Source organism: Erithacus rubecula (genome assembly GCF_903797595.1).
Source record: "Erithacus rubecula genome assembly, chromosome: 3".
NCBI lineage: Eukaryota > Metazoa > Chordata > Aves > Passeriformes > Muscicapidae > Erithacus > Erithacus rubecula.
The window spans coordinates 84479488-84767845 of NC_136689.1; the positions used below are offsets into that span (position 1 = coordinate 84479488).

Genomic DNA, 288358 nt, shown 5'->3' on the forward strand with positions numbered 1-288358 from the left:
GGTGAGTTGTTAAGCACTAATCTGTATCTAGACCCCAAATCCTTCATAGCTCTGGGTCGAGTGGATCTGTGGTTTGGTTTGCTCCTTTCAGAAATGCAAAATTTATCTTCCTTCCTGTGCTGAAGGCACCCAGCTAATACACACTGGAGTCACCTGCAACCCAACAGATTTTGCATGTCCTTGTGTTTATGTGCTTATGCTCCCAAGTGACTGGTGTGAGGAACTGCAGCAATTTGCTGCTTAGCCCTGAAGAGCAGCACCTCAGCTGCAGGGCAGAACTGCAGTGTGCTCCTCACAGACAGCCATGGCATTCATTGATAGCGTGATGTGAGTTACTGTGGATGATCAGGGGGCCACAGATACCTCTGCAGTGTCATCTCTGAGTCTCCTCTGGTGCTGGCTGTGAATGACATGCAGGAAGAAGGTAGATGGAGACCCTGGAGAACCAGCCTTTACAAAGCCGATGGATTAGGAAAAGCCACATGGTTCTCACTGGCACAGTAGATGACACCTAGTATGTCTTTCCTATTTCAGAAACTTTTTTTTATTTTTAGGGCAATCTTTATACGATAAGCTTGCATGGCCTTGCACTTTTTAATAAATGTTATAAATAGGAGTTCTGGTTTTGTTTTCTTTTTTTAACAATGCCTGTGTTTTTGCCAGCAAGTCTCTGAAGTTTTCTGTTTGCTATTGCTGCTGACATTTCATCTCATCAGATCAGGAGCCTGTGTCTGTGTAGTGGTATAACCAAAGTACATATAACTTGTGAACTTCCAGGACTGCTTCTTTCTCCAATTTTAGCTGTCTCATACTTTTTGTTTTCCTTTTATCCTTCTCTCAATTCCCCATGTCACTTAATGTGAACTTTTTTCTTCTTTGAAATCACAGTATCACAGAATTGGTAGGGTTTGAAGGGACCTCTGGAGAGTATCCAGTCCAACCCCCCTGCTAAGGCAGGGTCACCTAAAACAGGTTACACAGGAATGTGTCCAGGTGATTTTTGAATGTCTTCAAAGAGGGAGACTCCATGATCTCCCTGGGCAGCCTGTTCCAGTGCTCTGCCAACTCAATGCAAAGCAGTTCTTCCTCGGTTTGAGGTTGGGTTTTAGTTTATGGCCATTGTTCCTCACCCTGTCACTGGATATCACCAAAAATGTCTGGTACCATCCTCTTGGCACCTGCTTTTGAGATATTTATATGTATTACTGAGATCCCTTCTCAGTCTTCTCTTGTCCAGACTAAATATTCCCAGCTCCCTCAGTCTCTCCTTGTAAGAAAGATTCTCCAGACTTCAAATCATCTTTGTGGCCTCCACTGGACCCTCTCCAGCTCCTCCTGGTCTTCCTTGTGCTGAGGAGCCCAGAGCTGGACACAGCACCCCAGATGTGGCCTCACTAGGGCTGAGCAGAGGGCCAGGATCACCTCCCTCCACCTGCTGGCCACACTCTGCCCAAAGCACCCCAGGATCCCACTGGCCCTCCTGGCCACCAGGGCACTGCTGGCTCACTGTCAGCTTGTCACCCACCAAGACTCCCAGGTCCTCCCCCACAGAGCTGCTCTCCAGTCTGTCTGACCCCAGCCTGTGCTGGGACTTGGGGTTTTTCCTCCCCAGGTGCAGGACCCTGCACTGGCCCTTGTTGAACCTCACTGGGTTTCTCTTCACCCAACTCTCCAGCCTATGGAGGTCCTGAATGGCAGCTCAGCCTTCAGGTGTATCAGCCACTCCCCCAATTTTGCACCATCAGCAAACATGCTCAGGGTATGTTCTATCCCTGTGTTCAGGTCATCCATAAACAACTTGAATAAGGCTGGAGCCCATATTGATTGCTGGGAAACATCACTACACACCTCCAGCTGGATTCTGCTGGTCATGACCCTCTGAGGTCTGCATTCAGTCAGAGCTTGCCTATAAAATAATCTAAGCAAGTTTAGAAGAGACAAGCTACAAAAGGCGTAACCAGCACTTCTTTTCCTTGCATTTGAGAGAGGAGAACAGAGCCTATTTTCAATTTCTTCAAAGGATGATACCACTTGTTGCTTCTTTTATGCTTTTGCAGGTTTCAGAATATCTGGGGATTGATTACCACTGATCACGAAAAAGGACAGGGTATTAAGAAGGATGTGTGGAGCTATGTGGTTTCCCTTTTTTTATTGTTCACTATCACATTTTCAGTATCCTGCTGCAATATGGCTTTTTCTGGCTGATGCACAGACACTGTTAAGTACAGTTCCACTTCACAGCCTAAATTCCTTACTAAAGATGAATACAAAGTGCAGCTATATCTGGGATTTCAATTACTATTGTGGAGAAATCTCCTGTTGACACAAAAACTAAAGAGAAGCTCCCTGTGTCTAAAAAAATAAAAAAGCTTTGCATCTTCCTTGAACAGCTGGAATAATAGAAGCTTTCAAAATACTCCATGGCCTGTCATTTATTTGTAAGCCTCATCTGGGTCTGTGTTTCAAACACAGTTGGTGTATCTCCTCCTACTCTACACTGCAGACTCCCAGAACTGCAGCTATTGGAAAGGGGGAAGTGTGCTGACAGAATATGGAGCAGAGGCATTTCAATTGCTTAAACATGGGCTTCTATTGCGTTTTTAGATGGTACAGTGCATCTTGGATAGAGATGGGACTATCCATCTATCACGGCTAGCAGGACAAAACTCAAACCTCACAGGAGACTCCCCACGTCTGGGGAAAGAGCTGAGGACCAGGTGGTTTGTAATACCTAAAATGATGCAGGATCTGTGTGGAGAATAGGGCCAAGCCTTGTAGTCTGCACTATACTCAACTACTTGTTTATTTCTAAAACCTACTTCCAATGTAAGAAGTAGGCAGTGTTTTCTGTGTTACCCAAAGTATGTTTGTTTCCAGTAATTTTGTTTCAGAAGCAGGTCTGTCATTTTGGGCTTGGACTTACAGATGTTTGAAACATCAGCACCTAACCCTAAGTTACTTGCCCTGATCCCTGTAGTCCACATATCCTATCTGTGCTCCTACAAAGACAGGCACTGTCAGCTGCTTGAGACCAGAAGGAAGAATTGTTGACTGAAACTACCACCAAATGTGGGAGAGGGAATTTGGTTAGACTAGACACTCACTTCAGGAAGTTTGATATTAAATTAAAGGTATCTTCCAAATTGAGCAAAACAAATATTACAAATAAGCCCTTCTGTGATGCATTTTCATCCTGAACCCTGGTGTTTCCACAAGTTCCAGCAGAAGTCTCACAACTCAAAGGAAATCAAGCCCTCTCCTTACAGTTTGGGAAAGTCCAAAGTTCTTTGCCTTGCTAAATTCATTATTACCACTAATAGCAAACTTAAATACAACAATATAAAACCTTCCAGCCCATTAGTTAAGGAAAATGCACTCACATCTATACAAACTCAAATAACACAATTCTGTCTCTGCAAGTGTTGATTAGACCTTGAAAGAGGAAAATAAAATAGATCTTGGATTCCTGGAATGATATGAAGTGCTTAATTTAAAAAAAACCTCATCTATAAACTGCAAGTTTACTTTTTATTTCTTGATCTGCAAATTACTTTTGGTGAGCAACAATGAAGGCTATTTATTTAAAATTGGCATTCCAGCAAGCTTCTTATGATTTTAAGGTTTTCCAGACTATTAGAAGGCGACCAAGATATATGGAGGGTTGGGGGCCTTTTAGGCTTCCATGTTTTTCTTTATTTACCAGTAGAGAAAGTGAAATTGTGAGAAGGGGTCCTGAACAACATGGGCTACTTTGAGAAGAGACACAGGGCTCAGATTCACAGTTAAACTCTATTGAATTAATTAATTAGTTTTGCATCTGTTTGTTCCAGGGCTGGGAGGCACATCCAGCTGGGCAAAGTGGCTCAGCTCACACACAGGTGCCATCTGAATGCATATTTAAAGTCTCAGCCTCCCTGTATTGTGAGAAGCTGTGGGAATCAGCCAGATTCCTCATTAGCTCTGAAAGTGGCTCCTGGCATTCCAGTGTGGTGAGATACCTTGCATTACCCTTGACTCTTTAGGCATTTTACTTGAAAAAGGGTTGCGGTTTTACACCTGTGAAGAGACCTGGTTTATAATGAACTCGCCTGCCACCAATTATGATCCTGACACAGAACTTCAATGCCTGTAGGAGCCCCAGAATGCTTTTAAGCCCATCTTTAAGCTATGAGAAAAGAAGATAGAGCACCACTGAAAGATGTTGGTCTGTTAAGTATTTCTCAGAGAAAGTCAGTAAATAAAAATGACCCAAGTGAATATTCCAGATAATAATTTCTTAAATAAGAATAACAAGGAATTAAGATGACATGATCATTCATAATGCACCATTTTTCAAAGAAAAGAATAGAAATCATTTGCCAAATATATCCCATTTCATGCAATGGATAAAATTCACACCTATACAGTATAGTACAAGAATTTCCTATAGAAGTGACTTTGGCCCATCAGTGTGATCAAGGCTTTGGGTCACTCCTATAAGTATATTGTTATTTATATTTTTCTCCAACCCTCTTTTTTCTCATATTAGTCTGCTGAAAGTTTCCATTTGAGTGATCCAGATGCTTCCATTTGCAGTAAGAGGTAGGATTAAAGATAGCATGTGTAACAAAGAGGCATTCACCTGTCTGTGAAAACTCACCTGTACAAAAAGCCAGCACATAACTTATAACAGCTGCACTTCTGTAGACTCCAGCTCCATAGTGGAAACTCTCAGCCATGGACAGGGAGATCTAATGGAAAACAGAGTATTCCCAAAACAGTGGGAAATACTCTGTGGCAGATGAAACACCATTCACTTCAGTAGCTTCATAAATGTAGGTAGAGAAGTAAACATGAACAACTCAGAGGCAGAAGCACTTCCCAATGCCAGATTATTTGTAAGAGAGGGTATTTTTATAGTACCTATCAAGGGAATTTGGCAGGATACAACACTGAACATGGCTCAGTCACTTAGTTACCTGCCTAGCCTAACCATCTGGTCAGCTTTGTAATTTGTACGTCACTAACTCTAGTCATGCAACTTCTATGCTAGGATGCAGAAGAAGAGAAGAAAATACCTTGGTGTCCACAAACTAATGGATGTGCCTCAGCTATATTTGGATTTAGTAGACAGAAGCTCAGTATGCTAATCCTTCTCTAACCCCTTTCATTAATAATAAAAATAATCATTCCCTGGGGTAAATATTTACCCAAGACCCCTATGCCCTATTCCCCTGCACTTCCTAGATGAGTACATCCTAATATTAGCCTTATTGTATCATAGATTTACCCCATACAGTCATTTATTTCTGAGGTAAATCTTCTTTAAAAACCACCATACTTAAATGCTGATGGTCAGGAGCAGATTCTCGCAAGCAATTTCCACTCAAAGAGCACCCATCTACACAACTACAAATTTTCACAAAAATTACCCAGACATAGAATCTGGTTCTCACTTTTCTCTGCAGCAGGAATTCTAGGATGTATGTCAAAGTAACTAAATCGGAGGAGACACAAAGTTGCTAACAGATTATACATTAAAACTTTTTTCTAAATTTCCAGCAATAAACTCTTTCCAAAAAGGTCCTCTCAGAGAAATGGGTATGCCATTTACTTAATATAATTATCTCAGAGTAGGTCTTGATTTGCTATCTTGATAAATACTATATTGGCAAAAGCACCCTAAGAACTAGCACACAGAACCATGATACTTTACAGGAAGCTATTGCTTATAATGCAGACCTTTAAGGAAAAAAAAAGAATAGATCTACCATGTGCAAATGCATTGTAATGTGGAATCAATGGAATAAATGTACCCAGGAATACCAAACATAAAAACTGGGTAAGTCTGTGTAATTTCTAAAAATAATTTTTGGTGATATCAATTATATTTGATGGCAATGCTAAGCAGATAAGCAGCTATGTCAAAATTATCCTCCTTCATGTATTTTTAAACACATATAATCTTCCCTACTATAATAAGTATTTAGACACAAGGTATGGCACTGTCCCAATAAGACTTCACTGTGCATCAGCTGTGCTACCAAGTAAACAGGGATGTGGGCCTGAAGCCACCTGATAGCAGGCACTTACCTTTGTGCCAGACACACAGAAAACATCTCCCCTAGCTGGTGTTCATACTGTGTCATTTTCTCTCCACCCCATTATGTTTCCTGTGTCAGCTTTCAGCAGGTCCTTCCTAAATCCCACCCTTGCCACAGGCAGACCAGATTATTCCGCCTCCCCATGCAGTTCTGAGAAATCCAATTCCTCCTAGCTCAGAGGCAGTGGTGCTGAAAAGCTGGCAGTGAGACAAGAGTAGAACATGAAGGATGGACCAGGCTGGCAAATGGTGTCAGGTATAAGACTTAAATGAGAAGGGACCCAGTAAATAAACCCCTTGGATATTCATTTATGTTAACCTTGGCCAGCAACCAGGCATCCACCCAGAGACTCTCTTGTTCCTCCTTCTCAGCAGGGTCAGGGGAGAAAAAAATTATGAAAATACTACGAGGTTGAGGTAAAGACACAGAGATTGCTTACCAGCTGCCATCACAGGCAAAGAAACCTAGGTATAATTAGGCTAATTTATTGCCAATTAAAATAGATTTCGGCAGTGAGAAACAAAGAAAAAAAAGAGAACTATTCTTTCTCCCTGGCCACACCCTGCTTTTTTTCCTAGACTCAGCTTCCCTCCCTCATACCTGATTCCTCATCATCCACCCAAGCAGTGCAGAGTTGAGCTGTCCATGATGAGTCCAACACTGGCTGATGGGCTCAGCAGAGTGTGGGTCCAGTGCAGACATGGCTGTGTCCAGCACAGAGCAGTCACTGGCTGCTTCTTTCACTGTGTTTTTCAGAAGGTTTTGAACAGATAATAGGCCCATCTGTGCTGGTAACACCCTGCTCACTCCACCCAATACACACTGCTACTGGTTTTACTTCACGTTATCAGCAGCTGAAATCCAGCTTAACAAAGTGGTCGGTGGAAAGAGGTAGGGCATTGTATTGCATGGTTCTCACACATTATTCTGTCCTTATGGAGAATATCAGCTTATTTTCCCTTGCTGACCTTCACTGCCATTAGCACCCATAATGCAAAACAGCCACTCAGTTCCCTCATGCACATAACTCAGCTTAAAAAGAGTTTAGGAACTCGTCATCTTCTTTTTGATTAAACTTACCATGCCTTTGCAATGAGACCTGTCATTACCATTACTGTTCCCTGGCACAGAACCCAAAGTGCCATTTGCAAAGATAGCTGTGTCTCAGTCAAGGCACGGTGGAGCCAGAAAACAACACAAAATGACACTTACATAGTGCTGAATTTGAGTTTATTACGTGCAACATATGCAGAATCCCCTTGAGTCCTGGAAGATGGAGTCCTCCTAAATCCCTTCTGATTTGGTGCCTCTGCCTCCAAGAGCAAATACAAATAACTATTACTTCTTAAATGAAGCAGATGATAATTTCTTGGCTTTAGGGATCTTGAAAAACATACCCTAGCTTTCCCAGTGGAATATCTGCACTGGTTTATTTTTCATTAAATGAATACTAAAATAGTGATTTATATTTACAGCATCTGACTATGTAAATTTTTTTAATAAACATGAATTGAGTAGGAAAGTGACTCCTATTATGTACAGGTTTGCATTGTTGCAGAGCTTTCCCTCTAAGGATTGCATGCCTGTTTCACTTGCAATCTCTATAGCTTATCCCTGGGGACCTTCCCCCTGTGTAAACCTGAAGGAGGTTGGAGGCTTGGCTGGATTACTGTTGAGGCACATGGGCAAATGTAGTTAGGACTATGCCTGGATGATTTTGATTTATAAAACTAGGTTGGAAATATTCATCTCTCTCTGGAGGAGTGAACAGCAGCTTGTCACTGCTTTTAACATCCCCCTTTCTGCGTAGGGGTAAATACATTACATTGGATGTTGCAAGGTGAGCATTTAAAGTGGAGAAATATATTTTGTTCCTTTATAACATGTGCATATCCTTATTCTTGGGTCAGCTCCTGGGACAATGTTACTTAATTCTAGTGAAATATGTTTTCATGTTTTTTCCTTTCAGCTGCATCCTTCTCCACAGCTCATGTTCACAAGTACTCCTGGTTTGTAGACTTTAGAAGTCTGTGTACCTTATGCACTGTGAGTTTCCTCTGTCCTGGTGCTGTGGCTCTGGGCTGTAATCAAACAGTGCAACATGGGGAGAGGATCTCACTTCCAGAGACAATGGCTCCTGATTCCAGCTAAACCACCCTGTGAAGGCAGTGCAGAGAAAGCATCACTCCAGGCCTGCCTGCAGATACCCTCTAGCTTTCAGACAATGGCCCATGCAGAAGGAGACCATCTCCTGCCTTCAGAAAGGTACACTTTCTACCATTCACACTGTGCTATCTCTCCTCTTCTTGCAATTCCCTCCAACAAAGATGGCTGTAAAAAACCCACAGCTGCCCTTCTACTGATGAAATTTTACTAATTTGTTGTCCTTCCTTGCTTTATTGATGGTGATTATAAGGACTCATTTGCCACAGCATTGATATTAGAGATATCTTTTCATGAAGAGAAGGAACTGCTTATTTGAGTCTTTTTATTTTTATTGGCCTGCCTAAACCAGCAAACTTGTTGTTATAAAGCTTTTATGTAGATTATTACTAACAACATCAGCATATTAATTATTCCTCTGTGAGTTCCTAAAATGTTAATTCACTGCATACTGCTAATTAAAGAGGGCACAGCTATGAAACTATGCAGAGACTACAGTATCCAACAGAGTTTTCTGTTACCTGACAAATAAATCAGCTTTCATTACTTTTTTTTATACTGAACTGAAAGGAATGCCTGCCTTGACTCACCAACACATAGTGGCATGCCACAAATAGCTTGGCATCCTCAGGCTTGCTTCTAGTTTTGCCCAATAAATGTAGATTCCAGGATATCACTATATGCTCTTGTTTCACTCTTTGTAATAATGGCTTGGAATCAGGGAAGCAGGGATTATTATCCAGTTACACTGTTTGGGGTGTGGATTGGACCATTAGCAATCATGGACAAACAATTTGACTTAGATTTAACTTGTGGGTCACGTTGCATCCCAGTGCACCGGTCTCCAACTCAAAAGCCAGTTTCAGTTTAAGGTATGTTTGTGCTTAAGACTCTAATTTCATTTACAAATGCTTTCTCAGTGAACTTGGGAAAAAAAACCACTACTGCCACGCTGCAGTGAGCTGGCATTGCTTTTACCTTCCTGTTGAGTATGTGTCTCAATGTCCAGCAGAACTAAGAATAATTGCTGGTTCATACTTCAGAAAAGGGAAATTTCCACAGTATGGAACTTGCATGTCCCTAAGTAATGTTTTAAGGTCTGTGCTGGTCAGAGGGTAAATATCTCACCTGAGGAGAGCCCCGGGCTCAGGTCTGAAACTCAGAGGTGCACATATAGCACAGTGTTCAGAGACACCTACTTCTGATCTGATTCCCTTTTTTGTCTAATTATTATGAGAGATTGATTCATGTGAATGCATCTCCTTAAGATTTGCTGATTTACCACTCCATGTAGCCAGCTAATTTACCAAGCTAGCAAATTTAATGAAGAAAACCCCAAACTGCTGTGAGTCTTTTCTGTAAGAGATTGCAGGAGATGGAAAGTTTGGTTACCAGCTCCATGTAGCAGAAGCTTGCACTGCATAACTTCTCACTCAAAATCTCAAAGCCTATTTAATCAGAATGCAGAGGCAGGTGGATGTTAAAAGCTCTCTAAAGCCTGCTTTATCTCAAAAGATGGACTGATTAGGTTGAAAAATATCTTTCATGGAAGGAAAGAAAGAAGATAAATTGGTCACGATAAGAGAATGTCCCTGTAGACTTGTACAGCTGAAGTCTGTAGAACAGAACTGAACAAGCCCCTTGGCTTCCTGATCTTGGACAGATACAATTTTTCATGGAATCATATGGTCTTTTAGATTGGAAACAACATTTAAATTAGTGAGTTCAACCACAAATCAAGCATGTGACTCTAAACTATATCTCTCAGTGCCATATCTACATGTGTGTTACATACGTCAGGGATATTTACTCAATCTCTTCCCTGGGCAGCCTGTGCCAAAGCTTGGAAACCCTTTCAATGTAGAAATTTTTCCCTAATAATCAATTTAAACTTTTCCTGGCACAACTTGAGGCCATTTTCTCTCCTCCTGTCACTTGGTACCTGGGAGAAGAGACCAAACCCCATCTCCCTACAACCTCCTTTCACGTAGTTTTAGGGATCCTTCCTGGGCTTTCTTTTCTCCAGATAAAACAATCCCAGCTCCCTCAGGTGCTCCTCATCAGACTTGTGCTCCAGACCCTTCTCCAGCTTCATTGCCCTTCTCTGGACACACTAACCCAGAACTGAGCACAGGATTCCAAATGCAGCCTCTGAATACACTACTGAGTACAAGGGCATAAGTGCCCTGGTCCTGCTGGCCATCCTGTTTTTGATACAGGCCAGGATGCCATTGGCCTTCTTGGCCACCTGGGCACACACTGGCCCATGCTCAGCTCCTGTCAACCAGCACCCCCTGGTCCTTTTCCTCTGGGCAGCTTTCCAGCCACTGTGTCCCCAGTCTGTGGCACTGCCTGGGTTTATTGTGACCCAAGGGCAGGACCCAGAAGCATTCACCTTGTTGGACCTCACACCACTGGCCTCATTCCATCGACCCAGCCTGCCCAGATCCCTCTGCAGATCCTTCTGCACTCCAGCAGATCAACACTCCTGCCCATCTTGGTGCTGCCTGCAAACTGCCTGAGGGTGCACTCCCCTCATCCAGATCATGGGCAAAGGTGCTAAAGAGGGTCCTATACTGAGTCCTAGGGAGTGGGTGAGACCCACTGATGTCTCACCATCCACCAGCACTCTCTGGTCCTCAAGACAAATTTTAACCCAATGAATAGTGCACCTGTTCAAGCCGTGGACAGCCAGTTTCTCCAGGAAAATGCAGTGAGAAAGGGTGTCAAAGGCCTTAACAAAGTACAGGCAAACAACATCCATAATCTTTCCCTCATCACTAAGTAGATCACCTTATCACAGAAGAAGACCAGCTTGGTCAAGCAGGACCTGCCTTTCACAAATCCTTGTGGGCTGGACCTCATCCCCTGGTTGTCTTGCATGTACCACATGATGACACCCAGGATTATCTGCTCCATGACCTTCCCCAGCTGATAGGCTTGGAACCCCCTGAATTCTGCTTTGAACCTCCTCGTGGAAGGCTGTCCCATTTTCTCACATCCTGTCACCTGGGATCTCCCTGATCAGCCAGGACTGCTGGTGAGTGATGGACAGTGGCTCAGTGAGCACATCTGCCAGTCCCTCCATGCTGTCAGGGGGATCCCATCCAGCCCCACAGACTGGTCCTGTCCTAGTCTCATGACAGGTAACTGATCATTTCTCCTTGGATTAGGCTTCATTCTGCTCTCCATTCATCTCCCAGCTCAGGGGGCTGTGTATCCAGAGAACAATGGCCTTACTATTGAAGATGGAGGCAAAAAATGCATAATGTACCTAAGCCTTTTCCTCAGCTTTTGTCACTTGTTTCCTCCCACATGCAAATTTTTCTTACTTTCCCTTTTTTTACTCAAGGTAATGTAAAGATGTATTTAGATTTGCTGCTAAAGAACTCTGGGATCCTCCAATGAAGAGTGCTGTAAAAAGTTCAAGGCACTGTCAGACTGGGAATTATCTAAATCACAGAGAATTAACTAAAGAAGATAAAGCTATTAATGTTCCATAACCCAGTTGTTTCAAGGGAAACGTGGAGAGATAAGTATTAATGGAGTTTTTTAGAAGATAGAAAACTGAAGAAATGAAATAGTGATAATATGTCTTTTGTCCATTAAATAAGAAAAATAGTGTATCCAGAAAAAATAGAATCCGTTTTTCTTAGACATAAAGCTACAACAATTACAGAAAATAAATCCTATATGCACATTGTTCTCTCATAATTCCTAATAGGACTTGAAAGCATAGTTTGAAATTCTGTATTTTTGGTAAAGATACAATGATCTTTGCAAATTCATGGCACTGTTACATATTTGGTGGGAGGATCCTCAGACTCAATATCATGAGAATATGGCTTTGGCATACAGCTTTGCTTTGCACAAGGAATATTGCTTCCATTGGTCAAACAATGATGGTTTGATGACAGCAGTGGAAAAAACAAGACATGCACACATAGCTCACTTGAAATTTCAGTTGGCTGGCATACACAACTCTACCAAAAGAACAGAGGACTTGGTGAACAGAATAATATCTGAGCTAATCTGTCAAATAACAGTGATTTTTATAAATCACCACAACAACAGTGTAGGTCCCAACTCCCTTAGGAGTACATTTCCAGCAGAAAAACTATGTAGAACAAATAAAGCAAGCAGAACCCTCACATCTCCATTACTGCTGCACCTGCTAAAGCAAAAACAGTCCAATTTTAAAAAGCCTGTCTAATAAAGTGCTGGCTCACTTTAAATCAGTGTTAATATCCAAGTCATCTTTTGGCTGCAGTCAGTATTTTACTGGCATCACAGAGATATACCTTTCCCACATAACCCTTACAGTCTGAAGTGATGTAGAGAATCCTTATTAACACCTTATGGGCAAGATAATGGCAGTTCTTTGTTTAAGCCATTTATCTGAATACTACATTCCACTTCTTATGAGGGGATTTAGCCCCAAAGCTGCCTGAGCGCCTCTGTTTATCAATTCCAATATGTTTAATTAAAATAAAATATAAAAAACCAACAAACTATTGTATCTCTTCTCATGAATACAACTGGTTTTAAGATCATAGCCAAAGGATATCTTTTGAGTCAAAGCTGTGTGTAATGATCCTGCTGAATTTCATAAACCTCCCTGGCTTTAATGGTTCTGCCAGAGTACCCTTATTTAGCAGCTATGAAAGTCTAAGGGAGAGGTACTTATTGGGAAGCAAAGTTTGTTTTTGGCTCTGTTCAGCTGTAGTGAGCCCTTGCCTCAGCATAGCCAAATTGGTCTCTGCATGTCAGCCCCTCTCTGCCTGCTGGCACTGACACTGCTGTGCTCCTTAGTGCTGCTGCAGTTTTGCTGCTCATCCTCCTCCTCCTCCTCTCCCTAGAGCGCATGGAAGGCAGGAACACAGAGACTGTAACAGAGGAGATGTAGAATTGCAAATGCCGCTAAACCAGGTTGTAAAAGGCACAGAGCAACCAAAATCCAACTTAAGCATGACACAGAATACAGGTCCTAGAGCATTTTTGAGCCTGTTCCCTTCTCTGCATAAGAAATTTCACCAAGCAACCAATTCACAGTGGCTTCGGGAGTAGCTTAGATGGTAAACTGCCTGCTCAAGACAAAGGAGAAGCTGAATGAATTGTTGTCACAGTTAACACTAATAACTAGCATTTGTAATAGCCTGACAGTACATTTAGGGCCCTAGATTACCCTCTGGAGGTATCACACCAGGCTGCCAACACCAAACTTGCTGGCTGCACCTTGGCTTGGCCACAATCCCTGAGTAAGATGACTGTGTATAAGGAGATGACTGTACCTCTGGGATGCCTGGTGTGCTCCTGATCCTTGTCTGTTCATATATGATGTAATCTGCTTTTTGGCCCTGCTCCCTGTGCTCCAGCTTGGGGAAAAAGCAGCTAGAAGGGTTTTCCTTCTTGCCTTCTGATGTCTGAATACAAGGTCTAAAGGCAAGCCATTCCCACAAGGCAGGTTGGAGTTGTTCTTCCTGCTACCCTCTGTCCCAGAATGTGGATGTGTCACTTGGAAAACAGTCCAACCCTTGGAGCAGGTCTTTTCTGGAACCACACATGGAGGGAGAATAGCCTCAACACTTGCAGAATTAGATTTTTTTTAATAATAAGTGAGACTATGTTAAATTCTGGAATGGAGTTGGGGAATCTGTTGACAAAGAGACAAAACTGACACAAGAAGAAAGATATAGCTAATGTATTCATAATGCAAGACTTAGCTATCTCTCCTGGGACAAAATGAACATGAAACTTCCCAAAGCAAAAGAAAGAAGCCAATTTGCATAGTAAGAATATGAAGAGCTAAGTGTGCACTAGTGTGTCATACACTTTCAGGGCTTTGGTTGAAATGTGGCATGCTGTTGTCATTGGAAGTTGCCAATTTCAAGTTCTTTATGAAAGAAAAGAGTAAAATAAGTGGCAATTAAAGAGATATATACAGGGACTTTTTTTTTTTTCCTGTCTAAAATCCTCAGCTTGCAGACAAACTTCCTGCAGTGACATGTGCCCATTCCAGGCCTCACTTTTGCTCCAGGCTGGGAGTAACTTGGCCACAGATCAAGCGATTAAGTGCACTTTCATTAATTCAGGGCTGAGCTGCCATGCCATCACTTCCAACCTTGTCCTCTGACACAGAAAAATTTCCCCCTCCCCACATGCCCTGGGTAGCACAAAGAAATTCTGCTTGGCACCAGGGAGGATTCATAAAATTAGAGTCCATGTTCAATAAGCACAATGGAGTGGAAATGGCCTAGGTATATTAGTAACACTGCCAGTATAGAACTCGTGGAGAACAGCAGCTTTATCACTTTGAAGCAAACAGAAAAATGTGTCATTAGTGGAAAGGTCATCATGTTGTCTGCAGAGTGAGGAATGTGACAAGTCAAACAGCTTAGCATTTTGAGAATGGGGCTCAGGAGATGATGTGTCTGGCATCCAACAGTGTTGTTGTTGCTGCCTGTAGTTCTCACTGTGGTGCTGGCATCACTGCTCCCCCTTTTCCAAAGATGGCACCACATGAGAGGCTTGGAGAAGACAGTGGGTGACCAGGATAACACACCTGGGTGAGACACCTATGAGATGACAGGCTAGCACAGCACATTGCACAGCAAAGGGTCTGTTGCTGTGGTACTCAGTAAGGACATCAGCAAGAGCTTACCTCAGCTGCTCTGGATGTGCTAATAGGCCCTTATGCCCACAAAATTCCACTTAGATCTACATTAGATCACTTCATTGCAAATTTCAATTCCAGCTGGGGACTCAAGCATGTAAATTGCTGCAAATGGGTAATGCAGAGACATTCTCCACAGGTCCACCTACATCATGTGTTGATGGTAAGTTGGCCATGAGCCAGCAGTGCCCTGGCAGCCAGGAGGGCCAGCCCTGTCCTGGGGGCATCAGGCACAGCATCACAGCCAGGCAAGGGAGGGGATTGTCCTGATCTGCTCTGAGCTGGGGCAGCCTCACCTCCAGTGCTGGGGGCAGCTCTGGGTGCCACAATATAAAAAAATGACATTAAACTATTAGAGAGCATCCAAAGGAGGGCAACGAAGATGGTGAAGGGCCTTGAGGGGAAACCATGTGAGGAGTAGCTGAACTTGGTCTGTTCAGCCTGGAGGAGCAGACTCATTGAAGTTACAACTTCCTCATGAGGGAAAGAGGAAGGGCAGGCACTGATCTCTTCTCTGTGTTGATCAGTGACAGGACCCAAGGGAATGGCCTGAAGTTGGGTCAGGGGAGGTTTAGGTTGAGTATCAGAAAAGAGTTCTTCACTCAGAGGGTGGCTAGGCACTGGAACAGGCTCCCCAAGGGAATGGTCGCAGCACCAGCCTGACAGAGTTTGGAAAGAGTTGGACAATGCTCTCAGGCACAGGGTGTGATTCTTGGAGGGGTCCTTTGCAAGGCCAGAAGCTGGACTCAACAATCCTGGTAAGTTCCTTCCAACTGAGTATATTCTATGATTCCATAATCTTTTCCATGTATATAAAATGGACCCTTCTGATCTGGGAGGATTTTGCACATTATTTGTGTGAGCACTCACGACTACAGCAGAGATCAGAACAAGTCAAAGAAGAGTCACTTTCTCATATGTGATTCAGTTTTCCTCAGGTTCTTCTCATTTTCATAAAATATCCTTTAGAATTCTAATTTCTCTTCCATTCTAAGGAATCAAACTAAATACTTCATAGCTTATGATACTCTGTGGTTTGTTCAAACCACTTGCTGTGACAAAAATAGGGATTTTTTTTCAATGGGTTTCTTTTGTCATTGTTGAAACTGACACCTTTAAATAGTGGGTACACCAAAACGTAAGTCCTAAAGTAACTCCTCTGATAATATCATTTGCAGTGTGGGTCAAACATCTCCCAGCTCTAGCCCATCTCTCCTGCTTGTCTGCATGATTACCCTTAGAACCTCCAGGACCACCTTATTTTCAGCATGGAGGGCACCAAAATACCCTGCCTTGTCACCATACAGGTTTATTGACAAATTAGAAAATTGCAAAATATGTTATGGAGATCAGTGAATACATTTATTTCATGTATCCCATTTCTTCTCTCCTAGCCAGTCCCACATAGACTGTTCTCTCTGGAAATTATACTGCAGTGAGGGCCACTGTGCAATGCATCTGATGTCCTGATAGTGCACACTCTCATTAGGCAAATCCCAAGGATAACTCAGAAGCTAATGAGAATGGTTACAGATGCATTAACAAGGTCACTGATAAGAATATAGTCACAAATCACCTAATTAGGGAGGAGAAAAATCCAGACAAGCTCTTTTATATTTCTGTTGTACAAGTGACTCTGCAGCCAGCTGCTAGCTATTGCTCCTTTCCCCTACCTGTACAGATGGCTGCCAAAATACTTCTCCCAAGCCTGGAGGCCTGAGAAAAGAGGAAGGAGCAGAGAGTCCTCCTGAACTGTGGCATTTTGATCCAGTATGGAAAAACTAATTTGGGATTCTGAGAGTATCTCTTCAGGCCTGCTTCTTTTGTACCTGAAGGGCTGCTCACCTCCCCCTACTCCTCTGCCGAGTCAGTCTCATTCTTCACTCTTTTTTGTGTCAAAGGAATGCAAGCCCCACAGAAATCAAGACAATTATTAATCAGTTTTTCATAAAATTGAACCTCAGTGTAAGAGAATTAGGGTCAGTGAAAATAATTTCTGGCCCCATTAGGAAATTTTGATTTCTCTGGATTCTCTTTGCTTGGCTAGAACCAGGACAGAAAAACAGGCACACTGGTATTCCCACAAGACAGAATAAAGTCACATTCAAATCTGTTTAAATGAGTAGGATGGAACCTAACACTGACATAATACTGTCATTTTACAGGAAATATAAAGTTGACATAATCCATTCTGATTTAATCCAACGCTCTATGAGGTCAAAATAAAACCCACATTAACAACATGAAAACAAAATGTTTCAATTTAACCAAGAGTTTTTAACTTAACTGAATCAGTTGAATCATCACCTTTTGAAATTAAAAAAAGAAGCTTTTATAAAAGTTTTAATGTTACAAAGAAATGCAAAACAACAAAATATCCTTCATCTGCAGCTGTGCTCTTACTACTACCTTACTGTTAATGAGATTTATTCTACTCCTAATAATGAGAATTTACCTGTTAAAGTATAAAATACTATAACTTGATTCTATGATGGGCTTATAACACAAGTAATTTCTAAAATTGAGATAATGTATTCTATATATAATTCCAATAATATATATGTACAAATATAAAATACTATAAGTAGAGAACACACATATTTATAATAGACCAAAATTCTTACATATACTTACATATACTGGCTGTGTATATATAAAAGCAGAATATATATGCTGACTCTAGGAAAGACAAAGCCTTGAAAGCAGAGATATCATACAACCACAACATGGCCTTAAGATAGAAATTTATTCCTCTCTCTATTAGTTCACTAAATACTGCTCACTCTTGCTCAATACAGCAGATTTCTCCACTATTCCCCACTTAGTGAGGCAACTTCATTCTCTGCTGGCACTTTCAAGGTTACTCTCTGCCTGAACAAATGATACCCATGCTGTTTTTTCCTGACTTCGACAGAAATCATCTTGTCCTTCATGATCTGTGTGCAAATGTGTGAGCTCTAATAAATAACAGCACTGCTCATTCAGACAGCGTCCTTCACAGGAGCACTTTCCAATCCAGCTAAATTAACAACAACATCAAACAAAACCCTTGCCAACTGGGATATAAAAGCTAAACCATACACTGACTGCCTGAATAAGGAAAGAAATCAAGGTAAGGAATAAATGTGGCAAATTTATTCATACATTTCTGAAAAAAAAGAGAATAAGTGGAGATCTTTTGCAGCCTGGTAGAAAACTGCATGGGGAGCCAGGCTGGAATACTATCTTTTTTTGGGTGCCCTGGCTCGGGTCCCCCTACCCACATAGCCCCACATGAGGACTTCTTGGTGGCAGGGAGTTTCCCTAAGGGAAGAGAGGTTAGCTCATTCTCTGAGTAGTCAGGGAAGCACAGATACTGTCCTGAAATATTAAGATAAGTCTTGCTCTCAGGCAACTTTTAAGCTCTGCCTAGAAGGCAGGGAGGGGAAAGGAGCAGGGACAATGTCCAGAGCAGGTGCATAAGAAGCCAGCTGCTGAGTCTGCTCAGGTCCTCAAGAGTGGACTGGCAAAACTTTCTACTCCAGCTGTAAAGTGACTGGGTGGGTGCTCAGCTTGGTATGGGCACCCCAGAAGCTCAAGCAGACAAGAGCTTTCAGCAGCTCCTCCATATTTAAAGTCTGACTCTGCTGCTGGCTGCACCAGAGCTTTAAAACAACAGGGAATGGAAGTTAAAAGCTACCAAGAAATTATCAATTCAATGTTTACTTCAGAGCCAAAGTTCCAACTGAAATCAAAAGAAATCAGTAGTCTAAGAAGAAATCTGGGTGTTTTCCATTTTCAAAGATCTCTATGCCTCTTGGATAAGCAGTGCATTTAAACTGCCAAGTACAGTAGTTAGCTGGAAAAACTGTAGAGCCAAAGATTACCTTTAGAGAAATGCCAAGTGCCACAGGTAGTGCTGCTCAAAGCTGCAGTGGGTCGGTGAAGTCTCAGCAGCCAGAGCAAACATTTTGGTGATAAATGAATAAACAAGGCAGCCAGCACAAGACCCTGACTGAAACCCATCAAAAGGAAGTACTCAAAGGGGAACACGAATAAACAGCACCTTGAGAAAGCACAAAGCATAAAATAACAAACCACAGACAATCCCGAGTGCTAGTCTTGAATGTCCCTCTCTCCATTCCCACTGACATAAAAAAATGATACAGGATTTAAAAGCCATAAAAAACACGTTCCAAACCTGTGACCCAGCTTTTCCAGCCACTGTCCCAGCCAAAGCAGCAGCTGCTGGGCAAGGGCAGGCACCCTTAGGGGCAGGGAGGGGAGGGCAGGGGGGATGGAGGAGGCAGCTGGAGGGGCCCTGCCATTTTCAGGGAATATATCAGCAGCAGCTTGCTTGGCAGACTCTAAGACACCAGGCATATGCATACACAATTCTGCATGTGATTATTTCTAGTTCAAATTAAAAGATGAAATGAAGTAGGGAGTTCATCAGTGCAGAACAAGACAAAGAGTGAGCAATCATGCCTGACAGCCACAGGTTTGTGGAAACATCATGAACTGCTGCTCCGAGCTGCTTGCGGAGGTTGGCGCCCACGTCCCTTCCTTGCTACCATGCAGCTCCCATCTGATTAATTCCTGGATGCCCCATCTATGCTCTGCAGTTTTAAAGAAAACTGAAGCATATTTAGAGGATGGAGTTTCACTGATTTTGTTAAAAGGCCAAACATTATCTTTTGAGGTTTGGAAAAAGCATCATTGTATGTTAGAAAATTCAGACTCTGATCTCTGTTCTTTCCCCTCATGAAAGTTAGTGTAGGTGCTTCCTATAGGGGCTGCAAAATCAAAGTTTTTGCCTGGTTTTAGAATACAGATGTCTAAGCCAAACAAAAAGTCTTCATGGTGCTTTCTTGGTTTTTTTTTTTTGGTTCTCTTTTGCTTTTCTTTTTTAGCATAGACATTTTAAACAATATTACCTGTAAGACCGACATAAATAAGACCTCTCTCTTGCACTTGGCATGCAGTAGAAATTATAGATTCTGATTTAATCTGTTTGTCCAACTTGCTTGATTCTAGCTAATCAAGTAGAAAAAAAACCAGTAATAATAAGTTGCATCTAGAGATTCAGTCCTTCCAGTTTACTATCTTCTCTCTTCCTAAAACAGTCACTTATTTATTCCAAAAGATACCTTAAAGTTAGAAGGAAAATATATTAATTTCTCCTGGATCTGAAGAAAATATACATTGACAAACCCTTTGCCAGCAGGGACAAATTCATATTGCACATTAACCCTAGGCCTTCAAAACACTGTTTAAAAAAGGGGATGTAATGTTCTTCATGTGTGAAAAACACCCTATTCTTCAAGCTGAATCACATTTCTTTTCACAGGCAGGTCAATATTTTATCTTGATTTGCCATATTTAGTGTTCCCAGAATGAAAGTGGGTAAAATAGAAAAATCTCCTAATTGTCACAGATTCTGTGCAAAGCCACAATGGCTGTATGTCACCTTGAAAAGCAGCTTATCCAGTACAAGAGACCTGCGTTCACAAATTAATGTAAATTATGTGAAAGCACCAAGGAGTGGAACACAGGGCTATTATTCGCTGAAATGAGTCACTCACAGTATTGCTGCTGGAGTAGAGCTCAGAAAAAAATCCCTACTCTTCAAAATCCCAGCTTTGGTTTCATTTTACAAAGTACTGTAATTCCATTTTCTAATGAAAGTAGATTTGGCCTTCAATTCATTGTCTCACCATATTAAAAATTGATCAAACACAATTTAAATTAATATTTTAGTCCTTTTTTCCCCCATGGCCTTTCCTTTCTGAAGGTAACTGCACTCGGGTGCCCCTCACAGCAGCAGCATCCTGCAGGCACTGGCCTGTCATTGGATATGCTGGGAACCAGGGAAAAAGCAGCCTTGAAGCCTTGAGTTTCTCAGGCTCCACAAGGACATGAAGTTGTAACAATGATTAAACACCTGCAGGGTGCGTGGGAGCTGTGTGAGTGTCTCGTGATATTTTGCAGAAAATATGTTTTCAAAGAGGTGTTGCCTTCTTGGACCAATGAGTCTTTTGTATTTTGTTTTCCACGTACTACCATATAAAGTGTAGTGTTTCTTTGAATAAAGCTCTCTCTTCTCTTCTGCTTCTCCATTGCACGAGGAGCTATGTTGCATTACTCTTTTCGCCTCTCACCTATAGCATAAAATGCCAGGCTGACCCATGCAGGCTTTGGGAGCAGGGAGATGTGCTGGCAGAGCTCCTGCTGGCTGAGAGGGCTGTGGGAAGGGCCCCACACCCATTCTGTAATTAATTCTGTGCCAGAACATGTGTGGGCCTGTCCTGATGTCACCTTGCCTGGCGGGTACGGCTTGCTGTGAGCTCCCTGCCCTGAGGAATGCGCGGTTCCCAGCCCACAAGGCTTTGGGCTAGCCCCGGTGCATGACAAAATGGGTATCCAGATAAGCTCAGCCTGGAGTTGCCCAGCATTTCACAGGGCTCTGTCTGCTGAGCACCAAGCTCAACATTCTCCCAAGTTCCAGCCAGTCAGGTTGCAACCAAGTCTTCTTGCGTCCAACCCTATACTAACTCCACATGGTACATATATTTCCTCCCACCAGATGAATTTTGTCTTTTTCCCTGAATTATAAACAGTGGGAGAATGCTCTGGTCACACTAAAGTTATGCTTTGCAGATGTTCTGTTATTCATGTTCCACTGTCACCTATCAAAATTGAAATGTCTCGGAGCTCCATGACGGTATACAGCACTCAGAGGCTGCCAGCAGTTTTCTTCACTCTTCTCTTTAGAAATTCATTAACAGCTGGTGGAGTCCCACCTTGAGTATTGTGTTCTTTGGGCCCCTCACTGCAAAAAGGACATGGATGTGCTGGTCTGTGTCCAGAGAAGGGCAAGGAAGCTGGTGAAGGGTCTGGAGCACAGCCCTGTGAGAAGCAGCTGTTGGAACTGGGGTTGTTTATCCTGGAGACAAGGAGGCTCAGGGGAAACTGCATTGCCCTCTCTAATCACCTAAAAGGAGCTGGTGAGGTGGGCTCAGGCTTTTCTGTCACGTCTCAAGCGGAAGGATGAGAGGAAATGGCCTTCAGTTGTGTCACAGATTAGATATTAATAAAAGAAATATTCACTGAAAGGGCAGTCAGGCACCTGGGAGATGGTGGAGTCACTGTCACTGGAACAGAGGAGGCGTCTGGATGTGGCACTTGGAGACACGATTTAGGGGTGATTGTGGTGGCGTGGGGTTCACAGCTGGACAAGGTGATCTTGAAGGTTTCTTCCACCCTTGATGATTCTGTGAAAGACACACTCTTTTCTTTCAAGTTGAACACGGAATTTAACTGCAAATGAGACAGAGTTTATTAAGCATGTCTTGTCATACTCTTGTAAAAAACCCCCAAGTTCCATATCAGCAAAAATTTAAAGTTTATCCAGACTTGTAGCTTCCGCCCTCAACAAGAAACACCTCCGTGTTGGTCTCACTCTTAAATGCCTCTACCCTTACTTAAGGATTCATATCCTAAGGCTATTCACTGCCTCTTCATGGAGTAGCTATAGATCATCCTCTGACTTTATCTCCTTTTTTTTTTTTATCCAGAGCAGACCTTGCCTCTGCTCTTGCACTTGGACATGTCAGTTCTGGGTAAACAGGCTTTTTTTTTTTTTTGTTAATTCTTACCAAATTCCCAGTGTTTTTGTGCCTCCCCAGACCTTCCTTTTGGCCCTCCCTTTTTAATTTCTGTGTTATTTTATTTAATTTTAACTTTATATGATTCAGCCATGAAAAAGAATTTTACAGTATTATCCATAAGATAGATATTTCACAAAATAAAAAGCTGAAATGCATTTCTCAGGAAACAAAAAAAAAAAAAAATGTTCGAAGATGGTATGGTCTCTATTTAAGTTATTTGCCATTTTTAAAATGCTTTTTCCTCTGCTGCAAAAACTTCACCCACTCTTGTATTCCAGCCCACGGCCACTGTGAATAGTTTGGAGCACCCACACACATGTTCAACTTCCACAGGTCTAATCACAGAGTCCTTTTCACAGCAATTTGCAGATAAACATAGATGGAAAAAAATAATGAAAATTTGAAAATCAAGGTCAATTCAAAGTCCTGAAAATTTCCAGTTGGTTCTGCAGAAGTTGAGTCAGGCTCAACCATGACACAAGCACTGTCATAGGAATATCGTGCTGTACCTGCCTCCCTGCCAACAGCTGATGGGACTTTCCAGTCTTTGATCTTTGTGCACAAATCCCTCTGATATTCCTGCAAACAGCTGATATCCATGAGTCCAGGCTTGTTATTTCTTTTTTATACCCTAAACTCTCTTATCTTTTTACCAATGAATGTAGTTTCACACAAATCAGCTTAAAAAGTAATGGCAGCCACTCTTGCACAGTGGGAGGAGAAATGAAAGATAAGATCATTTTTCTTCTATCTGTCTTTATAATGACCATGAAAAAAAGCCTCTGAAATTAGTTGAATGAATCTTGGCACTTCTTTCTTGGCTGAGATCATAATTTCATGGTTAATTATTCTGTATCTAAATTCTCTCTGGTTTCAGCTTCCATGAACTTCTATTACTTTTGCAATATTTTTGGTTATCAAAAGTCTCAGTTTCTGTTTACCAAGGCAGCAATACCCACACTCAGGACAATGGCTTGGCTTGACTTTGGACTGTCTAAGTTCAGGATTTCTTTTAAGCCCACAAGACATCAGGTGGGGTTAGTTACATACCTTTTTTTTTCTAGTTGCACTGTAGCTATTGAGCAGCATTATTGCAGGAACCAATGAATTTTTGTTTTTCTTACTTTCTTGTACAGTAACTTAAAATTAAAATCTGAGAAACAAGTTTGGGAAGTATCTGCATCCTCTTTGTCCATCACACTGCCAGCTGGGCTTTGCCCTTCCTGAAAATACCTTTTTCTCCTCTATTGATGGGAGATCCAAGTTCAAAATCTTGTGCAAAACAGAATTAAATACTTGGTCTGGGAATGCGAAAGTGTGGGGTTTTCCCTTTAAGTACTTCAGGTATGTATTATTTGCAGTAATTTTTTTTAGTAAAAAGTGCCTAGTAGACCTGTGATTTTAAGCTGTGTGTCTATAAAACATTGCAAGGAGAAACTTATATTTCAATGTGAGTACTAATGAATAGATGTCAAAACCCACTTGCACAACAGCTAATACAAATGCTCCCCACCCCAGACTGATTTTGCTTTTATCAAATTCCGGTTCAATGAAGAAGGAATAAAATTTTAAAGTCCAGTAATTTTTCCCCTTGTCTCATTCAGAAGTGCTTTTTCTCCTTGGCATTACTATTGACTGTGTTGTTTCAATGGGGAAAAAACAATTGTCAGCATGGAGACAATACTACTGAGTAGCTGGGACAGGATCTTGCTCTTGAGTGTTGCTCAGGAAGGTCTCTTACAGTTTCAGGTGGGTTCAGTTCCTGGCTGAATGTGGACCTGGCTGCAGACCTGTGTGACCACAGGCACTCCTTGATCTTCAGGTGGCTTTCCCACAGCTGCTGTCCTACAGCTTTTTCTGCGTTCACAAAGAGCACAGATCAGCAATCACAGACCGATGTCCCCCCAGCTGAGGCAGCTCCCATTTATCCTTGACTTTGGAGGGAGCCGAGGGCACTCCATGCACTGCAGGTTCAGAGAGTTAATGAGCTTTCTGCATGATTTACAAGAGAATATGTTTATCAGCACTTGACACTGTCCCTGCCGCGCACACTCCGGCAAGCATTTGTGTAAGAACTCCTTGGCCGCTCGTCAGGCGCCAGCAGAGATTGTTTTGACAACACAGCTATTCAGGATGATTCCCCCAAATGGAAACATTTCACAGCAAAGTTATTCATGCTCTGAGTGAGATTTCTGAGCACAACCAGCACGCCCAGTGGCTGCTACTTGAACCACTAAGAAGCTGCTCCCTGACTGACAGTAAATGAGTAACTGGGGTCTTAGTGTGGCACTGCAGCAGGGCGGGGTTGAGAACCAAAGCTTGGAATTTTCCTCTTAGATGAGTTTTCTAACCACTGGGGAGCTGGATAAGAAATATTTTCATTTTTTTGGAGTTTTCAGGTTTCTAGGCAGAACAGAAAATACCTTGAAACTAATAACAATTTTTGTCATGGGATAAGGTAACCTTTTTTTGTCCAGTCTCTGCATCAGAAAACTGCTCTTCAGGTGATAAGGAAACATACTACATGGCTAATATGACTGTGAGAAACACAGCCCAAGACTGATATCCTAGCCTAGGAGCACAAATATTAGAGTGTCCAGGAGACCAAACAAACTCATGCTGGGACACGTTGATGTGCTGCCTGAGGGTGCACCTTCTCACCTTGCAACTCCTCTGTCTACCATTCTCTGAACAAGCTGCTTCTTGTTTCTTTCAATGTGAAAATAGTATTTTTTTAAAGTAATATGGTAGACAATATGGCACTTTATAATCATAGGCATCTTCAGAGTGCAAATAGACATCAACAGCTCTGTGCTCCACACCGAGGAGCAGACAGACTTCAAGAGGAGAGAGCCAGTTAGAAATAGTTATAATAACAGTAAAGAAGCCATAAATGGAAACAGTTATGGAAACTGAAGGCTTCTAACTATTAAAATGGCAAAATTCTGAAGCAGTTCTGCAGAGATACTCAGACTAGAGAAAAATTAAGTAAATTAACAAAAAAAAGCCCAGCCTAACAAACTAATGTTAGGCAACCAAACTTCATAAAGTTAACAAACCATAGTTCTTAGTACCACAGAGCTCATCCTCTTGTTGGGTATATCAACCTGTTTTGGCCAACCTGCTTTACTGTCCATGGAAACAAGCAAAATCCTAGTTATTTCACAATATTATTCACTTTTCACTGATTTCCTTCTTTTTACTATAAGCAATAGGAATGGATAAATAAGTATTGCTGGCATCAGATACAAGGATGGTGTTAAAAGTCAAGGTATGTTGGGGACCTCGCTGGAGAAGACTCATTTACGCTCTTTTGATATGGAGTGAAATGTTCCCAGTGCAGGAAAGCAATTCCCCAAGGATGGCCATGCAGGAGACCTTGCCAAGGCAGATGCAAATGAGCAGTTTAGGGGTTTGCAGTGTTCTCCTAACCAGAGAGTAACTTGAGGAATACCTACACAGCAAGACAGATGCAAAAAAAAGCCTTGCCATTGGTACTATTCATGACCCTTGGGAGACAGGAAATACCATGTAGCAGGGAATGGTCTGCAATCCATAAATTTTCCTGTGTATAGGGTTCCTATGTTCAGGGTTGGAGCAGTGCTAAACTGGATGGTGGGAACAGAGCTGGAGAAGAGGTTGTTTTCAGTGCTGCAGAGTATCTGAGAGAATGCCGGCTTGCTGAGTTGCTCAGCTAGTTCTTACAAACAGGAATTATTTTCCCATGTGCACAGATTTCAGGCTCTTCTTTTCTTTCCTCATGAATACACAGATGTACATATCATCATTGAAAGGCAGCCAAGGAATGTGAGGTGAGAAAAATACAGCTGATAACTTTAGGGTCTCTTCCCTTACTCTGTCAGAGGAAAAACTCAGCCAAGAAAGGGAACTGATAAAGCTTTGAGACAGGCTAATTCATTCAGACCATCAAAAAGCGAAGAGATACACACACAGCCCCATTCATCCTGGTGCCCTTGCTGTACATTAATAAGAGATGTATTCACCCTTTCAGGGGCTCCCAGTGCATCCTTTCATTTTGGACAGTGCCTCATTCACCTTCTCCTGAAGTGCTTCTTTCCAGTAACATCAATCCAGGAGGCCATTAGCCCTGCATGCTTGATAATTTCCAATTAAAACAGCAACATCTGCATTGTATAGGAGGAAAAAATGCTGGAAGACTAAGGAGGCCAATTTCTAAGTTTAGCTATCAGAGGTGAATGTAACCTAATTTAAATGTGATGAAATTAGACCATTTGCCCTAATTTTCATGCATTTAGCATTATCTCAAGAATACTGATGAGGATAGAATGAACACCTGAGAGCAGCTAGCAGGCAGCATGGTCACTGTGCTGCATCACATTCAAGATTTGATTTCAGATGGTAAAATGGAGTTATAAAAATGAGGGATAGAGGTAGGCTATCTGGCTCTCCAGCTTGTTTGGGAATGGGAGAATGCCAGCATCCTCCCTTCAAAATCACACTGAATTCTTCTTTTGCTTCTGCTAGCCTGCTCTGCCTGTGTATTGAAATAAACTCAATACTGTTTATTCTTTTAGGGGAGAGGGTTGCTCATTGAGACGTGCTGGTGGGAAAATTGGGATGGAGGGGATTGTTTGCTTGCATTTTACTTTTTGATTAAATGGAGGTAGGAAGAGGAAAGCATTGGTCCTTGAGTCAGTCCATAAGTAGCAAAGACACTACTACTTCCATCTATTGGTAGAAAAGTTAAAATTATTTTACTTACTTTCCAAAGACAGGAATTACAAGAATTTCTAGTGCCATCTATGAGTGAACACAGAGAATTGCCAGTACTCCTATGCCTTGTTTTAAACACACATGCACACACACACAGATTTATAAAATACAGAAATGCACATCACCCATGTTGCCATCTCTAAGTCCACACAAGATCTTTGTGAATAAAATAATTTTGCAGCTATTCAATACACACACTTGAATAAATCCAGCTGGACTTAGCAAAAATTTAAAACTCATCCCCAAAATCTAAGGTACCATCCTAACCAGATGACATTCAATCTCTCACCACAATGCACAGTTCTTAAAGAAAAGCCTAAAGGAGATACCTGAACTCAAGTCTCTAAACTTCATAAATTGCAGCAGTCCAGGGTCAAAATCTGCATTTGACCCATCCCACACTAAAAAGAAACATCTTCCCACCACCCTTGCTGTAGTTCAGTGTTTTTAAAATACATCCTAAATAAAAAACAGCTGAAAACGGCAAAATTCAAAATCCAGTTGTTGTCCTCCACTCACCCCTGAAAAGACAAGCATGATCCACCTGGAATTCCCCCCTGGATCTTACTGGGAAGTAATTTAAAACCTCAGAATGATAATTATCTTTTTCTGATACTCTATAGGTTGAATTTAAAATGCTTTTGAATACTCATCATTAGAGATTGTCAGAAGCAGGGATGTGGGAAATCACATACTGTAATATTTCTTTTTTGGATGCTCCCAGATGGATCAATTTCAAAAAGTGCAACTTATGCCTGGGAGAGACTTTCTATTTTATTTCTCCTCACTCACATCTCAGTCTATTTCCTGGGATTTTTCTCTCCAAAGAGGACAAAGAGAAAGTGGCAATCCATAAAATAAAGAATGGTTATATAGGATTCCATAAGAGAACAACATTAAGAAAAGGACTACAACATATCTTGAAAAACATATTACTTTCCCCTGGGGAAAAATTTAGGAGTTCACATTAAGGAAATATTCATTTGCAGAACCTTCTTAACACAAATTTGCAACATAAAGTATTATAAAGGCTGTCATAAAAAGTGAATCACCAGGAAAATATTTCCTGGTATATTTTTTACTACTGTAAAATAAAACACAGCAGAGCCCCTCACCAAGCAGATTAGCTCAGCACCAGCACTGCCTCTCAGCTCTCTGCAGGGATGTGCCTCCTGCAGCAGCACAGGCAGTGTGGACATTTCCACTGCAAGTTTTCACATCCACATTGCCTTAGGTCAAGTGAATGCAGCCACCTGGGCCAAGTGGTGTCCTGGGTTTTCATATGGAAATAGACAGCGTCTCATTACACTGTGGAGAGATGCACACAGGTAAAAATTGCAATGTTTGCTCTGGTTATGAAGTTATTTTTAGTTTTAGGGGAATGTTCAAAGAAAAACCTTGTGGAGTAGACACAATTTCTACATTAAACAGCACAGAAAATGTATTATTTGTTTTGTGCTTCCTTTGGTTTCTTTCAAAAGCAGAGGTCAAAGGAGATTTTCATTAGCTGGGGACTGGCATTTTCTTGATATCAGGTTCATGGTAAAAATACAGCTAAATATGGATTACCAAAGGAGCACTTAAACCAAAAACGTGCCCCAGAAACAGAATCCCAGCAAGAAACATATATAATTGTGCACTTCTTATCCCTGGGAGGCATCAATTGAAAATGTGAGGGGAATAGAGGGGGATGTTACATCCATTGTATTTTCACCTAAGTATTTTCCTCTGAATAAGAACATTTTATGTTAGTTTAAAAATGACACCTAATTTATAGTAGACCTGACTGACCTAGGGACCATTTTCCAGAATCAAGCACAAGTGAGATAAAAACACCAGAATCTTTCAAGTTAATACATTTTAGTCCAAATAATGTGAATGTACAAAAACATAAAAAGAGATACATTAGCTTTTCAGTAACCAAATGCCAGAAAATTACTAAGAAGGGCAATGAACAGCAGAGTCCTTGACTGACACCCTTGCTGCAAAGCAGGTGTAACTTAGTAAGTTTGTAAGTGTTTTACATGGGGTTCTGGCATGAAACTATGAAACACACTCTGTACTGCTCTGATCTCTCCCTTGTCCTTACAATCCTTCAATTTCTGTGATGTATGTATGTTTCCAGACTGTGTGCACCTGGATTTTGTCTTTATTCCATCACGTGGAAGATCAGTTAGGAAAGCATGCAAGTGCTCCTGTCATTGGGCTTTCCACCCACACCCTAAGGCATAAAGTTCTTCTAACAAATCCATGTGTGTCAGTAATTAAAATATAACTGCAGATAAGTATTTAACCTACATGGATACACTATTGCATGCCTCATCTTTCTCTAAGCCATTTATTACAAGACAGCAAAATTTTGATTTCTTTACCTAGGATTTATCTATTTTTGCACCTCAGGAATCTGTGTAGATACACAGTGAGAAGCAATGGCACAACTGCTTGTAAATTTTTATGTTTATGCAATTTCAGCACATTACCAAGCAAAAATTATTAGTAGGTTTTTAACAAAGGTCCTTTATCTGATCTGGTTGCCTGAGGAATTACCTTTCTTTCATAAGATACCACCATGAAAAAGACACGGTCTGGTTCCTCAAGTGGAAGAGAACAAGAGGAGCTTCAATTTCCTAAAGCACATTACTAGCCTAACTTTTATTTTTCTAAATGTTGATAAGACTTCCTTATGGTTTAGTTTTTCAGGGATTTTTTTGGATGGCGTTTGGTTTGGATTTTTGTTTTATTTTCCTTTGGTGTAGGGATTTTTTTGGGGAAGAAGAAAGGATGCACTTACCTTGGTATATTAACAGAAATTTGGCTATGTGGCAATTTCATGTTCTAGATATATACAGCTATTTTTGTGCATGTTAAACTGCATAATTAAAACTAATGAGAAAATAGTTAATTAAACAAAAAAAGCAACAAACATATTTGAAAAAAGCCAGGAAAGACTTTCAGAAAATACATTTTCAGGCACTGGGCAGTGGCTACCGTGCACATTTCTTCATGGGAACTGAGCCCAGAAAAAGCCCTTTGGTTTTGCCCTTGAAAGTAGAGCATCAAGGGAAAAAAAATTCAATTAACTAGAAAGAGCAAAGACAAGTTTTTAGAAAATTCTTCTGAGAGTTATGAAAATAGATCATTATTTTTCTCTTCTTTATTACTACACACTGTCTGCATTGATGTAGACTTATAACAAAATTGACCAGAAACACAAATCTCTATTAAAAGAAACCAGAAATACAGTGCAAATCAAATTAGCACCTTTTGACAAAAACAAAGACATTAGGGGACCAGTTTGTTCTGGCTTTCTCAATAAAAATATATTAGTCCTCTAATTATCACCTGGGCATAACATTTTTAAACATAAATTGTGAAAATGCATCCAAAAAGTAATGAAATCACCCCCAAACTTCACAGGGCAGGTTTTCATACAAAAGGCCCTCTTTGGAGTCAAACTGGTGAGCTTTTTTCCCCACTTCATTTTAAAATAAAAAAGTCCAACCAAACAAAAAGAGGACACAAGAGAATTATTTTTCCCACAATTTTTTAAATTTAGATATCAATTTTATCCCCCTTTCCATTCAAGGTCCTTGCTCAGCTCTACTTTTGACCTTTTATTTTTAAAACAAAGAGAGAAATAGGAGAAGAACTTGAAAATTCATGCAAAATAAGGCTACCTAATTTACGAAGGCAAACATTCATATTTAGAATCCTGGGATTGACCAGCATACCAATTTGTTCCTGACATTGAAGTTAGAATGTGAAGGAAGGGTACCTCTCCCACTTGCTGAGATTCAAGTGTGTCATACTCTGCACACATCCTTTCCTGCTTGGGCTGAGAAGGGTGAGTCAATGTCTCTCCCTAGAGAGCCTCCAACCACCATTATAGAGGTAGTAGTTTTGTTAATTCCATCATGAGGGTTTGCCTTCAGCCACTAATGATGGCAGGATGAATCGTTCCTTTCATATTTTAGGAAATCCACTTTACTTACCCTCAATGGAGTCAGGTTTGGTGGGGAAGTTTGACCAATCTGTATCAATTTCTCCCCAGTTTCATATCCTTGGCTGGTTTGGCTCAGTGCAGAGCACTTCAGCTGGCTGCTGCTCTTGGCATGGGACAATAACCTGGTAAGTCACTGGTGCCTGGGCAAAGCACCTGCTGGTTCTGCCATGGCATTTCCCTGGCCCAAAGCAGTTTGTGTGCCAAGGGCTGGAATACAGCAGTGGGTACTCACCAGAGTACAGCTCCCTGCCATGCTTGTGCCATGAAAATCCCTAAAAGCTGAGGTGCCTACACTCATCTATCAATGGACTCATGACAGAAATGGATGAAATAAAAGCCTGATGGTATAAATCAGAATAATCTTATTATTTTCACCAACATAGAGTTAACAATCATTTGCACTAGTTGCAAAGCTGGCATCTCATGTGCAATGGATGACACAACAAAGCTGATGAGGAGGAAGAATAGATATGTCCTCCCACTTCTTAATGAAGAAACTCCATGCATTAAAATGCTCAACAGACAGAGGTGACTCTTAAGAAGTCAGCATGCATCATGTTCAAAGATCTCAGATATTCTGCTGGTAGGTGATAATTTTATTTTATCTTCGGCTGTCAGTGTTAGTCAATTGTAATGCTAAGTAAGGTTGCATCACTTGCTTTCTTCAACTGTAAGGAATGGGATGTTTTACTCAGGTCTGAGAAAATTTTTGCTGCAAGCTCTCCAGTAATTCTCAAGGTACACTTTGAATTTGAAAAGATTTTCTACATCTAAGGACTAGGAGTGCGTTGCTCTTTGAAACAGGTTTGATTTATTCCCATGGCTGGTGCAGCTGAAAGAACAGAACCACCAGCAAATAACTAAACTTGCTACAACAAATTGAGCAAATCCAGCTCAATTTATTGTATATTAAAAGTTTGCTAGTTGTTTTCTCCCTGCCAACATATTCCAAACAGTTAGACAAAAGTTTTCAGGAAATAAGTCTCTTTACAGATAGTAAAGCACATAGAAGTTGGAGTAGGATCTGTCTGCCATGAATATCATCTCCAAGGGCTATGAGAGCTGATTTTAGGAGATGTCTGGCACTCCTGCAACAGAAAATAATGCTGGGATGACTTCTTGGAGTCACCCTCCTCAAATGTTTCCTTTCCTTTACTGTGACAAAACAGACAGCAAAACATTTCATTTCAGCAACTTCTGGCTTCAGCACTGCTTTCTCAGCAGGATGTGAAGACAAGATAAAAAAGACAGCAGTAACTTTGCCTGTAGATGGGTCAGAGAAAATTTTCATGGCAACAACTTTCTTTTCATCCATAAGATGAAGTTCAATGACTGCAGCACAGTCAGGTCCAAAGCTATTACACATATAAACAGTTCAGATATTAATAGCCAGCAGAGATAATCTGTGGATTTTTATTCCTTTTGTGGTTTGTTTGGGGTTTTTTTGGGGTATTTTTTAGTTGCTTCTGGGGAAGTTTTTTGGTGTTCTTTTGTGGAGGTTTTTTGTTGCTTTTTTGGAGAGGGTCGCTTGTTTGTTTTGTTTGTGGTTTTTGTTTTTGTTTTGTTTGGTTTTATTTTCTTTTACTTACTTTATACATGGGATTTAGCTGAAAAAGGATCTGCAAATGTGTCTTTGCAGATACATGACACTGGTTAGGCTCCTGCTCCAAGTACAGTACATTCTTCCTCTGATTTAATCCTCATGAGGGGCAGCAAAATAAAATCTAATATTTAGACTTGTTAAGACCTGCCACCATCTTTTCCTGGCCCATCCAGAAAAATCAGGGTACCAGCACTGCACTGCACTGCACTGCAGTAACACAGAACAACACAGGACTGGCCCAGCCTTTCCCAAAGCAGCAAATGTAGATCAAATAACTTAACAGAAAATCCACGTTTCAACAGAGGTAAGTTTCAGAAAACAAGCCTCAGATTAGATAAGCAAATGCCCAGCTCCCAATAGCTGAGGGTGAGCAAATCAGAGACCCAGGGGTTGAGCACTTGCTGAAACCAGGGTGCAGCTGTGCCCACACTGCAATGGAAACCTGCAGAGCAGAGAGCTGGCACGGGTGGGTGAGTCTGGGCAGCCCTGCTGAACAGCCCAAGGACAGAGGGGTTTTTGATGGGTGGGGTAGAGGGCTGAGCAATGCCTGCCTCCTGCCAGCCCCTGGCAGGCAGCTTGCAGTGATCCCCCAAACCCCAGGGCCACTTCAGCATCCAGACATCAGCTGCTGGGTTTTTTTTTCAGGACATCTGTAGTGTAGGTGCCCTGAGCCCAGGATCTCACATTCAAAGTGTAGATTGGGCAGACTGCCCACTGCTTTCTGCCTGTTCTGAGCCCTCTGAGGATAGCTGGCTGCATCAGAAGGGCACACAGATCATTTCCACCAGGCCAACTGTGAGCAAATACGTGTGTTTGGGAAGGGATTTCAGATACAACGCTGCAGCAAGGATGACCTTGCCTGCTGTGCTGTCCAACATGTGGGACCAATCTCTGAAGGGCCCATCTGTGAAAGTGGCAGCCTGTGCCAACCTCCTCCATGCCACAGCAGAGCCATTGTGAGGCTGGCCATTAGTTCAGGACAACATTCACACACATTTTGCTTCAATCAGGAAGGGTATTTAATTAGTACCAAACTGCTTTGTAACAATAATTTGTACAGGACCGACCTACCTGCACTGAAAGGGGTCTAGGAATGTGGAGATAAAGCTGAAAGGTCTCTTCTCAAAAACACAGTATCTGAAGAATAACAGAAGTGTATTTCTGGATCTGTGAAGTGGAGGTCATAGGCTGAAGTGTTTTCCATCTGCAAAGCATATTTTCCATCTTCTTAGCCCACCAAAGAGGAGCCTTTTTTCATACCTGTATCCAAACACAAACAATCGAGTTTGGGAATTTTTACCTGAATGGATAGACATGTTGCCAGTATCTTCCCTACATTATTAAAGGCCAAGAAAATTGCTCCTTATTCATTTCTAGATGTAGATAGGAAGCATAGTTCTGTCAGTGAACTCATTGCCAAAAGAATAATTCCTTGTATTACACGACTATCTTGTAGATATCTCTGCTACAATCCTTTGCTATGTTTAATTAGGCATTCATAGCTAGTTCAAAAACTGTAGTAAGCTCCACAGTTACTAATTAATCAATATAAACAAACTGCTGTGCCTTGAGTCCCTTAAGAGGAACAGAGGGAAAGAGACAGCAGCTATTTTTGCATCACAGTGACTCAGGGGTACTGCTCTACGTGCTGAGCAGTTTGCATTTTCCAGGGAGCATCCACACCTTTTCATTTCAACAGTAAACTCCAGAGAAGTGCCCCTTCAGTTGAGCACACACTCCACAAATTTCTCACATAAACCTGAGAGGATATTTAAGAGTCATACACCTAAAATGTGCCTTGAATACTTGAAAAGGAGAGGTTTTGATGTGTGTCAAAACACGAACTGTTCAGCCAGGAATTGTCAAAGTGAGAGCTTAAATCTCACAAGGTTAACACTTCAACCTGCAAAAAGAAACACTAAAAGAAACTTGAAGACCACCTGTAATGTGGGAAAAAACCCTCTGAGACTGCGGACAAACTGCAGTGGCTCAAGGAAAAGAGACATATTTGAAGAAAAGGCTTCATGTGTCAGGAAGAGAATAAATTTGGACAGTAGAGGGACAACAACACTTTACTTCTGTGTCTTCCCAAATTTTGAGAAATTACACAGGGGAGGTGAGCAGCAGGGACAGGGCTGGAGACACACACCTGTGTGGTAGATCTCTGCTGAGGAGGCCCCTGGAGGAACTGCAGCCCATGAAGGGTCCACAACAGGATGAGGATCAGCAGAAAAAAAACCTGCTCTGCACCAGCCCAACCTCATGGGTCACCTGTCACTCACTCAAAGGGACAGGGAGGGATTGAGTACAACATGCAGGGAAGTAGGGACCAGGAAAGGTGGAGGAGAGCTGTTGGACTGAATATCAGTGTGGGGAAAGGGGAAGAAAGACATTTCCCTTAGGGTTTGCTTTCCTGATCATCCCTTTATTTTCCCCCTCAATAGCCAAATAGTTGTTAGAAGTTCCTGTTAATTGGAAACAAATTGAATTAAATTAAATTTAAATCCCTGAGTCAAGACTGCTTTTCTTGTGATGAGAGGTCTTAATTGGCCCGGCATTTTCACACAGGTCTGGGCTGCTTTTTTCCTTTTTTCTCTTTTTTTTTTCTTTTTTTCCAATCACCACAATGATAGGGGACAGGGATGCTCAACATTCAACACGTGATGCCTATGGCAGGGGCCTGCAGGGCAATGAAAATGTTGGCATTTCCTGGCTATCACTTCTGAGGACATTTCTCAAACATTTCCCTGCTACAGCCCAGACTGAGCTGAGGACAAGTGGCAAGAGCAGCTGTGCTCTGGCCTATTTCTGAAAACAGAGTGTGAAGGGAGGCTACCACCCTTGTGACTTCATCCAGCCTTGGGCTGGGAACAAACTGGGACTTACCTGTGCATAAACACCAGCTGTTCTGACTGCACCCCCGCACCTACTGTGTGTGTATTTGGGAAATCCAGCCCCTCATGAGCCTTGCAGCCACAGCTGGAGGCTGGTGCATGTACAGCAGCAAGACCCACGGGGAGCAGCACTGCTGGGAAGCTGCAAGTGGCAAACCAGCCATCAGCCACAGGGTGAGCCCCAAAGGAACTTCTGCCTCCTGAGAGGGACTCTACAGCTTTTGGTTCACACAGGAAACACTGTCCTCTCCCATCCATAAATCATGGTAGCTCAGGAGAAACTAATGCCTGCATAACAAAAGGATTACAGAGTGTTCCTTAGGAGGTCAGAAGAGTCCAGAGCGTTTCAATCAGCTCTTTGATATTTGCAATCTAGGCAAAGTCCCAGGTCACTGGTTTAAGGATTAGAAAAAATAGCAGAAATATTTCTTAAACTGGTTTTGAAATCTGCAAATGTCTTATGCAACAGGAAGACCAGGCTCCAGGAACAAGGCAGTGCCAGCAGCCTGCTCAGCAGCACAGGAGATGGTGTCCTCTCAATAAATATTTGCATTTTTTGGGTGGGACTAGGGTTCATGGATACAGAAGATAACAGAGCTGTGTGATGCCTTCACAGTTCGACATCAATACCTAAACACTGGCTTAAAAATGAAGCTGTGTTGGTCTCAAATAAACATTACATGAGTGCTTAAAATAAAAGCAGACATGAACACTCTGAGCTCCAGAAACAGTTCTCCACTTCTTGAAATTGAGTTCCATTTCCAAGATTTGCTGGTGACACTGAACTATTTTGGGTGCATTCCAGAGGAAACTGGAGATAGGTGGAAAACCAGACAAAATGTTGTCACATTGAAGGAATGCAATTTGAACTATTTCCAAGTTATACTAGGTACTGAATTGAGTACATCAATTGAGATGAGACACCACTGTATTTTAATAAAGAATTTAGTACCAATCTCTGGACAATCTGGCAGAGACAAAAACAAACAAACAAACAAATCCAAAAGGAAACAAAATGTTAGAGAAGATAGAAAGGCTTTCAACTAGTTCATCAGACAAGTGAGCTAGTATCTAGCTAATAACTCAAATTCTGTTTATCTTCTTTTGAGCAATATAGCTAAGGCAGTATTTGAAAGTATCACAGGATAAGTGTGTGAGTTCCATAAGAAGTTGGGATGATATAAACCACCTTTTTAAATAGGCTACTTCAGAACATGTGGCTCTAAGTGCTGACCATATAAAAGAAAAGCCTTGCTTGGGAGTCTTAGCTGTCAGCACACAATGTAAGATCTTTAAAGAAATCAAATTATATATATATGAGTAGTTGCAGCAAACTTTACACCCCCACCCAGCAAAGCACCAAAATGCAGTTCTCTCTGCCTTCAGAGAAATGTAAAACATCAATGCTGCCTCAAAAATTTCTAATGCTAAGCTGTGCCATACTCAGAGGGATGTTCAGAGGAAGAGATGTGGGAAAGGTGCTTTTAGAGAGAAATTTACTTGGTAATATGTCACCCACAAAGGTAATGGCCTTAGGGGGATTAAGAAATAGGGAAGGCTCAACTATCTGCCTTGTATAGTCATAGTCCTTGGGTCATCAGGGATATGGCAAAGGCTTTCAGGGAGGACCCCTCTTCAGGATGGGCTCCATTTAACATCTGCATGAGTGACAGAAAAGATGAATAACATATTAGTGACATTTACAGATGCTGATTAATTATAAAATGAAGCAAAGGCTAATATGCAGCTGAAAGGCAATAAGAAAATAGTGAGGCATACACATAGAGTCAACATACACACACATTTATATGAGTGCACACATCAGCTTCCAAACATAGTGAGGGAAATTATTTTCTGAATTACTGTTTTATTGACATTGGACTCACTCTGTTGAATGGCTGAATGAAAACACTTCTCCATCAAATGCAACCATCTAATAATATCTTTTACTGCTGTGGGCAATACTGTCGATCTAGATCTTTGCTTCCACTGAGGAGATTTCAACCAGATTCCTGATAATTTTTTCTTCCTATCTTCTGTTTTATCTTTTGTATATCTGTGTTGTAAAAGCAGGAAGTGAAAGCATTTCAGGCGAAGTCCAAAAGGGAAAGGGTAAAAGTGCAAATGAAAACCTGTTAATTTTTACCTGAGAAATCAAAACTTTGGTTGTGATATGTCCTGGACATGACCTTGTAATGAGAGGAGGAAGCAAAAGGGGTGTGATTCCTGCAGGTGATCAGAGCTTGCAGGGACTGTTGGAGCTGGGTCTCTTTGCCAGACAAACACACCCAATGCCTTCAAGCTCTTTCCCTCTGACTGGATTCCAGATGGGGCTGCACACTGGATGGATAGCAGGGAAACAGCAGCCAAGGCCTGAACATCTTCCCAGCTGCTCAAGGCTGGCAGGATGGTTCTTTTCTTTGCAATTACTCTGTGACCTGTCAAAGAAAAGTTTTTCATTTTTCACTTCTGAGCCCCAGGAGTCAGGGTCACTCACAGCCAGTGCAAGGTCAAACCACTGAACTATTGCTCCTTTTCCATTTTTTTCTTTTCTCTAGGAAAACCTTTTCACAAACTGCTTTAAAATCCTGGCTTTGATTAGCTCTGCCAGGTACATCTGGCCTGCACAAGGATGAGGATGTGAGGTGACAGGGTCACCTGCAAGCAGCAGGGAGAAGTATCAGGAACATTGATTGCTGTGTATTCCCCCTGGCCACACATTTTACACTCTGATACACTGGGCCAGGGAGGCCTCAGTAAGCTGAAAACATCTCACAGGTTTGAGTGGGGGGTAGATTTTTGGCTCTTGAATATTGAGGCTAACTGTGTTTAGGGCTGGAGGCTTTTTTCCATTTTCACATACACCAATTTGAGAAGAGGCTCTTCAGGAAAAGTCAGCAACCCTCACGTACACACATATGTCCAGAATGGATTGGACAAGTCACTTCAAAGGGTTCATTTTCTATTAATCTCTCTGCTTATAAACCCAGCCATGTATTCTAGGTTAGAACTGCCTGGTGAAGTCATGTTCCAGTTTACTTGGAGCAAACTAATCACTCAGTCCTGCTAGGGCTGGGGCAGAAGCTCCTGACACCATAAGTGCTGCTGACCTCCAGCTTCTCCCCTGTTCCTCAGCTGTGGCTGCTCCCCCATTACAACTCTGTAAAGGGAAATGTAGAAGAAAAAGATTCAACTCTGCAATAGCCAGGTGACAAAGGCAGCTGATGTGTCCAGGGCAGCAGGTCAGATGGGCTGTGAATGAATGATGCTGGTTTTGCTGGTGTGGTCAACCAGAGTCATTTGGGGTGGCCCACAGCACATCCTTCCCTACACCACAGCTCTACTGGGCTATAAATGCAAAGAGCCTGCAATTTCCCTGGCATAATTGCCACAGAAGAACCTCTTGGCCAAATGAAGTAATTCAGACTTTTATGAAATGGCATGTACAGCTTAACAAGAAAGTCTGACAATTTGACTACAGGAAGTAGAAGAAGAAAAAAGTGTGACTTTGTTAGCCTATTTTCAAGGTGTCACAGCAACAGAAAGACATCAGCATGACACTCTTGTAACTCCTTGGGTGTCAAATCAAGGTTCTTTCAGAAGGCAACATAAAAGCACAAACCAGCCTCCATTAGCAAGGAGAGCTTTGATAGTGTCTGTGTCTCTCAAATAGTTTCAGATCTGGCAGGCAAAATTCCCAATAGGGGTAAGTGCAGGAAAGCTTTTGTGTGTATCCATATTGAAGGCTTGACCTCTCTGGCTGCTGGTGAAGGAACAGACACAAGGTGAATGGATGGGCTGGAGCTTTGGGGAAACCACCTCAGCCAAGAGGAGCCACAGCTCTCCATTCCTGCCCATCTACCCTCCCCTGTCCAGGAGGTTCCCAGTCCAGGCACTGCTGGCTGCTGACCCAGCTGCTTTCTTGGGGTTGTCATGCACACCTGCAGCAGAGCAGGACATCCCTCAGCCCTTCCAGCAGCAACCACAGCACAGCATCTCACTGCAGGGCTGCTGTGCTGCTGGGGCAGAATAACAGCTGCCTGCTCCACAAGAAAGGAAACTGTGTTTGGTGAATAGATTTAAACCCAAGTGCTCAAGCCCAAGCCCAGCAGCTCAGATGTGTCACAGGAATTCATGCTTCACTCTCCTCTGCACAGGCCACGGTGCAGTGCAGGCTCTCCTGGTGCAGCCAGTTTCACTGTGGCAGCTGCAGCATTGCAGAACTTACCTGTGCCCAAATGCTTTCGTTTTGTCTTGCCACATAAACAACAGCAGTCCGGGAGAGACTCTGCTTTGACCACTGGAAAAACAGCAGTGATGTTTGTGAATAAAACCACTGAATTTTTAACACTGTCAAAATCCTTGTCTGCTGTGGAGTTTATAGGTCTTAACCACTGCTTGAACTCTGTATGGACCTGGGAGATGCACAGGACCCCAGCACTGTGGTGATTCCCTACCTCTCATAGTTGTGACTTGCCACATTTCCATCTTTCTTTCTGCAGGGATGATTACAACCCATGCACCTCATTTGCATTAGTCCCATCAGGCTGTGTGGAGCTTACTCAGCTAAATATCAAATCCAGCTCTTGCAGTTCTGCTTACCTAGAAGAAATAAAGCTGAATGAATTGAGGAAAACGTAATCAGCTTATGTTGTTCTGATACAAAGTACTTGAAGCTGATTTGGGATCACGTCTCTGGGTTACTACATTGGTATTCAGAATATTGTGAATGTTGGGTATTGGGTGCCCCAGTAAAACCCTTAATAGGAGAAGCTGGGAAACTGAAAGGATAAGTTATCACATCTTTCTAGGACCAAAACCCAGATTTAAAAAAAAAAATTCTCTTTAAAGATTTACTAGTGGAGATTTTGTTCTAAGTAACAGAAAATGTCTCATCAAACATAATACTCCTCTGCAAATATTAGTGTAACAAAGCAAAGAGAGCACAGAGTGAAACTGCTCATTTTTTGAGATTCTGCCTTCTTGTGAAGCAAGAGACTGAAGACTGACTGTTTAATTTCAATTTCCCCATATTTAAAAGCATGTTCAAATAAAGCCCAGGACACATATATATCTTTGCACTTACAAATCCGTACAAGTTATGTGCAATTGTGACATACATAATATGCTATTATTTGTACTGAGGGTCATAGAAAAAAGGAGTGTGAGAGCCAGCACAAGGACAGCTGAATGAATTTCCATCAACCCCCTTGATAATGATGTGATAAGCTGTTATCAGGGCTTCCTCCTGTTGCCAAAGAAAGCCCCATGACCCGCCAGAGCAGCAGAAACCCCTGGCAGAGCCCCTGCCAGGTCTCAGCACAGGCTCTGCAAGTCCTTGGTCGTGCTTGGTGAAGGCAGCTTGCACATGAAGCGTGGGCTTCATCAGATGATCACTGAAGCCAAATTTGCTCCTTGGAAAACATGCACACATTCCCACGGTCCCAGGAAACAGTGGGCTGCCAAACAGATTGCCTTGGCTGACCTGGCCCAGCTTTTTCCTAGCAGAAAATACACACTGAACATCTCTGAGGCCAATTTGCCAACTTCTGCAAAGGTGAAAACTTCATGGTCTGCACCCATTTAAGTCATTGAACAGGCCCATAACTGGCCTGCCACAAATGCTGAGGGTGAGCAGCCAAGATGATTTTACCCACCTGTATTCCTGCAAGAGGCAACCACAATGCCCAGCTAAGCAGCTCATGTGGGAGTTCCACAAGAAACCAGTGAATCTGCTCAGTGTTTTAACTCTGCTGTCTCAAGGCCTTTTCTTGCTTCCTTGGGCATGAATCCTATCACACTCAGTTTTATGACCCAAGACCTGAAGTACATCTGGCTGCTGGGGAATTGATAGGAGAAATAAAGGGCTTTCCTAGCAGCATGGCTAAGTGCCAAGCTCTTCATGCAAAGCTTCAGTGTGCTAACCACACTGCCCTTATAGGCACAGTGAAATCAGGCAGCAAAAAGCAATAATAAAGTGGGTATATGGTTTGCCAGATAGACTTTGAAAAAAGGGAAGAAAGTATAAAAGCACCTGAGTTTGGTCACAATTTGGTACAATGTGGCAGCCTCCCTTTCCAGAGAAGGTATTATCTTGAGGTTTGGGAGGTGGGCTCTAGTGCAGGCTCTTTCACAACTCCCATGATTGGTTTCCTCTCCCTAGAAACAGCATCAGTTCATCCAGACCAAGTGCTCTATTTGAGCCAAGACCCCTGAGGCCAGTTTCTGATGGGGACCCCAGAGTGCTGGGAGCACAGGCACCAGCTTGTCTTTCTTGGTTCCTCCTCATCTGCAGGAAGAGGTTGGTGATTAGGCTGGGATCTGCCATGGTCCTTGCTGTGCCTTGTCACTGGGGATATCACTAGGTGGCCCTGTTAGCTTGTCTCTTTCTAATGAGCAAGATTTTAATCTTCAAAGAAATATTTATACTGTTAGGGACTGGAGCCTTTAAATACTTTTCTCTTTTTATTTTTTTTAATAAAGTATTCTTATTTTGAAAGAAATCATTATATGATTGTGAGAGCTTGCTGGGAGGCTTATTCCCTGCACTTTGACAGAAACCCTTCAAAACCACAACTCTGGGCTCAAAGGAATGAACTTTCTTTCAGAGGAGATTTCCTTGTACACTATTTGAGATGACTTTTGCTCTAAAGTTATAAATGTATATAAATAAAAGATTATGGGCTTTGAGCAGCTGATAATCTGGTCTGCTTCAGTAGAAAGGTACACCAGAGGTTTGCTACCGTTTGCCTCAGTGCCAGGAGGAAAAGGACAAGTTTGGGTTTTTTCCCAAGTAGAAAGGCTCACACATCTGCAAGGACCCTTAACATTTACCTGGGACTCTACAAGGACAAAGTATCAGGTTTTCAATCCTGTAATGTGTTACTTGTCCTCTCAAAGGTTATTTGTACTTCTGTGAGAGGCCATTGCAACACTCAGCTTTTCATTGCAATCCTTTACAATTAGAAAACTAGGAGTGTTTATACAGTGAGGCTTGTAAGCACTTGTACAGCTGCAGCATGAAGGCATCTTGGGAGTGAAAGAGTTTGCAACTACACAAAAAAATTCCACAGTCACATTTCACAGCACTGAGGATCTGGACCAAGCTCTGTGTTTCATTTCTTGTACAGATGCTTGGCTACTCAGCATTGCAAATTTTAAGGAGAGCACAGAGTATCAGCACGTTGTGTTGAACTTCTTTTGGGTCTGCTGGGAGAAGGGAGTCATAAAAGGTTAGAAAAGAAGAAATCATTAGTGCCTGGGAGAAATAATGGGAGCAGATGACCTGCTGTGGGGAAAGAGTGATGCAAGCTCTCAAAAGTTATTTTTGAGTTATTGATGAGATATTTCCTGCAAGCAGCCACCTCTGCTACCAATGAGTGGTTGGTGCTCCACCAGTTAAGGAAAGCCCAAAGACCAGTTTTGCTCTTCAGCACCAAGCTGACCTTGCAGTCTGAACATTTGATAAATTCAAGATTGTGCAGGCTCCAAAAGACCAGCTGCCACCACAAAAGTCATGGAGATGGGAAAAAAACAATGAGCAAAGAAGCCCACACCTCTTCAATTTATTCACCAAACTAAACACAGTGAATCTTCATCCCCAGCAAGGTGTCAGTGAAGAGAGGGGAAGGAATTGCATGTTTGTCCAGCTAGCACATTATAGCCAGAAAAACTGTGCATTTTAAAATGCTCACTGTCTTTACACAGGATGAGAAAGCTCCACTAGCATCAAGTCATGAACCCACCAGTGACATGTGCCAATGTCAGTGGAGGGAAACCTGTCCTGGATACTGCAGAAATGATGGTGAGTGCTCTCTGTATACCAAAACAGCATCAGCCCCAGTGAGAGAACAAAGCTCAGGTTCTCAAAGCAGAAGATTTCTGTTCTGAACATCCTGACTAGCAAAAACATGAAAGGTCTGGCTTAGGACTCAAAAAGACCCCTCCTCTTTTTTGAAGCCATTTGACTTCCACAGTGCTGGGATTTCTCTGGGAATTTGCTGGCAGGCTGTTAGGAAGACTCGTGCCACATGTAAGATTAGGCAGCCTCTGGGATCCCTTCCTTTCCTAAGGACACAGCTTCCAGCCAAGAAGAGATTTGAGATGAATCCATGACCACCTTGCTGATTAGAGCTGGCCATTTGCAGGGCCTTCCAGGGGTTATTTTCTTGTTCTAGCCTTGCACTTGAATAAACTGAGCCATCACATTAAGTGGCTGGGACCATACAACACCTGTAGATGACCTGACCTGTCTGAGAATCCCCTTTGTTTACTCATTGTTGCAAAGAAGGTTCTGCAATTAGAAATGGCAAGGCAATTTGGCACAACAAGAGGCATTTCCCACTTAGAAATTCTCTAATTTTTCCTAATTAATCCCATGATTACATGGGATCTCATGATTAAGTGGTGTGTCCAGTCATACACAGTCATATGTGGGATGGTGACAGTTTTCTCCCAAGCACTACAGAAGCCAGCAGGTTTATAGCTGCAAGCTCTAGAGAGTGGTGGCAGAGAGAGACCTTTCAGCCACTGTTCTTAAACTTCAGCACGTGTCCCCTGCTACGTGCCAAAATGTTACACGCAGCAGAAAGAGAAATTAAAGGATACTTATGGCAGGAAAACCTCCCAGAGAAGAGGTTTCTGCTGTCTGCATCCCTTTCTTCAACAATGGCACCTCTCATCCCAAAAATAAATTATCCACATATTTCTAAGCACTGAGGCAAGCAACAAGGGCTTTTTACATCTCTCCCAGCCTTGCCTTCTCCATATAACAGTTGTTTTCAATTACAGCCTGTTTCCATCAGCATCTCTTACTCTCCCTGCTTGCAGGAGACAAGTTAGATACTGGCTTTGTATTTTCACCTTAGCTGTTCTCTGGGCTGTGGAGGAGGAAAGGGAAAGAAAGAGAAAGTGAATGCAAGTGAATATCAAGAACCTGCCTTAGATAAAATATTCAGATCTTACAGTGAATAATACATGGGAATGGAAAACATTTTTCCAGCTAAGTGCAAGCCCACTGCACTGTAACAGAGACCGTACCAACTTGGCTAGCAACATCTTACAGAGGACCAAAGGAGGCAAAAAATTTGGCATAGCTTCTGTTATTAACTACATTCCCCTTCAACAATGCAGTAGCAGAAGAGGCACAGGCCATGCACACACACACACAGACACACACAAACACACACTCATTCTTCACACTTCTGCTCCAGCAGCATGGGTGCTGTGCTCACGTGCAGCAAAAAAAAAAATAACTTGGTCAGAGGTTTCAGCTGGAGGCTGGGCTGCTGTGTGCTGCTGGGCTCTCCCCAGGAGGATGAGTAGAGGTTTTTTGCAGCTGCCATATCTCCACCACCCTGCACTCCTGTGTGCCCCCTCCGCTCTGCTGGTGGCCATGGCAACATCCCAGCGCTGCCTGCCAGCTCTTCCCTCCTCTCCGACTGCCTCCGCTCCGGGAATCCATCCTCGTGAGCAGCAAACCTGTGTTCTCCACACTTAGAGGCTTTCAAACCTGTGACCATTCCCAGCAGGGTGCTGACATTCCCCGGGTGCCAGTGGCCCCCTCATGCCCCTGCCCATCCCACCACTGACTGCTGCCAAGGAGCTTCCCAGGAGTAACACTGCTCACAGCAGGCTCAAAGCTGGATTTCCCTGCTGGCAGCATTCCATGGCACCCTCTGGAGCCACTTCTGCCCTTCTCAAAGGGGATGAGCCTGGCCTTGCTGCAGCTCTGTCTGGGGAACTGGCCCAGAGTGTCTTGCCTCTCCTCTCTTTGTTCCTCTCTCACCAGAGGGTTGGCTGGATGAAATTCTGGCAAGTCCCTTTATAAGAGCTGCTGAATCAACCTGGGCACCAGGGTAAATGTCATCCCACTCCACTGGATGGGAAAACGCACATCTAAGGATATACTGTAACCTGGGCTGCCTGAGCATCCATTTCATGGATGCCACACTGCTGTGGGAGCTGCTCATCTCCCTGCTCTGACAAGTTGCAGATGTTTCCTTCAGTGTTATTTTAGTTTCAGGCACAAAGTGCACAGAGGCTGGAAAATAAGTAGCCCTAAGGGATTTTGTGAACCCCTCATCTGCTGCCTCAGGCACTGTGTACACCTGGAAACCAGGGAAAGCAAAGCGGGAAGTAGAGGGAACACAGAGGCAACCATTCCCACTCACAGGCTCTGGGGAACAACTCAGCACTTGTATAAATGCAGGGACAAGGGCCTACACTGCTCAGCAGCCAATTCAGGTAATGGCCATGCCAGGCTGAAAATGCTGCTCTGGATCAGCTCTATTCACAGCATTCCTCTTTCCAATGCCTGCTTGCACAAGTGTTCCAACAGGCTTAGCTTTCAAAGTACTTATTGCTGTTTAAAAAACAAAAAAATCCCACAGACTGTCTCTAAGGCTTACAGAAGCATACACACAGCTAGAAGGAAAGATTTTGTTTACTTTTTAAGCCCTTCACTGCTTCAAGACATAATTGATTTATGCAAGGAGATAAAAATGTTACTTATTGCAGGCCAGCATATTTCCAGACAGAACTAATCATCATTAGCCTTTCTGATTACTGAGTGAACAACCTGCTTAAGTATTGATCATAAATCTATGATATCGCTTGGGTTCATTCTAACTTTGCACATTAATGTCAGCTGCTGTGAGATGCAAATACAATAGATTCATTTTCCAATTGCTTGTCAGAATATTGTACATGCAGTATCCCAGGCTCAGATATTGTATTCTTCCCCTGAGGTCTAAGAAACAAGAATTTCAAGAGGACAGCAAATGAATTTCTAGCCTGAGGGAAAATGTTTGATGAAAAAAGTCACATTGTTACAGTTTTCATGGAAAATGAGATGAAAGAGGGGTTGAAAAAAAATAATACTGGAGTGGTTTAGCTGTAAGTGCCACTGAGGGCCTGGTAAGAGCTGTACCTTGTCATTTTTTAGACCAGTCTCTTTTGCACACTAGAGCTCCCACAAAGCATTCCTCACTGGGTATAAGGTAGGAGGAAGACTACTGCTCTCTGTGGGCAATGTCAGGAAGGAGAACCTGCCTGGTAAAAGTTAAAATATAATTCAGAAAGCATTAGGATATCTGGATTGACTAAAAATCATTATTTTTATTGGAAGTATTCTTTCTCATGGTGAGAAGTTCTTTACTCCTGTCAATAGCTAACACTTTCCACAACAACTGTGAAAGCCCAATTTATCAAAGAGAAATGCCGATGGAAATCATTGGGGTCAGCTTTCAGAATACCACCTTGCACTTTGAAAACAGCAAGCAAAGTAATCTTCCTGTTTTATCCATCAGGAATGGATGGCAGACAGTCCAGGTGGACTGGGCAGCAAGTGGGGTTTAGTGCACAGAGCTGCTGCTCAGCTCTTGGCTTCATCCCATTTGAGGGAAAAGATGCATTGGGGCATTAAACAGTCACTGCATGCATCACCACATTGAGCCCTTGGAAGTGAGGCATGGTGACTACAGAAATCCATCTGTATTGCTCTTGGATTCATTGTGAGTAGTAAACTAATGTGCAAAACCCCCTTCCACCCCAACTACACACCACATATAAAGTCCAAGCAGGCCTAAAGTGCCAAGAGATTTCATAGGAGTCCCTGGTGAGGCAGGATGCAGCTGAGGAAACCTGCTTCTCCAGCCTCCTAATTGCCTTGATCCATTTTCAAGGAAGAGGATAAAATGTCACAATGACATATTTTACTTGAGCTAATCAATGCTGTGGGCTGCAAAGCAAAAGAAAACAGCCCCATTAATTCACAATAACCTTCTTCTGAAACCTTTTGGGAATTTATGCTTAGCTACTGCTAAGCAGAGGAGGTTAAATAACCAAAATGCAGAACCATTTGCTTTGCTTCTCAGCTCTGATGGGCAGCCTTCAGAGCAGGCACAGCTACCAGTTAAATGCTGTGGTAGGATCCAGACCAGGCACAGCAGTTCCCTGAGGCTTCTCTGCCAGCTGCATTGCCAGTGCTGGCATCAGCCACTGCCTGGCTTCCCCCTCTGTGCCCAGGGAGCAGCAGACGTGGTCCCAGGAGCAAGGGAGCCTCCTGGGAGTCTGCACTGAGCTAAAGCTGGAGCAGTGCTGGGGCTCAGCACAGCTGGAAGGCTGAGGGGGTGAGCAGGACATGTCAAGCCCTTTGCTGTGTGCTTCCTCAGAGACCTGCACGAGTGAACCAGGTCAGAGCTCTGGCTTTGAGCTGTTTTTGTTAGTTTGCTTTGACTGCTTTTGTTAAATATGAAGAGGTTAGGGTATTCAGGGAGGATGCCCTGTCCCTTCTTTCCCAAAACTGTGCTCTTTTCCTGATACAACAATGCTTTCCCTGGCTCACTGCCACACTCCCATCCCTTTCTATCAGGCTCCCTCTGTGCTCCATGTCATGTTTGCACTGAGAGTGCAAAGAAAGCCAACAGCTTTCCTAGGATTAACTTTCAGCAAAAATTGCTACTCTTTTTAGCAAAACTTAATAACTTACTAGTACTACTTAGTACTTAGTTTATTTTAAAAATAAAAACACTGTGGAAAGCTTCCCTTTAACAAGCAAAGAGACCAGTTGTGAAGGAGTTAAAGCAAATGATTTCAAAGCAATTGGAATATCAAAAGCTTGATAGGTGATACCTGTGGATGGGCTATTATGTAATAAGTTTATAGCTGTTTAGAAAGGGCAAGCAAGAGTAAAATAATTAGTCCGGTATGTCAATGAATAATTTCCGAAAATATATATGTATTGTTTTTAGTCTGACAGGACACAGGATAAATTTAGCAGTCTCTACTTAGTAAGGAAAATGAAAGAAGCAGCCTGGGACACATGAGAGGTCTGCTACAAGCAGCATTAGGTAGAGAGTTTGAATTTATTTTCTTTTTTTAAAAAAAGTCATTAGCTGAAGACTTTGGTAACCTTTTTCCTTCCCAATACAAAGTTATGAAATAGACAAGTGATCGAAGAGCTTCATTGGGATACGATGGGAATGATTTTCTGCAAAGTTAAAGGGAAGAGGGGGGTTCGGAGGATGGGTGGCTCTCTGAAGAAACAGTATTAACAGCACACACATGCTCTGCCAGTGCGGAGGAAGCATAGCAGGAGAGCAACTTGGCTCTGCTAGGAGCTATGAAACAGCCTGAAACTTGAGAAGAATAGAAAAATAGGACATAGGGGAAGTTATTCAGGAGAAGCATGACAGAAGAGCATGAATTTATAAGGGTAAAATCAAAGGCCAAAGACACAGAGCAGGCCCGGAGAACAGCAATATTACCAGGAAAGTATGTAAATTAATGCATTAGCAAGACAATAGAGATCACTTCTCAGTGGGAAGGGAGCAGCTAGCCCTGAGGAATGGAGCAAAGCATTCTACTTTGCACTGAAAAAGGACAGCAACACCCAGGGAAAGGGTAAAAGAACCGAGATGATACCAGAAGAGAACATGCCATAGAGTACTCTGAACATGTACTCTGAAAAGGTAGAAAATGCCTGACAGCTTGTTTGACTGGTTAGACATGAGGAAATGTACCCAGATTGCTCATCAGCCTATGGGAGAACATGTCAAAATGACCACAAATTTTTGTTGCGCTCTTGAAGAAAAAAATGGATAATGGGAAACAGAAGAGTAAAATGGTCCTTAAAAAAATTATTTAATTGTCCAGTGATACCAGTGATAACAGAGCATGTGGCTTCAATTGCAATTCCTATAAAAGCACTGGAACAAATTATCTAATTATATGTGAACATGCAGTAAGCAAACATGTTACAAGCAACCAACATCACCAACTCATTAATAAAACCCACATCGAATCAATCTAGTTTTTCACACCTTGCCATACCACAATATAAAATCTCAGAGAGGCTTGTGGGCTTGGTTTGGAAATTTTTTTGTGAACCCCTTCCCATCATTTTGGGTTTGAGCTGTTTTTGTTTTTTCCCACATCCAGCTAGATTTGGAAAGAAAAAATAATTGGTCACTGAAACAGAGGGACCTCGGGGGAGTTTGGTAATACAGGAGCTTGATAATGTGCCATGAAATGGGATCTCTTTAAATGTTTCTCTTTATTTCTATATTTTACAGTCACTGCTTTGTATGTCTGGCTATTCAGATCACTGGTGCTGGCTCCCCACCATGATACAGGTGCTACCAAGTATTTCTTTAAGGAGCACAGTAGGAATAAGGATTGGAGGGAAATCTGGTGTTCACAAACACCAGATGAATGTAAATACGCATTTCTGTGTGCACATGAAAGCATACTGCAGTGGCATCCAGAGCTGTTTTAAAAATAATTATGTGCATTAGTCATGGGGTTGAGCAAGGAAAGGTTTCATAAAGGCAGAGTTGTCAGCCTCCATCCACACACAGCTGAGTGTGGGGAGGTGCAGGCAGAGACCAAATATGTGAAACTGGCTGATAATTACCTTACACAGTCAGCAGGAAAAATTAAGCTGTGAAAACCATACAATACATGAATTTTTGCTACAACAAATTTTCACCACACATGGAGAGGGGAGGGGTCTCTGAGGATGGGGCACAGCATGTCAGCCCCTGGGGCAGGGGGTGGTAAAGAGATTCTCAGTGCTGCAGCTGCCTGAGGATGGACATGTAGGCATAGGGAAGTTCTGGTGAGAGGCATGAGATAGAGATTTCAGGGATCCACAGGAGAAACCTAGTGGGTGGCTGCAGGCTTTTCCATGTGAGGCAATGAGGGCAGCTTCCAGACCATGGTACCAGGCTGGGCAGGCAGGGTATGAGGGGCAGCTGACTGAACAGGGCTGAAATAAGTGATAACAGAAGACAGGAACACCTGGAAGTTGTGCACTGTGGTTCAGAAATCTGGGTACTTGAAAGCCATCAAGACACAAAAAATCATTGGTTAGATTCCTCTCCTCCTTGGGTTACCTTGGGTGAATACACATCATCTAAATAAACCACTGACAAAACCCAACAAACTAGCATCAACCTTCCAATTGTTCCAATCCAAATAATTAAGAGAAAACTAATCAACCTTTTAAACAAAAACTCTAAATTTTCTCCTTTTCCTTTAGCAACCTCCTACAACACATGAACATAACTAGTGGCTGCATTGCAGACACCATCTGTTCCAGCACAACAGCAACTCACCCACTTCTACCCACTCAGCATGACCAGAATTTAGCAGTGCATGCTGCATGTGCAGGGGAGGCACATGTGTTGTAAGTGGTGGAGGAGAGCAAACTAGGATAAGGAAGGGACAATCACTGCTAGGGGGGAGCAGAGTGCAGCTCTGCAATGAAACCTTTTTGAGAGGATAGTGAGTTAGCCACACTTGAGAAGGATGGGAAATTCATCCTGGGATAACCAAATGCTTCACCATCTTGTAAGCTGCCTAGTACTGATGAAGCCATCCAAACCTATTGCTTCCTTGCCATTAGCAAAGTCAGCAATCCAATTATTTTTAGTGTGAAAATCCTCTAGTGCTGTGCTCCACAGAGTATTTTCCACAAGTATGGCATCCCATGGAATACAGGTAAATCATTCTGGGAATTCTGGCATCAGCCCTGGAGTGGGCAGAGGACCACAACTTGGCCTTCAAATTCTCTTTTCTCATCCAATAGTTTTGCTCTGTGGCCATGAGATTCTGCATGTAAGCTTGGGAGAAAGATACAAATAAGTGCATCTCACAGGAAGGACTGTAAAACCAACTTTACTTGGCAACAAGACACTTACAGTACCTGGTCTGTGGGGAGCTAAACAAAAATGTTTCCTCTCCTGATGAACTTCAGTTCTTGCTACTTGCCCCACAGCCCCCAACTGGCAACGCACAACATCTACCAAGACCTTTTTCTGAAAGAATTTTAAACAATTTCCACAATCCCATCAAGGAGCAATTTCTGTGAAGCCACAGGAGCCCATTGAGAACAAGGTAGCATCCAGGGTTTCAATTCTCTTGCAGAAAGGGCTCTGTGCTGTGGGCTTCCTCTCAAGGCATGTTGCCAGTGCTGTACTTCCAGTTTCTATGACTTTATGCTCTCTTGCTTGCTGTACTTGGATAATCCAGGTTCCAAGCAGTATCATTCCCTTTGCATTGGGGTAGTTCCATCAGTTCACACAGCCAAACTTTGGCTCTTCAAAAATCTGCTGAAATTTTATCTGCCTTGTTTCTGTCATTGAGCAGTTATCAAAGAAGTAATTTCTTCCCATATTTAACCCTTTAACAGATGTCACACCCCTGTTTCCTTATATACCATTGCTTGGTTGACTGTGCATGTATAAACTGTTTTGTGTCTCCTCTGAACTAACCTGAAGCTCATTGGAAGTGGGATTGCATTTGATAATTATCAGGTCAGCATCAAACACCCTAACTGCACCAGATTACAAACTTTAATAATTGGCTTGATTAGGGCAAAAGGCATGATATGTAAACCAGTGCTTGAATATATACTGAATGTAATCATTGCTACATAAAGTATTTTATTTTCCTTATTGCCTGACATCTAAACTCCCTGAAATACCAGGAAATCACTTTCCTAAGTCATTACCCTTAAAAAAAATCCTCAATCTACATAACCTTGTAATGACAAAAGAGTAAACAGTTTACACAGATTGCAGTAAAGCAAGCAAGATTCAGTGTAACTTGAAATAGTAAATTATGCATGTATTACAAGGATCTACAAAAGCAAAATTGCATGCATATAAATAATAAAACCAGCATATTTACATATTTTTTTCAATAGTTTGAATCAAGTTTTTTTACTTCAGGACAAAAACTACTGTAGCATGCCAGAAAAAAGCCACTCCATATTTATAAATATTATTTCTATTACCTGTATGGCCAGCTTCATTTTAGACTGACTCTTTTTAATACTGTTTAGGGCTGAGATGTCAAACTGAGTGTAAGTGTTCTCTGCTCATTTTTGGAGCTAGTTTTGCTATTCACTTAAATGTTCTCTCATTCTATATATGTCCTCACATACACATCTATCTCTCTCTATACACCCCCTTCCTATCCTGTCTTGATAAAGGGATAATATTTGAAAGCAATGCCATTTAAACAAATCTTTAGGACTCCTGTAAGAGCACTTGCCCAGATGGAGTTTCTTAGCTGAGGAGTTTTAAGCCATGCCAGCTCTGAGCAGTTACTGCCACAGAGAGTGAAGTTGAATAAGAGAGGCCAAACAGGAAAAAAACAGCATGACCAGCATCATGCAATGAGAGAACAGATGACTCTGTAGGAGTGAAGAAACCTTCCCACTCCAAAGGGAGCTCAGACTGGCTGTGGCACTCCCTGCCACAGGGACTGAAGATGGAGAGCCTGTTTCTCTTAGTAAAAATCCAAGGGGGATGAGGAGGAGGGAGAAGCGTAGGAAGCTCCTTGAAAATGGTTATCCTTCAGTCTTCAGCACATCTAATAACTCTTGGGTTCTGTAGGTTTCCTGCATAATGTTCAGTCCTAACTTTCCTTCTGCTGGAAGTTCTACTTCTCCTCAGTTGCTGCTTTACTTACCAAAGTAGGGGAATTATCCACTGTGTTGTGTAAGTTATGTAAGAAAGAGTTCCTACAGATGTGGTGGCATTTTCCCAGCTGAGACACCTTGAGACATTTGTTCATGTGCTGACATCTCCTTTGACAGAGCAGGTAGTTATTGAGGTAGCAGAGGTGCAATACCACAATACTGAAAGCTGTTCTCATGGAGGACAAGACAACGTCCTCTATTCAAAATGCAAGTGTCATCAGCAGTGCAATGTGAGATTTTCTTGTAATAGTGTTTCTAAAACTGAAAAAAAATGAAGCCCACAACAAAACAAAAAAGTCCCCAAACAAAAAAACACCACAAAACAAATGAAAAATGAACCCAGCAACACAGATGAAAATAACACAGCCCTTACTCTTCTTAAAAAAAAAAAAAAGAAAAAAAAAAAAAAGTTAACACTCACAACCAGTCAGGAAGGAGCAACAAGCAACTTCATAGGCAAAATGGATTTCAGTTTTTGGCACATTACCTGAATGCTGGAGTCACTGCATCATTTTAGGATAAGTATTATACATAAGCAAATTGGCCCTATTTGAAAGCAGCAAGCTTATATTGCCTTGGAATCTGTACAATTGAATGCAAAGCTTAAGAGCTACATTTCCATGGCATTTGTATGAACATGCACGAAGCAGAGTTAACCAGATCAGAGATGAGGACTATCATGCTGAAAAAGGACAAACCACTTAGCAAGGAGTAACAGTATTTAAATGAGAATTTATCAGGTCTAAAAGAACAGGGCTGACACAGAAAGCTCTGAAGGCCAAAATTACACTTAAGCAGGAACGAACCCATCAGCAATCAGCATTCCTATTGCCACAGCACTCTGAGTTATATCAAAGTATACAGTGAGAGTTTTCACACACCTTTCCATCCTGTTATTACCATCTTACACCCCAGTTCACACCATCATTTGTGTCAGTGCAACCTGACTGTCCCTGAGCAATTAACCCTTGGGCTTGAGAGACAGCTAGTACTGAGGAAACCTTTTCCTCTCAGTGTCAATTAACTAATTTCTAAAACTAGCTGATGCATAGATGAGCTAAAAGGCTCCTGCTATAAATGATGTTGCATCTTTTGCAGGTGGGTGCTAAACTCAATGAAACAGAAGTAAATCAGAACACCTTTGCTTTAAAATAGTGTTGCAGGAGGTATTTGAGCCCCCCAGTGTCAGGCCACAGAAGGGTACATGAGTATACAGAGGAGTCTGGCCTTTTATCAGGCTCCAGCAGAATATTGGTGCCCCTCGTTCCTGAATATGGACCTAGGAATCTGAACTGGCTCTGAACCCAGAGACCAGCAGCAATTACCCCAAATCACTTTCAGTTATTTTCACAGGGTTCATTTTAACAAATTGTGAACTTTGAATTTTGCCACTCAAAATGAAGAAACAAGTTTTCTGAGCAGATTGGCTTTTGCACATGCCACATACACATATTTATTTTTTAGTACATGAAACCCAGTTTAATTACATTGTACTAGGACTGCCAAAAAAACCACAACTTCATCCCAGATCAACATGAATTCAGATATTAATAATTTTTATTATATTAGCTAAAATATTTTACTTCAAGTACTACAAGGAAGATAAACTAAATTGCTTATTTCAATGCTTGGAAATGTTTATATCACTGAACTAGGGCAAGAAAAAGCTAGACATGAAAATAATACATATATTGGGGAATGCCATTTGACATTTATATTCCCAGTTTTTACAAATTCAAGCAAGACTGTTAAAAGGGAGGTTCTCTTACCTCTGACTGCTCCTCAGGGGTCTTTTGGGTTACATGAAGGCACTCCTTCCATACTCCTGGCTCCCTGGTGGAGCACCTCCCTCTGCTGCAGGGTAACAGTACCATAAGGATTTTAAAGGATTGCCTTGTACAAAAGAATGGAACATCTTCATGTACAAAAAACAGGTGTAACACTCAGCAAGTTAAAGCCCTCCTCTCCCCTCCAGCAGTCAGCTACGATACAGCTACACACTTGGAGTTTATTTCGGCCTTATCTCCTCCAAAAGGCTCTTCTTGCATCCTATCTTGCTATCAAGCTGTGAAGATACCAGTACATCTTTCAATAAACTGCTTCACTTGGATTTCCAGAAAAACTTCAACCTGATAGCTTTCTATGTACCTATAAGAGATTCCAGCTTGCACACATATCCTGCCTTCGAGCTGTCCAGAAGGTTGGCTTTGGCCTTGTGCTCCCTTTCACTGAGATTTTATTGAATTCATAACTTCATCATGAAGGGTTATTGGCCTCAAGCTTAAAAAGACTAATCAGTAGGCAGAGCCACGCCTTGTAAACAGCAAAAAGTGCTGGCTAACAACCATCCCAGTTCTTAACAAAATCTCAAACATATTTTCAGGTCAATGCTCTATCCATCTGTTACAGTTTCATTCAATGTGTTCTCTATTTTGAACTTGCATTTTAATATGCATGTAAACAGAAATAATTCAAGAACAGCATCAGTGGGCTCTGGTTTTTTGTGAAAACGTGATAAGCACCATGGGGCAACAGACTGTGTGGAAGATCACTCAGACATGCCTGGTTAGTACCCTGAGAACACATGAAATCCCAAAACGAAGCCCAGGCTGCAGATTTCATACACAGCAGCAAAAAAGAAAATCTGCACTCAAACTGTTATGTGGCCTTGCATGACATGACTGCAAATGTTTATTCTCCTAATTAACCAAGACAATTCTCTTTCATAAAACTTGTTGCAAGTGAAATATTCCTAAGAATTTGGGCACTTTGGTTTGGTTTCTTTTTTTTACAATGGTGTATAGACCAGGCATCTCCCATACAAGCTTGATTGCTTAGATAAAATTCAAGCTGCATCCATGTGTCATTTCTTAGGTGATTCCTTTACTATCAAAAAGGTCTGTAACTTTTAAATGCAATTCTTATTTTCTTTTTGAATAAGTCACAGTAAAACCATACAGCCAAAAATGCTTTATTTCATCATCAGCCATATAACCAATAAGCATAAAATGGTGGCTATATTTTTGTTCAAAATAGTTCCAAACCCCAAGAAACCTCTACTGAAAATGTTAACCAGTCCTTTATTCCTATAAAAATAAAAAAGAAAAATTATACATTCAAGAGGTGTCTACACTTTTAAACAATAAATTAAACTTTGCAATATCAACATCAATTTACATTTCAAATGATTGAAAATAAAAGTACAGCATAGGATACAAAATAATCTCTTTCCTTACCTTCCAAATACATCAACAACATTCTTTTATTTCTTTAATGCACTGGCACCTAAGATCTTAGAAGAAACTACAGTGCTACAGGAAAAGGAAAAAAAAATTAAAAAAACCTCATAGCCAGGGTCCCTAAATTGATATTACCTTCTAAGATTTTGCTGACAAAAATGCTAACTGAACTTATATGAAAATACAATCTTAGTGACTAGAATTGTGCAGTCTTCTTCAAAACTTGCAAAAAACCCAAACAACTTTGGCTTTCCCAACTGCTATGCAATTTATTCCAGTATTATAAACATGTTTCCATATCAGTTGTAATCAAGGTCGGTTCAACCATTTGTGAGAATGAATGGCAGGCAGGTTTTTAAAGCTTTTATAGGACTGTCCCCATTATATTCCTTGTATCTCTCTATTAAGGCTACACAATGAAGTGTGAAAAATCTAAATAAATTATGTTTAGTGCTCACTGCACAGGTCACTGGAATGCAAGCAGATATTTGTCATTTATTTTGCAAAACCTGGATTAGAAATAGATCTACATTTGAGCGTATATGCTAATTCCCCACCCAATTTCCACAGACAGTAATTTAATTCCTGCTTAACCTCAAGTTTTCAATAACATAAGCAAAGCTCTGAATCAGAAGGGCACTGATCAGGACTAACTCAAGTGCTGCCACGCTCACCTGCTGCTTAACTGAAGCAAATGAAGCCCACTGCAATTAACATTGCTGAGCTTTTTTTTTTTTTTTTTTTTCTTTTTGAATGGAGTGCTTCAGTATTCTTGCAAACTCATAGAGATATACCCACTCTCACTTTGAACTAGACAGATAATCAAGTACAACCTCACTAAGATCAATGTAGGCTATGGATTCATCGTGCAGGATTTCAGCATCTTTCCCTAAGGAAGGCAGCACTTTTTCCTTACTCCTGAAACAGGATTGTAACCAACCATCTGCAAGATAGTGGATAAATAATCAGGCATTTGGGCTGATGATGCACTTTCTGTGCTTTACTGGCCATACTGCACACTAGCTGAGAGCAAATTTACTTTATGATTAGGTAAGCTGCACCCACAGCTAAAAAGGTACTTCTAGCAGCTAACCTTCATATCTTTGCAGAAAATCTTTTTTTCCCCCTTCTTCCTTTTAAAAGGTATGTTTTGTACAGAATTTGGTAAATAGTCATTCCTTACTTGAAGATTCAGGTTTTAACTTCTTTGGTTTTTTTAAAACATAAATTCTAGCGTGGTGCAAGATGACTTACTGATGCTTGGGAGAGCAAGTTCAAAGTACTATTTGCAAAATGTTTATTCTGCAAAAGGCTGATAGAAATATAATGGTACTCTGGCTTAAGTTGGTAACTTAATGTTAGATAAGGAGTTTAATAGCCCTAATAAAGCATCTGCTTCCTCTTAAGCATGCAGGGCAACATCACAAATTATCCAGCCACATGCAGGTTTCATTTATGTCTCAGAAAAAGACATCAAATTAAAACAGCCAATATAGTTTTTAAGAGGAAAATATTTCAGAGGTTTTGTTAATGTTACTAAAGAGCACAAACCAGTAGATGAGGAAAATGTTCCATTTAAAATTATATTGTAGGTGGGTTTGACAAAAATTAAATCCCATGGCCAGCAGTATGGCTCTTCAGTAAAGAAACTGTTCCAAGAGAAAAGATGTGTTTAAAACACAGAAGAGTTTTAAAGTAAAAAGGGAGGGGGGGGGGAAATAATGTATTTATCTGTGTTTACTTTATCTGTTAAAAGCATTTTCATGCTCACAAGGTTTGATTTTTTTTTTCTTTTAATATTTAAGTTAAACCCAGGTTTTATCTGCCCCAAAGAAAACATTTCTTACATGCTTTTCCATACATCTTTATGATTTCTGTCACTGCTAGCATCAATTTAAATGCCTCAGAAAGCAGATCAGTTGAGACTGAACACCACACTGACCCTTCATCAGGTGAAAAAACCCACCAACCCACCCCTTCTCAAGCAACAGCAACATCACTTTGCCTGAGACAAAGCCAGCTTCACACCTAGAGGAAACCCCAAAGTGGTTTTATAAGGCAAAACAATGACATTTCAGGAAATAAAATCATGAAAGCCAAGTAAACAGAAGTTAAACAGTTAACAGTAAACTGAAGTGTTTCACTAATGTCTGTTAAAATAAATGCTTTAACATTTTAAATAGAATTTTAATTAAAGGTTAACCTGCAGTTAAGCCCAAAAGAAAGCACAAAGACTACTCTTATCCAAGTAGTCTGCAAGCAGTTGTTCCCTCTTGAGATGAATTTGTCTTAAAAAAATAAATAAAGGACAATATTTCCTGGTCTCTGACAGACTATACAATTTGTTTTTTTCCATAATATTATTGATCCTCAACATTTGCTCTTTATATGAGTGGTAAGAATGCTACTGTCACATAGTTAGCCTGAGCTGAAAAACAATTAAATGTATTGATATTATGTGGTACTTCTTCCTTTTGATTCAGAGAAACATACTTTTTTCTTTAGAATGACAGGCTTAAGTGATTGTATGCTACTCTTTGGAGCTCATACAGTATTAAAGTACACTAAAATTAAATCATATTGCATTAGACTGGTGTATTTAAACTGTTAATGTAAACTATGGTAAAAACAGCCATTTGTGATGGCTGAGCATTATCAGTGCCAGGACTTAAATGCTAGAAACAATGAACACAATATTTAATGAAAACTTCGCCTTCTATATAGCTTCAACTAATAAATGCTTTTAGCTAAGTAGATTGCAGTGATTGCAGTTTACTAATCAAAATACAAACATTTCCCAGCACATGTTCTCTGGAAAGGCTGAAAGAGTAAAATAAACTTGCAGTTAAATGCTACATTTCAGGATAGAAAAATAAAGCCATTATCAGTGAAATATCTATATTTAAATTATAATTGACTGAATGTAAACCAGGTGCATCTATTTTCAACATTTATGCATTTAATCTGACACAAGAACACTGTCTACAGGAAATAGTTTTTTTGTAAAAATGTATCATACTGTGCTTGTAATAAAGCAAATGCCAAGTTCATTATATAGTTCAGAACTATAGTTCTTTTAAAATACATATATATTAACTAAGTAGGCATAGTAGAGAATATGAGGGGAAAAAGGAAAACCAGCAGTTAGAAAACTGGGTGTATGTGAAGACTTATTGCTGAATTCATGGGTACATTTTGACTGCATATAATTTAGTATCAACACCTAAAAGACAGGATAGTTAAAAGCAAACCCCTGAATTACTTACTTTTTGTTTGTTTGTTTGTTTGTTTTTTGCAAAACACCACCACTATTAAAGGTTTGGTAGTATTTTAATGATTTGTATTTCATACATCTGGTTACACAAAAGGCATTAATGGTTTAGGGCACTGTGTTCCTTATTTTTAATAAATAGCAAGACCTGTCCCTTTCACCTCTATCTCAGAAGTGTTTCCCTGTGAGATCTCTGAAGACATGCTTAATAGGCAGTTTAGTTACTTCCATATCCAATACAAAGCCAGTAAGTTAAAATTTGTTTCATTCGGTAGAAATGAATGTTTGTGTATTTCACAGTGATGAAAATGTCAAGGGTTTATTGCTCCCTCTTCATCCACCACCACACCAGACATTTTGAATACTTATTTTCATGACGATGCCAGCACAGGAGAAATTGAGGGTAAAATGTTTATGAAGGTTATACAGAAACTTATCTTCACAGCATTTTCTACCATTTGCCAATTGCTTGACAATTAAAAACTCACAAGTTTTGACTCCCACCGACCCCCCCCCCAAATCGATCAATTAAATCTATGTCTTTGTGATTTCTTAATTTTTGTGGGAACAAAAGCTGGTGTTAAGATGTTTTCATAATTATGCTTTCATTGCAAGATCAGATCTAAGGCATACTTCATTCAGTGCAAAGTCATCACACATTACAGAGAGAAGACAAAACCCCTTCAATTCTCCCCTATGGGCCCTACAGGTACATGTGCAAAACCCAGCAAGACTGAAATAAAGATGGACACAATATACAATATACTTGTGTAGCTAATATTTCCTCTAAGGTATTATAAAAAAAAAAAAAAAAAAAAAAAAAGAACAAACAAAAAACTTATAGAGATTACTATTTATATAGCTTTGAATATTCTCTCTGTAGCCAGCAATTTCAAACAAGTTATTAAAATCCAAGAGCTTCCCAATGGTATTACCAAACCCACCCAAGTTTACCAGAATAAGAGCAGCATTTCTTGTCACAATATGACAGTCATCATTTAAATGCACACATACTAACCCAAGTCTATACCATGTATCTTGAGACTGGAGTTATACAGGAAATACATTTACAGTGCTTTGGTAAGTACATATTAAACACGAAAAAACATAAATAGCAATTGGAATATAGGAATAACCTTGAACACAAAGAAACAGTGAGTACGTCCATGAAAGACACAGATGTCACAAAGATGCTCTAAATATTTTGTTACAATTTATTTTCTTGCCTTTTTTCATTTCTTGACAAACTATTAAATATAAGTCATGCCAACTGCAAGGGATGACTCTGAGACCTGGGCACAGGAAAACTTAAAAAACAAAATTTAAAAAAAAAAGAGATGTTGTAACAGACAGGCACACATGTAACAAAGCTTCCCAAGTAATATGTGCATGTCCACTATCATTTTACATTTGGATTCACAGATTGAGTTACCTGATGCAATTTAGCAAGGTAAGAGTGAGTAAGGCAGTCTCTTGCCTTCTAATCTATGCCCAATCAAGCAAGATGACAATGATCCAAAATATATATCAGAAAACTCCAGTCAAAGTGAAATTTGGAATGCAGTATGTAAGAATGAGCACAAACCTATTCAACCTAACCAGGCCAAGAAGATTTCCATGTTGCCAATTACTCTGCACATCTCAAATAAAACTCTTTTGATCAATAAATAGTAACCAGGTATCTTCTGCAGCTAGAGATAAAAATGTAATCTTGGAGAAAGGATCAAGCCTATAAAAGACAAGTCAGCAATTTAGCTCATCCTACATGTACTTTCTAGTTATCTCCTGGGGGAAAAAACCATAATTTTCCAGTAACGTGAGAGACGCGTATTGTACGGCTGTGATAGTTTCTATAATGAAACTACAGCTATAAATGATAATATCCATAATACAAACCATAATTCTAAAATACATCTGAATATGTGTGTGCATATATATCTCTCTGAAAAAAAAAAAATCTAATTTTATCTTTTATACATATAAACATCCTGGCTAATATGCCCCATAAAAATTTTTCCCTATTTAGGACTAATTTTTTAAATAACAGAGTTTTAAACAGTCCCTTAGAATATTTTTTAAACACTATTAAAAAATTAATAACTATCTCAGGTTAATCAAAAAGCACACACAAAATAATTTAACATTATACAAATGTGGTTATACTGTTCAGAAAGTCCAATTCTCCCATCTGAAATGAAATAGAGACCAGTGTACCTTAGGGTGAATTATTCATCAGTGTACAAATTCATTCTCTTTTTCCATGTAAATCTTCAGGTGAATTTAACTGCATTTCTGTATAAGCAAGAAACACAGTAAATCTGGAGAACTCTTGCAAAAGGGTTTCACTGGATAAGAGAGCTTTGCTGGAGGGCAGCAAGTCAACCTTTTATCACCATTTGAACACTAGCAACACCTGTGCTTCACACCTTGAAATAGCAGCAACATATTTGATGGGTTCAGTAGTAATTTTTCTTCCAGTATTGGATTACACTACTTTGCATATACAGTAAGTCAAAAGTCTAGTACTTGTGTGCAACATTAATCCACATTTACATCTGAGAACTCATAAATACACATGGAAACAAACATGACAGAGAATTAAACCTCGTTTTAAGTTAAAATGTTTTCAGTCCACATATAGAAACAGCAGTGAAAAGTACAAAGGAGATGGACAGCAGAAACAGAAGAAAAGGGGTGCAGTAACTAAAACTGTAAGAAAGTCACTGTCAAAAGGGCAATAGAAACTAAAATTGATCAACAGAAGATGTAGACTGTACCATCTGCATAAATGCCTAAATGCAGCATTATTTTCACATCACATACAGTAGATGTGATTTCTAAGCAGCATATTATAACAGCTGGCATATCCACTAATAGATTTATGGTAACTGAATACTAAATTTCTCCAGCTCGGTGTACAGTAGTTATGCATTAGCCTTTAAAGCTCTTCATCAGCCTTTTAGTCAAAGTTACAGTTCCATGGATATTTAGTATCCCAATAAGAAAGTTACAAATATTCACCATCAATGAACTTTCATACAATACAAATATATTAAATGCCTTCTTAAGATGAATCATTTCAATAATAGGAGTTTTCTTCCTGCTATTTCAAAGGAAACACAAGGAACATCATAACTTCCAAAGTAAAGGGTGTTTTAAGGCAGTTAAAGATATGTGTTAAGGTTTCCATGATTGTTTATGGTGGTCTATATGAATAAAGCATATTACACACAATTGCTGTCATATATTTATCTATGTGACTTTGTTATACTGTACATGATTTAGCAATCTTCTTGAGAAATTTAAAGTGCCACAGTTCAAATGTGCTCCTCTGTCTTTTCATGGGCTTCTAGTCCATTCTAGTTGCTTCCAGAAACAAGCCCTTGCTTTACTTAAAGAGCAGGTTTTTTAGGTGAAAAAAGAACTCATCCTTCACTGCAATGCTAACTGGAATCCAGTGGTCGAACCAATCCTTCTTTGTAAACACGAAGAATAGCTTCACAAACAAATTTGTATTGACTCTGTGTAGGAAAGAAAACACAAAAACATTTATGGATGTTCAGATAAACTGCTGATTAGACAATATTATTGAAAAGGACTAACAGCTCCATGGCTTCCTTTTTTCCTGAGCAATGACAGGAGAGAAGCTACAAGGATGGGAGGAGAAAATCCCACTCTCCTGTCTGTCTTCACAGCAAACAAAGCTGACATTTACTTTTCCTTGTAGGACAAGCATTAAAAATCACACACCAAGGAAAATACAGTTCCCCAAATTAAAATAATATGTGCTTAATTTTCATGGAATAGGAATTACTTGTAATAACTATGCATTACTTTTGACTAAGTTTAATTTGATATTTACCTTGTCATCTATTTGGGGTGGGCGGTGGGGTTAAGTAGTTATCTGATTATTATGAGCATTCTGAGCTTGCCAATTGTGCAGTTATATATTACTGGGCACATTTAAGTTACATGATCACACTTAAAGCTGCCATATAGCATCTGTATGTGCAACTATCTAGATGAAACCACTTTCTGGTTTTTCCCTGAAACACCTACTACCTACACTACTGCAGGAGTCACTTTATTCTCAAATTTTGATCAGACATCATATCTCCTTTTATAACAGAAGGAGATCAAAACCTTTCAAATTGATATTTTTTAGGATCAGCTGCCAAATTAATTCTTCTCTCACCCAACATTTTGATCTCAATTAAAGTCTTTACAAATCAGAGCTTCGTTTCTGCATTATACTATTATGAAGACTAGCTCTTTCATGACTTTGTAATGTAACTATTTGTTAAAAACAATTAGCCTGTAAACCTCTTTCTAAGAAGTGATGCAAGGAGACATTATCAACAGGACCCGTGCAAAACTAAACATCCAGGTAGCCTGAATAAATTTTTATGACTAACACAATGCTGAGAACATAAGATGATTGAAATTTAAAAGAATTTGCAAAGATCAAAGTACCCTCACTTCTGTGGAAGGACCATTGTCAAAACCCTTAAATGACCCCTTTCCTCCAAAGTTCGATGTTATATATTCAGAGAAGCAAAGCTTCACATTTTTTACATCCCTTTTTCCATCTTTGAAATGTTCTCCCAGCTGCCCTTGTATTGTCAGCTCCCATTAACTCTTCTGGAGCATCCAGAAATATTCTCCCACTATCTCCCAAAGGGCAGGGCTGAAAGATAACATTTGTACTTTGAAGGACCTTAGGTTGCCTTTAGACACCAGCAGTTAGGAATGTTCTTGTCCATAATATAACACAACACATTTTCTTTTGAGTACAGAAAAATTCAAGGAAAACAGGAAGGTGGAAACGAGTTTTCTGCATCTTGATTTTCCTGGCTTTTCTTTCAACCTTTCAGTCAACTTCGCCCACCTTCAATATTACTTTGTTCTTATTTCTTAATTACCATGACTTGTCTCTTCATTGTTATTGTCATTTCCATATTTCTACTGCCTGAACAAGCCAGGTGTGGTATTTAGCCCTCTGTTCAATACTTCTGTTAACTTGTGTGATCAAGTTACTGAACAAATAAAAGAATGAGCACTTCAGCATTGCTTCCTCTGACTCAATCTCTGACTACTTGTTTTCTTTGCTCTTATCTGTTGCATGTATTCTTACTGCTCACTCAGCTAGTAGCTACTTCTATTACATACATCCTAAGCACTATATTCTCCAGTGTTTAGATACCTAATTTCTCTTTATTGGAAGATAATGGTTAATCTTTCTTTTTTATTAATGAAAGGCCATACAATTAACACCAACTTTGTTATAGCTTCATCATTTCGGTTGAAGATTTTTCTGCTGCTCAAGGTAACAAAATTACTGGTCTTTGAGAAACTACAGCATTCACATGATTAACAACAGACACTAAACTGACCAGGTAATAGCTCTGATAGGTCCACTCTTTTTCAGTATGCCCTATGACAACATGCATCTGGCAAATCATATCATCTTAGAATTGGAGCTCACACACAATCCCCACAGGGCAGCTGAACACACCTTAGGCAAGGCTATTGAAACTGAACAGTCCCTTTATTACAACTGAATAATCTCTAATGGCTTCTCCCAGAAACCCAAAGAAGGATATCAAATATGAGCAGGGAGGCTATCCGGAATGCAGGCATTGGAATGTGATAGAGCACCCAGGATAAACTGAAATATTAACATGCAGCTCTCTGGTATTCTGTTTTCTCACAGCTGAGTGCTTGCTTCTGTGTCTCATTTACAGCACAGTATGCCAGTTTTGCTCACTGGCTTTTCAAAACACTATCTGCCTTCTTCAGAAATAACAACTGAATTTAGTTTCCCAGGATTGCTGCTACAGATCATCCCTCTCCTGATTGTGCTGACAGCAAACTGTGTAACACAGCAAGGTAAAGAATCCTATTTTGGATATTCCACACCAGGAGTCTGACTGTAGCTGTATTTATTACTATTCCCTCTATTCTTCAGTTATGTCAAAGTGTGGAGTGAAAGGACAATTCTGGCTGATTTCTGTTGTAACAAAAGGGATTCAGTTTTCTGGCAAGCTAAAGTTTACTTCAGGTTTTTACATCTGATCTTCAAGAAGAGAATAATTTCTAGAATGTTGAAGCTTGAACTTGTTTAGGCAATTTTAGAAACTGAGGGGTGTAGACAGGTGCAACTCCAAAAGTTAACACTCAGCTTCCTTTAACTTGAAGCTAGTGCTCTTCATCTCATGAACACCTTCATCATCAGCTCTGCTTCCACTTCAGCAAGGAACAGGCAGGGCACCCTTCAAACAACTCCCTTGCCAACCACACAGCCCCAATTCTTCCAGAGACTGCACTCCTGCTGCAATGATCACGAGCCACAGCAGCAGGATGGACAAGCTCTGCTCACTGAGCACTCTAATGGTGCACAGGCAGCTGCAGATCCTGACATTTTTATGCCCTCTGATGATCCAAGATTGCCCCCACATCTAGTCACAATGCTAACTCCTGCAGTCATTAACCTGTTAATGAATAGAATTTGTCTTTTAAAGTTAACTTTCTGTGTTCAAATGGATTTGATTTCAGTGCATTTCAGGCATTTTCTTTGTAAAGTGAGACAGAAATGCCGGATTTAACTGTTGGCTTTTCTACTCTAAAGTGGCATTTTGAAAATCCGCTTCCTCCTTTTCAAACCAGGCCACATACACTTTGATTTCACTTTCAACATAATAACTTCCTATAGTGCTCTGTACTAGAATAAAAAGCAAAAATTTATTCTTGCAGAGAATTTAGACAAAGGACCATGAGGAGATGATCAGTACAAGTCTGACTTTGGGCATTCTAATTACTTACAATGTATCAAAATCTCTTCATGGCAAGACAAGAAATATTTTAAAATTAGATAAATACATACCTCATTAGCAAAGCAGCCTTTGCCACCATGCTACATTATGCTAAAGTTATGAAGTTTGAAATGTAATGGCAAGTGAAGATTCATACATAAGATTCATAGATCCTTAAAAAAAATTGGACCTACTCTATAGCTTGACAAGTGCAGTATATATACAGAAATGATACTTCATCACTTACTGATGTTTGCACCATCATAGCTCTCTGGTCTCTCATCTTCCGTACAATATCCAGTGGATAAACAGGTTGGTTCCTTTCAATTAAGCACATGGCTGTTTCCATGGTGACCAACACACCAGTGCGACCGATTCCCGCACTGTGAAATGCAACAGGAAAATAGTCTATAACATTAGGTTTTTGCAATGCACAAAATTCATATCACAGTCTTAATACTAGGACAGCCTTGGAAATTACAGGACACCCTAGTAAAATTCAAAGAGAGTGCAAAGTTTATTGTTATAGCAGCTTCAGTAATATTTTCTTGCAATTACTAAAAATAATTTTTTTAAATATAAATATAACTAAAACCTCATCTAAAGTAAATGCACTTTTAAACAAACTGCTCAAACTGAGCTGTTTTGGTATTTTTGTCCTAAAAAAGGTAAAATCTAAATGACTCCTTTTATGTCATGCACACTTAAACAGCAGGAAAATAATTTTTGCAGTACCATTCAAAATGAGATTACAACAGTGGTAGAGGATAAAAACCTGAGAACTAATTAAGTAGCAGATTATCAGATCTGTGATAATTATGTGACTAAGCCATTTCACCAAAAGGTTGCAGGAGAAAGGGAGACAAAGTAAACTCATCCTTTAGATACAACATCAGTGTTTCTGTCTTCAGCAGTAAATGATCATATTGGAGTTGAACATTTTCATCTAATTCAAGGAATCTCCTGTCTTGCGGACAAATTTGTCACATCAAATGCTTATTCTAGGGCTGAAGCAGATCTATAATCAGAGTTTTAAAACACAAGTACCTGCAGTGAACAAGAACTGGCTCATTCTTTACTCTCTTTGGCCTCATACAGGTCACAAACTCCAAGAAGTCCATGGAGTCATCAGGAACGCCATGATCAGGCCAAGCTACGTACTGGAGATGGGTGACGGTGTGCTGTTGTTCTGTCTAAAATACAGTAAAGTTTTCAAAAAATGGCCACTGTTATAACTCCTGTATCAATGTTTACTACATAAAAGTCATATTTTTTCACAGCAAGTGTTTTCTGCAGATGCAGTAAGAGGTAGATGGTCTAGAAAATGTTTGCAAACTTTCATATTCAGGCATAATAAAGTCGCCAACAACACTTGTTAAATCTGTTTTCTGTTAGAAAACAGTACATATATATATATATTGTTCATACATACATGCTCATTGCACATATGTGAATGACATCTGTAGGATCCACAGGAGGATACTTTTTGTATGGAAGAAATATAATTAGTTAAAAGATTCCATTGTACAAAGAGTTCTTTTTTTTAATCAATTATACATAAAACCCCCCACGTTTTTACAGAAGTTCTTCCAGTTTAGCATTTTGTTAACTTTGATTATGAAATCACTCAATCATCTCTGCATTCAGATTGGACTGAACTGATGCTACAGATGCAACTGACAGTTAGGGTGGGAAGGAAAAGAACTAAAATGCTCGTGAGCTCTGCTGCATGATGCAGCAAGGATCTCAACTTTTTACAAACTGAGACAAGTCTTCATGCTCCTTTACTCCTTCCACACGTTTTGCAATATTTAAGCTGCTACCTGCATTTAATTTATGTCCATTACCAGACTTAACAACTGGCACCCTTGTAAAATAAAACTCCTTTGTGACTGGATTAGTCTATAAAATCTAGCCTTTCCCTAGTGATCCACACAGGAATGTTTTTGCGATGCTAGTGACTTTAAGAGGTTTTTCCCTTTTTCTCTTACGCTCACAACTGCTGAAATATAGGACATGTTCTTTTAAATATCTTCAACTGCTTGTTTTCTTCTCCCACTTGAGGATGTTCCACTCCCAGGGAACAGGCTAGTAGGACACAAAAATGGAATAACTACTACCTATGTACTAAGTAACACCTTAGGGAACACATTTACTCCAGTCAAAACAATTGCAGAAATTTACAATTGCCCACAGGGACAAAAAGAAAAATGACACAGCTCATACTTCGCTTCTTAAAAGCAGAGCCTGGCAATCAACAATTAAAAGGTCCACCATAAGGCCCACATTGAAAACATAATCTAACATTAATGACCAAGCTCACTGTAATACAAATGACATCAGGATCTACCATCCACATCATCAAAAGATGCACAGTGACCAGGATCTCTGCATGAAAAAGCATGCAAGGCCTTGTGCTACCCCGCTTTACTGAGTAGAAAAAGTTGACCTTGATCAAATGACTACCATTCACATTTTTCTGAAATGCCACAGATTTAAAAAAAAAACAAACAAAACCACATCTATAAAATGTCATTAAAAATTCCCCATTGAAAATCTGCACATGCTTCACCAGAACCTCTTCATAAAGGAAATGAGATAAAGAAGCAATTACATGTAACAGTTTGAGCTGATTCTCCTAAGTCAGAGATATTTGAATTACAGTACTGTAGTAAAACAAAGACTTGATTAATGTGAAATTATCCAAGATTGAGCATTCACTTGCCTTCCATGTGCTTCAAGAATTTAAAGCTACACAGCATGGACAAGGCACACCTGAGAAACACTGACAGTGATCTGTAGAAGCAAATAATTATTTTATAAACTCACAACAAAGGAAAGAGCTGACTTAATTTTTACTTATCAGTACTTCAGGCTCAAACAGAGTGAGCTGCATTTGGTTAAATAGCTTAGAGACATTAGGTACAAAAAGTACACTACATAAAACTTATTCAGAGTGAGAATGCACTAAGAACATGCCCTTAGTCCTCAAAGCTGCTGCTTTTGGTATAAGCATCTTCAACAATAACTCTGTTATGTGCCTTAGAGACCCATATAGGTATTTGCTAATTATTCCAGGTATGCCTCAAGCCTCAGTGCAGCCTTCCAATTATTTGTACTTTAACATTATCAGTTTTGATTCTTTTCTTGAGCTCTTCTGAAATGATTAAAAATGCTGAAAGTTGACTATTCTGCCACTTGCTTTCCAAAATGCCCAAATATTTTAAAACACTTTGTTTTATTATTAATTTAAACCTATTGTAAACAGTAAATATATTTGTTTAGGCTTGAATTAGTTTTTCTAAGTCTTAAGTTTTTATGTGTCATGCAGAAAATGTCAAAGCAGGCTCTGATGAAGTCCAGATTTTTAAAGCTATTTTTAGCGGGGTTTTGGGCTTTTTTTAAAACATAATATTTTCAAGTCTAGTGAAAGTCAGTTTTTAAATACAGAAAATGTCAGCCAAACAACACCCCACATGGAAATAACTTACATTAAAAACCATCCCAGTTACCAAAATCTAGCACTTATAGATTAAAAAAATGCTAAAATTGTTGTTACTGGTTCCATAGTTAGCCCTACAGTACATGTTCTGTTAGCAACACTTGTTTTTAAACACTATTCCTTCTCAGATCTTGCCCCTTTATGCAAACCTGATAATGGAAAATAAAAGGTAACTTCTCATATTCAAGATATTATCAAACCACTATTCTCTGCAACTCAGTTTAAGTCTTATACACAGTTTTTTCTTTTAGCACTGAGGTTTTCAATGACAATCATCCTAATGACTGATAAATGTATGATTTTTTTCTTCATAAAAATATGACTTTATTAGTCCTGTTTTATGACTCTTAGAGAAAGTGAGACAGCAACAGCTGCTTATGGTTTGACTGCATTTTTTGCTTAACTTGACCTTGTACACCTTACTATTCCAAAATTATTTAATGGGATCTTTTTTGCATTCATGTGGATTGATTTCAGTGGAATTCATGTATTTGGTATTTCTCCAAACTAGCTTAAAAATTATTCAAAAAAATTAGCCTAAACAACAGACTCCTGCAAGACTTCAGGATTATGTAATTTGCCCAGTTTATCATCAGCCCTTTGGCCAACATTTATGTTCCTCATGGTATTGATCCACATTTACTTTGTAAGGTGCTACAGATGTCTAAGACATCATGTTTGTCTCCAGCTGTTTGTTAAATGTGCTTCTTTACTGTCATTACAGCAAAGCTGTTCAGCAAATAAAATCTCCAGCAAAACTGTGTACTTGTCCCTACTCCTCCCGGGCAAATTCAGAGTATCTAACTGCAGCAGCAGCTTCAATGTGGTTAAGCTAACATCCTAGATTTTGCTCAGAAGCACATAATTTTTTCCAGTCAGTCCACCATTTGCCTGTTTGTTCTGAAGCTTTTTTTTTTTTTTAATAAAAATCCTCAACCAACCCCCCAAACCCCTAAACTTAGTGCTACAGTATAGCTTTAAATCCTGGTCTTGAAAAGAAAAGGTGGGGAATTAAACCTTCCTTCATTTTATGAGACTTCAAAAGGTTACAAATAAATAATTTGAGTGACAAGGACTAAACTTTGGGTACAGCTACAGCACTACTTTTATGAGGTTAATTTTTTCTGTGTTGACATTCAAGCTTGTAACTTATAGAGAATAGTTAAATACAGGATCATTATATTATACCATTATATGACAATACACAATATTGTATATTGTCATATCATAATATTACATTATACATGGCCAAAATACAGAAACAAATATCATGCTGCTCCCTGACTGGGTGGTTTCTCACATCTAGAAACAGAAGTACTGTAAATTCTCTTAACTGAAAAACCTTTAAGTACTGACATCTGACATGTTTATGCCTGCAAAGGAAAACTTAATCACATTAAAACGAATTTGGATGGACTGTCAAGTGAGAGAATATCAAGTTACAAATGTATGAGACTAAAGCATTGGTCATTGCTGTAAGAACATTGATAAAATATTATATTTTCAAAGAGATATTGCCTTTTCCTGGCTTACTACTTACTATTACTACTAGTGATTCTGGTAACAGTAAAATCTACTTAATTACACAGAAGTTTAAAACATTGACTGCAAATTAGCCTTTGGTCAGTATAAGTGATTTCTTACATATCTTATGATAGCATAAACCTTTCATCTTTTTAGAAAATACCTGTGGCCATAGAATTTTGGAAAAGAGATGAAGAAGGGAAACGTATAAGAAACTTTGGTCAACTAAGAACTATAAGGTCAATTTAGAAACAAAAACCGAACTTCAACCCCTACAACTCAGGTTGTGAGAAATCTAGATGTGACCTGAACACAGATTTCACAACACAACATAATATGCTGTGTTTTGCCTTTGCTTTGCTTTCTAACTCTCTAGACATTAGCATGAAAGTATTAGGAGTTATGGAATATAACTATTTTTCATAAATTGAACACATTTCAATTGAGATACATATGGACTTTTTTCTTTTTTAAAATCTGACTAAACACAATGAAAAGGAACTGGTGAGATTCTGCATCTTTTCTCAAAACAACTTTATTATGTTTCACTTCTTTATTAGGTGTTCCAGCTGCATGTACTATTAATGAAGTGACCCACCCATATTTCATCCTTGAAAGAGAAGAATTACTGAGGAAAACACTCTCATAATAAATCAAAGTACTTGAGAAGAGTTAGCAATTGCAAAACTGTTTAAAGAAAAGCAATAAACTTCCTTATGATGCTTATTGCAGTACCTGTACAGCATAATGTATTACAGAACTTCAAAAAATGTATCTTTGAAGAAGCTCTAAAGAAATAATCGTACCATGTTGATCCATATAATATTCACATATTCTATTTTTAAAAATGTGTGTGTGTGTATATAGACACATCATATCCACACACAGAGATACACACTGCCAAACACATAGTCTTTATTTACAAATTTATTCATTTAGCTTGTTTGGGGATAAGTAAAGGCAAGGTGCATTTACCTCAACGTTTGTAATGACCATTTCTCTGACAACATAAGCAATTGTGCAGTCTTCAGAGTGGCACCTGACACGGAAGCAGCCATATTCCATTACATCTGGTGGATCAGGCCAATACTGATGACATTTGGTCTGTAAAGAAAATTAGGCACGTCAAGACTGCTGTATACAAGCCCTTCTATTTCCAGCCTTCCTTCCTATGCTGAGGTTCGGGGAATTCAAGGAGCAGTACAAAATCAATTTTAGTTATCTGGTGAGATTTTTTTCCCCATCCAAATGGAAAAATAGCAGGAAAAAATAGGCTAAATTCTCCATAAACTTTTGCTTCAGTGATTTAGAATAAATATTCAGGTAAACTGGATGCATGATGCTTTGTTTGCTGCTTATGTGTAATTGCTAGAATGACTTCTCAAGGCATAATGTGGGAGAATAAAGATGGATTTATTCTATCTTAAGAAAAGAAGTGCAGGGGTTAAATTTGAAACTAACTTTAGCCATTTAAAAGTAGGTTACAGCAAAGCCACTCTTTTCTTGCAAGTGAAAAATGAAAGGACAAGAGGCAACTGTAAAGAAACAACAAGGGAAATTCTGACTAGATTTTGGCAAAAAAATTCCACAAAGAAGGACAAGCACAGAAATAAGAAGCCTTAATCCATTCTCATATGGAATCTCCACCTGTGAAAATAATTAAAACTTCAATGTGACACTGCAACCTGCAGTTCAAAGTTGTTTTTGCCTGTAACTTTTAAACTGATACAGAGTAGCACAAGCTGAAATTTTTGAAAAGTTGATTATTTTTAATTTTACCTTTAATAGAGCTCAATTTTCAGAGTCCTGAAATCCAAATTATAACCATTATGCCTGAAAGTTTTACTGTGGTAATTTATCTTAACAACTTTGCCCTTCAAATTTAAGCAAAAATAATGTACCCATTTCTGAAAAAAATGAATATTACTGTGGAGAAAAAAAAAAACTTATCATACTTAACATCATCAGAAAGAGAGAGTCTGGAATGTAAAACCTCCAAAGACTAGGAAAACATGTGGCATTTGCCAATGGGGATATTCTTGATAAGAATATACATATTTTTCTATGTCTGAAGTTCATCCACAAACTGGGCAAAGCTAAATAATTTCTGAAAGCAAACAAAACTCATAAAGTGTCTGGTGTGCAAAGGTACCAGCAGGATAATTACAGGCTATCAACAACTGCCTTGAAGATTCCAATTGACCATATGAACTTCAGACTAGTCTGTGTTTCTCCTCAATACAAGGAAATGAATTCACCCATACAATCAAAAGATGAAGCCAGCATTTTTATATCAGGTGATGTTCAATAATGTCTGCTTCCATGAGCAGCTATGTAATGTGACCTTGGTTAGAACTTAATTGTTGTTTCCATCTGAATCCTTATGCTAAATTACTCACCTAAATTACCTAATTAGCTAAAGACCTAAATTACTCACTCTCTTGCTTTCTAAAAACACTAGGTTTTGACTGGGATGCCAGATAAATTTGACAATGTAGGACAGATCACATATGAAATATAGATAAAGGTTACAGTGAAGGCATAAAGGAGTCACCACCTTCTATACCTCTTAAGTATTTCAGCTTCTAAAACTTCTAAACCAATACTTTCCCATTTAATCTAAAAACTTAATCTTTAAAACTACAAAGGACAAATTAAATCAAAATATACCAGATTTTCACTATGCTATTCCAAAATTCATGAAGAGACAGAATTTATCTAAACATAATTAAAAGAATTATCAGAGCAATTCTAGGTAGGAACCTGAAATGTAAATAAAAATGAGCAAGGCAAATTCTGACTACTAGTAAATACCACAATGGCAGACTCCTTTATAGACTCCAAGGTTTGTTCAGCCCACTCAATGCTTCCGGAAATTTGCTGAATCTTTTGGAGGGAAACTGCCACATGAGGCCAATACTCAGGTAGAAAAATGACAGCACATAGTAGTACTTGTCTGATCAGCACAATGGAGTAAATGCAGTGATTTCTGTTTATCAGACAGCTGGTTTGTCTGCAAAGCAGCATAACAAAAAGCAAGTTGAGGACTATCTGCTCTAAGTAATTCAGAAAGCCTGGCCATCAGAAGAAGGATTCAACAAAATAAGTCGGCATCTTTTAGGGTTATTAACCATAACAATGGAAACAAGTTCAAAGGTATGGTACATTTCTTCAGCACACACAGGACCCGGGCACTTACCCGTCCTCGTTCAGTGAGAGTTGTTAACATGACAATCAGTGACAATTTGTGATCCCAGACTACTTGCCAGAAGTGTGCACATGTGTGTGGAAGAGGCCCCTGAGTAGCAATGTACCGGTTCACAATGCCAGCAGAAGGAATTTCCATCTACAGAGGGAAAGAAAAATCCCAAGTTTGTTCTCACTAGTCAAGTACTTTTTAAACTCAGTATTTCATCCAAATGGGAAGTTTTGAGGGAAGATTAAGGCAAAAAGCTAAGTAATAAGACAATCAAGATTACAATTTGTTATGTAAAAAACTTTTAAACAATTTATTTAAAACAGATGTAAAGCACAGATTCTATATTATATTCTTTATGCTGAACTATGAGCAGAAGATCAATAGTGAAAACGTATTTGAAAACTTGAAACTGCAAATATTTCTAAATTTTCTTTAATATTTAGTAAGGAATGGTGGCAGGGTAAAAGCGGTTTACTGCCTGATACCAAACACAGGAAATTAATTGATTCTGATTTAGGTGCTTAGCTTATGTATCTGACAGAAACATATACACATTTCCTCCTCTTTTCCCTGACTCCCAGCCTATACTTAATTGATTAGGGAAATCAAGGCTCTAGTTTATCTTCTGAATCCTTCATAGCATAGCTGGTAGGTGATAAGTGGTTCTAGAGGGAAAAAAACTTGGTTTTACGGAGACCACCTCAGCATTTGAAGTATTTGGGAAAAAAACCCCAATTTTTACTGATTAAAGACTCCACACATACCACAGTGTATCACTACATGGTAGCACCCATTGTGTATTTAGGGTAGTCACCTTTTTTATGTTATGAAATTTTATATCTTTAGCATTTACAAATCTCACCAAATTAAAACAAAATATCCTTATTCCCCAAGAAAGCCAAGTTTTGTCTGCTTTAGTAATATAGAAAGTGTAGGTCTCTGTATGACTTACATTCACATAATTTGCATTAATGTAATCTTCATCTCCTTGCAATATTATCCTTGTGGCATCATCTGCACACATACAAGAAAGAGGGAATAAAATTAGCAATTAAGAGACATACTTCCCCTCTATTATGTTAAAAAAAAACCACAGAGGACTTGCAGAAACACAAACAGCAGAATACAAACATAATAAATTCCCTTTAAGAAAGTAAATTGACCAATTATGACTTCAATTACATAATGAAATCTTTAAACAGCAAATTCAATACAGAAGTTTTAGAAAGTAAAATAGGCAGAAACTGTACTTAAAACTCACAAGGTAGAACATCTTTGTATCTATTCTTGTCCATATTCTGAGGTACCTTTGCACATGTAACAGCCAATCCTGGTTTCTTTCTATAAAGTTGCTGCAAAATAGAATGAAAAATTATAGTATTTTGAGGAATGTGATTATGCTATACACATGCTAATTACATTCACACAAAAATATAAAGACTGGAAAAAATTCAGATTTTCTCTAATGTTTTCCTATCATTCTGTAAAATTCACTTGAGAGGTTTTTGTATTTAATATGATAAGAATTTTTATTATTGATAGCTCATCAGGACAGTAAGAAGAATTTCAAGGAAAACAACCAAAAACTGAAAACATCAAGTAAGCATCATACATATAAACTGTTGCTCTGCAAGTTTGCCTTTCACTTTTAAAACTGCACACCAGAAGCACAACAGTGGTTAAGAGTGGAAGAAAGGAGCATTGAATGGCATCAGAACAAAAAAATAGCTGCAGACTTATTCTCTGGAACCAAATATAATACCAAAAATTTCAGAAAAAAAATTATTCTCTGGACTAAACATATCCATTTCAATCCTGCAAGTACCTAAAAAACCAAAACTTCAATATATCACAATCTCTTAATATGTGACTTCTTTGCTTTTGGGCCAGCTCATATGTTGTAGTCTTTATTTGAAGTAAATGTGGACATATGAAATGGGGTCTATATGATGTGTGTATAACCAAAATTTTGAAGCTGGTGTTAGGTCAATGCTTGGAATCTATGATCTTGAAGGTTTTTTCAAACCCTCATGATTTTTGCTTCTATGCACATCAAACAAGCAAAAAAAAAAGTACAGAGGGGGAAAAAAATAACAACAAAAACCCAAACAAACCCCAATAGCTGTAATTATGTAATTATACAACTATAGCTTTTGAATATTAAATATAAATGAAAGCCCTTACAACTGAGTTATTAATCTGGCTTGCCAGAGCTTTACATCCTTCACTGAACACTTACCAAAGAGCTCATTATATCTTAAATGTATAATGAAGATTTTTGAACATTTATCCATATATAAAATGGAATAAAACAAATAGAAGGCTACACAAATTTATTCTACTGAGATTTGTTGGACCTTAAAACTCTGAATCACAGCTCACTGCACTTTTCAACTTATACAAAATAAACAAGCCATGTAAGAAGAGAAATTGATAATATTTGTAATGGAAAAGCTTCTATGTGTTGTAAGTCAAGTTCCACTTTACTAGAGCCAGGTTACAATTTCTGCCTTTTTTAGGAAGACAAGGAAGAATATTTTTAAGCCAAGTAACCATTCTCGAGCTTCAATGTTGCAAACAGTCATTTGCTATTGACAGACATCTTAAATTCTGATTAAATGGAGGAAGATATTTGGAAAAAACTTGATTATTCACAGTCTAATGTCTAATTATTTACTATTTTACTAAAGGGAATGAAGAGTTTGAGTCATCAAAGCTGATGGGGAGACACTGTCATTGCCTCTGCTTCTAGAGATCACTAAATAATGAACTCAAGGCAAGAAGGCATAGTTTATTAGATTTCAGAAAGCTTTTGCAATTTTACTGTAAAATCCCTTTATAAACAGTGCCATAAAAAAGGATAAAATACAGGCTCAAATATCCTATGAATATCACAATACCATATATCAGAATATCACAAAGGAACAAATATCCTATGAAGTTAATGACAAGAAATTTGTGCACAAATTTACTCAGCAAATTTGATAATTAAGAAAGTATTGAAAGTATTGAAAGGTCAGTTCACATTTTTCAATAGCCAACAGATTTATTTTAATTGCTGCATTGCATCCAGTACTGTGGATTTTGGAAAGCAGGTATGAACTATTGTCTACAATTCCTTAAAACCACGGGAATTTTAATTCTCAGAAATTATAGAAAGAAAGGAAACCTCATAAAAAGAGTGGTTATGCAATAAACAATAGCACAACTCTTCAGCCACTATTTTCCAGCTTTAAAAAAAAAACAAAACAAAACAGTGAAGGAAAAAAAAATCAAAACTATTTCTGTTTTACAAGTTTTCAGTGACAGAAGGGGTTACTCCAGAATTCAATGACAATTTTATGAATTATAATAAACTAGAGTTTATTTAGAGCTACTGTAACAACAGTAAAGCAACCACAAACAGACATACTGCACTCCTTCGCCATTAGAGAAGCAAATGAATTATCCTTTGCAATTTCTTACACTAACAGTGAAGGAACTAATTTAATAAAACATAAAGCATTTTGTTAGTTAGTTTTCTATGACCTTCATTGCAAACACATTAAAGAACATAGGGAAAAAAAAACCCAAACAAACAAAGTAAAAGACTGACCTCTGCCAAAATTCTACTACCCAGTAAAACAACTGCAAAAAATACTAATTTAGTGAACTTTGGGTACTTTATCCAGAAACATATAAATTCAAACACATTTTTCTCAGCAGATGGAATTCTGTGTAATACTTAAAACTCATTCTTCCCTATTCTAAGTAGTGAAGTGTGAAACTGAAGTCAAATTGCTGCTCTTTGAGATAAGATTGAATAGGAACAATGAGATTTGCAACTAATTACAACCCCTCCATTACTCCCTGGTTACAGCTATTGTTCTACACTAACAGCATTACAGAGTCGAGTATGACCCACCTCAAATTGAATAAGGACAGTCCCGCTTTCTAGCCCTCTTCTGAGCTGCTCCATGGACTCCTCCAGTGTATCACCACCATATTCAGAACAGACAGGAAGAATAGATTCTGGCAGAGTGTGGGAATCAGCTTCATCCTCTGATTTGGGCTCCACAAACTGTTTAACTACTGAAAGATGTGTACAAAGTTACAATCCATTACAAAGAGCACTAATGCGTTTTTAACAGATATAAAAATTTACCAGCTTGAAATAACAACACTGTTTGCAAAACCTTAGAAAAGCAAATAGCAACACATCTAATCACATTTCTTTTTGTACTATATTACTGTAGAAACTATGAAGAGTAAAATGTCCCTATGACCTTTCTGAAAGAAAAATCCAAATGCCTGTTTATGAAGGCAAGTAACTTGAATTCCTAGCACAAGGAGGTTTTCTCAACCTTGTCTTACAGAATTGTACTCTCCAACAGCAAAACAATGCAAAAATCCCTTCATCATACTCCTCTGCCATTAGAGAAGACAGAGAACTGTCTTTTGCAATTTCTTATCTTAACGTTGAAGGAACTAACTAAAGTTACAAAGAATTATTATTCCATTTTCTGCAACATTCCTTGCTATTGAAGAACATGACAAACATTAATGAAGTAATCTGAATAGCAGTTCTGTCCCTATGGAATGTATTGTATCACCAGACATGTCCAGCTGTGGTTATTCTCTGCAGCGATGGGAACAGCTCACACCTGCCAAACTTCAGACATTGGGGAGCTGGTTATGTTCATGCCTATAAAAAAATGACTGGTATGGGCCACAGGTTATCTTTAGATAAAAGCAGATTTCTCTTATCTGCAAGTTGGAAAGGGACTAGAAAATTAAAGGAAAACTAAATGCTGCATAAAGAGAGCAGAAAACAAAATTAAGACCCCCATCTGTCTTCTTAGAAACATAAGAAATTTTAAATGAAACCAATGTTACAGAAGTACATATCACTTAGGCTGTTTCATTCCCTCCTGTTTCCTAGTGATGCACAATCTCTTCAGAATTTTTTATCTTCATGCAATCAGAAACTCTGTGTAATTGTGTGTGCTAGTGTCCTACCATGCCTTTAAGGAAAGCAAATAACAAATTAAGAGTTTGACATCATCTGAAAGCTCTTGGGATCTACAGGTGTTTAAATATGGAGCAAGCAAAGCCAATCTAGATGAGTTTCCCATTTTTAAACACACAAGCTTAAGATTCTGCATGTTTTTTCAAAGACTGTCCCTCCTTGCAGGCAGCATCTCTGCAAGCAACCAGCACAAATTTATCCCAGAATTGTCACAAAAGGTCTATAAGAATGAGGTGAGGAGCAGCTTATTTGACTTGCTTCATCACATCATTGTGCAGGGGAACAGCCCATTAATTTTGGTGAAATTGCAGCTGGGGGGAGTTAAAATTATGCTTTATTTACAACAACACCCCACATCCACCAGACAAACTCTTTCAAGGGACTATTTATTCTCATACATTTTTTTGGTCAAAAAAGATGAAGAAATTCTAAATTGCAAGATTCATGGTTGCAGTGCTACAAATCTATATAGTTTAAACTACTTGTACTACTAACTCAAATTTAGTGAGACCTACCTTTTGCACAAATCTATTCCAAGTGCAATGAGAACATGTTTATGCAAACAGAAGAGGGTATACCACCAAGCATAAAAGCAACAGTCTTCAACACATTAGAAGTGAATAAAATTAGCCCAGTTACCTTTCCTCCTGACCAAAAGTGCAAGCTCTCTTGTGTGAGATTCTCTGCTGGCTTTTATGAACATGACCACCTGGTCATGCGTGTGCTCTGAGATATCTCGGCCATTAATTAATACTATCTGATCACCTTCATTCAGCTTTGGAATGCATTTATCAGCCTGTTTCAAGACCAAAGAAACACATTAATGTCATCACAACCAGCTGTGCAAACAGGAACATATCAGGATATTAAGCACATCGTATAAGCAAAGTCTTCACAGTTCTCCTGACAATGTTTCATATTCTGTATCAGAGGTTTTATCAAAGGTTTCAGCTCTAAAGCTCTCATGCTTCAAAGCCTCTCCATGATGATAAGGAACAGTTCAAACAGCATATTGATAGCTTAAACAGGAATTCACATTAATCAAACTGCCATCATCAGATTGGTCTCAAAGATCTGTATTTCAGACTCCAAGTCTCAATGACCACTGAATTTCTGAAGAAAGTTTTGGGGACGTAAGATAATCCAGTTCACTTTTTACACAGTGAATACTAAGAACTCCAAACACAATTTCCCTGAAAATTATTTAAGTAACATGATATTCCACAGGCATGCACTTTTTAAATTTTAAAGAAATTCACACACATTTCATATCTTTGTTGAGTCTTGTTTAGATTTAGATTAACTGTTGGACTCCAGGGTTTGTTTGGCTTTTTTTCTGCCACAGTTCTCAGTATGCTTAGCCCTATGTCCATTAAAGCTATGGCCAGATTATGATGATGATGATGCTACAAAGATGTCCAAGGGACTAGAGCAGCTCTTGCATTAAGGATGGCTCAGAGAGCAGGGAGTATTTAGCCTAGAAAAGAAAAGGCTCAAGAGGATCTTGCAATGTACATAAATACTTATGGGGAAGGCAAAGAGAAGATGAAGCCAAACTCTCAGCAGTGCTCAGTGACAGGATCAGAGGAAAAGGACTCAAATTGAAACACAGGAGGTTCTATTCAAACACCAGGAAACAGTTCCACTGCTGTGGTGACTGTGCACTCCAGCAGGTTGCCCTGATATATTGTGGAGTCTCCCACCTCAGGGAACCCAAAAGCCATATGGATATGGTCCTGGGCAACTGACTCTAGGTGACTCTTGAACAGGGTGGATTGGACAAGAGGACCTCCAGGTCCCTTCCAACCTTCTGTGCTTCTATAATATGAATGTGTAGGATTCTGCAATCTTTGAGTGTCAAGTAATGTAAAAATTTTATCTTCATTCCTATCCTAATCTTTGTTTAGGAAGTCTCCAGCTACACAAAAGTGATATACAAACACTTCATTTCATTTATTGTATGAGGGAGACAGACCTTTACTATTTTTATTTTTTCATAGGTGTCCTTGTATTTCCTTAATAGCCAGCACAGTTTCTCTGAGCTTTATTCATCCAATATTGTTGTATTAACCATTGCTCCACAATATCATTAGGCCTACCAAACAACCATTACCAATCCCTTGTGAACAAGATATTAAAATTAGATCTAATGCTGATTATGCCCTGCACTGATGGCTACTAATATATTGATATTACCAACTAATGAGATGGAAAGGAGAAATGACAATAAAAACAATCAACAAGATGAAAAATGCAGAAAAAAAAATAGAGGCAAGAGTATGAAGAAAAGAAATTGGGAGTCATTTGTACCAGCAAACAAAGCTAAAGAAAAGAAAACTTAAGACCTTAGTGCTACAAACAGACAAAGAAGATGAGAAAGACACAAGAGAAAAGGAAGATACCTGCAAAAGGAAAAAATTCCAGGCAGAAAAGCTAACCAAAATTTAAAGAAGAATAGCTGCCCCCAACTTTTTCCACAGAAATAAGGAGAGAAAATTATGAAGGATAGGGAAAATTGACAATGATTCATAAAAAATGTAAAAAGAGAAAGAATGGGAGTTAGGAACAGCCATGATGTTCTTCAACACTGATTTTACTAGGTATTCACAGCTACTCAAGAACACCCTTGTGATATTTTGTACAATTTAAAAAGGCAAGACTAGAGATTATAACTATGAATGGCTGAATAATTTAATCACTCTTAAACATTATTGAGTTATTCTCTCTGAAATATAAATATTTGAAAAGATAGACAATAAAAAGACCGTATCAGGTCAGTCTAGGAGAGTCAAGATGTCAACAAGAACTTGGAAGGAATGGTTTCTGAGCCCCTATATCTGCCTATAATTTAGATTTCTTGGCTGGCTGCTGTTAGTCTTATTACAGAAGGATACTAATATCTTTGCTCAAACAAACTTTGTAAATCAAATGATATGTTAATGCATCATCTTTCTTATTTGAATCATCTGACTATATAAAATAAATCTCAAAGGAGAATTAATTCTTCCTATGCAAGCGTAATTTATAGATTTTTCAGAGTCTGAGCTTTTCCAGGCAATTTATTAGGTCAAAGACTCTCTGTCCTATTGATACACCTGATATGCCATTTTATGCTAATCACCTATTGCTCCAAGAAGTATACATGCTTTCATGCCATGAAAAGCTCTATTAAATAAAACTATAATTACCTCTTTAGCACCTGAGAGTATTAATACTGTTTGTGAAAAAATATCTGTATAGAACTTTATTTAAAAAAAAACCCAACAAAATCAAACAGATGTAATAGATGGTTGTTCCTTCACTAAAACTACATTGCTGCTTTATTACAGGATTTTTTAAAAAAGGAACTTTAAGATGTGTAAAGGAAAATGCTGCTGTATTTTGAGTAGGTTTGCTTCCTCTCCTCTACAAAAAATGCACATCTTGTTGTAGGAAAGTGGGAAAAAGGTGACTTAAAAACCTGAGAAATAATCTTAGCAAATAATATTAACAAATAGATTTCCTGAAGACAATTTACAGGGTAATGTGTGAATCTAGAGCATGTTAAAATAGCAGAAATGAACCTAAGGCATAACTGAGCTAAAACAATCTCAAAATGCATTCCATAGACTTAAATTTGAACTTTGAAATATCAGCTATATTTCATTAAAAGTAAAGAACAGGGAAGAACTTGTTTATGGAAAACAATATAATCAATGTTAATACAGCTATTCTCTAAAAGTGAGTATATTATTTTCCTCTTGCTATAACATGATATGATTTCCCTACCACTGCTACTGACTATATTATATTGGATAACTGTTTCCAATTTATCTGTGATCCTGGTAACTTGTTAATTTGGTGGTTGACTATGCTAGAGAGATAATTGGTGACTCCTGGCCATGCCTATGACACCAAAGGGAGACACTTCAATGAAGTATTTAAAGTTAGAAGTCCAGTCCTTTTTCAATCCAAGAGAAAAAAATACAAATCAGTAATTTTCAAAAGACCATCTGAATCTGCCAAAGGAAAAGACTGCTTCTGGAGAAACATCTTTCATTCTCTGATTGCAGAATGTACCGATTTGCCCTACACAATTTCAGAATCTCAAAGCACTCTTAAAACATTTCCTAGGTTGATGATGAAAAGTCTTAGGCCAAGACATTGTTTTCAATTCCTTGATGTAAGTTATTATTGTAATTCCTACAATTTTTTTCCCAAGTAATTATTGGAGTTCATAAAGAGGTGCTATGAACTGTGTAAGTCACACCAAAAATCATAAATGTGACAAAAAAATAAACTTCTCGAGCAATCTGTTTCAGCTTGATTTGCATCATGACATTTAGATACCAGTCCTGTGACTGTTTATCAAATTTTAGAAGAGTCAGAAGATTCAGAGTGTATTTTATTTTTAGGACTAATTTCAGTAATATTTCCTAACAAGTCTGCATTGAAATTACTTTATGAGAGTTAGGAAATACAGTTTGTAAAAAGGCAAGTGAAAAGATTTGATGTAATATTTGTCCTCACAAATTTATGCAACAATTATTTAGGAAAAAGTTAAAAAAGACTTTATGTTCCTATTATTATTTCACAATACAACAGAAGAACTCATGACTCTACTGATTCTTATAAACATTTCCCCTAGTCTATAAATATTTCCATAAGCAAAAAGTCTATGGCAAAATAGGAAGAGCAAACATATGCTCCCTCTCTATGCTCCCTCTCTCCTGCCAAGTACTCTCCCATCCTATAAATAATTTTAGCTCTAAGGATTTCCTCAGCCTATTGTGGCTTGCTTAGCCAGTAACAAGATTTTTCCCCCAAGTATTTGTCCTTTCCTGACCGCACACAAAATTATTTTAACCACAGCATCCTTTGTCAAGGAGTTTCACAGGTCTACTACCTTCTACACAACAAATTACTTCACCAAACATGAAGAACCTGACCTTCACAAACTTAATTTAGTAGCCCATATTTCTGCTGGAATTCCTTTTTTCACAGTGCCCTAATCTTGCCGATCCTTACTTCATCTCCCTCAAATAAGCTATTTTTTCTAGGATGCAGGGGCCCAAATTATTTACTTCTTCAGTAAATTATGTTCCTTTTCCCCAGTACTTTCACCTCATCAAACATTTTCCAGTACAGGATGCACTTTTTGAGATGACAGGAGAACACAAATATACTTTCTACTTGTATCTTGTTTGACTAACTTTTCCAGATATTTTAATCTCTGGTTTAGGAAACTACTGGCTAAACTAATTCCTAATGAGAACAGTTTTGCTGCTATCTCATACTGGTTATAGGTGTTCAAATTTCTATGTGTACAGACATTAGAGAGCTGGAAGGAGTAACAATGGAAGGGATTAAAAGTCTCAAGAATTTACTTACAGGTGATCCTGGAGTTATCCTTGATACCACCAGTGGCATTTTCTGATCTACTCCACCCTAGAGGAATGAGAGGAATGTCAAGTAAATAGCAAGCATAAATCCATGATTAAGCATAAGCAGAATTTTAAGTAAGTAATTGCTTATTTTTCTTTTTATATAAAATTTTATGCTGTATCATCATAGACATGGTTGGTAGGACTAAACTTTCATAAGCAAATGGGGAATTAGGGGGTCGGTTAATTATTTAAATAATTAAAAGACAGCTGGTTTACCTTTAGATTAAATCCAAACTTCCCTTCTTCATCTGGTTTGATACGGACCAAAAGTACATCTCCCTCAATTAGGTCATTCTGCAATATATAGAAAAAAGAAAGAAAATGTTCTGATTTTTAGAAGAAAATATCAGCAAATTTAGATGTGCTGAGCGAAAATACTCTATGCAAATCCACCTTTGAAATAGGAAGAGTATATGGTTGTAGGATATGGTACTAAATAGTAAAAATAGCAATGTACATCTCAGCAAAAGTTTTCTGGTTGCTCTATCCTAACATTGTTACTCTCATCTAGCTTTCCTTTCCAACTGATAAATCCTATTAAAGTTTCAACTTGTTGACATAAAAAATTTTGGGGAAACAAAATAATAGATTTGATTCTACTCCAAGAACACTATTTTTCCCTTGACCTTTCTCCTTTAAATAGGTGTATTTTTACACAACACATCCACAAGACAGGAGAATTAAAAGGTGCCAGCAACTAACAGGCATTTTGGAAATAACAGAACTATTCTAACTAATTTTAATTAGTTGTTTTAATGAATGGTAAGCACTCACTTTTAGCCAAAACCCTTCTGAAACAGACCAGGGAAGAATGATCCACTACCATAATGTTATCAGGGAGCAGCTGGTCTCCAGCCAGGTCAGAACTCAAAAGGATGATGTTTAGCCCTCCTTAAGAGATGCCTGGGATAAAGTAGAGTTGTGTCTGCTTTTCAGACATATAGCAACCTGAATTAGCTGATCTTTTCCCTTGAAGGAAACAAGATTTAATCATGTAAGGATTTCTATTCCACTAGGAACTTTCCCTGAAGCTTCTGGAATGCTGGACACTTTGGAAATCAATGTACATGGTAAGCTTGTCTATCACACAACCCTGGATAAATATGAGTAACAACATGAGATGTGTTCTCATTACTGCATAGAATTTGCCCATTCTGAAACACAGCCACCACTTCTGTGCATTCTCAAACCACAGCTCAAAGTCACATTCACTATTAGCTCTGACTTTAAAAGCACACAACTGGACATACCTTATCACAGTAGTACTGACTGGAATCTTCTGTTGAGTTACTTTTTGTAACGTTGTCATACGTTTCTAAGAACTGCTTATCCACCCCTTCCAATGGGTAAGAGCCAGAAATGTTGCCAACTCCATTGGGAGACGGAGTCAAGGCTTTAGGTGAGAGAGGGGTCAGAGAACTCAGCGTCGGATTGTTTCCCAACACATTCCTTTATTTTGAAAGGAGAAATATTACAAAGGTAGTGTTATCCAGATTTTTGAATTAGAAGATTTAAAAAGAGCAAGTTTTAAGAGTTAAAACATTTAACACCACTTCTTAGTGGAAGCACTGGGAAACAGGATTGGAGTGTGATCTAAGCCTATCATTTGATCAGTGGACATCCAGAAAAAATGGACAAAAATTCTGGAATAGCAAAACCATTTTGAGCAAAATATTTGGATGCTAGCAGTGAAAGGCACAGTTGCAGCAGCACAGAAAATCACAGTAACACATGGAAAGGGCTGAACTGCAACAGAAAAGCATTTAAGTTGCCAATTCTATCCATGAAAAATCTTTTGCTGCGATTCCAGTCTCATTCCTAAAAAGCACATTTTTCTTTTTTTAAAGATTCCTCCTTCTAACGAGTGCCATCTCAACCTTATCCTTGTGGGAAAAGGCAGTTTGCAGAAAAGCCAGGATAAATTGTCAGAGTAATAGGAAATGAAGTGACAATGACAGGTTTAATTGCAGTTATTATTTTACTGAGATATAGTTACAGCCACACAAAAGGACCCAGAATTAACTTAGGGTAGAGATTTGGCATTCAAGAACTTGACCATTCAATGATAACAAAAGTCAGTAACTAAAACTCTTAAATCTGGGATTTGGTCAAGTTGCCTGATGATGCTCCAGGACTGCCCAAATGCTCATTTAGCTACATTCCCTCTTATGAAAAGGATGACATGCAGACCTTTCATACAACCAAGCCCCTCCCCTTCTTTAATTGGACCAAACTCATGCTAACTGCTAACTGCTCCATCCTTATACCTAATGTGAAAATAACTGTCTTGGGGAAAGCTCAGGTATAGCAACATCAAATTTTGACAGTGTTTAAGTAGCAGAAGTACACGTGCTACCAAGTAAACCTTGGCATAAAAATCTGTAAATTCAAACATTTATTTCTGCTTTGGTATTTGTAATATATGTGAGTTTTATGAATAATTTCCAGCAGCCATTTCTAGCTGCCAATTAAGAAGTAATTCTACACTCCAAGGAGTGTAGCTTTTAACATACAGGACTTGTACTGCAGTGAACTTTGATATTACAAACTCTTGTTTTTCAGCCTGTGAAAATCTGATCTCAACAAATGCAAACGTCCTGAAAAATGCCATCAAACAAATGTATTCTTGCCATAATACTTCTAACTTTTAGCTAGACTATGCTCACTTGGCAATGGCAATAAGGTGTTTCATACAACATTTGCAGTATTTTCAGTTACTACAGAAAGTGGCACTTTCTGAATGCATTCAAAGTTTCAGAATACTTTGCAGTAGTGAATTACAATTACACTGTCAAAATTCTTGTTTTATCAGATAGCTTCCAAGACTTTTCATCATTCTGGTGAAGTCAATGTTAAGCAAAGAGGAACATCGTGCATGTAAATACATCCTAAACAGTTTTTCAGAACACAGTCCAAAAAACCATTCAATTTACAAGTTGAAATTACAGCCCATGTAATGATTTTTCAAAGTAGAAAAGAAATCGAATATCAGAAAAATATGATTACATACTTCAGTTTCACCTGGCACTATATAAAGAATCACCACATAAAATTACCAGTGGATTTTTGTATCATTAAACTTTAGCAACAGTTCCCAACATTTTTTGTTAATAGCGATGAGAGATCTATTACAACTTAAGACTTTCCAAAGCCTAACCCCAAAACTTACTTTTTTCCACAAATCTTTACAATCTTCATTGATTTATACATTTATTTGTGTCTTTTAATCATACAAAACCAGTGCTTTGAAAAATCTGTTGAAGTTATATATTTCATTATTTATCTTAAATAGATAGGAGAAAGTGTAAAGAAAACTCACTTTGGTGATTCTTGTTCAGATGACCTGGTAAAAAAACAACAAACACAAAAACAACATTAAATGAAAATAAGTTAAATCTTCAAGTAAACAATAACTAAACTCAAATAAAAACAAACAAAAAACCCAAGAACATAAAAAAAATAAAACAAACAAAAAACCAAACCTGCATAAAAGCCAAAAGGTGTGCTCATAATAAATTAAATACTTAACCCTATGGTGAAAGTATAAATCAGATAACTAGGGTGTTTATAAAACACTCAGAAAAAATCTCAGAGCAGCTCTGATCACTCTCACTTTTGATACAAGCCCAATACTGGCAGCACACATCTGCTACTGCAACTCAAACTATGCAGGTGTTTACAAAGACAATTACTTAGCCAGATACATTACATCATTTTAGAAAGTTTTAGGTGTGGATTACAGTGACTACAGATGTCACTGACTGCATTTTGTAAAAGTCAAAATGTAGCAAGATCTTTATGTTGAGGTAGCCAGAAATGAGCACAGGTGGCTTCAGAAGCATGACATTTCCAAAGCTTATTCTCATGATGTGAGAGCAGAGAAGGTGTTGACAGAAAATTTTGAGACAAAGCATAATGAAAGTAGAAGTGGCTACAGCAATGAGGACATCCTAGAATGGAAAAGAAATCAAAATTTGCAGTACACTGCACTTTCCAACGTATTCAATTAACTTCATTAAAAATCACCTGAAACAGCAAGCTAAATGATATGACATAAATTAAAACAATAGCAGTGCTACTAAGACAATTTTTAAAGTAAAAGTTACTTAAAAAGGTGCTTACAAAGCAAAGTTTAAGGCAGATGGGATAACTTTACAAATTCATTTAAGCAGTGACCTAAAATCCTGGAGTAGTATATGTCCATGCTGGGAAAAAATATGTGAAGTATTTCAGTTTGAAAGAAGACTTACTGAATTGCCAAGTTAACAGGCAATTCGTAGTATACAGTTAAATTTTCAACTCATGCTCTCTAAATCATCCTTAATACTAAGAATTACATACTACATTTCACCAAAATGACAGGAAAAATAGCACCAGTATCAGTCTAGTCATAGATTCCTTCTATGTGATTCAACAATATGAAGAAATTCTTCCATGAGAGGCAGAGATGGTAAAGCATGATCCTTGAGGAATTTTTGAGGTTTGAGTTCTGTGTACTTTTAATACTTTTCAAACATCAAGCATTTTCCCCTTTATTGCAGTCATACACAACTTCAGACCCCACTGACATCCATCCCCACTTAGCCACTAATATCTCTGGTTATATTTGTCCACAATCTCTAGAGAATTTTTACCCTCCAAGTGTAAGCAGATTCTATGGGAATGTAAACTCACCTGCTGCCTCACCAGCTCACATCTAAATGGGACAAATACTGAACTTCTACTTTAACTGCTCAGTGAGAAGAGAATGTCATCTTAAAGTTTTGGGATTTTTCCCCTGCCTAGTCACTGACTTTCACCAGTCTTGATAAACTTTTCATATTCAAAAACCCATCTCCTACATTACATTTGATTGCATTGTCCAAATATTTTCAAGTGGAAACAGAGGCAGAGGGACTGTACAATGATATAAGCCTTATTTCCTTAGGAAGTCACACTAAAAATAATTAGTTTCATTAAGCTAAAGGATTTCCTTGTAAAGCAAAGAACAATGAAACTGTACATATTTATGTTTTGTCAAAGCAGACCAACAGCTCTATTACAAAATTCTGTGCAGAATCAAACTTACCTTGAGTTAACTCTTTCAAGAGTCTTAATCAAAAACTAACAGACATAGAATTGTGATAAAAATCAATACAATGACCTAGTTTTAATATATTGTCTCCCCTTTATCTTCCCAAGAGAAAGAGGAAGTTTGAGAAATAAAAAAACAACTTGGGCTTTCATTCATAGACCTTCTGTAAACTTACAGTAAATTTTTCATTATCTCTACCTTTGAAGATGAATGTGGGATGTAAATTCTTAGTACTATTTGATGAAGATTTACTTGTTAAATTATTGCACTTTAATTCAAACACATTAGCTCTAAAAGATTTACTGAAAATTCTGTAACCTATTGAATTAGGAAGAAAGGAGCCCAAATATTTGACTGAGAAAAGTGACCAAATTGAGTGACTAAAAGAATTCATCAGAGACAGTGCAGCTGTGTCTTCCTGAAGTCCTTAGTAGGTCAGTATGCTGAAACTGCAGAATTTTTCACTGTAACACAGTTAAATAGTATTTCTAGTATTTAATTACTCAGCAATATGATAAAATACGTTAAATATTAATAATAGGTGATTTTTTTAGCTACACGGTGTTACACAGTTTACTAAGCCATCTTCCTCATTTCACAACACACAAGGACTGTACTTTAAGTCAAAGAAAGACAACACTCACCACACGAGCCATTCAACTTTTTCATCAAGGAAGAGAGCCCTTCCTTGCAAGGAGATTAAGCTTTCCATTGGTGCAGCAAACAGGTACACTTCAAAACTTCAGGTAATTTCTCTTCCTCACTTCAAAATGTAACTAAAATCATGCCATTTCAATTTTCTTTCAATATGGATTGATCTATTGATAATTGTCTTTTAAATGTAGGTCTTTTCCCTGAAAAGTCAAACTCTCCTATTCTGTCGGAAGGACACAATGGAAAAGCCTTAAGGAAAGAGCCCTCCTCCTCATTTTGGTTTGACCTACCAGGGAATTTTGCTATTCTGAGAACCAAGGATGACAAACTACAGCAGAATAAAACCCCGAGAGAAAAGGGTCAACTGAAACAATAGCACTGTAGCAAAACTCCCCCTTTACAAACAACTGAAGGAAACATCTGTAGGTTTTGCCCTTATGTTGTACTTGAAGTTTTTAAAGCTTCTTTCATTGTAACACCTGCAGGGTGTTACAGGGGAGAGCAAGCATGCCAGCATTTCCATTAGCACCTCTTTTCTGAGGAATCACCATTACAACTGGGTTTTTTATTTGTAAGCAAAATAAGTGGAAGGTATTGCAGCAAAACCTTTCTGCTGCCTTTTAGAGAAATTTATACATAGAATATTCAGCATTTCTGTGAAGAGAATGGCTCTGTAAGGTATCATAAGCTTTTTTGGTACTGCATAATTAAGAAAACAAGTGCAGAAAACTTGAGGACTTCATGGCATACACAAGCATACTCAGTGCTTTCCTATAAATTCCAGTCATTCATATTTGTAAGCTGTTATCATCACCTTTAAAGGGATTGCTTTGTTACTCTGCATTGCCTCTATTGACTGTATTCCAGTTTACTGGCTTGCCATGAAAATTTCATGTGTTTTGATACACAGCAACTGCTTGGATTGCTGCAAGGTTTGCTTTATCACAGATTTGCAATTCAACTTTGAGATTTTCTGTTTGAATGCAAAATTATTGCTTTTTGAACTGGCAAGGAAAGTGTAGTACATATGAATAAGGCTATACATTTAAAAAGAAAATTTTACATCTAAGCAAAATATATACATGCACTATTTTCATGCCTATTTGGGTGGAAAAGCAGGTAAAACTTAGTGCCTATCAGTAATAGCTTTAAAATTCCAATTTGAAACTAATTGAAATATTCCCAGCTTCACTGTCTAGTATTAGGCTGTCTTCCTTGAGAAAGGCTGAAGTACACAAACAAGGACAATAGAATTTTGTGAAATGTAACATATTTTTTAAGAACAAAGAAATTATCATATCTGTGTATGATTAAAAACTAAGGACAAATAACAGTTTAAAATATGTGCACTTTTTCACTTATTTGCAATTTTCTACCAAAAGAATAGCTACCAGGACTTGGCTGGATAAATCTGAAGAGTGGTTTTATCAACACTAAAGCATTAAAAATCTTCCTCACGTGAAAAATCATATTTTAGTTAAATCATTGATGTGTTCCCATAGTACTTTCATCAAAGCTCACTATGCAGCTACAGTTTATTGTCTCTCAAATGCTAAGCTAAAAGAATTGAACAAATGCAGCATCCGTTCAGGAAATCTATTTTCAGTGCAATACCTTCACCAGATGATGCATCACACACACACCAGGAACGTATGTGCACTTCCAGAAATTCATAGCACAGTGCAAGTGAGTTTCCTTTCTGTATATTAGTTCATCATTTCATTTCCTTCCCCTCCAAACATTATTCCATTTGTATCACTAGCAAAAGATAGTTTTACAATGTAAATTGAAATATGTTTATAGCTTTGCAAGCATTTCAGACAAAAGTTTATGAAAGGATATATTGCATTTATAACAAGGAGAATTGTAGACTCAAAATAATTTATGTTGGAAGGAAACCTGAGAGGTGACTTAAACTCTTACTCAAATAATAGACATAAAAGCTAGATGAGGTATTCAGGTACTTGACATGTTGTGTTTTGAGGTTCTCCCCTTTTGGATGATGTGTAAAAAGGCTTAAATAATCAGAATGTAATTTTTTCCCCCTCATTATTTTTTGAGCATTTCCCTAGCCATAACTTGTGTCAAAAACACCTCAGGTTTTTGCTCTTCATCTCCAAGAAGAGTTGACTCTATTTTCTTGATAATCTTCTCTTGGCAGAGCAAGGCAACAATGTGACCAACCCCTCCACCACTCCCCCAGCCTCCCGGTTCTCATGCATCATATACTTGCACCTGTGAATAACCTGCCAGATTTACCTCATCAATCAATGTATGACTCTATATAAACAAACAATCTATATCATCTACCTGTCAGAAAACTTTTCTTGCCGACTGTTACTCTACCTTATCACTTAGAAACATGTTTTACAATTATCTTATTTCTGGTTAAAAAATTTCACAGCTAATCTCTTCTGTTGGGCCAGTAAATCTATTCTAAAAAAGTACCAAAACATTTGCTCCTATGCATTCTGCTGCTCCAAACCAAACAGACATGTTTGGTTTATTTAATTACAAGGTGAACAGGAGAAACTGAGTATAATTCAGATAACAAGATCCTCCACCCAGCTTATCAGGTTACTTTTCTACACCAATAAGCCAATCATTTTTTCTCTTTAGCACTTTGTATACTGTGCTGGTTTTCACTGCTGCAGTAGCTTTCTTTACAGTGTCCAGTATAGGGCTCTGTTTTGGACTTGTGCTGAACACAGGGCTGATAACACAGAGATGATTTTGTTAAAGCTGAGCAGGGCTTACACAGAGCCAAGGCCTTTGCTGCTTTTCATACTGCCATGCAGGTGACCAAAGGGATATTCCAGACCATATGACATCATGATCAGTATATAAAGTGGAAAGAAGAAGAAGGAAGGAGGAGAATTTGGAGTGATGGAGTTTGTCTTCCTCAGTCACCATTACAAGTGATGGGGCTGTGCTCTCCCAGAGATGGCTGAATACCTGCCTGCCCATGGGAAGCTGAAAATTAATTCCTTGTTTGGTTTTGTTCCTGTGCATGGCTTTTGCTTTCCCTCATTAGCTGTCTTTCTCTCAGCCTATGGGTTTTCTAGCTTTTACAATTCTGATTCTCTCTCCCTGGTTCCTTTGGTGGGGGAATAAGTGGCTGCATGGTGCTTGGTTGCTGGCTGGAATTAAACTAATGCAAATTTATATATTCTTCCTGACAAGTACCCTTCCCATTCAGAAAAGTATGTTCAAGAATAGGAGAAAAGGCATTAAGAGGGCAAACAACAGCTATATTAACACTCCAAACTGTTTATTCCATGATATTAAAAAACAATTTAAAATTATTTTAAAAAGCACAAGCTATTAAACCTGAATTTACAAGCTCTTCTCCTATAAAGGAAAGAGGGAACAACTCCTGTACAGGTAACATGACTAAGATTATCCTGAGCTGCCAAAATAAATTACTGTTGGTTTCAGTAATCCTTTGCATGTAACAATTTTTCTTACAGAAACTCAAGGTTACTAACTTTCCTTTAAGGGGCAGGTGCGTGTGCTGGCCACAACTCTGGTCTTCCCACAAAGCCTGATAGAAACCTTAAATCCATGAACAGAGAAAAATGGAGTACACTCCTTTTTCACACTGAATAGTAGAAAACCATGCAGCTCCCCACACCTGGGTTCTTGGAGGTTAAGAGCATTAAATAACACAGTGGTCTTCTGTTTTCATTTCTCATAATTTGTTTTCATTTCTCATTGCCTAGTGAAGGGTGAACATCTGTATCACACCTCATGCACCCAAAGGTGCTTGAGAAAAATGAAAGGAACAATGAAAATAAAGAAAAATTAAAGTCTACAGATCCATAAATAGTACTTGGTTACACTGACTTTAAGTTTTCATGGCAGATCCTGGTATTTCCAGTTCACCAAGTGTTTAAAAAGTGTATTATTGAAACATTTTAAATTAAATTTTAAATTTATACCAAATATTTTAACATAAAGACACCAGCAAAACTGTTATATCCGCTCAAATTTTCACTTATTTACTTGAGGGTGAAGGGCAGGCTAGTTTATTATAAGGAGGGGGTTTTTTTCCCACTTCTTCTAAGAGTTCATCTATGAAGAATCCTACACTTGTTGCATGTTAGTTTTTTTTTTTCAAGCTACTAATGCCAAGAACCAGACCTCGCACTGGGGGTGGCCAGTGCATCCTCTCAGGAGAAAGCTGATAAAAGATCAAGCATGTCAGAGTACACGATTCCAAAACATAACTAGCCTACTGCTCCAGTTAAAACCAAGCTAGATTTGAAGATTACTTCATAAATCAAGCATATTACCAACCTGATAGTGAAACAATGTCACGTTCTATTTTATTTTTCCAGTACCCTTTCTCTTTAAATGACACAGTAGCATAAAGATCAGAGTGGTGTCAGGGAAAGGCAAATCAGCAAGGATGACTTGTTCCTCTACATCTGAGAGTCTCATTCCAAATTTGGCAACTATAGTGGTACCTTTATCAAGACAGACTGCAAACAGCACTAATCTTCAAGCACTACACCAGGCTAGACAAAGAAAAATTGAAGTAAAAAATAATTCTCTGGACAAGTCCATCAGTCTGCCTTTAAAAATAGCTAGCTGTGGCTTAAACCTGTTAGACTGAAATAGAAACATTTTTCTCAAAAACAACATCTTCAGGAGCTCTACTGAGGCTACAGCAGAGGGTCAGGATGAGTTGATGCTAGGTAGCCTTTTGGTATGACACAACTTCAAAAAAAACTTCCCAAATTAAAACAACTTTTCCACAGAGCAAACTTTAGGAATAATAAAGTCTCATAATATAACTCACTTTGTATAGTAAAAGAAAGCATTCATCACTATTCCATAATGTATATCTCAAAGTTTAAGGACATCTGAAGACGTATAATCTCACAGAAAAAGAGAGAAGTTTTCCACTTTGCTTAAGATAATAAGTTTAAAAAGTCATCAGCAACAGTGCTTCAATTAAGAGAATGAAAATCTCTCAAATATCTTCAGGGAAGCCAAGACTATGGAAAGCAAATTCTATTTGAAAAACAGTTATCAAACAATTGCACTTACTAATCAGTATGTTTTATTCCAATGCTGTTCTTGAAATAATTTTTAGAACAAAATAGTAATGGTACCACATGCATATACATGCAGGCATAAACAGAGTGACAGAGTGAGTATAACATGTAGTCATGAAACAGACTGGGTTACCTGTTCTGAACTGGTGAGGCACAGCCATAAGAAAGTGCTGCACAACAGGGAATGTAACATATGAGACTTCAGAAGGCCAAGTATGGGCTCCATGTCTGTGCTAGTGGTAATTTTTCAGTGGCAGTAGCAACCAGCTGAGATGTCCAGCAATAGGGCAACAAAAAGAAAAACTGACAGGGGACACCTTCCTCACAAAGGCTGGAGAGATCTGGGCTAAAGAAAAGTTCTGTTCAAGTCCTCTTCAGCACTGTCTTTTCTGACAGGTTTTGTAAGCAGCAATGATTTGGGATATTTGGCTTAGATAGGCAAACCTATTCATGCCCTGCAAATGAAGTTCTAAATAATGTATGTTAATTTGGGATTAGAGCAATTTTTTGTCTATAATACAGATGCAATAGATAGCTCTAATATTTTCTGCAGACATTAAACTGAAAGAGAAAAATTGCTTCTTTTCACTATGTCTGAGCCCCAAGCAGTTCTTGAATGTGAAAGTACCTTAGATAATTTGGGTAGCAGGAGCAATGAAGCTACACCTAACACTGTACTCACAAGCTTGCCCTGGTTTTTTGTAGTTCACCTGTGTGCATGCTTTGAACTACTTTCCAATTTTCTTTTTTCCAGTCACATCCTGTGGTACACACCTCAAATTTCAGTTAGAAAGCACAGTGTTCACAAAAAGCACATTCTATAAACAATTATTTTGTTCTTAACAAAAAAAGAAATGACAAAATATTATCGACCCTCATTTCCAGCATGTTCATTTAAAGGATTTTAACATCAAACATAGCTCTAGGTGATGACATGTTGATACATTACTATATCTTCAAAGAAGTTGAAGAAATATTAACAATTGCTATGTTTTATGCACTCTAAACTAAGAGCTGTTCCACATAATTTGTTTTCTAAATTGTGTACTATTTCATAGAAAGAAAGCAGAACTTGATTGATTCCTATATGTGAGTAAACAGGGCAAGGAAGAAAATCAATTATTAATAAAATAAATATAACATTGTCAGGAAGGAAAAGAAAATCTGTATAAAGTAATAGTTGCAGGTGCATGTACTTTTGACAGCAGTGGGTGCTTCTACCTTTCTGATACCCAAAGTTCCAAATGTGCCTTGGCAGGATTAGGAAGGTAGCAAGCCTTGTGCATGAGTTTTGTCTGTGATTTGCCTCAAAAACCATTCCATCAGAACAGGTCAGCTTGAACAATAACAAACCACTCATTTTGACAAAAAAAATTAAAAAGAGGGAAGACTACCCATACCCCTGAACTGCTGATGGCAGCTGGAAAATAAGTCAAGAGCTACATCCCATGCTAACTGCAGCTTGCACCGCCTTGCTGCAGAAATAGTAAATGAAATTGATGTTTACTTTACAGAAATCAAACTGTTGCAGAGTTATTATATGAGCTCACAGACATAATAATTCAGTGATTAAATGCCAGTATTTATAGCTGTTTGCCAGCAGCTCTCTAAAAATGTTTCAGATATTTTTCATGCCAAGGCTATTTAGTAGTTATAATTAGCATTAACTAACACCTTTATTAACAGTCCCAGTGGGCTAGGCAGTAAAAAAAGGGGCCCCTAAAGACAACGTGTATTAGCAAGACTCTGGGAAGCTACTCTTGGCTCTCCTCTAATAAAAAAGAAATTAAAAATCAGGGTTTTTATTTTTCATAGTATGTTTCTATTATGTCAGTTCAAATCCACTGAAGACCAACAAGGCAAATATGGGTAGTTGGCTTTGTAAGACTTACCAGTACACTAAAAGGTGTTTTATAGTTAATGTCTAAATATTCCCAATGTGTGGCAAAAGCCCAGGGAAAGCATCCATATTTAACACTGAGAATATGCAAGGAAAACTATTTACTTACAAAAAAGATTTAGCTGATAGGGTAAGATTCCATCCACCAGCATTCATGGAAACAAAGATTTTACTATACATACTTAATTTCACTTTGCATCTTTCAACAAGGGAAGTGAAGTAATAACTACTGTAACACTGCAAAAGGAAAAAAAAACTGGAATGTGGACTAACAAACCTCACTATGGAGAAAAAACACTTTTTTTTTAAATGGCTACTTAGCATTTTACCTCAATTGTTGAAAAAGAAATTATTAATGACTATTTTACTTCACAAAGGTCTAACAGTCAATACAACAAAGCAACATTTTTCTAGTCTTCTTCAAAAACACACAACTTGAATTTACTTAATCAGATTTATGCAGGCACTTTTTCATTTACCTGCAGAGTATCAAACATTATAAACATACCCCAAAACCCGATAATGCATTTGGGATAAGATGTAAGAAGAAAAGCAATGGTTTATATGAGGTAGTAACAGTAAAAATCTCCACAGTAAGTGATATTACTCAGATTCAGCACAGTCACTGGGACTCAGAAAATACATGAATGTGCTATTTTCAAATTTAGAACATCCTTTTTTTCATTGTCTGAGAAAAGGCATAATGGCAGGCTTTTCCACTCCATTCTCAGTAGGTATAAGATAACTGAAAGAGGAAGGAAAGAAAAAAACTACAGGAGAAGAAAAGAATAAGGAAAATAAAAAGTCCCACAATGTACTAGCTGGCAGGACACAATTCACTGGTCACAAAACACAGCATGGCAACACAATTTTCTGTCTACAGCTTCTACCCTCATAATCTCTTCTTATGTCTGCCTCCCAGTATTCCTACTCAGAAAATACTTCTAAAAGTGTATCATCTGCAAACTTACAAACACAGCAAAGACATGGTTTGCTATCTATGACTATTCACAGCATCTAAAGGCCTAGCTTTTATGTACTATCACAGCTTCTTCTGCCATTTGTACTAATAAATATTATTAAGGTTCAGCTCTTTTCCAGACAGAACTATAGAAAAATGAAGTGACAAACTCAAAATACTTAATATACTCAAAAGAATGACAAAATTCAAATATGCATACATGTCAATTTTTCCTTTCTTTTATTGAAAACTCTCTGCTGTAATGTAGTAATATTATTATTATAGAATTTTATGAGAATAGTTTCAATCAGAATTTAAAGCTGTATTTAGTACCTGCACACTGTCACAGAGGCAGGTGGGTCCTATCAGCTTCCATTAAGACATCACTTCTCAAAATATGCCTTGCCTTAAAGTCACTAGGCATCACTGAAAGCCATTTTTCTTTTGCAATGCTACAAAGGAACATGCATTTTAATACACAGCATTCTCCCCTGTTCCAAGCTTTAAAGTAGCTGTTTTCTTTTTGAGACTGAACAAGTAGGGACTTTGTACATAATTTCTGAAACTGGTATTGTGATGATCTGAAGTTATTAGTTGAGTGTAGCCATACATATAATGTAATACATGAGCAAACAAATAATCAGAGTGCACAAAGACAGGTGCTTCAACTCCTGGCAGCAAATCTAGCAGTTGTTAAAAGCACTGCAGAGGAGAACAAACTTGGTCCTCAAGGAATACAGCCAAAAAGCAGACACTGCCTCTAGACAAGCCATCGACAGTTCCTCTGAAGGAGAAAAAGATGGATGACCACCAGCATTATGATGCTCTTGTGTACACTCAAATGCAATACCTCTTTTAACTGACAAGGTTGAGCTGATGATGTGGAATGTGAGTCAACTCTTAAAAGAGTTCACTAAGTCTTTCTTCCCATGAAAAAAGTTTTTGACAGGCAGGACAGGGTTGCAAAAGCTACTAGGAAACAAGATATTGCAGATTTGAACAGACATGCCTTAGTAGTTCTTCTAATTTTACTAACAGCTCAACTACTGTGTACTGTGTTTAGCAATGAAAGGCTGGTTTGCTTTTGACTTGTCATTTTGTGTAATGAAATTTCCAGCATAGCAATTGGTAAAAATAAAGCTTATGCAAACAAAACTGTTTGAACTCATTGTAACATTATAACTGATTGTGACTGCTTACCATTGCAGCTCTTTGGGTTTTCTGTTTGGTGCTTTTAAAAAAAAACAAAATAGGCAATGGATTATTTGCAGAAGTCCTTACCTCCTCCTTGGACTACGGTGCTGAGAGAACTCTGAATCACTGTCCTTTGACGTTGGAGAGCCCTTATATGTGTAAAAAACATCCTCTGTTTCAGTAATATAACTAATCTCGTTCGTAAGGTTATCTACAGATGAGTGCCGTGGCTTGCGGATTTCGTGACGTAGTCTAGGACTCCGCCTTAGAAATACAGAACACAAACACAAGCAGGAAGATTAGAGTGTTTCATGAAACTTTTAAAAGTAAAATTTCTATCCTTTCACAGTTATGATCTGCATCATCATAACAGGCCTATAAGTCTCACTTGAAATAAGCAGTTTTTAAGCATTCTTATGGTATACTAGGCAATCATACACTGCTGGGATCAGTACACTGAACCGATTTGGGGTTTCCTCCCTCTAAAATACAATTTATGTTATTAAAGTTTTAATCACGGGAGATTTCTGGTTGGAAGGGACTCATGGAGGTCATCTAGTCCAATCTCCTGCTCAAAGCACGGTCAATTAAGGCCAGAGTAGGCTGCTTAAGGTTTTATTCACTCATATCTCAAAAAATCTGAAGGATGGAGACCACACAACTTTGCCAGGCAATGACTGTCCACGTAGTGAAGCAGTTTTTCCATTATTTCCTGGCAAAATCTCTTTTGTTTCAACATATACATGCTGCCTCCTCCTCCCATTACGTAGTAGTGAAAAATCCAGCCTCATCCTGTAGAAGGCCTTCTCCTAAGTAATACCAGGCTGTTATTAGCCTACCACCAGATGTTATTAGGCATCTGGGAAACTCCTGCTTATCCAGGCTGAACATGTGCCACTATGTCAGCCTTTCCTAGCAGGGTAGGTGCTCCAGCCTTCTGACTACCTTGGAGCTGGTGGTCTTTGCTGAGCTTGCTCCAGTTTATAAGTGTCTGTCTTGTATTTGCAGACAAAAAGGGTTGCAGCCTTCTAATAAAATCTAGAGAATGCTGAGCCAAAGTGGGCTACCACTTCCACTGCCTGCTATCTACACTTCTGTTAATTCTGCCAAGTTGGACTTCTTTGCTGTCAGGGCATACCAGATGGCTCTAGTACCACTTCTGCCTATAAAGATTACCAGGTTGTTTTCCAGAAAGCTGCACTGCAGACAATGCTGTTACACCAGGACACGATGTTTGTCTCCACTGAATTTCACACATTTACTATTGGCCCAATTCTCCAGATTATTGAGATCACTTTGGAGAACAGCTCTGCCCCCAGGCTTATTGACTTGCCCCCAGTTTGGTGCTATCTGCAAACTTTATGATCAAGCATACCCTTTCCTCCTCCAGGTCATAAAGATGTTGAGCCAGACAGGTCCCAAGAGAGATCCCTGCAGTTATCTACTTTTTAATGTTGTCCAGGTAGAGTGTAACCCATTAACAACTCCCCTCTCAGTCCAGTCATCCAACCATTTTAACATTTTTTTTTTAAACCACCCTGTTGTCCACCCATCCAGAAACATAATGTCTTAATCTGGGTATAAGATTTTGGCAGATGGCATGAAAGCCTTGCTAAAGTTGAGGTAGGTGACACCCACCCTTCTGTTGTCACATAGATTCTCAGAATAAAAATGTTTAAATATGTATGTACACGCTACATAATTATTCTGATCGAGTACATGCAATGAGAAATGGTAGGAGGTTAGAAGGTGTGAAAAAGGCTGAAAATAGATTTACCAATTGGGGGTAACAGGAGGTGATCGAGAAGGAAGACTTTTGGTCTCTAGGTGCTCAACTGATAAGGATCGTCTCATAGATGGGTTCCAAACCATCCCACCTATCACTTTTCTGCAGTACTGGTTGTTTACAGACCTGAAAAGATATAAAACAACTACATGTGAATTATTTTGCATAGAAAACTTAAATGAAATAAAACATGCTTATGAAAGTCAACCTCATAATTTAAAGCATCCCCTGCTACTGCTCCTTACTTATGTGTTTACATTCTCACAGAGGCATTTGCTGTCCCTTATTTGTGACAATAAAAGTGATCACTAATCCCTGCTACATTGCTAATCACGAGCCTGGGTAAAAATAACTTATTCTGAGAATTATTTTTAACCCAATTGTATTTAAGAAGACCGAGGGCAAAACAGGAAATTCAGTATGTCCTACTGGCACTGTACTGAGTGCCTGACAAAACACAGTTCAAATACAGGCAATGTGTTCTGAAGCTGCCCTGTTAATATTCACAAAGGGGTCGCAATTCAGCAAGAGCTACAGTGAGCACAGGACAACTTTACCCCTCTACCTGCTGCCTCATCAACTAAGAGCTACACCAGACATCACTATTGTAGAAGAAAGTCACTTTTGAGTGATGTATTCCTTATAGAGACAATAATTAAAAAAAATACAACGTGAAAATAGGATGTCCAGGTCTGGACTGCTTCTTGTGACAAGAATCCGACAAGAAAAGAGCTGAACCGAGATAAGAACCACAGCTAGAAAAGCAATAAAAGCATCTTAATAGTGAAAATACTCAGCATGAAGAAAATCTTTAAGCAGACTGAAATTCAGACAAACTAAGTCCTATTCATCATTTTACGCAGCATTCCACAAGTCAAGCTGAGAGATAAACTGCTTATCCTTGAGTTTACAGGTCTAGAATTTCTCATGGAAGAAAATTTATTAGTTACAGAGAAAACACCTTCGGCTCATTAAGCCCTGAGCTGTACATGCTGGGATAGCAGGCTATGTAAGGATCTTACTACAGTGCTGACAAAATCTCAATTTTATATAGCAGTCAAAAAAAATAAAAGTGTTAAAGCTGTGGGGATTATGTTAAAATCAAACCCTAAGGATGCTTTGCATTGTACTACTTTTTCTTCATACAAGTAAAAGAAAAAGCAACCCATACATTTTTTTCATATATACTGAAGTATTTCATACATCTTGTTAATGATTTTAAAGGAAATCAATTCCTTCAACTTCTAAATGTACTTTAAAAGCTTCTCAAAGTATAAAAAACAGAAGAAAAATTTAGTATGAAGCATCTACATGATTAAAATCATCTATCCATGTATGTTTTCATGCTTAGAAAACAAAATCCATCAACGTAGGAGAAGCTTTGACTATACTACCCATTTTATTTTTCTAAGACTTTTGAATACAATGACAAGGTATCAGCTACTTAGCTTCTTCAGAAACAGAGTTATTTCAGAGAAGCTTTATGTAGATGGAGCAGAGCAAAAGACTGGAAAAAGAGGATGCATTATAAAAAATTCATTGTGTAGAACTCCACATTAAGCAGCTCTTCGTTTTTACAAATGTCTGCAATGCATTTTCCGACACAGACAACTTGAAGTGCAACATAATTCATGTGATGGAAGCCAGAACCCTAAACCCTAACTCTAATCTTAACCCCCTAATCCTGACTACAAAATCACTTATAGGGCATGTCTCTAGATATTTCATTTAAGGCACAGAAGATTTATAATCTCCTGAACTTCAAGTAGCTGTCCTTCAGATACCAAATATCAGCATATTTCTCAGCAAACATTCTGGAAGACTGCCAAAGCCTTTCTGGAATGGGCTGTACCATCTTGAAATGATTCCTTTCTCCCATCTATTACTGAGGCTATCCTTGATGAAAGCTACAGATACATTTTTAGCTTTTCAACAAGGAATGAGAATGCATCTAGGAGAGGTTATTCAGCATTCAATCCAGAATTTATCTCTCAGAATCTGGGAGATGTGACTCAGTCTGCTCCTTGAAGCAGGCTTACAGGCAATTTATACAACTCAGCAGCCTTATTTAAATGGAATGCCTCTAGTACCTTAAGCTAAGAGAATCCAGAAGGGCACAGTATGTGCAAAGAAGAAATCATACTTAAGTAATGCAACTATTTGAACTAATGCAAAAAATGCTAGGCTATCTGCCTCACACAAGTGTAGAAGAACATAGAACAAGAAAGCCACAAATTCCATAGGAAAACTTATGATAGTTAAGAAGGTAAAACCTGAATGTGGCACCCTTCAAAGATGATGGAAGCTGCAGGAAAAAATTCTTGAGCGCAACTCAGTCTTAAAACCTTCAGGACTGCACAATGTGGTCAGAGGAGCTTTTGTGTTCAAATCTGGTTTTGTGATTTGTTTTGTCTGTGTTTGTTTGATTTATACAACTAAAAATTTTTTCCCTTTCATAAGGGAGAACACAGAATCTCTTTTTTGGCTGTGTAACTTCCACATGAGTTCAGAGGCATCCTTGAAAATGAACATGGAAAATTTTACAACATTCCACAATTATAAACAAGTTGAAAAGTAAAAATTTTAAATATCTGAAATATTACCTCTGAAATTACTTTTTCACAATCCTTTAAATATTTTGAGAAAATAATTTGCTGAGTTCACAGGAATGACTCAAAACTTTTTTAAATTACTGTTGTTCTTATGTAGTTAAGAAATCTTTCATAACAATGGTTACTGAGTTACTTCTTCCTCATGTAGATCCTAAAATTCTAATCCTATAAATAAGGCTAAAGAGGTTATCATTAAGCTAATGGAAGTTATCTCCAGAACTGATTCTCTCCCTGGACATTCCTAAAATTCTAAGTAAGCAATTCAGCAGAGACAATGCCTCAGAGCACTGAAATTGGTTGAAAAACATTTTTCTTAGAAATTCAGACCAACAATGAGAACTGTCCTGTATGCTACAGAATATTAAGAAATTGTTACTGCAGATTATAAATAATATGTTTGGTAAAAGAAATGGAATTATGTTAAACTGGTGCCCTTTGGAACCCATACTGTTTTTTTCCTTAACATTACAAAGGCCCTTTAATGCTTGTGCATATACATCTGTCTGTAGGAGGATCAGGGTTTTGAATCTCTGCAAATTTGAAAGAAATAAAGAACTCCAGGTCCTGACAATCCAACAAACTCTGAGTCCCACTTCCTCAACACCTCCATGAGAGGAAAAACAAGGTCATAACACTCCATAAATGAGTAAATTCTAAAAATGGGGATTTGTAAAATGTTAGACAGTTAGAATACTATTTGTACAACTACTTTTTTCTCATGATCTAGAAACCAGATCATCCAGCTATGATCTAGTACTAGAGGAAAACACGAAATTACACTCCAGCAAAAAACAAGTATTTTATCAGAACTCCTGCTGTTGGACAGGGTTAATTGATTCATTTACAAGCAACACCAGTGCAGTTGGTACCAATTTCTAGAATATCAAAAGAGACATCTGAGTATGAAAAACCGGAAAGCCACCAAAAGCATGAAGCATGTTGATATCATTCAGAAGTTGAAGCTTATCCAGATAAAAGACATAAAAATCAGTCTGATAAATTAAATGTAAAGTTAAATTATAAAGAGAACACACTACAAAAAACTCACAAAAACACACTACCTATTAACAAAAAGAAAACAATAAAATCTTTTCCAAAAATCATGAGAACATGCAGGTTTCTAGAGAGTCTACAGACCACTGAAGGGTCAAAGAACCCCCCAGAATCCAGAGACAATAATGACACAAAACTTCCTTTTTCATTCACTATTAATATGAAATATTTTTCCTATGTTTCATTACAGAATATTTTTGGGGGCTGGGGTAAGTGGATTAGGATATGGTGGATGAGACAATGAAGACACAGGACATGACACCTTTGTAGCCGAATTGCTGGTAAGTGTAATGGAAGCAATCACTGTGACTGATTCTTATCAAAAAAGTCTAAAAGTCCCTAAGACAAAAGAGCAGAGCAAAACCTCCCACTTCCAAAATCCCACAGGATGGCCAAAATAAGGAACTGCAAAGAAATGGAGAAGGACATTGCAACGTCAAGTGACTGGACAATAAACTGGCAGCTTAACTTTAATGACAATAGGGCCCAGTTACTGCACTTAGGGAGGAATAATCCTAGCTTCATATAGGAAAATCACAGGCTCTAAAGAATTACTTCTTGGTAACCAGATCTTAGATAACACTAGGAAAGTACCAGCTCCGTAACTAGAAGAATCCAATGAGACAAATAAAGGATTAAGGTGTCACAACAGGAGTATCTTGAATACCTGAATGGGAAAAAGTTTATCGTCTTTATGTCAGTAAAAAGTGGTTGGTGTGACACACTTCACAAATTGCCCTAACATATTAAACAGAATGTGTACATGATACTAATGGCTGAACATTTCAAAACAAATCTGTTCTGCAAATTCTTTTACTGGATCATTAGCTACATGACATTTTTCCTTTCCAGTGTTCTTACACTTCAGACTGAAGCAGCAAGTTGAAAAAATAGCAGTAAAACATATATCTGAACACCTTTTGAGCAATTATAAAAAAAGTTCTACTGTAAGAACACATTGCAGAAAGTAAAACCACAACCATATAACTTGCCAAATGGTTCATATATAGACAGGAACAAAGCTATGGAGAGGACTGAACCCTGCCACTTAAATGTGAGATACCACGGGCACAAATCCACCCATTCCCATCATAGAGCAAAACATGCTTTCAAACAATACTTACTTTGCTGGATTTCTAGAACCCAGAGTCCAATAATGTGATAATATCTTTTTTTCATGAGGTAGTGACTTCTTTGCATGAAAAAATGTGTGATGCTCTACACAAGATTTCCAAAGATTTTTGCATGCTCTGTAATTTAACATGTTGAAGGCAACAATATGCTCTCTGGATTCATTCTGTAACAGTAGGGAACATCATGTTTCAACACATTCAAGTAGATGAAACAGTAAACAAGGTCATAAAAAAACAATAAAGTTATTTTAATCTGAAACATGAAAAATACATTGTGGCAAGCAAACAAATAAAAAATCAGCAAATAGCAGATTTTGAGCTGGATGATGGTCAAAATACCTCTGCAACTACGTGAAATTCTAAACTGCAAAATGTGCACTTTACAAGTTCATGAAATGTTAATGAACTATTTCAGTGTAGAACAGTAAAGGTTTTGTATATATGAGTATCATGTTAAACCGATCGATATATTTTCAGGCTTCCAGTCAGATTTTCACCTCTTAAGGCAAAAAACAATTCTTTAAAACATTCCATTAAGGGTGCAATGTCAAAAGGAAAAACCCCTTCATTCTTTGAATTTAAACTCTTCATGTAAGGCTTCAATTCAATAATGTTCCTTCAAGTGCCATAAATATGCAAAAAGCCTATTCTTGATGGTCTATCAGAAGAAACTGAAGATGTTAACAGTGATCTTTCTTGGGGGAAAGAAAATAGTTGTGATGGGACTGGAGCTGCTGCTACTGCTGTTGAAATCCACTCCTGCTTGGATGATAATGTGAGGCCACAATGAAGAGGATCACAAGGCAGCAGACTATAAAACTTGTTTGCATCGTGTCTCGATGCAAACTCTTACAAGTAACTTCAGGGCAAAAGTGCCAGTGAAACATGACTGCAACACAATTGTGCCACCAATGATTATGCCAAGAGTTTGTACAAGAGAAAGATGTAGTTAGTTAATCTAGTTATTGATGGAAAGTGGAATGAGAGAGCAAAGCGAAGAGTAGAAATAAAGGTAACAGGAGACCTGAGTCAATCGCCTGCACAGCTCAGCACTTCAATGAAAAAACCGCAAGTTTTCATCACTCATCTTTTCCAGCTCCTCTAAATTATTTTGACATCCCAACACATAATTAGACAGGCAACCTTTTGCTTGTTCACTGCAACAGTCTTGTTGGGAAGAAACTACAAACTATTTTGGCTGGAATAGTCAATCTGTTTTTCTTCTGTTCTTCTTATTTCTAGGTAGCATTTTACAAATGCCACATATCTGAGACCAATCCTGCATTTTGCAAATCACTTCATGTGTAGTTCAGAGAATCCATGGTTTCAGACACGCTTTTAGGAAAAACAGTGAGAGTTTCAAGAGATAAAAAGATTTGCCTCTTGATTTTACATAAGCACTGGAAAACATTTAAATGATTACAATCTTTCTGAAATGTTTTTCTATATCTATTAAGCATTTAAAAAGTATTTTCTTTTCAGGATGTGGGTTTGTTATTTGAGTCTCTTGCATACTGGAACTGATTCACCTTTGTCAGTTCACCACAGTTGCTTCTGAGTAGTTATGCATAATAAAGCAGGAAAGCATGATGAAATCTAAACTCAGAATTTCTTTAAATACATGAAGCATATTATCATAATGATTTAATGGCAAATGAAATTTCTGACATACTCTCTGTTGGTTGAACACCACTTGAAGGGTTTTACTACTCCAGTAAACAAATAAGAAGAAATGTATAGATATTTTTGTTAGCCTGAACCACTGGCTTTTCAATTGCCACAAAAATTATTTCATCCAAACATCTCAATTACACTGAAAATCTATAGTACATGGATAAGGAATTATGTACGTCTAATATTCTGTTTCTTAAATTTAGGTTTGAAAACATTACTGAATTTTGCTTGTTACAAGTGTAACAATCTGTTGTTACAGATTCTTTTCAGAAGCTTTTAAGTAGGCTGAAAGTTTTAACATGGAAAGCTATTTTGAGAGGTTTCATAAAAATTTATTCAATTTCTAGACTAACATAACCTTTTATTAATAACAATATGCCTCACTAACAGGCCACCTTGCAAGTCATGCTGTTAAATCTGTACTTTTTTAAAGGTGAGCAGAGTTCTAGTGGGATCCAAGGATCTAATGCCCATCATACTTCTCAAGTCAAGTTCTAAAAGAATGGCATTTTAATAATTATCAGAAAATGAGGATTAGAGAAAGAAGGCAAAGGGAACAATTCCACATAGCTAAACTGTCTGGCTAATTCAAAATATGGAAGAACTTCTGTATCAGCTGTATGCCTACTCCACTAACAGAAAATCTGAAAATATCTATAGCATAGAGAATAAAGATATATATTTTCGTAAGCAAATGAAGTTGGTTTTAAGCATTAGATAGGCACACTGAAAATAAAAGTTTCAGAAAGGTACAAAATGTTGCCTGTAAACAGCCGAGTTCCTGTTCCTACCTTAAATCCTGCACCCTTCATTAAGCCTATATGTCATGAGCTTCTGTAGCACCAGACATTCACTGATTCATCATTCTTGCTCCCCAGTCCTTATTTGGCTCTTCAGTAGAAACAGAAATACTGCATACTCCTAATCAAGTAGCTAATCAACAGACCAGAGCAGTGGGAGGGTAAAAGAGAAGGTGAGTAGAAGGGAAAGAGTGAGATAAGCTAAGCTGATTTTTCAGAAGAGGCATGTAAGGAAAGAAAAATGGAGCAAAAAAAATAAGGAGAATAAATCAATGAAACATGGCACATCCCAGGGGACTGTAAATTCATTGCCTTTGAAAACTTCTTGTAGATCTTTGTAAAGAATCTACATGTGACATACAAAATATAAAAGAAGTGCTATAACACTCATCTTTAGTCATACCTTATCTATGAATATACAATATCTGCTCTGCTTTCCTCACGTTCTTTCATCTTTTTTACTTTCAGATTCATTTACCTATTTGTTTCTGTATTTCCAAGGAAAAAATTGAACAATTCAAAAACTGACAACAATGCATTGATCTGCCCTCACATACCTCTCAAGCATCCCCCTGTTCTGGTGAAACCCCTAGGACTCCACACCCCTCTCTCTCACTGCACAGCACCAGCAAGCTTTTCCAATAAATGACACTGGAGAACTGCACACTGCATGCCCTAAATTTCAAGCAAAGGGGGCTGACAATGATGGATGCATCCACAGATTTAGCGGCACACCTGGTCTGCTTTTTCATATGTACTGAGAAGGACTAAAAAGGTCATGCAGCTGGCCTTCCTTTTCTTAGTTCTGTAGCTCTAAGCATGACACTGTGTGCATTACCATCATCTCTGTAGGTTATGAAATAAAGAACTACAATCACTTAAGGGAAGCTAAAAGAATCAAAAGCCTTGAACTGTCATCATCTTTCAAATGTTTATCGAACAAATTAAGACTGTTGCTCTCTTCAAAAGTGACACAGGTCTCCAGAGACAAAAATTCTGGTTTTGGTAGCAGTCAAGTCTTTATGCAAAGAACACACATATTTTATGTTAAGTTCACGGATTGCTCTATATTGACATTTTATTCTTTAATATTCCTAAACAGTTGTGGGTACACCCATTTTCAGAGAATTGTAGAATGGTTTGGGTTGGAAGGGACTTAAATTTATTGACTTCCAAGCCCTGTTTTAGTAATCATTCTCAGAGTTCTGTTACTACGGCTATTCTCAAAGACACATTTGGAAACTGCTGCTTGAAAGCCTCTACTTACCTATATTTGAAAATATTTAGATATTTAAATTACTATTTATTTAAAATTACTATTTATCAGTGAATTTCAAATCCTCAAACACAAGTTTTGAAAGTGTTTACACTCACAAGTGAATAGAATGGTTGGTTTATCAACTACTTATTTCTTCATGCAGTGAAATATATATGAACAGACTGTGACATGTCTTCATATAAACAATATATTTAGAAACTTACAGCTAGCAAAAAGACCTTAAGATCCTTTTACATACAGTGTGTAAGGACACACCCTGTGCATGCTACCTGTGTGTGAAAGCATTAGGGCAGTAACACTGTCTCTGGATACTTTGTTTAAAGGTGAATCCTAAAAAATAACATGCACATGTGCAAGAACTCACCAAACTGGGGAAAAAGAAAGACACACAGAAAACAAAAAGGAAGAAAATATTTTCCTTTTGGGCAAAACAAAGGCATCCTAGAAATCTGTGTTCAGCAGACCTTTTAATCTATGTGGGTCAAAAGGAGGTCTTGTAACACAGTTCTTATGAAAATAAGAGCTTGTGTACTACCAGAAAGAACCTTCATGAAGTTTAGGTACAAGTTAATATTTACCTTTTACAAAGTTCTCAAGTGCTGTCTTCAATTGAATTAAAATATTTATACATCTGCTGATCACTAATTTCTGAGAAGGCTTTTTTTCTGTCATATTAAATAATCTATATTTTTTCCAAAAAGATATCTTATTTTTTCCTATTGTGGGAGCACAATAATAATCAGCAATCAAGATTTTCTCCCCCATTAAATAGACTAATATTTGTTCTTCAAAGAGCACAAATCAACCAACAGAAGCCAACTTCTAACAGTAGAAAAATTTTACATTCTTTTTATCAACTACACATAATTTGCCAAGTCCTAAACCCCTCCATGTTACAGCAGGAGGTATGCTATTCCCTTTTCAACCTCATGCTTTTCAGCTGCAAAGCTCTCCTTTTCTCCAGGAGCCTTGCTTTTTTCCTGAGCTCTGAGCCCCATAAGCTGAAGGGACCTCACAAACTCCCCTAGATGGGATAAGCAGTTGCTTAGCAGAATCACTGCATTAAGGAACTCTGCAGGGCAGGGAGAGCAACAAACAAAAGAGCAGCAGATGCTGATGAGAAAAGGGAAATATGCTACATATCAGAGAAAGGATGGAGATCTGCATTTACACAAAGGGAGAAGAAACCTTCGTGGGAAAGATACAGTCCAACAGACTGAAAGTGGAGGGGTGCAGCATCAGAAAAGAAACAAAAAAATGGAAAAGGAGAGGGAATAAGCAGACCAGAATAGCGAGATCAAGTTAACAAAACAGTTTCCAAGGCAAATTACCCCAACAGAGCCTTTTGATCAGCAATTTGTAGGTTACATTCAATATAAAATATTGAATATGTTTCACTTGAGCAAAACAAAATTAGAGGACTACTTACATGTTTTTGCCGTTGCTGTATAAAAAACTTTTTCCTTTTAAAGGAAATTTTTAATATATTCACCCTAAAAGAAAGAAACAGACCATGAAATACCAAACAATGTTTAGACTGATAAAACAATGAAAAATAATATTGCATACAGTGAGCCTGAAAGATTATAGCTGTGAAATATTCAATTAATAATATGCAGCCATCTCCTGTGTTGAGTGGCAAATAGATGTCCTCGTTTAATCTTTAAATAGTTCACAGCAGTTCTCTCCCACCAAATCTATTCTTGCATCAAAAAACTTGATGACATCTTCTACACTAAGCTGCACAAATGTTAAACGTGTCAACTTTTGTATAACTTTTGTCATATGACAACTATGACTAAAGGAATAAAATTTAAGACCCCAATGACATGACAAGGTTGGCCTTAGAACAACTGAAACTTCACAGAGGTTTTGCAGAATTGGTTTCATAATGTGAAAGATATAATGTACTTTTGCTAATCACTAAACAGAATCTCTAGACAAAATCATAATGAGAAGGATTAAAACTGTAAGAATGAGTGCTAATATATTTTTCATTTCATTAACATTGCTATTTATCTTTTTAAATATACACAGTGTGAATACGTGTTTTCTAAGGTAAAGATTACAACTGGAATCGGTGCTCAAGCAACTTTCATTTTAATTTTATGCTGATCACTTTTGCTAAATTAAACAAACTTCTACCTACCCACAAACAAGATTTGTCTAAAATGCCCAAATTTTTTCTGCAATAGTTCTACTTCAGTAACTAGAAACCTGAATTTTTGGACAAAAATCTCTGATCTGTGGTCAGCTGGAATTTATGGATGCCTTAAGGAAACGTATTTAAGATCTGATCAAGTCATATTTGCCTGAAAATAGAATCATGAAAGGGTTTTTTTAAGTTTACTGCTAAAAGTCTCATAATGTTTTCATGAACTGATGCTTCACAGGATATTAGACATCAGTATGAACTATGTTGAAAGTCCTCTCAGTTTGGCACAATTTTTGCATCACTCTCATCAAGTGGAATGGCACAAAACTCATTCCCCACTGCTCATGGGAGAGGCACTTGATTTATAGAGCAACATCCTTCAGGATGCAGGAAGAGTATACTTCCAGTTACTAACAATAATATTCATGGAATTACCTATCCCTCTTCCTGCACAAGAGGTGGAAAACTGTGTGTGCCATTTTCAGAAAATGCTTTTCTCCATCAATTACAGAACTGCAGAGAAACAGGTATTTCAACACCATTCACTGACAGGACAAATTGGTGTGAAATGAATGGAAAGTTGAAAAATCATATCCACCTCTCCTGTTAGGCCAACTCTTAAAATACTTGTGTCACTTGAGTTGCTACCTCAAACATCAGTGATTTGCACTGCTCATCAAAAAGTTCTTGATTCTGAACTACCTGACAAGTCATACAAATTTTCAGTTGTACTTACTGAGCTGCAATTCATTGCATATTAATTCTTTCTTGATTCTAGTGCTACTCTGCCTGAACTAGTACAACTCAAGTTTTGTGCTTCAGATTCTTTCTTACCACATTTATCGACTTAGACTGAACTTCAACAAACAAGTTTTTGGAGTTATTCTCAGCTTACACAGTTGCTGTCATGGTAAGAGCATGTCTTCATGTCAACATGAAGGCAGCAAAAATGCAAGACACAGAAACTAACCTTGTAGACACAGCAAAAAACCTCACACCCTACAACAAAAGGGGAAACAGCATCCCAAAGTACCAAAACTCTCTCAACCCCTCCTCTACACCCTGTTGTTTTGGGTTTTTTTAAATAAATAAAAAAACCCAAATAACAACAAACTGAGGAAAAAAACACCCCAAAAGACAAAAATAAAAAACCCACCAAAAACATGATTCACTACATGATCATATAATCACTTCAAGCCAAAGAAGGGCTTTAAGTCTCTTTATTTTGACACTCTCCTAAATAGAGTAGCCCTCTCGATTCCATTCATTCTTCTTAAAGTACAACTAAGCCTATTTAGTTCAGGCATGAAGAAAACTTTCAATTCTAACATTTTTATTTAAGAATAACTAAAAATCATTTGCAGTGTTATGCCTACAATTTGACTGAGTGTTCACACTTACAAAAATCTACCCAAAAGATCCAAGAGATTAAGGTGTCAAAGGATTTAGACTTAACAAATGCTTGAAGATGCCATACCCAAAAAATATGTTAACAGAATGCAGTTACTATTATTATAACTGGTGGCTCCCCTTCACCAATGCTCTATCTAACCATGGAACATTCACAAATCATTAAATTCCACTGTCTACTTATAAAACCCTCACTGGATGTAGCATTTTAAGAATGATGGATATTTTGGGTCCCATCTTCCTGTCCTTCAAAGGCATCAAAATAGATTTGTCACTCTGTAGGCCAGCCACAGAATCACTAATTTTTGATTAAACTGGCACTCCTGTCCTAGCACTTATTACTAATAGCTGGTAATTGTGACTTGAAGCAAAAAAAAAAAAAAAAAATCATTACTTACTATACTTTGCCACTGAAGAAATGTTCTGTCTGCTATGTAAGATAGCTGTTTTCCAAGTTTTAACTAGCAATGCATTATGTATTCCTGAAGCAGTTTCTCTGAAGTTTTCAAAGCAGTGAAACTGCATACACAAAACAGCATTTAATACCTAACTAGTCGCTGCTGATATAGAAAGCATTTCTGGTTCTGTCATTAATATTTTATTTGAAAAATCAATTTGGAAATTACCACAGAACAGTTAAGCACCCTTGAGAATAATTCTGCAGTGTATAAAATACTGCATTAAATCCAAAGCTATTTTTTAAACCTATCTTGACTTGCATTGCCGCTGACTGATCAGTCAGCTCTTTACGTAGGTTGCTTTGATTGAAAAGCCTCTTTTTGCCAAGGCAGAACTCTCTCACTGCCTCTGTTCCTGAAAACTTTTGGTCCCCTTTGACTACTACCATATGGCATAGTTGTATTGTTGTCATCCACTGCAGAGTATTTTACTTAAATTTTTTGAAAGAGTGCTTTGATGGTGTTTGGTGCCACCTTGAGCTCTAACTTGTTAACAGTGAATGTAATTGCACAGTCCATAGGAAAAACCACTTGATACAAATAGTGTTATATAAAGAGCCTAAATAAATACCACTTCAGACATTACAGAAATGTATCTTGTTTTGAGATATTAAATAAAAGTGAGAATCCATACTACAAATACATCCCAAGCAACTCCACTCTGGTGGCTTTTCAGTTTGCTTGTTTTTTGGGGGGATCAGGGAATGGACATCATTCAGGCACACAGAATTATGATCAACTCATGCAAGATGTCAGAAATAAAATATCAAAAAGCCCCTGTGTAGGGAGCTTTTGCTTTCAAGATGAAAAGAAATTTTTAGAGAGAGAGAGGGAGAAAGTGAGTAGGCAAGCTCAGAACAACTGCATTAGCTGGCAGCTGAAAATATTACTGCCTAAACCTCATAGTTTAGAGTGGGAATTATTTGAACTGAAAAACCTGTGGGTTTTATTTCCCTCAGTTTTTTTTCTGTAAATGAGAATAGGCTTTTGTGAAAAATCTTTTAGCATCTGTGTTTTATTCCTCTGTGCTCTCCAGGAGTAAAAACACAGGAAGTTGCAGATCCTGTCTTATGTGCTATAAACTACCTTTCCCCTCCCTAAAAAGTCATATAGTCACAGATTTTAAAATGTCATTACTCTGTGGTTTTCAGGAACTACCATTATCCATTCATATCTTACTTAGGTCAACTAAGTTGGCAGAACAAGACTGCAGAAGACAGAAAATGTGCCTCCAGCTGGCAGTTTTTAAAACCTGCAGCAGTTCAAAGAAGCTGCAAGGCTGATATATGAAAGAGCAGCACTAAAGGCACAAAGATGAAAGATAAGTGTTTTATGCTTCAGTGTGCATTAGAAATGGAAAAATACAAGTTTTCACTATGCTGTTGTATGAGCACATTATTATTGACATGCATTTATGCAGGATGATTGCAGTATATCCCAGGGAGTTAAAATCCAACTCACAGCAAACAAAAAAGAAAAAAAAAAAAATCCAGAGACTATGCAGTATATTTTCCCATAGAATTTTAATTGAAATGGATTTTGTTGCTTTTCTATAGGAAATAGATGTTAGGTTGTCTTCATAAATGAAAGGATGGAATGAGAGTAGTATTTAAAGAATACAGCCGGGGAGCTTTTTTATTTTTTTTTTCTGCATAATTAAGGGCCAAAAAGCAAGTACAACCCATTGGAATGCATTGTTCTGCCCTGATTAAGAAGACTGTACTAATATACTGAAAAAGTTATCAAAAATTGTTACAAATTCAACAAATAACTCATATATAACATGACAAAGATTGGGAAAAAAATTCTTTCTGATCCAAACCAAAAAACCTTAAGAAAATGCCCAACCTCCATAAAATTTCTAATCCAGGTTATAATTTTTAGTGTGGGGTAACTAATAAAACCCAAAAGCACTTAAAAAATTATAGCTTCTCATGTCATTCATATTAGAGTTCTTGTGCACATTACTTCTTTGCAGAGGTTATTTTCTACAGCACAATCATGCATTCTAATGTTTCATGAATCAGAGAATAATGTGAATGTCTCTTGCCTGCTTGTTAATGTTATATACCCATATTTGATGAGATTTAAAAATGTCTAAATTATATTACCCTACTTTCTGCAAATCTGAATCTCCAAATAACTCATTTTACATTTCAACTCCAAGAAGTATCTTCTTGCTGAATGCCATGTTAAAAAGTTCAGACTCAATTCGGACTGAATTAGGGGCTGAGCTTTCATAGCAATACTGATTGGTTTTGTTTGTTTTTAAAGAGACAACCTATTAGGCATAAAAGCAGCAAATCTCTAAGACCACAAGGTCCTCCTAATCACATACTCAGACCTGTATGTAAATCAACTTGATCAAGATTTTAAACAGTGCAAGGGCTTCAAAAGCCTTAAAAATTTAAAAGCCAAAGCAAGTTTTCATTTTTATCTAGGCACAAGGAAATACCACAATACTCCATAAAGAACAAATATATCTGTAATGTAGGCTTCTTTGGAATAAATATGAAAGCAAATGAAAGTAAGATTGAAAAAACTGTACACATTTCTTTACAATAAAGGAATTTACCAGGGATAGAAGCTTGTACAGATGAGTTTTCTATATACAGCAATTCCACTGGATGCAATTCCAATCATAAGATCTAGATTATGGAGATCCTACAAAAGAAAAATAAAGTAAGAACACAGAATAAGTTTGTGTCATTCACCTTTATCTACTAATGCATTCATTTCCAAGCTTTCTATACCTAAATTGCTACAGTTGAGGAAAAAAAAAAAAAAAAAAAATCAATGACATTTCTGAGTTTCAGTTTTCTCACATCTCTTTCCTTTGATGATATCTATTACATATTCTAAAAACAAGTTGCAATGTTCATTCTACTACCCTGGATGTTCCTTAGGTCTGTATCAAGAGAAAGTCTAGCCTTATTAATTTCAGGAAAGACATTAGGTCAGGTAAATAGTCAGGTAAATGCCACAGAATTTTGGGAACTGAACGAAAATTGCCTGATTATATGTTGTTTTAAAAAGAGAGAGGAAATAAATTCTTACTTTTTTTTGTTCTTACCAAGAAAGACTGCACAGGAGGACACCACAATTTTGCATATGAAAATATGTTGGAGAAATACACGTGCACATGGATATTTCCTACACTAAATGAAATCCATTATTAACTAAACCAAAAGCTGTGCATAAACTTAATACATGCAACTGGAAAAAAACCATAAATTTACAATCCTTTCTAGGTATTGAGTTACTCAAGAGAAAGCACATTCTATCATATAAGCAAATGTCTGAGTTAAAATTAAAAACAAAGAGGTAGAGAGGAAGATGCTGGATGATCATTTTGAAGCCAAACTGTGATATTAAGGAAGCTACAAATCTTGGCTTCCTACTTCTTATGATCAAAACACACTTATGTGTTATTACACAGATTTCTAAACAGAGATAAATGTATACATAAATACACATGCAAGTAGAATCCATTGTATAAAATATCAGGTTTGTCTCAAAAGCAGTTTCAGACTGTTTTTAAAGGACAGCCAATGGTAACAGATTCTCTTAAAGCCTTCAGTAGCACAGTTGCTCCTCTAGATGGTACTCTGGGCTCAATTAACATGTGGCTTTCCTCCATGTCCAATCCCAACTTCTTTATATTAGCAAGGCACAGGAAAATAGAACAGGTAGCATGTGCTCTGACAATACTGTAGAAAGTCTACAATAAATCCTTTAAAAATAGTTGAATAGAAGTGTGATACAGGCACATGAATGAGTGATGTCCAACCTAATTTGCAAAGCATAACACAGGAATCCAGAACTGACATTCCTGTATTTTAATTATTGGGAAGAACACTGAGGTATTCAGGAGATTAATTGCCTATAATTTAGCTGTTTCTACCATGATATGGCCAACCTAAAGCAGGGTAGAAAATTGTATTATTAGCACTTGCAGCTGACTCCAGGCTCCTGCATTAAAAAAATCAATACTGTGGAGAGAAAACAGCTTTAACAGTAAAAGCTGAAAATCTACATGATTAAGCAGAAATAAAGGATTATCTAAAACACTTGATAGAGATTAATTAGGCTAAACTACTCTATTTTCTCCAGAAGCTTTATCAGGACAAAGTTCATTCCTCACACTCCTCTGCACCAGCCCAAATACACTAATCTCCCATGTTATTTGTTGTTATTAATTCTTTTGTGTTGAGCCTAAAAAACATAAAATCAAGAGACTGGAACAGCATAAAGAGAGGGCCTCTTACATGAAATATTATATTGATGTACAGCTATTTCTCTTTCAAAATATCACGCTGTTAAATTGCACAACAAAGAAATAACATACACATATTTAATAAAAAAAAGGTAACATGAAGAAAATAATGAAAAACTTATAAAGATGGAAAAAATGATGCCAGGCATCTAGCTAGTTAAGTACTGATTCATATTTGATTTAATTTACAATTACCATCTTGATTTTTGTAGATATGGAAATAATACTGATTCAAAAAATTTCCTATCTTTGACTCGCTGAGTAAAAATGAAAGATCAGTTAAAGGCCTATTAATTACTGAGCAGATGGGATAGTGGTGCAGAGTGAAAAGGAGATGAGGAATTCAAGAAATATCAATATAGTTTTAAGCTATCGAATTCACTCTCCTGAGTCTCCTAATACTACTGCATATTCAAATATTTTAGCAGTTCAGATTTTTCATCAGAAAAAACAGCAGAAGTGTTTCCAGATGAAAACTGAGCTCAGATTAAAGTTGCATGTTTAGTAAGTTTCTAAAAAGAAAGCTCACACTTATGTTAAATATTTAACTTCCTATCATAAAACAAAGACAAAAAACAAAACAAAAAAAAAAAAAAAACAAAAAAACCCCAGGAAGCTATACATTCATCTGCTTTTCAAGAAACATTATCCAAAAGTATCCCACTGTCAATCACCAATACAGGAGCACCAGCCTCTTTGGGCCATTAGTATTAAAGCCAGGTGTTACCTGGTTCTTCTGCCATGCACAGTAACAAGATCATCAGAATCCACAGAGATAAAGCCTTTCACAGAGACACAGTTTAATTAGCCCCTGCTAAATCTGGTCAAGGCACTGGGGTATGACAAAACTGGAAGGATGATTTAAAAGCAGTACTGAATGGGGAGAGGACATCAGGAGGCACTGTAAACACCCCTGCCAAAGCAGGGGCAGGACACAGCCTCTGTGAAGAAGCAGCTCAAAAACTTCACTGCAAACTTCTTACAGGCCTACAGGAGCTCTCTTGGATGAGAGGTTTACCTTTTGGCATTCAATCCAAACTGACTTGCAACTGCTGTTTTGGAAGTACCAAACTTCAGAGACAACCAACTACACCCCTACTACCAACTCCCCTTCTCAATTTCAGATCATTTACAGCTAGAGGATCTCCTGGTTTAGAAGCTTCTTTTATGTTTCATGGACTCTAGGACTGCCTAACTGCTCCTGATAGCTATTTGCCCTTGGGCATCCATTAAATTAGAAGTCACTCTTACAGTTCAACTGCAGCCTTATGGAAAAAGTTCCTTTACTTAAACCTGTCTCTTTTTGAATAGACTATTACCAAAGGAAAAAATGGAAAATTGTTGGCTATTCACGTTCTCCATGCTGTTCACCTACTACAGAAGGTTTTTCCTTAAAGCATTCACAATTGCTATCCTTCTCAATACTTTTCTTATTCCATTACGTACTCTGAGATAAGGAAGGGAGAAGAAGAATGAAGCTCAGCATCCAAATTATAATGAAACTCAAATTGAACAGTGGCATGATATTTTCTGGTTTGCTTTCTATTTCCTTCCTAGCAGCTTCTAAATGTCTAGATGTCTAGTTCAACTGCTAGAAAAATAGAAGACTTCAAATATTTCACCCTTTAAAAAACTGAATTGCAATAAAACTATTATTTTGAATTGAAACAGTAGCAAGATGGTCTGCAGTGAAATTTCATTTAGGTGAAAATGTCTGAATCCAGTCAATCTTCTCTGCTTGGGACTGGTATGACCACTACTGACATCCTGCATGCAGCCTGCAGCTCAGGAAAGATAGTGGAAATTGGAAGACCTTTCAGAAACAGCATCTCATTAATATTAAGAGACTGGTCACATAGTGGAAGTCTAAGCATTCAAGTTGGTTTATCAAAATACTAAGCTATAACAGAAGTTAAAAGGCAAATATCCAATCAAGTTAAGTGCATATAGTAATCTCAAGTGTAACACTAAGAGCTTCTTCAATAAGTAGTAAGGTGACAATGACTCAATGGATAGAGAGGGTACATATACAAAGTCAGATTCAATAAGATACTTTCCTTTCCTTTCTACTTTTCTCCATCCTTAAAAAAGCATCTACCTTTTGAGCAATGTATTTCATGAATATGAATGTAATTACAGCAGCTTCATACAGAAGCATTTTAGGAATTCCTAGAAATCCAATGCAACAGTCACTCATTTATGGCAGCATAAAGAAAAACAAGAAAATATGCGGAAGGAAGCAAATCACTCTTTCTATTCCTTCCTCATCATTAAAGAAATTTTTCATTATAATTCTCAGTGTCAGGATTATTACCAAAACTCAAAAAAATGTTAAGAAAACTAGGAGTCATCTTTACCTAGGAAATCAATTATCTGCAGTACACTCCCTTTCATTTTTGCACTACAAGCCTTACACGAAAACAATTTACTGTTGCATAGAAACACAAAAGGCAATTTGCACACTAGGATGCAAATAAAAAAGCATTTTGAGGATTCACTTCAGATGAACAATGTAGTAAAAAAATTAAATAGCAGTAGACAGTGAATTACTAGGACATGTTTCTTACCAATGCAAACACTGTACTAAAAGATTTCAAATACATTTTTATTGGTCATCTCTCAAGCTGTTAAATAGTTCTTAGATTTAGCCTGGAATCAGGCTAATTTAAACAACCAAATTTAAATTTAAACAACCAAACAAAAAAACCCACCCCTCTATATTCTTAAAACATAGGAAATTGGTGCTAGAAATTCAGAGAAATTAAACTCTTAAAACACTTGCCAACTAATAGCACTAAACAGAGCATTCATATTCTTTCATGCAAAAACACCTTTTTGAAAGTATTAAGTAAAATACATTGCAGTGACTAAATAGTTTATCTTAAAAAAAAAAAAAAACAAAAACATTGTTACACTTTTGAGGAGCTCTAGTTTATTTGGCTGAAATCCCAGCATCTATGTCACAAAAGTTACTAAAAAATTACCGAGTTCTAATTAAAAATAACACGAGATAAAATCAATACTTAAATATTACATTTTTAATTCCTATTAATGTTAAAAAAGCATATAGATTTACTTTCCAAGGGAAAAATTACAATGTAAACATACTCTACCACTGTGCAATTCCACTCCATAGAAGTCAAGTGTTCTTGCTATATTTATATACCAGGACTCTGCTTCAGATTTCTTGAGGCCACTAAAAGAAGGGAAAAATAATAAATAGGAACCACAGTCAAGTCAAAAATAAAAGACATTATATCATACTTATTTCAAATGCATAAAACCAAAAGAATGCCAAAGTCCAGTGTCTGAGAAATTACCCCACATTAAGTAGTGGGATTATTTCTTTAATGGTGAAGGCCCTGCTAAAGTACCCTCCAAAAAATGAGTGAATTATACATGATTTTACTACCTCAGCCATTCTGGACCAGCTCTTTTTAGAAAAATCTTTGTTATCTGTTATGCTCAAAGGGATGAGGAAACAATTCCCCTATAAAGTCTTACTTTTAAGTAAAAAGTAGTATCTTTAAATATTGTATATTTCACAATCTCTCAGAAAGAAGTCATTTAGAATAAGGATTAGAAGCAGGAATGTAATGATAAAAAAAAGGGAGAAAATAGATTAAAAGTTATGAAACTCACCAAGGAAAAGCCTGAATTTACCTAAAATCTGTAAGTCCTGAAATATTTTTTCATCTGCAGCTAAGACATACAAGCATTTGACCCTCTAGTCTCCAAGAAAGAATCTATAAATACAGGTAAAAACAACTCCTAGCTAGGTGAGTTTCCAAAACAACATGCATAAAACTGCGTTAATCAAATGCAGTTTAGATGCAACTCGCAAAAAGCTGACATAACATTGAATTATGTTAAGAACTCCAGCATCTAATATTTCCAATTAATATCCCTCCTTTTAAGTGCAAAGCCATCAAAATACAATACTCTAAAACAGCCACTCTAGGAAATATTATATCACGCTGCAGAAAACTGAAAGCTACCTTGAACTGGAAGGCCATGGCCAGTGTGCCTTGAGGATGCCATAATATCAGAAAAAAAGAGAGTAAAGATGAAAAAGAGTGCTGTTTGCCACAATTCTGAGCTAAACTGGTTTCTCAGATCTACATGTACACTGATTATTGTCACCTTGATTCTGAAAAACTTTATTTGACCTTACCTCTTTCCCTGTGTCAGAAAATTACAGAAGCAAACTAATGCAAAATGGGCATTTTGTTATGTAAAAGGATGCTGAATATGTTTGCAAGAGTACATTACTGCCATTTTAAATAACTTGATCAAGTACTTTGTTCAGAAGGTCTGCTGAACACAAGATATGCCTGCAAATTTTAATTCTTAATTTGTATATTCCATCTAGACCAGACCAGCCATGCCTTGTGTCTTAAAGAGCCAACAGGTATTTCAGCACAGACATAGGGTTTTTAATTCGTTGTTGTTGCTTCCTCCTACTGAATTAGAGGTGAAAAGAAACCTTCAGGTCCCTAAGAAGATGATAGCTATTCAGTGAGGTAAACAGGCAAGAGGAAACTGGTCTTGATGTTCCGATTTTTATAGCTGTTGATACCCTAGGACTAACAAACCTCATCTGAAATATAAGCACCCTATTTAGTTTCAAATACATCTTTCTCTTCAAACTGGTGGCTGCATCTAAACAAGGACTATGAAAACCTTACCAATTTGGACAATATCTGCATCCTAAGATAGATCTCAGGCTGCTTATGTAAATAAGCAAAACACAGCAGGAAAACCATGTCAGAACCAACTACATAAAGAAAAACCCCTATGGATTTAGGGATGAACACAGAAGGAAAAATTCTGAACTATATCAGTTCAATATGACAATAGCTGCTTTCTTAACAGCTACATACTGAATAGTGTGGCATGGACTTACTCAGGGAATACTTCCTCAGATTTTGAAAAGCAACATAAAATCTAGGTAACAAAAACCTTGAACTGAGTTGCAACACATACACAAAACATAACTTCTCAAGTCTGTATTTCAGCAATTCAAGTATTTTCCTTTGTGGAAGTTTCCAAAGGATAACACTAAAGAATGAAAAAAAGATAGATGTTTATGGGGTCAGCTTTGGAACTGAATCTAAGAATATAAATTTCAAAGCTGTGATAATTTGCAGATAACCTATATGGTTGATAGCTATATTTTTTATTCCAGATTAGCAGAAATCTCATTCCAAAGTAATAATGTTCTCTCAAGAGGTAAAAAAAGTAAACTCTTCTTTTCCATGTTTCCTTCCCAGCATCCCTGGTGAACACCAAAATCATTCTTGTCAAGTATGTTCTTGGCACTGATCTAGTCAAATTCATGTCTGAGACATAAGTATTCTCTACAAATGCCAAAGGAGTATGCAAGAAATACTGCCAGAATAAACAAAAATTTGTCTGCCTCTTCTTGCACTCTGAAGTAATTGGTCTTAAGAGCTAAGTTTCAAAAGAGGTGTCAAAGCAATAAAGGAACATTTTTTCCAGTCCAATCTACTCCATATTTTTATTCAGACCTTCAATTACCAACATCTCTGTTAATTCCAATACAGAAGTTAAACTTCTCAACCGTAAAGGCTTCACCCCACCAAAAGACACAACAAAAGCATTGATATCATTGAAAGGACCCAGGGAAGAAAGAAATCTTTCCAACAGACCCCACCACACATTAGTCTGGACCAATGCTAACTTCTGATATTTCCTCTCCAGAACATAATCAGTTTTATACCTCTTGCTACCACAGCACTAAATACACGAGCTCAACCCAGCCACTGCAAGACTCCAGAAACTTCCCTCAGTGGTCTCCAAGATGACTGCTTCCTAAAGACAAGGAAATTTATTCATTCCTGTTTAAAACTCCCTCTCAAAAAACTACTGAGCCTACTGGAAACTGCAAACAATTTGGAAAGTGTAGAGGCATCAGCTAATGCATGCCTGAACATGAGCTGTTCAGAAAGCAGTCCAGATTAGTATCTCCAACAGAAGGGATGGTTGGAGTTAAGAGTTCAGTGCTTTTTTTCATTTGCTCCATAAATGACAATGTCTGTTCTGTATGGCTAGGGAGCAGACCTGAAGTTCAGAACTACTCACTACACCCACTAGCAATAAAGAAACCAGAGGGAAAAGCAAGAGTATTGAAAGATGAGATGAAAAAGCAGCTGAGGGACATTAGGAAAAGACAAAAATGGAAATATTACAGGGTATAAATCAAAGAAACTAAGAGAGTGGGGAATTAGCTCTGCTGCAGTTAAGATACAGACAGAGAAAACAAGTCTATAGAGATTTGGATTTCATTTGCTCACAGACAATTTCTTGGATTGGTATATTTGCATGCAGCTTGCAAGTATCTGATCAACATCACTAATTCCAAAGCTGAAGTCTTACAAGAGATAAATCAGCAGGGTCAGAAAAAATAATTAGCAGTACACTGACTGAAATAATCTCTTGCAGCCTTTGTATTACACTCGGGAGAGGGGAGCGAAAGCACAAAGTTAATTGAAGTGTTTTATGGTTATGACATTTCTTGGGTTTTTTTTTCCCATATATAGACAAAAAAAATCCATAGAATTTGAAAAAATCATCAAATGTTCTTCATGCAGCAAACCCCTCAAACATCTAGTACAGTTTTCCAGACCATTACCTTTTAAGGGCAATTAATCTACTGTAGGTTATAACTAAAAATTTATTTAAATGCCTCAACACATTAACATTATATACTCTGAATATAATTCATCTAGCACCTCTATGATAAACCCAAGTATTTCATTTAACAGAAGCTATATGAAATACAACTGTCTGTTGTAATAAAACCACTAAGAACTTGAGTCTTCCTTTTGACACTTTTTCCCTTAAAAGCTCAAGAGGTGAGAGAACTAAAAGTTCACATTACCTGTTTTGCTCATGTAGCGTTTCTACTTTGGTAAGAAAATCTTTGTTCTGCTCCGGTATAAAGTTGTAATTTGACAGATATCCTGAACAATGCTTTGCAGCATTATAGTCTCCAAGTTGTGCTGTTAAGAAACAAGAAACACACATACAAAGTTTTCATAGTTAATTGGATTTTTGTTTAAAAGAAATTCCTTCTCATTAAAACACATACACATATGGGAAAATGCAGAAATTACCAATTATTTCCCAACAGACAAGACGTGTTGAATATAGGGAACTGTATATTACCTCAGGAAGGTAAGATTTTTTTCCAACATACACTAACCCTAACTATAGTCTCAGGCACTGAATGACTCAGTACTTTATTTAGTTGCTTGTGTAGCCTGAATTTAGCATCATAACCTGTAATAGCAGCAGACAGACATCATGTGCCGTGTCAACACAGACGTGCTGCACTACAATATCAGAGAACACCAAACTGCTTCAGTAAGAGATGGCAAATGAAACCAATTTGACACATTAACTTAACTAGAACATAACAGAAGTCTTCAACAAGATCTTTCACTTAGAAAGCATCCACTCTTCACAAATTCAGGTGGAAACTGCTCTACTAGCAACTCTGGCAGAATTTCAGCTGTCAATTACTTAACAGAACATGTGAAATAACTGATTGACACATAATATTACCAAACTGCAGCAAAAAGTAAATAACTATAACTTGTACCAATCTTCTTTTTCATAAGGAGTATGGAATAGTGATTATAAAGTCTGAAAGTTTCCCAGAAGTTATTGGTATGATTTGCAAATTAACACAAAATAAGGTAATTGATAGGCTGCAAACAATTGAGCATCGAAAGCTCCTCAAATAAATCAAAGTTCAAGAGCACACTTTTAGGATATACCATCAATAATATTAACACTATTTTACAGAATTTTTTTTAAAAAAGTACAAAATATATATTTACATGATTCAAGTTGAGGGGCATGAGAGGCACATCAGAAATAACTTACACATAGTAATTATACAGAATCTATAATGCAGGGGATAACTAATATTTGGTACTTAACATATATTCAAACTGCATGATTTATATGGCCCAGAAAACAGAACTGCAATGACACAAGACAATTCCCAGGGAAATGCAGTCAAAAGCTAATATAGTTGCACACCTAATTGTTTGCATCAGAGATATTTAAATTAAAAAATGGAATGATAAAGAGTAACTAATTTACTTTGAATGCAGATGATCTAGCATACTTAGTTCTTTCTTTTTAAAGGTAGCCCAAACTTTAAATTAATTAGCAAATGGCAAGCAAAGGACTAAATGTTTACCATGACAGCCAAAACGCATATTTGAACATTACTATAAAATTTATCTGAAGAAGAACAAAAAATAAGAATACAAAAAAACAAACCAAAACCAAAAAAGCCCAAACCAACCAAGACAGAAGATGCAAAAGTATCATACGAAATTGAAATGATTTTTAGGAATATCTATATATTGAAAAAGTCTGAGCCTGGCAATGCTAAGTCTACAGTAACAACAATAAAAGTGAAAATTTTGAATTTTTAGAACTAAGTAGTATGTCAATAACAGTATGAAATAAAACCCACAATTTCACAATTGCAGTAGTTGATTGAGGATCCTTTCCCTTACTAGTCAATAACACAACCCATCTTTTCTATGAATCTACATCTTACAGGTTTGTTGCAGCCAGTTTGAATTCCAGTCATGCCAATGGGAAAAGACCAGATTGCCAGGAATAAGATATTATAGTTTTCTACTTCAATTTTGTTTGCTATAGGAAAAGATATTTTTACTATAATGTTACCTTCTCTAAAGGGGACAACTGTTATTCCTTCATACATTATGAGGTAGAGTCTTCTTCCTACTCTTTAAAATAGGCTACTCTTTTTTTGCCCCTTTTGCTACTAGCTACCTGAGGCCATGCCAACCAGGGGAGCAGTTTAGCTTCTCCAACTCCCTAGCCAGCTGTTACAGTAGAAGAGAAACATCTTGCAAGACTAATGATCTTGTGTAAGATTTAATTATCCAAGTAGGAAAAAAGTTAGGGCATATCAAGACATCAGCAAGAATAATAACCCACAATGCTTCTATCTCTTTATTGTATTTCTCCAGAAGAGAGCAGAAGGACATGAAATACAAAATACCTGTTCCTAATCTGAGTTTCTCCTGACATAGCTCCTGCTCTGATCATGAGTCAGCAGATACTAAGTCAATGAAGATAGAGTATAAAAATAATATTTTAACCTTTCTCCATTCTAGACCTCTGTTGCTCTTTAATTTATTATAACTGGCAAACAATATAGCACACAGTAAGAAAAAGTAGATATAAGGATGAGTCAAAAAAATAAACAAACTCCTGACATTTGAACATCAAAAATATTGTATTTTAGAGTTATATGTCTAATATGAAAAGCTTTAAAGAAAGGAATGTGATGGACCATTCATTTAGAAGGCCATATTCAGTAAGAAGAGGATATTTATTTTTTGATTTCTTGTAAAAGAAGAGTTCAATAGTAAAGTAGCCATGTCAACATGCCAAGACACTAGCTCTACAAACTTCCAATAAAATAAGAGCTTATAAGTGCTTGAAACACTTGAGATCATATATGTTTACAGAGCATAGGATCTGTCTATGCCTTATTGAAGGCTAAACAAGCCTTCATATATATTCTAGATACTTTTGAAAAAAGTAATTTGTTCAGATGTCTTTTAAGGAGCAGATGACATTGTTCTCCAATTCTAGAGACTGTGCTTGTAAATAATAATAATTTTTAAAATTGCATACAAAGTAATAGCACCAGAACTTATTTCTGCTCACAGGCATTTTAAATAACTTCAGATACAAGAAAGCAAATATATTAATGACTCCTTGGCTAACCATGATGAGAAATCAGTTATAGATCATATGGAAAAGCTGACCCAAAGGAATGCCTACAAAAGCTAACTTTTTTGCAATTTTAATATTTTATGTCACATGAATAAAGCACAAAAGTGAATTGAGTTGCCTGCTTTAAAAAAAAATGGTTAACTACATATAAAGATCAAGTTTACGGGGAAGAGTCTTGCATATAAATTGTAAAAATCCTCAGGTATAAAATTGAAGTCCAGGAGTAAAACATAGTTAGGATCACATGACTGGCCTTCAAATCAGGACAGCAATTACGACACATTCTTGACATGAGGGTGAAATGTAGTGTTAAAGGCTAATGATTAATCTATCTTCATATGAATACAGAGGTACAAAAATAAAAGATACTTAATCTACACAGTTTAATCAGTTTAGAAATTTTAAGCAATTGCTTCTTGGGACAAAAAGAGAACAGAAGAAAGATGAACTTCATAAACATATGAACAACATAAACTGTTTCTCAACAGCAACTACAAATTATTCAAGCATTAAAATTTTTCTGGAATCAGAAAACAATCAGCAAGAGCAGAAGAACCACCATAAAAATGTAGACACTTATTAATGAGACTAAAAAGGTACATTGGAATGAGCAAAATGACACCATGTTGAAAATGGTTTCCAGAAAGAAATTCCTAAAAGGACCAAAATCCTCAGAAGTGAATGTTGAGAGAAGGAAAGGTGTTTCAACAAATGGAACCTGTATCCAAATAAGGATGCAAACATGAACACTATCCTGCTCAGTCCCTAAGCAATTGTGATGTGCCTACAGGACAAGTAGAACTAGCTATCATGTGAGTTAAAACTAATTTGTTTTGTAAAAGGAAATAATGCTTCACACTCAAGAGCCCTTACAAAATGTTCAGCCTAGGCATGACTGTAAATAGCTGCTTATGACCACTTACAACAGCTGGCCATTTTGTGGTAAGACAGAATGAGAAATTAGGCATTAATAAAAACAAAGGAACATTTGTGGAGGGAAAAAAAAAAAAGAAAACTATGCATGCACAATGGTAGTCTCCAAGTTATTTACCACTCCAGAATGAAAAATGAGCCAGTCATTGTAATGCCTTTTATTAAAGGAACTAAAAAACAAAAATCAGCAGCTCAAAACCCAAACACAGTTAAACAATGGCACAAAAAATAGTCACAAAGAAAAGGAAGAAACAAATTAGAAACTATAAAGTATACTGAGTTGCTGCTTCTGCATCTCAAATACATCATGTACTTCAGAAACCATATAGACACAATCAAAAAACTATTGAGGAAAGAAAAGTGTAATTCACAGTACAGACTATTTATTTGGAGGAAGTATTGGGATAAAAGACTTAAAGGAATAATTACCAGTACTGCCAAACATTGTGAGACTTTGCAAAACTAATGCATCTGATCCTCTACCATATATGTTGTTTCTCATCATTCACCATTACTCATTTGAAAATCACAAAGTCATTTAAGTTGGACAAGACCTCTAAGATCACTGAGTCCAAGTCTAAACCCAGCACTGCCAAGCCCACCATTAAAACATATCCCTCTGTGCCACATCTACACATATTTTTAAATACCTCCTGGGATGGGGACTCCACCACTTCCCTGGACAGCCTCTTCCAAAGCCTGACAACCCTTCTAGTGGAGAAATTTTTCCTAATACAGAACCTTCTCTGGTGCAACTCGAGGCTGTTACCATGAGTGCAGTACTGTATTACATGAACCTTTACCTTTGTCCGAATACTCTTCTTTCCCTCTTTTTAGTTATGCTACGCAAAAATAATTAATAGGTTCATCCAACTTAAAACTACAAAAGAATAGTATCAAGTCTATGAGGCATTGCAGAAAGTCAGCTCCTTCAGCTACAGCACTGGCCAGTATCCCAGTCTGGGGTCCTCCACTCTGGAGATTGTTTTGAGGTGCTACAGTTCAAAAAATTATTTATGGCTTAATGGAAGACCATTATAAAAACAATATTTGAAGCAATGATCTCCTCAAGTGGCCTCTGTATCACCTAACACAACTGTAAAATATAATTAAGGAAAACCAGTCCAAAAGAGCTGGGAAGTTGCTGTATATAAACAATCAAGACACTCTTAGAAGATTCATTGTACAGAGATGCTAGCAAGTTCAGGAGCTGCAATCTAGAATTCAGTGAACCATATGGAAGAAAATAAGAATATATTTCAATTAATCTCCCCAAGCTGATTCTTGTATTGGGAGTTTCACCACCATCACACAATAACACTGGCACTGCTGATGGCAGGTACTGTAAGATATGATAAAAGGTACCTCTGACTGAACAGCACTGATGCAGGCTTCAGAAGAACAGATGTGACATGCATACAATCCTCACACTACCCAATTTACTAGTAAGTAAATTCAAACACTGAAAATTCAGCTCAAAGTTCTCTATATTAATCCTGTCTGATTTTGGTTCTAAGGCACAAGGGCTAAAGATGCACTGGAAAGAAGCAGAAACCTGGCTGATCTGTAAGCAAATCTCTCAACTCACATGAGCACTATTTCACTTCAAGAAAGCATGGGTGGGGAGCACACACAGGAAAAATCCCCAAATGCTAACTAAGAAAAGAGAGAGGTCTCCATAAACTAGTAAGTTTGAGGGGTCAACCTAATTTCTATGAAGTGAGGCAAAATTAAGACAAGTTAGATAAGTCAGGCCTCATTGTGGAGGTGCCATTGCTGTTTCTCTAAGTCTTACAGCCCACTTCTACCTCTGGGATATCAATCTTCTGATATTCCTAAAATTCTAACTCTCTTATTTCCAGTTCCTGTGAGACTTTCACACTAAATTCAGCTTTCCTTTACTCCTCATCATTACCAGCCTTCCTTCCCTTAGAAGAGGTTAAAGTCCATTTCAATCCCTAGCAACCAGTCAACCCCTTTCTGAACAAAGTCTCAAAGACAGACAGCAGTGTACTAGAGATGATTCCTGGTTCCAAAAGCAGGGCTGAGAGGAGCAGTACCACAGGAGAAAAGAGCAACTGATGCTCAGGAAAAAACAAGCTTAGAAGCATTCATAACATCTTCATTGGTTTTATTGCTATGTTTCAGATTCAAGTCCCTATGCAATGGATTTATTAACACAAGAGCGTATTCTCACAAAACCCATGGGATTTCTTACATACCAACAGCTGGGCACTTAAACAATGGCCTGGAAATGGCAATTTGCTACATGAAGTAATAGAAAACAAGTGATGCTAGATCAGCTTTGTGACATTTGAAATTTAAAAAAGGAATAGTCATACTGTATAGGTTTCCTTATTTGGTTTTATAGATGGTACAACATTCCCATTTTACACTAGTAAAAACACATGATTTATCATTCAGATTTTTCAGTATGAGTGTCTTCAAAATGATGAAATTATTTGAAATGCACCTTAACAAGTTCTTCTTAAAAAAAATTAAACATTCACTGACTGTTTTGTCACAAAGCACATTCCTGATAATACAGTAACAACTTATTCTTGAAGTGTCTGAACTATGTTCGTAATCAGGTTCAGTCACATGTTATTCAGAAACAGCATTCACACCCACTTGCATTCCCCTGTAACTTAGCCCCATCAGGCAGTGCAGGGTGTGCTGCAGCAGGGCAGAGGGACACGTCAGAGCTTTATTTCAGACCAAATGCCTGCTCAAAGAGCACTACAGAGAAGTAGCACCCCAGCAGCACAGAAACTTGCAAAACTCAGACAAAGCTTATGGAGGCCAACCAGACAGCAAGTACATGGAAAACTTTAAGAAGCAAGAGCAGAATATCAAACACCAGACTTCAGACACTGTGAAAGAAATATGCTTCAGCCCTCTCATCAGCAACAACTGCTACACCTTTTAAATAAACAATCCACAAGGTTGTTAGACAATAAGGATTTCCACTTCTGCATACAAGGGGAGCTACAGAAGGAGAGAACAGCCTGAAAGCCAGCAGAAAGTGGCAGTAAATAGCTCAGGTAGAACTGATTCATGACAACCTCAGACAGTGGACTTCTCATAAGCAACTACCTTATACCAAGAACTTCAGCTCACCTTACTATGTCTGATTAGAAATTAAAACACTAATAGAAAACTACTTAATTTCAATTGACAGGAATTGCAGCAAACATGACTCAGTAAGGAAACAGAAAACCTTGCGAAACCCTTGATTTCAAGAATGTCTTTCCTATGCCATCATCTTCAGGTAAAAGCAAAAAAAAAAAAAGAAAATATTAAGGGAATGTTTTTCAATTATATATTTCATTCCTTACTAATGCAGAGAATGACTATCAATCATAAGCATCATACAAACAGCAACAGAAAGGAAATCAGATAACAAAAAAAGATTACTTTTGGGTTTGGGGTTTTTTGTGCTTTCGCTTGTTTTTTGACTAAAAAAAAAAAAAGAAACAAAAAAAAAAATCCCCACTTTCTGGTAAAGCAGCACTATCAGGAGTTAGAAAAAACAGGCAAATAGCTGAATGGGAAATCCAGAATCCACCCTAGCACCCTTTGACAATCTTCCTTGTCCTTCTATCGTTCTCCTTTAGTACAGGTAGCTGCATTAGTAGATAGTCTAGCCTAAGCACTAAAAGGGAAGAGTCATAAAACTGAAGGGGAAACAGGAACAACATTGGGGTACACTAGATATGACATTAATTCCACTTTGTGATAAAACCTTTTCATTCTTCATTTTTGAGCTTTAGCACAACTGGATCATCAATAGTTCATTTAGTAATCTTAATGGTGCAGAGTGTTTCAGCCCTCAAGTGCCCTTACTGGGCCTCAGAAACACCACAGCAGGATGCATTTCATTCAGTTCAAAACTGGGACTGCCACATACTATGAAAAATTCCAACTGTTCTTACTGAAGCCTGAATCTGATTACAATTTCACTTTACGAAAGGGTGCAACATATGATATGCTTAAACATAAAAGCAAATGTTTCATAGATACTAAGAATTTATCACATTCTCCTTTGAAAACCACACTATAATTATTTTAGCTTGGTTCTTATTTCAAACAAAAATTACCTTAATTGTTTCTGTGGGCCTTGTCAGTCTTTCCATAAAAGAAATTATATTCAGCCAAATAATTACACAATTATTCTTTACTTTCCCCTGACTATTTTAACAAATATGCAAAGTCCACTAAGCATTCAACCTTTTTTCTTTTTTTCTTTTTTTCTTTATTTGTTTAATAAGAAAGGTCTTCCTCCAGCTGTTTTTCTCTATCTGTTGAGGATACTTGTGAGGCATTGTCAGACTCCAGTTTGGGTTTCATACAGAAAATGTCTTTCTAGTATCATCATTTCAATTTCTTTTTTGCCACTTAAAGGCAGATTAGAAGGATTTAAGTTCTTGTATGTAGAGTCACTTTAAATGTATTGCAAAAGGTCAGTTTTACATAACTGACAAAACAAATTCCATTGTGTAAGAACACTGTAGTTTCTTAATCATGAGTTTACCTTCCTCTTATCTGTTCTCTAGATGACCACTTATTCCCTTGGAATGCTTTCCCATAGCAATTGTAAAGCACAGTAACTTGCATGGTTTTGTTTCCACTGAGAACACAAACCTGACTTTTTTGTCAGCAATCAGAAGCACACATAAATAGCAACATTATTCTTGTATCAACCTTTTTTTTGATGGACCTAAAAAGTATTCTTTTTCTATTTAGACTGTCTCTGGAGGCTGGTTTAATAACCTGCACCTGCATACTTAAATGCTCTGCACAAATAGATAAGGAAAGAAGTCGCTCCTGACTTTTCAGTGACAAACAGCCAAGAAAGTAGTTGGTCAAATTAATTCATTAACAAAATAATGGTTGGTTATTACTTACATTGTACTGCATATGATGCCAGGACAATAGCAGAATCCATAGGGCATGACAACCTGGAATGGAGAGGAAATAATTTTATTTAAACATAGGCTGTATGTGTGTCTGTCTCAGCCTAATTTATCTTCAACAAGTATCTAATTTTTTCTCACTAAGTTTGATTGTTTGCACAGTACAACTGGATATTAAACAGCTCCTTAAGTCAATGGAAATAACTAATCAGAAAAGGACATGCTCAGATTCCTACTGGATACTTATTCAGGAAAGAAAAAGAAAAAGAGATTTTCATGGCGCTCTGGACATTACTTTAATAGCTGTGTTCTGGTGTATTCAAAACTAGACACAAACACTAAAAATACACAAATGCCAAACACAAAGACAGCTCTGATCTTATGACCAAAACTGACTTTACAAAGGAAAAAAGCCAACACCTGTAGGCAACTGACATTTAGCAACAAATACTTGAACCATATTTTCCTTTATCCTTTTTTTAAAAATGTACAAACACACAGAAATCCCAGCCAAATAAACCATTGGTTATATGCCCACCATACAGGTAATATGCCCTGAAATAATGAGAAATGATAACATGAACTGCCTGTTGCTACTCCTGATTACTGCACTAGGTAGTGGGTCTTCAAGCTTGGAATTCCATGCCTGGCACACCAAGTCTTGCTTAAGTATCTCTGTGGCTGATGTTGAGCCTGTTGACACACAGCATCTCCTACACAACAGACTTCTAAACTGCTCTTAATAAGAGCTATGAGAAAACTTGTAACATTTCCTAGCAGTGGGATTTTCCTCTAAAGTAATGTTTCACAAGGCATATTTATGGGATAATTAGGATAATTTTACAGCAACAATACTCTCAATTTTACATCAACAATACCCTCAGGTAAAAGGCTTTTTAATTTTATTTTAAAAGAATTATAGAGAAATTGAAGATTCTTCTTATTACCTTCCTTCTGCAATATCAGTCTTCAACTGCAGAAAGAATAAATGCCTAGAAAAGATTTTTTTGGAAAAGAAACGAATATGCATTTATTTTTAAATGGTATTATTTAAATAGCTACATATATTAGTTTTATTTCATTAGATTTCCCAGCAAACTATACAAACAGATGAACAAATATTAGTGGCATTTACAAATATACAATCATACACCCACTTACTCTCACAACATTTTTAAGGTTCTTTGGCAGTCTCTACTGAAACTCCAGGGCCACAGAATTAATGTTGCAATAACCAAAATAAATACAATAATAAAATAAATAACAATAACCAAACCAAACTACTTAATTGCACTCTTTTTCTCCCTGGAATACTCATTTTGAATGCAACTTTTTTTTCAAAAAAAGGCAAAGCATCCCAAATCTCAAACAAAATTGACTGGAAGAGCTACTCAATGAAGGATGAGACATTTCTCTAGCAGCATATGCTGACCAAAAGCACTTAAAAAAATTCTCTAAGAGCAGTTCAGTCTTATTGGTGTGTTTGACAATGTTAACTATTAGTGATACTGAAGAGTGGGCATGTGAAGAACCTTAAAGAGACCTTAGAATAATTTCAGTTTTAAACTGCAGAACAGCTTTAAACAGCATGATTAACAAATAACAAAACAGGTCAAAAACTAAATTTTCTACAAGAAACATAATTTCACATGTTGTACTATTTATATTCCCAAGTTACTGAAATTAATAAGCAATGAAAGTGCTACAGAAATGCCAGATTAATGTGTGCCTTCAAATTCTAAACTCCAAATTACAGGCACTGAACAAAACAAGTATCCAATTAAAATATTGTGACAAATTAATTGAAAATTGCTTGTAATTCATGCACCCCACCATCCCAAAAACTCAGACAGGTTAAAAAAGAAAACTTTAGAAATCTATTGTAAACTGAAACATTATACATCTTTGCATGTTACAAGTAATGGGCAAACTGGAAAACAAGAACTGCTATCTGTTCTTCTCAAAAAAAAATAAACCCCACCCTCCCACACCCTCAGCATTAAATCTACTACACATGTTCAAAACTGACTCACTGTTGATATAAAACTTCTAAGATAGATAGACTTAGGGCATACAGACAAAAAAAAAAAAAGACACAAATACATGTACTTTTAACACCTCCATCTTTGTAATAATTTACACTCCTGCTGTATGTCAGAGTTGTAAGCTGTATCAGAAACTACTCATAATCAGCATGGCATCAAGCTCTCCATTCCAAATGCATTCAATACCAATAGTTATACAAAGTTATCTATGCAATAAAGCATAATTTGCCAAGCTGCAGACATGGGCAAGACACAGTTCATGGAAGCAAACATCAAACAGAAGTTACCTGGTTTGTTCTTGTTGAAGGGTGTTAGGATCAGGTATAAAAAACCTTACACGAAAATGAAGCGTGCAGGGAAAACCTCCTGCAATATTTTAGAAGAGCAAATCAATCTTTAGTTCAATAATATTTTCATTCCTATATTTACAGAAAAATTACATTAACAACTACATAGAAATCTTATGTATTTTTTAATAAAACTAAAAGAAACTATGAGAAGTCTTTCCTAACGGCCCAACATCAACTTTGAGAAGAAAATACTCTCACATGTAGTAATGCTTTCATTTAAAAAATTACCTTTGCACATTCTACTTTGCATAAAATATATTATTGAGCTTCCTTTGTCTCCTAAGTATTAGGAAAGACAGAAGCAGTAAATATATGTAGGGTGTCTCAGCTGGGATAGTGCTCAGTTCTATCTTACATTAAATCACAGAAGTTCACCATGCTACTTTTGTGTATGAATTGATACAAAAATGCATGATCTGTAGCACAAGGTAGAAATGAGAGTGCTGAAAACCTCCTAAGCCTCCTAAGCTGCTCTCTGGCCAGGGTTATGCTGGCTGGCCTGTCCTTCCTGGTGAGCATTCTGTGTTACCCAAAGTTGGGTAGAACAAGACCTACTAGTACGACAAATGCACCTGGAAGTATGTGGCATTGGTTTTTTGGTTAGTTGTTTTTTAATAAAAATGCAATTTGGAGTTTCTTAGTGTATGTGAGACAAGAAATTGCCAGAACCTACACATGAAACTGGCTATGCCTCCCTCAATCAAAACCCCTCTTCCTTTGCTTCTCTTTCAGGAGGAATTCTGGCACCACAATATGACTACTACTTTCATGCCATCTAAGCATGTCTAACACTGCTCAGGAACCAGGTTTAGCTGCTATTACAGCATCAAAGTTAATGATCTACCAGGTCTTATTTCCACTCAGGTAGCAGTAAGGAGAAGGATCTGCTGAAAAGACTGGTAGACACAAGACTTGCTCTTGAAGAAAAATCTAGCACCTGGACAATATGCATTTTTTCTAGTCATAAGAGCATAGAAAAACAGAACTACAAAGTTACAATCAAGATAGTAAAAACAAGTCTTACCTTTTAACTGTTTTCTAATAGGTTTGCTTGGTTCAAGCCATCGCTGTGAAACGAAAAACTATTAGATAGATTAAAAATATTTACAAATAAATACTGTTTCTTTATATGCGTGTGTGTGCATGAATATGTGTGTATACATACATGTGTATATATTTATACACACCTAAACATGCACACACATTTATTATTTACTATACTTACAGGTGAATCTACTGAAGTCTCATTTTGCTGTAAACCAAAATATTCCTTCTCTGTCACACCCAGCTGGTTATAGGTCATATCCAACAAAATCTGTCCAGTGTCTTGTTTCTGAAAACAGAAAAGTTTAAAAGTGAAACCTTACAACACTTTCACATTTTAAGATACAATTAATTGAAACTAGCTTGGTTTTGGTTTTTTTCTAATGCAATTCATGAGTAAAAATAGTTGCTAATTCATAATTTCAAAGTTTTTCAGCAATAAGAACTTTATTCTGATAAAGGTTTGGGTTTCTTCCCAAAATACTTTAGTCACATGAAATTTCCTAACAGAAACAGACATGCATTCCAGCCCTTGATGCAGGTGCAGCAAATTAATTGTAAGCAGGTCACCCTTCCCCTGCCCACAGTGGGAGCAATGTCCTCTGGAGCAGCAGCTTGCAGGATGGCTTGCAGACACGTGGGGCTGCTTTGACCCTTGCTGTCCCACAGAGCAGCACAAAGGAAGCCGTGCTTCCACATCAGTTAAAGGCAAAGTAAGTACACACTAGGATGGGGATACTGTGATCCAGCCATAAGGATCCCATACTTCAGCCTGCACTCTCTCCTGCCTCTTAGTCCCTACATGCTCAGCTGCCATTCAGCCACCCCATTTTCAGCATAGATGTCCCCTGTGACAGCAGTCACAGAAGAACTGGTGCAACACGGTATCAAACAGGCAGCAGAGATCAGAAGTCTAAGGCTGGTATAATTTCCCTCCAAACCAAAAAATCTCCATGCCATAGCATTGTGGAGAACACATTAAACAACTTCTGCCAAAGAACACTGTGAACCAATTCTATTAAAAAACCACCACCATACACAGAAAGAAAAAAACAAAGACTGCAATCCTAAATATGCTAATAAGTTATAAATAGCTTGCTGCATTGGGTTTGTGTGGCTAGATTTTGGTACTGGGGAGGCATCAGAGCAGAGATGCCCCTGCAGACCATGGTGAAGCAGCTCTGTTCCTGCAGCCATGGTGTCCAACAAGAGAGCCAGAGATCCACTTGCAGCCTGTGGAGGATTCCATGCCAGGGCAGGTGGATGCTTGAAAGAAGGCTGTAAATCAATGAGAAGCCAGTGGTGGAACAGTGTCCTGGCAGGAATCTGCAGACCCACGAAGAGAAAAAGAAACTCATACTGGAGCAGGTTTGCTGGTAGAACCTGTGACCCTGAAGGACCTCAGGGAAGAGTGATCCATATTGCAGCAATTTGTGAAGAACTGTGGCCCATAGGAAGCCCATTGAAGAAATCTGTGGAAAACTGTCTCCCATGGAGACACTGGAGCAGTGTAAGGACTCCTCTCCCTGAACAGCAGGAAAAACAACCTGTGGCAAACTGAGCAAAATCCCCATTCCCTGTCTCCCTGTGCCACTGCAGTGGAGAAGGCAGAGCCTGAGAAGGAAGGATGAGTGATGAGAAGGTGTTTTTAAGATTCATGTTACTTGTCATCCCACTCTGATTTTGTTTGTAGTAAATTCAATGATTATCCCCAAATTCAGTCTATTTTGCCTGCAACAGTATTTGGTGAGAGCATACCTGTATGGCATCTTAGCTGTAGATTTTTATCTACAGAATTTCTGGACAGAGCAAAAAATCAAGCCTATTTACTTTTTTATTAAAAAAAAAGAAAATCAAAGAAAACAAAGTTTCCTAATTAGTTTAAGATTTTTCCAAATGTCTCTCTTAAAAGCAGAAATAATCTGCACACATAAACCCCAACTCAAAAAAACCCCAAACCATAAAAACAAAAACTCTGAGGAAAATTATTTGAACTCCAAAAGACAAGCACTTTATTCTTGAACAAATTTCTTAAAAATTCAGCTCTGGTTTTATTAAATTCTTATTTCTTAAGAAAATTTCTTGATTTTTTTAAAATAATTTCTTGCATGTACAAGCCACATTACTGTGGCTAGCCCCAGTTTTGCTCAGTATGGAAGTGTTCACTTACAAGCCAATTCAATTATTTGCTTAAACTTTTTTTATAATAGAAAAGCCCAGGAAGTCCTGTTCAAAACACAGATTTTTATTATTTTTATTAGGCTACAACACTTGAGATTGAGTGCTTTAAAAGCAACATATTCCATGGTCTTCCCTTATCTCATAGGAGTTATCTTCCTATTTAAAAGATGGGAAGAGAAAAACAAAATTTCAAGCAAAGGATATCCACTTGACTCATCTTATTTTGGAGAATGGAATATTATCCAACATTTTCTTCTGCTAGAGTAAAAATCCTAGTAGCTCATTTGTAACTTGAATGCTCAGTGTTACCATATCAGGATATTTGCCTCCTGTGAAAAGGTGTGCCCATTTTTCTGGAGTAAAGTCACATGTGGAAAACAATGTAGGCAACACCCAACTGTTGAGACTACCTTTTCCTCTCCAGTAGTCTCCCATCTTATTTAACTTTCATGAAAACAGTTGAGATCTCACAATAAATTTGAGTCCACACGGGCCTGTAAAGCCTTGTGCCCTCCTTCTACTCCAGCTCCACATTCCCATTCCCCACCTTTCAAACTGGAATAGTCAAACCACAGCACTGATCAAATCCCACTTTTTTTCTGAAATAGCATAGGCTGTAATCCAGCTCAGAAACTCTGAACTGCCAGTGACAGGTAAGGGCCATGCAGCCATGCATTCCTGTCACACACAGCCACAGCACCATGCACCTGTCAGGCAGCTCTGTCCAGCACCATCAGTGACATTGCCACCACCAGGCAGACTGAGATTTGTCCAACAGAAATTATCCATATGTGTACACAAGAGGGCCCTATGGAAACAGCAGATGTCACCCTCTGAAACAATGGGCATTTCCTGGCATCAGTAAGATCATTTTTAGCACTGAACATATTCATTTCCCCAGGGTGAGGTTTTTATAAGCAGAAAGTTAAAACACATTCAAGCACCTGCACAACTCAAAGGCCTAATTGCACACCTATGGTGCTCACTCCTGACAGCACCTAAATGAGCTCCTAAAGTTATATTATGACCAACAGCAGTAATTACAGGGAATACCTCGATGAAAGGAGGTGTTCAGGAATATCAGGTTTCATTACAAAAGGGGCAGGACAAGACCACAGAGGGTGGATTCTTCTGCTAATTTTTACTTTGAATTTCAACACTCTTTATTCTTTTGGTCTCCTTTCTTCAAAATAGCATTATCTCCTATTTCCATTCTTAATTTCCATGCTTCCAGTCTTTCACCCCAATTCGGCTGCCTTTACCTTCTCTCTCCCCATCCCCTCACAATTGCACTCCTGCCTCTCTCCCAGCATGTAAGAATTGCTCAGCCTTCTCACTGTTTCCCTGTAAAGCAAGCTCCCCACTGCCACATTGTTGCTCAGCAGTCACAGTTCTCTCTTTGCCATGTTCCCATGGGTCTCCCAGCTCTAAACCCAGCTGTTCAGCCAGCACTAGTCTCATCCACCTACACATCTATTCACTTCCCTTCTGCCTCTCCACATTTCTTAGGAAAAAAAAAAAAAAAATCCAGAACTACTTTTATGTGCTTCCAGTTCTCGTCCTCTGGTACTAGAAGAACAATTTTTTTTCCAGTGCCTAGGTCAAGCACCAGTCAAGAAATCTAAGGTAAGTAAAAAATGTTATTTTAAATTGTTCAAGATTTCTGGTTAAAATTCTTAGTTATAAAGGGTTTTGTTGTTTTTTGAGGAAATGTTTATTTCCTTAAATTTGGTATTGCTTTAAGAAATATTTGTATTATTTTTCAGTCTGTATACCTAAAAATGACCATACAGCTCATGCTGCACAGCCTTCAATTTACTTTGTGTATTAGCAGTTTGGAGACTGAGGTGTAAAGTGAGGCAGGTTAAGCATGTCACATCACCACTTCTGAATTTTGACATCCATTCCAATACAATTTATAGTCATGGCATATTCAAATATTACCATGTGTCAAGTGCTTTACAACACATTTTAGCTTCCCTGTGCTATAGGAGGATGGCAAAACAATATCACCTCAGCTGCTCAGCTATACTGGGTATTCAAATCAAGATCTTAACCCTATCAACCATTAGAGCAAAAATTTAAGACACTCCTAATTAACCTCTTGCTTTTCTACAATGCAATTAAAAAAATTATGGATTTTACGCACTAGCCTGCACTGCTATAATGACACAAGATAACCTTAACAATTTCAAAATTTTTACTGAAAAGAAACATTTTCAAGAAGTTTGCATGTTTCCACCTAAAAAGAACTTTCCATTTATTTCACCTTCACACCATCTATCAATCCTTATTCTGAATTGTTAAGTGCTTTGCATCAACTACCTCATAACCACACACTATTCACCTCCATTTAAATCTGTCTTCAAATCAATTACAACTTATGTTTTATAGGCCAAAAATTAATACTTGGTGCAGTTATAATTAACACCTACTACATTCTATCCATGCCACAACAAGTTCCTACAACATTTAGGGAATTTTAATTGGTCAAATTCAATTTCTAGTAAGTTAAACAATTGTGAGGAGAAAAAAGTTCTTCATTATTTTTTAATGCCAAATACTGCAGTGCTCAAGACTCACTGCCCTAAGAACTGCATAAACTTAAGGTGAGACTGTTAGAACCTTGGACTTAAGAAGCAAATATGCATGTAAAGCTCTTCAGGTTGTTAACTTCTGCAAGGTAAGTGGTACAAAGTGACAATTTCAGAGGACAGTGCAAAGTAAAGCATATCTCCCTGTCCCCTGCAGAAGCTTTGCCCCTGCTTTCTGGCAATAACCACCCAGTTAAGGACCACCTAAGCTTTTGTAAATTCAGCCTCACTTCAGACACAATACTCACTGCCTGTCACATGCTGTTGGAGGTCATCCTTTCCTAATGTTGTCTGTAACACTCATTCACAACCAGACAGCCTTTGGTCCTAAAAGATGCATGAGCCTGAACACAGCGCTACCACTTTCTTTTAATTTCCACAGTAATTCTACACACAGCTAATTTGCTCATCTATTATCTCTGTCCTTTTCTCTTCCTGGAATTTATTTATCCACCTGATACTCTTATTCAAGCACAGATGATTTTGTTCATCTAGAATAAACAAAACAGGCTCTTTCCTAAGGTCCAGTCTTCTGCAGAGCATCCTAGTTTTACTTTCTATGCTTGCCTGACTGAACTTCCCTCTCTTGTCTGCAAGAGGCCGGGATCCAAATGTGACATTCCCTGAAGGGCTCCTCAATGCCAAGACCAACACTGTAAATAGTTCCTTGACACCGGCTGAAGATTCTTGCCTGCTGCATGAAAGCACTCACCTTTTTCAGAACAGTAATACGTGAGCAGCTCAGCCTGCAAACTGCCATTGCTCTCTATTGTTTGCAACTGAAAACTGAGCTTAAAAAAACATTACCTCATCTCATAAAAGCTATTAGTTTACACTACTGACTTCCATTTCTGCAATTACTCCTTGTTTAAGATAACCTGCTACCTCATATTGCTGTATCTTTTTTGTTGTTAATAAGGCTCAAACTTAATATTTTTGATTTTTTGAAAAAAATTTCAAGAGCAACACATTAATGAAATCTGTTAAGAACTCCCTTTAATGTCCTTGCACTGTTTAATATCTCCTTTACACCAAGATCTATAGGCACCTCCTCAGCTAACTCCTGGCCCATGCCATAACATTTCTAGATTCCATGCACTTTAGCACAGTATTTTCCTATATAAAGGTCACACAAAATATTTATCCAAGGGCAGAATTTTAACCCACTGCATTTCCTCTGCCTCACAAAAATGATTTAAAACAAACATATAAATGAGGTTAGTCATTTCATTCTAACATGGGAAAAATCTCCCCTCCGCTAATTCTTTCCTTCAGCATTTATTATGAAGTCATGCCCCACAAAGGGCTCAGACTAACAAGCCTGCTGTAGGGCAGATCACTTTCTCACTGTCCTCAAAGGAATCATCAAATTTCATACTGTCTTATTGCTTTCCACTCCAGTATACTGCCCTGTCTCAATACAAAACTAAATATTTGCTGCCAGCCTGAAACTTCATACAGCAGTTCTTTCAACATGCAGGGACACAGAGTAGCATTAAACCATATTTTATTATCAAACAATACTGAGTAGGAAAACTGGGTGACAGACATACAAAAATTTTGCATCATTGCATTTTTCTATGAGTTTAAAATTATAAAATTCACAGCCACAATCAAAAAGAGCCTCTAAGACTTGTATCTCTGTCCATTATTTTAAATATACCAATTGTAGATGTAGTTGTTCATTTTACAATCATATTCCTTCTCAAATATTGGAAGAAGAAACTTAACTGAGGTGGAAGGAAATGGAAAAAACATACCTTACAATTCAAGCTTCAATTCATGCAACTTTTTGAATTATTACAGCCTCATCATTTTATTTGTAGAAGGAAAAACTATTACTGAAAGCAAATTAGTCTAAAAACAAAAATCACAGGTAATAAGAGAAAAAAATTAACTCAGATGGACAAAGCAATTCAGAAGTGATCTGACACTGTCCCTTTTATCCCTTCTCAAAAATCAGTTTACTGGACAGGTGCTTTTTAAGTGGTCATTCCTGGTAAATGAGTCAAAGTAGAGCAAAACCAGAAAATTCCTGCCTGTTTATATCAAAAGTTACAGACAAATTTGCATTACTGCACAATGCAATATACATAATACAAAAAATACCTACTAAAGACACTCAAACATTGTTTATGGGCAAATTCTGTATATATCATAATGACAGCTAACATTTTCTCTAGGTGAAAAGCCTATGCATTACAGTATTAGAACAAAACAGAGAGGACATTAGGGACAGAGATAAGTTAAGCTTACCATAATTCTGAAACACCCAAAATTTACTGGGAGGCTTCAAGAAAGCCTGTATATAATTAAAATCAATTGCAACATTCAGCATTAAGTGCAGTCAAATCTTTGTCTCAAACATGGTTTGGAAAGAACATTTCCAACTCTCAGCTTCCATGTACCTTCTATTCTTTGCCTGGACTTTGGACATGTTCCATCTAAGTACTGAAACACACAACAGGGGAACAAGAAAGGCCATTTCAGCCTTGCATAGTTAACATATTCTTTGGACTGTAAGCAATGTAGTGGAATGTGTCTGTCTATACTCTCATGTGAACTTTCTTGATAATGATGACCTAAAATCAGCACATACCACAGGTTGTACTGATTAAATCTTTGTGATACCATGAATCCAAATTTCAGATTCACTGAAACTATAGGATAACACTTTTAAATAAAAACATTGAGCAAAATAGCCAATCACTTTGCTTTTCTGCCAAATCAACAAGTTCAGGAGTAAAATGGTACTGCTCTCTTGCAATTAAGTGTTTATTTACAGCAGGTCAGGATATCAATATTCTTTAGAATAAGTGATTAATAAGAATAATTTTTCAGAAAGGAAATCATGCAGCTATCTTCAGGTTTCTCAATAGATAGAAAGCTCCTACAGAGCAATAAGGAGTCCTACATCACCCCTATGCAGTTCAGCATCACAGCTGCAGTAAAAGAGGCCCTTACATTTCCTGTATGAAGGAGGTAACCAGCAGTGCTACCCTAGGGACATGCTGAAGGCAGGGAGAAAATTCAGTTGGGTTCAGAATTTCAAAAAACCGTAGAATGGTTTTGTTTGGAAGGAACCTCAGAGATCATCTGGTTCCAACTCCCCTACCATGGCCAAAAACACCTTCTACTACTCCAAGTTTGCTCAAAGCCCCATCCAGCCTGGCCTTGAACACTTTCAAGAATGGGACAGCTGGAACTTTAAGCAGCCCATTTCAGTGCTTCACCACCTTCACAGCAAATAATTTCTTCCTGATATCTGATCTAAATCTACCCTCTAGCAGTTGAAAGCTGTTCCCCCCTTGCTGTATCATAACATGCCCTTGTACAAAGTCCCTCTCCAGCTTTCTTTGGTACTAGAAGGCTGCTGTAGAACCAGAATGTCTACACAGTTCCTTCTCAATGGTTCCCATTTTGCACTCACTGCCTAAAGGGGGAAATGGGAAGCAAATTTCACTTGTATAATGCTGGACTTCAGGCCAAGTACTGCATGTAAAGCTGTGTAAACATTTGTTTACAAAAAACAAATATACTACTCTGCATGGATTTAAAACAAATTTTGAATTCCTCATTTTACAAAGACCCTTGTGCAGAGCAGGTGGCAATTATGCCAGCTCACTGACAGAGAAGGCAATTCCTAGGGCACGCTGAAGGCAAACAATGGAAATTGTATACTAACATGTTGCTCCTTCTTTTTCTTACTCTCCTTCTACTCCTCTCCCCAACATTATACACTTATATGAACACACAGCATGCAAAATACATACTAAAATGAGGCTAATTCTGTATATACTATGGTGAAAACAACCTTTCTAACACATCAGAAAATTTGTATTCCAATTAATATCCAACAGACAAAGTAAAAAATAAAATCAGTCTGTAGAGAATAAGACTCAGGAAAATAGAGCTTTTGAATGAAGTTTTGAACATCCTATTAGAAAGCACCGTGTAACCTAAGATATTGAAACAATACAGTTTCCTCACAAAATGCTTCTTCTCAAACAAGGTAAATCAGATAAAATAAGTATCATAAAAAGAAATACACACAAATCTTACACACAATTCTACTTAAATTTATCCGCAATTTTTCTGCATGGTCAGGCAATCCTAATGAAAGTTGATTGAGAAGTGATGCTATTTCCCTTATTTTCATTTAAAAATGAACAAATATTTTAAATCGGTACTAAAGGTTATAAACCTTGCAGAATAAACACACTAAAAATACAGAATACAAACTTCCATTAATCCCCTTTCCCTCCCCACATCCAATTAAAGGGACTGCACTGAAGTACAAAAGACTGAATAGAACAGTCCTACTAAGCCACAACATCTTCACTGTTGACATCATCTTTGCATTTCTGAAAATATGTACTGACATCACTACAGGAATTTATAAGGCTTCCTTCTTTCAGGGGGAGTCCTTTTTACCTGTCCTTTGAAGGAGGAGCACATCCAAATTCAGTAGCTCTCTTTAAATATTAACTACTTATTCATAGTTGCTAATGATCACCAGATCTGTTCCTTTGTGGCTCCTGTATCATATAGGAGACCCTTCTCCAGATACAATCTGCATGCCATGATTTTATGACATTTAAGTTGGTTGGCTTGAAAGTAAACTACAACAGCACATTTTAAACCCATTTCATAAGCAGTAAATCTGCAATTTGTTATGGCAAAGCTACATCTTCAACATCTTTTGGAGACATCATGCCTCAAGGTCCCACATTTCATCTGCAGCTTTTGAACAAATTTCTATGTATTTAAAAAGGAAGTTTTCCAAACTTACGTTGACTTTGAAGCTTTGTACTGAGCCATCCAAAAAGTGGACGTTACAGATGATTTCTGATCGGGTTTTCTCTTTTGGCAGCTCTGATGCTCGTATGTTATTTATCCTCCCACCTAAGGCTCGTAAACGGGAGTTCATAACTATTGCTGAATAACCTATAAAACAAAAATTATGTTTAATAACAGTTCTTATGTTTGTTTTTCAGAGTAACTCACAACATCATGAAGACCTCATTATACACCAATTTAATAAATGCTTCTTATAGAAAAGAATAAGTTGTAAAATTAGCCTGCTGTAAACCAGAACATATATGCTTAAGTATAGAGGGGCTCCCATGTTGTCAATGTGAACATTATCGAGAGAATCTGAGGTGATCCCAGCAATGTATACCTAGGTTAGGAATTTAAATCAGTAAAAAACCTCAAACACCTACCATAAAGTAGGAAGGCAATGTCAAGACATTTTCTACATATTTCTGCATTTTTAGGTTTCACAACAATAATTCTGTTTACTCTCAACTGACAAAACAGTCTTGAGTTAATGCAAATCAGGTTCTATCAAGTAATACTTTCTTTCAAGAATATATACACAAACACCATATGTAAGGCAAGCGGAACTAACCTTAAAACATGTCAATATTTTACAGTCTAGCATACATAAATTCATGAAGCCAGAAATTGATAACAAAGAAGAACACACCATAAGAAAAAAAAAAAAAAAGTTACTTTGCTGCTTAGGCTTCTTTCTTTTTGAAAAAAACATCCTCATGAAAACCAAAACTCTGAAAACCAGTTATTTAGAAATTAAAACAACCGAAAGAACATCCCATCAAGAAGAAAAAGTTGTTCATTGAAATAAGAGGTGAATTAAATTCAGACAAGCCTGTAAACATTTCAAGCCTCTCTTCTCTGGATCAGGTTACCAATTAACATCACAGCGTTTAAAGCCAGTTGGCCAGCGAAGCAGAGGATAGTTTTCCAGGTTAATTACCATACCAATTACCAAACCACACCTCACTTATAAGGGGAAAGCAACAAAGGGACTTGCATAATATGACTGTTACATAGACTGCTGGCCAAGCTAGACAGGACCTATATGAGTATTATTTTGTCATCTCCCCTTTTTTGTGCATCTGCCTTAAAACACAGGCTGGCTTTTCTTTTACACAGTTATAGAAATGGAACAATTTAGGGGAAAAAAAATCACTTAAAATATCAAAGCATTGCATCTCCTACACATCTCTTTGACAGGGAAACATGAAAAGCATGAAGAGCCATGAAATGTAAAATTGTATAAGTGGGCTTTTTGGGGTTGCAAAGACAACAAAGCAGCACAGTGATGCATCTTCACTCAACAATGTGTAATCTATACTCAGAAGCAGCTAAAACAATTGCCTTCTCACAGACAGCTCAGAAGTCAGACACACATTAGCATTCAACACTTCCAACAATACTCTCATGGGGTTTTTTTGTCAGAGAATTAATAGTTTACCATTGTATTTTTTCTAAAATCAAAACTGTAAGCTATCAAGACTCATCTTTTAGCCAGCATGCATTTTTTTCCTCAGAAAAGGTGTTGTTTGGGGGTTTTAGCTGTTTGTTTTTTCTGGTTCTTTTTTTTAAAGGAGGGGACAAAAAAGAATAGGAAATCTTTAGGAGAATTATGAACAATATTTCCATATAAACCACCAAACACTCCTATTACTTTGCAATTTTTCTTGATATACTGTCTGCAGTTAATCATAGTATTTTTTTTTTTAATATCCAGAAAATGGGCTAATTCAGGACTGGTTGCTGTTAAATAAAGCAGTTATCCAATTATCAAGAATTTTCAAAAAGTTGATGACAAACTATGATTGTAGAGGAAGACTTCAATCTCACAATCTCTAATTTTCTAGCAGCTAAGTTTTAAACTATTTATTCAGCACTCTGTTCACTTTTCACCAAACAGTAAAGTGACTACATGAATTACACCACAAAGTCCTTTCTCCATTCTCCACCTCAGCTGGCATCACATTTGCAGAAACAGCTCTCTACCCACTAGTCTACGGATGGCTAAGTGGAAGGTTATCCTTCACTGTGGGCCAGCCACTAGATGACAGAATGTTTTGGTAGCCAGATTCAAAGCTTCATCAGCCTAGCTATCAGGGCTCAGCCTGCACTGCGATGCCTAATGGCCCCAGAACAGAGACTTCTCCATTCCGGGGAAAAAAGGCTGGAAAAAGTAAAAAGTTTGACCCTTTTGCTTATAATCTCCAACCTATCTTACACTTCTATCATTCCCTTTATCCCCTAATTATATTCCAACTTTGCAGGCTTCAGCAGAGAGCAGAAATCAGAGGAGTCTCCATCACCCTGTTCCTGATCTACACCCAGAGACAGGAAGCAAACAATGTTCAGCCCCTGACACCCTAGTGCATAACATGCTGTAGGTTACACTACACTTGGAGACCCTTCAGGTCTTTTGATACCTAACCCTAATCCCGCTCCAGGAGAGCACTGTTTTACAAAGCATTACAATATAGCCAGATCTTGCTACTCACTCATTCCAGCTTCAAATACAGAGGCCAATAAAACAGCATCAATAACATTTATATACATATGAGCTTGCCACCCAGAAAAAAAAAAAAAAACCAAGAAAAAAAAAACACCACCAAATCACTGAAAAAAAAAAAAAAAAAAAAAAAAGAACCTGAATAAACCAAATTTATGATTTTTATTTAAGTGACTGTGCATAGTAGCACAAGTAATTGCAGATCCATTTCATACCATGGTCCCTCTGTAGGAAGCCCAGCTTCTCTCCTGGATAACCTAAGCTATCCAAAAACTAACAGTAACATAACACATACTGCAGTCCATTATAAAATGAGAGGTGCTTAGTTTGAAATTTCTAGTCTTGCACTAGTTTTTCAGTTACCTTTGGCTTAACACCTTCAGGTGATCTGCTAGATACTGGGTTATATGCCCAATGCCCCAAGTGAAGTAGTGAGTTGGAAATTCATCATGAGAAATTCAAATCTGCTAGCGTGACCAGTTTGCATTGGGTTCACAAATGAAAACCTGCCTTACCATTATATGTAAAATCACACCAGGAACACAGAGCTCATGGTTTGTGTTCACGGCATGCAAAGAGCTCCAGCTGAGGCTGTCCTTGACAAAGCCAGCTGACCACAGGAACTGTGCCAAGACGGGGACAAATGGCTGAGTGTTTGGACGCCACAGCTATCAGTCAACCAGAGCTCCTGGGGACTAATCAAGCCCTAGGAAAATGCCACCAGCAGGAGTCCCCAACAGAGAAAGCCACACCTTCTACTTCCCACCTCCATGGCCTTGAGCAGCTCTGTGCAAAGCCTCAGGGAGCTGTGTTACAGGTGTCACACCCCAGGAACCTGCCCACACCACTTTGCATGTCCCACCTCAGCGTGCTGCATGCTCAGCAAGTCTGCAAGGAAACAACTGAGTGAATCCCTAGCCTAAAGGGCAGGGGAAGAAAAACAGGAGAGAGGTGAGCAGCTGAATGGTTGGCATCTTCTCCAATGACTTTTCATCCATAAGAGATCTGTGTTTAAAGCTGGATTTTAAATAGGGTCAGATCACTGGAATGGTTTTGGATCTCAGTGCAACATGAAGGAACCTGCATCAGCTACTGCTTTTGGGGAAGGCAGAGGGGCCACTGAGATCCCCAGCACCACCAGAAGTCTTATGCTTCTAAGCCTAGGGCTCTTAAGCACTGGCAATCACCCTCCAGCCCTGAGCAACCAGAACCAGCCATTACATGCAAGTTTCGGTTCCTGTTTGCAGCCTCAGGAAGGAGGCTGATTATGAAACAAAAATCAAATTTTAAAAGAACCTGTAAGACACTTGAACATTATCAACAAGTGAATACTTCAATTTTTTTTCCCCTTTCCCTAAAATAGAATGTTTTCCCTAAAAAAAATCCAGGAAGTTGGGAGGTATATTTTAATTAAACAAACAGAAAAAGCCACTCTAAAACACAGTTACTTTCACAGTTATAAACTATAAAACAAACATGTGAAATTCTATCCCATAATGAAATCATGCAGTAGGCTTTCAGGAGAAACAAATGCAAGTACAGCTATGGAAAGAAGTTAATGTTTTCCAAGTACATTAAACACATTTCTGGACAAGTTTGGTTATGCATGCCTTCTCCTACAGTAACGCTGCAGTCAAGCAGAACAAAAATAACATGTTTTTCTCATCTTTTGTATTGAAGACTGACTTTTAGAAATACCTTTTCTCCATACCAGCATTTGATTTTTTTCCAACTGCTCAGAAATTGTTGTTAAAAAAACCTAAGACTCCATTATCAGTAACAATACCATTAACTTCTTTTTTACCAAGTAATTAAATCAAGGGTAGATTTGCTGAGTATACACTCAAGAATGTTCTACATATAATCACAGTGTACAACTGTTAACAGTTTTGTTGCATTTATGATTGAGAGTTGGTTGTTTGGTTTTTTTTAATAAATCATTTATACCTCCACTTCTTCGGGTAAATAGGGATAATTTACTCCTGTAAATGGTTGCAGTCATGTTTTTTTTCTAGGAGGAGACTACTGCACTAATTTTCCTCAGTTTATTATAGTCTTGACTGAAAATGTTGGCCTCTCAAAAATCACATCTGTAACAGAATCTGTGTGAACACTATTTATAAAAGGATAGTGCTTCAAACCTCCTTTCATTGTCTGAGTGACCACCCCTGACAAGGAAGGAGAAAACAGTAGTACAAAGGACATGGCCAAGTCTTGTGGCCTTTCATTAACAATTGCATTTTATAGTGACTTGTTCCTTTACTTAAAAGATATTAAATAAATGACACAGGACTGGAAAGAGGTATATCAAAGTAAAGGTGCCTTTGTAACTATGTGTATCCCTGAGACAACTAATAGGAATGCTCTTCAGTGTGTACCAGCCCATTTAGTTAAGAATTATTCACACACCTCAAAACTGTATCTATCATCAGTGCTTTTTAACAATGACTAAATTATTCAGCCACATTATCCAAATAGAAGACTTAGGCTTCACTCACCATGTATGAAAACCAGGTTCTGCTTTCATTTTTTGCAGAGCAAATGCTTCACCTTTTCTACATTCCCAACAAGAAACTAGATGCCTGCCTATTAATGAAAAATTCAGCTCTTCTATTTAGCTGGAAAATCCCAAGAGGTATTGACCATAATAAAAAATACTGGGCATTACTAAATCAACAACCCAAGTAGAAGATAAACTTCATTCTGTGCACTGTGTGTAGGCCACTATTTTCTCCTTATTTGCAGTTATTTTCTCACAAAATTTTCCTCACATATTCATGTAAGTTATATAGAAAATCAATGTGGAAGCCAGAAGCAGTATATTGAAACTCCACATATACCTTTCAAAGCAGTAGCTGTAAATTTTCAAACCACTGCTCTTTAAGAAAGACAGCAACGTCATTGTAAGAGGCTCTTCACACCAATATTAAAATCAACATGAATAAAATTAATGAATCTGCTTTCTTAGATTTCACACCAATGATATTTTCAAGCACAGCAAATTTATTTATCTGCTGTTAGTAAGCAATAGGTCTGAATGTCATAAAAAAATTGCACTAATAAGGCTTAAATCATTCTGGTTATCATCTTACGTTTTCCAAAAAACAAACAAACAAAAAACCCTATAGGCAGAGATTCTTCACAGAAAATTAGTCCACATAAGCAAAAAACATTTTAAAGGCATTTTGAAGTTATACCTTAAACAGGCATAACACTTATTGCCAGCCCATTTACCAGAACCAGCAGAGAACAGAGCAAAGAGAAAACATCCTTCCACAGTAAAATATAATGATACCTCTCCTTCATTTAATAGCCTTTAATGCTGGAGTTCACCCACAAATAAGCCTTCAGGGTAGACCACATACAATATGACACCTCTATTTGTTTATTTAGAATGTACTTCAAAGCATTTTAGTTTCAATGAAGGCAGGTACAAGGAAAAAAGGCTTGTTCTAAAAACAAAAACCAGACCACAAGTAATTGTGAAAACTCTTTCCTATTCTAACGGGCACTGAATTGGAATCTAGCTTATTTCACTTTTAAAAGCCAGTAAGTAAATCAACTAGATTTGTTCCTATGTCTAGAAATCAAATATCTACCTATCTACAGTAATCATTGCCTCTTAGAAGAGAATCCAATGTATGCAGGTGAATAAATTTTTAAAAATCCCTACACCCCTGCAAGAGGTTAGATGCTTATTTAGTGCATAAAATTGAGTAATTAAGTGATTTGCAAGCCTTCCCTTACCTCATTTAGCTTAACCCTGGTAAATCCATATTGCAAAGTGTTTTCATGAGAAATCCAGCTATTTTAAACTCTGGATTCAGCAAGAGCACACATGAATGTCAAAGACAGACTGGAAGAGATGGATGGGAGAGGAAATATGCCTCTCATACTCCAGGTAATGCAAACAGTGTGAGCAGCTGCAGTATCTGCTGCAGAAAAGCCACACATCACAATAAGCCACCCATCCTTATTTCAGTTCTGCTTCCTGGGACCTATGTACACTCATGCAGCTGCACTGGGGACAACATTCTGTTCTGGCCATCTTACAGTGGCAGAGTAAAAACACTAAGTGACACATCCTTTTTAAAAAGGGAATATTCACCTCAAACATTTGTTCTGTATGTACATATCACACACACTAATTCCAAAACAAGTTTTAGAGATAAAGATTGCATTTCAACTTTTCTGACATCCTTCTTCCTCTACCCCCTCCTCTTTTGAAAAAGGTGTGCAAAGATTTACCAAAAATATTTTTACCCAAAGAGTCTTAAAATATGCACAGCTTCAGGCATCCAAACAGTTCTTGCTGTTAAGACTAAAGAGGCAGAACAGGCTGCTATCATAGGGTAATAGAGATTATTTGACCAAAATAACCATGCTCTTTACATAGTAATAGCCTTTACATGGGGGACTGGGGGTTAGAAGGATTATCCCAGCCTTTCAGCAACATGTTCAGCAGCAAAGACTGCTTATCTGAAAACTTAATCTTGAAATCAGATAACCTAAAGGTAACTAAATTCTAGAAGAGTTTATTAGTGGAAAAACAATACTGACCATAAATTTCAGTGTTGTTCAGATCTTGTGTTTTTAACATCCTTTATTCCAACTTCTGAGGTAAATATTTTGGTCACATTTGCAAAGGATCAAACAAACTTATATGAATAACTCCTCAAACTTCAAGGGTGTAAATCTGGTCTTGCCAACTTCACAAATGCTTTTTTACATTAATATATAATAACACCATGCAGGTAAGGCATTGCAAATGTGTCAAGTATGGAGATAGTATCTACTGCATGCAGAGGGAGTGAGAGCAGAAAAACTATTGGGAAAAAAAATTAAGAGACCTGCTCCCTACACTGCTAAAATACTGTGAAATATAGATGAGAACAAGACATGCTTAAAATGCTTTCACATTTTTTGCAGTTTTTAGTACTCATGTCAGAGCTCTTTATGATGTTTATTTTTAAAAGCCATTTGTAAAATAACACCTTCAGCCAGTGTGTTGAGGGCAGTGAACAGCTTGCTGCTTCACTTCCTGCACCCTGCCAATCAAAGCCTTCAGGAACTCTATGGCTTCCTCTATTGCCTGCCTCAGCTTCAAGCAGACCACAGAAAAAAAGAAAATCAGCTCACCAAAAAATGCAAGGGTTATCACTACTTTATTTTCCAAATAATGCCTTTGGGAAGTAACTAACAATGTTGCATTGAATCCAAAATAAAAACTGCAGAATAAAAGCCAAAGTCTACCTTTCCTAGCTTGGTAGTGTCTTACAGTAAGACCACTGAAGAGTGGAAGTGATCACTGAGTCAAAGTGAAAACTGAGCACTGCAGTGCCCAGCTATCAACATTTCTCATAAATATATGGGTTTACATAGAATAAATAATTTATGCCTTCAAATTTTCAAAACCAACTAAGTAAGCATTCACCACTGAAATTTACAAAGACAAGCAACTAAAATGCTCTGAAATCTTAGTTATCAAATTAATCACCATACCAAAACTGGAATACAATAAAGACCTCATATTCTATTAGCAATAAATTGTGTGTCATGAAACTTCTGTATGACACACAACATGAAACAAGAACCACCATGCCAATTTTCCTGCTAATCTAAGTGATATATCTAAGCAGAATTGTAATCATCCACATGACAGATTTGGGAAGAGATGTAGAAAATAACCAAAGCTCTGAGGATTAAAGCGTATTTCCAAAACATGCTTTTAGAGGGAAATTCTACTTTTTACTATATCCATAGTATTATATATTAATCAAACAGTCTTGAAATTATTTGTTCTACAGCTTTTAAAACACCTTAAAGTAAAACCAGGATTATTCACACAAATCCCACACTATCCACTATGCTTGTATGTTAATATAAATCTCTACCTCCTATAGGGTAACACAAACAAACACATTTAAATTTCACTTTTGAGAATGTTGCTGAAAGTGTCAGAAAAGCATAGAGTCCCTGGATAATGCTCCCTGTGTTAGACATCCTCTTCTCTGATAGCAACTTTGAGCTGTTGTCTTCCACCTATGAGTTAAAAGACAACTGATCTACATTGAAACATTTCATTTGCCAATGCAGCAAGATGACGGCCTACCAAAAAAAAAAAAAAAAAAAAATTACAAATTGCAGATAAAAGACATGTAGAAAAAAACCCAAACAACTTTTAAAAATAATCCTCTCCTCATATCTCAAATGCATGTCTAAAGTAAATTTTTCCTGCACATATAAACCAGACAAATAAAGTTTTTTTAATTGCTGCCTCCAATTAACACAGTAATTTTGCATGTCAAAGCTACAATTATCAAAGATTTCAGTCTTTTCAACAGGACTGATATCATTGTACTTCACATTCATCCTCTTTCTTTAAAGCAAAAGAAATTTAAGCTGTTTTTTAAGGAGGAAGAAAACAGGAGATTGTAGACAGAACAGTGTATAGACTCAACACAAGGCTGTGAATCCAAATGTTCACATTCTAATTCTGATATTGCCACTATTGACATTTTGTGAATTGGTCACTTTCCTCCTCCCCAAATTGAACACAGATCATGACAGAAATAATTGCCAAAGCATACTTTTCAAGACTTTGAAAAAGCAGGAATAGGTAACCAAACTATGGATACAATTAAGAAATTGTTCTTCTACAGAAGGATTGAATGGCCCTTAAATCTGTCAGCTCAGAAAGATGCTGCTGGCAATGGAGACTACTATTTGTTGTCAAGGGGGAAAGAAGGAAAGAGAACACCTTAATCATGGCTGTGAGAGTATTAATGAGTACTGATGCCACAGAAAGCCAACTCAGCTTTTAAAGAAAACAGAAATTCCACACAAAATCCAGTGATGGATTTTGAGAAATAAATAGCCTGAAATTAGAGATGACTGAAGTTTCCTTCATGCATGGGCACAGTTAAGTAGCAGATCAAGACCTACCCACAGTTACCTGGTGTTTTCCACTGTGGGCAATACTCAACAGAGGACTGTGTATCATTCAAGCTTGGGAAGAAAAAGTCTCATCACTGGCAATAAAAAAAACCTCAGTCCATACTTTTTGCAAGAAAACATTTCACATCTCAGAAGAAAACATATCTAGTAAATTGTGTTAATAAACAAAGGATTCTTCAGAATGATTACGAATAATTTCTCTGAACCCAGATATTTCTTTTAGAATTGAAAGCTTAAAATTTCACAGAACTGTTTTCTCTACATTTGTGTTTCATATATTTTAAAATCCACATTTTTGCCACAAGCTTTTGAAATATTTTCCATTAAGCATGACAGAAGACTTCTGCTAAAAAACCTATGGCTTTAATAGGGCCCCAAAGGGATTTGGAACACAGCACTGGCAATCTGCAGTTAACCACAGAATACTAATGAAGAAGATAAAATGGTAAAATAATCAATAATCAATTTACAGCAATTCTTCCTCTAAAAGAAAAAGGAAGGACACAATAGCAATTCGGAAATTGAAAGTTGTTACGAAGGGAACTTCAAGCTGTATGGACAGAAAAAAGTATTTCTTTTAGAGACTGTAATTCTATAATGCCATTTATACTCCAGGACTGTTCAAAACAACACGAGTTCAGGAGATCCTCAAGTCTCACAAAACTAACTGAAGGACTTACACAAAGTTCTACCCCGTGATCTTCAGGAAAGAATTTGAAAATGTGATGCAGAAGTCTTGTACCTCAGAATCAAAACCTAAACAACATGATCAAATTAAAACACCTCCTGATACTTTGGTCATAATTTCTTGTTTTTACATATTCAGATTAACAAAACTGAAGACATTCATGAAATAAGTTTACTTGCTCATGTCCTGTGAGGGGACAAAGGGAGAAGACTACCTCCAGAAAATTTACAACTTTTTACATGGGCATGTTGTGATAGGAAAAGGGGTAATGACTTAAGCTAAAAGAGGGGAAATTTAGCTTAGATATTAGGCAGAAAATCTTTACTACGAGGACAGTGACACACTAGAATGGGTTGCCTACAGAAGCTCTGGATGGCTCATCTCTGGAAGTGTTCAAGGCCAGGCAGCATAGAGCTTTGAGCAACCTAGTCTATGGAAGATATTCCTGCTCATGGTAAGGGGTCTGGAAAAAGGTGATCTTTAAGGCCCCTCCCAATCCATTACATGATGATTCATAAGTCAAGAAGAAAAAGCAAACACACACTGTGGAAAGCAGTCTAGGAACATCTGCATTTTGTAAACAACTGCCAGAGATGAACAGCTTACTGCAGTTGTTTCCTCTCTTCCTCTCATCTGCCTCCCCTATTTATGACTAACAGAAATATTTGTATTTTATGCTTACCAAAGCACACCTCTTTTTTGCCTTTTCAGTCTGTTCCACAGACTTCAAAACATTTATTATCACAAGAATTGGTTTTCAGTAAGATCAAATTATTTCTCCAGGACCTGCATTAGCACTGACTTCAGCTCTGCAGATTTTGCACAAGTCCTCTTCCTGCACAAAGAGAATAGGCAAACAAAAAAAGGCAACACTGCCACCCAAACTGGATAGACATTTTTCCAATTTCTGCATGTGCTTGGACATCCTCACTTTAAAAGAAGAAACTAATTCCTCTGCACAGTGAAGAAAAAATAGAGCAAACATACTACAAAACATGTCCTAACTTGCAAACAATTTGTGCTTTCTGGTTTTCCATCAGTATTTAAACAGTGTATGTTTCAAACCAGCAAAATGTAAACATTTACATCTTTACATCCCTGTTAGGCAATTTTTTCACCACCCTACAAGATTAACACACACCCTGTGACCATGATGCACCACACCAGAAGGAGACTGCTCCTAAAGCATTCACTTAAAAGAGATGCTCCTGCATCTTCCCTCCACTGCAAACCCAGTGGCAGCTATTTCTTGGTCATTTTCTTCCTTTCAACACGTTAATTAATTTAAGCCCCCAAAGAGCCAAAAATCAACTTCCCACTCAGGATTCAACACAACTTTGGAGCCAAGCTCCAGCTGGACAGCAAGTCCCTGGCAGCACAGACACCTCCCTAGACCAGGGAAGGCAGAGCATTCCTCCACCATCACAGGCTGGGGTGAGTATATTGGGCCAGCTTTTAGAAAATACCTGCTAAACCTTCTGCCATGAGGCCACCAAAGTAGAGTGAGTATGAGCCATGCAAACCAAACTGGAGTTTGGGGGAGTAAAATGGAATGGATTAGAGTGAGATTTTGTAAAGGAGACTGGTAATAAACTACCTGCTCTTGAGTGAAGTACTACTTTGGTTTTGTCAGGAAACAGGGCAAGGGGGTTATTTTACGTTTTTTGGTATTTTGTTGTTTCTTCTCCAACTCTTCTACTGACATACTGACTTGCACAAATAATTCAAGTCAACTAAGGCAGTTTCTGTTTATTTTTAACACAGTGATCCAGCAAATGGGTATTTATAAAAAAACCTAATGTTGCTATCTGAAGTAATGCAAGTCTCCTCAATCTTGTATTTGCAAGGTTGTTAAAACTCCCAAGTGCAGCCAAGATCACATAATTTATAAAATTAAACCACCTCATTTTTGAGAATGCATCCCTATGTATCAATGCTGCTAGTTTTCAGGGTTTATAATTCAGAGGCTAGTTTGGTTTTTAAGTTTCAAATCGTTCAGTGCACAAGACAATGCCCAGCATTTTCAAACACACACACACCAGATTTACTTTTGCCAAGTAAATCTGACATTCTCCAAGCCTTTCTATTTCTAATTTCTATTCCTGGCTGGCAGGTAGAATATTTATCTACTTCCCACAAAGCAATCTTAGCATGCTGTGGCAACCGATTACAGAGGAATGCAGGCACTAGGCCAGCACTGCTGGTTTATACTGAAACAGGAGCAAAAAAGGGAGAGCTCTTCTTACAGCACTGAGATCTGGTATCTCTCCCAGTTTCCTCACTGATCAGCACTTCTGCAAGGCACAGGCAATGGGCAATGGCTCCCCACAGGCAAATTCCTCAAAACCTAATGTAGAAGGGCTGGGAGAGCTAGAGGGGATTTGACTGCATTGTTTCATCACGTTCTGTGAATTATGATCACAGAACAGCTGGAATGAAAAATAGGACAGAAGTCCACTACTAATAATGTTTTTTACCTTCATGTTTCTTTCATGACCCAGCAATACACCAGAAGTGCATTTTAAAGGAAAGGCATCAAAACAAGGACTACTTGACAACACAGTACTGTTCTAATTTTGCTTAAGACTAGTCAATTGACCAAAAGTAAGCAGTACAGCAAATCAATGACAAAACAGCCTTTTTTCCTGGAAATAACTGATCATCATGAGAGCTTTAAAGGAAAAATTAATTTGAAATGGGTTCTTCAATGTCATCAAGCTTATTTTACCTTAGCAACTGAATAAAACAGATTAACAACTTGATTTTGAAAGCTATTAGCTAAACCTTTAGATAGATCTCTAATATTTAAGCTTATGCTGCAATCAGTTACAAAGGTAATGACCCCTATTCCAGATTGTCTACCCTAAATTACACCTAAATAAAAATACTCGGCTTAGTCTATTTAATCTTAATTGCTTTCCTAGTGCAAAATGTACCCTGCCATGACCAAGTAAGTGGTCTGCTTGCCCACGAGAGCTTTCTGAATGGGACATCAATATTTACACATGCTGAATGCTCTCAACTGCTACCTGATCTTTGAAATCAAAGTGCAAATTCTGACCTACACCACATACACTTTCCTACGATTAATAAAACCTAGTATTTCACCCAAGCAAGTTTGTCCCTTACAAAAATGGGGTGGGGATTCAGCTTCAGCATGCACTGCAAATTAACTGCTAAATCTAGCCAAAACTTGCAAGGTATGTAACCTTCAACCGGGTTAAATTCGTACAGCAGCATAGAGTCCCCCTCTTGAAGCAATACAAGAAGAACAGAAATTCTTTCAAAGTACAGGCAATTTGCAAGACTGGAAAGAACAATTGGTGGGATGGTTTTGCTGGGGACTGAATGCAATGACAAACTTGTTGCCTACCCTAAGTCAGCAAACACAAAGCAGCCAAAAGGAATCACAGCAGCATGTTTGGAAGGGAGGTCTAAGAGAACTTCATAGCAGAGCTCTGGCTGGAAAGCATTTCAAAACCTTGAGGAAAAATCAAAAAGCAAATACTTCCTGGTCAATTTCTTATCACATTCATGAAGAAAGAGCTCCCCTTTCCATAAATTTTAAAAGCATTATATCAGATGATGTTCAAATGTAAAAATAAATCAGAACTGATAAGACTAATTGAATCAGGAACTACTGCAGGCTCTGAAGAATACAGGGGGTTTCAAGTATAATAAGCAGAAGACCAGACATAAAAACAAGTACTGAATGAATAAAAACATAAGGGAATGGAACAAAGCAAATGGTAACATGAGTATGACAACCATGCAGAGACTGGAAGAAGAATAAATTAGATGAGATAGTGAAGGGGAATTACCTGGCATCTTTAAAAAACTGACTGAAGTTTGCCCCGAAGAACTGGCTCAGTGCCAGACAAAAAAGAAAAATGTATTTAGGATTTGTACAAATTCCTACTACCACCATTTAAAAAAAAAAAAAAAAAAAAAGAAAAAAGGAGACAACTTAAGCCAAACATCAATTATTGTAAAATTAAATACGGTGTTTGAGGCATTTTTTTGGTTTGAGGTTTTCTTGGGAGGTCATGTTTGCTTGGTTTTTCAAATGTCCATTAAGTTCCAGTTATCTTTTGTGGGTTTCCCTTCATAAATGTTAGATAGTATGATTTCATGCGGAGTCTGAAGTGCTTCCTTGACAACACCTCATTTTAGTCCCAGCCAGTCTCAAGAAATGTTATCGACACAGCTGGGTAAGGAGTCAGATGCATCTCATTCATCTGGCATTCTCTTACTACTGAATTTGTCACCTTTTTCTCCAACATGACTCAAATTATTTGTGTGCAGACAGCTAACAGTGACCACATACACACATTAACTTCTGTGCCAGATGTGCACTACTACACTTAACTGCACGACTTAACATCTTGTTTTACAGATAAAAGTTTGGCCTGCCACATGATGATTTTGCCATCGTTCCCTTTTAATGCTCTGAGACCAGCTCCTCAGCTCCACATTATTAATATCTCCAGAAGAACAAGGATTACAACTCTTTCTGGCAGTATTATTACAACCATCATCACAGAACATACTAATTAATTTCTTCTATCCCAAGCTTTCAGTATGCAACAGTTTAGCAAACTATCACCTTCTTACCTCCAAGAACTTTTTGCTCAATGACCAATATTAAACCATGAAGGAAAAAACTGGCCACATTGTTAAAGATGTAGAAACTTAAACTGTACCGTAGTGTACTAAGCTTGTAAGAAAGAAATGTACATTCTTACTTGTGTAAGTGGAATCAGAGGAATCATACTGTAATTTTCTTCAGAAAAAAAACCCAAAACTGTTTTGATCAATTAATCAAACCATTGTAAAGCAAAAAGAGTAGAATATTAATAGAGTTGAAGTAAAATGAAATCCTTATGAGGCTGCAGCACTTTTTCCTAAATTTAGAAGTCCATCTACTACTAAGAAATTGAGTAGTACAGCAACCATTAAAAATGCAGTAAAGAAATGATTAAAAAATGCAGATTTCAGATGGCTACTTCCCTGGTTTTCAGCCATGCAAACCCCCAAAGGAGGGTTTAAAACTGAGCTTGGCAGCGAAGCCTGGCTGTGCTGTCGCAGTGGCACCCCAGAAGCGCGGCTGCAGGGCCCCAGCCCAGCGCCGCGGGGCGCCCCGCGCCGGGAACGCGGAGCTGCGAGCTACTCATTAACCAGGGCCGGGCAGGCGGCTCCCGAACGCCGCCCGGAGATGGGTGTTCCCAGAGCACCTGCGACCGAGCTAGCACAGCGGGATCACCCTCTGGCTCGGAACAAACCCCAGGGAAAGCCTGCGGGCCGCCTGCCCCGGGACAGTGCGCTCAGTGCCGGCAGCAGGCGTCAAAACCACCAGCTCTTCTACCTTAGGAATAATGCCCTTCCCTGCCCGGCCAAGGGGAGCCGTCACCTAAATTAAAATATTTGTAATCGTGCAAACAGTAGTTAATGATAAACCCAGCTATGCAGAGGAAGGTGACAGCACACCAGTGCCTGGAGCAGCGCTGCTTGAACACGGTCTGTGATGGCTGCAATTCTGCAGTCGTGGAAAAATAGGAAACTTCTACATCAAACATCTCTTCTCAGAGGCAAGCACAATGCAAACACCTTGCTGCCCACTTCAAGAGCAGGTCCTAAAGTGGTTAGGTGACAGGAAAACAAAAAAGTAGGGCTGATCTAAATGCAACAAAAATAAAGATAACAAATAATTTAAACAAGCAACAAAGTAGTTGCTCATTAGTAACACCAGGTTAAAAAACACAAGGTTTTCATTTAGAGAAATGCTGACCTTGTAACTGTTTTCCTGCCTGCTTGAAATACTTCTACTAGCTTAATGAAAAAAAAAAAATCAGAAAGAATCTGAGGAGTCATTATAAAACAGGCTTTTGAAGTATATCCATATACATGTGCTCCTCTTCTATTGCAAAGTTAAGCACCAGAAACATCATCTAAAACTTGCTAAATATACTCAAGCCAAACCAAGTAGTCCTTGCACCAAATTTTACATGCAAATCAGTCACAGGTTAACATAAAAGATTTTGAATATTTAAGTATACTTTTCCATGATGTAGCTTACAGGATTTTGTTATCTCCAGTAAGAGATCCGTAAGTTCCACTCTGAAAGCCAGGTCTAAATTGTTGTGCAGCACTGCATAGATTTCACATAATATATGCACAGACATCAGGATTATTTCCTGAACCAATAGACAGCAGAATTACCTTGGCAAAATTTGAAAGGCTAACTTGAAATGTCACACAGGGAATGCCAACAGATTACATTGACTTTGTAACAATTGCTACAATGAACTGCTGGGACAAAATCAAAAAGACTTACACCAGGAAGGCCAATCACTATAGCTGGCCAATTTGGAAAACAGACAGAAAAGCAAAAGAAAAAAAAAAAAAAAAAAAAAGACAACAGACTAAAAGAAAAACAAAGAAAAAAAAAATCACCAACAAAAAATATCCAGAAACCAACTACAAACAGGATATGTCTACCTCAAAGTGTTTTGAAACAAATACAGCTACACCATTTATAAGCTTGTCTTAACATGCTCAATTTGTTCTGCAACAAATATATCAATATATATGTAATTTTCATACATATACATACACACCATGCTGTCAGCCATAAAATCTTCATTCAGGTATTCATCGTTTACATGTTACCAATAATAAAGGGGTGGGGAAGTATTTGCTACTAATAGTCAAATGCTTTCTGATTAGGTTTGAAACTAGGTGTTTAAACCCTACTCAAGCAGTATTGTGTGCATCAAGCAAACCTTTACAGGATTTATCCTCACTAAGAGCTTCTTCTGCTCTCAGGTATGTAATAATAACTGAGTATCAGCATTATAGCTATTTCTCTAATATAAAACAACAACGTAAATTCTTTTAGTAAGTTTATCATTGTGTACTGGAAACAGTATTGCATTATGGTCTGATTTCCCACATTTGTTCTCAACAGAAAAACTATCCTTTATTTTAACAAGATTAATGTAATTTCTATTATGCTACCACAAATATTTTATAAAAACATGGCTATATATGACCTAGATCCCAGAATCATAGAAAAAACTAGGTTGAAAGGGACCTCTGGAGATCATCTAGTCTAACTGTTCCTGAAAGTAGGGCTTTAAAATAGATTTTCCAAGGTTTTATCAGGTCAAACCTTGAATGTTTGCAGCAAGGAAGACTTCAATACTTTTCTATATAATATATTCCAAGAATTAAGTAGTTCTCAAAGTAAATTATTTTTTCCCTGACATACAGGCATCTAATAAAAAAACAAAAACACAAACAAAATGAAAAAACCCCAGTAAACTGTTTTTTGTACCCTGCAAATAAAAGCAGAATGATAGAATTAAATATCTGCAGAATATTTATTTCAAGTAACTACAGGTCTATAACAGATAAAACTGGTCAAGTCCTATGTTTATTATTAAATAATTTGGTAATATACCAGTGATCTCTTTTGGTAACTCTGGCACTATCCACTATCCTAAGAGAGTCACATAGGCATTCCCGGATGCCTCTGAGCATGCACCTACTACTACTCTCATCTCTTAGGATTCCAAGCTGCCAGCTCTCCAAGCATGAGACCTTCCCCTCTTCTCCCAGATTCCAAGCCTTTGTCCCCCACATTCCTCTGTAGTGCCAGTCTTGCCCAGCCATCAGACAAAGGATGTAGAGAGCACCAGTGCAGGTAGTGACTGAACATAAGTCAAGCACCTGCCCACTCTCTGCCCTGTGAGCAAAGCAATACAGACATCTGCAGAGCCTCTCACAGAAGCCCCAGCCCTAGGGTAGGCAGTAACCTCTATATAGCTCACAGCCAGATGTCTAAGACATGACACATAAAAAATATGTTGAAACCAAAAGGACCAAACATTACTGGTGCAGGGATGAACAACCAGCATGCTTTTGAAACAGCAAAACTCAGGAGTGAAGTGTTTATTTGACCCAGTGTTGCTGGAGGTCAGCTGACAGAAATCAGAATTAAAGCATATGAAGAAACACAAACTTGCAGCTCATTTACTCATCACACATCAACTGCCAAAAGAGATCTCGATTGATGGAAAGGAAGGACATTAATAAAGCCAGGCTCCTCATGCTGTCTAACCTTATCTGCTGGCGAGAGGCACATTTGCTGATTGCCTTGAAGTTGCCTCTAATCAATCCAGTAAAACAGGCTTTTTTATTACCCATGTTAAAAGTTCAACTTTGCCTTATAACACACAGATAGTTGTAAAGCCAGTTTTTCTCCACACTGCCAGAAAAGCAAAGCAAATGTGCTTGAAGGAATGCTGCAAGCTATCTCTAAGCAAGACAGGCCATTTCACAGCTCTGGGTACTGGCATGTGGCAGCTGAGGACCACTGATAAACACAGGACTCCTGCAGTGCTGTGACCATCCACACAACTGAGGGGACACCTACAGCAACACTTTCTTCAGAGTTTCTGCAACATTGTGCCTGCAATCTACTTCTGTAAAAAAAGTTATAAGGATAAGCATAGCATCTTGAGCTAAGATGTAACTTAACTGAATAAACCAAGCCTTCTAGTATCTAAAAGGGGGCTACAAAGAGAGATGGAACCTTTCACACAAGCATAGTGACAGGACAAAGGGGAATGCCTTTAAACTAGGAGAGAGTAGGTTCAGATTAGATATTAGGACAAAATTCTTCCCCATGGTGGTGGTGAGGCAGTGGATGCCTCATCCTTTAAAGTATTCAAGGCCAGGCTGGATGGGGGTTTGAGCAACCTGTTCTAGTGGAAGGTGTCCTTGCATACAACACAGAGGTTGGAAGCGATCTTTAAGGTCCCCTCCAACCCAAACCATTCAATGATTCTATGATGATAAACACTGGAGAAGACAGATCACGTTTGGTGCTTACATTAATGTGTTTATAAATGTCTGAGGCACAGAAGACAGCGTGGCAAACATGGGTCAAAAACCATCTACTTTTGCTTTTGGTAAATGAGGTGACAATAAAGCTGCAGTGCTGGACACTTGGGAGACTAAGCAACGTGCAGATTTATTTCCTTCATATCCAGTTAACACAGCTTGCAGTTGCCTTTGGCTGCTTACTTTGACACCCAAAAGAGAATTTTTAAGCTAGTTGTTCTATACTGGGAAAGACTGACTTCCGGGGTAATCAGGAAAACAAAAAGCAAAACCAAACAAGGAGGATTGCAGTACACAAGACACTTCTCCAAGTCAGTCCAAAGTAGCGCACACTGGTTAACAAGTAACAGAGGTTGTAACTGATAATAGTAACAAAGTCAAACTTGCTCCGGAGAGTACGTGGTGACAGAGCTAACCTCAGACCCCAATACAACCGATTCTAGAGACTTGCTTTCAAGACCACATTAATTAATCTCTTAAAATTCCATTTTCATAGCATATTATACTTCAAAACTTCTTTAAATAAAGGGTCAGGGTCCTTATTCATAAGCTAAAGAAATTGGTGAACACATCATGAGAAAAGCTGGTTTCCTGCATAAAACAATCACAAAACCTCTGCAATTCTTTTGCTCCAAGAAGATGGAAGGTTGTTTTGAAGAAACGTTATTTGTGTTTTCAGAATCAAGAAGTCAACATAAATAAGAAGTTGTTATTCCAGGGATCAATTACCTTTATCAGAATCATAGAATCATTTAGGCTGGAAAAGATCTCTAGGATCTTCAAGCCCAGTCATTAGCCTAGCACTGACACCACTAATCCATGTCCTTAAGTGCCACATCTACATGCCTTTTAAACATCCCCAGGGATGGTGACTCCACCATTTCCCTGGACAGCCTGTTCCAAAGCTTGCTGAATCGCTTGGTGAAGAAAATTTTCCTAATTCTGAATATGCCAAACTTCATATTCCACTGCATCACTGTTTGACGACCACAAGATCTTTAATGTCTCCCAAGTCAGATAAATTTGTTTAGAAACCAAGCACAGTTAGATGAATGACACTCACAGTAAAATCAAGTGTACTGTTATCTCAGGATCTAAAGCCAATATATATCAACATGTAATAAACAGGGTTTACCAATTTACCACTGATTTTAAAAACTGTGTGATTGTGTTCTTCTGTTCATAGTGACAAGGAGACATATTTGTGATGCTGCAATCCTATACAATCTGCTCCAACAGAAGTATGATGTTCCAGATTCATTCCAGGGAGATAGGACCTGCTGTACACAGTGCACTGGCAAGAAGGAAATGCTGTTGGCCAGTGCAGGCTCTGTAAGTGAACAGTAATGGGACACTTGCATGATTATATCAGTGATTTGGTCAAAATCAACACATATCACATGAATGAATTGAAAGATTAAATATTCATCCAAAAAATAATAAAGCACTACCTGTTAAAAAAAAAACATAAGACAAAAAAAACCCCACAAAACACACAACCCACAACTTTTCCCACTACTAAACACTAAATAACTTCCTAGTTACCAGAGCCACTGTGCTTCCTTTAATCCTGGAGCCTTACCAGCTGCCAAGTGCCAAATCACCAGCTTCCTTAAGACAGGTACCTTTGCTCCAGAAGTGCATTTTCAATATATATAGGAAGCACACTAACTAACCAAAGCTGGAGAATAAACTTAAATAACATTGAATTTTATACAGAAAGCTACAATTAGGACAGCTGCTTTACCACAAGAGTATTCTGGGGAGTTCTTAAAATATGTCAGGCAGTTTTGGTTTCTTGTCATATCAGTAGTGCTCCCTGAATGGTGTGGTCCCACAGAAATTTCCTCCACTTATTAAACTTCCTGGCAACTACTTCAAAGAAAAACTGTATTGCTAAAGTCAAACAAATCTGAAAGCAAGAAAAAAATTCCATCGAGGCTGCAAATATAAGACCCTACACCTATGTGCAGTCTTATTAAAAACTGTTAATTTAATGTACACAAAGTACAGCATCACAAGTATTTTCACAAATTAGGAGTTGGCTAATATTTGCACATCTGAATTTTCTCAGTGATACCTCAAATTGCCTACACTTTTGGAGTAAACCAGAAAGCATTGATTCTACCCCAAATTGTTCACAATTCTAAGTTGTAAACAAATATTGGATTTTTATCACTGGATTGTAACATTCTATGAAACAGTCATCAAATGCTGCATACCTCTCCAAGCAACCCATGCTGCCTTGTTCTACTTTTGCCTTGTTAAAATTGTTTTATTAAATACATGGAAAACTTAGTTTTTTTAACTAAGCAGTCATGCATGGCTAAATTCTTAGCAACCTTTTCAGGTACCATGCAAAATAAACTACACTTACAAAATCATGCTGTGAAGATAGAAAGGTTTATGATCACTAAAACAATAACGTCTTTCTATAAAAATATTCCCAAAAGACATGATCTCTTTTCAAACTAATTATTAATAGAATAATGAACAAGACAATATTTAGAATGGCTTATGCTTTACCCAAAGTCAAGCTCACCATGAGTTTCCATCAAGTGAAAATTGTGACATTTTTTTTAGGCATCTGAAAATATCATTGACAAAAGTGACAATGGGAAGAACAGATACTAAAATGGCAACCAGGTTGACACTATTTTTAATACAGGAATTGTTCTAATAAACAACTGCACCAATTCACAAATGGAGAAAACCAAGATTAAAATTGAGTTAGGCATAGGAAAGGGTGGAAATCTTAATCAAACACCAGTAGTCTGGGCAAGTCTGTGTGAAAGAGGAAGCTATCAGAGTTCAGTAATTTTATCCCCTTAAAGACTTTTGACAATTAACACAACCACGGATACACTGAACCCAAAAATAAGAAGCTAGGGACATCACAAAGATTTGAGCTATACCATAACTATGAACTTAATGCACTCAGTAGGGCAGGATGTCAGACAAATGTTTTTAAACAAGTATCCAAAGTTCTTTAATAAATCTTTACTGTGTATATATATATATATACACACACACATATACATATTCAGATATACATAGAGAGAGATACATATAGATATATAAATATGGCTAGAAGCATGTGCAAAAAATAGAAATTATGCCATCCTACAACAACCCCTGAAACCCAATAAGGACAGCTTGTGCTCACGAAGTTGTTCAATGCCTTTCTTTCCTACAGTAAACATGGGCTCCCATATTCTGAAAGAACAATGTAAAGATAAGGCAAGCTGTACTTGAACATGTGCTAACTGATCTTCAACTTGACCAAGGCACAGTCTGCTTTATCTGCAGGCTCTTAATGTGTTAGTTAGATATCAGCAACACAGTCAAGAGATACTTCTTCCAGACAAACCACTAACACTGAAACCATGGCAAAAAAAAAATATACTTGCATGTCCTTAACTTCAGGTACATGTCCAAATCTGCCTCCACCAAAAGCTGTGCCTCTATCTACACAATTATAGTTCCAGAAGCATAGTCCTGGCCCATCTATATAAGAATATGCAAAAAGAAAGCCAAATCACAAAAATTATATGGAAAGCATTTAGAGTGACACAGATGTAGAAACTGAATAAAATTGCACGGACATCCAATACCTAGGATAAAAACCTTAAGTTCAAAAAAAATGAAAAAACCCCACATCAAAGCTGAGCAAAACTGCAGAGATCAGACCTCTGCATACTTGGGCCAATCCCTGGGGAACACCCCATGTTGAACAAGATGCTCCACAGTCACAGAACTGTAGGCAAACAACACAAGAACAACACTACAGTACGAAATCCCACATGTATTTAAGTCACAGCTCAGGCTCACAGCTTTGATTCATAAAACGCGTCATTGCAGAGAGCGTAACTGTATCACATAACTTGCTAGGGAAACAGCCATGGTTACTCATCACAGCTTGGTGTTATGAGCCTCTGGCTTTCCATAACACTGCACACACCAGATTAAAATCTCTCCGGGGGTGGAGGGAGAGGATAGCAGGAAATCAATGAACAAGATGTCAAATCATAATTACTTTCATACTTCAAAGTGCAAATAAAACAGCATTTGACTTAGTAGTGAAATACTTCACTGTTGATTTCAGCTGCTTACAGCTGCTCCTTCTCTAAAACTATTTTTTAAAGTCTTGCTCAGACTACGAAAGGAAAAAAGTCTGGTTCAGAATAAATAATAAATTACTTGAAAAGAAAAGGGCTTTGTGCATCTTGCTATACAAAACCTTAAAAAGTAGCTTTACTTAGTGCACGTGCATGTTTAATTCGACGTTTAAACCATATTGTTGAGGCACAAGCCCTGGTTAGTACTACTGGCACTGGTCAGAAACACCAAAATTAGAGGTACCACCAAAACACTGCAACTGTATTTGCCAGCTATGAAGGCTGAAGCATTTTACGATCCCACAAAAACTTTACCATTACTACTTCTTCAGAAGATATAAAAGTGAAGCATATTTTGTACTGTCCATCTTAACATCAGAAATTAAATATTTTAGCTTGTTTGAAAGGTTATATGAACTGAAAGAAAGAGTACACAATTGCAGTAGGACAAAGAGTTGGAATAACTTTCTGTACAGCCAGTTTCCTTCTTCTTGCAGAGAACTTAAAAATACACTGATTTTACTTTCACCTTGAATAACTAAAAACTTCTTGAACTCCTTGTAAAACTTTATCTCTCACTAAGATAGCACATGTACAGGTTTGAATTGAGGACTGGCTTTTGCTTCACTTTTTATGAATTTCTATAAGCAACATGACTTTAACATTAGTGAGAGAGTTCCAAAAACAAAACTAGTGACTGAACCAAGAACCTTGTAACTGGTAAGTTACTACCTTCATACTTCACAGTATCAAGAATAATTACCTAGCCTATTTCAGAGTGCACCGGCCACTAGCTTGAATCAGTGAGATAAAAGCTGGTTGTTGACAAAGATGATAAAGCAGATGGCTGTGACAAGGGTTACTACCTTGCCTCTTGAAACATACTCACTGAATTGGTCAATACAAGCAAGCACGTGATTTATTAGCTTGGCCATATTTCAACTTTGTGATGCAGGGAAAAGCACCCATTTCACTTTTGGCAAAACAACACCTTGTAGAAAGCCTAACACTCCTGATAAAAAGGGATTGAGATCACTTATCTTGAAGAGTTCCTCTCAACTCCAAATTCTGAAAAACACAGTTTCCTCAACAGTGTTCTTAGTCATAATTCAAAGCTCAGGACACTCTCTCTCCCCCTCTAACATATGTTGCTGTCCTTGTATCAAACCTAAATTTGCCAAGAGAGGGAGCTGACGAAATTAGAGCCAATATAACAGATTAACTCATATGCTCATAGCATGCACAAGCTTCACTGCTTCTGGGATTTCTATTTTATTTGTAAAACTGCATTACTTGTCTAATGCTCTGTAATCTTCATATTGAAGAGGCATTTGAAGAAGTTTAACAGGGGGAATTTAGTCAGAGAGATACATCAGACAAGACCACTCATAATGATTTTCATTTCAAACAGAGGCCATTAGGATAATGTGCTGGTTCAGACTTAGGGACCTAGAGCCTGAAGAGATGCATCATTTATGCAGTGATATGCTCTCCTGTTAAATCAATGGTGACAGTTCCTGGACAGAAGAACTGCATTCCTTGAAAGGAGAAGTACTGTTATTGAATGGAGACGTGCTGAGAAGGGATAGTAAGACAACGTGAGACAAGAAGGCTCTCAAACCACAGAAGTGTGACAGACAAAGCCAGAGGAACCCTAAGACCAGTGAAGAGGCAGATACAAGCAGAACTGTACCTTTTCCAACATTTTTTTTCTGGAAATTCATTAAAAAATACCTTGCATCTTCCTGAGGAGTATCAGATGGATAATCTGTATTCCAAATGAATTCCAGAGCCCATATTTTGCTTGGACATCTCTAACTTGTAAGCCAAGAGCCCTTGGTAAGACTCAGGTGAACAACAGTACAGCAGCGCACCAAGAACCTACAAGGTTTTCAAGTCTCTCTTGATTCCTCCCGATCCAGAAGACAGGAACCCTTTGTTACCATTACTTATGTGTAATGTTTGGAAATCTAAACCAAAATCTAGCAGACAGGTACAACCAGACTTCAGCACCACAGTGATTTCAGGACAACTCAAGCAACCAAATTATGTACAAAGTGTCAGTGTTTTCTGCAGGGAGAAAACTCTTCAAGACTGTGAATAATGTTCCACAATGGGAAGAAAAATTAAGACAAAAAAATAGCTTTATAAAGCAAGCTATTAGCCAATGTTTTCTATAGTATCTGATTTCATAGCATTTCATGAATGCAAGGATATGAAAAGAAGAAAGAGAAGGAACACAATGTCCCATAGTGGGCACGTGACTAAGTTTCATATTACAATGCTAATAATAGAAATTAGAACTACTCAGTGAGGCTCAGTACATGCTGATTGAAGGCAATGGTATCTTAGGGTATGGGAAGATTAGAATAAATTATCTCAAGGTACGTCAGGACGAAACTTGCAGTGTATCTGTTACTCCAACTGCTTTTGTGCCTGCTCTTTCTCCTTAGAAAACATCTCAACAAAAGAACAACTTACCTCCCATAAATTCCCACTTGTCATGAGGAAAGCCCACATACACCTTCTGACTTTAGGCTTCAAGAACAAGACAACACTATAACTCATGGAAAGCATCCAGCTACTTGATACTGACACTTCCCTTGCCTGGATTAAATTACTCTGTCTCTCTCAAGAGACAACCCCAATTCAGAGTTACTTGACTGATTTCTATTCAAGTGAGCCATCCCATCCTCCAGCCCAAGGCATGGGATGCTTCCATCAGGGGCTAAAATGCCAGAGCTATGGGCTCTCATCAGTGTTGTGCCAAATTCCCAATGCTGATTAACATCATACACTCAACACCATGGAACAAAATGTACACTGCACTGCTACACATAGATAGCCAGAAGAGAAACCGATGCTACAAACACCAACAAATACAAGGAGGAAGCAAAATCTTTTTTTTTTTTGCTTAATGTACTCAAAGCTGTAGTTTTGGGACAGCTACCCACCCTCCTCCCACCCCCTCCCCGCCCCCCCCAAAAAGAGGTGCTCTCTCATTTTCCTGTGCAAACTCTTCAGTAGATGAGCACACACTATTGGCTCTGAGAGAAATCAGATCTCAAGTTCACAGTTATGAAGCTCAGGGAATGTACTTCTCAGTCAAAAAAACAAAGAAACAAACAAAAAAACCCACAGCACAAGGTTTGTATAAAATGTACAATGAGCATCTACCACATTTAAAACAGTGAAATAGATAACTGTGGTCTTCATCACCACTAAACTACATTTTACTTTTATCTGGTCAAGTTCTAATGAACAAATACCTCTATGCATAGATGTCAGGACAGCAAATATTATTTGTGAATGAAATGACAAAACAGAAGAACTGCTCACTGTACTGGCATTTAGTCCACCTTGGAGAATTCAACATTAATGACTTCAGTACACATGACTTTTGGTGTTGTACCTATGTAAGGCTACTCTTTCAGTGTCCATGTAAAGTGATCATTTACCCACCAGCATAAAAAGTAGGTCACAGCTTAGAAAAGTATGCACAACTGTCTCTGCTATAACACTGACTACTAAAAAAACAGTCTACTCAAGATCTTATGAAATCAGCTGATATTTTAGAGTCCTGGATAAATCATGAAAACATGATTTATCACATGATAAGTCATGAACATATTCAAGAAGATGATGATACTACCACTAGCGTTTTTGTTGCTACTGCCTACTGTTTTAAGCATATTACACCAATAATAAAAGATTATTAATTGAGAAGCAGTTATGGAACTGTGCAATTTAATAGCATATCACTTAACTATAGTTTTATCAGCATCTTACTTTGAGGGTAAAGAGTTAAGTAATATAAAGTACAACGTGTCACTGTGATATTATCCAAATTTATGTCCTAAAATAATGAACTGTCCCAGTCTTAGAAAATGCAAAAAGTTGATAATGGAAGCAGCAGAAATGCTCATTAAGTCAGAGAGAGAGACAACAAGTGTTAAGAGTTCTTCCAGGAATCCACTGTCAGCAATATTAGAGTGTTTAATGAAACAAAATTAATCTTATCATCACAAGTTGGTCCTTCAAATGAATTGTTCTGTTAAGTGTACTCAGAACTATGCAGAGTATTACGTTTTTTCTTCTGAATTAGAAAACAAAAATGTATTAGGTATTTGTCACCACCTATCAAGACATTTTTGCCACAGGACGATGCCAGAGAACGTCACTATCATAAAAATTTAGCACTTGTATTGCATTAGTGAGTGAGCCTCTCTAGGTATGGCAACTGAGCAGACCCTTCTTCCCCACAGCTCTGCTTGTTGACTGTTTCTCTTGTGATCAAAACCACTCAGGTAATAGGGAGAACTTGCTTCTTGTACAACTAGTTTCAGAAAATTTTGTTTTAAAAAAAGTGAAAGTGCAACTGCTCTCCAAAGCTAAGTAAGAATTCTACACACCTACATTAACTCTTTTAAAATAATCTTTCAATGCAACACTCTGAAAAGTTAATACTTCAGTAATATATTATTTCTAGTATAAAGACAGTTTGTGATGAACAGAGTATTAGTACCAATATTTAATAGCATTAAAGAACCAACTTGTTCTGCTTTATACTACATAGTCATCAGAGCAGTAGCAATTTGTGTGACAGGTGGAAGAGTGCCACAAGGGAAGCAACGATCCTAGCAGGGAAGACAAATCCCAACTGTATCTTTGAAAGAGAGGAAAGTAAGGAGCAACAGAAGGAGAAACTGACTAATTACTTCGGATAAGTTCAGACAAGAGAGGAAACGAGAAGTGCTGCAAGATGAATGAGAATTTTATATTAAAAGAAATGTCCTGTTTTACTGTTGTCGCATCTGTTCTGTAACACCAATGAGGAAAATAGTTGTCACACCGGACATACATGGATATATTATATATCTTAGATATATGAGATATTTCTGTATCTCCACAGGGCAAGCCAGCACCCAAAACGCCGAAAAGTATTCGCTGTGGAGCCTGTCCGGTCCGTGGTACTGTATCTCCGGGCTTTGGGGTTCTGATCCCCGGCAGACCCATCCGGGCAGGGACACGGGCAGGGACACGGGCAGGGACACGGGCAGGGATACGGGCAGGGACACGGGCAGGGATACGGGCAGTGCCGCTCTGCGCCCGGAGCGCTCCTCTCTCGTCTAAAAACCCCCGAGGCACCCGGGACTCGAGAATACTCTGAAGTCGGGTGCTCTGCCAGAAATCTGGCGGGGGGAAACGGGAACAGACAAGCAGCCAAACTCGCCCTACGTTAACCGGCAGCAAGGTGAGAGCAGGGGAGCCCGGGGACGGGACGGCACCTTCCCCGTGCCCGGCGCTAAACACACAAGGCGCGGAGCGGCACAGAAAAAGGAGGAGAACGCGGAGCGGAGCAGCGCCGCCCCCGAGGCCACGGCACGGCTCGGCACGGCTCGGCGGGCTGACACCCAGCCCGGCTCGGCCGCGCACCTCTCCGCTCACTTTCCCCGCGCCAGCCGCCGGCAGCAGCGCTCGCCCCCGCTCTCCCGAGGGGCCGGCGGACAGCCAGGCACGGCGCGGGGCCAGACCCGCCCGGGCACTCCGCCGCCCCGCCGAGGTGCAGGAGGAGGGAGGTGCGGGGGCGGCCCCGGCGGCACCGCCGCCCCCGCCTCCCGGAGGCGCCCCGGCGGCGCCAACTTTCCCCGCGCCCCGCGCGCTCCCGCCGCCTCGCCCGGTACCTGCCGCGCCGCCCCGCGCCGCCGCCGCCGCCCCGCTCCCCCAGGGGGCGCAGAAGGCCGTCACGGCCGTCGCGGCCGCCGCCACCGTGCGGAGCGAGGAGAGCAGGTGCGGAGCGCGGCACCACGGAGCCGATCCCGCTCCCGCCGCCGGCTCCGCTCCTGCGCTGGGCTGGGCGGGCGGGGCGCGGCCGGGCGGGGCGGGGCGCTGAGGAGCGCCCGCCGCCCGCGCTCGCCCCCTAGCGGCGGGAGCGCCCGGCCCGGGTCCGCCCGCCCCGCCGCCGCTCCCCCCTCCGGCTCCGCTCGGACCCCTTCGGCGCTTCCCGCCGGTTCCTCAGCGGGATGGCGGGGCTGGGGCTGGGGCTGGGGCTGCTCCCCCGGCTCCCTTCCCACCCCGCAGGACTGTCCCGCCGCCACCTGTTCCCTCGCGGCCGTGGTGGCCGCGGTCCCGCCCGGGTCCCTCCCTGCCCTCAGCTCTTCCCGGGCTGTGCCCGCTGCCAGCGCGGCACGGGGAGCTGTAGTGGCTGGCTCCAGAGTCTGGCACACCGCCGGCTGGCGGACCCTGCCAGGTGTCCCTGGTGCCATCGCCTGGGGAAGTAACGGGGCGACACAGGAGGTGCGAAGTGTCCCCTCAGCCCGCCCGCCCGCCTCCCCGCGGGACGAGGCCTGCCCAGCCCCGGCCGTGCCTCCCGCTCCCCTCGCGTGTCCCGCGCCATGCCCGGCCATCCGCTCGCGCCTGCAAGCGGAGTAGCTGTGCCAGAGCAACTCTACACCCGTGCTCATTAGCTGAGTCTTTCTGCGGCGCTAATTAGCTGAAGCAGAATGCCTCAATGGCCAAGCAAGCCCGTGGCATGTTTTCTCCGGTTTCAAAGAAATTTCCAGGTGTTTGGTCCTTGTGCCCTTGTGGCAAAGTTGTGCTAATGCGACTGTACGCGAGATCACTGGAACAGTCCGGGTTATAGTATTCAGAAAAACTCTCCAGAGCTGTGTGAATGGTGTTCTTCCGATATGTTTTGGCCCCTGCCTTCAGCCATCTCCCTTAACCCAAATGCAGGGGTGGGAGCAGGGAGAGAGTGAACCGATGCAGCAGAAGCAAGAGACCCAGATCCTGAAAAAAACTCCAAGAGACAAGCCCAAGAAAAGCATATCAGACAATTCCTTGACATAGGTGTATTGTTTCAAATTCCAAATTTGCTTTGCAAGCTTAGTTCAGGAACCTCTGTGCTACAGTACACAGTATAAATATGTCTGCTGTGAACATGGGGCATTCCAAAATGCAATTTAGCTCTTGCCATCTGCTCTTCTAGTGAGCCATTTCTTGGTATGCCATGTTCTTGGCTAGTTTGGGGAAAGTAACATGAAGGCAGCAGCTCTGGTGAAGGTAGAAGAATGGGAGCCAGTTTGAGCATGTCTACACAACACTGCCTCTCTGAATTTTAGTACTGGGAGGAGCGTGGCTATGTCACAGGTTTTCCCACCAGGTACAATGCCCACTGCTGCTCAGCACAGCTGATTCATTAGATTTTAAAGATTTCCTACAGGCGTCTCTGAATGGTTCTCTCTTATGCTCATGTTCACTAATATCTACCCTGAAAAGTGATCTATCCCAAATGTTTGAGGAAGCCATCTGATAATCTAATCTCCTGTCATCTATTAAAGGTACATAATTCTTCTTAATCTTCCATGCATTTAAGTCCTAATAGAATATTGATGGGCTTCATTCTATTTAACTGAGACTTAAAGTGAGAATTGCTAATTCTATAACATCGCTTCAGGATGTGAGCTTATTTAACTCTGGAACAGTAAGAGTGTTAAAAACCATTGGCATTGGCATCCCAAATCAGCCCAGTTGGTCAGTGTATTTCCATCAGAACTTTTCCTACTTAATAAGTGAAGATTAGACCCATCATCTAACACTTTGTGTCCCATGGAAGGAAGTTAAATTTTCTTCAAAGTGATACTCAGTATTTTCCAAAGTACTTTGCAAGCAACAGTCATCATCTTTTCCTTTAGAGAGAATGCAGGAAAACAGAGCTACATAACAAAAGCACAAAGGGAGCACGCCACCAAGGGCCAAGCTGCTGCTCCCCATATTGAAGGTTACTGCATCTTGCCCTTCACATAGTCCCATCAAATACTGTAGGAGCATTAATTCAGAGAGCCTATCCATTCCAATGAATCACAGTCAGGGCCTGACGATTTTAGAGATTAAATACAAGTGTATCATCTTTTGATTTAGTGGTGCAGTTCCTGGACTCAGGTCCAAATCTGTGCAGCAGACAAATCTTGAAGGAAATATGCAATCCCAGTCTTCCTCTGAGTTAAAACTATTACATATTTTATCAAGTGCTTTCAGTCATTCCAGTGAAGAAGGGTATCCCCCACTTTCGATTAAGAGTTGCAGATTTAATGGGAACAGACCACAGCTTTCTATTGCACGCAATTAATTTCAGCTTCAAAATTCTGTTCCTGGACAGCACTTTCCCAATTCCTTAACTTTTTGGAAAGGCAGAGAATCCTATTGTGATTAAGAGCATGGAAGAGAAAAAAGAATTTAATACTTAGTGTTGCCATACATGGGATACAATAGAAGCACTGTCCCTCACCAAGAGATGATTTGTCTCTCCAAATGTGGTACCAGCTTATAGCAAACACTTTTGTATGTGAATCCTCTACTCATCACCTATTTGTTAAAGTTGTTCTAAATTAGATAAATATTTAATTAATTAATATAGTGTAATCTATTTTCCTATCACATGAGCAAAAATGTGGGCAAGATACTAATTCCATGAGAATAACAACCTCAAGTTAGAAAGAAAAACCACTATTCCTCACAGAAAAAAAAAAAAAAAAAAACCATACCCCATAAAAACAAAAGGTTGTGTCTGTTATTTTCACCTTTTGTGGCTGAGGCATTATTATTTTCCATAATTACACAAACAAACTATCTTTTTGCAGGATCATCTCCCATTCACTGCATGTTTCCATGGCTGCTTCACCCTTTCTGCACATGGTAATGGCTACAGACTGGATGTCTGCACTCAACCTCTTGAATATCCAGCTGAAAACATCTTGGGCAACTAAATTTTTCAACTAAAATTCCTGAGTGATTTTATTCACATCTCTGAGTACTTCTTTAAATTAAAAAAAAAATTCTGACCTGAACCTCTGCTCAGTTTACTCAGAAAAAAAATTTGCTCAGTTACTGATCAGAGGGAAGAAGTCCAGCTGGAGTAACTTCCTCAGCATCACCCAGAAGTGCTGTCATGGTAACAAACATCTCCAAGAGCAATTTGAGCAGCTGCCTAGCCAGGGATCAGGTACTGATTAAAACCACATGAGGAAAAAAACCTGTGAGCAGTGTTACTTTTAATACAGATAAATTATGCAGTCAGGTTAGCCAGTAGTGATTCAAGGAAAAATGTGCAACTGTAAAAAGCTGTTGATGTTCTATCCCAAGAAGTGTTAAAAGGCAGGGTGAATGGATCTCTGAGCCTCCTGGTCAAGTGGAAGGTGTTGGAATCAGATCTTTAAGGTCCGTTCCAACCCAAACCCTTCTATGATTCCATAAAATATATGCATGCAGATACACATACAGCACTCATACAGATTTTCAGAACTTATTCAGCCAAATTTAGGAGGAATTCCTTCATGTCAACAAGACCCATTACTGTCAGAATCATGGACATGCTAAAGCTTCTCAAAAGATAGTTACAAATAGGGAGATTGTGTGATTGTTTTTAATTAGCAACTCTTTATCTTAATTCTTCTTGAAAAGGCAAAATTATGATCAGTTCAGCCAGAGGCAGAAAGTCATGATGGAAAACTTCATCCCAAATAATTACATTCTGGCACAGTTTTAACAGAAGCAGAATCTCTGCAAGAAAAATATCTGGCAATCTGAGCTGTGGTCACTTTGCGTTATAGATATATCTGCATATGCAAGCACAAAATAAACTTCACTTCCAGAGACACTAAAGTTGTAACCACCATCATTATCTCAAGTTCACAAGACATATAAAAACATAAACCAACTGTGAACTTTTAAAAAAACCAAAAAAAACATAAGTGGCTTAAAGTATTTTTGCATTATCACAAAATACCAGTTTAAGTGAATACAGACTGGGAGTGTGAATACACACAGGCAGTGAATGTTCCCAGCAGTTAGACAGTAAATTGTCTGGCCAAAGTAATTTATGTGCTTGCACAGTCTTCATGGATATTGTCCTCCTCCCACACTTTGGCTGACATTTCTGAAAGTGCTTACATTTACTTACATGCATGTATGAAGCAAGTCATGTGCTGATTCTTGAAATGTACATCGTGAAATGTTGGTTAAATAGAGTGGAAGGGTGCTGGAAAAAATTAACAATGGGGATGAGCCTACAATTCTGCACTTACACCTGAACAGTGAAAGTTGTACCAGGCTGTAAAAAAGTATTTCTAAGGGAAACAGTGAAAGTACAGTCAACTCAGCCATTTAAACTTCAGTGCATTAAAACACGTAGCTGGTAAATTACTTTTCATGTACATGTATTAAAAAATTAGGTAGCCATTTTTATATCTACTTTGATTATCTGATCAGTAATATACTGAATATGTATTTACATGGATATTGGCCTTCCTGTTTCTGACAAGTATTCATCTCAAATTATTGTTTTGGCATAGTCTTCCTTTACTGCTCCTTATGGTCACTCAAAGGTTTCCTCCTATTAATTATATATAATGATTGTAAATTAGGAAAGAGGTAGACATATTGCTGGAACTCACTTTTTTTTTTTCATTCACCTATAACAGTATTTCCCGACTCCAGGACATATCTTTTTTAATCTCAAAAAGTATGATTCATAGGAAAGAAGTGTCAAATAATTTTTGTTTTGTCTAAAATTTGCAAATGTTTTACATTTAGCAATTAACCATGAAAAGCATATTTAAATGAATCTTATTTAAATCAACCCAGCATATATATGCTGCACAAGAGAAGCAACATGGTACTGTGCTAATTTTCTGTAAAACATATTTCATTTCTTTCAAAATTACCACTCCCTGAAGTAAAACAGGAGTCCATTTTAAGTTCTGCATAATTTGAATTTGAGATGGAGCATTGAAGAAAGCTACTTTAATTGAAGCTTAAAAGATATGGAATTGAGCCTTTAGGGAGTGTTGGGCACTTTTCTTGTCGTTCTGGTTGATTGATTTGCATGATGTGGGTGGGGAATGTTGTTGATCAGGCTGTCCATTTTAATTTTGTACTGGTTGTGTCATCTTTAAAGTGAGGGGCGAGCATACAAGCTTTAGTACAGACTCTGCTGCAGGCCAAAATAAGTAAAGTAGCACTATATGCACTCTCGAAAAGTGTGATATTTAAGTCAACTCAGAAAATCATATGCTGCAATGCATTATTTTTAGTCTCATATTGAGTAAGAGCCTTCTCTTTTTTTTCTTTTCCTGATTCACAGGTATATAAACAAGGTGGAATAAAAGTCTTTAAACCTAGCATGTCACTGTCCTGATTCCTTGAGAAGTACTGTTCTGAATTTAGCAGACAACCAACAAGCCTTAATGATGAGACTTGAGATGTCCACTAAAGGAAAAAAAACCTAAAACTTTTTTTGCTCTTCGGATTTATTTTTGCAGGGTATGCCAGATTTGGCTGCCATCCTGTGTTTTACCATTGCCTAATATCTTATCAAATCACTCTACTTTTAAGAAAGGCCGGGTCAGTCTCCTAATTTGTTGTTATATACACAATAATTGCAATCAGACTTCTTTTTTAAAAAGGCAGAGCTCTGCACTTGCAAGTTTTTTGTGAACCATTTCTACCCAGGCTGTTTAACTGGGTAACTGTTTCTGCTGCATTGCTTGTGGTGCTGCCTGTGACCATTATGAAAATCAAAAGCACCTTCCAACAGATGGCACGCAGGTCAATTAGTGACAGAAGTGCTCCTTCATTACTTGGTGTCCTGTATGAACGGAACAAAAGGCTTTCCCTTTTGTCTGTTACCGTACAATGGTGTTCATTAACACTCAGAAACGGGAAAAAAACCCCTGCCAACAAAAAAAAACAGGTCTCTCCTCCCACCCACTCCCCACCCCATGACAAGGAAACTATGTTTCAGGAGATGAGTAATAGAGCAGTTTTTTTCTAAAGGTTACAATCAATGCAAAAAAAAAAACCTTAACTATGTTTCTATTAAGAGGTTCTTAATGAAATGTGCAAATGCTTCAGCATTTTTGTATTCAGCATAATTCAGTTCAGTAGCACATGGGGTTATAATGTACCTAAGGGGAAAAGACATAAAGAATTAGGTCTGGAGTCTGGGGAAGTCAAAAGCTTGACTAGACTAATTGATTTTACAGGCTGATGTTTTAAAAAACTATACAGTTAAAATACTAATGAGTTCCTTTTTTGGAGGGATGAGAAGAAGTTCTAAATTTAACTATGAACTTCCAGTAACTTTCAGTAACTATGAGGTCTTTTGCTCCAGGTATTTAGGATATAAAGCAGCTGGAGAGCTTGTCCTCCTACAAGCCCTCCAAACATGTCTCAGATATATCTGGTGCTATTTGTTGTGACAGGAACAAAAAAACCAGTGTGTATCAAAGAATTTAAAAGCTGAATGTTTTAGCATTGATTGTACAGATGCCTGGGTCAGAAGTAAAATCCTACATTCAGCTCCTGGGCTGCTTCAGCAGAGTACGTAGGGAAAGTTTTCCAGTTCATGTTGTGTTCTCACATCTCTGCCTCAGGTGCTCCAGAGAGGCACCTCTGTTCACTTGGGGACTATTTTCACAAGTGCACTCTTGAGTGTAAGTAGGATTTATGTCTCTTATTTCTGGATTCTGATCAGGACCAGGTATTTTCCAAGCTGTGGTTTCACAGCCCTGTTACTGCAAATGGGAGTGTGGGCAGGAGTGGAACTCCAGGGACAGACTGTCCATTGCCAACCCCAGGTGCAACCCCAAGGTCTGTAGTTTGTTGTCTTGTAAACATTAAGGGTTGTAAAGCAGGAGTTTTAGATTTAGTTCAAATCCCACTCTAGATTTTCTAAATACCCATGTTGTACCTGACTTTTCATGCTGTTCATACTTTGAACTAACTCTCATGAGAAATGATCTGATGTCTGAAAAGACTGTCACCATTCTGTGGATTACACACATAAAGAAGAATTGAAAGAGACCAATTGAAAATTATAATTATTTTATCAAAAATAATTCAGATTTATAATTATGACCTCCTGGCAAAGTCCTGATTAAAACATCCCATTTAATATTGGAATATTATATATTCCTTGTCACAAAACTATCTTTTTTTTGGGTGTTACTGAACAGTGGTAAAATATTTGCCACTTTTGAGAAGAAACAAAACCTCCTGATTCTCTTCCTCTTTTTTACAAAACCATTTCTTAAGTTCAACATGATTTCTCAAAAGTTAGACTTTTAGGCAGCACAAAGCTATATAGACAATGGTGTTTGGTTTTCTTCTCCTTGAACCACATTGTGATGGAATTTGCAATGAAGTGGATGTCCTTGCAAGGCAAAAATAGGAAAACTGTCTTAGGCACTACTTTAGTTACTTAGATTGTCTCATTCTTGTCCAGAGTAAATAGGAAAAAAATTTATTGTCCAGGTCCCAGCACTGCAGTCAAGTGTTCTCATTTCTAATTATTCCAAGCAGAGTGAGACATGTTTTCCCCTGAGTGAGCAGGCGCCTAAGCAGCATTTAGAATTGCTTTAGTTAGAGAAAGAAGTCTAATCATTATCTCCTACTTTCCTAGCAAAAAATGAATGCCAGCATTTCTAGATTAGACATGTGATAAGAGTGGCATCTAATGGCTCTGAAATCCTCAGGATGGGGGAGGAGGATGCGCTGAGTTTTAAAGGTTCACATATAGGTATTTTGCCATTTTACTAGGAAAGGAGGGAACAAAGGAATCCAAGGACTTAGGATGTCACTAGGCACCTAGCTCCAATGGGATCTGAAGTTTCTGAAGCCCAGATGTGGATACTGTATGGAGCTAGTTTGCTGATGTGAAGAGTCTGTGTACTCTTGGTTGAGTACCATCCCTATAAATGAACAAATATATAGCACCATCACATGTTCTGCCTTTCCTGCCTTCCACTCCATGTGGAATTTTTATAATTCTTGAATTGCAATATGACATAATCACCAATATTTCCTCTGACAGCACTATATCTCTGTAAAGCCTGATAGCTAACAAAAACTGTTTTCAAAGCAGAGCTGATCTCATTACTGATGCTTGTCCATAAAGATGTTTTAGCATAAGATTCTGTATAAACTGATGTGTTTGTTATTGAAACAAACCTTAATTTTTCATATTTATTCAAAAAGGAAAGGAAAAATTATAGAAACTTCTTTACTGGATGGAAAAGGCAAAGCAAAAGAATTTTGGAAATTTTCTAGTTGGTGAAAGACTATTATAAGTATGGAAAGAAACAAATTCAACTGATAAGAGTAGGATATTTGGCATTTATGCAAATAATTCCTGATGCTTCTCCTCCAAACCTTTCTTTGAGTCAATAGCTCCAAGTAGCACACACCAAACACTGCTGTAACCTGGTATACTGCTATCTGTAAATTTCAGATTAGACTTTGTTAAAAAATTGTCAAAGAACAGACCACAAAATAAAGTGGGGAGGGGGTAGGGAGGGGAAGGGTAGGTGGTAGGCATTGTCCACAGTGGGTTTAGTGGCTGCTATGCTGTCAGAGAATTCTTTGGAGCAAAATACCTACAATTATAGGTAGGGAATATAAATGGAAATTTGAATGAAACATATGGAGTTATCTGACCCACTAATGACTCCAAAAAAGGGCATAAGATGAATGAGTCACTGAGTTTTAAATATAGTTCCCTGCTGCAATAGTTTTATCATCAAACAAGGCTCCACTTGAATTAAAGGCGAGTGAGGGCTATATGATGGGGTCCTACAGCTATGCCTTAGTGACAAAAAAAGGCAAAGGCTACACAAGTTGTTTCCATTATAAGCAATATAAGAGAGGAGCATTTGCAAAGGGTGACTCAGATCAGAGGGCTTTCAGTTTGACTCTGATACAGTAGTTCGGATAAATGCGCCCATTATTTTCTATAGCCTGTGACCTTTCCTGATTCATAAATAGTAACATTTATTTTTCTGCACAATATTTATTTTAACACTGTTACTATTGATTTCACTGTATTTCATCATTTGTTCCTATTGTAAAGTTAGGCTCACTTACTAATATAAGATCAGCAGCTTTCTAAAGGCAAAGAAAATAGCAAAGTCGTGCTAGGATTTTAACAGCTGGGAACAGAAATAGCCTTTGACACAAGGATTTTAAACTATTATTTTTCCTACATGACACAATTTGTTTTTAAAGAACTGTGATGTATCTTACAGACCCATGTCTGGCAAAGCATAGTCATTAGAGAGGTAAAACAAACATAATGACCTCTGGTTTGCTGGCCACCAAAACAGCACGGGCAAGGAAGTGAAGAACTTTACAAGGTCCTTTGGAAATATAAACCCAGAGACTATATTGCAAATGTTCTTCCTATCATTCGCAGGGCTGTTTCTGAAGGTCATTTCTAATTTCAGTCACAATTTGCATGAAGTGAAAAAGTAATTCTGATAGACTGCCAAAAGGTTCGTGGGTTTAAGGGACCATATATTGCTATAAGAAGCTTCTGAGTGCTTATATGCAAAAATATGTCACATAACTTCAAGGGATTTTCTTTACATATTTGAAAAAGTGAAAGGAAATTTCAAAATAATGATAGAAAAAGTAACCTATTTTTTCCCCATTTCCCTTCTCCTGCATCACACATGCATATTTCTAGAGACATAAGAAAAAGGAACTTCATTGCTGCTCTGCTGCAAAAACCTGTAGAGACAAACTTAAACAATTATTTATTTCTCAGAAGAAAAAAAACAAACAGCAGCTTTTTTTCCCTGGAAATATTGTCATCATTTACTGATTTGAAACCACAAAAGGCCTCTGGTATTTAAGAGTTATTAGGAACCCAGTCCAGCCAGCCTTTCTCCTGTCTACAGTTTGAAAGAATTGGCTTACTCTTCGGGGTGAGCACAGGATGAGGGCACAGGGTTTGCCCCTTGGCGTGGGTGACTGCTGTGCAGCATTGTCCAAGCTCATCCTGTCTGAGCAATAGAGCTCAGAGTTTAAGCTGCCCTTCAATCCCTGGTTTAGCACAAAGTGTTTATAAGCTCTCTGGTAGCTTGTTAATGGAACAGTTTACATTGATTATAATGACACCAAAGAAGTAATTAAGAGGGAATATTTTAACTGTACTTAAATTTAACTTGTCCTGTGTCGCTATGCAGTTCATCTGGTGTGTATATAACCTCACCTTGAAAACATATATGTAAAGGTAGAAGGTAAGAGATAAAAAAGTAGATAAAAGTAGAATGGAAACATAACAACATTATATGTGAGAGGATGCAGGTCTGGCTGATTTCTTCCTGTCAGTACCAAGACAACTGTTACATGCAAGAGTTTCTTTGAGTTAGCAGGTTCAATAAATTCAACCTTGGCAACAACCAGCATCAGGGTTGTAGACCATAAATCCATAAAAATCTATTCTCCCATCTATTGTGAAATTTGGGAAGTGCAGCTCAAAGAAATGGAAGAGATATAGCAGGCCTGAAGCAAATGCTGAAGAGCTTGTGATCTCCCCGTGCTTATTTATGTGATGAGTCCTAACAACATCGGCATTTCCTGCAAGTCACATTTGTCTGGGAGTGTTTGGAGATTTGTGGCACAGAGGGCAATGCATCCTTTCATCTGTAACCTGTGCATGCCTTTTAGGGGTTTCACAGGTTTATCCAGGTATCCCTAGCAGTTAAACATCTTTGTGTCTCTTCCACACACTGAGATAATTGCCACTATAGAAGATATATGTGCTATATGTTTAGGCATATACTCATGAAAATCTAGTATTTTTAAAACAGTTTTTAAACAGTTTTTAAAACAGTTTCAAATAACCCACTTTCATAATGTTCACAACTTAGTGTAGAATTAAATAAGATTTGTAGTCCATGTTAGAATAGGAGTACATAGTATTTAGACTATTTTGTGGGATTCCACCAACTGTAGAATGCTATTGCCATTAACTTTGCAATACCAAACTTCATGAAAAAGTTTGGTTGGTACTCTCAGTACCAAGTGCCTAAATATTAATGGAACTAGCATGGATTTTTACATCAAAATCATGCAAATGTTCAGAACTAGTTATTAACCTTTTATAGTTAAGACTTAGAAAAAGAGTTTTAAGTGAAATATTATGGCTCTAAATTTTTGATGGATTTATTAAAAGGAGCTTGGTCAGTTTAGTTAAAGTATTATTTGAAGAAATTGATAGTGGTAATCTACATAACATTGAAGCAAAACTTATGCCTTTTCATACGATGGTAGATACTTTTGAAATATCTTTTGTGTATTTTGTCTAACAAAGAGAACTTGTTTCAATACAATATTTCATGCTGAAAATAATACTTCTCCAAGAATATAAAATATTAAGATTGATTTCCATTAAAATTTTCAGGCAGGCAGGCCTTGGTATATATATTCACAATCAATAACTGTTTTAGTGTCTTTTAAATTTTATTTATTTCCTGTTCTAACAGACAACGGAAATAAGAAGCCCTCTGATGGCAAAACTAATATCTTTGTATTGAAAAGGGTATTAGAAAATCACATTATGTACTTTGGGGCTCTAAACTGCCCATGCCCAGGTGCCCATAAAGAGTCCTAGGGAAATTGAAGAGGACTGTTCACATGCATGATGTTAAAACATATTTCTCAGCACTTGTAAGCTTTAGGGTTAGTTTAAAAAATTCCTTAAGGAACCATTATTTTATTGCCTTTATGTTTTCAGTGAAAAGAGCATTTGGTATATATATATATATATATATATATTTTTTTTTTTTTTTAATAAGACAAAACTTCTTTGTAACTCTACACATCACAGAAGAGAAATGAAAATCACTGTCAGCTCAAGTGTGTGAGAAGTTTTCTATGGGACATGTTTTTCCAATACCTTAAAGCCACTCCTTCAGATTATATTTCAGGAACAAAATGAGAGTTTAGACTTAGAAAGTGACACCAGAGATCTAATCACTGGAAAGCATTGCCTGTCAGTCACTTCTGAGGATAACTTGAAAAGGACTAATGCAACAAAATAAATTGAGCATGAACTCAAATGACTTGGTAAAGCTGAGTCATAGCAAAAATTTCTATGATGCTGACTGCCTCAGAAACCAGGCATTACTGTTTCATAATGGCACAAGCTACTTTTAAAACAGTCAACAGTGCTGTTTTCTGGTAATGCAAAAAATCTTCCTTTACACAGAAGACAGATTTGTGATTTAGCCCACTTTAAAATGCAGATGAAGGACAATACCTGCCCACACACTGTGTTTTTTATCTTATCATTTGCAGAAATGCAACATGAGGAAATGTCTTGAAAAATGAATAGCTTGAAAAGAAAAATTTAGCCCATAGATGAGTGGGGTTCCAGATGTAATTCTAGGGGTTTTTGCTGAAAGGAAATGACCTTCTAATTAATATAAGATGGTAAGATCAACCAAATAAAACTTTCCATTCTGAAACTGCAGTGTGGGGGTTTTTGAGCATGTGGAAGGGAGGAAAACACTTTCAGTATGGTCATACATTTAGCTGAGAATGAGCAAATAGATTATATTTAAAGAACGCTTTTTCTGGTGACTGGGAGGGAGGTTCAGAAACAAATCCCTTAAACCACTATTATTAGCCATCTCAGAGGAGAGAGATATTTTATCTGACTCTGCCCCAGTTTGAAGACCTCTCAGTAATATGAAGAAATTGAAGTAAAACTGTACAAAACTAATTTGTCCTAATTTCTAGGGCCTACTAAAGAGATCCATATTGCAAGTCTAATCTGAGGAATGATGCTTTACAGGGCTAGTCCCCTGCCCCCAAACATAAAGCTTTCTTCTCACCAGTTCTTCTCCTTTGCCCTAGAGAGGTTGTGATTTTATTTTATATTTCTAATATAAATTAAACGATGCCATCTTAATAGAAGTGAGGAACACTTAAAAATTCAAGATACAGTTTCTACATAATGGCAGAATTGTATTGTGGCATAACCTACAAACAGCATTTTATTTTCTTGTAGCATTAATTCATTTGGCAATGGTCTGGGTGTGGTCTCCTAGTTCAATTTACATTCCGTTAAATGGCTAAAGAAAAAGGTGTCCTTTCTTTTTCTTTTTTTTTTTCCTCAAGGTGATAACCTTCCAGAAAATACTCTTCGTCAGAAAATTGCCACTTATGTTTTCAGTACCCTGGAAAACTGATGGAAATTACCAGAAATGTATGTCAATTGGAAATAAAAACCTAGGAAACCTGCATGAAATTGTAGTATAGTATTTCCTATGATGATACAAACTCATGAAGATTTAAGAAAAAAAACCTAAAATGAAAACAGATCCCATGGTGTCCTGAGTGGTTTTGCAAGTTTGGGCCAGGGAACCCACTAGTCTTTAACAGACAAAAAATACTGTGGATTTCTGCCAACCTTTTCTTTCTAGGTTTGTATCAGTCCATATTTTTCCTGTCTTTCTATTGGCTACTTGCCTTCTTAGTACCTTAACTAAAGGGTAAGGAATAAAGCTATACTTGGTTAGCAAGCCATACTGTTGAGTCAGTATAAACTGCTTTCTTGAAGGCCAAAATACCTTCATTATGATGGAATCCTGGAATTTTATTTTAATTGACAATTAGTACTTACAGTAAGTGTCCATGCTGAAAGATAATGGTCAGGATAGAGGAGACAGCAGAGCTCAGGCATTATTTCCAGTGACATTCAGTCCAATTGATACACTGTCCAAGGTAGCCACGAAATGTATAGGTTTCTATTGGATCCTGAAGTGTAAAACTCAAGAAAGAAGACTTTGTAGAGAGAAGTAAAATTTCTTTAGATGAACTGATAGATCTCTGCAGTGCATACCAGCAATGTCTGTTGCATCTTTCTAAATAGAAAGTGCATCACTTTCATTTCTGCCTGCATTACGGGAATTTTAATAGGTCATTTACAGTGCTTGATGATTGAAAAGAACAGCATAAAGCTCCTGCTCAACCCTGCTCTCTTTCTAGTACTTCAAGAACAGCACAATCACTTTGGATGCAAAAAGAAATATCTGTTGAATAAAGTCAACACTTGAATTGAAGAGAGGGTGTGAACAGCAGTAGACACATATCTGTGAGTAATTTTGTGTATGAATGTGTTGGCTGTGGGAGAGGAGTGCTGCTTTGCAGGTGGGTAACTCATGGATGAGTCAGGAGCCGCTCTGGTGACAAAACTGCAGGAAGTGTAATTCACATAAACCCTTCACACTTACACTGCCTTCAAAGGAATGTATGTCTGCAACATACATTCAACAAACATTCCGACTGTCCACAGCTAATAAATTCTTCACAAATCAGAGAGCTGAGGTCAGCTGGACCACTAGACTAAAGCCTGTGAACGTGGCCTCAAGTTACTAAAAAAGTCACAAACGAAATTATCATTCTCAGAAAGGGCTGGGGGAATAAAAACCAACAACCCACAAAACAAAAAGCCCCAAAGAAAAAAACCACACCAAACGAAAAAAGCCCTGTTAGAGTCCTAGCACTTCTGACAGTTCATAAGGTTATGGAAATGATGCTGCAGGTTTTGTTTCCTTTTTTTCCCCTCTAAAAAAGGGAAGAGAGAATGACATGAGCACCAAATCAGCTTTCCAGCGGGTAAGAGCTGATTCTCCAGGCTGTTTTCCCCGCTGTGTGCGGATGCCGATGCGCTGCTGCACAAGTCCTGTGCCGCCCTCTGCCGCCCGCCGCCCGCCTGCGCTCCCCCGCCGCAGCGGGGCAGGGCGCGGCGCAGGGGAAAGAAGGGAAAATTGCCACTGCTGCGGAAAGGGCCCATCCTGCCCGTGCTGCTCTGCTCACCCCGGCTGGCACTCACACAAGCTGCCACCTCCGGGGGTCGCATTCCTTCCCTTGCTGGAGGTGCGCCCTTTCGGTGAACTCGGACCTGGGTGTCCCCGGTAATCCCGAGCTTCCCGAGCAAAGCAGTTTCTATAAAGCTCCGGATTTGCAGCACTCAGGCTCTCTGTAGAAATGCCCCAGACTTGAAGCTTCCAATCGAGCAAGAAACTGTAAACTGGAAGTCTGGAACTCTAAGCAAGCAGAGCCTTTTCTGCATCCAACAACGTCTTTGGAAGAGATCCACACTGCTGTTTGCATTGCAGGGCAGCCGACCAGCCTTAGTCATGGGCCAGGAACCTGTTTACACTAGGTTGCAGCATGGTAATAACAATTTACGACTTCTGGAAATGAAGGGGTTTTGATTTGGGTGGTTTTTTGTTTTTGCTTTAAACTATGTGGCATTAGCTGTAAAGAAAACAGTGGAATTCCCAGCTGTGTTAGCTCTGGTATACTGAACTGAGAGTTTGTTGCTGATGTTCCTGTGGTTTCTGGTGTGTTGACACTGAAATCATGTGCAGTAGTAGCCAAAACAGTTAAACACAAAATACAAATCCCCTATCTAAGGATCTCATTCCATAACTCCTTTTTTTCCCTCTCTCAAATCCTTTCTGATGTGTATTGCAACCCTCCCACTGCACAGTTCTTTTTCAATGTCATTTTCAAAAATTTTGCCTTTTTCTTTTCAGAAAGCAGCTTGCCATTTCCCAAGGATGCTCCCAAAAACTCTGCTTCTCCTTTGCCACTTATCTTTGTTATGATGATACACTTTTATAAGTGTTTGAGCCTTACAATGTAGATCAAATTAGATTCTCTGCAGAGAGGAAGCAATGTAAATTAAGATGAGGGCTTCAGAGACATATTGGCTGCTGGAGGTCCTTGGCTGTTCAGCAGCCAGCAGAGCTCAGAACTGAGACTAAGCAGAGGAGATGAGTTAACATCAGAGAGGGGAGCCAAAAGCTCTGAAAGAAAGAGGAGGAGTAAGAGTGTGACCACTCTGTCATGTGGCATGTTCCTGTGTGTGTCTGTCACGATGGGAGGAGGTGCATTATTGAGCAAACCACGCTGTTTCTCATGGCCTATAATTACAGATACACCCTTACTGCACACACAAGCTTATCACAAAGAGGATTTCACCTCCCTTTGGACATGAGCAATGCTATTATAATTTCTGTCACAGGCAGTACCTGTGTGCAGGTGGAATTTGGTAGAATTCTCCAGAAAGCTGTAAAGTCTTAATTTTAGTTTTCTGCCTACAGTGGTAATCTTGTCTAAATTATTCAGTACTGTAGCTCAGATACCAGTTCTGGGTCATCTACTGTAACAGTCACCTCTCCACTCTCAGGAATGCCACAATGATAGCAATATTTTTGGAAACATATGGTCAGAACAGGAAGTTATACACAAAATAATCCTGTTTCTATCTCACTACTCTTTGTACACACAAAGAGTCTAAGGAAAAAGAGCAGCTCACAGTCACATAGAGATCACCTGTGTTTGGAGAGTGCCACATGCACTGAGATTACAAGGCCAGCTGTCATTCCATCTATTTTGCTGGTAGGTCTGAGGATTTACCTCCCATGCAGCCCTGAAGGGGTTCAAATCCTAGAAATGAGGCATATTTTAAAAACAAACAAACACAACAAACATGTATAAGCTGATATCAGAAACTTTAAGACCTGCAAGTTATAACTGCTTATGACTTACTTCTGGACCTTTCTTACAGTATGCCCGTAACCAGTGTCCATGGCTGTCGTTTTTCCAGCCAAGAGCTAGATTCCTAGCTTTCCCCAACTCAGTCCTTGGACCTCTCCTTGGCATTTCCTACTGTGATAACCATTTGGCTCCTGGATGGAGCTGAAGTGTACATAAGAACTTGCTGGACTGGGGGCTTAGGGTCCAAACCATTTTTTCACTGAAGGTAAGAGGAAACTTCTTCCTGGCATTGCTAAAAGTGCAAAGGGACTACATAGATCTGGCTACAACAAAATGAGGGAGACTACACCCCACATTTTCTTTACTAGCTTTCATAGATAGCTCCCTGACACTGGATAAAGAAGTAGTTCTCCTTCACCACTGAGCAATAAATTCATCACAGATAAGTAAAATTAATATTTTTTGTGACATTTAATGAAACATAGCTGGATCAGCAAAGCATATCAACGGGCTTAACTACTCCTTATAATACATGCTGATATTTTCTAGTTTTATTTTTACCTTTCCCTGAGATAATGAATGGGAACATGGTAAATATTTGCACAAATTTTCAACTGAGGTGTGTTGCATTTATTTAATATGGCTTTTAAACATGCTTTAATGAGCAGTTTGAAGGTTGCTATCCCACTGACTTCTAAATTTTAGGCTCAAGATCAATTTTATGCTCTTGCAGTTTATTCTGAGGTAACAGTAATTACTCCTATTTTTAGCAACTAACAGTTTTGAAATTAACATTTGATGCTGAATCTTCCATTTGTTTCCAATATAGGAATAAGATTTTCCCCACATGCATTTGGCTGCATTAAACCTTAATTAGAAAAAATGAAAGAACAGATCTTTGAGAATTCAGTTAACATTTGCTAGCACTTCATTAACTAATGCCAAATGCAGGAAGGAAGCAAGCATTCCATTCTTTAAGAAAATTAATGAATGTTAGTGCATTATTGTATGGAAAAAATAACACAGGAAACATTATCACAGGCTGATACCAGAGAAGGAGAGGGAAAGCAAATTCTAACTGCAGTTTTGACCAGCTCATACAATTATCACTGTTGTTTTACACTAAGATTTGCATTGTAGTTGTTTCCAAAAGCAACAAAAAAAATCTGTGTCTGGGTTTAGCCTTTACTTTCCCTGGCTGTAGCAAGCCCTGCCATGGTAGGGGTGACAGCTCTGCCTGCTCTCACTCTGCTGCAGGCCCATGAGGTGCCAGGGTGTGCTGGCTGGCCTGGCTGCACTGTGCTTATTGCAGCTGCTGCTGCAGTTGACTCTGGTGACCTGCATGGCTGCAGCCAGCCCTGGCTGCCCTGAGCTGTGATGCTTTTATCCACAGTGTTATCTAGAGTCATGCTGCAGATTCCCTAGTACTGGGAAGTGGGTGCCAGTCTCTGAATAACTACCATCTCCAGAGATAAAACCAAGCATCCTTCCTCTGCTCCCAGTTATTTCTATCAACCAGCAATGGACTGGGACCAACCCAGCTGTGTTGAAATCCAATGCCAAGCAGTGCTGGGATGTGCCTCCATGATGATCCCTGCCTTCCCCCTGCTCTTGGGACTGGTGCCTGGGCAGTAAGCTGCCCTGCACACATGTAGAACAATACACTCATATATATCTCATCATCTGCATGCAGCTGTTTGCAATACTGATAGTCACACTGTCCAGAACAGAACTACAGTAAGCACTGGATGTATAATGCTTCTTGGGATAAATAAATCTTACGAGTCACAGGCAGCTCAATTAGCAGAGTCTATTAAATTCAGAAAGGAACAGGGGTGTAAATGTCATGGCCTTTTAGGGACTGCTTGAAGGAAGATGCCACCACAACATTCTGTCCATTGCCTCTGCTTTTCTCTTAGAGCTTTCCTGAACCTCAATGAGTTTGTGCTTAGCTGAAAGCCACAGGAACATCATACACCAGGTTCCCTAAACTCATAAGGCTGTAATACTCTCTGACTATGTTTCAGGATCAAAAGACAGGACCTTTTACCTCCTCACCCCAATATATGGCCTGATGAGAGTAGGTGCAACTTCATTTCAAGAGCTTCAACTTTTCCTAGTTTATTATGGTGCTAAATATCTTTAATTCACATCAATAAACAAAATGTCCAGGACCTTGTGATAACAAATTCAAAAACTACTGCTGTGGAAGTTGGACCTTCAAAATTAATCAGGGTATGATTTAATTTATAATTGTATTTTTCATGCACAACTTTCAGTAATCTGCTGATATTCATATTGGTAAAGAAATGTTCATAGTGTACAGTTGCTCAGCTGGATTCCTACATGACCTTAAGAAAAACAAAAACTGGAGGCAATTAGTATCTGTAAGTATCTGAAGCAGATAGATCCAGGCTCTTCTCAGCAGTGCTGAGCAATAAGACAACAGGCAGTGGGAGAAAATGACACTCAGGAAGTTCCACCTGAATATGAAGAACTTTACTGTGTGGGTGACTGAGCACTGGAACAGGGTGCCCAGAGAGGCTGTGAGGTTTCCTTCTCTGGAGATATTCACAAACCACGTGGGTGCAATTCTGTGCAATGTGCTTGAGCACAGAGACTGGACCAGATGTGCTGCTGTGGTCCCTCCCAACCTGGCCCATTCTGAGATTCTGTGAAACATCACCCTGGGAAAGGCTGGTCACTGGAGAAATGTCTCTCTGCCTGGCTAACCTGTGCCCTGTCCATTGGAAATACTCACACTAGGGAAGGTAGAGCATCACTGAATGCTCTGTGTGAATTCACACACAGGCTTGTGGGCACCCCTGATGGTGATTGGAAGTTATGGCTTGGTGTGGACTTGCCCAATCCTCTTTATTAGGGACACATTCTCTTCAGGCTTGGGTGGGTCTCCTGAGGATTTACACTTGTTGCTAAGCAGTAATCTATGTGAATTTGAAGAGTCTCTTTGGAGGAGAATGATGATTCAGGTGCCATATAGAGATAGTGTAACCTCATGGCTTTTTCATCTCTAAGGCAACTGGAACACACAAACCGATGGTGCAAGCAGCAGGAATCTGGCATTTAGCCCTATACTGAACTCTGTCCTGGAAGAAAAAGGGCTTTTCTAAAGTATAAACCTTTGCAGGGCCAACTAGCAAGGAAGCCTGTAGTTTCTTCCTCCTGGTCTGCCCCCACCTGGGCCCTGGTACTGGAGGTAACAAGAAAGAAAGGATGTATGAAATGCACTCCAGGACATTATAGCTCTGAAACCTCCAGCATTTCTCCAGGAGAAGGGGGAAAGGAGGGGCCAAAACACACCTTCAGCTTTAACCTTTTCTATATGCCTTTATTCACAGGATAAACTGATGTGAAATAGTAGGGTATCCTTAAAAGAGCAGCTACTCTTTCTTTTAAAAATAGGTGTATTTTTTTACACAATGAATCCAACATCGATTCAGAGACAACTTCAACATTACCAATGGTCCCAAAGGTAAAGCCACAGCTTAGATTGGATGTACAGCTAATATAATGCATGAAAACTTTATTGAAGCCAGTGATAGTTTAAGTGGCTTCATCTTATAAGATAGATGGAAAGAAAACCCAGTGGCAAAGCCACTGGGAAAGAAAGGACAAGAGAAAGTTAGTAACCTTCACTTTGAGATTGTGCTTTGTGGGTTTTTTGGTTTTTTTTTTCTTTTGCAGGTTTCTGCCTCAAACTAAAATCGGTTAATGAAGTTCTTCACTGTGAACAGTAGGTCAATTACTGTAAGGATTACATTTGTCTTTAATGAAGTGAATATTACTGCAATTGCTCCTGCTCAAGAATATTCTAATAAATGAAGTCTTGCATCCTAATGAGTTTCAAGCATATTAGAAAATTTGAATAAATAAAAAAATCCAAAAATAATTTTTAATTATGCAGGGATTTTCTCCAAAGTGAATCCATCTCAGACAGGAAGGTAGCTTTAAGTACCTAGTGGCTTAAGAAGAACCATTTCCAAAGGGGATATTAGAAAGTTAATCTTTTACAGATGCAACACTTATGGCTCCAATTAATTAATGAAGATGGAAATCAGCACAACTTTGGCACAGAAATAGATAAAAAGCTATTAAAACACAAGCATCTTAAAAAGAAAATCTGGGGTTTTTTTCTTCTTGGTTATACCAGAGTAAAGCCAAAATTAGACTTTGGGTTATAAAAACTTCCTGAAAAATAATATTTTCTATCTGCCCAATTAAGACTGTGAGATGAAACATACCTTAGGCAAAAGCCCCTTAGTTATTGTGAAGTTTTAAATCACCACTGAATTAACTGGAGCTGTACTGATAAATCCCAGCAGAACACCTGAACCATCCAAGTTTCTGCACAGAAGTGAACTGACGTTTGACACCTGCCTATTCTATGGATATTTCAAAACCCAGGTGGCTTCACCTGATAATAAAATGAGCTAAATCCAAATTCCTCAAACATTCTCCTTGCTAAACTGCCAATCTCAGTCATGCTGTTCTCTGCTTCTGATTTCTACATTTAATAACAAATCTGATCATCTCAGCTGAGTTAAATAGCTCAGGGTTTTTGGTGCAGTAGTTAATCCACCTTTGTGCAGCAATGCAAAAGTTTCACCAACAACTTCCACAGAACTTAAACCTCAGCAGCAAGCCAACTAAAGTTGTGAGAGTGGGTAAAGTGCCTCTGAACTCATGTCCACAGGGCATAAATCCAAGCTGGAAAATCCAACCAGACTTCCACCTGAGTGGGAGGAGGCATGGTTAATTTGATTAGAAAGTGGCTAAGGTGCCCATTCCTGCTACCACTGCTAAAATAATAGTAGGTGAGGGCAAAAACAGAGATGACACATTTGCAAACAATCTAAAAAGAAGCAGTCCTCAAATTTACCTGTTCCACAACCTTCCAATGCCTTTACAACAAGGGATGTGGGTTTTCTTATGACTGTTTTTCCAACAATAGAAAATTACTTGATGTCAACTTCTGTTTTTGAATGGCACGGACCGAGTTGGGTGGAGGAGGAAGGAGCCAGCCAAGAGGAAATTTGAGGCTTTTTTGTTTCTCCCTGTAAGCAGGTATGCATTGACTGTACTGCTTCCAAAGGCGTATGCTGCAACTCAGCATTAATAATAGCTCACAAAAATGTGGCTAAACCTGTATTATACACAAGATGTAGTCATAGCACCCTGTAGGACAGCACCCATTATAGTGCAGCCTCAAGATGTCCATATAGTAAATCCTCTGCCTTCTGCAAGTCCACCACATTTACAACCCATTTGTTCCCAAAGTCCTCTGTCTCAGAATGAACCTGTCTAATAAAAGCAGCAGAAATCAGGGCCATGGGATTTTCCAACAAAATATTTTTACTGGAAAACTCCATTTCTGAGAACTAAAATGGTTCTCCAAAATGTAACTGTTAAGGAACAAGGAAATAAGATATCCTCAGAAGATGCTCAGTGGGCTCTGGTGCTCCCACATCTTGTAACGCTTGTAATTATTTGTGGGTTTTTCAGTCAGATTCCTGCACAGCCTTGCTACATGGTGTGAAAACATGGTGCAGAAACAAGGGGCACGTAACCCTGAGGTTTTATCTTGTTTTTTTTTTTGTTGTTTTTGTTTTTGGGGAGGGTGTTTTGTTCTGCCACTGTGGAATATTTTAGAACATCTTTTCTTATTTGTCCTTACTCAGAATCTTTGGGTCCCCAATAAAAAGGAAAAGTATTATTTTCACCAGCTTTAATCGAAGCCCAAAAATAGAAAGAAAGAAAGAAAGAAAACACCAAACCTGTAGTATGATTCCCTACTTGGGAAAGCCGTGGAGCTTTCCATCCCAACAGCAGAATTGCATCATTGGTTAGAAAGAGCAACACTCAGAATTGTTTTGCATTGAAAATACAGAGAAACAGAAGAGCTATGGCCTTTGTCATCATAATCAGAAAACGAGGAGTTGATCCTGTTTCTTACATAAGACAAAAGATTTGGACTTCCCTGGTTTTCATTTAAGTGCTTTTTTTGAATCTTGGCCAGTAAATAAAGAAACTGAGAGATTTCATATGTGTGAAAAGAATTTTAAAAACCCCCTTTTTTGGTATTCACTGAAATGTTTTCATTAAACAAACTCAAATTGTGGTCCTTTATTCACATTAACTAAATTTTTATTTTGGAATATTGTGGAGGACAAAAACACTGCCTGTGATACACTTTGGTCTGGTGTCCTAAGGAAATAAGAATTACATTTTCATTCTCTCTGTGTGTCTCTGCTTGCCTGTCCTCCTTCTCTCTTCCCACACCCCCAAAAGGTTTTGAATCTAGTTTTGATGAAATGTGTCAGAATGTTCTACAACTCTTACAGTCTCAGCAAAGCAGGCTTGAAAGTGAAGCTGTAAAAGAAGCACTATTAACAGACCACTAGAGGTATAAGAACAAATATAAATCTTATTAAACATGGGAGAATTCGTACCAGAATTTCTCATAATGGCACCACCACTTACAAATCAGTTCATTAACAGTGTTGGGGAATTCAGGTTGTCTGTGTGATGAATGGTTGAATACATAAGGCTAATCCAAAAGTTTTAAATAAACAAGAAACAGCAAAATAGAGACAATAAGGTTCTGAAGAAGCAGTAGGGAAGAAAAATATTCAGGAATTGCCTTCAGCTAGGAATTGTCTAAAAGGATGTTTTCTTCCCATATTTGATCACAGTGGAAAAAAAGAAAAAGAGAAAAGAAGAAAAAGAGTCTAAACTATTGTTATTGAATCAAGAAATCTACTGAGGCTGAACGATCTGTGAGAATTATGGAGAAGTTTGAAGTGCAAAAAGGCAAGGCCTGAAAGAAAATAAAAAGCCTCCCCATCACACAGGACATTGCTCCCAGACAGTGATGGAGATCTAGGTTGGAAAGAATAAACATGTGCTTCCAAGGAAATATTCAGAGATAGAGCACTGAACCTATTTCATCCTTTTTTATAATGTATTATGACTGTGAATAGAAAAATCAGTCATGTTTTTAAAAAACTCTTCACAGGTTATTTATTAGTTAATCACTTATACATCTCCCATAGGAGTGGCCTTAAGCTTTCAAGTGCAGCTGGGCTTTGCCATGAGCTAGACAGGGAGAGTATGGCAATACTGGGATCACATTAGGAGTGATTGCACTAGGGGGTCATACAGCCCAAGGCAGAGGAAGAATGAATATCACACTTGAGAAGGGTTTAAAAAAAAACAAGTTGCACTGAAAGTCTGAGGGAAACGTGGTATAAAGCCCAAACCCATTTAAAAAGCAAAAACCCCAAACTGAAAAAAACAGTCTTTGAATGATTGAGAGAGGAAACGACTTTTTTGGAGCAGCTCCCAGTGAGTTCCCACCTCACCATTTTCTCTTTAAAACAAAACTCTCCACTGTAAGTAGTTCTTACTCAGGTTTGGTGCCTGGGTGCACAGTCAGAGGGATTAGGGGGGGAGATCACAGATCACAGATGATGTCAATGCCTGTGCAAGGCAACAAAAACAGCCAGGGTGGATTGAGTGCTCTGTAGCAACTGCCCCATGACAGTATTCCCTCATAGTAAGCAAAAGCAGGATAAACTGGTCTGCAATTACCAAGAGGGTTAATTCACTCCTTTTAACGTAAACATAGATCTAAAATGAGATTATATTACATCAGAAACAAGGCAAAGTTTGAGAATATTTGTTGAAAATTGGCCTAATGACTCTTTTGTCTTTGTAATTCACACCTTTCACTTTGCTAATATCCAGCAATTGCAAATTGGCATACTACCAGAAAATGAAAGTGGTATTTTCACCTGTCCTGTTTGCTTTATCTGCTCCTTCCCCTTCTTTCTTAGGTAGTTCTCAGACACAATGGACTTTCTTTTAAAAGCTGCTAGTCATTTCCAATTTGTAACCACTGTACAGCCAGCTGCCTGTTGTTTGTTTTTAAACCAGGAAACTTTTTTTGGCTAAGCTAATTACATTGAAGTACCTGTGCAGTTCTGTGTGTTTTACAGTCCCTGGCTGACAGCAGATTACACCAAAAGAAATCATGATTCCTTAACATCCTACCCACCCAGGCCTACAGACAATTTGTTGAAGATAATGAAGAAACTCACAAGGACAATTTCTGGAGGTACTAGACATCATCAAACTCTTCTGAAGCTGGCACAGAGGCAGTGCCTGACCCTGTCTTTGCAGAGACCCAGAAGGGAGCCCAAGCCTTGAGCTGGTCCACCCATGTGTGGAACACCACAGGAGGGGTCTCCAGCCATGAGCACCTCCACTGTGGCACAGGGAGAGCCCATGGTGGGCAGGATGGTGGTGTGGGGATCGACCCCTGGAGAAGGAAGGAAGGCAGCCCAGGCTGTTTGGAAGGTGTTTGCTGGGCTAGGCTGGGCCCCAGCTGCTGGGCTGGCCTGCTCTCCTCCCACAGCAGACACCCAGAGCCCTGGGGAAGCTGTTGTCATCTGCCACCAGGAATTACTCGCAGAATTCCTCCTCCCTTTACTCCCCCAGCAGATGTCTTGTGGCTCAGATTCAGGAAAATCACTACACCCATCTTGGACACAGATCTTGCAGTGGCACTAGAAGCAAGGAAGGAATTTGCCATGCCCTTATAAAGACAAATTTTCCGTGTTCCCAGAGTCACATGGACTGCAGGGTTAGGAATTGCCCTATTTCAATTAGCACAGGCAGACTGTGCTGCTCTGAAGGTGGTGGTAACACCTCCTACATAGATATATCTTTATATTCTGTAGTTTGTTATTTATTAAGTATTCCTTTCCAAAAGAATCATCAGTACTAACCAGAGCAGAGAGGAGAGGAGTCCCCTTTGCCAGGAAGCTTCTTCTCTCAAGATTCCAGTTTCATGAATCAGATTTCTGCCTAACTCATTTTTTCTGGCACAGAATACAGCAGACTCATTTCATGCAGACAAGTAACAGCAGAAAAGGATGCAAGCATCTTTCAGAGGGGAATAAGCTAGCATACAAAGGGAAGAAGCTAGCAAATTTGATAGGTGTCTTTTCTTCAGGCACACAGAACTTGCCAAGGTCCTCTCTGCTGTCAGTTTTTAGCTTTCTTTCTCTTCCTTATCACTTTGCTAGGAAGCAACATTCATGTTTTGTAAACACCTGCACCCCAGCTGAGGAAAGTACTATGGCAATGGGGCAGCAGGAAGAATTTGCAAGAGGTTTGTTACAGTGCTGACATGCTCTCAGCAGATACAGAGGAAAGGCATACTTGATTCAAACATCATCTCACAGATCTGTTTTCCCTCCCCTGGCTAAGCAAGATTTAATCCATTAGAAGGTTTGGTGGAAATCTTTAGAAAATATGTGGTGTGAAAATACCAGATTGCAAGTCTGAGATTAGAATACAGCCCTTCCTTCCCACTGACGTCTGAGGTGCATGCTGCTTGCTTACTCATCACAGTAACCAGTCTGGTGCATCTTTCCAGTTTTTCAATATTAGATTATCTGAGGATATAAAATCAAATTGGCAGAATGAGTCAGCTGATAGATTATTGCCTGATAGAGAAAAAGCACAGGAATATCATGATATTTGCCTACAAAGAAGCTATGAGATTTTAAGGATGACAAGCATGAACTCGATTACTGCTAATAAGTTCCGCTTCATGTCTTAGATATTTCTTTTATATAATTTTTTGTTAATATCCTAGAGTTGATAAAAGTGCTTCAGAGAAATTAAACTGATGAATACTGTTTCATTGCCATCATTAAAAATTCAAGCAATAATACCACAATATCAATTTAAGTTATTGTTAAAAAAAAAAAACAAACCTGTTCCAGCTCAATGGTATCAAATACAATTAAGAAAACAGCATATTAACTCCAATGTTATTAGGAATACAGTTTATGTTGCTAAAATTATTTTTTTCTATTATGGACACCACACCTAATTCTCTCTCTTTGTAGAGCTGAAAGTTAATATTTCACTTTGCAAATATATGTTATATATTCCCAGCTAGAGCTGGGATAGATGATTGCTGTCTGGTGGTTGCTGCTGCTGCTCCATCTTTACACAGCAGAAAAACCCCAACAGTAGTGAGGCTAATGACAGTGGTATTCAATTAATTGTCCCTCTGGAAGCTGGAAACTGTTGTCCACTCTGACACTGGGAGCCTCTACATTCTCCCACTCTTTTCCTGCCATGCCTGTGGTTCAGCAACTTGACAACTCTCCACAAGTTTTCCCTCAGGTCTGGTCTGACCAAGGGAACAGACATGGTGGCCTCACTTTGCTCCCAAGAAGGGCTCGTCTGTCTGCTGTCCTGTGGGACAGGTGAGCTCAAACTACAGGAGGTCATTCAAGAAGACTTTGGGAGAAATCTGCTCATCTTTGTCCTGCATTAGCCAGAGCACTTTACCTATAAATACCATAATACCAGTGGGGCTCTTCAGGGAGAGCTGGAGGGAATCACACCAGCAAGGTGCTCTGAGTAAAACTGCAGGACTGATGGAAGGTGTTACCTGAGGTTCACGGGTAACAAAGACCCTGTCTCCACACAGATTTGGATTAAGCTCTTGCAGCCTTCATCTGAGTCCACAGGCAGTAGGAAAGACTGGCACTCTTCCCCACCAGTAGCTTTTGGGAGGTAAAAGTCATCTGTGGAAGACTGACTGTGACTAGGAACCAAGTACTCATTAAAGCCAATGAGTCCCTCCCACAGGATGCAGTCCTTCAGGAGCAGGCTGCTCCAGTGCAGGTCCCCCGTGGGTCACAAGTCCTGACAGCAACACTCTCCCACACAGACTCCTCTCTCCACATGGCCACAGGTCCTGCCAGGAGCCTGCTCCAACATGGGCTTCCCATGGGGTCCTTCAGGTATCCACCTGCTCTGGTGTGGGCTCCTCCCTGGGCTGCAGGAGGGTCTCTGCTCCACTGGGCTCCTCCCTGGGCTGCAGGGGCACAGCTGCATTGCCATGGTCTGTGCCATAGGCTGCAGGGGAACCTCAGCTCCAGTGCCTGGAGCACCTGCTGCCCCTCCATCTGCACTGACCTTGGGTCTGCAGGGCTGCTCCTCTCACATTCTCACTCCTCTCTCTGGCTGCAGTTGCCTTTGTGCAGTGAGTTATCCCAGAAGTTCTGCCACTGTTCCTGATGGGCTCCGCCTTGGCCAGCAGTGGGTCCATTTTGGAGCCAGCTGGCACTGGCTCCATCAGACATGGGGGAATTTTCTAGCAACTTCTCACAGAATCCATGCCTGTAGCCCTCTCTCCAGCTACCAAAACTTCACCATGCAAACCCAAAGAAGCATTTCCCTGGGGGAAGGGCAGATATTTACACAGCTGCCCATCAGTCCTCATCCAAGGTCTTCTCCAATGGCCAGGAGTAGAGCCCTCTCTGATCCTCAGTGAGGGGAAGCTGATATTGCAAAGGAAGAAAAAAATAACGTGGAAGCAGCAAACTATGATACTGATATGTGGAAGGATGACAACTTGGCTGAGACATCTCACAACATATGAAAAATCCAAAATGGCAGAGCAGAACCATAGTTTCCATAGGCTTTTCTGGTTTTTTCTGTCACAGAAGCCATGACTACTAGCTATTAAAGAAGATTTAATGGCCAATAGCTTCCTGTCATCTCAGATAGTTACAAAATAAGAGGGAGGCAGGTGCTGCCAGCCTGTCCTGTCATGACCATGGTGACTGTCACACTGCACTCCTGGGGAATGCCACAGTTCCAGGGCAGCAATAGTCCCTCACTGCTCCTGAGGAATCCACAGAAAGGAAAGAACCTTTCTACAACAACATGCTTTTTTCTTCCCCCTGGATAATTTCTCTCTAGTGAAGCCAAGCAAAATTGCCCAGCTTGTAGGGTGGTTGACTAGCTCCTTCCTGCAGCACTGTGATGAGAGGAAAAGGCATGCTCTCTAATTTAACAGGTAAAATAAAATAGAATGAAAATGAAAAATATTCTTAATGAAAGGTGGTTGCTTTCTTTTTTTCAATAAAGAAGAAAAATCTGAGTAAGAATAGCATCCCAAATAGTTCTGATAAACTTCAAAACTTTTACTTGAAGAGTTACTGGGAAACATTTCTAAGGCCAGAGAGAATTCTGTATTTATTAAGAGGCAGAGTTCAAAAGATTAATCACACAGAGTCTTTGATATTTTATCATGCAAAAGAATAATCCTGATAAGAAAAACGTTTTGGCAAGAGCACCCTCACTGTTGAACACATGATGGTTACTGAGGAAGAGGGAACAAGATCTAACTTGTTGAAATGGCACTGCAAATGCAGAAGAAAAGCAGGTTTTACTGAACACTAGTTCTAGACACTTCTGTAGGTATTTATCCAATTTCTTGGACTGCCTCTCACACAGAAACCAGTGGGAGGAATGAAATAGAAAAGCCCTCTCGTTCATGCCATTTATTTTTCTCCTTTCTCATTCCTGCTGCTTTTAACGTTGGGAAAGGATTCTCTAGGGGGTTCACAGGGCCATTTGTCTCTGAATCACAGAGAACAGGCAGCTCAGTGAAAAACCACAGTGGGGGAAAAGAAATCCAAACCACAAGTCATCAAGGTGAGTTAGTATTTCCGCCCCTGGTTTTGCAAGGGATTAACTGTTAATAAAGATTTAACTAATCTCTGCTTTGCCTGTACAGCTGAAATATTAATAATGCCATACATCTTGGAGGTCTGGTGTATTTCCTCCATGGCAAGTCTGCCACAGTGAATATAGCTCCAGGCTGTTTCTTTATTACTGAAACTCACATCATTGTGTTTTTCTGACCCTTTTTCTCCATTATCATTAAAAAGAAAAAGGAGGAAGGTTTTTTCCACTCAGACTCTGCTGTCACTCTCCTTGCCCACTATATATTATTTTCCTTCTCATTATCTCAGCCACAACAGTAAAAGTACAGAATGAAGCACAGACAAAAAAGCCTGGAGCTATCTTAGAATGCCTGATGTCACAAGAATTACCTAACTAGCCAGCTTCCCTTTGCAATCAGATTTGATATCTGATGCAAGATGGCTGGAAACCTGTAAAGTGCTTTTAGTTCTGACTTTACTTCTGCCTTTCTCTTGTTTACATTTTTTTTGTAATCTCTAGAAGTTTGAGTTTTATTTCCTTTACTTTGATTTCATAAATATTCGTATTCATGCATGAATGTCTGAGGTTTCTAGAACAGAGTAAATCTCAGTTTTCAGAACAGCCCACATCTTCTAGTGCTATACTAAAAGCCTTTTAACCACAATCCATAAAACATGCACCACTAGGTAAAATTTTTGATGGCCTTTTTTTCTTTCCTGATTAGGAGGTAACTCAAACTTCAGGACAACTTAACTTCTAGCCTAATAAATGCTCCTAGTGCAAATAGCTGTACCCTTGCTTCATCCCTGTGTCTCCTCAGGGTGGAGGAGAAAAAATACTAAAAAAAAACCGAAACTAACTACATAAGATTTGACCTTTTCCAGTTCTGGACAAAACATTATCAAGGATGTTTTTGGCTTTCATCTTTCTTCAATTTATATGTACCTCCATAGCAAATATTTTATGAATCCCATTGGTTTTTGTGCATCAAAAACAAATGTTAAAAGAAACCAATCTAAAGGAAACACTTTGGCTTTTGGAGCATTGGGCCTTTTCATTATGTTTTTTCCTTTTTTCCTTTTTTTTTTTTTTTTTGATCTCTACTTTATTCTTTTGTCCAGAAATTTCAAAATTGGTTCCCAATTTGGAACACAATTGTTTATGACAATAAATCAGTTGACTTCACTGTTTCAGTGCCATCCAAAATGACTTTGTAATCTGGAAAAAAATAATTGTTCAGAGGAGAAAGGGAGCAATGGACATTTCCCAGGCTTTTTTGACCTTCTGAGCAAGAACTGGAACTTGCCTACTGGTTTAGATGCTAATCTATCTACCCAGTGTGTGGGTGTGCTCTGAGTCACAGCCAACATGTGCACTCACTTCTAAAACAGGGCTTCCTAAATATTTTTGTAAGGGTAGCTTTTGTTTAACTTTCATTTGGCAGAGTCCCACATTGGGAGCAGTCAAAAGATCGGGAAGGACCATATGTTGCATGTAAACTGCTAAGGACAGCTTCAAAAGTTTTCAAATCTTTTTCTCTCAAACTGAAGAAGACTCACCCTTCTCCCTAACGTGATTCAAGATATTGCATTTTTTCTCACCCACTTGCCAGAAAACCACATCTGTCAGACTTTAAGTCTGCAACAACTGTCTGTCCACAGTGAAGATAATTTTTTTTGTTTGGTTTTTTTTTGGTTGATGGGGGTTTTTTTTGTTTGTTTTGTTGTTTAAGGTTTTTTAGTGTTTTGTTTCATTTAGCTATTTTTTTTGTTTGTTTTGTGTGTTTGTTGCATTTATTTTTTTTTAACCCAGCTACCAAATGTCCAGCTACCAAAACTCAAGGGACATTCTGCTGAGGATGTTCCAGGCAACTGTAACCATGTAAATCTGAGCAAACAGGATACAGTGGCCGTATATAGGCAGCGGGCACTGCAGAGATTACTGCAAGTATTTTTTTGATATTGTTCTCCCTATTACATAACTGAGATTGGGGATAATGAACATGTTTCAGTCAAAGCATCAGAGGTGTTACAAATTGCTTTCTCTCTAGGAGGCCCTGTTATTAACCCAGTTACTCCTAGTAATAATACCTGCTGCTCTGCAAACAAGCCTGAGAAATGCACTGGGGCCAGATTCAATAAAGGGTTTTGGTGACTCAGCGTTAAGTTGGTGTAATACCCCCTATTTAAGATCTCAGGCCTTTGAGCAGAGTCTGGATCCTGAGCAATAGATCTATAAAGTGCACAAAGAGTGTTAGGAGCTTGCAATAACAACCCCAAGCAGCTTAGCATGTACCTGCATAGACCTAGCCAATAAAACTGGCTGTGTGGGAAGAGAAACCCTAAAACCCACCTGTCAGACCTGCAAGGAGACACTTGCATTTGGCTGGGATCTGCAAACTGGATCCCTCCCAAAATATAACTTCTTGGGCTGGCTTTTCTGCCCCCTTCATTAATTTTCCTTTTTCTTTTTTTCTCCTTCCCTTCAGAGAACTGTGCAGCCCTTATGCTTTTTAATGCTCCCTCTTTGACACAGTTGCCACACAGCCATAGGAAACTCTGCTGCTGAAGCAGTGACCTGGAACTGGATGTCCTAAGTTTGGTTCCTTCTTTGGCTGCACAGTGTGTGTGGGAAGGGGGCTGCTATTCCTGCCCACCCTCCTCCCACCCAAGCTTATGCCATTAGCAGCTCTAAAGTAGGTCAGTCTGAGTGGGCTGGAGGGATGTGCTCCTCGTCCTCCATCTGCAAGTGTGCAGGAAACATTTCAAGAAACACTAGTCCATAAAGAGAAAGAGCATATTAGGCAACTGAGTCAGGTTTTCTCATGCTCAGGACACTCACCTGGCATGAGGGCATCCAGGTTTCTGGCCCTTGTCTGTGCTTGGTTCTCTGTGTTTTAACCACTGGTGATTGAATGTGAATGGCAAGAAAAAAAAGTCCCAGCAGGGAAACTAAAACTCAGGCCTGTCCAGCTCTGCTTGGCACGAGTAACCAGCACCAGGCTGGTGGCATGGTTGAAGTGGGGCTGCCTGTTGCCACAGTAGCCTCTCTGCTGCTGGCATGGCTTTGTCTCAAGAGCCTGAAAAGGTTTGAATATTCTGTTTAAACAGGGAATGAAAATCTACAAGTCCTCTGAAGTAAATACTCAGCCTACTATGAAGTGCTTGGGCAGAGATGAGGAATTTTGCGTTTTGGCAGCAAAAAGAAAGAGTCACTGCACATAAGGTGAGAAATATGTCCCTGAAAGCTGAGTATGTTTAGAGTACACTTGTGTCCCTGTAATAGGCTTAGTTAGGAGTATGTATAAAATGACACTTGAATTACTCACTCAACTCCACTAAGAATGGGGCATCTCAGGATACACACAGACATACACTTTCAAGATCTTGGTAAATTGAAAAGCAAAAAAGTTTTTGAGCTTAATCACCATCAGCTTTGTTGGGATTTTAGTTCTAAATGTCTCAGCTGAGTCAGGTCCCAGGTCAGAAAATCTGGTATGGATTTGACACCTTGCTCCTTTTAAAGGGGACAGAGTCTCCTGCAGACTGCAGCGCTCCAAACTCCATCCCTCTGGAAGGAAACACCATGCAAAATTTTATTTTCAGTTATGTCATTACAACTATGGCAGCATAATTGAGCCAAAGATATGATATCAGGATTGGTTTGTGGGGGGTTTTGGTTTGGTTTGCTTATTTGTTTTATTTTTCATGGGCAAGCTTATGCTATGGTATGGTGAGAAATACAAGTAACCTCTCACTTCCAACAGCATTATGTGGCCAGTGCAGTAGAGCCTCTATCCCTTGGGAATCCAGTACAGCAAAAACCCCACAGATATGATTGAATAAGTAAATATCAAGAGACAGAAACCTTCCTGGACCCAGGACTAGAGTGGGCTGTAGATGTGTGTGTGATGCCTTTGAGATGTGATGCATATTGTGAGCGATACGTAGGCATATTCTGAGTCCATTTTAAACCTCTTTCTGCTGTTTTCTCCCTGAACAGTTTCCCTTTCTTGCAGAGTTAGCTTAGGCCAGCCTCCCACTGTCCCTCAGAGCCCATCTTCCTGCACAGGGAGCTGCAGCCTCCAGCTGCTGGTAGCATTCCCACCGCGTTACCACAGCAGCACAAACGGCAAAACAAACACAAGGATGCTGTGTGGGCAAAGTCCCTGCATCCTCCAGGCTCCTGAGCAGCCTTTATGCAGCTGCCAGGCCCCTGGAGGAGCCTGCAGAGCTTGGGTGTTGTCTCCACCTCCTTTTCCAGCTAAGCCTGACATTTTTCTGGGACAACTAAGATAATCTGTGCAAAATGAGCAGTCAGCAGTGGTTATACCAACTTTATGCAGAGAAGATTTTTAGTGGCTATTCGGAAAGAACAGAACTTAAACTGCTTCCCCAAATATACTTCTCTGTAACCTTTGACAGGTACATTTATCCATCCTATATTTATATCTATCTGCCTTACACATAAACCCTTCTTCCAAAGATAATTGAACACAGAAATTCACATGGAAGTATCTTTTCAATGTGGCTCTGAATGGAGAGGCATGTGAAGAGCATGTGTATTACTTCTGGCTTGTTTCAGTTTATTTTTTCTTTCTTTGGACACATCTGATCTTCAGAAATTAAATAATGTTACAGACTTCATTTCGTATTAGCTGACTACAGCTATAGATTGGATTGACAAAAACTGATGTGTTAATTTGGCAAGATATAAAAAAATCAGCCAGAAAAGCTGACAGGCAGCACAGTTCTCTGGAAAACAGATTTCCCTAAATAAATCTTTTGTTTTGACAGTATGACAGCTCTGTTGAAGAACTGTATCTGTATTGGAGCAGTATATTTTGATGTCTCTATTAATTTAACTGCGCACGACTGTTTTTATTCAAAATGTGCATTTACTGGAACTTACAGAGTGTGTTAGAGAGATTAGAAATTGATTCCCTGTTAGATTTTTAAAAGGTAGCTGTTCATCAGGAGATAACTAGGGCTGTTTTTCTTGTGATCCACCTGAGACCAGTTCTTAGTCTGATATGATTTAATGTGTTAATCCACAATCCAAACAAAACAGAAGAAGTCTTTACTGGCAAATTTGAGAAGCGATTTAAATAAAAAAATCAAAACTATATTTTAACAGGGAATTACCCTGCTTTAAGGATAATCAATAATTTAAAAGTCTAAGTCTAAAGTAATGCATTCTGACATGACCAAAAAATTTAGATTTGAAAAAAAAAAAAAAAAAATTAAAAAAATGAGACTGAGAATGAGCAAGTGTCTGGGAAAACTCTTTCAGATAAAGACTTTTCAATACTCCTCCTAGGCAACAACCACATTTTTGTCTTCTCAAGACAGAGAGAGAACAGATATTTCCCACATCTTCTCACCAGCACACACAGCACCACAGTGCTGCTTTTATACAGCAATAATGAAATGTATTAATTTTGCAATGTTTTTTCAAATCTGAAATCTAATTAAGCCATCCTGAAAGTGGGTTTTTGACATTTCATAGCTGACAAGTAGTGGTCAAAAACAAGGAAATGAACAAAAAACCCCCAACCCTCATCTCAAACATAATTTTTGGTTGAAAAATCTTTGGTTCTGACATAAAGGCGATTTGCTTTTAGAATAATTTTAAAAAATAAGTAATTATTAACTGTGTGACAAAATTAAAGTACAAGCACAAAAGTGTTGGGGTGTTTTGTTTGTTTGTGGGTGAGTTTTTGTTTGGTTGTTTTTTGTTTTTTTTTTAAATAAGGGTTTAGACCAGTGTACTTTTGTCATATGCTCTTCTAGAGTTAAAAAATTATATCTATATTTGGGCTTTGGGAATATAGAAATATTTCCTAAAGAAGCAGCCTAACATAAGATATTCAAAACACATGAAAAATATAAACCTACTATTAAAATAAATAATAATGTAAAAAAAGAAGTGCAAAAAGACAGTTTATGTTATTTTCCTTGGAAATTTACATTTGCAAGCAGCTATTTAGGAATACCTAGAACTATGTCATATAGTTAGAAGTCTGTTTATCCCATTCTAGGAGCAACTACATATTTGATACACTTTTTTCTTTCTAAGAGGAGTAAAATTCATTTAATGGCTAATTTAGTATTTTCCCTTTGAAAGCTGCCTCTTCCAAGAGAATTTCTAATGGCTTCAACAAAGCTTGCTCCAAATACCTGGTGAAATAAGGTTACAGACCACAGAAAACCCCAGATCATATTCCCTTCAAGAGAAGGGAAAATATTCACCCATGGACTGAATAAGATGGCACTACAGCACTAGACCATCATGGTTCTATGAAAAAAAAATACACATGACTAACTACAGGCTAATTTTTCAATGTTGTGACCATCCTGGTGTGTTTTGGAGGTAAAAAACAATACAAACCACAAACATCTTAGTTTTCCTTGCAAGACTTTTAGGGAGACAAATGTCATTAAGCAGAAGGCACGTGGAAATGCATTGTCACAGATACACAGACCTTTGGTTCAGGTATAAAGTTTTGAATCTATTGTTGACTTCACATAGCAACAGGTAGAAAACCAAGAGCTCCCAACAAATAGTCCAGACTTCCAAAGATGTACCATGCTCATTTTGCTTAGCAGAAAGAATTTCTTAAGAGACCTGGGTTTTTATTTATAAGCTTAAATCTACACTGGATTGACCTTTTGGATCAATCCAAGACATTGGATTGGTTTTGAGCTGAAAAGCATTATCCACTAATGCACACTTTGACCCTTTACAACTAGGATGGGCCCATTCAGTGCTCTGTTTATCTTTTTAACATGTCAAATACACACCCTAACTGCTTAATACTGTAAATGCAGAGAGGCTGGTCCTCCACACAGTCCTTTCTTAAGCCCATGGGGTAACTCAGCTGGCTTCAGGGGGTCACTGCTGATTCATGCCACCAGAAGGTGTAATTAGTGGACCCAGCTCATCCATCCTGAGGTATTATATGGCTTCCTTCCTCCTATGGATTTAGCTCCTTTGGGCTTGATTTGATTTCTCTGTGTAATTTTTTCAGCCCCTACAGTGCTGCATGTCACATTTCTGTGACTTTGACAGCCAAACTGAGACTGAGAAATCTCTCTCTCACACACACACACTTGCAAATACAAATGCACACAGTAAGAAGTTAAATTTCATACACAAAACTGAGCAATTCAAGAGGTCCAGTGACCTTTCATGTCTTCCATAAAAGGCAATTGAATGATTTTAACCCACTATGACTCCCATTTTCTATTTAACGTGAAGTGAACAGCAGAAAAAGGAAAAAAAACCACAAACAAACTAGTCCCTGAAACAAAAACAATCATTTATATTACTAAGGTTACAGCAAAGATAAAAATGAAGTATTGCCATCCTGCTTTTTAAAAGCCTTTAATAGGACACTAGGAAGCAGAAAGAAAAGTATGGTTTGGTTGGGGTTTTTTTAATAGCACAAACATTTTAGCTTTAGGTTTCATTTAAGCTCTGTCACAGTCAGTTGGTTATGAGCTTCTAAGTCAGCTCAACAGGACACTGTGGTAAGGATGATTTTTATCTCTCTCTTGCCTTTTGCATATACAAAGCAGGGAATAGCAAACAAGACAAAACTTAAAACATCTCTCCACAGGTAAACTGCATCTTTGCTGACATCCCCATCACATTCTGCTCTCAAAAATGAACACAAAGCCCTGCACAAAGTGACATTTTTACAATCAGAACAAAGACAATCCTTCAATCTGGAGTAAAATTTAAATAATCTCCTCATGGAGCAAGCTAGGCCGTTCAGAAGCAATATTTCTTTAGTTGAAAGGGAGAAAGGGATGGTTTTGTTGTTTTGTTTTGCACTGAATTTTGTTCTGGCAGTACACTGAAGTGGCTTCAGGACATACCAGTTCCATTTCTACATTTGCTTAATATTTTGTTCAGACATGTCCAGTCCAGACTTAGTTACCCGACTTTATTGTAGTCAGCTACATTTCTACCTTTCTGTCATACTCATCTTTAGCATGCTGGAAATCTGACTTGCATATTTCACTAGTCTTTTACAACATTCCCAGGCATTTTAAAAGCCAATACATGCAGATTTTATTGGGTTTGTTGCCTATATTATATTTTTTGGTAATAAAAAAAACCATTTATTCTTCATAAAGAGATTCTGTGACAGCATTCTTTCAGGAAGGAGGGATGGATTTGAGTATATTCCCACTGTGCCCTAATATCAGCTGAATTTGGTTAAAATATCAGAAAGCATGCCAATGTCTTAGGAAAAAGAGGCATTGCATTGTTAAAAAAGCCTAAACCGTTCACTTTAATCTCAGCAGGTCTTTCTTAAAAATGCTTTATTTGCACTCCAGTCTGCTCCTTAAGTAACTAAATCAAAGCTAGTTGCTCATATTCTCTAACACACAAACAGCTCCACACCACAGCACTTTGCAAATACAAGCAGAAAGTCAAAGATTAAAGCAAGTTTCTTCAAGAAGCCTTTATATCAGAGTTCTGCATACAAGCATCCTTTCTTTTGCTTGAAAGTATGCTAATTGTATTTCAATTGCATGCCTACAATATAAAGTTAATAGCATCCTTATTTCCTTCTTTCAGCATTTCCCCTCTACTCCCTCAGTCTTTTCAATTATACAACCTAGATAATTTCTTTCATTTCCTTCCTCTGGTGTCCTGTTTTCATTTCTTATACAAAATCATATTTGGTCACTTACACTTTTCCTGAGGATAAGCACACGATAGCAGCATCTCTTGCTCCACCATGGTGCTGTCTGTGGCAGAGGTCAGTGGTCCCTTGAATAGCGCTTTAAGAAAATATTTTGGAAAGCTAAGCTCACTCATGCAGGCTTCTGATCTTCTCCAGTACTCTTGGCTTACTCTCTGTGCTGTCACATGTTATCCTCCCTCCTGAGAAACCTGTGAAACGGGTCTGGCAACACACAACTTGTGTGTCAGAAGAGTTTTAATTGATTCATTGCAACAGGTACCCACCCTCATTAAAAAAAAAAAAAAAAAAAAAAAAAAAAAAAAAAAAAAAAAAAAAAAAAAAAAAAAAGCTGTTGAAAGGAGTAGTCTCTTAGCGCCTCATTTGAAATTACAGAACCTGCCCAATGTCACAGCTGGTGCACTTTAAAGGGAAACGACTTGCTGGGTTTGCAAATACACAGGAAATAATTTCAAATCAAACTTAACGTGCCAAATAAACCACAAATAGCGGTAGATTTCGGGTGCTTCTGCACTGTGGGAACGCAGGAATCCTTCTGCTGTGAACAAGGTGGTGATGCCACTGCATCTCTCCAGGGTAGGATGTCCTGGGGGACAAAGCAGCTCCACATTGCTCTACAGAGCCCTCTGTCTCCATGATGGGCTGCTCTGATCACTGCTGAAGGGAAAAGGAGCCTGATTTCTGAGGGATGCATCTCCAGGAACGTGAGGTCATTAGTGCCTCAGTGCTTGCAGGGAGGGCTCCTCCATGCAGCAGCTGTGGAGGTGGCTCTGCCTTTCAGCAGCCCCTCCAAGGTCCAGCGAGGAGCCCCAGCACTGCCCTGCATCCCCTCTCAGATCAGTTACCATTATCTGATACCCCTGTGACCAAGAACTGCAGGTGGACCCTGATCCTGTATCAGCTTCACATCAGGGTGCATCTTGTAGTACTCTTGTAGCAGTTCCCTACTGCTTTTACAAGCTGGTGATACCATCTCCAAGTGGGGCTGTGGTTAGAGCAAGGAAGCAGAAAGCAGGAGACATGGGATTTATGCCTGACTCTGCCTCTCATTTGCCCTGTCACCTTGGGCAAATTGTTTACCTCTTGGTGTTTCTATTTCCCCATCTCTACCACATGCATAATTACAGTTCACTTTCTTTGGGAAATGCTTTGAAATCTCTTTACAAAATGCAGCATGAAGAGGAAGCTATCATTATAGGACACTTGTAGAATATTGGGATGTGGCAGACAATAAACACCTAGCATATGAGATTTTAAGCATATAAAATGTTTTGTTTTAAGAAGAACTTGACGTTATTGTAATAATGATTTTAAAAAGAGATACTCCTACAGAATTTGGCAAGACCCCAGATTCTATTTTTGCAGTGGAATGATGAGAGAAAAATCTAAATCAATTCTCACTTCTAGGAACACTACGCCCTACTGGAAATAGCAATTCCACCAGAGGCTTCTCAGTGGAAAATGATATAATATGGCAATTTCCTGCTTTTCTCTCATCTAGGTTAATAAAATCTCTCATTTTACAGCCTGTGACTACTTAAATTGTATTCAATGGGTCTAAATCCTCATTCTCATTTTCTTTCTCTCTTTGAAAACCGAAACTCAACAATCCTTACAAAGATTGGTTTTGTTTTAGCTTATTCTTGTGCAGATAAGATTGAACAGATTGGTGCAAAGTTGTGTTTTCCAGAGGTTAAATTCACTCATATGGGAGCCTTGTACTTTTAATGCTTCAGTGAACCAAATGGAAGAGATGCCCAGAGAATGGACCAGATGGATGCTCCATCACTGGAAGTGTCCAAGGTCAGACTGGTCAGTACTTTAAGGAACCTGGTCTAGTGAAAAATTTGCCTGCCCGTGGCAGAGGGCTTGGATTAGATAATCTTTAAAGGTCTCTTCCAATCCAAACCATTTTGTGGTTCTGTGCATGTATTTACCCATTTTTGCAGTGTTGCTCATCAAGGAGCCTTCCTCAATGAGGAGGATTGTAAAGGGCACAACAGTGAACTTATTTTCCCTTGGAGTTTAGAGCAAATAATTTTTCACCTGCTCTGTTTGGGAAGACAGCAGTGGATAGGCTGCAAGAAGAGCAAGAGGATCTGCTTTGGCTTTCCTGCCTGTGCTTCTGCTGCCATAATCCATACACTTACACTGTCAGGCTGAAGACATCTCAAATGATGGCAACATTCTTGAGATGATACACTGAGAGCTCATATAAGCTTGAAAAGTACAACAAATTTGCAAAGGCTTTCAGGACTTATACTGTTTGTGTGGTCTGCGAAGAAGTGAAGCTACTGCTTTTTTCTTCTGCATCTTTCTGTAGGACAGTTCTCAATAGATATTTATTTATCCACTGTCCTGCTTATACTAAAATCCTTAACAGGGGTGATGGCCCAGAGATTAAGCTGGGCAATGCTGAATTGAAGATAAGTGGATATGGAGCAATAGCATTTTGTGAAAAGCCCTTTTAATGAACATTAATACTGGCACATTCTGAAAGCTTACCTGAGTCTTGAAACATAATTCTCTACATGACTTAACATGGCCAGCCAGCATTATTATAGACCAGGATAATAATGCATATAATAAATGCATAACCTACTTACTTCTTCCTCCATAATCCACTAACTTCAGTGTCATGTTCTAAGATGTCCTAAGGTTGCTGCACTGACAATTTATAGTATGAGGTGAATAACTTAAGAGCTGCAAGCTCAGAATCTCTTGGTTCTGAATATATATAGTTGCAATAGGTGGCTTCTCAATAATCACATTCTGAAATGAAGCACATTGCCAAACACATATTTGGCATCAGATAAGCATAGTCTGATTTGAATGTCAGTGGAAAGAACTCATATAAAAAAGGAAAAGCTTTCTGTAGAAAGATAGTATAAAAATTGCACAGGCAATACTTTAATTTTTTTTTTCTCTCTGTGTAATTCTTCCTGTGAATGGAATATGTAAAGAATTAAAACAGTTCCTCAGTCTTTGGAAATAAAAGGCATATGTGAGTTGTTTCCAACTTTTTACAGCACAGAAGTGAAAAGTATCAACTGAAGCTATGCTATTTGTTTGAGGTAACACTTAGATGAGTGAATGCATTTGATTAAATATCAAACCCTAAAATCTGAAAACCTTCTAATAAGTTAAGTGAGCCAGTATTGTCGACTTTAGCCAAAACACCAGGAAGAATCAAATTTAAATACAATAGCATTCTGTTGCAATCATGAAATTAAGAGTATGAAGTGGTATCAGCCATCTATGTCTTTGGACAGACTCCAAACATTCAAACTGATGCATACATTTGCACCTCAGTTACTGCAAAGAGTGTTCAAATGACAAGCATCCCATAATTGCTGTCCACAATTGTTTTTTTAAACAGCACAGATTTTCCACTACAGGTAATAACTTTGTTAGCCAGTGCTATGTGAACACCAAGTCTTGAATATGCTGGTGCAGAGAGGCATGTTATGGTGTCATCCAGGCCATTTGGGTAATCTTTGCCTTTCTGCTCTAACTGAAGAACCTTAAAATGCTTAATTCAGCAGGATAGGGTTTGTTTGAGAAAAGATTTCAGGTATTGCTGCACAGGTTACAGGACTTGGGCAAGCAGAGGAAAGGGAGCCAGAGCTCTCTTTGGAAGAGATGAAGCTTGCTTGGTGAGAAACTGTGCTGGAACTGCTGCCTTGCCCTGGAAGCAGCGAGCCAAGAGGTTATGAAACACAGATGTGCCAAGCATGGCACTAGAGCAGCACACATCCACAGCACTGTGTGCAGGAGAGAGGCACAGCACACACTGGGCATGAGCTGCTCCATGTGAAAGGCTTTAGGAAGTGTAATCTTGTTCCATCTGTATGTTTAGAGGAGAGGCTGTATCCTGAATTCCAGGCACCTGTGGTGTAGATGCCTGTGTGTGAGGTGGTCAGCCCAGACTGTCTCCACAGTCATGGAGAGAACCAGGCATGCTGAGGGCAAAAGTCGTGTGAGCTGTTCCAGACATGTTCTTTAGGAGGAGGTGAGCCATGCCCTAATTCCCTTTGGCCACTGATTTGCTCTCTGCTGTCTCTAGAGGGGATTCCCCCACGACCAGCTCCAAGGTGAACTTCTGCGTTTACTAATAGGAATTCTGCTTTCCAGACACTGCACAAAACCAGATACGTTGTATTTGTTTTTCTAGTCCACTTTTCTATCTATTTTCTCAGACAAGGGGATGAATAGTTTCCACGAAGTTGTGCTCTGCAGACTCCAGGATGGCCCTGGGACCATAAAAGCAAGAGGAACCACAAAGAAATACACAGCAATAGCAGCACTGAACATATCTCTGCTAAGGAGTAAAATAGGCAACCTGCATGGATCACCTCAAATTTATCCTAAGATTAAGATTTCTGAAGTGCAAAGTGTGGTAAGATAACTTGGTACATTGGCTACTTCACCTGGAGTCATTTCAAGGAATGCAGCTTTAAACACTGGCCCATTCAATGCTACTACCAAAGTTCTTCCTTGTAAACTTCCAGTTCCTTTAGGTAAATGGGCAAATCCCATCAGGCTGAAAGGACCATGGGAATGAAGTCAGCCTGCTAAGTGGCTGCAGAAACCTGAAGGGCTCCAGGGACTAAAGACTGGGAGGAAGTGATGTGCCTTCCCACTCTGTGTGAGGGTGATGCAATGTGTTGTTATCCACTGCCACTTTTTTTTCCTAGCTTCAGCTCAAGGGATCAACAAATACACCTGAAGGCAGCAGGGATGTGTTTAAACAAAGGGCATGTGAACAAATAAAAAAACCTCAGACTTAAAACAGGCAAACAAAAAGACTGCATAAGGGAAAAAAAGGTCAGTTGTAGTAATTGCAAGGGCAAAACCATGCAGAATAATGAATCCAGCAATAAACTGCTTCCAGCACACACAGATATCCAGTTAAGTCTGTGGGCTGTTCCACTGCCAAATCCTGCCTGTTAAGGGGGGAGTAATCAGGTAGAACATTTTTTTAAGGATTAAGTTTTCCTTCCAACTTGTTTTGTCTCCATATTTGGTTATGTTGTGGTGTGAGAGTTTGGCTGACTGGCTGGTGAGCAGGAGGGCTGCTGCCTGCATTTGCTTTTGTTGTTTGCTCCCACTTGCAGCAGTTCCCCTCACAGCCCCACTGACTGGATTCATTACTTGCAGCTTTGAATTGCTCAGGTCTGTAGCTCTTTGTTTTGCCAGTAGTGAGTCATACTACTCCACTATGGATGAAACAAAGTCAGATGGAAACTGTGAAAGCTCCACCTTAAAGTCAAAACTTCATACTCTGGAGATAAATATTCTTCTTGCGGAAAAAACTAGGGAGAGGTAGATATTAATGTATCAGCTCTGGAATTCTTTATAATGACAAATAAGGGCAATGCATAATAAATTCTCTTTTAATGCTCCTATATTAAACAGAAAAGGAAGGACTTTATTTGTTGTTTCCATTAAAAATGTATTGATAGAGAGCAATGTGTCCACCACTGGTTGTGCTTGGACCTTTTTTCACAGTTAATCTCTGTGAATTACCCTAAAACAAAGGAGTCAAGAAGTTCAATTAATGTAGCTCAAGAAGGGAGGATAACTGGGCAAGAGAAGGCATAGATAGAACCCTTGGTTGTGGAAACCTCAGTTAGGTACCCCCTCAGAGGCCATTTGCAGCTGTTCCCATCTCTTAGAGCATCTAAGTACACATCAGGGACCAGAAGCCTCCTTGAGCAGTATAGGGTTAGGTGTAAGCTGAGCTGGCTAAACCCCCTGTTGGACATGTTCCTCTTGATGCTTATAATTTTAAGTGATTGTCTGGAATTTAATCTATTTTTCAACTACAATTAGCATAAACTGGCACTTCCTCACCATTAGTGCTCAAACTTATTTTTGTCACGAACGAAAACCAGAGAGGTATAATAACAAGAGGAAGAGGGTAGTCTTGCCTATTAGTCAGTGCATGGAGCCATGTTCTTTTAGAAAATAGTAATTAAGCATAAATAGACTAGATCATAGAATTATTGAATATACTGAGTTAGAATGCACCCACAAGGATCACTGAAGTCCAGTTCCTGGCCCTGCACAGGACATCCCCAAGAATCACATCATATGCCTGAGAGCCTTGCCCAAATGCTTCTTGTATTCAGGCAGGCTTCATGCTATAACCATTTCCATGGGGAGCCTGTTCCAGTGCCCAGCCACCCTCTGGGTGAAGAACATTTTTCAAATATCCTAAACTTAAACCTAAACCTAAACCTAAATCTAAACCTCCCCTGAGACAACATCAAGTCATTCCTTCAGGTCCTTTCACTGATCACCACAGAGAAGAGATCAGTGCCTGCTTTTCATCTTCACCTTGTAAGGATGTTGCAGACTGCAATGAGGTCTCCCCTCAGTCTCTTCTCCAGGCTGAACAGACCAAGTGACCTCATTTGCTCCTCTTTTGGCTTCCCCTCAAGGCCCTTCACCATCTTCATTGCCCTCCTTTGGATGCTCTCTAATAATTTAATGTCTTTCATGTATTGTGACCCAAAGCTTCACACAATATTCAAGAAGAGGCCACCCCACTGCAGAGCAGGACAATCCCCTCCCTTGCCTGGCTGTGATGCTGTCCCTGATGCCCTCCAGGACAGGACTGGCCCTCCTGGCTGCCAGGGCACTGCTAGCTCATGGTCATCTTGCCATTGACCAGGACCCCCAGGTCCATTTCTGTGGTGCTTCTCTCCAGTATCTAATTTCCCAGTTTGTATGTTTGTTTGTCCCATCCTGGGTGCAGAATCTAGCACTTGTCTGTGTTAAACTACATATGGTTGGTAAATAATTCCAATCTTTGCTGGAAATGATAGGCAGAAATTAGAGGACACACTGAGGGTATTAAATGTACAGGAGATTCCTAGAGTGATTTTGTACGTCAACTGAAAGAAAGGGGGTTATTCCAAGTGGAGGGGAAAAATGCAACCACAAACATTCATTAAAAAAATCATAAAACTGATCATTTAGGGTGTTGGATGTTGCTCAGAGTTAGCTGGAGGGTTTAATTACCCTGCATTTCTTGGATGAGTAAGCTTCTTGCCTTTTCAATGTGCTGACCAGAGGACACATGTAAGCTTCACTGTATTTAGTAAATACCTTAGGGTAGACGAATTCCAAGTGACATCCACATGGTTTCGTGCAGCAGAATGGTGGCATTCATCACCAGGATGTTATCATCACACAAATTGTCAACATGGCCATGTTATTCACTAGTGAGTGTGACACCTTAATGACATGGAGTGACATTTTGCCCCTTCTCCATGCCTCTAAGTCTCAGAAGCGTGGCTCCTTCCTAACCTAGTTTTAAGTCCCATCAATACTTTTGTATTGACACACAAGTATGACTCTTGTACATAAAATAAGAAGCCCTTACTAACTATATCTCCAAATTTTATGAAAGCCTAATCAGAAAGAGCTGGCCACCAAAGGATCCTGAAAAGCAAAAAGGCCTTGCAGAGGCAATCCAAATTTGGGCAATCTCTGAATAAAGCTTCAACCCATGTCATGTTCAACAGCTGAAGTGAATTTGAAGTTCCAGATGCATAAAGCTTTATGCTTAAGGAAATGCTAGAAATACTCCAGTACAATTCTATCTGGGCTAGGGAGTCAGATGTGTCCATGCAGAACAGCAAAGAAAATATCTCCCATTCAGTCAGCAAGATGGGACAATGGGACATTCTCTTCTTAACCGCCTCACTAAGAGCTGTGCAAATGGGGGATGCAGATCAAAAGTCAGGTTAGTGCTCAGTTAGATATTTAGATCCTGAGTGACAAGTTTGGTACACATTAGCTTAGAGAACAATGGCAAGAAATAGTTTTTAATGCTGCACAGGACCAGTATTTCAAGAACACGAGTTTTAGAGGTATGCTAGTTGAATTTAATCAGTCTCCATTTATGTTCATTACATACAGAAGATGCTTCATCTTCACATAGAGCTCCAGATTTCTCACATCTCTGTGTGAAAAACTCCATACCTTAGCACTTTGAAGTACTGTATCCATTGATGTCTTTGCAGCTACGCACAAAGAATTTTGAGAATTCTTTTATCTTTTCAAATGTTCTCTGCAGTAAGGGATCACATCTAGCTTATTATCCACTTGGCTACTGATTTCTTTGGCATCTGTGCTTTGCCTGCTGGGGATCAGGAGATTCAACCAAAGATATAAATGAAAAACATATTCTATGCCTAACTTTATTTTCTTCATTCAGGTAGCTTAGATGCAAAAGTTAAACATACAGTAGATGAGGTTGTTGGGAAAAGTAAACATGAGTGCTTGAAAGAGAATATTTTAATGCTTGATCTGGCATTAACTTCCCAAAGGTGAAATACTTGTTCACATAGTTATTCAATTTAATTTCACTAACAAAATAATTTCTATCCAAGTTCTTGCCATTATCATGCTGTTTTTATGGTAGCATCTGAAGGAATTAAGAAGTTAAAGCTCTATATTTTACACTACTTTATGGATATATACACTTCTAATAATACCCTTCAGCTTACCAAAAATATACCATCCCTTTGCAGCTTATAAAAGGAGGTCTGTGATAAAAAGCCAGCATATACCTCTCTTATTACCTCTGTATTTCTGCTGTTAATTGCACTGATCTTATGAATTTACATGGATGCCACAACTAAAAATATTACTGTTCTTTGTGTAGTCACACACTCCAGCATGGAGAGTGACAGCATTATCTAGTGGGTCTTACAACTGTTTTATAAAAATCTCTATGAGCACTAAACATTCAGAGCTAATAGAATGCCCTTACAGCAGAAGACATTAACATTTCCTGGAAAACAAATCCAACTTGTTTATTATCCACACAAGCATGCCTCTCTGCCTATCAAGAAAGTGCCTCCAAATGAAAGCACAAATCTGACACTGAAGAGTTTGAAATATATTGTCTAAGATGGTTTCTCACAATGTGTTACCCCCTTTGAACAGCACATTTTTTTAAGCCATAAATTCTAACCAAAATAGCTAATAACACAAGTTAATCCATGAGCTGATGGAAGCGTTTCATTACTCTCTCCTTGATAACTCTCAGTGCCTTGCTCTTACACTGACAGTGTTGCTCTTCTGTCACTTTCAGGCTTTTTTATTATTTAGGGGGTTTATTATTTTTTAATTTTTGTATTTCTTAAATAATTTGTGGTTTGCAATCTGATTTTTTTTTTGTACGTCCCTTAGGACCAGGTACATTTTGTAATTCAGTGAGTGTGAAAAACAGAAGTGAAATTATAGTCCACTGGTAATTGAATAAATAAAGGAGATAAGGTAATTAATAGGAAACTAATCCTATTCTTATGTACCATATATTTTATGCCTTGAGAAAAGGCACAAAATATATGCTAAATAAGAATAGTATCAGTTTCTTTTTCTGTGTTTGCTGTTAGAAGCAAATATCAGTGATCACTGCAGTCCAAGTGCTGTGTAGCAAAGGCTTTGGAAAGAAGTGTGAGCTACCATTATGCATTGTGCATTTCTGCTTTTAAGGACAGATATCCTGTTTGGTGATTTACATCAAAGTAATATTTGTTCCATTAACTATATTTAGAGTAATACAAAGCCAGATATAAAAATAATAGATAATAACAGCTGATACCCTGAGCAAAGATCCACTAACCAAAAATCCCCACCCTTTTGAAGGAGCCTTTGGATACCTTATTTCCTCAGGCAGTTGGTACCTCAGCATATAATGTCTTTCAACAGGTAATGACATAAGCAGATGGGACTTCTTGCTGTGAGTCAGCTTCATATTCATATTATTAGCATTTTAGTCCAGGTGAAGAGGGTGTGCTGAAGTGACTCTCTCAGTTCCTGTGCACAGCTTTGGCTCTCTTTAAGAGAGCACCAATCCAATGAAATTCCAGCCACAAAGAAAACATTCACTCCATGGAGTAAAACAATCCCTGTGACAGGGATTTTGGGCATGTTCTATAGAGCTCCTCTTCTTGCCTGATTGCTGATTGCTAATGTAGACATGGCCTCAAAGTGCTCAGTGCTGCTACTTTAGTAAAATGTTGGTGGGTTTTTGGGTTATCGGATCACATCACCTCTGACAGTATATGTTTCTATAAAACAAAAGGTCCTGGGGGAACAGACTGTTAATGGAGGGAAGGGTTGGCAGGACAATTGAAACAATTCAATATCGTGCAACTGACTGGGGTGTGGAGGCTGGGGGCTTTTTGATTGGCTTGACAATTTCTTACAGGATTATATCTTTTTGTATATATTAAGCTAAGAATGAAAGTATTTTAACTTTATAAAAAAAATATTTTAAAGTTGTTATTCTGTTTGCAGATAAGAATATATTACCTCAAAGCAACAACAAAAAACAACAAAAAAACCAACAAAAAACAAACAAAAAACAAGAAAACCAACCAATGAAGAAGCAAAAGCAATTTATCATCTATATCCTTCAAAAAACTCGCTTGATTTTGAAATACCAGAGTTTCTCATAGGACTAGGTTTCATTTTCAAGGAAGCTCTTTGCTTAAACTATTTCTGAACTGGCACAACTATACCAGATATGGCCAAGCACCTGTTTCAGAACAAAACCATATAGTCCAATTCCTTTCAATAGCTGCTGTCACCTTGCAACCCCTCTCTCTGCTGTGAGCTATTATTTCCCAGGAAAAGACAGCAGAAAATTAACTTGTACATCCAGATTTGGTAAATGCCCAAGGAAGCTCACCTTTGCTCCTGTTAATTTGTCCTCCTGCAAAAAAATTCCACAGTGCTCTGCTGTCATGAAGTTTTGTGCATTTGCATAGAGCCAAAAGGAAAAAAAAAAATCTTTCTAGTGGTGCAGGCTCTACTCCTACCAAGGAAAAAATGCTTCTGAGCAGGCAGAGCAGCAAATATTCCCTTCCTTTCTTCACCTAATGCTCTACCACCACCCACAACATTTGGACTCCTCCCAAGGTCAAAAATGACAGTTGTTTCTCTTCTCAATGTGAAGATGTGGCATTAAAAACATTAACATGAAGGTGTGTGAATCTTGGAGAGCAAGGAGCTCACCTGCCCTACCAAGGCAGTAGAAAGATTTTTAGTTTCTAATTATTTGGGTTGCACCACTTTTATTGTGGTAAAAATTATATTGCTTTTTAAAATCCTGCTCCTGCTGTTCCCAGACAGGAATAAGTGGATGCTACAATGCTTTATTTTTTTAGGATAGCCTCATAACAGTGTGCACAGTCAACTCTGTGCTTTTTCAACAGGTTTTGGACATTCTGGTAGAGCACCTAAGCTCAGGAATGGGCTTTGCATGTGACCTTAGTTATGGCCATTTGTCTGCAGGCATTTTGGTTTTATTGGGCATTGTCTTATCTCACTTTCTGCACAACTTCTCCTTCTTGGCATGCAGAAGGAAGTTTACAGTAGAACAAAACCCTCTTGTGCTTTCAGCTGGGAGGCTGAAAAAAAGGGATCTCTTCAAGGAAGCAAGGGCCAGAGTGAGAAAAGATGCTCAGGATTAGGGCAGTGGTGCTCAACTGAAATGGTTCAGGCAAAGGGAACCCAAGAGAAACCAGAGAATGTTTTTAGTCATGGTACCAGAGCAATGACAGCTGAGGCTTGATACTGTGAACTACCACATGAGAGGCAGTGGGATGATCTGAGGCCATGGAGACCTGACTCAGCCTCCTGGGCAGCAGGGGTGGAAGTGCTGGGGCTGACCTGCTGTGGCCATCTGGGTAACCCAAAGGCAATAACCTCATTTGAGTAATTCCAAGGTTTTCAACAGTTTCTTAATCTGTGGGTAGCCACCCTTCTGTGTCATGCTTTTTAGGGAGAGAGAGGCATCTTCTCCAGGAATGACCAGCTTCCTTTTCTCCTGGTTCAGTTTCAGCAGCTCCTTTTCCTGCCTTGTCTGGGGCATGGAAATAAAAAAAGATTAATATATGTGGGTATATATGTTTAAACTTGCTGTTTATACTGGAGAAAAAGGAAAAGGTTTAAATGTTAGCAAAAAGTTAAAGAACTTCCTGAAGGTGATATTAAGACATGATTCCTGACATCAGCTTCAGTTAGTGAATGAACTCTGAGATTGCTTTGGAATTCTGCCCATGTCTAAGAGCTTTCTCTTAACTCTTGGCCTGACTAGTTTTCAAAAATCAAATTGCAAACAAACAAAATCTGTTTGCCAACACTGTGAGGAAAGCACATGTTACTTTAACTCTTGCTAAAGAGCAGCCAATCACAATGTCCTATGAGTCAGTTATTCATGAACTGATCTAATTTTCCTGTGAAAACTATAAAGAAACTTTCAAATTGCTTGTACACAAATGCTTTTTGGTCATCTAAGCTCTATTTTTGGAATGAGCTTTCATGAACACATTAGCAGTTAGTCCTTCTCATATTTATATTTTTCATTCTGTCTGAGTTTAGGGGAAATAGTGTCATTTATAAATTGTCTTATTATAGGTTTGTGTTGAGCTCATATGTGGAACACACTGATCTAAATTAGATTCCTTCATTATTTTAAATTGAAGCCCTAACAGAGGAGCTAAGTACACAATTATATACTCATAATAACATGACTCTGGCCAAAGGGCAGTGGGGAGGTGTAAGATGTTGAGTGAGCCAACTGGTCAAGCAACAACAGCAGTCCTTTGTGCAGCCAGCCATTTGCCCCAGGGCTTCCTTGAAACCCAAAGAGCACAGTTTACATTAGAAAACCTTCTCACAGAGGAAGCCCAGGCTGCATTATGAGCACTGACTAGCTTATGTGAGGCCTTCTCCCTCCCTTCACTGCTCTGGTGATACCTGGCAGCCCTGGCTTGGCTCTGAAGATGGACTGGCCTTTAGATGCCAGCTCCTGTTCATAATGCCCACCTATCCCTGTGTACAGGATAATACCTGACTGTGACAGTGCATTACTGATGGATTTCCATCACACTATTGAGCTGGGTCAAAATTTATGATATTTTTAATGAGATCTGGGATGCTTCTGCTCTGGAGAGCTGGAAGCTGAGTGCAAGCAGACAAAAGCACTTGATACTTACTAGGCATCCTGAAGGATAGGTCCTGCTTGGAAAAGTCTCATGAACTGAGAGTTAATCACTCAAAGAAAAAGAGGAAAGATAGCAGCAAGATGTAGGTCGTGCTCTGGAAGAGCAGATTAGAGATGGATCATTTGCAAATGCCATCCAGCTGGCAGCCAGTCTTGCCCTCCTGGTAATGAAATACTCAGCATTTGCTATCAGTATGAACACAGCTTAAGATCATGTATAGGTTGGACTTGCAAAGCATGACTTTTCCAAAGGCACAGAAGTTTTTAGCTTGTCACATTTAGAAATATGATCCACAGCTATCAATATATACTGCAGTGCAGGATAGGGTAAGATGTCCATCATGTTTATTACTGAAATAGGTGAAGAAATTCTTTATTCCAAAGGTCCATTTCATCAGTATTATGAGATGTTTCTGATTTGTGAGGAGTCTTATAAGATACCTATACACATGCATTTATAGAATGTTCTTAAAATATATATAATCAAAAAAGTTGGTGGTGAATCTAACTCATGAAGTACTGCAAACCTCCACCCTACTTACTGCACATTTAATGAGGGAGACAGCAGAACACAAGCTCAGATTTAACTCATGCTGTGCCTAAACTGCTTCTCAGTTAGAGCAATGCAAAGGAGATGAAAACAAGAGTCCAAATTGTAGCAGATCCATCGCCCATTTTAAGTGGAAGAAGGAGATAGCAACTTTCCTACTAATTTGCTCCTCCTTCTTCCTATCCGACTGGACAACTTATCTGTGTGAGTGCTTCTGCACTCCACAAAAGGATAATACAACCTCCATGCACTGAGTTCCATGTGAGAGATTCTGCTCTCTGGTCTGCTCCAGCCCCAGGGCATAGCCTGAAGTGAAGGATGTAGGGGTGTGTTTAATTTGCTACTCCTTTGCAACTAGAAAGCCGGGCCAAAAATAATTTCCTCGGGGTCTTTCCATTGATTCTTACTTGAAGGTGCTGTAAAAACACAATACAAGATATATAAATATTCAAGCACCACTCAGAGATCCACTTCCAAATAGCGTGGAGAGGAAATAAAAGTGGCTAAAAAGTCAAGGCATGGATGATTACATGTGTATTCAAAGCACCAGTATTAAAAAAATAGGAAGGAAGAGGAGACCTTGAGCTTGAGTAAAGCTCTGCTGCAATACACAGTAACCACATCATATTTCAAACACAAATCCATGAGGAAATACATCCTCTCCTCAAATTCCCCAACTGGCACATTGTCAGAAGCCACTGTTTCCTTCGCAGCTTCTTCTTCACAAGAGCCTGTAGCATCACTATTTTTCTCAGCAGTCACACACACTGATCCCATGAAGATTTTCCAGCTTTTATCTGGATGCTTTGGGACACTCTGACCTTGAACAAGGTCTGCATGCACCTACCTGTCAGCCAGGGGCTTTTGATCGGGAAAGGAATGCCTTCCACAGGCAGGGAAAACAGGCAGTTCAGGTGTTGGCTATCCCTCCCTGCCATGAGGCAAGACCAAGGCCATCTTGTGCAAGAGTGCATTGCAGGGACCTGCGGGAGCTCTGGTCCCACTGCACTTCTCCTCTCACTCCGGGAGAAGGGGTTAGCACCTCATCTGTGAGCCAGGCTGAGCTGCTGAGAGCCACAGGGCAGGGATTCCTACCACCCCACAGTCAGTTCAAAGGGATATGCTAAATATATGCAAAGGCCATGAAATCAGATGCAATAGGGAAAGGGAAGGCTGATTATCTGTGGACCTTCTAGACAGCTGCACTGTGCCTCAGGGAGGAAGAAAAGGGCTCCTCAGGACACCATGTGCACTGGGTCATGCTTGCTGTGTCCTTGCTCCTAAGCAGAACCAGCTAGCCTTTTTCCTCCTCTTTCAGCAGTAAAATTAGGGGTAAAATCAAGAGAAAGGAAAATGTGTTAGCTCAGATCAGGACAGATTAAATTGTCAGAGTTTTCTTGTCAATATAGGGAGAAATAATTGTTGTGGACAATATAAGAATTCCATCATTTTCATGGATAGTAGCAGCCAAGATTATATTACCAGGCATTTTATGCACTAGCATGTGAGGACATGGCACATTATCCTGTTCATCATCAGTCAAAACTCTGACTCCATAAAAGATGAAAGAATTACCTTAATCCATTTCCCCTGCCATTTGGGAGGACAGTTCATGTCTGACCACAAAATGCTCAGAGGTGCGTGGTGACCCTAAGCAGAGGAAATGGAGAAAAGAGGTCTCTTGGTGCCCTGACTGGAATAGTTATGCAAGAAGCATGCACAAACCACTTCATTATCTAGGGCAGGCACTGTCCTCAGGGAAGGGAAAGGCAGGGAGCTCAAGGCAAGGAGAGGTGTTGTCAGGGGCAGGAGTGTGTGGTGGCAGCAGAAGGCAGCGACCAAAGAGGCTTCTCTTCTCGTCAGGGAGGAGAGATGAGTAACTCTCTCCAGGTGACTCAGCCGAGGTGTGATCAGCAAAACTGCTCAGAGGTCTGGGTACCCCTCTTCTAGAAAGCAAAGCCTACTTTCTAATATCTGTCAAATCCCTGACCAGAGGGAGGTCAAGTGGGGCCAGCAATATTTTCTGGGCTGGGAAGACTGACTTGTCCAAGCTGGGAAAACTGACTTGAAGAAAATTAGGAGAGCTTGGGTAAGCTACAGGCAATTTCTGTGACAAGATTATTTGAAGGGTGGAGGTGAAGAAGGGAAACAAATCATCTAAGGCAGAGCAAGCACTATGGCCAGATCATTATGTACTTGTACAGCACTTAAAGAGTGATGAGATGTTTTACTAAACAAATAAAAATCCATAGTCTGAGACCCTTACGCTCTAGTCAGAGGCATAACAGGATGCATGACTGAAAGAATGAAAGGCAACAAAAAGGGAAATGGAGAGGTATGATAATAATAAGAATGTGCTGAAACTAAGACAGGGCTAACTTAAATTGAAATTAAAATTCAAACAAGCCATTGCAAAATCATCCAAGAAAACTGATTAAATACTCCATTTATCACACCTGAACAAGATGTTCTGTACAGTATGAAAGGATTTCTCCCTAGCAGAATTCACAAACTGTTTCACAGAGGAGAAGGAACACAGATGAGGCCTCAGCAAGGGGAATGCAGAAACAATGCAAACAGCAGAGCACTGGACACAAGCATTGGCCTTTATGGACATGCGCCCACAGAAAATGTAGAACAACGAATGTCATATAAAGACCCATTACACCAGTGATGTATCACTCAACTGGGGTTTTCATAAACACCAAGAGTGTTTTTGGAAGCCCTTTCTGTTACATCAAGTGTAAGGGCTGGGCCTGTATTCTGATTTGCAGAGAGATATGGGCTTGATTCTTTGTCATCTTGCTTCCCAGTAAATCATCTAATACCATGAAATCCATAATCCAGTTCTGTGTCCCAACACTACCACCATGCTTATTTTATAGCTGTTCAAAAGACAACCTAGGATGCAAAATAGCTGTTCTTTTATTTTGCTCTAATATTGAAATATTGGATGTACACAAGACCATTTTACAGGAATTTTATGCCAGGAAGTCCACTGGCGTAATTGCTAATTACACAGGACTTACATCAGCTCTCAGGGCAATTTTATTGATTTCCTAATTCTATTTCTGATTTTTTACACTCATTCCTCACTGACTTAGCAGCAGTGAAAGTAATGATCAGTGTTAATTCCTAGAAAAGTTGGGGCAGAGAGACAGAGACTTCCCTCACATCCAGCACAGCAGAATGCCTCTGGGAGTAAATTGACCCACATCTTCCTCACTAGGTGAAATAACAATGTTTGCAAAATATGCCATCTTTCAAATAGAATTTCATTGTTCTGCTTTATAAATCATATTCCACAAGTAAACACGTTTCTCAAGAAATTGGTGCATTATTCACAATCTTGTTTTCCTACAGAAACCTGCTTAGGACCCTAGGAGCTGATAGTTCAGAATGGTCTGAGTAGCGTAGAAAGGTTTTTTCCAGTGTGGCTGAGCCTGAACACACTCACTTTTGGACAGATAAGATAAATAGAACAGATAAAGCTTGCCATCTAGAGGAACTGTACAGAAATCCACTTTTCTTTCTACTGAACCTGTTCTTGCAGTTACTCATTTGAGTGTGAGCATGAGCAGACCAACAAGAGCAAGTGACACATTTTAGTATTGATCATAACTCACCAGCTACCAAAGAGATTGGAACAAGATGATAGGGAGCCCTGCCTTCAACTTGTCCTTTTTTACCCAGTATAAAGATCCTTGCCCCATCTTGCTCCTACAAGTACTCCATGGTGAGATTCCCTTCCTAGTACTTTCTGTGTAATAATGAGAAAGGACAGAAAAGGAGTGAATCTGTGCCCTGATATTTTGCTGAGGTGGAGTCTGCAGGATAGGTGAGGGAAATGCCCAAAGGGACTGAAATATCAGTTCAAGACATCATTCTCTGCTCATCACAGAAAGACAGTCTTTAGATCATGAAGGAGATCACAGGGACAGCAAAGGATCCAGGCCACAAACTATTGGAGCTGCCTGAAAAATGCAGTTGATAAGGCAGCAGTAGGATGGTACAGCCTTTTCCTGCAAAAATCTCAGAGGTACATTGCAGTCCCTGGGTAGCAGATGCCTTTTGGTGGGAGGCCCAGAGCAGCCACATATGACTTGCTTATTTAAGCTGACAGGATTTCCAGCCCCATGTGTGGACTGGAGTGGAAGGTGACCATTGTGGGCAGGTATGAATACATCCAGGCAGCAAGGCCAAGGTAAATCAGGTCTCCTGCTCTCCAGGTGAAAGCAAGCTGCCCTGGCTGTGTGCAATCCAGTCGAGGCTGCTGTGCCACTCACCCTGGCCAAACACACCAAGTGACTCCCAGCTACTTTCTCTTACATAAGAGTGTGTTACGTAAGCACCAGCAGTGGTGCAATTATTTATCTGGATACAGCACTGGGCACAAGGTCAGTGACACTGTTTGTTAAATTGCCTCACTTTCAGACCTTAGCTTCCGCCTCGAGTGCAGATGCTTCAAAGAGATTATGAGAAGAATGAGCACCACTCTCATTTCACTGGATGGAAAGTAATATGTCCCTCCAGCTTCAGGCTTAGCAAAAACAATCAACAGATCTTCTCGTGAATTTCCATTACATTCAGGAGGACTTCATATAGTCAAGCAAACAGCCCTATCCTGCTTCTCTTGAAATCAAAATGAGTTCTGCAGTTTACAGAAATTAAAAATAGACAAGTGCTCACTGTGCTTTTGCCTTTTCACAGTCACAGTGGTATCAGAAGGGTCACGTCGATGGAAGTCAGTGAGACGCTGCCAGCTTACACCAGGGCGGACACGGCTGATCGTGAGCTATCATCCCTCAGGCTAATTATGAACTCAGCAGTTCAAGGATTCTTCTGAGTTCACTTTTCGGGATCAGTGTGGTTCATCCTCCAAACCCAATTTTTAGCCTTACAATGACATACCTTAGTACCTATGTTTAACTTCTGAATTACCACTCCTTTGGGCTGGGAAACTGATAACAATTAGATGAGTTGTCCCCAGATCAGTGCTGGCCTCATATTTCACCACCCTGCTGTACCTTATTGTTTAATCATACCTCACTCCTCCTAATGACACTCATTTATCTTTCTCTCAAGTTTCATACTATTTCCTGCTTTACTGACTTTTGTGATGAAAGCAACAGAAACACTGCTAATTGATGCCTTTCAGGTGACATTAGCCCTTGCAAGAGCATCAATCAGTGGTGGTAAACATCTGCCTGATAGGAATTTTCCTTTTGTATATTCTACTTTGGAAATTTAAAAATAGCTAAAGCTCTGCTGATAAAGAATGAGCACGACACAGCCTTCATCTGAGAAATTACAAGGGAGCAAGGCAACAGAAGTCTCTCAGATCTCTGGTGGCATGGTGGTGATTATAAGATCAAGTTAAGAAGACTGACAAAACCCTTTCATCAACAGTTGCCCTTTCCACATTAACCTGCATGAACATAAGCCTGTGAACACAGTGCCCATAAGTCTGTGTGCACTGTCAGACTGCATTAGCTCAGGGACAATAAGAGCCTCCAAGTTCAGCTATTAGTTGAACAATAATCACCTTGGTCTTTGGCCCACATCAGTTACCTGGCATTAAGTAAAACTCAGGGAGAAAAGCTGGAACAGGCTGAGGTGTCCAGGCTTGTGCAGAAGCAGACTGACCACTTTGGTCCTTAGTCCAAGTAGTTACTGCTGCTTTCTGTGCCAAATGGAGAATGATCCCGATTGTCACACAGAGAGAGCTGTGTGTTTCCAAGAGCACTTGTCCCTAGGTTCAGGCCTTGAGGGCACTGATATGCCACAATCGCCCTGAGTAGTCTCCCAAGACCCACCTCTACTCCTGCTCAGCACAGAGACCTGTCTCAGCTCCATCTGGGCACTCTGTTCAGCACTGTCCTCTGCTGCAACAGGCTGGGGATGAAGAATGCTGGAGTTAGGGGACCCTTTCTCATCCCTTTGTCACCTGCCAGGTGATGCACTGCTATATTTGTTGCTGGCTGAGGGAAATACTTGATAACCTCTCAAGGACCCTTCTCCCTCCATTTTGCTGCTCTTCTATAATACACTAGGATGTTCATCCTTGAGATCAACGGCACATCACTGCAAATACTGAAGTCTTGGGATTCTTCCAAGTGATCTGCTGGAAAAACCTGACTTTGTGCAACTCCTCTGTAGTTCAGCTAGATAATATACATGTGAGGATATCCCATCAAAGGGAAGAAGAGCCCATAAAAGCAAGAAATGTTGACTGACTTACTAACAACCTCTGCCTGGTAATAAAAGATTTGGCTGCAAGGATTTTCAGATTCACAAATCTCAGCTGCTGTGCTTGTAACATTAGCCTAATACAAGAGAAAAAAAAATTTATAAAGTAAAAAAATTGAGAATTATTTTGAGCCCTGCCGCCTCAGCAGACGAAGAATTTGGGTTCTAACATCTTCTCAACTTCTTTACAATACAGACATCCTACTGATCCTGGTTCAACATCATGTTGGAATTCATGTAGGTTATTCATCACCTAAGCATGGGGATTTCAGAACGATACTCCAGGGAGGGTTCTCTTCCCATGTGATTATACCTTTTATCCATGTGTTGCACTGAGACAAATAAGCATGCCAGGTGCCAGGGAAAGAAAAATGAGGCTGCTCAGCAGTTCAGGCCTTATTTTGTTTCTGTGATTGTCTGAAAATCTCATTGACCTATTCTGCCTGATTCCCACTTTTTGCACTGTACATGCTAAGGAGAGAAGCACAAAGGTATAGTTGTGTACAGCTACCAACTTCCTCTTGCCTGCTGATTGATTACCTTCAGAAGTGGTTCATTTAGTAAATTAGGAAGTGGCACATCTTTTTCTAAAGTTTCAAAAGTAGTTGGGCTGCATGGATATTTAACTGTTGCACTGCTCAATCAACCCAACTTTTATTGAGCGTTCAGGTCATACTTCTAGAAAACCAAATTTGTTAAGAATCCAAAACTGAGCATGCAGAAATGGAACTGCCTCAGTTGCACAGCAACTTTCTGAAACTTGTGGAGATCCGTTTATTGAGGGAAGCAAACATGATTACTGGTAGCCTAGAGAGGAAATGTGAGTTTACTCAGCAGAGAGGAGTTTAGTTCAGCTGCTGACTTCATTTAGTCCAAGATTTCAACCACATTCCAGTCTTGCAAAGAATGTACTAAACACCCCCTTTCTCCCAATCCTTGAAAACAAACCCCCAAATTTTCCTTGATTAAGTCAAAACAAGAATCAGGCAATAAGTCAATGGTAATAGACTTATACTTTGAACTCAGTGTAAGGTTTCATTTAACATTAAATTCAGAAGCACTCTCTGAGCAGCAAAAATGGATGTATCACAGCCAAGTCTCTAAACTGACGACAATGCAACTTCTTTGACCAGCTTGCTAGGGAAATGATGCCTGCATGAACTGTGTGGCCTTTCTCACTTGTTCACCAAAAGAGCAGATGAAAGAATGTTGTGCAGCCCTGTAGGCCAGGCAGTGATTTCTTTGAGTTCTCTGGTTTAAATCCTCCAGTATTCATCACAGGATATTTGAAGTCAGGGATGATACTTCTCACTGGAGAGAAAGGCCTGAGAATTGTAGCACATGATGTATGAGGAGAAGCTGAGGGAGTGGGTTTCTTCAGACTGGAGAAGACAAAGCAAAGGGCAGGTGTTGGGGGGTACAATTACCTATGGAGCAGGGGTAGAGACCAGTCTTCCCAAAGATGCACAGTGAAAGGATAAGAAGCAAAAGCCAGAAGCTGAATTTTGGTCTAAAGAAAGACTTCTTCATCAGAGGGTGGAAAACCACAAGAGGGTGGCCAGAAACATTGTTGGAGAGACTCAAAACTCAACTGGACACAACTCTGAGAGACCTGATCTAGCCCTGAAGCTTGAAGCAGTGTTTTGAACTAGAGGACCTTCAGAAGTCCCTTCAAACACAGTTACCCTGACATTGATAGCTCCATTACCAAGAGGCTAACCAGAATTAATGAATGCTAGCAGCACTGAAAAAAGTATTTACATGAATGAATTCGTGTAAAGCCAATCATACAAATATTTAAAACTTTATTAACTTGCTATTGCAAGGCATATTTTGGCTCATTAAATGAGAAAACGACTGATTTACAATGAAAAAGAAATCACACTGAAATACCCAGATTTCTAATCTCATGGTGTTTTCATCCAGTTTAATTTTTAGACAGAAATGAGAAACAGCTAAAAGATGAGTGGAGAGTTCACTTTAAGATATCATTTCTTCATTCTCAAGTCCATTCATGAATCTGTAGCTGCATTTCGAGATGGATTACTGGGCTCAGGCTCCTATTGCCCTAAGGGCATCAAGGGGTCTTGTTCTACTTACAGGCTCTTAAGAGGCTTCATCTCCTCTGCCATTCATGTTCAGACATCCTCTTCCTGCCAGCTGCAGTTATTTCTTTCATGGAAAATCCAGGTTAAGAAAGGCTGAATGTATGTCACAATAATGCCAGCATCAAGAGGTCAAAAATCATGATGTTTCTAAACCATTAAGTCTTGCTACAGCTAGAAAGCTTTTCAGCTTTTCATTGCAGTATTATGGTCAGAAGTTGCCTCTTTCTTAGAAAGAGTGTGTCTCTCTGTGAGGCCTTCCCTTATGATTTTAAGGTTTACTTTGTCATATAACTACACTGATTAGCAACTTTATCTCCACATCCACATCCAGCATGAGTATCTCTGTCAGTAATAAGCTGATAACCCTATTCCAGTGACTTCTCTCCATGAATCTGGCAGTTAGGGGGCTGTAATGACAAGAACTGGTAAAATGAACTGTGGTTTGGATGTTCAAAACCCAATAAACTGATTTTATTTATATTAATGCATTTTAGAAGGCTTAGATAGTTTTGCTTAGTTCCGTTACTCACTTTTATACTTATTTTCATATTCTTTTTAAACGTAATTATCTTCCTACAGAGAAAGCTGTAGAAAGTCAAAGTATGCCATTTTTATTTTATAAAAATTCCATTGTTTTGCTGTATTCTGGCACTTTCCATCTGATACCACTTTGCCTCGCAAATCTCTACCTGCTCCTTCTGGCATAAAGATTATCACCAGAGACTTCAGAAAAATAAGAACACCTGCTTAAAGTAAATGTCCTAATTTGGGCAGTTTCTGAGAGAGGTGTGTGTGTGTGTTAAGGGATTTCTCTTCCAGCAAACATTCCTCTCAAGCCATAATGTGATGCCTGACTGTATGCTTCTCCTCCTAAGTGCTCAATCACTCCCAATTTTCTTCTCTTTGACAAGTGTCATGGCCATTTTTCCAAATGGCTGGTTGGATAATATCACTATTCTGCTAACTTGTAGACTTTCAATTCAGAAAGCTGTGTCTTGTTCAGGTGTTTTCAAAGTTCAATTCCTTTTACTAGATGAACAAAACCAAATATTTTGCCCATCAATATTTTGGGGATGATAGATGCTATCACAAGAAATACAACATAGGTTATAATGACCCTCCCAATGCAAACATTCTTATTTGAAGTAGAATATTATTTTAATATATATGCAGATAAATATGCTAATTGTAATACCTGCCAATCTCATTTAGATTACATATAGCTTCTTAAATACATGATTGATGGTTTGTATTGTCTTCTCACTTAACAAAAAGGGCTGCTAGAAATCCACTTACATTTTTTTCCAGTGTTTCATGCAGATCCCTGCTCTACACAGTTCTCAGTCTTGCTTGACTGATTTAGCCAATTGTTTCAGATTACCCACTCAATGAAACCTCAGATTTCCTCTTCCTCAACATAGTCTTCACTTTGCATGTAAATGGCTCCAAATTACCATGCTGTGCCAGGGGGAAAGGCAAGGGAGAGTGAATGAATACCAAGTGATTCCATGATGCCAGTAGGAGACATAAAATAGTATAAGAACTCAACAAAGTCCTTCCCTCAGAAAAAACATGCACAACCAGTTAATAACAAGTCCTCTGAGGCTGGTAAGCTAAATTACCCATGACCACTAGCTTTTAATTGTTCTTAAAGTCTCTGTCCACAATATACTACTTCTGTGCTAAAGCACAGGGCAGCATTCCAACATCATCCCTGGGCCACTGTACTCTCTCTCTCTCTCTCTCCACCTTCTTTTCTAACTGACCGGACATTTCTGAGGAACACCGTAGCTTTTTTCAAAGTTCTGGCTGACAGATGAAGCAACTCAGACAAGAACCCTCTTTTTTCAATTTATATTAAATCACTACATAATCACTACTTGCTTTGGATAGCAAGTCGCACACAGAAAACTTACATTCTTACAATAATAGAACCATTTATTCTGGAAAGCATGCTTAAGATCATCGAGTCCAACAGTTAAGCCAGCACAGCCAAATCTACCACTAAACCATATCTCTCAGAACTACATCTGCTTGTCTTTTAAATACCTCCAGGGATGGTGACTAAACCACTTTCCTGGACAGCCTATTCCAATCCTTGACAACCCTTTTCATGAAGAAATTTTTCCTAATATCCAACATAAACCTTCTGTGGCACAACTTGAGACTGTTTCCTCTTATTCCTTAAAGCAGAATAAAAACAAACATTTGACTCAAAAAAAAAATTAATTTAATTTCAGTATTAAAGGGTTTGTTGGGAGAAACTTTGATGGGAAATGCAAAGGCTCCAAGGATAAGAAATAACTGAAAGCATTTGGCTAAACCAGTGAAATTACAAATACTTAATACATGACTTACAGGAATTACATCCATGAATGATGGATACTGCAGAGGTTCTTCTCCATTTGTAGAATGGGTTCAGCAGTGCAGGGCCTTCTGTTGTCTTCTAGTTTTCTCTAGCTTCTGGAAATAATAACTCACAAACTTTTCAACAGCTTTATCTGATTCATCTATCATAAGTACCAGGAAACAACAGACTTGATATTAGATCACTGCTGGCTTTTAAAACACAGCCTCATGGAAACAGCTCTTTCAGAAATCCAAAGCTGATTTCACTTCTGGAATCATCTCTGCATTAACGATCCTGGACAGAGTTCTTTAAACCAGATGGGACACTTTCCTCTGAAAGCAAGCAAAAAGCATGAAAGGGGCTCAAATATGGAATATACTGGTTATCTAGGAGAAGCTGATGTTGAGTTCCAGATTTGAAGCTTGCTCGCAAGTTTGGAATAGATTGGCTCACAGAAAAATTTGTTTTAACACAGAAAGGCACCTAATTATAGGCTATGTATGAGCCATGCAAGGGAAGGGGCTTTACATTTGAGATCAGTGTCCTTTCAAATTTGCCATGAAACTGCTTGTTAAATCAAATTCCCTGATTTCTCATGTTTTGTCTTACTTGGCGGGTATTTAAGAAACCCCTCAGCAATTCTGAGTGACAAATGCTACAACATGAGTATTTCCACCCCTCTCCCTTCCCCCATCCTGCCTTTGCAATGATGTGTTCCCCAAGAGCACAATTCTTGAATGCCACCCTTACAGGAAGACTTCACAGCACCAGCAGAAAAAATAATAACATTTTCTGTAACACGTACTTCTGGGATTATTAGGAAGATTTCTGATGTATTCTGCCCATGGCAGTGATGCTCAAAGATGCTCCATCTCAAAGTTCCCTAACATCTCTCCCTGTCCATAGTCCTAAGTGAATCACTTCACTCCTCATGCAGGAAAACTGTCTATTTTCTTTCCCACTGCAAAGGACCCACAACCAACACCTCACCAAGTGACCAGCAAAGCAAACTGGTTGGCATGAAAAAGAGGGAAGAGGTGCTTTAAGAGGCACCTCTCTGTCAATGACTTTCTCTGAGTTCTCAGAATGTGATTTGTGGGCCTGAGAATACCCATGTCCTTTATTTTCTGGAAAAAAAAATCACAAACTGGGTGATGAAAGCATGTGCATCACAGCTTTCTCTTAAACTCTGACTATAGGAAATGCCCCTTTTCCTTCTCTCCCACAGTTTTTCCTGTTCACTCTGGCCTTGCCACTGGCACACCTACCAAGAAGTCAGAAACGTAGGCACATTTTGATTGCATCTTTTGATGACTCAAACTCATATTTCCCCAATGACCTATTCCAAAGAACACTAGGGAGGTTCTTCTATATTCCTGATGAAGTTCCACCTTTTACTTAAACACTGGTGGCACGAGGAAGGAGACAAGGCAGCCTCTGCAAATGCACTGTCTCAAAAGGCCCAGTGGAAAGGAGCACTCTGCCTTCTCCTTCCCTCTCTGGGGGCTATGACTGTGTTTTCCCCAGGCAGTTGTCTCATGACAGCTATATAATGGAGAGACAGGCAGGTACCCACATTTCACCTCCATGGGAGTGACCTACCTGTCTGGTTACAGAGTCCTGCTCTTCTTCCCCTCCCACACTCAGTGAATCAAAAAATGCATGAACAAGTAGCTCAAAGTCACGTGTGGATACCACCTCACTGTGCTCATGTCTGTCTCTTGCTGGCCCTGTGAGTCACAGATCATTTCCATGTAAACCTCATGAGAAGGGAGGGACAAACCTTCCCTGAGATTCCTACACACACCAACTCCTGTTTAGTCTTCCCTACTGACTGACAGGCTAGACAGAGAGGAAAAACAGTGTTGGATCCCTCCAGGTCAAGGAGAGGGAAATAAACCATCTCTTCTCTCACCATCTCCCCCTTGGTGAAAGCTCCAACCTCTGGATAACAAGATGGATTCAACAGGACTGACTGTACATATTTTAAAGGAAACCAGTGATTATGAGATCATTTTGTGCAGGTCCTGAATGTGTAGCTGACTGGCATGTGGCTACACAGACAGAGGGAACACCTCACCTGTGAATCCCAGCAGCGATGAGACATCCCTTCAGTCCTGAGCCACATACTCATCCATGTGCCCAGCTGTGCCTCCAAGCAGAACTGAGCATCTGATGAGCTCAAAGGTCAGGAATGCAACCATCACCAGCAGACACATCAAACACAATGTATATTTTATTGATTTAATTTCCAAGGAAGTTAAAAACCGGATGAAAGAAGACTTGCGTAGCATAATCTCTACAATTTATGAAGAATAATCACAATTTTTATGCAGTCCTTCATTTTGATTTGGGTGTAATTTTTACAGAAAGATGACCTAAAATTTTTACTATACCTTGAAGGACACCATTGAAAGTATATAAATCATAAACTAACCTGAAATATCTTAGTCATATCAGAAAACACAGAGCTCAGAAACTTCTAAAAATACTGATTTCTGTTTTGTGATTTCAGCCTCCTGGCTATTATTAGAGCTTGTAACAATCACCATTTTTACCTTGAGATTTGAGAAGGTCTCAGAGAAAATGGAATGTATCTGAATAATTCATTGCAAGTAAATAATGATTTGGTTTTCAAATATATAGAGGACTTTCTACATATTGCACTCTGGAAATACTGTAATAAGTATATTTCTTATCCATATAAGGCAAACATATATCTGCAATTATTCCAAAGATTTGATTTGCAGTGGAGTATTTAAATCAAGGAGCCTACATTCACATGAAATTGTCTTATTTTCCATATACTTGGAAAGTTAAGAAATAAATCCTTATAGAACTTATACTTTTTCTATATAGTGTTTCAGAGTGTTTATGCCCCTTATGTATCTGCAGTCCTTGGGGTTGCAGTATGCTAAATTTCTTTTTCTTTTGAATTATTTTTCACATTATGGACAGGATGTTCTTTCTGCAAACTTGCAGTGCATGCCATTTAAAAGTGACTCTTCATACTTCAAGATTTGCCACAAGTTTTGCACTGAGAAGAATTTGTCTTCATCAATGGAAAGACATATCAGTACTGGCAGGAACACTCCACTTACTAGAAGGGAAATATTATCCTTTATTTAGCTGAAAGATTCCTTATGTATCTTCCATCAGTCTGAAGTGTTGTGACATTTCCTACCACTGTACCACAAGGATGTTCCTTCTGGGAAATGCTCAGACTATACTAATGGGTATGTTCATACATCAGAGAAAATCTTTTTTTTCCCCCCTGTAAAATGGCAAAATTATTCTTGATCTAATATTACTAAGCCACAGCAGAGAGAATGTGTAATTGACTGTAAATAATAGGTCAAAATGACCAAGCATGACATTTTTAAAGTTCAAATCCTCTCATCCATAGTTATCATACATTGCATTAGGGATATTCACAAACAGTATTTGTCAAGCCACTGTATACTAAAGTGACTTATTGTGTACTAAATGCAATAATGAGTGAAACAGAGCTTTTTGAGGTTGCTTTCAATTTGCTTTTCTAACTTCTGTGCCATTTTAAACAAATGACACAGTGGTGAGGTGAAGAGGACAGAGCAGAGCACGAGAGATCACTGAAGGTCAGCATAAAACAGGTCTCTTCATATTAAAACTGCCAGAGCTCTGCTGCCTTTCTACCCAACAAAGCAATGGTCTGAATAACAGAAAGGCAAAGAGTGAAGCAGTTAAGAGATTTAGATACCAGTGAACTGCTTTTCAAGGTTACAAAAACCCATGCTCATTACAACCTCAGATAATTGACTATTAGAGAGATAAAGCCCCTGCTTTACAAAGCAAGCATCAAGGAGCAGACCTTGGGCTCTGAAGTGGAAGGTACAACTCTCAAAACTGATTCTCAGTTTACATACATATGAAAAACCTTTCTCTTTCCTCGTATTTTATGGCAGATTGTAAGAAACAGATAATGTTTCTTCTCATTTCCATTACAAAGCTCTGCTGAGAGACTCTTCCAGCTGAAGTGAGTAAAACCAGTTCTTCGAAAGAACAAAAGAAAAAAGAAACCATTATACATTTAAAAAAAAAGGAAAAAAAGGAAAGAGAGAAAGAAGAAAAAGTATTTTTGAATTCTGATTTGTGCACTGGGTGATGGGCCTCCTTCTCCCCATTCTCTGCTGCTCTGTGGTAGTCGTTCCCCTTTCAGAATGTTTGACCAACTCTTCCACAGAGCCGCCTGTCTCCCTCCAGGGATATGCTCAAACAACTCAAGGATTGCTTCAGCCATAAGTACTTTCACACAGCTGGAGCCAAAATTGCCCCGAGGAAGATCTAAATCATATTGGATGAGAGTTTTGACTGTGCTTTTAGTGGGGTCAAAATTTCATTTCCCAGATGACAATAGAGCAGGCAGTCTAGGAGAATTTTGTTATCCAGGAGGACTTCCTGGAAGCATGAAATTATCCCATAGCTAGCTGGACACATGTTGAGGGTCATAAAACACCTGGCCTCAATGTATTCAGTCTTGATTTACATCAACTTTCCATGTGTGTTTTCTTTTTTGCTCCATTTTTTGTAATTTTCACTGTAATTGATACTTCAGACTAAGGTTTCAAACAATTGCTCTCATAAATCAGAAAGCATGAGTCTTCTTTAGGAGCTTGCAACAGCCATTTAAGAAGGGCATTATGAAATGAACAAAGAGTAAGAAAAAAGAGCACTTTGACCTGTTTGTGATGGAGAAGCATTCAAACTCTTAAGAGTGCATTTAAGTGGCCATCCAAGATTGCTGAGGATAAACAAAGTTTGTATAGAAAATGACCCTATTACTTGAAAAATCTCTTATGTGTCAACATCCACAATTATATAAGGAAACAAGAGTGTGGAGCTCATAGAATTATGGAATGGCTTGGGTTGGAAGGGACCTTAAAGACCATTTAGCTCCGACTCCTCTCCCATAGGCATTAGATAAGAAATCTCAGGGAAGACATCACATAGATGGAAAAGTAGCAAATGGAAGAGAAAGAAGTTGACAATAAATGAATGGAATTTCTTCACAGGGAATGTGTTTTGCAAATGGCATCCTGAATCCTGATTACCTTTGTGCCTTGTTGGCATCCTCACACACTACTTACCACAGATTTCCCAAAAATTCCCTCTTTTCCATTGCTTTTAGACTGTCTAGATAACACCTTCATTTTCCTTTTGGAAAAGCTGAATGCACTACTACTCTTATGCCACTCTCCCACTGCTCTTTTCCCACCCACATTGTTTCTAAAATATGTCTTGCATCCTCTCTCCTAATTGGGGTTTTGACAAAGCAGTAGAAGGAAGCAGTGTATTATTGTGTTTACTTTCCTTCATTGAGATGTGGCTTTCCGACAACAAAGTTGGGCTTGTTTTGGGAGTCATCCACCAGTAAGACTTGATCAAACCTGTTGCATCTTGAAGCAATTGTGCAAAATAGAGTTATGGCTGCTGCAACCTAATCACAAGCAAAAACATGTAGGTAAGCTGTAATTATCAACAGTTTTACCATCTGATAACATTTACAGAAAACAGAAAATTACCAGAAGCAAATGAGTGGAAGCTTTTTCTTTTTTCTTTTGTTCTTTTTTTTTTGTTTGTTTTTTGTTTTTTGAGTAATTGACCACTGACATTTCCCTGCAGCTGGATAAAAATTTCATCCCTACCAGAGAATCTACCCTGAACATTTTTCTTCACGGGATGTTGGAGGCTGAATTTCTGTATTCTCCTTCAGCACTGGAAGTACTTGAGACCCAACTGATAAAGTATCTGAAAAGGATGAGTGCAAGGGCTGGTTCATCAGGTATATTCCAAAGTTGGTCTGGAAAAAAGCAAAATATTAAGATTCAGTGCATGTTAGAGTAATCAAATCTATAGAGGATCTTACAACCCAGATATGCTTACAAGAAAACTATTGCTTTAAGAATAAGGAGGTATGTACTATGTCCATGTAATTAAGAACATTCTTAACTCATTAATTATAATAGACTGGTAAACAGAAGCTAACACCAGGCTATTCAAGAAGAATAGCTTAAGTAAGTGGGTAAATAACACAGTATTTCATCATGAGCTCCATAGTATTATATATGTAAGGCACACTCCCTCACAATCTTGTTCTTTAATGTCGCTCTGGTTCCATGACAATTACTGTTAATGCATTGTCACAAACAAAGGCTCTGCAGCATGGGAACACTGGTATGTTCCAACAATGAGGAAGTCTTGCATCTCCTACCAGGAGTTATTAGCTTTGTTAACACAATTTTATTCTGCCTAGCCTCTGTGAGCTTCCCTTCATTTGTTTTTATGAATATTTTAGCATGTTTTACAGAAAATATTCAGAAAGTTTGTTTTAATGTTGCTCTCACTTGTTAAGTGTCATTATCTGTGAACCCATCCTGCATAAATATTAGAAATACTTAGAATAAGTCTTTGGGATACTGAGTAATTAAGAAAAGAAGAATGGAATATCTACTTTCCCACTGACCATGCAATCCTCACAGGCACCAAAGACCTGATCTGAGTGTCTGCATTCTTATGTGAGGTCTTAATCTCAAGCAGTTGAGTGCTACAGTTGTGGATGTGATCTGGAAATGTCATAGGAAGAGATTGGTGTGATTTTGTGGTTCTGCTTCCAACAGTGGAGAATTTAGAAATGCAAGAAAAAGATTTGTCATCTCATGACAATATTTTCCAAAGAATTAGATAACAATTAATTAAAAAATACGTAAAGTAGGAAAAAAAGGAACATTGAAGACCATGCCAAATTGATAACAGACTTTTAGACTTAGAAAGTCTTTGCTCTTTAAACTGTGGACCTTGGAAACTCAATATAAATTTACTTGTCTCTTTTTGCAGGTTTCAAAAAACAATATTTTGCTTTGGTAGACCATAGCCAAGATGTACAAGTCATTATTAAGTGTAGAGTAAATAAATAAGCAAATCAAATTACTTAAAAACAAAATACTATTACCCTTTTCTATTTCCTGATTACAGTTACTGCCACTGTTCAGATCAATGAATCTGAAATTGAGTGAACTACATTTAGAGCAGGTTAAAAAAGTAGGTAAAAGGGATTGCAATAAAGAAAAAAAATAGATGAATTTAAGGGGCCATATTTCACAGACTAAATATGAAGGCAGTATGTTGTCTCCTATTCCAGCACTGTGTAATTAAATAAAGATGCATCAATGAGGTAACAGAGATCAGCTCTTAGTTTTTGAAGAATTTGTAGGAGGTAAGGTTGAGACCTACTCCCAAGTACAAGAGATGTTGTAAAGCAGAGACCTATCCAAACATGGCCTCAGACCCTGAATTTGGTTCTTTCTGTTACATTTGTAATTCTAAAAATCAATAAGAAAAATGGGCACTAAGCTTAGGTGTTTTTGGCCACCTCTGCTATTCCTTTATCTCACTGGCATGTGACATGTAGAGGGCATGAGCTGGACCTATCATGCCTATCCTACTGCTGGCACTTTTGGGATACTGGTGGCTATAATGGTGTCAATGCTGGGTGGACACAGGGCACATCCTCATGGTCAGTGTCCTAAAGTTAATGCTGCAGCACTGTAAGATGCCAGCCTCTAGCAACAGTGACTCTGTTGGATCAACTGTGATGCTGTAATGGTGTTAGTTACTGTTTCATTTAAAGTATTAAAATACATAGTCTTATGTTTTCCTTTTTTTCTTATTTTTCTATTTTTGTTTTTTTCTCATTCCTTGACAAGTTTCTCTATTGGCATAAATGATGTATTTTTCAGCCATGAAGTTAGTAAGTTGGATTCTCCTCCTATATCCTAGTGCAAAAATGACAGTTGCCATGATTTTGTTTTTTTAAAAAAATCAGGCAATTATAAAACAAATATTGTAAAATTAATATTAGTTCATGCAACACCACATTTCATACAGGAAGGAATTTAACAACTCATCCATGTAAATGAGTTTATTTGATGCTTGATACGTTTTTATTTATATTATCATCTTGATATATTATTTGTATTATCATCTTGATGTATCTTATAATGGGACTAAAATTAATTTGGGCAGATTTTTCACTGTGAAGAATTTAATTTACCATTTTTTGTTATTGAAAAATCATTTACTGGGATTTTTTTTTTTTTATGCACCTTTAAACATTCAGAATTATTTAAGAAAATGCATCTGAATGCATCTTGTCTTCAGGAGTTCTCAAATACTACTTTAATAGTGGTCCTTAGTATTTTTCTTCTCTGAAAGTCTGTGTTTTTTTCCATGAGTAATGCCTAAGGAGTTTCCAAGGTGATAATATACTAATGGTGTACATATATTAGTACCAATGCCTGTTTGCAGTCACCAACCTCTCTACTTTTTGGTGAATATTCTTAAACCTAAAATTTAGCCTGTAATTGCCAGAAGTGGATTTAACATTTTTTAAGTAAATCTCCCTGTTTTTTTCAATAATTACAAATAATGACTCAGCAAGTACTGATAATAGCAATCACACACACACCCCTGCCATGCAACCACAAAACCTGCATCTGCCACTTCAGCTCTGTTTAAATAGAAAGACAAAATATAGAAATCCTCACATTTCTGATAAAAAATGAGGCTTTACAGCTCACAGAGTTATTACAGTGAACCACATAATCTCTGCCTGCTACCTTTTCCTGACTTCAAGGGCATTTTATTCTGCATATAATCTTCCCAGAGCACAACAAGAACTGTGGTAGGGAGTGCAGGACTGTGAGCACTGTGGCTTTATCTTGCAGTCAAGACCCTTTCCATCACTGTAAAATGTTACAGAGACAAACAATTTAAAGCTCCTTGATTAGGAAAAAGCAGACCACTTCACTGCTGGGAGAAAGAGAGAAAACATACATATTCTTGCCAACAGTGAATCGTATGATAGTCATTACACTCACTTAAAGGAGGAGCTATGAAATGCTGTCATGCTTGCATGTTGTTTCAAGTTCATTTACTATATCAACAGTAATATGCTCTGCTTAGAAATTCACTGACAGAGAAATACCCTGTGTACACTACTCCCTTTTGTAAGACAGAAACATGAGGGGCTACAAAGGCCTGAGGTGAGATGCCTTTAAGCTACAGCTCCTAAAGAAACACAGACTAGATCCTGGTTGAGCAATATCCTGCTAGAATGTGTAACAAGCACATAAATCATACTGCATGCTAATACTTAGCTTTGGATGGGTGAGCTCTGAATTTTGCCCCCAGATGTAGCTCTCATCTGCCATATCCCAGCAGATAAATTTACCTGTCCAGGTCTGATCATTTATTCACGCAATAACATAACCTCCCTCTCATCCAAAGATTTGGGAGATGCAATTATTAAAATAGTTTTTTTTTAATGTAATAATGTTTTATTACCTTTATATTTACAAGAATCTAAAGCCTTACAAAATAGGAGAGTGGAAGTACTCACTTTTGACACGTTGATTTCTAATACTGGAAGACAGGAAAGTTTTGAGCTGGTGTCAATAAAACCCCATATTGTTCAGTTGAAAATATCCAGGCTGTAGAACTGATTTTTCTTTTTTTTCTCTGACTTAAGAACTGATTTTCCTTCACTCTACCTTAAATAAATGCATTTTCCAGTTCAGCCACCAACGAGAAAAGAGAACCATATTAATTCAGAGGCCTATTAATTACAACAACCACTGTTCTCAAATGTTCCAGATATTTGAATGAAAAGCATTACATGGTGTAAACCCCTGCATTACTATGAAAATAATGATAATGATGCATCAGATATGAAAGATCATTTGTTATCCTCACTAACATTTCAGTATGCAATCCAAAAGCACAGCATCTAATTCTGCAGGAAAAGAAGCTCTCCCAAGGCACAATGAGATACATAAAGGAGGATCAACAGCCCCCAGGAAAAAACACAAGCCTTTTAGTGTATGAAGGCATGTGCAAACATAATGGTCTTCCCTTGATGTACTGCTCTCCATACATTTAGACCAGGGCAGGCTGCTAATGCAATCATTCCCTCTGCTACCTTGACAGCAAGTCCCAGCTTACAGCACTGTTGCACATCTACCCACAGGGTTTCCACTATCATTAGCACTAAACAGCACCTGCAAAACACCAAAGAGAGGCAGGAATTATGTGTTCTCCCTTTTTCATCCATGTGTGTCTTGTGTCTGGTGGTGAGGCATGTGAAACAGCATGTGGCCATTTGCTTAATGGAGCTATCTAGTCTTTCCTAATCTCCTGCAGCAACAGAGAGCACTCTGTCACACGAGGAGAGCTCATCTTTCCTGTCCAAAATTACAGAAGGAATCCTTTATGAGTGTCTCTTCAGAAAGCAGAGCACAAGTTCACTTTATAGAGGTGTTTACATTTCATGTCAAACAATGACATAAAAAGTTTCATAAAAAGTAGCTGGCAAGGCTTCAGCACCATGCTTTACATTTATCAGGAAAATGCAAATTGCTTGTGTGGCTAGTTACAGTAGCTGGCTCTGACTTTCATTTGCAATCCATCTATGTAAAGGCTCCATCATTCAATTTGAAGCATCAGATTCTCAGCCTCAGTGGAATGGAAAAAAACAGGATTTTAGAAATAAATATTGAACTACCTCTTACAAGCCTTACATTATTTAGCTCATTATTGAAGTTCATTGGCAGTGCTGTTATTTGGGCTACTTGCTTGATAAATTTCAATGGAACTTTTTCAGGGTGGTGTTCTTGGAAAAAACAAAATAAAATGGTAAATATTGACATCTGGGTCCCTTTTCTATATGCAGTATCTTTAATGTTTTGGCAATCAACTTGCTACAGCAGCTTTCCAAAAACATGGGAAATCATCTTAAATCTTATTTTTCTGCAATAGTTTTTTTTTTTTTTTTGTAGTTTGAATCTGATTATTGACAGATGGGAGCAAACACTGCTGAGTTCCCTCACTGAATCTGCATCTGATAAAAAAAAAAAAAAAGAAAATTAAGTCTATTAGATGGCTCCTTAGCTTCAGAAAAGCACATGGTAGAGATATGAGTCACAGAAGGATTAGATCTGGGATTTAACACAGTCACATGAACTCAATGTTCTTTCTCTCTTCCCACTGTGAGCTGTGAAAAGTTTGGATCAATGTTCTCTGCTAGGTCTGCTGAGCACATTAAAAATGCCATAGTCCTTCCTGGGTGCTGCTCACTGATAATCAGCTGGTGCCCATCACTGCAGAAGTGACCTGCAGGAGGGGTGGGCTCAGAGGTCATCTCAGACAGACCAGGCAAAGCTACCAGTTCAAACTCTCGCTTTCAATTGTCAGCTAAGCCAGAGGACTCATGCAGAGCAGGGCATGCTCACAAGACCCCATCTGCCAGCAGCACTGAGGCTGGGAAAAAAAAAGGGCTGAATGCCCGTGTCTATGCAGCGTGAATATGGGTGCAGCTGAGGGAGGGAGAGCTGAGCACTCCCCCACACTGAGCAGCATTGCCTGCCTTGCCTTGCTTTTTATCAGGCACCAGCTCCTTCTCCACAGAAGGATTGCTCTATTTGGCTTAGCCCTGTGTGAATGAGACACTTGGCTCTAGCAGCGCATCATGTAAATCTCTTCATTGTTGAGTTAATCAGAATGAGAGAGGAGCTCACCTTTGCTGTGGGAAACATGCAGAAGATGCTTTGCCTCTCCTGAGAATCTGCATCCTGAGTAAGGTTTTGTTGCTATTTTCTCACTGAGTACAGAGTGCTTTCTCTCTACAAGTCATAATCCAGTAAAAGCCACACAGGCAGAAAAAGTCCTCAGCATACTACTCCTCATGTGGCAGCAGGGAGCATCCCTGTCCTAACTGCCTAAATGTTATCTGAAGTGTCCCAGATGTGACAGCTGTGGCTCACCATTACTTGGGAAGGGCTCCTGTCCTCACCCAGGGGCAGGAACTCCTCTCACAGAGGCTCAAGTACTGTGGTGACCTGGAGCAGAGCCTGCTGTGCAAGCCTAAGTCACCTCAGGTCAGTGGGAAGCTGTGCCTCGACAGCCAGCCTGGCCTGTGCCTCTGCCCGGCTCACAGCACCAAGGGTAACAGCCAACGAAAAGAAAGCCCTTTGTTTGCTTTATGAGTCACTGAGACAAATCAATTTTTTAAATTTTTTTTTTTTTTTGTCCAAACATAGAATGCAGTATTTGTAACTTGTTTGTGCGTTCTCTGGTTGAATGATTTTCAGCCTATTTGTTGTTGCTCTGTGCTGGTGCTGTGCCTGTCTCTGGTGCTTGGTGAGTGCTGGCAAGGCTCCCAAGCCCTGAATGCCTGAGACACTTTAACAACAGAAACTTAACCAACAGGAAGCAATGAATTTTGAATAAGGATTTTCAGCTAAATAAATAAGTATGAGGAGATCTGTGAAGCTTTTGGGATGCCGAACTGTCTAGCCATCATCTGAGCACTCTCATGAAGCAATGCAACCTCAGGAAGCAGGACCTCAAATAAACACCTGTATTTCACACTTACCTTCTGGTCACTTTCCTAAGCAACCATCTGCCTGGTTTCTCCTGCTAACTGATTTTTCTGGGTAAGAATAAAGTTCAGTCTTACACACCAACTGTATAATTTCAAACACTTTCTGATTTTTCAGCATATTTATTTTTTTAAAAGGCATCAGTGCCTCAGCTTGTGTTTTTAAACACTGTAAAGAAGTATATGCTGAATAAAAGCAAGCACAGTTAAAAATAGTGCATATTAATAGTATATTTCTGAATTAAAAAATGTAGTGAGCATTTTATAGAAATAAACCATGGCATATCTGGGTTGTAAGTGCATCCTCTTTTTACAGAAAAAATACAAATGGTAACAACCTAACTGTGAATATTCTCTCAGCAGATATTTCACTACCCATGCAATAAAGTCTTTCACTACAGCTATTTTGAAGTACTGTACTGACCTTTCTACCTCTGGCAGCAGACAGGGACTGCAGAATTTCTTTGTTTCGTTCCCCAGACTGTTGATCAATGCAGATTATTTGACATCTGCTACATGGACCCACAACCTGAAATTTTAGTTAAAGAAAGTTCATGGCTGTTTATCAAAGCAGCACAGCATTAAACAGTACAAGCTTCTGACCATCATAATATCTTAAACACATACTCTTTGCATACTTTTCCTGTGGTTTTTCAAACTTTCATTATGTAAAAGGTCAATTCTGTTCACCTAATGCAGTAGGTCTACTTGCAAGTCTCACAGAATTTTTAATTCACTCTTTTCTTTTTTTAAGGAAAACTTTCTCAGAGACAGAATCTGAGAAATACCAGACATTTACATATTTGTACTTCCTGATGGCTTCACTTCTGTGGGTTAGCAGGGCTGCTCGGCCAAAGAACTGAATACAAAATTAACCCAATGCCTCAGGATTCAAGCAAGGAGGATTTTCTTGGGACTGTTTTAGTGCAGCTGAAATGCACAATATATTTCTTATATGCATGGCACTTCTAGATACTCAGAACGTGAAATATTTAAATATACAAGTTTACCTAATCAAAAGAAATAAATCTCCTCTATCATCTATTATGCATGATGTTAAAATCACATGTAATTGTTCTTAAAGTTAATTGTTGTTTGAACTAAAGTATGTTTTTAGGGAAAAGACCCCAATAACCTTGCAACAAATTTCTTATTAGAGCTTTAAAATGGAGAAGGAAGACATCCTGCACTTCCACTTAACACTGTATCCCTAACTTTAGCAAAGCTGCACATTACAGAAATTACATCTTACAGAATCCCAGTATACACATTCTACTTTTATTAAATGTGCCATAAATTTCAAATAGGGCAAATAGTTAAACTGTACACTTGAAGCATTTTATGTGCCAATCTGAAGTGATATTTCAGGTTTTTGAGATGCATCTAGACTGCCTGTATAACTCTTCAGCATAATCATCAATACCAAACATCAGCTCTTTTAAAAAATTATTTTCCACAGCTCTATTCTTTTTTTATTAAAAGAACAACAAGACAGAGAAGGAAATATTTTTCCCTGCTTTACTTTGTTCAACAGCTTCTACCATTTTTGTGGCATAAAGAAGCATTAACATAATTTCTACTGTTACTACACCAGTATCTGAAAAAGGATCTAGAATAGGCAAAGATAATGCAAGTTGTATAAGCCTTTCTATTTTTTCATTGTATTCCTAAAGTATATCAATGCCAGAAACAGAAATGCCTTTTATTTTGTAGATTTACAGTAACTTATCCACAGGATCCTCAACTGAATTCCCCAGTGTAACTCCAGCCTCCAACAAGTTATATACCACGGATTTTGCCCTTTGTGTTCCTCACTTCTTACTTAGAGGAATTTTTCCTCAATATTCCTCAATTCATATTGCAGCTTACTAATCAAAGTGAATGTAGGAAGAGAGCAGATAAACAATATTTTCCACCCTTGCTGAAAAAGTTTCTTAGAACATGATGACCAGAAAAAAAAAGGAGTGATGCCTATCACATCTTCTAGATTTGACCTTGGTAGTCCTGTCATTCATACTTAAATTATAGTTTCTAAGAAAACAATGAATAAACCACTTTTACATCCTAGGCAAAGCTTCTTCAAATACATATTTCATATCTCTTGGCCAGATAAATTCAGCAGAACATTTAATACACATCTACATCATTCTCCTAGGTGTCATGTGCAGATTTTACAGATTCTTTGTTAAGAGTTTTTCTTGAAAGAATGTGTTTACAAACAAGGTCTGACTCTTCAGCACTCTCTTTACAGTACAAAGGACGTTATGTTGTTAGCTATGCTATGAAGCACATACGAAAAAACCCTACCAGGCTAGAATTAGAAACATTCCTTGAGTGAAGACTAGGACAAGATGTGTACAACAGAGGGCAATAGACCATGAGTGTTCACTTGTATTCATATCCAGTCTTTTGGCAATCAGTTGCTTGACTTGCAGTAATGTGTGGTTACATTTGGACTACTGTGCTTAACAAGTGCAACAAGCATTCTCTGCTGGAGTGCTGGTTAAATATGTGCTGTAAACTCTGCCTCAAAAAACCTGATTATTATTCGGTTCAGATAGATAAAGATAAGAAACGCTGTGAATTGTGAAATTCAAGAAGTGTGGAGAAATATGGCAAAACCTCTTAAATATATTGAAGAATGTTTGTCACAGGACACATCACTTTTTTTTTTTTTTTTTACATGCTTCATAAATTTCACCTGCACAAAACATGCACCATATTCTAGTTTCTAGTCAAAGCCTTGCAAAAATTGGTTTGTATCCAGGAATCAAAATGCTTTGTGATATACTGGAACTTGGACAAGAGAGAAAAGGTCACACCTGGAAGTGCAGAGCACCTATTGAAATCTCAACCCACTCTTCCTCTTCAAAGGACTCTGGTGCATTGATGACAATGTTGGCACGGAAACGTCGGATTAGTTCCTCTATTTCCAATGGCTCCTTCAATCTGTCTCACAGAGTTGAAAGAAAAAAATAAAATTATTAACTAATTTTCCACTAGATGTTTGTGTTGTAAAAACCTGGTGGCTCACATGATTATCAAATGCTTCTCCATAATAACCTGGACCAAGTTTTATTACAAAGACTATGGAAATGGCACAAGGTATTAATCTATAATTTGTAACCTTTCAACCATAATATGTAATAACCCTTTAGGAGGCTTCTTCAGAGGTGTAACCTGAAACTGTAGGTATGAAAACATGTAGGCAGGTGATTGTAGACCATGCTTATGAGAAAATTCCCAATTTGTTATCATATGTAAGGCTAATGGTAACAAATAAAAAGATCTTTTCAGTTAGTAATCATTTGACTTGCTAAACATTGTAGAAATAGAAGCTGCTAGAACCAAAGGCAAATTAAATTTTATTTTGCACATGCTGCAATGTCAGAAGGGACAAAACCAGCAGTGGCTGAAGGTGAAAAAGGCCAGTAAAATAATTTTATGAGAGAATATATCCCTCATATTATTATTTGTCTTTGGGAGGCAGCAGATTGCACAAAATGATAGGTGTTTTAAAAAAATTTAATCTCTGTGTAGTGATATTTCCCCCTCTTTACAAGCATTTGAGCTGCCAGAGTGTAGATTTGTGTCAGTGTGGAGAATGTATATGAGACAGAAAGAGCAGCAGACTGCATACAAATACCAGGAATCTTGCTGCATCTTCAAATTATCATTCTTCACTCTTCTTCTAAATAAGAAGTTGAACTACCAAAAAAAAAAAAAAAAAAAAAAAGACACTAAAATTTGGCATAGAGCTCTCTCAGTGCCACTGTTAGTCGAGAAGAACATTTCTTTTTGCATTAGCTGTTAAGAACATGAACCATTTTTGATACTCCATAAACTGTAGTCTGACAACTTTGGAATATGAAGAGAGGAATTTCTGTCCCCCCCCCCAAAAAAAAAAAAACCCCAACAAAAACAAAAACCAAACCAGTAAGGACATACAGAAGGAGATACAGTTTAAAATGTATTTTAGTTAGAGAAAAAACATGCAAAATCAAGTACAGGGAAAACTTCACACAAGCAGCCTTGGCAGAGGAGGTCTGTTAGGTAAAAAAACAGAGCTTGGTTTTATTTAAAACAGTCTGCATGATCTACTCCTGCAGACAAAAGTGCATAAGGATAAACTGCCTGTGCAGACTTTCAGTCAAACCACAGAAGCCCAGCTCACTGAGCACCAGTGTTCACAAGGGCTCCAGCAGCCTGGGGGTAGAAGGTGGGATGGGAAGTTGCAAGGCTACAGGTTTTCCCTCAAGATCCCACAGGCAATCCCATGGCTGAGACACAATCTGTAATGAATGCAGGAGGTGGGAGCCAACAGGAAGTGTGGATTGTGCCAGTGCTCATACAAACAAGGAGGGAAATAGCAGTTACTTGTGAACATGTTCAATTATGGTGCTGTGCTTCCCAGCTTTGCTGAGGGCCCTTGGAGCTTGGCTGCTGTGGAGCCTCTGGTTTTGAATGTGTTTTGCAAAATCAAAAGTGCCTCCCACCCCAGCCTGTACTGGTGGGGGTATCAAAAGCCCCAGTAACCTCAGAGCTGGGGCTGCAGTGTCCTGAGACAGCTGCTGAAAAAAAACTTCAAGCTCCTATTAATCTACCTCCTGCTGCTGAACTCAAAGACTGCAATGCCCCTTCCCTTGATCTCTTGCCTTCAACCTCCTTATGTCCAGAATACCTCACTTCTTTTGCACCTCCTCCAACCCTCAGAAATGCTTATAATTACTTGGCAACATGTATCTGAGTAAATTCCCATTATTTCTCCTCCCACAGAACATGCATTGGTTGGATGGCGTGGCAGGCACCTTCATCCTGCAAATCCCAACACAGACCTGTTTTGAAAATCAGTGTAACGTGCCAAAGGCAGCCTAGGTGCTTTGGATTTTCACAGCAGTGGGCTCTGTGATGAAGAATGCATTACCTATATTTAATAGGCAAACCTGAAAATTAGTATTTCTATTCTCAGGGTTATTTTTCTAACAACAACATTTGATCATTAGGTCAGACCATAGGGATTTTCATGGAGGTGACCTGTAGTAGAAAATACCAGAGAGACAAATGCCTGCAGGTACATGGAGCCCTCCAGCAGTATGTTGCATTCTAACTTTTAACTGAAGTGTTGTTTCTGTTTTAGATCACCTCTCAAGAGACAAGTGCAAACTGGAAGACTAGTTTTTACTTATGGAAGATAGAAATGAAATTATAAAAACTTAACTGAAAAGTGAAATTGTTTTGCAAAACTTAGCAGGTTTCCACTAAGCAAAAAAAAAAGTCACATGCCAAGAAGCTACATAATACTTTCTAAAAACTCTTCAGTATTTAATAAAGAACCATATATACAGTTCTTGAAAGTACATTGGATAGTTCAATATTTGGAAATTTCATACATCATGATTTATATATATCTATATATATATATTAATGTACTGTTATATTCCTCTTCTACTCAAAGCAGGAATTTTCAATGCAGGGGACATGTTTGGAGGGTGACTAAGAGGAGAGAAGAAGCAAGAGAGAAGTTTTGAGAGACAGGAAAAGGGGCTCAGAGACAAATGCTGAGTGTAGGATGCACAGACACGATGGAGGCCTTGAGGGAAGATATTTTGTGGAATTTAAACATTTCCTAGTTATATTCAAGAAACAAAAATTTCCCATAGTCATTATACAAAAATTTGGTTGGTAATGGATTTATTATCTTTGAACCATGGTCTGACTCAGTATTTAATTTGCTGCTTCTATCTCCCACTTTTGTATAAGTAAAGCCAAATTAAATTAAGAAATAAAATTATCCCAGCCCTGAAAATAGTTTCAGAGTATTCTGTTGTGCATATTTACTCTAAATCTTAATAATTGCCATGGAGAGAAATAGTTCAGCCGGTAGTAAGACTTTATATTTCTACCTGCCAGACAATTTATGTTGAGAAAACATATTTATCCTTTTTCTTCTGACAAATACAAGTTGGCTGGTTCTCAATAATATCTTTCTACCAAATTATTTGACAAAAATTTAATTTAAATTTTCCTAAAGATGATTGGTATACAGATGATGCTCATGCATTTCATCCAAGTTTTCAGAAGTCATAAAATAATTAGCAGTTTAGTAGCTATATTTTTTTTGAATGTTGAAAAGTAACTATCTCTAAATTTACATATAAAACACCTATATTGGTATCTTATGGAAAAATTCTGGAATCCAAGATCACTGAGAGACATTTAGAGACAGAAGCATCTTACCTTGCAGAAATGTGTTCTTTCAGTTGCATAATGCTTGCTACATTTATCAGGAGATATTGTGCTTCATTCACAAGAGAGAGTGAGATGTTTGTAGCAGATGACAGACCTAAAAAACCAAAATCAATCCAACATTCTAAAATGATCATAAAAATCAGTTATTTCACCTCATCTTTCCTTCGACCTCTTACTCATTCTCATTGCTAGTTTATTCTTTTGGTTTCAGGCACTAAGAAAATATTCCAAGAATGCTCTCAAACCTGCAAATGGTAATGATGTAATGCAGTTAGAAACTGAGACAGAGTTGAGATTTTACCAAAATCTATGCATTTTCAATGCTCTTTCAATTTCAGTGCTCTTTCAATTATTTTTATAATTACATTTAGTCTCTAAATAAATTCTTCGATTCTTAGATTTTTCACAGTCATTTTTCCAAATGGTCTTTGAGTTTCCAAATAAAATAATTGTCATGATGATAACTTCCCCCCCATACTAGTGCATCTGCACATTTTCACCAAATTTAACAACTAGAAGGGCAGCAAAAAGTCAGTTTGGGTATAAACCTAATGACTAGATCAATACGGGATAACTCTTTCAGCCTTTATCAGGGTACCTATATACTAAGTGTGAAGTCCATGAGCCTGATGTTTGCATGAGGAATCACAAATATTTTTAAGAATGACAACATACCTTTTGTATTTTTCTGCTGTGACTTGCTTTTCACATCTGAACTTTGTCTTATCAAGCGACATGGACGACCAAGAAACGTAGAGAGCCAGCCAGCAATTCTTTCCCCACAGTCATATGTTTTTACCCTATTACAAGATGAGAGGAAGTTTAAATTTGATTGCCCAAACATTAATTTGCAAAACAGAAGTCAAATTGTGATGTTTATTCTGCTTCCTTCAATATAAAGTATACAGAATCCATATTGTCTGATGAATGTCTGATGTGAAGCTCTGCATGACTCTAACTCCTCATTTCCTCAATTTACTCCGTTCCTCTTGAAGTCAACTTTCACAAGATCTAATTTAGTTTAGTGCAGAAAATTACTGTGGAATAAAAGACTAATCATAACACTGAGACACTGACACTGAAGTACAATAAATGGTTGCCCATATAACAATGTTACAGTACAGTGTTATGAAATAGTTACACTCAAGTCTGTACTTTTTACCAAAAACAGAGAGGAACGATCTGAGTTCAATTTAAGATTGCTCTGCTGTGTGCAATTTTTAATGATCCCATCAGGTACAATGATGTTACTCCTCTAATTTAATTCATGTTAGCACAGACATTTCACATTAAAACATGGCTCCACGAACAGAGGCCAAGTATCTCTCTAAAGATGATTTCCATTACTTGTAAAATGTCTAGTGAGTCATGCAAGCTGGCAATAGAATTGCCTTCCTTACCTGGATGAAATCTCTCCTAGAGGGACTTTGAAATCACCTCTTTCAATCCAAGAATGCCAAAGGTTGGACCACTGGAAACTTACCCATTTGACATTAGATTCCTCAGCCCTGAGTAAACTTCATGTAAATCTTTCCAAATCCAGACATCTAATTTAAGTCAGCTGTCTGGTTTCACTCACAGATAATGGAAAGAAGTAGTTCCCATCTATAGGGGTGGGATGACTTTCACTGTGGGAATGTTCCACTCTATTGACTACACAAAGAGATTCTACTTTAAATGTAGGAGGAATGTGAATTCCTCTGCTGATCTAGGGAGGATTCCTGTAGCAAGGGAAGTGAAGTAGCCCTGTTCCTATGCTCACCTTGATGTCCTACCCAACCAAAGAAGTTGATTTTTAAGGAAACCATCTGCTTTGTAAAACAAGAAGACAGACAGCTTGTTTGTCACAGCAAAAGGTGCTAAGGTCCAGGATGGAGAGGAAGTGATTTGGCTTTACAAAATGCTCTGTATGGTTCAACTGAATTACACAGGTACAAAGCCAGCAGAAGTGAAACCAAGGAGACTTTATAATCCTGCATGGATCAGGTATCTCTTCAGCACTTGTTCTGAATTCTGAATTATGGTGCTTTGCATCTCTCTCCCCACTCAGAGTGGGCCAATGTCAACCACACTGCATCTAGTCAATGATGCCCGAGAACTGGAATGGTGTTCTGGTATGAGACGCAAGTACTGTGTCAAGGAAGAGGCCAAAAGGTGAATGTACACATAAGATTTCACCGTCTGAACTGTGCCCTTGACCATCACTGTGTTAGGGAGAAGGCTGTTAATGAGAACACATGAATCTTCCATGATAACAGTGCAGGTGAAACAAATTCCTCCAATATTTTTTTCCACCTTCACAGAGGTACCAGGGGTGTTTAAAATCTCTCCTGAACCAACTGCTTCTAGCAGTTTGTTGGAAATTAATATTGTATAAATCAGGTGGAAAATTTTGCCCTCTTTTTATACACTTATTGTTTTAAGTCACAGTGGCTGAGTTAGAGACTCACACCATTCTTGGTATTTTATCAAATATCATGGTGTAGATTTTGTACTCCAAAACATGTGTTTTCAAATTGCTTTCTCTTATTGTCAGACCATTTTCTGAACAAGTACCATAATCTCTTCAAGGTCTTAGTCAAAGTCATTCTGTTGTAGCTCAATTCTACTTGTTTTCTGCTTGTGTTTATTTTCGTGGAGTATAACTTTACATCTGTCAGCATTACATTTCCATTGGCACATGTCAGGCAATTTATAAAGGAGAACCTATTTCTCTCTGATTCCACTTGCTGTTTGCCTTGAGTTTCCCACTCATCTTTCTATTATGTCATTTAGCTTCAGTGTGTTACAATTGGTCCCTCCAGCAGAGTAATTTACAGAACAAGAAACAAGGACAGATGAAGTCTGAATATTGATCCCATGGGATATAAAACAACAGGCTCAGTTCACCTTGTTCTTAACTACACCTTTGTCTTCTACCACTGCTACACTTCCCTTGATCTCTTTAATATTGCAACCTGTCAAAGGGGAGGCTGTGTCCCGGCTTATTTCAGTAAAGCAGCAACCTTGAGCATTTAGAGTCTTCTTCAACATCAATCCTATCAACATTAGCTTCTACTTTCGTCATTTATGTCACTGTTAGACATTGCATCAGAATGCCATGTCCCTCTCATGTCAGCAGCACATGCTGATGGACAGCCCCTGCTGGGATGAAGACTAATGCTGATGAATTGCTTCAGAAGGGAAATTTGGGCTCATTAAACTTCCGTGGCTACAGCGAAATTAAACTTCTTCACATGACTGCTTGCAGATTCTACATCGTGTACTTTTCTCAGTTATCTCAGTCTAAATTCAGAGTAAGCCAGCAGAGCTGGATGAAATAACAGCATCAGAGCACAGAATTAATAAATAGAAAATACATTCACTAGGTGTTTCTTCCAAATAAAAGTCTTTTAACAAAGTCTTTTGGTCCCACTGCTCACCTTAGACACTTTGCAGAAAAGACCCCAGACAACAAATCACCTCCCGTCCTCTTGCAATGCACTGCTTTTCTCATTATTTTTGGCCCTGGAGGTTCCTCTGCTGAAACACTGGAAACTGGCATCAATTGCTATTGGATCTATGAGCAGTTTCAGAGCCTCATCAATGTTGTTCACTCACCCTGCCTTACTTCCTGTCTTGTTTGTTTGCTAGTCACAGTCCACTCCATGCAATTTGCTTTCATAAACCCTTTCTTATTCATTCTGTCCTTTCTTTCCTTCACAAAACTTTAAGAAGTTTTCAGTGAGAACTTCCAATTTGATATGATAAAAATGACACAGTCAGTTACATGAAAGAGAAGCTACAATAAACAGTATGGCAACAAATTTTATGCACACAGAGAGAAAGATAACTCAGGCTGTTTTACAGCCTGTAATAGATGGGCTTACCATGGGGAGGCTAGGGATGAGTCAACACTAAGGGAAGTGGGACAGATGGTTAAAACAAATGACTCTTGGGTGGATTCCACTACCTGAGGAAAATACACTTCTGAGGAAAAGATCCTCTTTATCATCTGAATAGCTAGTAGAAAAGAAGGAGAAGATAATTTTCTGCATGGCTCCATGGGGAAATTGCCAGGTCTTCTGCTGGTTTGTTTATGTGTTACTCAGAGAAGCAAATGTAGTTGGTTGCAAAGAATTAGTATACCTTGGTGAAAGGAAGACATTAATCTTTAAGTGGCTATTTTAGTTGGACTTACCAAGAGACTCATTGAAAAGAAACATAGTAGATAATATAAATGTACTTTAGGAAGGCATTGATACACTGCCACTCAGAAAACTTAATGAGACTGCAGGAAGTTCTTAGAAAATATGATGAATCAACACTTTAAGTTTATTATGGGTATGAAATAAATTTATTCATAATTTTATATTCACTGAAGTGGTATGTCTCTTGATTAGAATTAACATTATTTAACTTACCTGCAGCCAAGATTGTTAAGGGGACACTGAACAACATTGGTGGTCAAAACAAAATTAAAAAGGGTTGTAAATATGGAATATGTTTATAACTTTAGAAGGTTTTAAATCCAAGTAGTATGAAATGGGCAAAGCTGCCAGCATCATCACTATTAAATGTGGGAACTGAATTCAAGTCCTGCTGAGACTCCCAGTTGGCATTTGGAGGTAACTGGGGACACCTTCTCCTTTTCTCATGCTTGAAGCAAGTAAAAATAAGATCCCACTCATTCAAGTGAGGGCTAAGTAGGTTTACTGTACTGTTCTTCCTCTCCTTTCTAATTTAAAAAAAATTTAACTGTTTTTTACCAGACATGCTGGGCATGCCAACTTACTTATTTAAATAGGACCACTCTTCTGGTCCACTAACCATTCATTGCTTTCCACCATTTTTTCAAGGACTTCTGTCTGTGTGCACATCTGTTCACATCCTGAGTGTCACTACAGTGATTTTCAGCTTCAGTACCTCTCTGCTCTCACTTACCTGTGTGAACAGACTTTACTCTCACAGATCACAGCCTTTTTTCCAGTATTGTCTTCTAGTGGCACAGATATTGGGTCCATGCCTAGGTGGGTAGAGAACAAGTCATATTTGAATAAAAAATTTATGAAGAATAATAGGGCCAAGAAAAAATGTATTATTTTTACTCCTTTTCACAGTCACAGCAGCCTCACAAACAGCAAATTAAAAAAAAATCTTTTTTTTAATTTTTTTTTTTTTTCTGGAATTGCTATATTCTCTGCCGGCAGGTGGCTCCAAATGATAAAGCAAAGCACAAAGGCTGCAGATGACCTTGGTTCCCAAAGCATATTTAAAAAATACACAATTTCAGCTTTGAGTAACTTCCTTCTCTGATTGTCTCAGGCAACAAAACTGGCAGGGAATTACAGCCTCAGCCACGGTTTCTATTGAAAGAATTGTTCCTTTGACAAATGAGGAGATGATATTAAACATTGTCATGTTGGAGCAGAGGGATTGAGTGATCTGAAAGATGGAGGAGGGGAGAAGAAAAAAAGAGGCACAGTCTGTTCAAGAAAAGAAACATATTGTGACATAAAACTACAATAATTTAAAGACAAAATGTATGGAACTGTGAATGAGACAATTATTCCCATCTATTCATCTCCAAGTTTAAACCAGCTGAGGATTCCCTGGTAATGATCTATCTTAACAACTTCTCCCACATTTTTCTCATCTTGAACAGAATGAGCCAAAGACATGGAAAGAGTACTGTACTTAACTAGAAGCCAAAGGAAAAGCTGTACTTCTTTTCTTTCCGTTAATTGAAAACAATAATCTTAAATGAAAAACAAAGTGTTTTAGTGTGTGGCTGCAAGGAACCCAGCTTTTCCATTACACTGCAACATAAATTAACCAAGACTCTCACCCTCTCCCCCCATTTCCCAGGATTATAACCACACATTTTGATAGTATATAACACTGTAAAACAACTAAGAATCATGTTCTACCAGTTCTGTGATATGGTGAAATCAAGTTGGCTTATTTTCTTTTGAAGAGCAATGAAATGTAGTTCAGATTCCTTATAACATGACTATCAACTCTGTTTCATGCATGTTTTACAAAATAGTAAGCAGTCTACTTTGTCTTTGGTTAATTATGTTAGTATATGCCATAGGTGAAGACAGAGGGGGAGAAGTTGGGTTCACTTATGAAAATATTACATGTAATAAATGCTTTGAACTGCCCTGTAACAACCTGAAAAAAAGCCAATGTTATCATCTTATCGACTAGAACTCTTGGACTTTGAAACAATAAAACATTAGCATTATCCCTTCGGGAAAAAAATGAGTTTGAAATATTTCATCATGGATGCATTCTTAACTGTTGTATTTTCCAAATACTTTCTATGAAAGGCATACTCACAAAAATTCTTAAAATATAATTTCAAGGCTTTAAAAATGCTTTTATACACCAGCAAGTGTATCACATTTTCATTGAATAGCACACATTTTACAGTGATGTTTAGGTCAGTTAAACATTGTTAATTACAATTTTATTCTATCTTTAAGGCAAAAAAAAATAAAGTAGAATATTGCCAGTTACTAAAATGTAAAAGCTGTCATTCTCCATGGCCATTTACTTGATAATAAAATACACAGATGTGCTCACAGTATTAATATAAAAAAACCTTATAGTTATAGCTCCTATTTTCAGTCAATGAGGAAAATTAGAGATCTGTTATTTCAATAGACTGAAATATGAACCATTCATGTATATTCTTTCATCAGTGTATATGCACTTAATTCCCATTATTTTTATTGGCAGTAACACATGACTATTTGAAGGCACAATAAACTCCATAAAGTGCAATTAGCTGCTCAGTTTTGCTAGCATCTTTCTACTCCAATATTTTAAAGTGCCTCCTCAACCTTCAGAATTTCTCCCACTGTGCAGTGGCAAACTAATGCCCAACTTGCCAAAGTAATGCTGATTGTCAGCTAAAATGGAAAGAGAGAAATTAGTCTTTTCCAGAAATGTATTCTCAGCCAAATTCTGTTTGGCTACACATTTGTGTAGGTCAGGAACAAGTGCAATGCAATCTGTGCTCCCACACATTTGATGGAGGAGGACAAGGAGATTTCACTTGATTCTCACACAGGTAATGAGATTTCTGGAAATGAAGGCACTTGCTCCTGCCCACCTTCAAGTTACTGAGAGTCAAACCTCTAATAACTTCAGTCAAGACACAAATAGTTTTTTCTCTCCATGGGACCTGATTTGGAGTTAGATACAATGATTTTCTCAAAGTGAGTTCTGTGATAGAAAGGCTTTGTTACACGCTTAACAGTAAATAAAATAGGAAATGCCTGTTATTAATCACATAAACTAAGAAAATAATTCTGACAAAATTAATCAATAGAATTTCTCAAGATTAAAATTTCATTCCCTCTGTTGAAGAAAAGTACAGCCAGTGAGAGAGTATGCACAACCCCTTCCTCTCCCTCTGCTCTCACTTAACCCCTTCGTCAGAAATCCAGGAAACAGCTGGAGCTCCTCAGCTGCCATGAAAGCCAACTTATTTGACAGACATGCCAGGAAAGGATCCTAAGCCTTCAGGCAGCTTTGGGCTTGTGCAGAGCCCCAGTGTGCCATCCCTGCTACCCACAGTGGTGGCAGGATTGCACGGCAGGGTCGGTCAGACAGCAGGATCTGCCCTTCCACAGCTGGGGTACAGAGCCACCCAACAGGCAGGGGTTAAAGAACAACCCTGAAAGGGTGTTTCAGCACATAGAGAATTCAGCAAAATGTGTTAAAGTAGTTACAGTCATGCTAAATCATGCTGACAAATTTTTCTTGGACAGAGAAGACAGAGAATATTAAGCCACATTGCAATAAAATAGCCATAAACAATTTTTCTGCTAATGAAAACTTCTAGAGGGAGAGGAAAGCATGTGCCTGGAGGGGAAGAGAGAACAGACTCATTATGTTTTGAAAGTGACACAGATAAAGTCTTCACCATAATCTAATAGTGCAACAGCAAAACGCTCTTAAAAAATGCTGTGTACTTCAGCTCTGTGGGATTCGGCTCACTGGGCTTCAGGAATTGACCAGAACACCCATTCCAGCAGCAGGCTGCCTTAGACTCTCTGCTGTGGGTTTTGCAGAAAAGGAAAGAACAGAGAAACTTAGGACAGCGACTTATGAGGGCAGGGTGAGGAGAGATGGAGGGAACAAAACTCATCTTGGAAAGATGCAAGTGGCTGTGGCTGAGGAGAGGCAGTTTGGGTGGGCAGCCTTCCATGTGGTTGAAGGAGCAGAGCACGAAGAGACCTGGAGGTACTGCTAGTCAGCAGAGCAAGAGCTATGGTGTGGGAAATAGCAAAGCTATAAAACTCTCAGAAAGCTGTGTGAAAGCCAATCTCAGGATGGAGAAATGCAAGAATGCTGAAGATACAGGGCAAGAAACAATAGGGCTATGAGCTGTGTAGAGAGAACCCTCAGGAAAAAGTGTTAAGCAAGACAGTAGAAATAGGTAAGCTTAATAATGAAGTTTTATCCATTGTTTTAAGCTATTTCAAGCAAGCATTCTTCAAAGCAAGAGGTACTAATTGACTAGAGCAAACTCTTGTCAGCTCTTAGTATTATAATATTAGCTAGAAAGTTGTTAAAAGACTTTGTAACAAAGAGAATTTCTGCTGTTTTAAGTGGCTGGAGTTATTTCCATCTCCCTTGCTTGGTTCTGTAAAATGAGACTGATGATTGTGATGGAATAAAGGCTTTGAGTCTGTTCCAGCAGTCCCATCCCATTGTTTGTGTACATACATATGTAAATATAAGATAACAGGAAAAAATATCCCAGGAACCCAACACTACAGGTCTGAAATAACATCAAGCACTGACACAGGCAGTGAAGGTTCTGAGCTTCAGAACAACCAGCCTGGCTCAACTGAGCTCTGCTGCTCCCCACCACAGGGATCACTGCTCACATGCAGCATTCAGCTTCAGTTGATTTGCAATCAACTACAGACAGACTGGAGGAGTGGTGACAAAAGCAGCAGGATTGACGTGGGATTTTCAAGGAAAGAGTAAATTTATTAAATTCAATTTGTCTGCTGTGAAATGATTTAAGTGGGAGATATAACACTGACCCATGTTTGTGAAGGGATAAAAGAAAAGAAAATTAATAATTTAACACCAACAAGCAAATAATGGATTTAGACTACAGGTAAGAAGAAAGAAAACATAATAAATATTGGAACAACTTCCTACAGATTTATCTGCTCAGTCTTACCCTGCTGGTTTGTATGTGCTCCCATCATTGTGCCATCTTAGGAGCAGTAAGCTCTGGAAAAGACTCCTCAAGGAAAAGAGAGCCACTGTCTCTCACCATCAAGACTTTTAAAAAATGCCACAGATTGCAAGACAACTATGAGAGTAAAAAACAGCAGGACTACTAGGAAAGAGGGTCCAGATCACCTCATGGGCTATGATTTTTGTAGCTAGAATCATTATACAAAGAATAAAATTGCTCCATTCTTCCACACTGGCTGTACCAAAGCAGACTGTAAAAAAATGGCAATGACATTCCTGTTAGAGCACAGTGATTAATTGCTCTTGAGTAGAAAAATGATCAATAGACTTGGGTAATCACTTCTGTGTGGAAATGGTTCTCACTTTCATTGGAAGGAAGGCAAATGATAGTGAAAACTCCAAAAAAGACACACAATAAAACATAGAATTTAAAGGCAAATTTCACCCGGCACTAACTGTGGCAAGAAGTTGTAAATCTCAGTGTGAAATGGGTGTCTTGACTGTCTTTTTTGTCTGAGAAAACTTCCTCATGACTCCCTGAAGTATGTCAGGTGTTACTCACAGATGTTATTGGCAGTTGAACATACTAATGGGTATGCACTTGTCTGAACAAATGCTAGCAAGGAAAAAAAATAGAACAGACTCAGAGTGGTCAGAAAGGAAGAGGGATGGTAAGGAAATAAATCTCTAGCAATAATTAGCTTTGAAGCACTTAGTAATTTAAAAGGTGTGGGAGAAAGCTGTCTGTGCAACTGTACTACAGAAATTTGAGTGCAAGGTGCTCCACATAGAATTGAAATTACTTAATGATAGATTTTCAAAGAAAGAGTATGGAGGAAAGAGGGGAAAGCAGCAGTGTGTGCCAGTGAGCAAGCCTGGAATCCCTAAGAAGAGAGTATATTGTGTTTGGGATTGGCAACACAGAAAATAGCACATGATTAGTGGAACCATCAAAAAAGTACTTTTGAGAAACCTATTTCAGACAAAAAGAATCAATGAGTCTGATTTAATTCTATGGAGAGTGCTCAGACAGTTGGAGATCACAACAATTGTAATGTACACACAGAAAGGAGACTTGTGGTTACGGATCCACTTGTGGATTTCTAACAAAGGGTGAAAAATCTGAAGACAGGTTCCCTTGTTTTGCTCTAGCTGCTGAAAATGTGGACACATATATTATTAATGGTTAAGACATACAGACTGAGTAAATGTTGGACCCCAGGGAAATGATGAACACCATTCAGACACATGCAAACTTGGCATTAGTAATGACTTTTGTGGAATCCAAGCCTGTTCCAGTGTTCAGTGGCAATGGGGTTGTTACAAAAACAAATATTTTTCACCCCTGAGTATCAAAGGGCTTTCTGTAACACTTTACTTTTTTTTTTTCCTTGCTTTTTTCCCCTCAGCAGTGAATAAAAAGGATTTTGATAATTTCCAGGAAGCTCAAGCATCATTAAATATTTGCTTGCTAGTGCAGGTATTTAACTGAGTTAAATAATGTCTGGTCCTTATTTTAATTCGTACTAATTTCCACTGAAGACTCTACCCCTCTAATCCCACAGATGGAAGGAGGAAGAGAGATACAAAATAGGAAGGTTTTTGGCCAGGGTGTTTATAATGTTAGACTTCTATTTATCTTTGCAGCATTAACAGTCCCTTCAGCTATGGGACTTCATGCTATAGAGAGACACTGTCAGTACATTTCCACATCTGTCTGTTCTCTTCTCCATCCTGGAGCATTCCCTTTATGGGAGTCTCTATCTACTCTCTGCCTACCCTTACAATAAGTTAGGAAGACCTCCAGGGCTGCATATAACAGGTTGGGCTTTCATTGCCCACAGCTGGCACAGAACTTGTCCCTGAAGTCACCAGTAAGCATGCACAGCATTCAGTAGTTTGGTGGGAGCAAGCAGGTGTCCCTGCCTAGAAATTTGACACCAACAAAGATGGGAAGGAAAGGATATTGTTTACTAACCTTCTGCCTGAATGACCATAACTTTGTGCTTCAGATCAATTGAGGGATTCACAAGACACAACCTTGGCTCCTGCTTCTGAGTCATGCAGACTCCATTCTGGTTTACAACCATCCAGTTTCGGTCATAGAGCAAACCCTGGTTTCCTATTGGCCATTCTGTAACCTGGGAAAGCATTAGGAGTGGGTACAAGGGTTTAAGAAATGTTAGCCACATTAATAGATTCATGCTGAAAAGAGAGGCAAAAGAATCCATTAATGAAACTCGTTGAAATCAGGAAAACTTATGCAAGCTAATGTCAGCTTTTTATAAGAGAAACCTTAATTGCAAATCAAAGATAAAGATATCACTGCACAAAGCTGACTAAAAAAAAAAAAAGAAAATCAAATTACTCTAAGTTGTTGCATATCACCATACAGTTTAACAGAGCTGTAAGAATAAACGATCTCTGAAACACTCTGAAAATTGTCTTCAGTTTTGTACTCATCTATTTTTAGGACCTATTCCCCCAGATATGTTAATTTAACTTACAAAGCATAGAAATTTTACAGGAATTTTATGAATTAAGGCAAAACCAATCAAACAGACAGCAGGAAAACTCTGAAATTCACAATTCTGTAAAAACTTATTTTTTATAACATGGAACCACCTTATCAATTAACCCATTTGAGAAAATCTGCCATTGAAGCTTCTGGTGTAGCTGGGAGAATAATAGTTCTTTAGATTCCCTTGCAACAAAACCCATTGTCTTCTTTGCTATGAGTTCTTTCACTACTTCTATAACAGTCTTTACATTCAATAGCCCATACAAGAATATTGTCCTTGCTTTCACATACATTTTTCTGGTGAAAAGAACATCTGTTTCTGATGCTACGCAGATGGTAATCTTGAAATCCAAAAAGAGAGCAATTTTAGTAATGCCTTTGGGTGACATTAATATCTGCTTTCTTCTCCAGAATGTTAAAATATTAATACCATTCTTGCAATATAAAGCTGGCCACTAACACATTCTTCAGCTCATGTAGGCTTTCTAGTCACAGTTGAATATGGAGAAAACAGCTGAACTTCACTGAATTCTTACAGAAAAGCTGAGTACATCTCACATGAATTAGTTGACAAAACACCAGCAAAATACTATTGGGTAAAAGACATGTCAAGCACAGTCTGATGCTATGAAGAGCAGCATGCCTGGAAGCACTGGCTAGATTAATTAAAAATCACATTTTTGTTTATCATGTGATTGACCCAACACTTATCAGAACCTAAAATATCTCATTCTTATAAACTTTTCCTGTTTTTATAAAAGCCTGGAGCAGCAGTTTGACACTGACAGCCTGACTATAGAAAGCTAAGGGAAGGCACACTAGAACTGAAAACTCAAAGCATCAAAGCTGAACTCAAAATAATTTCACCACAGTGCTCCCAACTACACTGAATACAGAAAATAATAAAAAAAATAAAAAAGAGAAGAAATGTGTTCTAGAAATTCACTTGGTTTATAATACTATTGGGCAATTTTTTAAATGCAAGTGTGGATGAAAAATTCAGTAATAAATATAAATTTTAGGTCTTTCATTGGCATCTTAAACCACATTATCCAAGTTCCTCAAACTGTCAGCACCTCAGCTATGTGAACCTTTACTCTATCTTTTTTAGGAGAGGTATCATAGACCAAAGACTGTAATATCAGCTGAAGAACACACTTTTGTTCTTAGTGGAAATTATTCTTTGGAGAGACCAGCATTTTTGGTTATCCTGTATAATTAGACTACAAAATGCATTTGAACAGCTGGTGATCATCTGAGAACTGTGAGAATTTCCTGCTAACAAATCTCCCTTCCAAAAAAGAAGATCATTAATTGGTAATACATCCTCACATGAATCCAACAGATCTTGACAGGATTTGCAATATACAGAGAGCAGAATAAACTAAAAAGCAGAAAAATAGAAAAAGAGCACAAAGTTTCTCAGTTCCCTATTGCAACATCCAATTATTTTGGTTCCATTTCAGGACAGCAGTCTTATTCAGGAAATAGCTTAAGCGTGTGCTTACCCTTCACTGAAGGCAAGAGGTTTTATGAGCTAAACAAAACCTTTCTTTAATCAGTTTCTAGTAGTTCTTACATGCTGACAGGTATTAAAGGGTAAGCCCAGCTAACTGGCTAGTAAATATTTGGAAAAAATCAACACCCTCCACTCAAGATACATCTGACAGGTCCAAAATAATGGCAACTAACTCCATGCTTCACTCACACCACAAATATGATGCAGCTCATGACTTCAGGTCCTCAGCCCATTTCCCTCGCTTGTTATGGGTATTTGCCATTGCAGTGAGAGTCACACACGTGTGCCCTGCAGGGAGTCCCTGTCCTGTCATGGATGTCCTCTGTGCACTGTCAAGTGCCCAGCTCCCTCCCCACTTTTCAGCTCACTGCATTGCACATGTGGTAAAGAAAGTTGCAACAACAAAACAACTGTGCCCTGCCTTGGATGGAAGGTCACAGATGGCTCTAAACAGCCAGAGCAGATTTGCTGCTAATACTGACACTGGAGATGAGCAAGGAGGAACACGTTCATTTCTCTTCTCAGCACTTAGGCCTGTGCTCTGTGCAGATATTATTTCAAAGGGGCTGAAGGGATTGTTAAATAAAGTAAAACAGAACAGGTTAGCATAGGTGAGTAAGAGTGCATTATATTATAGCCTGTAACGTGATTCCCTGAAGTTGCCTGGCCACCTCTGGCCACTGGGACAAATTAAAAGTGGGAGAACAGATGGAAAGCTGAGTTTTACTGATAGATACCAGCATACACATTCATTCCAAGCATGGCAGGTGATGATTCATCCCAGGATCATGCAATGTAAGGTCTTGTCTATCTGTCACAAGGACAATTGCATAATACAGCCAGTACTTGATATTGTCCCGTCTGCATTAGTCCATCTTTTCTTATTGCAAAATAAAAACAGCCACTGTAAAAACATGTGGGGTTGTTTGTTTTTTTCTTTATTTCAGAATTTTCTGTAAAATATTTTGGGTTGCATTTCTCCCATAGTTCACAGTAATGCCATCATGAAGGCTAACACAGTTTTTGAACACATTAAAGGAATCACTGAAAAGGCTTTAAATTATCTAAGTTTAAAAATATTAGTGGTCTTATATATAATTTATCCACTGATCACTATGAATTTGCATTGTATTTTAAATTAAAAGCCAGTTTGTCTTCTCTGCTGAGATGCAATTTTTTATACTCTGAAACCTACTGTAAGAATAATAAAGTTATTAATTAGTTATTAGTTTAAATTCCTAACCTCTTTCACTGGGCACATTACATTATATAATTATGCAAAAGTCATTGACATGAGAGATGTTCCTGTTTAAAAATGCATGTTTAAAACACATTTTTATGTTGGAAAAAAGAAAGTGGTCTGGGATAGAGGTTACTCCTCTGCTTTTCTCCATTTAATAAAATAATTGTAGGGAAAACACATTTGAGAAGTTGAGTTAGAAAATTCTGCCCTCTGCTTTCTGCACCATGTGCACAAAATCCATAGGACAACAGTGACCAGAACACTTCATAAAATTCTGCAGAAACCACCCAACCTGCAGCGAGCTGACAATTTTCACACCAACTTTCATCCTCCTAGCTGCCAAAGCTCTCTGCCCTCTCATTTTCTCTGGAGGTCAAGAACCTCTCATACTAAACCACTTAGAATAGAACAGAGAAATCAGAGTTTAGGAGAGAAGGAGATTATATGACTCTAAAGAGGAGATCAAACAGCTGTGAGTTTGCACTCACTTCCTCCTCGAGTTTGTCCTCCTGCCACTAATCATCTACCCTGCAACCAGCAAGTCCGTGGGCAGATTTCACTGGCAGATGGGCTGAGTCCTGCACACACTTAGCTGGAATTTTCCACTGCACATATTATTTTAGGAAAACTCAAGTGATCATGTAGTTACAATAAACCCTAGTTACTACACATGCTAAACATTTGACCTCCCATACCAGCAGGAGTATGAACCTACAAATCTATGAGCTTCTAATCTGATCTGATACATGGTGAATGAATTTACTGCAGATCAAACTTGAACCACTTTTCCCTTTTCACATCAGCTAGCTGAGAGTTACCTTATAAACATGGAGATCAAATTTTTAATTGGGAAAGCACTGTTCTAAATTTCCAGCAACTACAAAGCATCTAAAGCTATTTTAGATTAAAAACAAGACACTGAATTTAAATTCTCACATTCCAATCAAAGACTAAAGCTACATGATTACTACTTCAGAAGTTTATGTGTTTCCTGAAGTAAGGAGATAATATAATGTTAGGTGTGAACACTGAAAAAAAAAAAACACTCAACAAAGGGCTAAAGAATAGTTTTACATATGATTCAGTCACTATAAAGCCTAGAGAGTCTGGTATAATCAATATTTTATAAGGCAAAATGATTTTCAGGATTTGAGTCTATTTAATTGTGGTTTCTTCTCTAGCATGTCTTGCTTCAAACTCCAGTGCATGTGACATACACTGTTTTCCTATTTCAAGGTGATACAGGCTGAAACTGCAGTAATGGCATATAAAAACACATATATATCTACATGTTGGAGGTTTGTGCACTCTGCAGGGTCTGGGTCTTGCAGTCATGGCTTTCTATTCTACTCTTACCTATTGGGAAGAGACTAATCCACTTTGATTTAGAATGGGATTCATTGAGTTTTGAAGTTCATTTTACAAATGATACATTTGTAAGATGGCATTTTTATCTCTTCAATATGCAGACAGTGAGATTGGAAGATCTTTCACAGGGAGGGTATAAGTGCATGACAGGTCTAGAAGTGCCAGTCAGACTTTTGGAAAGAAAAAACATGAAGAACATCTGGTGGACAGAAAGAAAGTAATTAAAAAATATTTTTGCAGGGATTCATTTAAATATAAAAACCCCATAAAAATCAAAATACTCTTTTGACTTCAACTCCTAGTTCTCCCAATGCAGTGAAAGCCCATCGCTAGTGGATTTGTTAGGTCAGCTTCTACTGTTCTTTCATATGCACTCATGTATCTTCTATAAACCACATGGAAACCATGTGGAAATGCACAAAAATCACTTTATAAGTAGAGGAGGAGAAGAGCTAAATGCTCTTTATAGTGAAATTCCAGTCCCTTCCAATACCACATACTTAAACCAGTATTTATTTAATTTTCTCTTTCAATTGTAATTGTTACTCTTTGGCAACACAGGCTCTGACAGTGCTTATACTACAGGGCTCTAATATGGCTGAGGCTTTGTCATAAAAAAATCAAAACAGACTTCAAAAATTACTCTAGACATGCAAAATTAAATCTCATAATGTAGTTGCAGTTTTTATATCTGTTTTTAAATTATTCAGAACAGCTAGTGCTGCTGCATAATCTAAGTTGCCTTGGATTCCTCTTGCAGTCAATGAAAAGAAACAGAAATATCCAGGAAAATTTATTTCTCCTACTGCAGATGCTTATTTTATGCTAAAATGAATAAGCAGGTATCCATCTCTCACTGCTTACAGAACAGTGTTGAACTGTAGAGGTAGAAGCCGAGCAAAGATGAGCCCTGTTTTCACTCTGGGCCCATTAACACATGCCTGGCACAAGCACTATGCATGAGGCATGGGGATTTCCCCCTCCATACAGAACTGCAGTCCTGTCTGCTGGGGAGCACCAGGTTTGTGCAGATTTATCACCTAAAGCTGTTTCCCCTCACAGAGCTTGGAGAGGAGAAACCCAGCTCAGCTTGTGGGGAAATATAAGCTTTCCTTCATGCTGAGCTATGTCTTACCTGCTCCTGGGCACAATCACTTCAAAGACTTCCTAGTGCTGAATGCTGTGGCATGTATCTCACAACAGCAGCCTGATGTCAAAAATAGAACTTAAACTGAAATGTGCATGAACACTGCCAGTGTGTTTCAGCAGCTTCTATACTGGGCTTCTGTAATACAGCTGTGAAACACTTCAACAAAAATTTAAAAATTTTCACATGAAATGGGCAATTAATTTTATTTTCTAAACAATTTGATCTAGTGGGAGGTTAATAAAGGGTGGAAATTGTTTGTTGAGGTCTCAATGCTCAGGATTGTGCCTCTGAATTAGACATCATAAGCCAACCCAAATTTAAAAATACAGACGTTTTGTTCATCATTTAATAGTGCTTAATTGCCCAACCTCATTGCACTGAGAAAGAAAAAAATACCCAACATATGATCAAATCAGCTGAGAAGCCCTGTTTGAAATGCAGGGGATTTGTCACTGGATTTGACCCCAATTTTCTCTCAGATGTGAGACACTAACCTACACCAATAAGATTTTGTAGGGAAAGTTATACCATTATTGACATTCATTAAATCACTTCCCAGTCTGGTACTAAGCAGAGTGACATTCTAGATCATGTGTGGGCCATACACCTATTTCATCATGCATTATTTAAAAAAAAAGTCTCAGCTAAGGTGATGATATTATTAACTTGGTAAAAAAGCAATTAAAATCTTCAAAGACTGAACTTTCAAATAGCACAGCAACACTTAAATGTCATATTTCTGTTGCAAATGTATTTTTAATGATAACATTTCTTTGTAATGTAAATCAGCCGCCTCTCAATTATAACATGTTAATCAAGTTATTTCTCAATTGCTGCCTACCCATCAATGCCTACAAGTCCATCACATGTCATTCTGCAAAAGCATACTAATTACTTGATTATATTTTAGGCAAGTTTTGCAAATCCAATCTTTTTCTTCAAGACAGCATATTATGTGCAAATTTACTTGTTGTGGGGGAGTGGAGAACAGAAGACACATTTACCCCTCTCCCATAACTTCAGCCTAATTCATAATTCTTCAATTTTAGCCTAACATGTGGACTTGATCCCAGAAACTGGAAAAAAGGAAACATGGGTACTCACACACTGCTTCCTAGTATGTCATATAAACATGTCTGATGAAAAACACAAGGCTGAGCTGCACAAATACCTCTGAATAGTTCAAAGCACGTACCTCAAATGCAGAGCAGGATTTGATTGGGTAGAGGTAAATTTTGGCAACGGTGATGGGCTTGCCACCTTTTCTACATGTTGGCACTGCAGTCTCAGAAACAGCTGCCCTTATGCTTTCTGCCTCAGGCTCCAGTGGCTGCCACTTGCCAGCTGTCTCTGCCTCAGATGGAATATTCCTGAGTTCTCCATCAGAGATTTGCAGTATTTGAGACAATTTATCTGCACTGTTAAAAGAAACGTGGTCATCTGGAACAGACTCAGTCATCGGCTCTGTAACAGACTGGAAAGGAATCCCAGTGTCTGATTTGGAGAGTCTGGTGGCTATGATGAAATTCAAAAAGGTCTGTGCATCTTCAAAAGAAGACATGTAGCCAAAGGATATTCTCACAGAACCAGTGGGACGTCCATCAATTAGGTCTATGTTATCTCCACAGACATGGCCAGCCTAGTTTGAAATAGGAAGAAAACAGAGAGCTGTTATGATACTTTGCTTTTTTTCCTATCTAATTTTACCTAATTATTAATAAGTATCTTAAATCTAACCTGAAAAACTGTTGCAAAAATAGTTTAGGTCATCAATACAAAGAAAACAAAGAAAAAACCCTCAATCATCTTACGATTTACTCAGACTATGAAGATAATTTTGAGCTGCTTGCCCTATTCTACTCTGGAGGAAGAGAAACTTCTCAAAAACATATCAAGAACCACAAAAAGGTTCTATATTCCATGACTGTCAGCTTGAACAATCTCCAGGGATATTCCAGTCTTACCTGCATAGTTCAAACTGGGATTCAAACTGCGATGTTATGTTCAGATAAGTGAACAAACCATGAGGAGGTTGATTTTTCTGGGGCAGTTTTCTGGATATTCTCTGTCAGAAGAGTGACATCTTACACCATCTTTTCATGGCTTGTGTTTATTTAGTCCAAACAGCAGAGAACTAAGTCATCTGGTATTGCAGCAAAGCAGAGACTTGAATCTAGAGCTCAGACATCCAAAGTGACTATCCATCAAATATCCATCAAATGTGTCCATCAAATCTGTGTTACTGATCCAGTCAGCACATTGCGTTTGAGATTAAGGGAACCAGTCTTTCCTCTAACACTCCCTCCTCTGAAGAGCACAAGCTGCCACTTGACAAAATTTCAGTGAAAAAATCTTTTAATGCTCTGCAGTGACCTCCATGTAGATATGCATTTGATACATCTGTCATGCAAGAGTCTATGGAAAACTCTCCCTTAAGAGTGAAAGTTTCCCATTCAGTGAGTGCTGCCACTTACCACCAGTAAAACAAGCTAGAGTCCCCCTTTGTTCATCGACTTAATAGCAGATCACCAATGGACTTGAGATCTAGTCCTAACTCAGCATCCTATTCCCTAAGTACAGCAACTGTCGGGGTGTTTTTCCTCAGAATCTAATCTATGTACACATTTCTGTCCCATTAAAATGGACACGTGAATAGTTTATTTACATGATGGCTTTTTTTTAAGCAAGGAATGTCACAGGACAGCGAACACAAATGCCATTTATGCAAGGAAAAATAAAAGACCTACATCTATGTCAAAGCATGCAACACAGTAGTAAATATTTTAATACAGTGTAATGTAGTTTTTATCCTTGACAACAGAGCAGAAGCAATATTTGCAAAATTAGGTTGCATCTGTTAATATACCCTTCTGTAACCCTTCTGCCAAGTATTGCTTGATTGACTGAGGAGAGAGTTCCTACTGTGCAAATAAGTAAATGAGTTCCTACATAACATTCAAAGAAAACTAACCACACTTCTCCAGGGACACTTGAAGACAGAAAGTCCTCCCTCACAGACATTTTATCATGTAAAACTTCATCAGGGAAGGAAGAATACAGCCAGCACCCTGGGAAAAAATGAAACTGAAGTATATGTGCAAATAACGTGATAAAAGATGCCTTCCTCTACATAGTAATGTTGTCAATAACTCATCATGATCCTTCTCAAAGCACTGATGGGAATGGAATGTCCCAAAATATGAATTGTGTAACTGTACCACCTCATTATTTAGCCTATCTTTAGCCTATCTCCATTTAAATGATAGACTAGAAGAAGGCACTCACTCCTTAAAAAAAAAGCCTCCTTGTATAAGGATATCCAAGAGTATTGCAGCTGGTTATTTGGCAATTTTCACTTCAGCAAAAGGGTAGACCCTGTTTTTTTGCTTTCTCAGAGGAGAGAGCTTCCATGGCAACTCATTTTGCCAAGGAAGGTATCAAAGAACTGCAGTAGCCTTTAAGAACTTGTGCTATCAGTCCTGTATGTAAATGTATTTGCAAAATTATCTATATATCTCTGTGAAATTGTAAGGGAGCTATGATATCATTACAGCCATTAGATTTTTTTTGCCTTTTGAAGAACACCATAAATAAAATTTTTTATTGTTCTGAAGTAATTTACTGTAATTTCAAACTCTGACAAATATGCAGACAGGAAGCCTCCTCCACTTCACTGTAATACATCCTGCTGTACATCTTTTAATGACAGGTTATGGAAAACATTAGTAATCTTGAAAACAGTCTTTGCATTCATATTCTAAAAACCTAACCCACCAGTAATCTAAGTAGATGTCATCTAAATTTGCTTCATTCTCTGAGTTTCACCATGTATTTGCCATTATTGTTTCCTGTTCAATTTGCATATGTACTTTAAATTGTAACATCCAACAGCAACAGATCTACAAGACTTGAACATTATTAGGTACAATAATTAATTAGGATACTTAAAGAAAAAAATTAGAGGAATTGTCCAGGAAATTCTGTTCTGCTAGAAGTCTGGATATCATGCAACTCCAAAACCAAACAAGAAGGTCCAATTTCCTACTCTCCAATGAAATAATAACAAGCAACACATACTTCTCTGCATACATATAATATTTTGTTTCAATTCATTTCAATGAACAAATTTCAATTAGTTTAGTCCTCTAGCAAGGCAAGGGAGTTGAAATCTTAAAGAAAGCAGGTCAAAATTAACTTCATTTGTAAAGTCACAGAGACTCAAAACCATGGGATGTGACATACTTACTTTACACATTCAGGAACTAACCTGCAGGTTCTTTTGGATGTTCTCATTGCTTATGCCCAAATGCATCTGGCAGGCTCCCGTGTTACAGAAGCAGCCTGTGCGAACATGTATGTTGTGGAGACTCGCCATGCTGTCCACCTTCCCAATCCAGCAGGAGATACAGGAGAAGAACAAAAAACAGACATTTTAAAGTTGTGGTCAACAAGATACACTGTTTTAAAGGTAGAAATCAATAGAGGTAAGTTACATCTAAAAACAATTAACAACTTACTGTAGCTTTTACTATTCCCATACAGATTTAGTATTTTTCAACTTTGTTACTTCAGCCTGAAGAAAACAGTGGTAGGTGCAGAGATGCTTACCTTAGCATTGAGCAACTACTACACACGAAACACACACAATCACATCCTAAACCTGTAAATGCCAGTACATCTGCTGAATTTTAAAGCTGTGAACAGGTTTATTCACATCAGTACTGCTAGTTACAGACCTGCAGCCTGCAGGTGTTACTTGGTGTCTTGATAGAACCACCTGCCTCTGAAGAGACAGAAGAGAAGCCTGGGGCACCTTTTCAGGTAGCTAATGAAAACCTTGTGCTCCAAGGATCTGAAACTGCAAATTCTCATTACAGAAACTCATGGCATCTATGGGATTTTGGCACACAAGTAAAGCAGTAACATTTGCCAGGACAGGGAATGTACTGGAATGTCTCCTTGAGTCTTGCACCTACAAGCCTCCAATCTACCACATCCCTGGTGCATTTCTTTCTTGTGCTGCTTGGTATTACATCATTTCTTTATCATCCACTGGATAATGAATGGGCAGAAATACAATACTTGATGACAAACTAGCATGAATAAATCATGGGAAAGAATGAAAATTATGTGGAAAGAGAACAGAAGAACGTGCCCACATGTGCCTCGGAAGGAGACATATATATGCATACACTGGGAGGACAGCGCTGCAAGGGATTCGGATTGCCAGGGTTTCATGGCACACCTAAGAAACAGGGGAAGCACACCACAGGGAACCTCTAAGCACAGCAAAGAAACCATGGAACCTCACTGCAGGGACCTGGAAATGCTTTATATTGATCTCAAAAAGCAACAGCAGCAGCTGATAAGATTAGATGAGCTACCACCAGTTATTTCTTTCATGAGAAATGATAAGCATTCCTAGTCAGAGCTGCAAGAAAGGACAGACAAATGCATGAAATCTGACCCCCATCTCTACCTCAGACTCCCAAAACAACCATGCACAACTTGCATTAGCACCTCTGTGCTTTTGCTCCTTTCTACAAAAGGAGAGCTGAGAGCCCTTTGAATGACCACAACCATGCTGCAGACTCAGGGGACTCTGCTGTCCCAGGAACAGAATCCTCCATGCAGGAAGCTTGGGCTCAGCTAGATGCACAGCAGCAGCTCAGCCTAAAGGGACAGGAAGGGGAGTGTCAACCAACTCATACTAACCACTTCTCTAACTGTGAGCTCATGCTTTGTCTGAGGTATCAGTACAAATGCTCAACCTAGCTTTTGCTGCTGGCTAAACCTCTACTGGCTTTTATTATTTTTAACATAAATTCCCTCTGTACAGGACAGTGGCCCAATACATACACCAAAGGCTTTCTGCTTAATTCAGTCTATCTTCTGTATTGATATATCAATCTTCTATCTTCTAATATCTCTGAGTTTAACTGTGTGCACCAAGCACCCTTAAAGTCACTGTCTCAGTGGCTAGAAAACCCAAGCCTTCATTAGAACTTATTCCATGCTGAAATAATTCAACCTAAATAGTATTTTGCTCTTTTAAAAGCAGTTCAAGCAGAGCTATTGCTTTTTTTATCATGTGTGGGGCATAAGGGTCTCTGCATAAAAAATGTGTTGTATATAAAAAAATCTACACTGCTATAGCACACAAGTTCTTAAGTTCACATTTAAATGTGTTCTGCACCACTAGTTCAGTTCAAAATTTTTTGATTTTCCAACACAGACAATCAAAATAACCCCATATATGCAGACTGGGAAAGCAGAGAATACAATCAGCCCCAAGATCCTATTGATGATTAATGCCTTGGAGAATATCTTGTGTTTAAAGCATGTTTCTCAAATTGAAATTTTAGTAAAGGCATCTGTTGAGAGAGACTGTTGTGGTGTCGCTAGCTTTGTTTTGTCAGAAGACTTCAGTATGGGAACAGTGACATTTTCTTGATGTCTTTTTTCATTTAGATGAGAAAAGTTGTCATTCTCCCAGAGCATGGTTTGTCATGGTGCTAGTGACTTGTGGGCGGATCTGTCGCTCCATTAATCATGACAAGCAAGGCAAAAATCATGACATACTTCACCACTGAAATTGTACAGTGTTTGGGCTTATTTACTCAGTATACAAAAACCTTTAAAGTATATAATCTTTATACTATTAATACTTTTTAAAAGGAATGTTCCTGGGGCAGCTTTGTCTATCAAAATGTATGTAGTGTAATATAGTTTCCATGACATATCTTCAAGGAATTGCAAACAAGAATTTTAATTTCTTTTTAGAATTTTGTCAAATAAATTATTACTGGTCTTTAATGAACAGTAATTTCATTCTAGCCATGCAATCCAATACTCACCTAGAATAATACATTAATTGTAATATATATAAATCTGTACATTAGACGAGGACTACTGAGACATAAAAACATGACGATTAGACGAATATGGGAATTGTGATTCAGGAGAAAAAATATAGGTTATGAATAGGTTTAGCATTAACTGAAGTTCATTACCACCCATGTGATAATGTGCACAGATCTTGGGAATGTGATGCATGCTTTTCACTGGAAACAATGACAATGTGTAAAGAACCAGTAAAGGCAGCACTGCAAAAATATCTGTCCCTTGAAGAGATGCTTGGTTTTCCCTTGGACATATGTTTTGATTTCTTCTCATTTAGTTTCACCCTAGAAATGCACTACTTGGGGAATTAATTTAATCTCTCTCTGCAGTGCTATCACATAGCAAAACAAATAGAACATAAAACATCTGTTACAGTTATTTCGATGAAGAAAAGCTTCCTTAAATAAAGCACATCTTTAGAATTGCCATAAGGAGCAATAATGGATATTGAGCTCAGGGTTATGAAATACAGAATGTCACTTGCAGCTCTGTCTGTAACAGCAGAGGCTGACTTTTGGGAGCCAGGAATGCGTTCATCAATGGAGGCACAGAAGCATGAATGGTACTAATGATAAGTACACAGCTTAATGTACTTGGACTGTCAGTTTTGGTGATTCCCTGGGTCTGATACTTGGAATTATTGTGCCTTGGTGTTTTAGAGATACAATTAAACTGCAAAACAAATGCAGAAATCTGGCAGCATTTTACTGACTTCAGTCAGTAAGGACATGGTAATCAAGCCATCATGCTATCTTAGAGTCACTGCTGTCTCAGAGCCCCTTGGCATTGATTACTTTTTCTGAAGCTCTTTCCTGTGGGCCTGGCCCTGTAGACTGCTTCACATCCCAATACTTCTGATATCACATTGTCTTGATTTTTGACAAGCAAAATGTGCTTTTCATACTTTCAAGTCATGGTCTTCAAATTTAATAAAGACACATAAAAGAAGTTTGCTTAAACCAGTTTTTAAAAACAGTTATTTTTTTTTCCATCAGTGAACTTTCCTTTAGTGTTGCCAGACTGATAAAATGCTCACATTTTGGGTTTTTTCATAGTGCTCTATCTGATAAATAATTTTTTTTTAAATATAAAAAACATTGAAGTGGAGAGCTTCCACTTTAATGCAGTAGTCCCCTCTTGGAGATCTGCTATTTTAGTTGACACTCATCAGCTGGAAAGCTCTGGGAAGAAATGAGATTCTGGTCTGTTCTGCTTTCCCATTCCTTGTCACACAATGCACTGGTGAATTCTCTGTGTTTGTTAAATGACTGGCTTCTGCTAACTATTCACTTCAGGGTTTCTGGAGCACCCAGTGAAAGCTGTAAGCTTTTCTTTGGCTTCAGGTTCCACTGAAAAAAGTCTGAGAATGACACTTGCTGTAGGTACATATATACTAAATGAGAGTAAAGATTTACAAATAGCACATAATTTTGCATTATTCCTAATCAACTAAGTCTAAGACTTTCACTAAGAATGGTGGATGCTTTAGAAACCCCTGCTGAAATAATTCCCATAGGATGCAATTCTGTAGCTCTTATCCAAGCAAGTACTTATTTGTGTAAGTTATCACAAGAATATTCACATGAATAAAGGAACTTTTTATAATACATCATTAAGTGTTCCAAAAAAAAAATCATATAATTCAATACTGGCAAGTACTGTCCTTCAGGAATTTGGATTAGGACTTCTCATTTTGCTTTCTACAATGCCAAATATCAGAGCAGTTTGTCTGTCTGATGGATTTGCTCATTACAAGAATTTCACTGCACACCACTGATGGCTGGTTATAAAACAGGCTTCATGATGCTGTTTTCCATGTCCACTGGTAAATTAATTCACTGATTCATTGCATGGAATTGGAGAGAAAGTAAGCTAGCTCTTTCTGTCATCCAGCATTTGACTGTGAAATGCTGTTGCTGATGCAAATGCATACTTAATCTTGTTTAATACAATTTAATAAGTAGGTCAGAAGGAAAAAAACTAGCACTTATTTCCAAATCATTAAGTGGGTGGTGGGGGGAAGGGGGAATTTTAGTTGAGTTGCATTAACTATCATTATATCAGTATAAGTATCATCAGTATCATTAACTGTTTTAACTGCATGGTTTTCTGCAATAAAGGAATTTTTTTCCATCTCGGAGAAATAATTTCTATGTGGGCAGATTCCCTCAGTATTGAATAATCTCATCCTCTCCTTTTTGCCTCTCTCGCTGTTGACAATGGTTTAAATTAACCAAAGAGAGGATGTATATCTCTATTTATTTCATCCATTCATCACCTACTCTGACCAAAATCCCTTTGGTAGAAGGCATTAGACAGAGATATTGAAACTTACTAAAATTTTCAAGTTCAGTGTCCTGAATATGCTTGCTAAGTATAAATGCTATCCTATCAGGAACTTTACAGTCAGTGTGATAATTTTCTCAGCTAGTTTTAAAGACAGCTGTATAGTGGGCAAGATTGCATGGGAGAGAAGGCTGGAAATATTAGCATAATTCAAAATACATGAGTTGCCACTCTGCAGGAATTCCAACTTAAGAGATGCCATATATACAGGGAACTGCAGGTCCTTCATGCATAAAGGAGTAACAATAATTTTACATTTCTGACAATCAGAAGCTAGAAAATTTCTTGGGGATTGGGTGGCTATAAAAATGAAATGAAACAATGAAACAAAGTCTTGCTAATGGATGACCTAAAATTTTTTTAACTGCTTTTTTCTTTCCTGCAAGGGAATTTGGCAGGGACCTATTTGATTCATATGCAAACTTCATTAATCCAAGATCCAGCTATTTGAAATGGAACAGACTGATGAGTAAGCAAAACACTTAGGTTTTCTTTCTTTTATTTGGTATCTTAAAGACCAGAAGTCTCTCCAGCCAATGACACCTTCTGTATCTCTCTCTTTTTTTTTTTTTTTTTTTTTTTTTTTCCTACAGTTCAAACTGCATTCATTGACAATGAAAATCTCGTTTGCTAAAATGATATCAGGGAAAGAATGGATTTCAGGAAGAAAGCTAAGTAAAGGAACTAAAGCCCTATGTGGTTTCCTAACTGACTTCAACAAAACATCCTCTTGTGAGTCACAGGAAAACATCTGTATCTCTCCATCCCATTGAGCATCCCCAGCTATTTTGTAGGCTAAAGGCTTTTGGTCAAATTGCTGCTAGTCAGAGCTGCTGAAGCCAGAGGAAAACCACACAGAAGACTAAGCTATAACTCATATCAATAGGGATGAAGGGGAATGTAACAGACTAATACAAGTGGAAACAATGCCTAGGAATAACAATGTGCAGTGCATGCCACTGAAAGTCTAGTGACATAGGTTTAATTCATGTCACAGTCAAAATCTTCTCCACTTTTTCCTCTTTCTTTTAAAGCAGTTAAATCCTCTTCTGTCTGTATTTAAGCACTAAAAATAGGGATAATAGAACACAGGGAGGTTGTGGGGTCAAATTCCCTTATCAATTTGAGTCACAGGATCCTATACAGTGGTGTGGTGGGGTAGAGGAGTGTGGGGGGCAGGAAGATGCAAACAAGGAAGCAGAGTAATAGAGAAGGTGGGGCCAGTCTCCTTTTGTCTTGAAGGGATTCAGATGGTGGACTGAAACTACACACTGCATGCATTCAAAGGCAGCTGATCTGCTTTTACAAGATCAAGGACAAGGGAATCCAGTGGAAGCTGTCAAAAGTGCAGCTCTTTTCCTGGTACCATGGGGGCTTTTTCCACATTTCTCTCATGTGACAAGGTCTGTAGTTTAGAGCTACAGTTTGGCCCTGTTACCAAACAGAAGATATTTAGCCTCCCTCATTCATCTCAGACTCTTTCATCTGAACAACTATGAGCATCTTTCTTTTATCTCTTAGTTTCCTTAGCAACATGCAAGGACACTCCAGAGAAACAGTGTCAGACAACACCTTCAGTCTAGTCTTTCATGAGGCTTTCTAACTTGATAAGCTCTGATGTGCAGTTTAATAGTAAGCAATTTCAAGCACACTAACTCATGTGTCTTTGTCCCCCTGCAATGAGATAAAACAGAAAGAACTCAGCCTGTACTCTGTCACTACTTACCTCAAGAAGAAGAGAGCTTACTTACTAGCCAGGTTTGCATTTCTCTGAAGTACAGCACCTCCTTATGTTCAGTCAGTGATCAGCAATTATGATTATGTTCAGACCTAGATCAATGAAGCTGCCTCCTATATTGTGAGCTCCTTTTTGCAAGGGGTGTCTTTGAGCACTCAGTGCCATGTCATAAAAGCAAAGATCCAGATTGCAATGATTTCTTGCCAGTTTGAAGAAACAAGGTGCCATTTATTGATACACCAATGTGGTTTACTGCATTGCTGCTATCTCCCTGGTCCAAGATATCCACAGCACAATTGGAAACTAATTGGAACCAAGGAAATCAGTGTATGTTCAACAGGAATCTTCACTACAATCTTTTTGTCCTTATAATCTTGTTTGCATTCTATTGTGCTGGTCCATCTGCCATTTCTGGCTTCCTGAAATCAATGGCTAAATCCATAGCTAAAATCAATAGTGAGTAATCACCTCAGCAATTTTTAGGTAGCTATTGGGAAGATGGCCAAAAATCCCATTAAGCAAGTTAGAGAACATTTTTCTTTCCCTGAGTCATCAAAATTAATATAATGAGTGGTTATGCTTCTAAAAGCATTAGTGTAACTAGCTCAGAGTCATATGACCATTACTGCAAAGCCATTCTTAGCTGGAATTAAAAAATGCTGGATTTCCATTTTCTGTGGCCCAGATGAAAACATGCTGCACTTACAAAACTGAATTATTGTTTTACAAGGAAGTGAAAAGAAACAGATGGGGGAAAAACCCTAAAATAATTAAATATGAAGTGCAAAATGATGTCTTTGTCTTTCTTTGAAGATTTATTTCAAATAGGTCAAATGTAGTAGGAGGCTTTCCCCTCATTGCCCACTTTCTTCTGTAGGGTTGTGGTATGAATTTCCAGACTAGGGACAAGTAGTACCAGTCAGTATCAGTCTGATCCAATTGACCTGGTATCAACTTCCTGTGCATGGGAAATGATGTAGCTAATTTATTTTTTTTCACCCCTGTAATTCACATATTTCCATTGTTCTAATTCTGTAACCTATACACCATCTGTACAGTGGGATGGAGATGATCTTCTAGGGAAACTTAAAATATCATCTAAGACACAAACAGCAATTATTTTGAGAAATCGACCCACTTCAGGTATTCCCTGGCCCCTTTTATCAGGTAATGATAAGCAGTGATATGAATATGTATTGAACCAGCTGTGTGTATATACAAATGTATCCGCCACTTGATATCTGAAGATGTGACAGTATTTAACATATTTTCTCTCCACTCCTGTGAGGTGAGAGTAAGTTGGGAAGATAAAGCATTGAATCCCTCAAGGTGACACTGAAAGCCTACAGCAGAAGGAAGGCATTTCATCTGGCACTTTTCCTGATAGCCAGGTCCTGGTTACTAATGCAAGTCCAGCTAAACAATTCCTTAAGATGTTACTAAAGAATAAGGAAGCTTTTGAAAGAAAATATTGTGAAACCAAAGCAAAGAAAATGTACTTACAGTATGAAAGCATTTCAAGAACCAGCTATCACCATATTTATCTAGAGTAGCTACTTTTTGGTGCATTTCCCATCCTGCCTCACACTACTTTGTACCATGTTATTTTGTTTGCAGACCTGTTGAAATATAAGCAGATGGAATAACTTCTACCTGCATATACTGCTCTGTCTCTTCCCTTGTCTTACCTCACCCATACAACACTGCTTCATGCTTCTTGTCCAGTTCTTCTCCCATCTTGGATGTCTGAAATGCTCTTTTGTCCTGCTTTTCTGCCCAAACTGCTGCCTCTTTCTTTGCCCAATACATGTAATAATAGAGTTTAGCTGCAGTGTGAGAAATTTAGTCTAATTACTAGGAAATATTTTGCAGTACCGAATATAGTACTGCATGTAATATGTAAAAAATGCTGCCATCTCTGAAAGTGCAGTCATGGTGTCGTTATTTGTTTCTCACTTTAAAGAAATTCCAGAACAAATTGCCTCTGGTAAGAAAGGTTTAAGTAAAGATGACCATGCAATTCTAAGATATACTTTTTTCCCTCTACATCTCAAACCACAGGATTGACTTTAGCTCAGCTGCTAAGCTGCTTATAAGACAATTCACTAACACAAGAATACTCTGGATATAGAAGGTAAACGGGGTTAAAAGGAAAATAAAATTTTGTTTATTTGTGGAGTCTCATTCTGAATTTGACTTCTTTAAGCAAGGTGCTAATAACATTGAAGTTTTGGGTTTTATCCTTGTATGGGCAAAATAGGGTTGGACCTGATGATCCCTGTGGGACCGTTCCAACTCAGAATATTTTATGATCTGTAACTAAAGCTTATACTCCTAACATATACTGCTAGCAGAAAGAGGCTACCAGGGTACAGAAGGTGTCACAGTGAGTGCTTGGATGTAAGTGATTTGAGGCCACACATTCTGATGGAAGACCCTGGTCTTCACTTCAGAATGACAGAAAGCAAGGGAGAAAAGGAAAAAACTCAGCAGTGGGTCATCAAGCCAATCCTTATATCACATTAATTCAAGGGTGACTGAGATGGAGGAAAGTGAGTGAGACAGTGGGCACATGACACAATAAGAGCAGTCATCAAAGAGTTTTATAGATTTAAACTGAAGGGATGCACACTAAAAGTCGTCTCTTGAGAACTGTTTTTTTTCATTTTCCTTTTTTTTTGAGAAATATGTGAAGAAAGTCTAGATCTCCCTTCACTCTATCTGGATTGATGAGGGTGAGCCAGGACATGCTAATGTAGGCTCTTAGGCAAAACTGATTAAAATCTATGTGAGCAGTGTTCTCAGTCTTGAGAGGCAAAACTCATTCATATGCAACACTGCAGAAGAGCCTTCCTGAGGCAAACCAAAATGTTTACATTCTCTGTCTTTGGCAGCTATTCCTGTTCTAGCAGTTTGTCTATCACACACAAGTGTGAAGTGGTAGGCAAGAAGGCTGAGACTGCTAATGGACTGATGCTCATTCCCTTCCTGGCAGGATCTTTAGGGGACATGGCAAGCATATATGTACAC

General features: G+C 38.6%; 2 protein-coding genes across 10 annotated transcripts in view; both read right to left on the minus strand.

The window, feature by feature from the left end:
• Window positions 1-59819: 59819 nt before the first annotated feature.
• PTPN3 (protein tyrosine phosphatase non-receptor type 3) lies at window positions 59820-214459 on the minus strand. 7 transcript variants are annotated; one of them, XM_079300260.1, is made up of 27 exons: window positions 214303-214459; window positions 147452-147606; window positions 138066-138173; window positions 137865-137922; window positions 136778-136856; window positions 135393-135437; window positions 134438-134490; window positions 125682-125802; window positions 121886-121973; window positions 117077-117165; window positions 111908-111971; window positions 106717-106889; window positions 101919-102053; window positions 100229-100405; window positions 88615-88638; window positions 86546-86744; window positions 85512-85589; window positions 85240-85296; window positions 80509-80665; window positions 78766-78929; window positions 76123-76213; window positions 75814-75875; window positions 74862-75008; window positions 72638-72766; window positions 67684-67829; window positions 66884-67019; window positions 59820-63345 (listed from the first exon to the last, which is right to left on the minus strand). In XM_079300260.1, exons 1-27 carry the CDS (start codon window positions 214427-214429, stop codon window positions 63268-63270), a joined length of 2940 nt encoding a protein of 979 aa, XP_079156386.1. In that variant the 5' UTR covers window positions 214430-214459; the 3' UTR covers window positions 59820-63267. The 7 variants fall into 7 exon arrangements, with proteins under 7 accessions (XP_079156386.1, XP_079156385.1, XP_079156387.1 ...); XM_079300259.1 differs by having other exon boundaries at window positions 78766-78932; window positions 214303-214458; XM_079300261.1 differs by having other exon boundaries at window positions 78766-78932; window positions 137865-137907; window positions 214303-214457.
• A 26368-nt stretch (window positions 214460-240827) lies between these two features.
• The window catches only part of MOCOS (molybdenum cofactor sulfurase), a 206150-nt gene continuing 158619 nt past the window's right edge, over window positions 240828-288358 (minus strand). For 2 of the 3 annotated variants that reach the window (XM_079300625.1, XM_079300627.1), the window contains 9 exons: window positions 278609-278725; window positions 275537-275980; window positions 268519-268681; window positions 262251-262332; window positions 258003-258127; window positions 257316-257421; window positions 253901-254027; window positions 251503-251607; window positions 240828-244445 (listed from right to left, as the gene is read on the minus strand). In XM_079300625.1, the coding sequence (XP_079156751.1) occupies window positions 244299-244445; window positions 251503-251607; window positions 253901-254027; window positions 257316-257421; window positions 258003-258127; window positions 262251-262332; window positions 268519-268681; window positions 275537-275980; window positions 278609-278725 (1416 nt within the window). In that variant the 3' untranslated portion in view covers window positions 240828-244298. The remainder of the gene's footprint in view (window positions 244446-251502; window positions 251608-253900; window positions 254028-257315; window positions 257422-258002; window positions 258128-262250; window positions 262333-268518; window positions 268682-275536; window positions 275981-278608; window positions 278726-288358) is intronic. The other variant, XM_079300626.1, reaches the window with a different exon arrangement.

Bases quoted from the DNA above. Each gene is read 5' to 3' on its own strand.
- PTPN3 (XM_079300259.1), bottom strand. From the start codon at position 214,429: ATGAGTGAGCTTAGCTTTCCAAAATATTTTCTTAAAGCGCTATTCAAG. The intron at 102,054-106,716 runs GTAAGTATTGTT...ATATCTTTTCAG, and splicing joins GGTTCTAGAAATCCAGCAAA to GTCTGTAAACAACCAGTACT. The intron at 86,745-88,614 runs GTGAGTTTTCTT...TTCAAAATAAAG, and splicing joins TCTGAACAAGAATCACCAAA to GAATGTGTTGGGAAACAATC.